The 255,023-nt window shown below is 40.4% G+C and overlaps 4 protein-coding genes across 17 annotated transcripts; all 4 read left to right on the top strand.

Annotated features, from left to right (window-relative positions):
• The first annotated feature begins 40,386 nt into the window (after positions 1-40,386).
• On the top strand, positions 40,387-135,355 carry LOC124413265. Of its 11 annotated transcripts, none has more exons than XM_046893734.1 (22): positions 40,387-40,630; positions 78,600-84,629; positions 93,518-93,561; positions 95,434-95,524; positions 97,735-97,788; positions 98,985-98,993; positions 102,039-102,113; positions 106,712-106,928; positions 112,047-112,167; positions 118,424-118,530; positions 124,485-124,626; positions 125,209-125,655; positions 126,032-126,182; positions 128,390-129,124; positions 129,202-129,423; positions 129,492-129,944; positions 130,017-130,148; positions 130,218-130,443; positions 131,356-131,499; positions 133,323-133,421; positions 133,727-133,889; positions 134,367-135,355. In XM_046893734.1, exons 2-22 carry the CDS (start codon positions 79,191-79,193, stop codon positions 134,659-134,661), a joined length of 9,366 nt encoding a protein of 3,121 aa, XP_046749690.1. In that variant the 5' UTR covers positions 40,387-40,630; positions 78,600-79,190; the 3' UTR covers positions 134,662-135,355. The 11 variants fall into 11 exon arrangements, with proteins under 11 accessions (XP_046749690.1, XP_046749688.1, XP_046749689.1 ...); XM_046893732.1 differs by having other exon boundaries at positions 106,709-106,928; XM_046893733.1 differs by lacking the exon at positions 118,424-118,530 and adding an exon at positions 113,968-114,074 and having other exon boundaries at positions 106,709-106,928.
• Positions 135,356-135,954: 599 nt separating this feature from the next.
• Positions 135,955-211,048, top strand: LOC124413266 (RNA polymerase II elongation factor Ell). Of its 2 annotated transcripts, XM_046893745.1 has the most exons (12): positions 135,955-135,965; positions 136,731-136,735; positions 148,231-148,452; positions 166,363-166,410; positions 203,545-203,669; positions 203,866-203,982; positions 204,645-204,917; positions 205,185-205,255; positions 205,484-205,693; positions 206,152-207,025; positions 207,260-207,437; positions 207,876-211,048. In XM_046893745.1, the coding sequence occupies exons 3-12, from the start codon at positions 148,321-148,323 to the stop codon at positions 208,047-208,049; spliced, it is 2,202 nt and encodes a 733-aa protein (XP_046749701.1). In that variant the 5' UTR covers positions 135,955-135,965; positions 136,731-136,735; positions 148,231-148,320; the 3' UTR covers positions 208,050-211,048. The 2 variants fall into 2 exon arrangements, with proteins under 2 accessions (XP_046749701.1, XP_046749700.1); XM_046893744.1 differs by lacking the exons at positions 135,955-135,965; positions 136,731-136,735 and having other exon boundaries at positions 147,795-148,452.
• A 6,602-nt stretch (positions 211,049-217,650) lies between these two features.
• On the top strand, positions 217,651-222,307 carry LOC124413267 (dnaJ homolog subfamily C member 3 homolog). The gene is made up of 5 exons (XM_046893746.1): positions 217,651-217,849; positions 218,224-218,433; positions 218,525-218,678; positions 219,006-219,106; positions 221,308-222,307. Exons 1-5 carry the CDS (start codon positions 217,826-217,828, stop codon positions 221,557-221,559), a joined length of 741 nt encoding a protein of 246 aa, XP_046749702.1. The 5' UTR covers positions 217,651-217,825; the 3' UTR covers positions 221,560-222,307.
• Positions 222,308-225,234: 2,927 nt separating this feature from the next.
• On the top strand, positions 225,235-232,740 carry LOC124413063 (integrator complex subunit 3). Of its 3 annotated transcripts, none has more exons than XM_046893392.1 (11): positions 225,235-225,468; positions 226,197-226,792; positions 227,035-227,596; positions 227,684-227,879; positions 228,079-228,241; positions 228,689-228,892; positions 229,150-229,500; positions 229,658-229,751; positions 229,867-230,234; positions 230,359-230,920; positions 231,353-232,740. In XM_046893392.1, the coding sequence occupies exons 1-11, from the start codon at positions 225,250-225,252 to the stop codon at positions 231,425-231,427; spliced, it is 3,390 nt and encodes a 1,129-aa protein (XP_046749348.1). In that variant the 5' UTR covers positions 225,235-225,249; the 3' UTR covers positions 231,428-232,740. The 3 variants fall into 3 exon arrangements, with proteins under 3 accessions (XP_046749348.1, XP_046749349.1, XP_046749347.1); XM_046893393.1 differs by having other exon boundaries at positions 226,194-226,792; positions 228,109-228,241; XM_046893391.1 differs by having other exon boundaries at positions 226,194-226,792.
• Positions 232,741-255,023: the final 22,283 nt, after the last annotated feature.

Raw genomic sequence — 255,023 nt, 5'->3', positions numbered from 1 at the left:
CCTCTGTTCTCAGTAGAATTTGTGTCTCGTTTTACACCGTATATGTAATATACACACATGCATAGGTACGTTTCATTTACAGACGCTTACACGCATTCTGTGTCGATGTATGTGAAAGGCCAAGCAGAAACGCGTAGCTACCGATGAAGTACCCTTACACTTCGCGCGTTGAGTATTCCGCCTTTTTGAACCGCTCGGAAAAAATATCGAGCAACACACGAAAAATGGGAAAATCCAAAAGGGATATCAAATAATACCGAATCCAAAGAATTTCCTCTTACTGTACTCGTTATGGCTAGACCGGAACCTGAAATGAGACTGCGCGATGAGATGTAAATCAAAGAGCTCCGGTTGACACGTTTCTCGAGGGGTCGCTGGAAATTGTGAAGGGTGCAGCTTGTAACAGAGACAGTTAACTGTAATCGAATATCGGACGAAACGTGCCGAGAGTCAATGGAACTTGAGAAATGGATCTGCGAATCTTACACAATGAGGAATTTTCGCAGGTTTAAATTTACAATCAGTAGCGAGCAAAAATCCGCACAGCCTGAGGGGTGAAAAAATTTCATCTGAAAGATTTTCGTATTTACTTGGCTGGTTTTTTTAAACACATTTCTTGCTGGATCACAGGATCACCCAGGCGCATTGCATCGATGTATAAAACTTTTGTCGTTATGAACATTTCGCGAATTAATTAATCAGTCGTTTTTAAGTAATGTCACTGATAGACATTGCGATCCGTACACTTTCTCCTCGAACAATCACAGACCGTGAAAGAGTGAATTCATAATTCGTTTTCTGTTTGAAAGACCCAGAAAATACAGAAGCAGCGGACCTTCAAAGGAAGTTGGAACTGCTGAACAATATAATGGGTCAGGAGGCGAGGGCGGAACAGGCACGACGACAGATATTGTACACAGGACACTGTGAGTATAAGTAAAATATCACAATTTCAATTTATCTCGATATTCAATCATCGAGGAGTATATATATACGCTAATTTTCATTTCTTCGTGAAGAACGATCCCGTTTAAAAACGAAGCAACAGCGTACATAATTTTGGAAATCTTATACAAGAATGCTTTTTATCCCCGTCCTACGGAAATCTGGAACCGCAGAATTGTTCGAAAAATTTATCTTTCAACGGTGGAAAGCTTGGGTGTAATTTTGAGTTTGCTTTGATCGGATTAATTATTAATTTGAGCAACCTAAAGTGGTGTCTCTTGACTGTTTATGGCCACGAGTTGCGCTCTTCAAATCCTCACTTTCTACAAATCCTCTTCACTCGGCGATACGAGACGTTTTAAAGCGTTAATATCCGTTTTCAGTATAAAGCTCTTGATAAGTATAATGCGAAGTCGACATCTTCCGTACGAATCGTCGAAAAGCGAAGAATTATACAGTAACACGATTTCAGTTCGGCTGCTATATTCAGTTAACAATAGCATAAAAATACATCGGCACGAAAGTATCGTCTTGGAAATTATCAATTGCCTAGACTGTTTCATTAATCATTGCGGAATATCGATCGGACGTGTTCAAACGGCATTTCCTTGCTCCGTAGGCTTGAATTATACTCCAAGTGTTTTCTAATGAAAAACTACCGAATTCCTTCTTTATCACGAACCGTTGCTAAGTAGCGTGACGATGGGTGATCATTTCTTTCATCCTACGTACAATCCCCCATATATATATATATCCCCCATATATATATATGTATATATTTTATCGAAACGATCAGCAATCGCCCGAAACTATCTGCCGCTGTATCTTAGAATGTGGAAGCCAAAGCTGACCGATAATCCCACGCCTCCCCGCCCACATGTCAGTATCCACCCACCTATCGACTGGTAATAAATTCCCGAAATCCCACAACCTATGTCCCATTCCTCAAGGAAATCGCGGTCGTCTGTTATATCTCCGCTAGCGTAACGCTTTCGGAGTCAATGACTCGGACCGCGAAGATAGTGGCATTAATCGTTAGTTTATATTGTAATCTGGCCTGAGTAAACCGTCCCTCGGTTAACAATAGGGGCTGACTCGGTACCATCGCAAGGGTAAATTGTTTAAGTGCCAATCAGGATGGGTACCGAGTTGACGCACTTAGCTGAGGGCTAATTTTACCGGGAAGATGGAGAACAGCCCTCCCCCCTCCCCTCCCCCCGCAAGCCTCGAATGAACAAACATCGAGCGACCCAGTACGAGCAAGAACCTCTACTCGGAATAATAAGCGTGGCTTCCGCTATTCGCCGACTTTGCGACACTCTTGTGCAGTAGTCAAAACTCGTGTTAGGTCAGGCTGCAACGCCGCGTGCCTGACTTGACGCTGAGCGTACTACGTCACGTCTGTAGATCGAGTTTAACGGACGTGGGAACCGAACTGTGAAGCTCTAATTGGCGGATAGTAGAGACGTATGACGGTGGTCCACCGCCAATCAGGGACTGTTAATTTGTCTTCGAAGCTCATTTTGGGAGGACGGTTGACAGGGATGGATCAAATTCACCTGCGTAATACGTCGCTTGGCGATGAAAGGATCGCGCTATCTGCGTTTATAGCTCTTGTTTGACGTGGGTCGCGTTTTTTTAAACTAGTTTGATTTTCGCAACACCGAGTTTGTATCGAGACTTGTATCATATTGGGTAGAACGAATGTAAATTTTTCGTTTCTCCGAAAAGCGGAGACGGAATAAATGTCTGTTGAGAAAGAACCACTCGAGCAAAAATTCTGGACTGAGTAACGAATGTTTCGCTTTTACTTTCTGTATATACTTTATGCAATATACAGTCTGCCATGTCGAAGCATTAGCGTCTGATTTACAAATTTGTGTAGAAAGTGGCTGAGGAGTTTTTAATACGACGAGCATATAGGCTGCGCTTCTTTCAAGTAGTGTCAAGCTTATAACAGATAATTTTCAAACAGAGATCGAGGAAGTTTTTGCCTTAGAACATTGCACTTTGACTCGCGGAACTTTGAAAAGAGTCTTGAAGCTTTCTTTGCTTGTTTTACTTAAAGTTTACTCGAGTAAGAGTATTGTCGCAGGTAGCTAGAAACTACGGCCAGGCTCGGCGGATAATGAGAGGAAGAACTTTGCAGTTTGATACTCATTTACCTCCAGCCTTCACCTCAACTAGTCCACCTCGACCTCGCGAATCTGCGGCCTTTGACCCGTTCATATTGTGTTAAATTGGACTGATTGATTTCAGCTGGGTACTCCGAGGACTCGGACTACACGTCGGATTTGAACTACCCGGTCGGTGGCCAGGGTGCAAATAGCTCAGCATCTCAGTTCCGCACCGCTGCAAACCAACTTGCCACTCCGCAGCGATCGTTAGAAACATCGAGGGAAAATAGCTACGAGAGGGACGATCATCAGGTTGAGTTGTGCACGTTTTTCCCAACACTTTAAAGTCTTTAGCTCCGTTAGTCACATGTACATAGGTGAACCCATACATCCGTGGTACACGTCAGCTGTAAAACGTCCCGAAAGATAAGCTTGCGAGCCGAATTGCAGCAATGCAGTGAGAAAACAGCGTTGGGCCAATTGATTGGATTGACTCCTTATCGATCTGTGCATTCGCCAAACCACGTATCATCCACGTGGCGAACGTGTTATTCCTATCACCTAGGGAGCTTATAAGCTTAAGTAAAAACGCGAGTATCAAAGAGGCGCAGCGATCTATCGATCGGTTAGGGGGCCTCTGCTGCTTTTGGCGCTTGCCTCGTGCACGTAGCGTTGCGAATAACCGCGCGTTAACAGCTGGCAGTTTGTATTCGATCAATTTCAATGAAAAACAAAGCGGTTACATATAACTGTCAAAAGTCGCCAGCGTATGACTGCCACGCGATTACACAAGTATGGAATTCTCTCGCTACTCGTCGAGTCTGTTAATCCATCCATTTTACTGCTGCGCTGCACGGTATTGCAATTAGTTTGCCCGCGGTTCTTGTAGAAATTCAATAGTTCTCCTTTCGCTATGTGTGTGCAGCTCAATGAAGCCGGTATTAACTCCCGAAATGATTTTACTTTCGATTGAATACTGCCAGGTCAACGGTCCTACGTTATTTTTTTTTCTAATTCGATTTATGACGTGCTTGAAAATGCTTAAACTCGACGCAATTCTTTCTATTCGAATAAATATTGTTTTATTTTGGCAGCCTCGGTAATAATATGCAGTCAATATTTACCGCGGTAGGTAAAATTTGGGTATAACAATATCTTATCAAAGTAGTCCTGTAATAGGCAAGCATCCGTTGACTCGGAAGTTAAACGATACATTAACGAGGTTAATAATTGAGGATAACAAGTATATAGTGTATTAAATTGGTCAGTAGGTGCAAAGCTCAGGTCCTGGTTAACAGACTTTATTCTCCTCAGATTCCAACTACGGTTGGTGGTCGACGGACAGGTGGAAGTTACGGTGGGTACGGTGGTCGAGGACACAGTCCAAGGTACGATGAACCCTATCCAGAAGAGGGGCGTTCTGGGAGGTACGCCTCCTCTCATGTCGGGGAAAGTTCCGAGCCTTTGTTTTACAACAGCAGGCCACGACACTACAAGGAATCCAGGTAACGTCCCGATCACTTATTTGCACCAGAGCCAACGTGAAATTGGAAAAGAATTAATTTAACGGTTGAAGGAATTTTGAGATGATGATGTGCCGAGAGACTCTGTGGTGTTAGAAATATGCAAAATGATGAACACTTGAGTCGTATTATTCGAGAGGAGGAAATTTATTCTAGAATATGTTTTTGTTATCTGTGGGTTATTTCTTGATAAAAGTTCACTTACCGTTCCAAATAATGAGCTGCAGGTATCCAGAGTCCATAAAATGTAACGGTTTACGCTTAATTCAACCCATGGTAAAAGCCATTAAAATCCAATCTATTTTCCCGGCTGTCTTCAAGTCGGAGTCTGTGTTTCGAACGACCATTTCACTCGACACATAAGTGGACACTCGAGCAAGCAGTCTCGCAATACCCCCGAGTCGCATAAGCCCTGGATTCTAGGCCAGCGAAGGACTGATAAAACGTGAACCTCGACAAAGAGCAAGTTTCTTTTAACGTGTGTTCTTCTCGGCGAAGTTTAGCGGAAAAAATAACAAGAAGAAAGAACCGGGACTGGGAGACCTATTCTTAAGGAGTGACCGAGACTCTTTCTTGTCTTCGAAACCCCTCACACGTGTCTCTATGATTCAAGTGCTAATTATTTAGAATCCCGACAAATACTTGACTTAGTTGTGGATGTGGTACAGAGTCTCTTGTCAGTCTGAGATGTACCTTGATTTCTAATAGCTGGATGGCGTCGTCTTCTCCCTCGGGAGAAGGTGACGTTGCCCACTCAGCTCGCAACTGCACCTGCGAGAAGTCTGAACCAAGGAATACCGCGATTAGTTTGACATTTATACTGGCATATAGTCTTGGCACTTAGTAGCTAGTATGTTTCAATAAGACAACAGTTTGAAGTTGCGATCGGTGATGATTTTGCCGGAGTAACAGTCGTTTCGGTATTGTAGAAAACACATGTAACGTTGGGTATGATAGAAAATTTTAGTGCGAGCTCACCGTTAATGTTTGACGATGATGCAGCAGCTCGTGTATTACAACACTGATACAGAGTCTCTGCATTGCAAGGAGCATGGATTGCTGGCCGAGTTCTGAGGCTAAACTGACTATATATATATATACATATGTACTGTGTGCGGTTCGATATTGTGGAGTATTGACATAGTGCAGTAGCATAATAATATCGATTTCAAATAATTTGCGTTGCATCTATTTCTGCAGCCAGTTGAGACCCAGGACTTTGCCACGATGAAAATCAGGTTGATACAAAGTTGCGCAGACCCAGTGTAAAACGATCAGACGTTAATAACAGCGCAACAGCATGAAGTACATGTGTGTGTCGGAATTGTAAGAGATCGCATTCGAACGTAGAAATGTATTATGAATGTTCGTAAATCGTACAGGCTGCAGCACAACAGGCTGCAATAATCATATCTTTGATATACGTATTCATAGATGTTTTCACATTCTATTTCTTGTTCTGCGTCTATTTGAGTTACACGTAAATGTTATTTGGGCAAGTAACGTACACATGCAGCCACTACACGTAGGTGTTATATTATACGGAAATGATCGTGCAAACATGATGTTATACTATACACAAGCTTTCTTCAAACGATTTAATTGCCAAGAGAATACTATAGGCATTGGGGCAATGAAATCTGAGCAAATATTTTAATTTAGCTTGAATTTTAATTTTTTCTTTTTGTTTTTTTTCTGTTCTTCTGACACGGTAATCATATTTTTCATGGAACAGACGGCGGAAGCACACGTGGGACCAGGACGACAGGTATGAGACCGGCCAAGTAAAAAATAGCTGAACATTTCCACTTTCTTGAATCACAAATTTTCATATCACGCTCACTTCGAATAGTTGCAAATGGAAACTTTTAATCACATCCAATTTTCGACGCCACAACATCGTATTTTCTCATCCCGAATATCACCCTTATATGTCACCTCGGTCAGTCCACGGTGTAAAGAAATTCAGGAAGGGGTCATTATGATTTGATATACATATTACTCATGACATATCGCATCCGCAGTCACGTAGTAATACTAGTGATATTGGCTTGAATCACCTTCACGTATATTATAATTACAATACGAATCGTTGAATGTAGCCTGCAGAATAGACGGCGAATGTTTCATTGCTGATTATAGTAATTATGGTCATTTAACACTCATTATCATGTTTCGAAACTTGATGGTGCTGGTGTACTTGATGGTGAAAATTTGTCATCGTTATTCTCGTTTCAGCCAGGACGGGTGGTACAGCGAAGGTTACCAAGACTACCATGGCACGCGGACCAAGGGAGAAAGCAGTATTTTCAGCGAATTGGATTTTCTCACGAGCACGACGACGAATACAGCCTCGAAAAAGAGAGGTACTTTGAGAAATAAATCAATCGGGGTTCCCTCTCCAACTCCCTACAGCTCCTTAGAGCTTCTTAGAATTATAATATACGTATATAAAGACGGAATTTCCCGGGGCGGTAATAATTTTTTCTTACGACACCGGGTCCGAGTTCAAGCCCTCGGAAAACTGCAGATCAGATATTAAGTTCGGTAAGAAATTTCGCGGAGTTGTGAATTACCGCTTCTCAGGCGTTAGGGTGATAGAAAAATGAGCAATCCTCACGGTGATGCATTTACTTGCATCATTGCATGGATTTAAGTAAAGCCTGAGCGAGGAATTAGTTGTAATAAATTTTCCCAGACGCCCTTTATTCCGGATCCCAACGGAGGCCGTCGCTGGAACGACAGACGACTTTGTACGACGAGCATTCGCACTACCCTCAAGAATCGTACCTGAATAACCAGCATCCGGACGCGGCGACGGACGCCAGGACGAGGAAGCTAAGCGCAACATACCCCGAAAGCTTCACGGACATCAGTTATAACGAGTATTACGACCCCGTAACAGGATATGCCTACCAGGACGAAAGGTGAGCTAGAATTAAATATCGAATCTCGCTGCACGTTCAGCTAATTTCTAATGGAATTTAAACTACTGAAAACCTAGAGCCAAGATTTTTCTCAACTATTCAGTGGTCTTTACTAAATACATGGATTAATTAGCATCGCTGCGTTATGGCTAATAGAATTCTTAATGATTTTAACTAACCTGTTGTACCCCGACTCCTTCGTACCCCTCGAGACTCGTCCGGAGAGATATTGATGTTCCAGAAGTTGGAAGTGCTCCTAGCCTGGTGATGTCAGAAATTTTTTCTCCTTTCCAATAATGCGAGAAAGTTTTCCATTCAGATAAAGGTTCCTTGATATTGTTAGTACGGTAAAAAGAAAATCTTTTCGACGAAATTGAAAGTACTGAACACTGGAATGTGGCCAATAGTTCAAAGTTCATGCGCCTCATATCGTTATTCGCTTCCAGTCGACGTTGATCTGCACCCCCAAAAATAAAGGTCTAAAAAAAAGTGACAAGTCGAAGAGTTCAATCGAACGCATAATTCTGTTTGATTGGTTGATTGAATATAGAGCATCTAGTTACATACACCCGTAAGATTTACCTCATTGTAGCCGTTATATTTTTGTCTTACTGATGGATAACTGCACCAATCGAAATTTCAGATACGGTCAAGACGAGGAGGACAGACAGTGGGACAGCGGAGGGAAGTGGTACCCACACGGTAGCACTCCTTATGAAAATTTTCGTAACCGTAAAAAAAATCTTCCTCAGAGACCTGCGTCAAGCATTGGAATTCACAGGCCGGATTATAGACCGGCGGTCACCAGACAACGCAGTTGTGACTCGGAGGAAATGGACTATAGGTAATTCGGAGAAAAAGGTTTTATAGAAAAATAAGACATTGGCTGCAACGTCAATTTCAGTATCATAATCAGTTTCTTGCTAATTTCAATTGCACGATTGTTAAGTCGTCAGACCAGACTTTGGTTTCACTACTTGAATCTCTATCTATCACTAGTGATAGTTTTATTTATTAAAAGTGTAGTGATATGACTTGCAAAGAAAGTTCTTAATAGACGCTCGGCGTGACTTGGAATTTCATAACTTAATCCATGTTTATAAGCTCTGTCTATAAGGACGTCACAAAGTTTGCCATTGTTTATAATTCAAAAGCTCCCTCTTTAGCTTTGACTGACGAGTAAGATCTAACAGCCTCGTCGTTGTCTGTTCAGCCAAATGTAAACTACTCGATAATTTGTATACACACGATTTGTTCGCATGAGCAAGTATTCAAGCATCGTGCCACGTCATGTGGGGAAAGAATAAGAAGAAAAACTAGAAGGAAAACAATAATACTAAAGCATCTGAGAATAGAAATGTTTACACAAATATTCAAAATTATTTCACTGCATACATTTGACTTGAAATATAGTGCGTGGTAAAATTCAAATTAGTCAAAAATCAAATCTAGCAATGCAGATGAAAATTTGAAGTTCGTTTGAATATATGAGCAAAGAATCTACTGTGCTATAGTTTTCTTCTTAAACGCATTCGTTTTACAGATACCTATATAGTAAAAACTAAAAAATCGTTCAAGCTGAAATAGCACTCGGCTTAAAATGGCGCAGGCATGAACCAGGATGAAAGTTAAAGGGACGCGTAAGCTTCTTAGTTTTGGAAATTATTTGCAACAATCCGATTATAGCATCAACCGCGGCTCCCTCTATTTCTGAGAGGGATTACTATCGCTGTTCCCTAAATTTGAAGGGTTCAGCTTTAGTTGCAGGAATTCCAAATCTTCCTGCATACTCAGGACACAATCAGGGCTTGAGAATCGTTAGCTTGCTCATAAAAAGCGGTGATAATTACGTCTTAACTTAATATTTCAATATGCCGTATAATCAGGAATTGGTTAAGAGCATGGGTATATTCTATACGAGAAGCGAAAGTGTTTTTTTTTCCACAAGCAATCGATGTAACCACTAGACTCAGGTTGCATGGACATGCGTTATAATAAAATCAAAATCATGTGACCAAAATTAGTGTCCATAATACCACATTCTCGTGAAATGTATACCCATATTCCAAGAATATGTTATCGCAACGATAAATATCAGTTTATAACTTATTGTTAGCTGAAATGGGCGGTCGTTAGCCAGTCGATTATTAGAGAGGTTTATCCGTCACTGGCACACGACCATCAGCATCGCCACCATCGCCTGAACCGCCTCCCACGCATTTAATTAACGTGTTTTTTTTTTTTTGTGTAGTGGACCAACGTCACGGCGTCGAAAAACCCTTCAACCCCAGCGTAGGCCGATGTCGCGACAGGAAGGCACCGGCAAAAAATTACCCCCAACGCCGACGAAACCGAGTAGTATTTTAGTTGGTAAAAAACCCGCCTCACTTCCGGCGACCCCGGGGAGGCAGCTGCCGAGGACTAGAACACCGTCCGAGGAGGCATACTACAAGTCTGATTACAACGAGGATTACAACTACGCGTACCAGAGCCAGGACAACCTGCCACAGGATACGTATACGGAAAATGTTTACGGCGAGACGTATCTCGGGCTCAAGGACTCTTCATATCAGCAACCATTCACCCAAACTTACACCAGCGACTACTCAGCAGAAGCGTACAACACCGCGGCCGTACAAGACCAGGGAATTTACAATCAGGCTACAGGTCAGTATCCTGAGGAATACGGTCAGGATAGGTTACAAGACGGAGCTTACGAGGAGCCTACCTACAACGCGCAGCAACCATACGAGCAAAACAAGCCGCTAGGCTACCAGGAACCTTACCAAGACCCCTACGACCAAACGACTCTCGACAATTATGGAAAGGGCGTGCCCGATCCTTACCAAACGTCGCAAAGACGAACCAACGACGAGTACGAGGAACCTGGGATTATTGAAAACCCGATGGACTCGGCGTCGTACAAAGATACAGGGTACAAAATAACGCCTGATAATTATCAGGAGCAGTATCCTGATCAGTACGACTCGCAGTACAACGTTCCCGCTTCCATGAATTACGATCAAACGAGTCTGGCCCAGGGAAACTATCAGGACAGCTTCGATCAAAACAACGTAACGGAGGCTTATGATCCTGCGATATACCAGAAGCATTATGATCAACCGGCGGAAGAGAATCACCAGAAGAAATATGCGGACCAGTATGCCGTTCCGACGTCGGGGGCGTATGGCGATGGGTACCAGGACGATTTCGGTCGAGAACCAGTCCCGGTTTCTCAGGGGCAATACGACGAGTCCTACAAGCAGCAGGACGTGTACGAGGACCAATATACGGTGTACAAAGAGGAATATGTAAACGAGGGTCAGGGTGATTACAAAGATGATTATCAAAACCAGTACCAGGATCAGGACTACACTGAGCAGTACGACGATTCGTACCAGGATTTGTATCAAGGATCTTTCGAGAAGTACAAGGACAACGATATGGCGGAGACGGAAAGGCGGCAGAGCGAAGTGCCGGAACTTTCGGTCACGACTCCGAGAGGACAGACTAGGCTGAACGGCTACCCTTCGAGCGAGTCCGAGTACTTTTATCCCTCTCAGGACAATCAGGACATCTCGCCGTTAGGCTTGTCGAGGAAAAAGAAACTCGGTAAGCGGGAGGTGAGCCCTCTTCAACAGCAGAATACCGACTCTCTCGAGTCCAGAGACGACGAACTCAAAGAGTCTTTTGAGACCGCGGTCAGCTCCATTGGCAGCAGCCAGACTAGAAGAGGATTTTCCGAGTACTCAACAGCCGGGGAGTCAAGTCCTGCGGCTGCCACGCTTGTCGACTCACCTCAAGGACAGCGTCAAGGTCAAGTTCCAGTGTCGGGACTAACGTCAGTCAGCCATGTGGTCGTGGGCAGCCAAGCAAATGGAATGGTCGTCACGACGTCGGCGGTTGTTCATAACGGATCAGCGGTGACGACGAATGGAAAAAGGTTGACAAGAACCGACTCGTATCAGGCGGAAATGATGGAGGACGAGTATCAGGATGTTATTCCAAGTGAACCCCGGAGAAAAGACTCGCAGCTTTCTCATCAAAGTATCAGCAGTCAGCCCTCCGTTCATTCCCAACAGAAGCCAAAATTAACCAGAGGTGAACCTTACGCGACGGATCACATGTCGAGGGATGATTCGTACGATAATTTATCCAGGAAAGACTCTTACGCACAGTCGGTGAGGAAGGATTCTTACGCATCTATCCACACTCAGGACGGGTTCAAACCCCCGCTCAACAGGACCGATTCGTATCAACAGAGGGAATTGTCCAGGGGCGGATCATACGCCCAAAATTTCAATGCACCTCAGCCCATATCCAGGGCCGAGAGCTACCAGAGAGGGTATTTTAAACAGCAGGACTCTATGGAGGACACCGATATTGTTCTTAGCAACACTGTTAACGGAGAGTACAAAATGAGAGACGAAACTCTTGAAAGGTAATTATTATATTTGTGCAGCTACCGGTTGGTCTATGTTATCGTTGTGTCATTCAAACCGGACGTTATATACTTGCCAAAAATCCTCTCAAGACTTTTAGTCGCAGAATATTTTTAGAAAACACTCATACATCGATTGTTCTACTAACAGGTATCAACGTGGAGAAGAAGCCATGATTCGAGGGTCCAGGGAAAACTCTTTGGTCGAACCCTATAAGGGCACGCCGCCTACATCTCACTCCATCAGTCCTCAAGGTTTGCCCTTTTTCATTCAATTGTCAATCGAATTAGTAACTGGCGAGAAGTTTAACTGCGATTCGCATTTTCTGCAATGTTGAAATTTCGATCTCTTTCTTACCAAGATCTTCAACTTTCGAATTTTTTTGTTATTCGTCAATGAGATGCAGTTTTGAAGGTTTTAGACGTGGTTGATTTTGAATTTGACGTTCGGATTATCAAAAACAAAATGGTCGATCCTACGACTGACACAAATGAATAAAGACTTTATTGTTAACAAGGAAATGGTTATCAAGAAACGTGATTTAACACCCCAATAATTTTTACGCAGGAAGCGTGATCAAACAAGCGTCCCTGGACGAGAGCGTGCAGATGGATACTCCTCCGAGAAGTCCACCAGAACCACCTGCGGACGAAGAACTCCTTGACCTGGTCGGATCAATTCCTGTACCAACTCAACTGAAAGAACGCACGGAGATGACACCGAAGCAGAGATGGCATTGGGCTTACAATAAGATCATCATGCAGTTAAACGTGAGTTGTTCTTTCACTTATATTAATCGTAGTACGACTGGCTATTTGACCACGACTTAGATGGAAGATATCTGTCAAGGGACAAATTTTCATGATTTGAAGATATTGGTAGCAAGTGCAAAAACAAAACTGTTACAAGCGTTTCAGAGGTTTAAAACTCGACTTAAGTTTATTAAAAAAATAAGCTTTCTCTTTCGAAATAAAACCCATAGTCATTGCGATTACTCAAATCGCGCCTACAAAGACGATGTTGAAAACATTAATGATTTCTTTGATTCTTAATCAAAGAATTAACCTTGATGAAGTCCAGGAATTGTACGCTCCGACCGTTTGTCCTCACTATCTACTATGAGTAGAATGCATCGTCACAAGTTGTTTTCATTAAGGTCGACATACCTATTGTTGTTAGCTGATCAGGGTTAATATTTGAGATCTGAATTGTGTTGTTAAAATCGTAGCGCCCGTGGGCCATTTATTATGTTCACCATCGTCCGTCTCTCTTCGATGTCCAATTCAAAGGCTTCCGGTTAACTTTCAGGGGTACATTAATGATTTTTTTTTAGAGGACAGCTACTTTCCTGGCGAGGATTAGTGTCAGATTGCCTACCGTTATTAAACTAGCTTTTGCACGCTCGTTAATTTCACTCAACTAAATATCGTGATATACGACTTTATATGACTGCCACGCCTACTTGATCCGAGCTTTACATGCTGTTCTTGCAGCAAACTCCGAGTTCTCGCGGAAATTCAATGAATTTCAACACATACGCGCCTTCGGAAAGCTTTCAACGCGTAAATTCTATTCAAAGCCACATTTCTGACTAATCCATCGTACCGAAAATACCATCTGTCATCATAGAACTTGGCAAAGACAATAACCGAAAGGACCTCTCTAGAGTTACAGAAGTGAGAGATGGTTAACCCCTGTCATAAACTAGCTTCTTGGAGTTGATAACAACCCCTCCCCGCCCTAAATTCGCATCCCAAAATTCTAAGCCCACGCCTCGCAACGTTTTGTGATGCGACTAATTTTTTCTGCTTCTTTTTTCTTTTGTTCACTAATATCGCGTGCCACTAACCTCAGATTTTGGCCATGACTCGACTTACGACCCGCATTCTGTTATACGATCCTTCGGGAAAAGAGAATGACATTGTCAAACATATTAGTCACCTACACCAGCCGAGGCCATTGTAGAGTTGAATGGATCCATTGAACAACATTTTACTCGCGATCAAATTCGTTCGTCGGGTAAAAGCTGGCGAGAAATTTTATGATGGATCACCGACGAGTATCAGCCACGTTTTAAACAAGTATTGAAACTCGATTTTCTCACGAAACCGCAGCTCGAATTATTCGTCGGTTCCTTTTACGTTTTTTCTTTACCTATTCGAGTATCCGCCAGCATTTACTCAAGGCGGAGAATTCCCGAGTGACTTTAGGTATCGGGAGAACTTGGGCTGCTCGAATTTACGGTGGTGGAAAAACTTTCGTCATTGCCCTTTCTTACGGACGAGTGTATTTCTTTGACACTCGTAAGAATCGGCAGACTCGATTTCTCTCGGCCAAAGCGAAGCGATGTTTCATTCTCACCCGTGGAACGCAGATATTCGATTCATGGCAAAAGAGCGAGTTAATCCGATATCTGATGCGAGAAACTTGAATTTCAGCGACAAGGGTTTCTCGCATCCGACACCGTTTCACCGGGGCCGATGAAAAGTCTGAACTTGAGAATATTTGCGCTCTTTCAACCGTCAGGACGGCGCGGTGGCGGGTCAAATTTGCAATTAATCTCCTGAACTATTCTGTTCTCGACTATCTGAACTTCCGAGGCGTCGAACACATTGTCACACTTGAAATGCAGCAGCAGAGATTGGCGTCGAGCACTCCGGAGCCTCGCATTGTTTGCTTCTGATTAACGTGGCCTACACGATCGTTCCATTAACGTCCATGTGTGCTGCTGTTTGCTCTGCATTATTGTCCTGGTAGATTGACGAATTACATCAACCTTGGAGTCGAAATACGTGCCGTAATTCCTCAAATTGCATCTGAGTACCCTTCGAGTAGCGGCCAATCGATTATTTAATCAAGTAAAACTAAGCAGCTAGGTGCTTGCCACACTCAATACACGGCAGTTTTAGAAACATCAGCTGATTAACCGCTCTGCCAATTTTATCTTTATCTTATTTATAGGGCGTGCAAAGTGGCAAATAAATTAATCGAGCGTTTACCCAAAACAGTTTCCACCCGATCGCGATATCGACCATATATAATGTTGGCTTTCCAATTATCGACAGGAAGAATGGAATATTTCCAGTATACCCGCTTCTATAAGCACACAGTACATAGATAACGTAAAAATATGTATCTGACAGGTTTTTTTCCACCATTCATTACCATGCTGTATCGTTATTAGTCATTTATGTCGCGCGTGTGGTAATCTACCGATCAACAAATGCCCGAGCATGATTAAATCCCGATAAAGTTCACATATCTCTGTTATGTGCCGGTTGAAGTAAACGCGAATTTGTCCGTTTCGTGGGTTGCATTACGTGACTGTTGTGTAGGGCATAGCGTAGGTACCGAACAACACTGTGATATGCAAAACTTGTTATAGAAGTGAAATATCGCGGGTGGGAGTAATCAAACTGCAAACTGGAAGCGTTCCGGAACGCGAGGAAAAAATTGATACACAACAACCGCGTTGTACGGAGGTTTAATTCGATATTAAAAGGCAGTGAGCGTATTGCGTGCGAGCAAGATGAATTCGATCTGATCGAGCCACAAAATTGTGCACTTTTCAATTCCTCTATTTTTTCGTCGTTATTATGAAATGAAATTACGAAAAATCTGATCGTACAACAATTAAAACGTAGGTGTGAACTTGAGACGGATTCGGTGAGTCTACATCACGCTTGTACAGAATGCTGACAATCAATGTAGGCCAAGCGTGTTCAGTATGCAACAATAAGCAGCCCGTATAACAAGCAGTCGGATAGGCCGCGGTATCACCTTAGAGACAAGGCCAGGACTCCCACGCCAGTCATTCGTCATATCAGTTTAAATGCACCTGTCCATAACGTTCAGTAGCTAATTGGTGCTCGCCGTGAACGGATTTCCTGCACCCTTGGCCGCAGTAGGGATAAAGTGACAATAAGTTAGCGAAAAGCGAAGTAATTTATCCCGATAAGTCCTACCCCCGTACTTTTGAACGCCCTGCAGGAGTTTCCAGCTCCCTCGACGAGTGCTATTCTCGATGGTGTCCGCCCTGGGAGTTCAAGGGGTGATTTTGTGTGACAGGCCGAGAACAAGGTCGATGTAAAGTTCGGAGGTATACGCGTGAGACAAGGTCTACCCAAGGGAGCTAAGGACGAGGTTATTAGGTTCCGTTTTTCCTCGGAAAATCCGTATCTCGGTGTATATGCGCCTTTTGTCTCTCAGCGTTTCAAAGTTACTTTGACACCCTTTTACACCTTGCATAGAGTCGAGAACTCGGCGCGGTGCCCTAACTAACCGAGGACGTAAAATAAAACCCAAACGCTCATACGTTTTAATTTAATAAACTTTTCAAGCCCGAGTTTATTTTCGACTAGTTTACCGCCAGAAGCGTAATACTTACCCCGTTGCTCGTGAAAGTGAAAGAAAAAAAATTACTCTAACTTTTTCTCTGCAGAGTTTTATTACGTAAGTCCGTTAACCTCCGCGTTGTGATATTAACACACCTTCTCTCTCTCTTTCTTCCGCTCTTTTCCTGTTCCTCTCTTTCTTCTCTTTCTCTTTTTATCCTCTGCGTGCGGAAAGGCTGAAAGTAAAATCTATTTATCGATCGTTATTAGCTTTTATCAGACGGAAGTGTTAGTAACGAAGACCCCTGGTGATCAGGGGGTAAATCGTCAAGGGTGGTTGTGTTAACTTAAGTGAAAAGCTCTGTGAGAGGTCTCCGTCAGAGTATCGCGTACCTAGAGCAGATTCGCATTGCCTACCCAGGCATCGTCAAATGTGGACGAAGAAAACCTCGGCCGCTGACGTCGGGACGATACAAGGGAATGTGACGGAATACCCGCATAGAGTTTTCAGTTTTCTGTAGTTTTCGTATAAAAAAATCAGTCCTTTCACGTTCGTCGATTAACCCGCGAGTGCTAAAGCTGTGATAAGTCGGCCATAAAACGACCAAGCAACCGACGTCAACCTTATGATACGGATAATCGCTCGTTTTGCGATTAACAGCGGTGAAAAAGGACTGAACCAGAATGGTCGAAGCACGGATTTACGAATTGGAAAATTTCAGAGCATTCGGATGTCGGTGGGAGGAGTTTGAATCGGACCGGAAATGTGTGGCGCGAGGCAACCGGACGTGAGTTATCAGTGCGATAAACAATACGGCAGCGGCAAGACAACGCGCGTACGGTTTGCCGTGAAATATTAACCCTTGCAGCGTACAATAGCTGTGAGCAATTCAACGGACTGTTGAAATTCCGTTGAATGTTTCGCATTTCATCTGACACTTATTCATCTGTTTAATTACGCGACTCTTGGAGAATGGTTCAAACGAACAATTAGGCCGTTATATATAATAAGCGCAGAAAATTATTACCGCTAAAATATTCAAAGATAATATTAAATCGGCTAACCGTAATTATAATAATAATAAGTTCAAGTGTTTTGACTGAAGACGCTTGACGGAGTGACTTGAATTTATCAGGATGGAATAATTTTGCTTATTACTCGCGCGGTGGTGGTGGAAACGGGTGACGAGCTGGAAAACCTCGAGCTCACCGTCCTTTGAAACAGAGAGAACGTCAGTCAATATAAGAATGGATAGTAAAGATAGGTCAACCGAGTGGGCCTTGCTCTTCCCTTTGAAGGCCGGGTTCTTCGCTATGCGCTCTTCCATATCGTCAAAGAGCGTCCATAAGGAACGGGAGAAACTATTGAAGGAAAAACACATCCAGTCGAGACACGGGATGCGCCGAGGCTCGTCTCTCTCGGATCTTGACAAGTTGCAGAGCAAGGAAACGCTACCGGACATTGTAAGGTCGGTGGAAAAGGGCTCCGAATCGGTGCCCCACTCGCCGGCCTTGTCCAGAACGAATCTCCAGCTTACGACCCAGGTCCGAGGGAGCATCGGGGACCTGATGAACCTGAAAAAATACGGAGGATCAAACTGGAGCGTCCGCAGCGAGACCTTGATAGCGAAAACTGTCCCACTGAGCACCGTCACACCGAAGCAAAGTCCGCCGACCGAACAATCGGAGGATGACTTTTGCACCGAGATGCAGGTCTTCGTCAGGACGGAAGAGAGCCTCGAGGACGGTGAACTTCTCACCTGCGCTCAGAGGACTCAGAGGTTGAGCAGGCTTATCAAAAGTCAGAGGGAAACTTTAGTGCTGACGCCCAGTACTTTGACGAAAAATCTTGTAAGTAAACCGAACGCGATATATGAATTGTAGGCTTTGTTCTAATAGCAACATTAATGCTCGCGGGTTTGGGGGATTTGATGGTTCATTGATCCATAATTTCCCGCAGAGATCGGAGATTTTCCACGAATTTTAGCTACCTCGAGTAACGATGAAACGTCATACGGATATGAATAGATAATTCCTCGATAAAAGCCTCTACGCGAGAAACTTTCGGGATTTTAATACACGGATGGATTCGCCGATTCTCGTTCAAAACGGCACGCGAGCGTGTTCCAATTCATTTTCTATTTGCGCGTTGGAAATTTGTTTGCTTTGTTCCATTGCTCAAGTGCAGTGCGAGTCGTGTTTAGTCTGCAGCACACTTGTGTCCAGGGGCATTTGCTGGTTTAAACTGACCTATTGTTGTACATTCTACTTGATTGTATTACACAAGCTGAAGAGTAGGGGGAATTGATCAGAGGGTTGATAGCTTTTGTCCGTTTCTACGTTTCTACGAAGCACTACCACGACAATATCGTCGAGGGTATTGTTATTGCTTTTTTATCATTAGCATTATTATTCTCTTCATAAACGAGAAAAATTTGAAAAGAATTTGGGATAACAAGCGGCACGGATATAGCACGATACAGGATATGCAGTCTAGTCACGTACAAGTCTTTCCGCGTAGTTTCAGTGGAATATAACAGCTCAGCACGTGAAAGCTGTCTGGCTGCCGAAAGTGGCCAAACTTGTAGATTGTTCGGCGCTTCGAAGAGACGTTTTCGAATTTCAGTTTCCATCAAACTTTTTTCCAAGTATCGTCTTAGGAGCTGCCAGTAAGTTTTTCACAAGAGCTCGTTCAGCTGCCGGTTCTCACAGAGAGCGTATACGTTCTCTATTGAAACGTATTCACCACTGGGCGAGCTAGTGGAGATATAAATTTTTGCTAAATTTCACCAGCGATAAAATCGTTGAGTATATATACGATTGAGGAAAATCGATTGCCTTTCTGTACCTAAGGCGTACGGAATTGTTTTACCTTCTCAACCGCTTAAAACGTGACGCTGATTCTCTCGAACGATAATCACGATCCCTGCCATTTACTCGCATTAGCGTTGATAATTATATTAGCTCAGTTTTGCGAAGCCCCGGTTTGATTTATCACTTTTAGCCGCATAATCCACGCTCAACATATTTATGAAAAAATCGGATAAGCCCGGTCGGTGGGTTAGGTACCTCTAATAGCGCTCACTCATCGTTACTTAGTTTTATACAAATAGGAATACTCCAATTTTATGGTCAGATCAAACACGAGCTTTATTTTCTCCGGTCTTCGTGATATTGCGCGAAACGTTACACATATAACGTATCTTCGCCAACGACGTCGGAAATTTTCTCTGGTTATTACATGTAATATATATAATATGTATTGTTATTGTTTTTTCTTATTATTGAAATGGTTCCTCTCGTCTCCTCACTGTCCGGAAAATCTCGATCCGCGGTACGCGGCGTGTAATTTGCAGCAGTATTCTACGCGACTCAAAACAATCTCATGGTAAATTGTGCTCACTTTTATTACGCTGGAACGTTTGTCCACAGCGTTACTTGTGTTGTTTAGTTTATACCTATATGCTCATCGTTAGGCGAGATATAACGATTCGGAAAAATTTCATTCCGTCTCTCGTTTCGCCTTGACTAGCTGCTATATCTGGGGTTATTAATTAAAACATACACGTGTACGGATATAAAAATCCTTACATTAATGTACTCTTGGATTGACTCTGTACTTTTGTGTTTCGTAGTATGGAAAGCAATGCGATCTGAACACTTGTTTTTGTCTGATTTATAGAAATCTTCTAGTTTTGCTTAGACATCTGTTACCTTTAGTTTCAGTACATTTTCTGTACCGAAATACCCTTTAATTTCAGAAAAGACTTCTGGAGATAATTTAGCTAATAGTAGTGAGCCTTGTTTTTCTTCGGGAACGTCACTAAGTGATATAAATGTATCCAACTGCATAAAAAATATTTCTAAATCGTTGCCTTTTTTATCCTTATCCAACTAGTTTTTTTATTTTTTATATCCTGTATTATTTCATTAAATTTTTCTTGATTCATTCTCAAGTGACTTTCATCCTCGTCGCCATTGCTATATCTGGGGTTATTAATTAAAGCACACTCATGTACGAATGTATTAGTATTACATTTTTCCAATTCGCCATACTTAAATTGGAATATTAGATGTGCAGTTTCAATCCCAGGACGTTGAACCGTATCGAGAAACTCTCGCCGAGAACGATCGAACCTGGAAACTCATTTATTTTTCATTCTCTGGTTGAATTCTAAACTTCATCCACCTGTCACGAGAAACACTTAAACTTGGTTAAATATTCAGCTGAAAGTATTCCAACTGCATGGCAGATGCACTACATCAGACAAGTTCGCTGCAAAAACTTTCTGCAGTGACTGAACAATTTCAAAGATTTTCGTCCTGAATTTCCTCCTGAACGCATTGTCAGATTTGGCCTGAAGTTATGAAAATTCTTCAAACACGTAGTCCCACAAAATTATTTCAATGCATGCAAGATTTTCATCATCATTTTTGTATATTTTTTGCCGATTTAGTTGGTCAGGCTTAAAAACAACTTACACATACGTATTAGTTATTTCATCAATCATGATCTGCGTTACAGTCTCACTCGTTTCGCCTTCAATACACTCAAATAGCGGTCGTGACTTTGTAGCCGAGAATGTTTACATTTACACGAGTATTGTCTCGTAGATGTACAAACACCTTCGATGCCAGTCAGTTTACGTTGAGTGTTGTGAGTGGCAGGTCGTACGACGGGGAGCGGAAAAGATACTTTCAGGTAAAATTGTATAAGAATATTTATATCTGTTTTGTATCTTACCATATGGTCGTTGAAGAAATGGATGCACTCAACACGATCGGAAACGTAACGATCAGTCAGAAAGTCACACATACCAGAACTTGTCAATTCAATCGTATGAAGAATATCAGGAAAGAACTTGTGAGAGAATTTATTGCCACGGAAATCGTGACAGTTGTGAGATACAGGCATAAACAGAAAGTTGTTACGTCGTTAGACTAGATAATGAATCGGCAATCCCTGAAGATTTTTAAATCATCGCATACGACTTGTACCCACGTGGACAATTTCGGCCGTGTAGGTATACTTTATACGCGTCTTTCAGATCAAGTTTCGATCTTAGAATTCGATGAAAAAATTAGGACAGTTTCTCAACTCTCAAGTAGAGATCTGGGAATGCGAGAGAAAAACGTCCACCATACATGTATATCGTTTTATATACCTGTGCGGAACTGTATTATAGTTTCTGCATCGTAAAAACTTTTTCCAACTTCGCTCTACGCGCCTCGGGGCTATTAAAGCCAGATAATGTCAGAGTTGACAAATTTCGAAGCTTATACGTTGCGCCACGCTACTGGGTCGCGAATTACGGAGTTACGTGTATGCAAAACTGCCGGCTGCTAAACATTTGATCATATTAACACTTATATTCTCGCTCACCGTTGGTCGGATGTGGAAATTTTTCACACTGTAGTAAATAGTTACCGATGTATCATCGGAATTCGGTTTATATTTCGTAGAGTGAATCTGTTTCCTCTACGTTACATTTGTGGCTCAACGAACTTTGCGAAATTCGAAAAGAACGGTGCGAATTCACTGATGTTTCGTCGGATCTTTGTTCCTTGCGAAAGCCTCGCTTCGTGTTTCGGAATATGGATCAAATCAGACACATCAGAGAGCCTTCGAATGAAAAATAAGATGCGATGGAAATCCGATTACCCCCAGAAAGGTGAAACCTATTTTTCAGATTCTGTTTTACTTTCGTTTTTCGTACCAGATGCACAATGTTTTACCTCCAGAGTGGCGTCAGCTCGAAAGAAAATTTATTCCGACCGAAGAGCCGCGAGTACTTTAATGGGTATACACACATGCATTACACGTATACGTTATTTTACGGTCCGCGCTTACTCCCCGACTCATGTAATCCTCTCGTTAAAATCTCGTTAGATTTGTCTTTCATTTTTGGCTAATTCTACGCAGGCACGTCAACCGCTATCTCGTTTACCCCGTAAGCTCCAACGGCATAACACTCAACATTTCATTGTTCCCTCGAGTCAAGACACTCACACAATCGCAAGAGATTTCTTCGACTGCGAAAATATTAATCAATTCTTATTCAGCACCGAGCCATTTCGTTGAGAAGAGGAGTAATGTTATCTAGACAGAGAAAGCTCTTCTCGCAAAAGTGAAACTCGCATACCAGCGTGAAATCCTCTGTCATCGATTGTATCAAATTACTCTAGTAAACTAGAATTTGCGATATTAATAGCCATACGTGGTTAAAAGACAGCGCCGGGCTTTTGATTTTTACTGAAGCTATTTTACAATTTTCACCTTACAAAGCTGAAATCATTCACAGTCAAAGTGGTTTCTCTATTTCTCCGATTTCTAACGACTCACTGCAAAGTTTTAATTTCCCAGATAGACCTTCTAAAATATTCTAAAGATAAACTGAATTACTGTTAATGTTTTACTCGTCGTTGCCCGCATTATTGCGACAAATTTCAAACTATAATGAGTTGATTTTCCGTCGGGATAGTACACATACACATTTTTTAAAGCATAGTTATTTACGGTTTATTTTCATTCATTTCCTTTATTACCTTGAGACATGCAGAGCACGGGGGGGGGGGGGGGGGGTCAAGCCTGCGATTCTCCGTTTCTCGTCATTAAAACCACGCGGAAGAAAAAGGCATCCCGAAGGATCAGTATCTAACGGATATCGTTAACTATATCTCGAAGAGGAAGTGTACAGCTTCGCAACGGGGAGAAGGCACGAGTAGGGAAGAAATTTCCCCACTTTCTTACCCCCGGAAGAAATATCCTCCCGGTTCTTCTACGTACGGAAGGAAACACACGCGCGGCGACACTTAGCAGAGTAGGTCAGTCGAGATATCGCTTTGTACGCGCAGACTCTCCGCGTCCAGTTATCTCGGTCGTTGGACTCAGTCAGCTACGAAGGCAAACTCAACATAGAATCCGCATAAATAACGGGACGAACCACGTCGAGCGTGCTGAAATTTTTGCGAAGATCACGCCGTTCTTTTTATTCTCAAAGAAAATATATCGATTACGATAAATGGATGCTAAAAACTCGAGGCCATTCACGTCGATGATTTTCAATTTGGAATTTTTTTTTCTCTCGTGATCACCTTACAGATCGCCTTTGGAAATGGGCGTTTGTCGGAACTAAACATTTTTCTGAGGGTATTTAGTTGTTAAGATTAATCTGCGAAACGGGTTAAGCGACGCTTCATGTACCCGGGTTTAGGGGTGTATTTATAGTTAGTGTCTTAATGTACAACCCTGCAAGTTGCAAAGGTCAAGTAGGTATTAAAGACACACGTAGATTGCGCTTAGGATGCTGCAGCTGTAAGCCCCCGTCTTTTTCTCATCTCGACAACGGTTTATCGTTCGATAAATTGCAGGGAGCGCGAACCCGCGTCGGAATCCCGAGGGATTCGCACGGAAGTGTATAGTCAAAATCTGATTTCTCTCGCTGGCGTCTTGACCAATCCGTACAAAGTGTTTCCTACCTTCTCTATTCTCAGAACTAGAAAAGGAGCGCGTCGCGTGTCTAATGCGCAAATCACTAGAGTTTTCTGCGGGTTCATTTTTCACGAACAGTCTATACCGTCATTTTTATTTTTGAATGAGTGAATTCGTTCCCAGATTCTCGTAGTGTATATAATCACGCAATTCGGCGCATCACATTTTTGACCCAATTTTCTTTAACGAGGGTTGAAAAACGTGATAATTATAGTCTGTGATTCGTTCGCTGGAAATTTCTGCAGTTTTGCAGCTGTAATAAACCGACATTCTGTTGAGAGAGCTTGAATATCCTTGAAGTGCAGGAATCCGCGGCATCCATTCAATATCGTGACTGCAGCGTGCCTTTTATACTATTCGCGCAAGAAGATGAGAGGAAAAAGACAGTTAATCATCAATTTCGAATTTTCTTTACGCCCAAAACCCTTGAATATTAGGTAATTAATTTCGCGGACTGTTGCTACAATCACAAGCCTCAGCTGGACGTAAATTTTCAGTTTCAGTGACCGTTTAAAGCGAATGAGGTACACAAACTTTACAGGCGGACAACCGCAGTAGCAGATAAACAATAGCAAAAGTTAGGCTACCGACAAACCCATTTCCATACAGCTTTATAACTTTCCCTGTGATTATAGAATTTGAGAAAACCATTTCCCTCTCCCACAATCGATTTCTCAACATATTTAGTCGTTTTTTAGTTTTATTTTTTGTTTTGCAATGACTAAGATTCTACATAAGCCAGTAAAATAAGGCATCTCGAGAATGAAATTTTTCTTTCCTTTTTCTATCGTGACTCGCACCACACCTAGATAACTGTGGGAGTTTCTTTGGCTTTGCCAATCAGCAGTAGATACCTAGACGACAAAGAAGTTGAATAAAAGCACGATTCTTTGTTCGATTCCACGAGCTTCTTCTCGTCGGAAAAATTCTTTCGATATATTCTTTGGTCGGAAGAACTTTCGCATATCTGAAGGACGCTCCAGGGTGTTGTCTCTCCGTGTCTGCCACTGTTGTGTACTCATTATTCAGAATTTTCCATGTTAATATTATTTCATGTTTCGTCCGTGAGTTTCATCCGCCCACGAATTTTACAGACAATGGTTAACGTCGATGTCTTCGGGCCAAAAGCGTAGGTGAAAGGTCAAAGGTATTTGTTCGCGATACCCACGTCCACTACAGAGGCATCTTCGCCGCCAGAACATGTATATAAACCCTTGTAAACTGTCTTGCTGAAAAAGGAGTTTTTTCTTTTCGTTTCGATGCGCGTAACAGGAACGGCATGTACACATGATTCTGGATTGGGGCCAACGGTTTGATGGTCGCGTGGATAATAAAACGAATGGAATGCGGGAAGTCCATTTCTTCCCTTCGAAAAACCAAACACCAGTTTTGCTTTCGTCTGTTTCCATCATGTGTACTGAAAATTTCTAAAATATCGTTTCATCGGACGCGATATAGATTAATTTTAACGAATGTTCGTCTTTCCTCGATTTCGCGATTAAATGAATCGGTTGAAGGATAGTGACCGGAGCAAAAATGGATGAACTGTGCGACTGAGAAAACCCATAAATCAGTGCAAAGCTAAAATTGACCTGGTACGTGAACATATTACATATGATTTCGGGAAAATAAAACGTAATGCTTCCGAGATTCAAGTGCCCAGTTTCAAAAGCTTCCAACATCTTCGGATCATGTATCAACCGACGTGGCAAGGGGTTGGAGAAACTCTACGAGAACTAAAAGAATGAATTTTGAAATTTTTTCGCAGCCTGTATGTTTGCATCGTCCGTTAGAACGATGAAATCGCATCGTTTATTTAAACGAATTTCAATATGCGTAATCAAAATTAATGAAATGTTGACCTCAGGCAGAGCAAGCTATCGTATTTGCAAATAGTAATCACACTGTTTACCTTACTCTGTAACGAAGGCCTTCCATCTCCCCGGAATTCATAAATAAATATGAATGGGACTAATCAAACCTATGAAAATATTTACGCGTCACCGAGTCGATCAATTATTTCACTTCTCCCTTCTAAAAAGTGAATTACAAACATCGTTGTAAAGGATGATCCGAGGCAGGTTCTATTCAATTTCTCATTTTTTTAAAGATGTTTCATAAATTCAACTTCGTTGCAAGATTATTTTTTCGCCCTGTAATACCGGCGCAGATGGTAATGCGAAAGTAAATTTTTTACCCAAGCTTACGAAACTGCTCGAAACCAGCTGCGCACGGTACGTTTGCCGTTCTCGTAGCAAAAGCGCAGCTCGAGGCGGTAAATCCTTCGGATAAAATAAATTCAATCGCATTAAATTACTTCCTCGTTGATGCACGTAGTGAGCGACGTGATTTCTTCGACAATCTTTTCAATCCGGGAGTAATACACGGACGTATGACATACGTAGGCTTGTAAAATTTGACGTATGTACTAATCGAAAATGTTTTTTGTTTTTTGTTTGTTTCAGGTGAGTAATTACAACAGTTACCTATTTGCCCTGCAACGTTTCAGTTTCATACCCTGTGGTAAGTCTCGATGTTCCACTGATTGTTTCTTCTTCACTTTTATACGTTTAAGTTCTCGTTTTTCAGTACAATGTTTTGCCATTAAAATATAAAGATCGATCAGCGAGGCTGCCAGTTTAATGCTACGGCATCAAAATATCGTCAAACTTACGCCAAGAGTGTATAACGATACAATTACTCTTTATTGTTCAACGAATATCGCTTATTGAAAAATTTTTGTCGATACCGCCAATCGTTTGGACGACATTTTAGCGTGTCGTCCAAACGATTGGCGGTATCGACGGATAGCGCGACGTCAAAATTAAGTGTAACATCATTATCACTGAAAAATCTCTCCCACTTTCCTCTGGAAACGAGTTATACTTACAGGCAATTCTGTGTACGCGTAGTTTCCGCTGCCGCGTGATGCACAGTGCGTACGGATTTATTCCGCGTTTGTGGATCAAACGGACAGATGGTTTGATTACGTTAATTAATTTTGACGAACCGAGAGTGCGGTTTGCCCTCTTCTACATCGAAGGATCGCAAACACTGTCTAAAGCTCCAGAAGCTGAAGCATCTCTCAAGCTTTGGCAGCCGACTGAACTGCGTAACTTTGCTTACAGACAATCCCACGCAGCTGCTATAGAACCCAAGCTTTCACCGATATTCCATTTCACAGACAAAACTCCCAACTCACTGTATTTTCTGCGAATATTCTATATTCGCACAAAATCTATCAGGACGTACGAGGCTCAGTTTTCGCATCTTCTGCGTGAGCGAAAACCGATTGAGACTTCTCCGATTCACTGTCCGTCTAACAGCCTTGACCGATATTCGGTAAAAGCATCAAGCTTTTATATAGAGGGAAACTTTTCCAAAGTACTTTTCCTTTCACAACTTCCGGCAAACACTTGGCGCAGAAATTGTTTACGAATGGGTATCTGCTACGAGCACTTTTTCGTCTTGCTGAAAGACTTTATCTCTTCTCTCTCTCTCTCTTTTCATCCATCCATGATAAAATATGGTCAGCAAATACCGTGCTGCACACATCGATATTGTATAAATTCCCTCGCGAACGTTCAAGTTTACTGCACATAAATTCACGTGTATAACGCACACGGAGCGGCGCTGACATGAGCTGGAATGAAATTTAATACGCAGGTGTATGTTGATGCATGAGTTTTTAAATATTCACGCATAATGCTCTGCACGAGGCTGCAATGTGCCGGACTTTTCGTTGTACTGCCTGGTCAGTGTTTCCAGGAAAACATCCTGCAGCTCGTGTCCTGAAAATGGATAGGCTTTATGCGCGGATTATGTCACAAACTCGGTTGATTGGGGGAAAGGAGAATCATGCAATTTATGGAAGGACATCCTGCAACCGTTTCTTTCCCCATTTCTGGCGTCCCGGAAACTCGAAATCTACGCGGTGGCGTAAATTGTGGCCTGAATATCTCGCGGATTTATTAAGGTTCGTATCTCTAATTTATTCCGATCAAATTTGCCAAAATTCACTCGCTCCGCTCGCCTACGTGAAAAAGACCGAGATTCGAGGTAACGGATTTTCGTGTTTTTTTCAGTCTCAGGAAAAATGTTGTGAAACTTCTTTCACATTATTTTTTTAATTATGCTGCTTTAACGTTGAATCGAAGTAAAATAATATTCTGCAATAAAAGTGAACTTGGACAATTTCCTTTAGGCTCAAAATATGAAACAATTCTTGCCTGTCTGTCGATCAGAAAATTGAATGAAGCCCAATGTTTGTCAACGATATTTCAGTTCTTCGTCTCTCGTGTTCTTTTCTTATATTGATTTTAATCTCGCCAAAGCTACGTATCAGCCCGGAGCCAGAATCCCTCTTGGAGTTGAAGAGGCCCTCTGGAGGTTCCTTGCCATACCCTGACGCAATCATTTTTTAAGTTCTAACGCTTATTCGGGAAAATAATCCTCCCTGAGATTTCTTTTAGCGATATTAATTTGAACATTACGCAAGCATTCAAAGATCCCGGGACATTGAATCGCGTGATTTCACTCGTTGAATTATTTCTGGCGACACTTTCTCACACCGACAATTGATGGCAATCCGAGAAGCCAGGCGAGAAAGCTTTCTGGCATTCAACTGACGAGCTTTTCACATTTCATTTTCACGCTTATTTATCTCATTCGTAGCACTTTGCGTTATTCGGTGATCCCCATAGCTTTTACGGGGTTGAAAATTTCTCACGTAAGTCAATATCTAAGAAAAATTTTCTTTGAATTGAGTTTTAAATTAATATTCAATTGCGGCAGAGTGACGCGGCGTTTTTTCAATTTAATTTAGCTTGTGATAATAAGCGAGAATTTTTACTCAAATGTACTCGTTGTTTACAAACAATAAATCACCTTCGAAATCGAGTTGGTATGTCGGTTTTGTTATACCTTTAATATACATACATATATACATATGTGGAAGACCGATGAAGTATTGTCACATTTTCGTACAGTTTCCTCGGCGTCAACGGATCCATTTAATCTTTGCTATATTATCTCAGGCCCGATTCTGATCGTGCCTTTAGCCGAAAACAAACTGAATTCCAAATCAACCCCTGGTCCTAAATTACTTATGCATACCGTCGAATCTGTAAACGTTGGACTTGCAACCATCGGCTGATTAATGCAGGCAATGGTAGGTAATTGCTCCTTCGTGGAATCCGAGATCAGCGAATGCATTTGGTGTGGGTACCTACTTACCGTCCGAAAAGCTCGCCTCGCCGAACGTGCCAGGCTTACACCCTCATTTTGATGTTCCTTTAATTTCATCATCATAATTGATGCTGATTATATCCCTCCGGGGAATTTCAAGGGATACAAGATATTCCTGTTTCGTATACATAACTTTGCGACTGTGGTGTAAATTTAATTCAAAGATTCCATAAATCGCAATTTATGCCGGCGAGTGAGGTATTCGACTCGCTCGAAGCATTCAACTGTGCAAATTGCATCCCACGTACATATTATACATGTGTCTATGTGCATTTACAATAATAAGCTATATATAGACGTGAATGCGCATGTGAAGTTGGTAAACTTCAAATTGGCTATACATAGACCGCGAATTTCCGAGTATTTCGTTCACCTCAATTTCACCTGAATACAAGAATTAAATCCAACGCAGAAACTCTCGCATTATCCGCTATCGCTCTCGGGTTTAAAACCGCATTGTTGAAATTAACTCACACTGAAGTAGTGTCGAAACTCGCTGGCAGTAGGATTTAACAGAACGAAGAACGAGTAAAAAGATCAATCAAACTATTAAATCACTCGATCACATTAGTTAGACCCAATCAAATAAATAAAATGTAGAAAAAATGAGGTGAAACTTGGAGGAAAATTGCGGTAATATTTTTCACTGCGGAACTCGCAATGTGGGTGCAACTAATTCTTTGATCACGTGCAACCGGGATAATACATTTCACTTAAAACTAACCAAGTAAGATGTTCCGTCGCCTTCCAGATCACACACACACGTGTGATTCGGGTTATCCGTCTTTATCTAGCTAATCTCTCTCGGTTTTAACAGCTCCGGGTATTAAATGTATAAACGGTAGTGGAAAGGCGAGGAATATACAGGACGCGAAGACTAATGACTCGGAAAAATGATGGACGAGAATTTAATAGAGATATCAGAGGGAGCGTCGGGGATGATGAAGACAACGCTGCAGATTGTCCGTGTCGAGTTGCCGTTTTTCTTTTTTTTTTCTTTTTCGTTAAACCAGTTTTTCTTTATTCCTCGTCATCACGCTGTGCGCTTCTCTTAACGATCGTTACGAGTCGCAACGTAACATCGCATTGTTTTACGAAGATGAAGGATTCTCTAAGCTCGTGAAAATACCGGAAATAGTGGATAATTTCATCCGCAGCTCCCGGACGACGCGACGTCATCTGCAAGCACCTCGTTTATAATATCCGGCGTCGTCCTCTAACCCGGAGTAATTATCGTCAACGTGTCACTCGAGGGTACGTACATATGTTAGTAAAAAAGTTAATATTCGCGGATGCAAACTCGGCGGTACATAGTTAACAGGATAATTGCGGGTCGCACTCGAAGCCGGAAACGCGAGTGTTTGAAATACTTTTGTGTGACATCTGGTTTCATATTACGAACTCGGTTTTCGATTTATTCGTTTGTATGTTTTTTTTTTTCCATCTGTTACGCGACAATAGCGCGTGGCTTATTACGTCATAATTGTTAATTACCAGCCTGATTTCCAACTAATTCAAGGCTATTGGATTTTCAACAAACGATTTATTCGACAGATTTGGAAAATTGTTTTTTCATCATTCTTATGCTTTTTGAGTACTTTAACGATGGTTTTACTAGCTACAAGAGACATTTGTGTTTTACTTGCTTCCCAAGGTGCCCCCAACAAGTTTTGTGTACGGTATATACTTATGATACACCGTGTTGAGTTTGACAAATTCTTTGCGACGGGTTTCTGACGGGGAGAAGGCATCCCCTTCCATGATGAGTAACTGGTAAATTTCTCGGATGGGTCGACGTTTGTCACCTGCGAAAGATATTCTCTCGTTGATATATCGCCCGACATATTGAGTATTTTTCAAAAAATTCCCATCACATGACGCTCGAATAGTCGAGGCTGCGGCGAGGGATGAAACGGACATGAGAAAAAAAGGCGGGACGTGTTACGACAGCGAAACGTTTTAGGAATCAAGAAGTTAAAATGGAGTTTTTCGTCTCGGATTCGAGGCCTTAGCCATAAACGGAGTATCGCACAAAACGTCGACGAGTGTGTCGAGACAGTGACAACCGGGCTTTATAATCTCCCGTAAAAGCGACGCTTTGCGATGCTCAACGTCGCTCATCGCGCGGAGCGCCGTCTGAGCTTGAGCTTGAGCTTGAGCTTGCAGTGAAAATAGACCGTCGCGCCTCCGGGCACCCGGAGAAGTTGAGTGAGCGATATTATGACATGGGCGACGGTAAACATCAACCGGAAAGCCGTCAGCTAGCCGAAAACAATTTTCATACTGCACAAACGTGTGCAAACCGTCAGCTCTCTCTGCGTCAATAAACCCGCAGCATTGCACAGCTCGAGTACCTGCATACTTATATAAGGAAGGAAGAAAGGAAGGAGAGAATGAATGAAATAAGCCGTCAAAGACTCTCCACGCGGACAAATATTTTAGCTCATCTTTTTTTCCCTCCTGTTTTCAGAGGTGAGTGATACCATATTTAGATGGTAACTGCAGGGCTGGTCATACGGTAATGATGTTGACGTAAAGTTAATTCAATTACACACGAGGTGCTGCGAAAGGCGCGCTTTAATTGCGTTTTCACGCATCGGGAACGACGGACCATGGAAACTAATCGGCCTAGCTGTCCACCGCCACCCTCCGGGGCTTTAGAGACGACTTAAAATTATCCCGCAAAGCAATTCTTGAATACATTAGTTAAATTCAAACCTGCAGGCTCCCGTCTCGTCCAATCTCGATTTCCCTCTCCGCTCTGTCCACTTTCACGTGGGTCCTTCGCTCGCTCGCTCGTAGCCACGACTCGGGGAACAGGTTATATATGCAAATCGTTAAACCAACCCGCCATGGGTAGTAAGACCGGGGTGAGGAAATCGACTCGGAATATGTGAGTCTGAGGTGGAAATTTTCCCTGCAAGAGATGGGATGGGATTGATTTCATCTCTTTTCTAACTCTTCTTCGAATATGAATTCCGTCTTACGGGTTGGTATAATAGAACCGCCGACGATCGATGGAGGATCTTCTATTCTGACACTGGTTTGAATCTTTCCACTCCAGCAATGGTCCAATGATTTATACAACGCCTTGCAACATCTTGGCGAAGGCACCGGCTGCGGATATTTGATTAGTTTCATCGTCCACATCCAAGTTTTAATTACTCGCGACGCCCTGATCGCGATGTGAATTTACAGCACATCGTTTAGGTGCAGTTTGAATTAAAGGAAGCGAATTATACGAGCCGGTGAAACGAATTCGTCCACGAGACGGCCAAAAAACGACGCTGCACATACCTAAACCTTCAGACAGGACGCTGCAATGTTGGCTTTTTATGGGATTACGCTGTCGTGGCGGTAACCGCGGCAAAAGGACTAAAATATCATCAACGAGGCAACTTTTGCTCGCCTCTCTTCGCTCTCGGCGGCGAAGCCGCTGTTTCACCTTCGCCCACTTTTCGCATATAGTTTTTCCTTCTTTCTTCGTCGTCTCCTTGATATTGAATTTATTTTAGATTTCTTGTCCGTCGGCGCTTCTTGTTTCGTTCATACTTTTAAGATTTTTTTTACTCGCGATCTTCTGACAGACAGAATTTGTTCGAAAACGTTCCCTATAAGCGAATTTTTACATTTCGTACAATTATTCCGCAGAATATATTCTATTTACTTGATTAGTTATTTTTATCTTCTCTTCGATCAACCTTGCGTGGAATTGCTGTGGCTGCAGGACGAACGGGTCTCTCCTTTACAACTTAGGAGACCCCAAAAATGCTGAATTTGATTCAATCATCTGAAAATTAAGAACCTTGCGATGTGCAGAGAGCCGAGTTTCGTGAAAATAAAATTCAACTTCTTATACCAATAGCTATAATTTCGGGTATATGGTAGAAAAAGAAACCTTCAAACCCTTTATGGAGGTATCGTGTTTCTTCCGCGAGAATAACATGCTGGTCGATATCGTGCATGGTCACAGCGATAAGAAGTGATCCTAGAAGTACATACCCAGACATGTTAAGGAAGTTAAACAGACGTGGAGAAGTTTTGCTTTTTCGTTTACCAACTGTTTACCCGGTAATCAAATTGCCTTTGACTACCTTCCCGACTTTAGAGTTACAGTGCATCCTTGCCTTCCGGAGACAAATCAAGCGACTCGGGAATGAAATTAAAGCATGTTTGACAAGAAAATTTACCAAAGCTTAATCCGTCCGTGTCTGTCTTCGCAGTTTAAGTTGCGAAGTTACGAACGAGTTCGCTAATGACACTGTATTAACTCTCGTAACGAACTTGACCCCGCTTCTGAGACGTAAGGATATTACGCCCCATCGACGCGAAACAAATATTATTAAACCGCGTCAAGTAAACTTCAGAGTTTTATTTTAAAGATTCGCCAACCATAGATAAGTATAACGCAAACAACCGACCCCTCCGCGAAATACTACAGCAATTAAAAACCAAAAAGAAAAAAAGAAAGTAAAAAAAAAAAAAACAGAAACGAACGCGGTGGCTTCGTTACACTGCAGTAATGAGATTTAGCAATCAAGCGAATAACGCAACCCGAGAGTTTAATGTTCGCCATTTTACGCTGGAATATCGCTTTAGCATGTCAACAGCAGCAGGTCTTCGTTCTTGTGTGATCTGTTTTAAAGCCGCATATTCTGCAGCCAGACCTACTCAGCTCGGGGCTAATGTTTTTCTGTCTTGCAACGGACAGAATTTCACCCCAATGAAATTTTCACCCCCAGCTGTGCGTATAATGCGGCTCTAGGGGCTCGCAGGCTTGGCCAGCTTGCACGAAACGCATTAATTAGTTATTGTTCAGGAGCGCCTGACAAAAGAGGCCACATTCGTTTGAATTCTTATATCTTCAGTTGGTTTTTTCTCACAAAACTTATCGCCGTTCAAAAACGACCGTCACTTTGATTCACCGACAATATTTCGAGAGCAAGACAAATAATCTGCGAGGTCGAGAAAAATGTTGATCCGACGTGCAGAGAATATTTGGACTTCGGCCCTTACGCACTCTTCGAATCCGAGATAAAATTTTTCCTTATATGTACCTACTAGATAAATTTTTCGAAGAGGGAACCTGCTTGTATTAAATTTCTCAGTACTTATAATTTAGAACAATACTTACAGACATGCATAAACTATAGTATATATATACTCTGTGCGATTCACGAAAGAATAAGAATCGCTAGTATTTTGCGAAAATTTATTGGGCACTTACTCAGAACTTTTGTTTTGATTTCTTTACTTGATAAAATCTTGGTGCACGAGATTTAGAGCAAACACTTGCTGCGCGTATAAGGGTTGTCCGATAATTCTCGAGCTTCGAGCTTCGAGTTGCTTACCTGCACGTTTGAATTCCAATTCCACCGAAGCCCGGCTGTCCTATCTGAAAATACAGCTGCTCCTAGTGTCTTCCATTCTCTGTCTTTCTTTCCTTTCACGTTCTCCCGAAGCTCTTGAGGCACCGTCAGGGCGTTGCCTTTCTCATATTTTAACCCTACGCCCGTCGTCTCATTGCGCTTGAAGCACGCCTGCAATATTAAATAGGTCCCAAGGTGTATAGCTGAGCTGCATCAGTCACCGGGTGAAAAAAGGGTTTAACAAATGATTTTTAGGGGGTGCAAAAGAAAAAAAAGAAAAACGATAATAATAAATTACAAGTTCTCAGGCAATTCGCATGTTTTGTATTCCTTCTGCATCGGGTGCAGGAACTCTTCCGTGGTCTTAACGTGCTCAAGTGGCTAAGGCTAAAACGCTCGAGGCTGGATAACAATACGCACCGACACACGTGAAATAAAAGCACTAGGTCATCAAAGCGGGGGGCGGGGACTGAGGAGACAGAGACGAAACATCGGGACACGAGGCACGCGCTTACCCGAGTGTGCCGACGTTCACGTTCAGATATATTGCCCATCGTTTGGGCGACTGGTTTTTCGAACCAGAAAAAAAACCGACCGGAAAGATGAGAAAAGAGGAAAAAATATGAGGAAAAATCGAAAAACCTTGGAGACCGCAGACGCGATGTGGCGAGGAAAACTCCTCGCTCCGTTGAATCTCAAGTATTTTCATCCGCGGATGAAAAAAATGTCTAAATTAACGAAACGTTTGGAATATTTCTCGTATTACTCGGTCGGGGTGAAATTTGCCTGAATTTTTAGTGAAAAATATCCCTGCGAGAGGCTTAAATACCAAAATTTCATAAAACTCTTTAGCTGCTGGATCCCTGAGAAAGTTAAAACACCGGGAAGGATAACGTCTTGGTACTTAGTAGTCCAGCCCTGGTCGTATTTCAACTTGATGATAGCCACGTTTTCACGACTAAGTGTCGGGCAATTAGCACTCTTCCTTTCTCCGACTTGTGCTTACCTACTTTTATGTCCTGGATGTAAGTACGCCGGCATACGAGCGCATGGACATATTCGAATGAGTATGAAAATTAGTGAGGATTTTGTACTCGAGTACTCGGAACAGGATAACCGGTGTGACTGTGGTCACGATCTGTAACGAAAAGAATTTTTTTTCATACATATATATATATTTGTAAATTTCAACGATAAGCTTATCAGTTTCGGAATTGCATGATCTGTGTTAAAAACGACGCACCTTATCCTTATCCTCGAAAATCCAGCGGATCACATCAATGGGTATATCGCTTGAGGTTATTGAGGAGAAGAGTATTTTCGATATCTGAAAACAATAACCGTGATCTCGTCGGGTTGACATTTCGCGAGTAAAAGGGTATTTTATTTTTATTATCTGCCAGGTATTATAATGGGTGGGATCTCGACGGAGTAAATCTTTCGGATTGTTTCTCTGTAATAAGAGTGCAATACGACTAGTTTTCTTCCCATATCGCGCCTCGGCGTCGTTAAATGTACGACTTGGATTCCAGCTGGGAGGAAACGTTTTTCGCGGCAATATCGGCGACGTTGGGTTGAAAGAAAATGGACTTTCATGCGGCACGATTGAGCGAGGAAACCTGTACCGGCGGGGTATTATATTTTTCGGGAAAGTCAAGGGAAGGAGAAGAACATTTTTCGACCCGTTTACTTCACCCCTTGAGGCGTATACCTACATACGGATCTGAGAAACCGAGAAATATTCCGTCGTGCGGGCGAATCAAGTCGCCTAGATCGCTGTTGAGCCAGTATTTGATCTTCCGATTGCAGTCGAATGCAAGGCATTGTACGAAGAAGAATTTCTTTCCTTGGCACGAGCCGCCAGTTATATGAGTTCTTCGCTTTTTGTCGCCCCATTTTTACATCCGACCGTTGAATATTTCCTCGGCGATGCGGTGCGTATTTTCAATCCACATTTTCCCACCCTTACTAACGGCCTCGTGTCTCACATTTCGGCATATTATAGCACGAGCTTATACTTGGCACATTTCATGCCGCGAAGATATTGTCATTCTTCGCATACGTGACGTCTGATGTCTCGGGTAAATTCGTAACCCGATTCAAACTGAGGCGCCGCGTGAGATGGGAACCAATTATTCAACCCCTACGGATCGGCCGCAAAGACGGAACCATGCAGTTAGTCGAGTGTATCCCGTCGCTTTGGAGAAATTGGGAACGAAATTCACGGCTACGTTGACAATGGCTGCTGCTGCTGTTTGTTATATATCCTTATTTACAATGCGGTGAAATTGTGTTTTACCACAATATTTTTTCTTTTCCCTCTTCGCGTGCGTAGTTTCACAGTTATTAAAAACTGCTGTATTCTTCGCTGTTAATGCACGAATGAATTTCCACGAGTACATACTTTCTCGTTATAACTATAGTCGCTTCTGACTCTACGGCACCTACGTTGATAATTGCATAAATAGAACTTTGTTTATACATAATTAATACCGATCGATTCCTACAACGAGTTGCATTACGTGTACAGACACGTTACAAGCATGCACTTTATCCTGGATACCGAGACTTGAGGGATCCTTATCAGTTGCGCGGCAATGAATTCAATACCCCCGAATGAACGTGTCCCTCTGATATAGATACCTTTGAATCTCATCACTCATCAGGTTCACCCCGGCCTGTGTGTCATCCTCTCCTCCTGTCCATATCCGTTGAGAATTCTTGAACGCCGATAAAGATTTTCTACCAATTGTATTCACAGCGGCCAAGACTCAATTGTGTATGATTAATTCAAATTAAGAGTTGAAGTTTAATCGACTTTACAGTCCTGAATTGGTCCCAATGAAACTTCGTTCTTGATTAATCGAACAGTAACGAACGACTCGGTGGATTTCCTCTCGAAATTAGAAGCTCAAATAATAAAAATAATAACTTGAAACCGCCACCTGCTCCGGAGACGCTGGTGCAACTGTTAATTCGCAGTTGCAGGTCTTGGCTAAATATTAACGTGGATGGACCCGTAGAGATGTAGTTAAAGCGGGATAGTTATCGTTAATTAATCCCTGGTTATCTATATCTATAGTAGCTAATTACTATCAAGGAGTATGGCGTGTGGGTGCGGGTCAAATGCCGATTAACCGATATCGCTCGGCTGTCCGGATGCGAAGGATGTATGTATGTATATACAATATACACCCGAATTACAGGTGCGTACTTACCTTGGTTCGCATCTCAGGTTGAAACGTCGAACGGAGTACAACCACGGATGGATCGAAGCGAACGACGGGAGGCTGCAGAGCAAAGTGCGGGCGTCATTGATTAATTAATGCTCCACTCTGGTTCTCTGCGTGACCAACGATTTCCTCGCAGAATCAACAGGGAATACCCACCGCGAGGGGTTCAGGGGACGTGATTAACGAAAGTGTCTATCTTTGTCTAGATCGAAATCCGACTGCTCGCGTCATTGAGAGATAAGGGGGATGTCAGCTGGAAATTAAGCTTTTTTCGTCGAGATGCGAAGGGGAAGAAAGAAAAGTAAATCTCGAAAATTGGAAAACAAGGATTCTAGAAGCTCCTCTTGCTTTTGCCGCGACGCCAGTTTCTCCCGTAACCATGGTAGCAGAAACGTAGCTACCTACGCTATAAATTCCAAGACGTTCCCACCAGCGCGCGGAACTCGTCTACCTCTTACATAGATCAGCTCTGCAGGTAGCAGTTTTCCTCACCTCGGCTCGGCTCGATTCGCCACACCACTAACGCAGCTTGGCTGAGCAAAAACTTCTCGCTGCATTCCCGTAACGAGTCGCTTCAGCAGCCTTCGTTTTCACCCCCGAGGTGCAGGTTGTATTTTCAACCCCGACGGTAACCCACAGCTCCGTTTACCGCCAATCCTCGTGTCCCGCGTTACGTGAAGTCAGGATCGCGGACGTTGGCGTTGCAGATGGAAGAAAACATCACGTTACGATTTGAAGAGAAAAAATAAAAAACTAAAGAATAATGACGCATCGCAGAAATTTGCCGAGGATCGAGAAAATTATTGCTGCAAGGACGAAGGGGAGGAGGGTGTTCGGCGTGGTTTTCACGAACCGCGCCGCCGAGGATGGCCGTGGAACGCGACCGACGAGGAAAATCAATATGGAGGAGATGGCCGCGTGGACTGGCTGAACGCGCGTCGCGACGCTCCCGCCACGTATAAAAGACGCCGCCTGGTTCAATTTCGTCACGTCCCGCGTGCCCCAGGCCTCGTGGCCGATCCGCACCCCCGTCGACCGACCGACGGCATCCCCGAGGTGAACGCCGCCGACTCGAGGACCGCGCCCGGACGCCGTCTAAGAGACATGCATTAGCGCGTTTCGGTAGGACCGGATCGGCGTGCGTGAATTCAAAATGTAGGGTCAATTGAATCACCAGAGGCGCTCCTCGCCGAGGCGCATGCGTAGTCGAGGGGGTGGCGGTCGTGCTCGTCGTCGTCCTCCTCGGGTTGATTGAGGGGTGCCTCAGTAGCCTGGCTACACGTTGTGGCGGGCGGCAGTAGCAGAAGCCGTGCTGCACGGCCCCCGGCCCACATTGGGTGTCACAACCTGGGTCCGGAGACGGCGGCGGTTCGAAATCGCGACGAGTTTTAACGAAAACGAAATTGCAAAGCTGTTGTACGAGGCTTGTTAAACTGGAAGTGAAAAACGCTTACAGTGCCGGGGATAAAATTTAATCTTATAATTGTTTGTCTAATTTTTTCTTCTACAACAAAAAAACATATATGTATATATGTATATATATGTATATGATGGAAATCAATTTTTCATCGTAATCATTGTTGTCGTTTGTATTTTACAGTACCACTCGAGTGTTGTTATTGTGGATGTGCGGTGAACGACGGTTTTTAAAAATCCGTTTGTATATAACAATATCGTGGATAATTGTTGATTCTATCATATTTCACCATGTTATAGTAATACTCTTTTCATCGTGTTCCGCGTCGTGTATTTTATAACTGTTCTTCTGCTTGCCACGTCGGTGATCATAATCGAACCACTCTTTTGGGAGTTTAATCATTTTTCCCGACACCTTCGATATACGTATTAAGCTGCACGTTTTTTTGATAATTCGTTTGACTTAATATCGCTCAATATTCACGAAGCTGTTACAATACCTTTAAAGTGGCAAAGGAAACTTGAATACCTGTATTACATTACGTTAAGCACGCATTCACGTACACATATATGTGTACAATATCGCCACCAACGCACGCAAGTTTCACGCGATCGTTCGGGTTATCGCGACGTCGAATCCACTCTGGGGAAAATGCATAAATTACGTTAATAATCCATATCTGCCTAATACAAAGTTGAGATATTTAACTTGGAGTTAAGAGGAAATAGATAAATAAATTGAAATATAATTATACACGTTCTATAAAATATTATATGTATCAAACGTATACAGATACAGCTTGAATGAACGCAGGTCTGTATGCGCACAATAACGCTAATGGAATAACAGTACGGAATTAAACCGAAGGAAGAGATAATAATAAAGAGAAAAGAAAAATAAATAAATAAATAAATAAACATAAAATCATTGCTAGTCATTTCATCGGTACAGTAATTTATTGTGGAGTGATTGTAATCACAGTGGCACTAATGCGACAAATTAGTGTGGTAGATAGGAGTGAAATTAACCTAGTGTCGAGTTGAATTGAAGTGAATGCATCGCGAATTAAATTACACAGTTCCGAGTGTATGTGTGTGCCGGTATAATAGATGTCATAGAAATCGTATAGAATATTTCGACCAATCGAAAACTGTCAATTATTATAAATGATCGTTTGTTGAAGTTAAAGTTGACTTGTCATATACTTGACATATAATATAAATCCACACAAGAATATATATACATATACATATATAGATATACGTAGTATATATGTGTGTTTATAAAAAATAATGACTGTTGGGAAAATTTCGTTATACAATATAAACTTCGCGTTAACAACGAAACGCCAATCTCGGCCTACATTATACTGTGCAGTGTGAGATGAATTTATGATTCCTTTACGAATACCTACAGGTGTAAATCGTACGGATGAAATCCAGCATTTTGCTCGAGTGATCCTCTGTATCATGTATGTATCTGTATCAAAGGTGTAAATCAACCTTCTCGGTATAGATTGTGCGCAACACCACCGTCCAAGGTTGTAAATGTACATTATTTACCGTAAATAATCAACGATATCAGGTAACACCAGCAAGTAAAATAATAATAGTTACAGGTAAATGGCGGTTCGTCGGGTTGACGCGATCTTGGCGTGCGGGGTAAGCAGCTATACAAGCCGCCGTTTGACGGAATAAAAGGCCCAGAGTGTAATCCAAGTTTTCTACCCCCAAGTCTCGGCTTCACCCAGCGACGCGCCATTCTTAGGTTTAAATTACGATATACGCCTCCTAACTCCGCACCCCCGAAACTTGAATTCTAATTCCGTCCTTTGGTGTGATAGCGAGTTTTAACGTGGGTCCAAATTCCCTTCCCAAGGAGATTTGCTAAGTTTGAGGGTAGAGAAGTCAAAAACACACGTCGCGCGTCGTATCGAATCGGCCTGCAAAAGCAACGAACGATTCAAGGAGCGACGCAACGATGACGTTAATAAAGTGCTTCACGACCTAGAACACACGGTGTTTGATATTGATTGCAAGCTCGATGCGTAAAGTTGCATTGTAGACTGTGCAACTGTTCGCAATGCCAATCTCGCAAGGGTCTTTCGCATGCAGGATGACGTGGCGTCGCGATGGGGTTTTATTGTTAAAAAAAATTAACCGCAAGATGCACGCGAGATAGGGTGCTGACTGTTTTCATTTTTTCTTCCGTCGAGTCGTGGCGCGGCGATATCAACTTCCGAGAATCACGTTATCACGACATGAAAACGACTGCAAGCCACGGTTGTTGGCCGCTTCTTCGGCTGGGCCAGTTTCGAAGCAAGTCACTGTTTCAATTCGCACGACTTCCCGCGATAGTTGGCTGTTAGGGGTTCTGCCAGGAATATATCCTTCCATCTCTCACCCCTTCCCAGACTAAGAATGAAAAAAAAAAAATAACAAAACAAAAGAGTCGAAACGACAAGTCCGAAATGGTGCCAACGTGAACCCACTTGTTGACACCTAGGTTTAGCCCGGACTATACGTACCACCTACACAATTGACCTGGTAGACACTTTCTATTCAGTACTGGTAGGCAGGCGGGTGCCTCTTTCAGCTTCCCACCGTCTCTCTGCACGTCTCTATAAGTCAATAGTCATTCCAGCAGATTTCTCTCATGATATTCCAGTCTATTCTCTTCACCAGGGATGTATAGACGAGACTGTTAAAGAGATGCAGCGGAGCGCGAATTTTCTCATTTATTAACCGACCGAATACTTTTTGACAGCTTGAAAATTAATTCAGACAGGAACCAAGGCCAAGAGAACTGAGCACCTTGTATGGTTTTACAAAATATAATTCAAGAACCAACGCACCGACGAGGATTAAATTATTTATTTACATTTTTTTTTTCTATTCCAATTATGCACCGCGCTCAAATTCTTAAGTCGGCTTTAGCTTCAACCCTTATCAGACCAATTCCTCCTTAGAAGCATTTAGGTAGTTTTACTTTTCGAAACTAATAATAATAATAATTGTTTATTTATGTTCATGGCAACTATTCTGATTTCGTTGTACCTATGTTTTGTACTTTTTTTTTCCTTTTTTTGTTCACCCCGCGTCAAAGCAATTCCATCCTTGTCATTACCTTGGTCGCTTGGCCACGCGTAACCATGAAATTGCCTCCACAGCTCTTTGTTTTAGTTGTTTTTTGTTTCAAGTTTTTTTTTTCATCCATCTGTTGCCCTTTTTTAACGGCCACGGGAATCCCGTGATCAGCGTGAACCATGAATAGAAAAAAAGCAAACGACACAATTTGTATAATTCAAGCTCGTCGATCCTCCCTCCCACGGTTTTCTCTTCTTGTGCTTTGCGCTACAGATCCACCCCTATTGTTATATTTTAAATCATTGCCTTTCACCATCACGTTTTCCAGCAAGCCCGTGCATTGAATCTGACGCCAGAAACAAACTCCGCTCAGCTTACGGCTGGCCACACAATGCCTTGTTCTACTTTATCGTTTTGTTAAATTTCAGCTCTTTTTCTGCTAATAATATTTCTGCCTCTTTCCTGCACGTAGATAGTACGTTACCCAACGTCGGGCACCGTAATGTTGCGAATAAACCGATTTCGGAGGTCACGGTTTTCTTCTGCGACGTTGAAATTAAAGTCACGCAGGCAACGAGTGGTCGATTTTAAACTACAGATTGTTTGGTTACAATCACACGATGATCGTTAGAAATGTTTCTGGATTTCCAGTGTTTTTGCGGGGTTGTTTTTCCGCGGTGAACAAATACCTGATGAAAAACTATCGCAGTACACTCCGTCTGATTGCTGAAAATCAAATCCGCGAGATAACTCAATTTATTATGGAATCTATAAAATTGCATTAAAATTCCGATTGTTTTCGAACGACGAGTTTTCACCCAGTAGTTTCTCGACCTGTAGGTAAAAAAAAAAATGAAATGTAGATAAAAAAAAATTATTTGGCAGCCACGATCTGAGGAGGTGTCGGGCTTTCTCAATCGCGCTCAATACTCCCTTACGCTTATGGTGGTCAAGCCATCCGAAACGTGTCAAGCCCTACTTATCCGAGAAACCGGTTTGACCCGGCTTTAAATATTTGCAATCGATGCGAGGTCCAAGTCGTTGACTCCCCTCAGCTCGGTCGAAGCTGCAGGAGATCTTCCGGCACTCCTCGTCTCGCCCCCCGTGGCTACCGCGACGCCAACACGGCTTTGTCCCTCTATTGTCAAGATGTCCTCCTTTGATCGATATTTCGATAGGTCACATAATACATATTGTATGTATACATATTATATACATGTACTTACATACACACTCACCTCAAGTTTTTCACATTACCATGTCCGGCGACGCACGTAGGTACCCTGCTCCGGACCATCCGCGAATTGCGCGAAATGTTTATACGGGCTTTCCGATTTCACCTTTTTTCTCACCGCGAGACCGGCAAAAACTAGACCTTAATTTTGGATCGACGACGTCTATTGAAGCTCTTTAAACTTCTGAAGGAAAGTTGGTGAGAAGTCGCGCTTTTCAAAAGCGTGAGACCTTTGGCGAAGGGGCGACGAGACGCCATGCGAAGAGGCGAGAGCAGGGTGAAGGGGCCTCTACTGCACTCGTATCAATGGAACTTGAGTGGCTCGTTGACGGGGTGAGCTTGTCCTATTCTCGGGGGAGAAGCTGTTGCTAAAAATTTCGCGAGTAACTCTGTGCCTTTGTCGCGTAAGGAATTTTGATCCTCAAGCTGATCAATTAAAATCGAGTGAACCGTTAGGGTTCGCAGTTCACTTCCTTGCAATAACGAGATTAGGTTCACGGACGGAAGTCTAGCGACGGTTTGACGTCAGGGGAAATTGATGTTCCCTAAGTTCTTGCGCTTCTTATATATCCTTTCTCGTGATCGACGGTCAAAGACTGACACCGCAGCATCCGTGAGTGTCGTTGTCTCACTTTTCCAAGCTCGCTGACAGGCCGTGATTCTCATAAATTTATACACTCGTGAAAAAGATGGACTGAATTCGTTGAGAATTATCACGCTAAGACAAATTAGCTCCCTTTGATTTTCCCATAACCCAATCACAAAACTGGGAAAGCAGCTTAGGGTAGAAAATAAATCACAACCCCCGAAATCCAACGAGGGTATTATTCGGAGATGTGGACTGTATCCTTACTTCCTGGGTGGGTCGTAATGACGAAGATGAATCTTGGGCCTTTGAGCTGTAGTCATTAACTTGAAGAGGTTCAATTAAGCATTCCGTTCCTCGTTCAGCTTTCGAGGTCGTATTCAATACAACAATTTAATTCGAGCGAGAGTCACATACTTACATATAAAAATCGATTTAATCCTATTTTTCTTGCTACTTCATCCCCCCCTCCCCGTTGATTATTGTCACGAAATTATTTCGACCAGCAGATTTTTTCCACGTTGCGTTTATACGTTTTGCATTCAATGTTTCGCCGACCAAACCGCGGATATTCAACTGCGGATTCACCCGTACGTCAAAAGCAAGCAAAGCGGCGAAACGCCGAGTCATTCTGTTTCTATCATCCCTCGGCTGGCTTTTCTGGGACAATTCCCCACCACGAGGCTTCCCGGATCAAAAGCGTAACCCGACGCATCCCCCCTGCACCTCTGCGTGAAATGCAACAGCGCACTGCGGCAGGTAAACGTTGCACGTATCCACGCGAATAGAAGTCTTAATTGCACCAAAGCCAATGGTTGGTGTAATTTTAAAACTGGTTAGCCATCAGCCGTGATCTCGTGACTGCTCGATCTTGTTCTTTTTGCCCCGTTTCACATTGTGCAAGTGCTGTTGGAGTTCAACAAGGAAATGGTAACGACGTTACGGTTCTTCTCTTCTCTCGGCGAAATGATGCCAAGTGTGACGAATCTGGTTTAATCCTGCAGGAGTCGGCTCTCCTTCGTCTTGTCATTTATACCCGGCTTTCGAGTCTCTCCAAGGTCTGAAAGGAGGGACTATTACACCGGCAATATATAACGCGGAAGCGCTTAGAGACCCGTTATGCGACGCACATGAACCCTCGATGTCTCAGCCAGGGTGAACCGCGTTTGTAACGAGTTTTCTTAGCGCTGATGAGCTACCTGCCAGGTGAACAATGAGCGCGTTATACGCGACGCGCATCCACCTGAGGGTGTGTTTCCCTGTTACGACTGGGTGACGTCATGCGTTGAGAAGGCCGCCTCTGAAGACACATCTAGATCTGATTTACAAGGTGGAAACGAGAGCGTTATTTCCCGTGCGATTCGAGAGCGTTCCTCCTTCCTCCTTTCCTCCTTTCCTCCTCACTCCGTATTCACCCGGCCGGAACTTTCTCTTCAAATCAAATCTTTCTTTTCCGACTTTCCGGTCCTCCAAGTCAGAAGCAAAATAAGTTTACCAATCAAATTACCGTCTCATCTTTCCATCTCAATCCAGACGACGGTCAAATTTTCACTTTCTCTTGCCTGATGGCGGATCGGGATGCCGCGCCCTTCTCTCTAAACTTTTCCTGCCATGATCGAGTTTCGGTGTCGGAAGCTCCTGTCTCGTTCCGCTTTCCCTCGTACGCACGAATTAAAGCGATTTATGTCGTTCCAGCCGTAGTGATCTCGGATGCTCACAGCAAATCGACACGGTCAGGTTGTTACAACAGCAATACCAGATCAAACTGTAGGTTGAATTTGATGACGACGCCATGTCTGCAGTGGGCCACTGGGAGCCATTGGGAAACTCGTCATTGCGATTTGCTTTTAGCCACGGTAGCCATGGGTCGCTGCTCGTTGAAGGCACCGGTTTGCCGGGGTTAAGCTGCATAATTCACGGACTCCCTGTTTTCGCTCTGGTTCTCCGCGCTGCCCTGGATACCGAGGGGAAATACTGGGTATATCGAGCACACGCGTAGGTACAATGCTCGGACGTAATTTGTAATTAGCCACTCGGTGTGGAAACGCGAGAATCCCTTTGCCGCATACCCTTGTGCGAAAAAGAGTCGTCTTTGGGTTTAGGATTGGGAGGAAAAGGGATTGGAATGTAATGAAGTGCAGCGGCTGCCGAGTCTCGGATAAATTTTTCACCCTCAAATTATCGGGGCTACGAGCGAGCAGTTTTCAAGTAGCTACTTGGGATCAATACGGATTTAATCCTCACTACCACACGGCTGAGGCATCTGACGTATTTATAAGCTGGGGGAAAATTCACAAAGGAAAATTCGAGTATCGCCGTGTACTTTGTTTCTTAGAATACGTACGTAAAAGAGAGAGAGAGAGAGAGAAAATATCGAAACTCCTTCCAATTAAGTTCAACCTGGCAACTCTTAACTCCAAGAGTCACGAACGTTTTCTCTTCCAAAGAGACGTGAGAATCAATTTACTCCAATAGGATAAAGCAGAGAAGTTGGATACTGTTGGAAATACTGGTTCACAGGTTGAAGAATCTTGTCAAAGAACTTGGCACGTGCTGAAAAATTCAATTTAAATAAAGTAACCAACGCCAAGTCACCAACTCAATTTTAATCCCTCGCTGCACAAATGTGCAATGTGCTTAATAGAAGGCACTGCTGAAGGAAAATATTTACCGCTGTTATACACGCCGAGTGAAATGTACGCGGGGTTTTGCGTATTTCCATTGAATAAGCCTTGGTATTGCACCATTTTAATGTATCGAACTCTTTTCCTTCTATGTGCAGCCATCGATTCTATCTTTGTATACTTTCGTCGTATTATTTCTCTCCGTTGCAAAAATTTCGATCCCAACGATAGCAGAGAACCCTCATTTGCCTACGCAAATACCGCGTACTTACTTTGGAACCCATACAGTAACTCGTAATCAGACGGTTCTATCCCATTGTTTGTCAGGCTGCAAATGCACCCCATAGAACAACACTACAGGTAACAAAACGGCAAAGGGAGGGTAAGGGGGAGGGGGGGAGATAGTAGGGTCACCGAATAACTTTTACCCTGAAAACCTTGACGCTGGATCCGCTTGTACACCACTTCCGGATGCCAGGGGCATACCAATATCGCGGAATGTAAGCCTTCGCCTATATCGAGCGTCTTTGATCACTCTGGGTAATTCCAGCGCTGTGGTAATTAAACAGAGCCAAAGTGATCCAGTAGACAAGGCTTTGGGTCGAAGGTCTGCTTTTTATTGGTCACGCACCAGCGAGCTCGCTGTGAAGACCTAAAGTCGAGAAATTGCGTCAGCTGCTTTTTTCGAAAAGGAGCAACTGATTATCGGTTGCAGCGCCTGCAGTATGGATGCATCTTTCGAATTCCCGTCAAAACGTGATCGTCAGTTAGTAGTGAATAATTGCACTTTGAACATTTTACCAAATAACTGAACGCGTGATATGTTGAACACGATTTCCGGTCTGTTGGCAATCGTTCGGCTGCACGGAAAACAATGTAATGTGGATTTTACATTTTCCCTGGTGAATACTCTTTCGACAGAACTTTGTTCGAGTCAAATCTACATCAATTGTGGTAGATCTATCGGTTTTCTAACTCTGATTAACGGATTTGTAAATCTTGCCACAATTGCTGTTGATTTAAATCCGAAAGAGTGCCGTACACATATTCACCACGGGAGATGCAAGATCTATAATATTTTTTTTTCCGTGTGGCCGACCTTGCTTTGAAATTGTGAGGGTATAAGTGGACTGAAAAATACGCTTAATGTAGACTCGGGCAACAAGAGAAGGGTTTCAGGATCACGGTGAGCAGAAAAAAAAACGTTCGAGGGTTCTTTCACGTTCTCGCACCCTCGGCACACTCTGAACTCGACGTACGAAAGTAACTCGACTCGTATAACGAGTCTAAATTTCTGCCATTGGCAATTCCTCCGAGGGCGATGATCATCGTTAGGACGAAAGTTGCCTATCTATCCAAGGAGTGGATCCTTACACCAGAGCGCGAGCAAGGCTCACAAAGAGTTTCCTGCAGAGACACTAGATACGGCAATTCGAGACGTGGTTCAAACGGGGAAGGCCGTTCCCCAAACTTTGGGTTATATGTTAGCTCGGAGCATTGTCGGGCGTAATATAGGCGAAAGAGAAATAGTGGAGGTATATATACATACACACCTATAGCTATATCGGGAAGAAGAACTTTGCCGAGCCTGTAATTTATGAATTCAAAGTGCCCGACTTTCCGGGCTGCTGCTGCAGTGTGGCCGGCGCGGCGTGGTTTCAGAACTTGCAAATTGTTTCAAAGAGAGTCGGAATGTATTTGAAAAACGCTTCTCATCATCCGATATATTCCTCAAATCTTTTTCCTCACATAACTATCTGTTTTCCTGTCCGTCCCGCAAGATGCCTCGGCGGCTTTTGATCCCAGGCTTTGCAACATCTTCGAGGATTTTCCCCGTCGCGTCGTAGATTGACCAAGAAAATAAGATACAAAATACACACGCGATCGAAAAAATGTCATATGTTTCTGCCGACCGTCTGCTGAACACGCCTGAGTGCGCTCCCCTTGCCGATGTGTGTCACGGGTGTAAATAAATACGTTCAGCTTCAATATGTGATAAAATTTTATAACCAAATGCCGAAATGACGATCCGATTGACTCTTCAAACCTCGGTACTTTCATGTTTACGAGTTTACACACACATACCGCGGACTCGGGGAATGCGGGGAAACTTTGCAAAATCTATTCAATCCATTTTCGCGAAACTTTGACGTACCGTGGAATATGCTGACTATATGGCTTAGAGATACCCCCACTCTCGCACCGTTTACGGAAGATTGTTATTGTTTGCTCAGCCCGCATGTATTAATATTTACAAGAGGCGAAGTATTTCAAGTGGAAGCTGCACGAGAGGCTTAAGTATGCGTGGAAATTCGGTTCAACTTGCCAGGCATTATACCTCGAAGCTTGATCGATCTCGGCAAGTTTTCTTCGTAATTCGCTTCATTCGCCCCTCGGATGAGTTGTAAAAAATTCAACAAGTTTTGCGAATAAATATAAATTCATCCTCAAGACTGGTTCACGTTGCGATAATACGCCAGAGTTCGGTAGATAATGATAATGGTAAGGTATCAGAATATCATTATTATTATTAATAATAATAATGACAACGAGAGCAGCTTGGCTTGTTAGAATGTATTTCAATTTCATCCGTAGTCGAATACCTCGTGTATTGGTCGTATAAATATTGGAATCTTGTAGAGAGCTCCTTGTTTCATTAAAATGAAACCAAGATCTGCCGCTTGCCGCTGCGAAAGCTGTAATCTTTGCACCACTCAAATCTCCTTCTCGTCCCTTTTTCTATATCATCAATCTTGCAGTTGGGTCATAGGTTTTATATATATATATATATATATATATATATATATATATATATATATGTACCGGCTGTGTGAAAGATTTGCAGGTGAACCAGGGCGCCGGTAATTACAAGACGAGAAGAGATCTCAGGAAGAAAAGTTAGCACGAGTTCAATACTCGCTGAACATCCCCTGCACCATAGATGCATATTGAATGTATATACATGTATACATGTATTCAATGTGAACGTGCGATCGCCGGTCCAGATTTATGATATCAGTTTCACCACTTGGAGTCTAGTTTTCCGATTGAAATTAAAAGAAGAAGGATTTTGTTTTTTCCGTTGATTTAGAACAGGACTGGGCTGAATAGTTTCAACGTCGCGAGTCAAAATAGTAACCCGTTTATCATGAAAAACTTGCCCTTTAATTAAAGAACGCACGATCAATTCGCATTTCTCACGTTCATGTGCACCGCGAATTGGGTCAACCTTTGCTGAACACTGAAATACGGAAACTTTATGCCAAGTCGTAAACGCGATTTCCTTACATCCGAAACATGCAATTTACCGCGTGATCGATAGTTGTTCCCACTGCTTCATAGAGCTGGTATGCTGTATGTTATTATTATCGACATGGTTAGCCAGCAAATAATAAACGTGATTTTGGGGAGAAAATTAATAAATCGATTGACAACAGAAAAATATAACGGCGGAAAACGACTATTGAGTCTGTTCACGACCGTTCAGAGTGAAAATCTTCGCGATTTTGTATCGAAACAGTGCCAACAGCTGGGCCGAGTGTCCTCGGGTTTGAAATAATCCCCTTAAACTTTTTCTTTTAATGGAAATATGTCGCACGACGAATTATTGCCGGAATATAAATGGCCGCAGGTGTACAATCTGCTGCACGGAGACCATAAATTGGCTAAAGGATATTATTGTACCGTGTGACAAAAAAAAAATAGTCAGACATATTTCAATCTCAACCGTTGGGATAACATTTTTTTTCCAATTATGGCAAGGCAACACAATTTCATATTTAATATCTAATATACGTACGTGAATCATATCAGAAAGGAATCAGCATTCGAGTTTAACGTGACAGAGAGATAATTAATGAAAAAAATATTATTTTGGCAGCTGCTAAGTTATAATATTGGTCCACCGTGTTATAGACCCGCGAGTTCGTTTGCATTGTTCGATAATAGGGGCGGTTTGAGTGCCTAATCGTGTTACAACATCAGCCAGCAAGTATAACCAGAGAGATATTTTAAATGTTGGGATAATCAGCGAGCTTCGTTGTGTTTAATAATTCAGCTCACGGGTGTGCGAAGCTTCGCAATTTTCATACTGTAACACGCATTGAAAAGCGGGAAAATAATGTAACAAAAGATTAGTCCGTCTGCAGGGTGAATAACGTCGCGACGAGGGGAAGTATGCGGTAGATTATATCACGCAAAATATTTGGTATCACGACGAAGCTCACGTTACAGTCTCCGGCGTTAATCCAAGTGGTGCAGAAAATTCTGCGTGTAATAATATTTTGCATAATGTTACTCACCTTACGCATCTGCCGTAAGCCAACTGTATTATTCGGATAATGGCTTTTAATATCACCCCCTGGCAGGCAGCGAGACAGGCAGGCGTGTGGGTTTCACAAAAGCTTTGGTAGCCTGATCAAGTTGATTTAATAAAAAAAACTTTGCCGTGCAACGAAACATCCCCTAGTGTTTGGACGTTCTTTTCCGACAAGCTCAACTCTTCTCGACGAAGCTTGCCGCCCTTGGTTGTTAATCAGTCGTCTTTACTGTACGCCGCGGTGTCTGTTTATTTGCAGCTATAAATAACGTCTGAAATTCACCGAACCTTATCATGAATTTCAAACTCTGGGGGTAGAAGTTTGTACGTGTATACAGCGCATGTGTTTACTGGCATACTCTACAGCTTTAGCTAAACATTTCACCTGTCCACAATAGCTGAGTCGAACAGTTTTCATTCGTTCTTTTTTCCTCCATTTTTACTACCTCGCGTGGTTTACGAGCGAGGCCGAGGAATGCGAAAGAATGTATATATTCAGGTGAAAAATGAAGATGCGTTCGGGAAACGCGAGGCGATGTTACTTCTACTAAATCTACGACCTCTAATAAGCGCTTGCGGTTCGGAAAAAGGATAAATTAGAAAATAGCTTTGTCTGAGTCGAGAGAAGCGTTCTCCTGTTACAGCCAAGTTGTTATCACAGTTCTCCTCTTTCTCCTTCGACAACACGAGCGTAAATCGCTGGCTAAAATTACCAGAGACGTAATCGTTACGCGAAAAGTGAAATTTTATCATTTCATCTAAACCAGTTACAATCTTCAGTGTCATTAAACAATTCGTTTCTTTAGTAATTGTCAAGTATCGTCGACCGTTAAACCTAAGCCTTTAGTTAAATTTTCCAAACTTCAAAATCGTCCCATGGTTTCGCCATTTTCGTGCAATAATATGTGCACAAAAGGCGAGTTAATCGTGACGAATCTTTCCCGGAACTATGACAGTCTCATTTTGCGCGTCACTCACCCCTCGAGGTAATTGCCTGTCGTAATACTCGACGCAGCAGAAGGCTAACACAAAATAAAGTAAATAGCCGGAACAGGGTTCACCGAGAAACTGCCGCAGTGGACAGGGATAAATAATAGCGTCTAGCTCACCTCGGGTGAAGTAAGTGCCGTATTAACTTGAGGCGTTCGATCATCAGCGGCAATTAGAGCTATCAGCTCGGCCGAGTTGAGACTGCCTATAAGCCATCACATCACGCCTTATAGAGCACGCTGCGTTTAATTGAGTGGTCAATCAACCTAGCCATCCGCGAGACGGCGAAGAGCCTGGAAATTCATTCAATCGCTATACACCTTCCCTTGGCTTAGGGGGTAAAGTTGTGAAAATAACGTAAGAAATGTCGTCAAAAGCTCTGATTTCTACTGAGGAGCGGTGCAACGTTTAATTTTTGATTTTTCACTCTTCTTGACGTGACTGGATAATATTATTGATTTTCGATATTTGATATTCTATAATCGATACTACTGAGCAAAGCTTGAGTCAGCCCAGCTTTTTCGGGAAGTACGTCCGATATTTTTGGCCCGCCCCACGGATCCTACTGTAACTGCAGTAAAATTCTAGCCTTTGGCGATATCATATACCGATTTCTGTTTTCCGCTATTAGACAAATACCTCCGAGGCAGGCCTCGGAAGACGACTAGGGCTGGGCAGGGCGATCGATGATCCCTATTTGGCCTCGACGACGCGACGATGTCCTCAAAGTTCTCTGTCATCGCTGCTTCGATTCTGATCGTTTATAACTCGAGGAACAGTGACCAGCGGGGGTTCAGCGCCTTTCCAAATGCGATTAGGCCGACGATCGCGATTATTGGACGCCTATTATCACATCGAAGTAGGCCAGTCCGATTTAGATATTGCGAGGAAAAATTACTGAATCGCATAACCGGGGTTATGCAGAGTATTATTTACTGAATAAATGGAAATTTAGTTTCACGTACAGATTTCCTGCTGGTCATTTTCTCGCTAATTAAATTGCATAAATTACTTCCCTCGGCAAACGCGAAATAGCATTGTACTAACGAATTAATATAACAACCTCCAATGATATTAAACTTTTATACCTCCCATACTGAAAACCGGGGTCCGGTCATTTACATGTGAATATTTACCGCTGTGGAATATTATTTTTGCACGCAAATCCACCTATACGTATCTCTGAGAGAAAAATGCAGAAACCCCTTTTATAACTTTCATCACGATACCGTTATATTTTGAGGTTTAATACACCAGGCGGATGACGCTGTTTCAGCAGTTTTTAGACAAGCCTCGATAAGCTGAAACGAGATTGGCTAGCTTTCGGAATCTGTTCTGCGAATAGATCTGGCCGAAATTCTTGACGCCCATAAAACACCAACGAATTTCAGCTGCTTCGGTCCTGCAGCTTCTCGACTCTTTTTACTACCGGGGAAAATCTTTATCGCCCAAGATGCCTTGACGCGTCGACCATTGGGCAACTACGGTACGTTTAACTTGTACAGAGGGCGAGAGCGAGCAAACCATTTCGTATATCCTCACCTTGCCCTGGAATACATATATCTACACCTTGGACTGGTATATAAGACTTGAAACGCGTTCCGGTATCAAATCGAATACCCCAAAGCTTCCAAAGACGGGAACAATTCTCGAGATGTACGTGCAATGCTGGTGAATTCTTCAAGTTCAGATTAAATCACCGGTATTCCATCCTGATCCGATACAGAGGGGAACACGAAAATATCATTCCATTTTATTGGAATCCAATCTCTAACGAGTACTCATGCCGAGGGAAATTTCATCCAAGTTTGTCTCCGCAACTTCGAGAAAAACAGCCTCTCTGTACTCTCTCGGTGGATGTCGAGTGTTTCGAAATTGCTAGACAATTCATGCCACTCGGCCATGATCCCAGCGAGCTTGTTGAGTAAATAACTCATTGTCAGTGATACCAGTTGATGGTTGAAGGTATAAGAACCTACCTGTGCAGCTGGTTCATTTACAACGCTGCAATTCTATCTCGGTGAAACTTCCTACAATCAATTTTATTCATTATACCTCAACGTGGTAGAGGAAATGCTTACGTAATGCATGGTACTAAAACAATCTTACTAACTTCTCTGTTAATAAATTAGGAACTCGTCAATTCCGTTATTTCTTCACCTGCACTTTTGCCGGCCAAAGTTTCATTCTAGCAACGAACATCAGCTATTCAGCTGTTCAGTCATCAGGCTCATCAATTTTCGCTGGTCATGAATTTTTAATTACGTGTACCGGATGGTTGTAATAACTCATTACATTGAGGTGGAAGGGTGGATATTGAATTTTCGAAAATTCCACCAGTTCCCAACGACAGCAAAACACCTCTGTTTCATTACACGGTGACTCAGCTGGTTGAAATTATATCTATTACAAGTTTTTGAACCAACTCTGCTCCTTTGCGACTAAGGCCATGTGAGTTGCGACAGAAAAATTGCGCAGAGCAGCTGAGTGCGTGCTGGAGTGGAATATCCATTTAATTGTGCCTCGACTCCCGCACAGAAAACTCCACCGAAGTGTGTACGTGTCTTATATCCACCCTCTTCTGTTTCCTCGACTTCGGTAACGACTCGGGATGGAAGACGATAAGATGATAATATAATAACGGCAATAAGTTACGTGTTCACCATATCGAGTCGCGCTCAAGTCATGGTGGAACCCTGGCACCACGTTGTTGATATACCCTCGGAATTCCTGAACTTAGTGCGTGTCACGTCCTTCTATTGAGTCTTGAGCCTTGATTAACCCGATCGGATCAGCTCAAGGCCTTCGTCAATAGCGTCCCGTTTGAGCTTGATTTTACGCAATCTTGTCGCTAAGTATAATACTGAAACCTGTTCCATCTATCGCGGCTATAAATTTGACGCGAGTTAACTCGAATTTAAAGAGGTGGCGTAATGATTTTATCGACTTTATCACGGGCAAACGATGGAGTTCAAAACGCTTTGTAATTAGCGGATAAGGTTCGGCAAACTGTAAATGGGGTCGAGGCAAAATTGGGGATCGTAGCCATTTGTCTTGGCGATTGCTTACGAGTCGCAAAACGACCGAATTGATTTCGCCCCAGTTCGACTATACCCACGACGGACACTACGGCTTTCCACCCTTCATCCGACAGTTAGGATTATGTTTACCCGATGCCGGCGGAGTGTCGCCACCCTCAATGAGTTATCGGAAATTCATTTCGCGTATTCGTGCCTCCGGGGAAGCGTTGGTACCGAAATAGCATCGGCGTATTGGAATGCAGCCGGGTTTCAGAAGTCGAAAGATTATTTTTCCTCTTTCTTTTTTTACTCTTTATCCCAGTTTTTTGCCTCCTGGCGTTGAGTGGTGGCAGGGCTTTCACCTTTCCTGGAGTTCGCACAACGCCGTCGCCGCGAGGAATCCCAAACCACTTTTCTCCTGGGAATAAAAGCTGACGCGCCCCGTGCAGCGCGGGAATGACGGCGTATGTAAGAAGGATTGAAAATCCGGGACGCAGAACTACGTTCGTGGGAGGGGGGAAACCTCCCCGGGACAAGGTCGAATCGACCTTCCTCGAGGGTTTGATGAAAATTAAGACAGGCGCCTAGGAGTCTCAAACTTTTGTTGGTCTACCGAGATTCAGCTATTCCTACGCGGAAAGAGCCCGGCCGGATTTCATTCGGAAAAACGGGGTGGAGAAGGTCGTCCTCGAGGTCGAAGCGGGAGAGAAATAGCAACTAAGAAAGTCGAGGGTAAGAGAGAGTCCGAGGAGAGGGGCTTCTGGTACTCAGAGCCACAGTTTTTGTTGCTGGGAGACCCTTGGAGGATAGAAGAGGCTGCTACAGCGTCTCCGAGGGCCTGGAGAGCTGGATACTGTAAATAGAGGGTGGGATTCTCTGCTGACGAACCTCTGGACTCCCGGCTATCCGAGCCTCGATATTTTCAAGAGTGCGACTTGCAATTTATCGCAAGTCCGGTCAACCTGCACTTGATGGTAGTGGTGCATGACGTCACCATCTGCCCATCTGGGTTTCGTAAATACCATGCAATCACCTACTGAGTATCGATCTCGCCGCGTTAAATAGGCGCATCCGTAACCTGAGGGCTGTCAGAATCTTACCGCAATTTATACGAATAAGAATAATTGCCTCGTTATCATTACGTTCTACTTCTGCAAGTGACTTAAAAGTAATTAACAGAACAGCTGGTTTTACGTAAGACATCGATGCAAGGTAATTGATTGTCCGGTAATCTGAAAATTAATTCTATTCGAACCTGGCATGATTTTTTATATCCACTGGCAAAGTAATACCGTATAGAAATATTACTAGCAGTGATCGACGATCTTTATCCAGCTTTGGAAGAATCATCAAGGAACGTTCATCCCTGCAGCAGGTCATTGAGCGATATTAACGCGGTCTTCGAAGCTGAAAGATAAGAATTCATCGGGCTACGTAGGATTAAAGGAACGCAATAAGAGCGGAAGATCAGTCACGCATTGTTCGCAAAAATTGGCTGAGTCGTCTCCGGATCTTATTCGAGACGCAAAAAATTCCACCGCATCACCGGGATTCTTCGTGATATAGAAATCTCACTGCTACCGTCGGTCACGTTTGCACGTTTTGAACTGTTCCATGTATTTTTTCCGTAATCAATACCGCGAAAAAAAGACTGGGTGCAAAAATAATCACATGCTAATTATGGACGTCTCCGTAAATTGATGAAAAACCATCGACAGGGCTGCCCGATGACCCTCTTCCATTGCCGAAAGACCGCTGCAGGAAATGCATTGTCACCCACACCACTGGCTGCCGATATCCGATCAGTTCGACGAACTGGTGCAGATTGCCAGGTCAGTTGTAACAACGGAAGCCGGCTGGAATCGACTGGATTCTTGCTCTTCCGTTGTGAGTTAAAGGGGCGATACGACGTGGCCACGATAGCAAATTGCTACTGGGATCAACCTCCCTTGGCAAATAATTCTCTCGAATTAATTGCCAGACGACTGATAAGGTATCGAGATCAACCTTCGACTGTACGAACGTCGGTAAGCTCGTCGTACTCTTTATTCCTTGGAAAAATAGCGCGGTGATCACGTAGCATATATCCCTGAAATAAGATGGAAATTGAAAAACAATATTAAGTCATTGACATAGCTTCTCAAATTGAAGAAAAACGATAGCACATGGAGTAATTGTAAGAAGCTTTTTCTTTTACCTTGTTTATTTTTTACATTGCCATTTTATTCTCACCAACTTCGCGTTGTTTTAACGATCTACCTTTTTGCAAAATAACGATGAGTGTGGAAAATATTGGAAATAACCAGACCTCTCGAGCGGGCAGCAGGTGCTGAACAATAAAATATCCGTCGTTTTGCGTTTATTTTTCCAATAGAAATAACATAGCAGCGACAGTCGAGCGAGGAGGCGCACTTCCTGGTGAAGCGAAGGGTTGTGGCCCTGCCTCATTTTTAGGTCCTTGTAACTCAGTCGACGGTGGGTCGAAAATTGTTTGTATATGTAAAGTGTTCGTTCCGCATAACTCAGTCCCGTGGATACTTAGGACTGGCAATGGGGCCTGTCAGGCCGAAGATGATGGTCCTCACTCAAGGGCTGCAGGACCGGCAGGATCCGAGCCAGCGAGCGCGAAAATGAGAAATTCAGAAGGTGAATGCTGGGCTTAATTATTTCCCAGAAAGGAATTTATACCGGATAACTTTGTTAACGACGGGTTCCCGCCTTCGCCACTCTACAGGATCGCTGCGCAGGGTCGTAAGAGTTTCCAGTTTATCCCGAGGAGAGTGTTGAAAAGAAGAAAAGCAGAGCCGCCCCCGCCTTTACAGGCTGCGATTCCAATTCCGCATACCTAAGTATGTATAACCGTGTCGGGGTTGACGCTGCTGCGCTTTTCTCTTGCATGAAAATGAGCCGGGATGAAACGGCACATGTATACCAACGCCCTTGAGAAATTCACCCCCTTTTAGTCGTTTAGCTAGGCTCTGATGGCAATGCGAGGAACTCTATTCGGCGGACGAGGTAACAATCTTGTTACCGCGATCGATCGCTGTGTCAAAGCATTTCGGCTAACGCCGAATTCCTCCGTTCATTGTCAGTTTGGTCCCTCCGAGTCCCGAACTGTTTTTTCCCGTCGACGTGGCTCATTATCAAATCGTCACCCGACCGCGATTACGCGATTAGTTTACGCGTCTCCGATCAATCGTGCTTTCTGCGGTGTGCAATTTCACCCTCTCACTACTCAAATCAGGTGAGATCACGGAAACTTCGAAGCTCTGAAGAGGATACGTGCGCTGCACTCTCGACCTAACCGGTCACCTGCAAAACACGTCATGGACGATCCACGTGTGATACATATATGGATAGGATGACCGGGTCTTTGGTCTTCCCTTGAACTCCGTGCCTCGAGAGAAGATGTGGAAGGTAAACACGTCCTGGTTAGTCCAATGGCAAAGGCTTCCGGGTAGGGATGATCTTTTGAAAAATTTCCGGTCACGTGATTTGAACGGAAACTTGAATTTACTCAGCTAGGCTCCCCTCGCTTCGACCTTTACCTTCTTATCCCTCGAAGCACGATCCCTTTTGCAACTCGAGGCTCATATTCTTGCCCCTCTTTCGCTGCATGAAAGGGGTGGGTAACAGAGACAAGGAGGAGGGAAGTGAAACTTTGCACTCCGCACGCGAATGAAATTTTCATACAACTTTGGGGCGCTCTGACGATTATCAGGACGACATTTAATTGTAGGTATAATTCATCCATCGAGTTTCACTTAAATTTAACAGCAGATATCCACTTCGGGTAAGGGATATTAAATTGTCACAACCTTTGATTCTAACCTGAATTCCGATTTACGCGTTCAGTCCATGTGCAGCCTCGTTCCTCGTGGAACGATTAGGAGGGATACCAGTTTTTACAATAATTTCCATGCGTTTCAGTTCTCCGAAAGTGGTTCATAGAACGTGAAGGTATTTATGCGAAAATCGTTGAACCACCGAGATCTTCGGTCATTGATTGTGACCAGCATTTCTGTGGCTGGGTCTAAAAAGCAAACGAAAAAGCAAGCGCCAATCGTACCTCGCTAGTTATCACACGTTGGCTGTCACACGTCGTATGTCAGGCATCGCACAGCCCGCAACCTGCCAGTCAGACGGGTATTATTCCGAAACCCGAGCTACCCCGAAAGTGCTCCCAGTTATAGGGTGAGTTTTTCTACGCCACCACTTGGGGCTGCGCTGCGTCCACGCCTCGCGTAAAGCTCTTCTATCATCGCTATCGTGCACAAAAGAATATTTTGCCAGGTGATGAGGAACTCACGGGCAACCTGCCGCGGATAACGATCAAGATATCTCATTGTCAAACCGAATTCGATCATCAATATTGCCGTAATGATCGGAGGAAATTATGTTCCGACGTTAATTGAATCGTCGATACGGTCGCATGATTGCAACTTAGAATCTAACGCATCGGAAATTATGCCCACGTTGTTCGAAACTGTCTTATTCGATACCCTTGATCCTCCAAATTTCAAGAGCCAATTATTCTCTCGGACATCCCAGAACCGATACCCTTTCCGAGGTTGCGCGAGCAGCCGTGCAGATTTTGTATATTCAGAAAATTGAACGAGCAACGTGTTTACGAGCTCGTTTTCATACGGAACTGGGTTATAAATCAGTGGCTCGTAGACGTATCGATCCGCAGTTTCCGCCTGAAAACATTCGCTGAGTGAGAATTGTCGTTCTCGAGAAAGAGGCCAGCGTAAATACATATAAAAGCCAAGTATATCGACTAAAGATCTGCTGCCAGTTAAATCGAATTGAACTACCTACCTGAAACTATAGATACAGGCAACCAGAGTCGTTCGTCCGCCATTGAGTGAAAAATTCTTTATCGATCCAGGTCGCAAACAAAACTGTTCAAAAATCTTACCCCATCCAATTCAGTTTAATGGTATACCTTGAACTTTACCAAGGTTATATTACAACGAAACTTCAAGCCGAATAATATTTTTTAAGATTATAATGCAGCCGAGGTCAGTCGACGTTACTTACTTCTGATATTTTTATGTTATACCAGCAAGCCCGTTCTAGTTAAAACGAAATATGTCGCTAACGAACCACAGACTACGGTTACGTTACAAGTCACCCAAAACAGACTGGTCAATCGGGGTGAGTATTAAGCGACCCAGAACAAACGGAGAGCCACAGTACAAGTTTTATGTTTCCGAACGTGAGACGCTCCGACACCTTACCCCCTTGCATAGTTAAGCATAAGTGGTGGCAAAGTGCTTTTAGAAACTCGCCCCGAAGCCAACGACCTTTGTATCTGAAATTTGTAGCGAATCTTCCTGACCTAGTTCCAAATGCATTTTGGGGGACAATCTAAACCAACATTTGACTTTGTTGGTGGATTACCAAAGCGGCCAGACGTAATCGGCTCAAGTCCAGGTGGTCACGGCCCGTTTCTAAATAAGGTTACGCCCTTTCATCCGAGTCATAAACGGTTTTCGATATAACGTGGATTCTCGGTTTTAGGTCAAGGCAGAGACGAGACATTATATGGCATTCGTTTTATGTTCGGCTTCCCTTTATCCACGATTTTTGACTAATTTGATGAAACCGGTTAACTCGCAGGCAAACATCACTGGCAACAGTGGAAGATTCTGTCTCGCTTTGACCCACCCACACGACCGTGGTTCAAAGTCTCGTCCGCTTCGGCTGGCACCCCTTACACTAAATTAAGTAATTAGTGGGACCCACTTCGTTGACTTTAGACGGTTTTGCTTGGATGGGATTTAAGCCACTATCCTTCTTGTCCATAATCCCCAGTGCCTAGGGCTGGCGATGGCGATACAAGTTTAGAGTGTCAGGCCTCAGTGTCCAGTAATATTCCGTTTGGACCGTTGAGGTTTTTACTTCGGAGTCTGCATGTGCTTTCAACGAACCAGTGACCGCGGATATGAAAAAAATATGCTCAGTATGTATGCAATGAATGTTCGTACGCGGATACGTGGCGTGTAGCTCTTGTTGCAATGAACATCAATCACTTGAATGGTGATTCGGAAATGGCCGATGCGAAAAAGCACATGTTATACAAAGAAATTCCTGTGTATATCGAAATACCGGAGTGCTTCGTTCATTTCAAGCATTGCCCCGATCATACAGTCTCTTTTTCTTTTTATTCATCCATCGAATATGATATGCGAAATTAGCGTGCGCAGTGATTGTTGTGAAAATTTAGGCATCGTTACTCAGCATTCCTTATTCTCCAGAGACAGAATAAGTAATAAATTGAGTTTAAGGCGAGTAGTCATTCATGAAATGCTGAGCCTTGAGTGTTTTTGGGAAAATATTTAAGCAGGACATTAGATAAAGGTCGGAGAGTGTGTTTGAGTTGAATAAGGTGTCTTGGCAAACACAACGCGGAAAGTTGGCGACCGCATCACGCCACCGCAAAGAGCAAGAACCGTTTAGTACCGTTCTCACCAGTTCAACAAGTTTCAAGATAAGACACTCGGTCCTGCGCCATGCGACATGCTTCCTGCCGTTGACTAAAGACCTGGCTAACCAGAACCATAAATCCTTCTTGTGGTTCGATTGGCTTCCGTTCCGCGTTTGAAAACCACCCAGCTTACACTCACCCCTGATGCCATTGTAGGTACGATACCGTTCACCCGATCGAAATCCTCCCGTGAGACTTGTGCATATTCGCATAAATACAAGCGTACTTTTCTCTCTCTCTCTCTCTCTCTCTCTCTTTATAATATATTATATATTATAAGTATAATATCATCTCTGTGTAATCATATCGTAAGCTCTTAATGGGTTAACCCCCAGGGCTAAATATATATATCAATCAATCAATCAATCAATCAATCTCTTTCGCTGCACAACTAGCAGCGTGCCATATCACAGATCGATTCGGGAAAAAATAATTTCACTCATCTTCGAGCATATTTTTCCCCGTGTCACATAAATGGTATATATGGAACTGAAATGGAAATGCATGCAGCAGCGCTCGTATTTTTAAGCAATAAATTTCAGACGCCGCTTTATCGTCCGCTGGAAACTACTGCGTATATGGCAAAACTTCGATTGCGACCTACATGTCTCACAGCATTATCAAGATACGATACGACACTGCGGAGTGAAAGGCGACAGTCGCGCGAGTTTGTTCAATTGCTTTGTATATAAATTCCTCACGGTTTCGTAAAACTTTAACATTTCCATGACGCGACGCGTGAATCCGCATTGCTCAGTCCCTGTCTGGCCGTTCGAACCGGTCGATATAAGAGGATTGCAAAGCGTCCGAAATCAGGTTGTCTTATAATACATGATTCCGGAGACAGAGGGCAAGGGATAAGTTGAAGCCGGGCTTATCGAAAGTCCAGAGGAAGTAGTGCTGGCGCGTGACAAGTTGACCTCTGACTCGTGGTCCGAGGAGGGGGGGGGGTCTTTAAAGCTTCCCTCGCTCTACTTCCGCCAGCCAAAAACCGTGGTAAACGTCCGAGGGCTACGCGCTAGGAATTTCCGAGATACCAAACGGCCGATAAATTTTGAGTCAGTCTTCATTCGGTCCTGGTAGCCACGAAGGACCACCAGGAGGACCTCGTGATACATGTCCTGCCGCCCGATCGGCGGGGAAAACGCGTGGAGTTTGCTCGAGCGGCTGACCCTTTATTTTTCTCCCTTTTTTTTTTCTTTGGCACTTTATTTTATTTCATTCTTTTCGATCTCGCCAATAACGCTGGGAGCCGATCAACAGGAGGCTGACTGAAACGCGTTCGTATGCAGAAAACGTGCTCGTACAACGTCCCCCTCCCGTGTCTCCGATCCAGATAATCAGCTCCGTGTTTCCTTTCCTGTAGGGGGATTCGACCTTCGACCTCGACGCCCTCTCAGAACCCCTCAAAATTTATCCTCACCTTTCTATACACCCCCGATTTTTTCTTAGTTTGCATTCCTTTAATACGGTCTTAGCACGTTTCAAAGTGAAAAAATCGCCGCGTGTTGAGCTAATTTCTAGGAATGTTTATGCTGATGTCTGTACCGAATTGAAAAATAACAATCATGCTTGCAAGCCGACGTTATCGATCGGTGCCTACTAGAACGGATGAGAATTGACATAACTCCGGGTTATACACTCCCGGTAATTAGAAGTCGGCGTACTCGTTTCCGGCGCACTTTCCTTATCGAGTTTGTCGATCAGCGAGTTGGAATTGGCATAATTTCCAACCGCACAAAGCAACCCGGCAGCGCCATTGTCGGTACCGGTACTTTTCTTAATGTCTCCTCATCCACATGTGTGTCTATAAACACGGGTTCAAAGTCGACCTCGCGCTAGAGCCAGTAATTAATTATGCTATTTACGACGCAGTGTAGCGTACCAAAATTGATATTTTACGACCCAACGAGGACTACAATCGTGGGCTGATATACGCCTCTGCAGCGTTAATCGCAGTGTAACTACACGAAAGGTCACAAAGGATCCACATCAAGAATTGATCGGATCGATCTCTCCGTCGGATATATCGTATTAAGGCTGATTTCACTCGGAATCACAATTGGCAGGTAAAATGGAGGCGGAAATTAATGCCGCGCAGATGTGCGAGGACCTACGAATTCTGCCAACCATTATGGGCTAAACAACGTTGGGGTTCAACGCTGGGAATACAATTGCGCGTTGCAAATAGCGTGTACCGTATATTTTTACCCACCGTTGGCTCACCCTGGAAGAGAATCGATAAATATACTGCGTACGTATCGTCGAACGCACGGACCAAGCACGCATCGATAATAGACGAAGAGCTCTCCGATCGACAGAAAGTTAAGCGACGCTACCTTGACTCGTATTGAGGCAAATGAAACTTTCACCCTGATCGAAGAACCCTGATCGAACGCTTTCGCATCAAGCTTCAGCTCCACCTCCTTTTACTTCGCGTAATCCAACGATTGAAAAAATATCGCAACAATTTATCGCTGCGTTGAGAATCTCGAAATTTCGTGTATATACTTTATCGACCTCTACAGTATATACCGATATTTCACAAACGCGAGTTTTTGTTAGCGCCTTTTTTCCGGCAGTATCGCACAGTCCTCGAATTACGATATTTCAACCAACAGGCCATTAAAAACTCATATTTTACAAATTACGCTTGAGCAAGGGGAGAAGAAATTTCTGCCGTATGATAACGTACAAGTTACAGGCTGTAGAAGAAAATATATTCTTATACGAATATATCGATTTTGAATTTCAAATGTATTAAATTATTCACAACGAAAATGAAATTCCAAAAAATTCCAACGTTTCGCAAACTTTCTCTTAAAGCCAACCTTTAACCTTAAGTTGGTAAAACGTACAAGAATAAGAAAGCCTATACCTCATCGGTCAAAGTTCGTACGAGTGATAAAAAAAATGTCCACCTCCTTCGCCGAAAAGTTCGTATAATATTATGATATGTATATGCTTAAAGAAATACGTTGACAATTTTATAACAGCGAGAAATTACATTACCGGAAAGCAAAAAAATTCTCTCATAAAAAATTTACATTAATAGAACACCGAAATTCTTTGATGTATTCTATGTCAACTTACCAAGTCACCAATAATTCCGCAATTGTGAAGGTGAAAAAATACGCCGGTAAAAAAAAATTCTATATCCTGACGTACCCCTATAACCTTGGTCTTGGCAGAGCGTAGCGAAGAAATTTTCGAAGAAATGAAGCGCAAAAATGTCACCATACATATCAAGTTCACATCAATAATCGGCCATGACTCCTATTAACAGAGGCACGAGAGTGAATGAAAATTTGTACAGCAATACGGGCGTTCAAACGGCACGGGAAGCAAGACGCTGGTTGGCAGCACTCTGCGAAGAGACGTAGGGAAGGGAGATGGGGGAGAAGGAGGGCTTTGGGGAGAAACAGATACCAGCCTGCACGTCTACAGGGTGTCCCTCTCTGTACGACGAGAGCGAGAGCGAGAGGGGCTGAAACCGTAGGCTGTGGTAGAGAGGGAGGGTTTCAGGGGCTAGAAAGAGTCGGTCACAGTTTTGGGGCTTGGAGGGTTGCCGAATATTGATCCTCGCCGGCAGTGAAAGCTCGGTCTCGAACCCCGGACCTTACGTCGTATGCGCGCGTACAACGTGGTGGTATTCGTAAACGTGCTTTCCCCTCCTCCTCCTCTTCCTCTTCCTCCTCATCATCGTGTCTATGTGCCGGTGTATATGCCGTCGTATGTGTGCACCTGTGAGAACTTTGCTGCGAACATATATATGCACAGCACCGGCACCCGAGAAGCATAGCTATGCGACACCAAGCTGTATCCACACGCGTCCGAATTATACCGAAAATACAACTCACGGTGGGAAAAGCACTCGTCGTTCCTTCTATTGAACATTCTGTTCCTTTCCTCAATTTCCTCATACGTCCTGTGAATTATAGGGGAAATTTTACCAGCCGTTTTGCCACCGTGATTCGACTGGATGTAATTTGTCCAAATGTTTAATTTTCTTCTTGCGTTCGACGTGTTGTTTGTCTGGTGATGTTAACAACGTTTTACACGTTTTCACTCGTTACAACTCTCAAAAGGTTGGCTGATTTCGTAAGGACTTACGCATAATCGAGGAGTCGAGATTTTAATGTTCCTAGATCAATCGTAATATTTCATTTGACACTTCTTTGCAGACACTCAGAGATTAAAAAAATGTCATAATTAACAGGTATTTTCCAAAAGTGGGTGTGTAAAACCCGATATCTCATTTTCAGCGAAATCCTGATCAAATCGCTTGAGGTTGAGTGTGCTAATTAAGTTTGGCATTACGGGTATCATTTTGCCGTGAGTAGAATGTTCCCCACTTTTTACGATTCAATCCGTTTATCATCGATCTTGTAATTAAAGAGAATCAACAAAAGAAACGTGGTGTCTCAGCTGTGGAGAGAATTCGTGAAATTCTGGGGACCACTCCAACACCGACCTTCTTTGGTTCGTTAACTGCTAGCTACGGGAAATGGGGATTCATTGAAACGTGCTTTCCATAAAATAGAATCACCAGTGACAAATTTCCAAAGGTCTAAGCCAACCGCTAGACGTCGAGATAACGTTACAATCTGGCAAATACGCCTGTTCAGATTCTACTAGCGAAGCGTTGCACTGGCGGGAAATTGAATGAAATCGGTATACATATATGTATACCCGTCGCCATTTTGCAATATCCGTTTTCATGTCGGTTCTGCTCTCATGTTGAACACCACGAGGCTCAAACAGTTCATATTTCAAGCATACACTGTATAACAATCGATTCGATGTAACACTGCGAAAATGCAGTGAAACGAGAATCCAGACGTACGAATAATAATCCATCCCAGTCATATCGCAACGTGCATCCAGAGTTATATTCAAACGATGTTTCTCCTCGCTACGTTCTTACTCATCTCTTTTATATCAAAATCAGAGCAATGAAAAGCATTTCGCCCGATAATTCACCCATGGTTGGTAATTTGATATTTGAACCGAAGTTTCCCTGACTTTACGAATAGGCCTGTCGCCAGATTCTTAGGATATATTTGTCGAGACGTTTTGTGGAATGCCTAAAGTCAAGTAAGCCCGATTTAGGCAAGGGACGTTGGTTGGTTCGAGTACTCAATATGAGGCGATCATTGGCCCTCAACTTTGCCATAATCACCGGGTAAGTAAGGACCGCTTGACTATAGGCGAGGAGGAAGCACGTGCCAATCTGTTAAGTTAGGAGAAGTTTGAAATCACAGAGTTATAACGAAGAGCCATTTCTTGGGTCGCAGAATATACCTGCACATAGCAGCCCTCCTCTTCCGGGCATTTTGAAAGGCTCCCGAATCGTACAGAATTGAACGATTGCATTTCCAAAGACTCCGAAGCATTCATGGAGGGCTGGGAATATCTCTTCCGTAACCCCCAGCATCTTCGGGTTCTTCGAGCAAATAATCGCTGGATATTTGCAGTCCTGAATAACTTATCCCACATGGAATTCGACGAGGCTAAAGCGTTTCACTATTACTGGTATTTATATCGCCAAGGTTGAATTCAAAATGACAAAGCCGCAGATAAGGGTCGTCAATTTCGACAATGAACCATAAGTTTGGGCTCTTGACGTATTACGAGGTAATTGGCGAAGCTGAAAAATCCACGAGTCGATGCGGAAAGAAAATTCACGGCCGTGATATTCGAAGGGAGAAAATTAAAAGCATATTTTACTTGGGAAATAATTCAGAATTAAAGAGGGAGCAGAAGGCAGGCTGTGTGTACACCAGCAATATTCCTTGTCACCCGAGTGCGTCGGTATATATTCCCGTTTCCGAAGTGAAATTTTTTCATTCATGGATAAAAGCTGATCTTCTTTGTTCGATATTTTATTGGCTGACTAGGACCGCCTGCCTCGAAAACCCGGAGGGTGACGTCGCCGTTCTTACGATTGCTTTTTGCACAACTTGCAAATTTCCTCTCACGTCTTTTCAAAGTAATCTTCGCTCCCTGTTTTCGGCAAAGCAGTGGCGTGTGTTGTAACAACCTGTTTTACATGGTCTCGTATTTCTTGCCATTAGCTTACCAACGCTGTCATTACAGCTAACAAGCAGCACACAGTCTTGGATTCTTTTACAAAACAAAATCGACTAGCAATGTTTTTGCAAACTACCAAGTATCCGATTGCATTGGAGGGTAATTAGTAGGTAATACGAGAATCTTAGAAAGACCCTGTAACTTCGAAATACAAAAGAGTCGAACTTCGATCGATCGTTAATTAAACGCCATTTATCAACAAGTAACGACAACAGAAAGTGGGGTGTGAGTATTTCACTGGAACGCGAAAGATAGAAACTCCGACTAATTTCAAGTTGAAAACGCGATGGGTTTACATCTGGATGACCTTTCACACTATTTTCAGCATCTGTAACCAGCAAGATGAATTCCATTTCACGCCGTCTGCTGCTTCTGCAAAAGTTTCGGGTAACAGCTCGCCGCTGTGCAGTGACAGTCGAGAAATATGATTTACGTAGCGTTATAACCAAAATAATGTACAGCTAGAATATTAAAGCCCGATCGACCAACTGGCTGAAAGTCGAGTAAATTTTTATCAAAACTCTGGATTACAATTTTAATCTCTGAGGCAAACGATTCCCTAAAAGACCCTCTGAATTTGTTAAAGTGGTTCAATTCGCTAGGATAACTGAATTTCAACCCTCTTCGGTGTGCTGTGTCAGGTGCAATTTTCAAGAACGCCGATTTCTGCCTAGGTCAACAAATTGTGCCAAAGAAAGGGAAAGGGGAGTTGAATATCGAACGCGAAAGCGAACCTCAGAGGATCTACCGCGAATACCATTGTAGAACAGAACCAGGACTCATTGATTCCCGATTCGTTTTCAAAGCCGTGTCTCATTTCTCCCCGCTTTCCGCCTCAGGTCGTGGTGTATCGATCAATTAATTACCACCGAGATTCACGCCTACATTTTTCCCTTTAATAGGCATCGCCACGACTCACGCAACGTCACTCTGGCCAAAGAAATGTGTTGAGAAGACATTTCTTCTTTTCCTCTCCTTTTTCCTTTTCATTGGAAAAAGTTCATTTTTATGTATGTTACAATGGCAGAATGAGGATGTAAATCCTGATAACGTATATGCATAAGACAGGCATGTGTGTAGTGCTGTACCTCTACACCCAGAGGTAGAGAGATTCTGGTGCGGTGAATAAACTCCGCCATTTGAGACTGGCAGAAAATTACCCGGGCGCTGTTTCACCTCTTTGTCTAGGGGCCCTCTTTCACTTGCGGTCTCTCAGTTTCGTTGTCCAGGTCGGAAGCCCGGGGAGTACTGTGAACAATGCGACGGTAATGTAGTTCGAGGCCGAATATATTTGTCGTTGCAGGTGTCGTAGGGAGAAAATCTTTCGCGCACGTAAATCCTTTCAGCATGTAGATTTCTCCAGTTCGAAAAGCACTCTTGAGTCCTAATTTCGCAGTCTTTTAAACCCGAGGTGCTGCAGAAGTGTCGAAATTTACTATCATGATTCCACGAGATATTCCACTTGCTGTGTGAATAAAACGTAACAAATATCTTTTTTCCGAGTACACAACGAATGATTCCTTGGCGAGTATCTACTGGCTTCAAGAAGCTCATCGGCAGAGTTCCTTCATAAATAATGAACAATCCAATTACATACGTGTGCCAACTTTCTTGATTCCAACGATATTGCATCCTTGTATTGCTCTAATCATTTATAACCTAGGTCCCACGATACTATGCGAAATGGAAGTTTGAAAATTGAACGTAATATGCCCTCGATAGGCAGTCCATGCCGTATGTTACACTCCTCCGAAAATTGACGCGCAGATAAAAAGGCTGATGAAGCCGTCACGCTTCATGATACAAATGACACAAACCTCAAGTCACCAGATACTAACTATGAACATCGTCCTCCTTTTCTCTAGAACATAATCACTGAGCACCATCCTTATCTCCCTGCTTCGTATAACGTTTCTGCTTCTGACAATGAGACAAAGGTAACTCGTTCCGACGAATAGGGGGTCAAAGGTCTCCGGATTAATCGTAATAGAGTGCAATAAAGCACACTGACAAACTGCCGGTTATGCGGGAAACGTGTCGCAATAGGACACTCGGGAATTCGCCGTCGCCTCTGGCCAAGTTTTTGATTATCACATGCTCACGGTGAACGTTATATCTCGAGAGTATAGCAGCCTTGGAGATGTGACCACAGGTTAAAGGCTAAATGGGTTTTATTGGAAAGAATGCCTCGCACTTTATTCACTTATCTTCACTTCACCGCCGCAAACGAAGGCAGTATCTAATAAATCCATCGTCACTACTAGAAATGGGCAAAAAGCAATTGAATCACCTCGGAAAAATTCACTGAGAAATGAAGAGAAAAATGAAGGCTTAATTGTAGTTCCACTGTGACGGGCCAGAAATTGAACAGCCATCCTCGAACGTGTCCACTTTTGATAATTCTCGCATAATCAATTCAGTTTGACCGCATCGCAATTAATTTAAGAGTGAAGTTCCCTTCGTGATTTTCCCAATTCAACAATCTCTACATCGCAGTCAGCAGCGCCCCTTGTCTCTCCAAGGATACGGGATGTCTGAAGAACGAGAACATGTCCAAGGATTGGTACAAGGAATGCCGATTCCTCAAGTCCTGCTGGATTGACGAAAAGTATTCCAGTAAAAGAATTCATCTCAGGTTTCTCAGCGATGCTCGTGCTCCTAGACCAGTATTGTTTGAGGAGTTGACAATGGTATAGAAAAAGCTGGAAGGATATTGAGAATACGAATAACACGCTGGGCGAAGATCAACGGGTAAATTGGCCAACTAATGGAAAATCCGGATATCCATGTTTCCAACTATGCCGGAGTTTACCCGTTTCGGGAACAGGTTCGTTAAATTTAACGCCCGTTACGCCCTTCGAGACCTTTTAACGTCTTCTATCTAAGACAACAAGCCCTGACTACCGCGATAAGGGAGCCGAACCTCGCTTGGTCCGTATGACGAGCCATTTTCGTTTTAAGCCTCATCCACGTTCGGACGTCTGTCGTTTCGTATCAAAAACTTTTGGGAGATAGTGAGAGAATCGAGGTTCCTAAAATCGGAAGGGCCTGGCTAGGCTTATACGCACAACTGCCTTTAGGAGATTAATTCTTCTCTACCCTGGGCTTACTTTCAGGGGTTGTTACTTTTATGGAACACCCGCGGCGCGAGACTTGTTACCGTCTTGTTACCTTGCGTGTTCCCGCTAATGTTGGATAGAACGGTATATCAAGAGGCGGGACCCCGGGAAATGTATTTCCGAGCAATAAACCGGAGGTTGTCTTTCTGTCGGCTGGAATACCGTAAATCTTCCCAGACGGCTGACTATATTCTTTCGAACAGAGCTGCGGACACCTCTGAGACAAGCTAGTCGCTCGAATTAATCTCGATCGAGTTTAATTATACCTACCGAAGAACACCGCCCAGTCAATCATCCTCCACAACGACCAAACGACGTCTATATGCTCCCTCCTAAGCATAATCCATCTTCAATTTAGTCCTTAGCTCTTCAGGCTCCTGCGGGCGGTCAATCATTATATCGTCACATCTATAAACGCGTGCCAAGAATTCTATTCACATCTGTTGGCTCCGTAGGTGGGTGAGAAAAATCAAATCCAGCGGTTTGTCTAGTGGAAAAAGAAAAATGTTCAAGTTTTTTCTGTATATATATTTTTATAAAGTTAAAGAGTTTTTAGTAAAAAATTGTTACGCTTGCACGGCTCGGTCTGCAGCTCGTTTAATTTCAAATTTCCAGGCAGCTCGTTCAATTCGCCAATTTTCTAAAGAACCGTTGACTATACGACCAGCAGCGAGCGGTCGGTAAAGTTGGTCAGTAACCTTTAGAGGCTCCTTACAACCGAAATCGAAGTTTGATCTTCCGATGGGCTGAGGGGGATTCACGATCTCTTTCTTGTTAAACAAATTTGATTGTATTGGAAAGATTTCGCAACGATCAATCTTGCTTCTGACTTCATTTTCAACAACACAAATGAGATTCGTTCAACCTGAAAGAGGGAGTTACGTCCGTACAGACATCGAGGCAGTTGTTTTAATCCGTTGGGCGCCGGTGGAATTACCTCGCAAACTTCACTCTCGAGCCTGACTAGGAATTGGTGATTTGCGCTTTTTTTACTATCGAGTGAAAACAGTGGACCTGTACGGCAATTCCCGATGCGCAGCATCAGAGCCTTTTTACTTTCACGAACATTGCGCGTGGTGCAAATCCCAAGGAACCACAGCATGATTGAAGGAGTGGATTTGATATTACACTGAACGAATTGAATGTCAAAGTAATTTGAGAAAAGCTCATATAAGGGCTTACCGCGGATTTCGTTCGCACTAATTACTTATAGACGGAATTAAAACGAAAAGTAATCCCGTTGTGACAGATGAAATTGATGATACTTTCACAGAGATTCGCTGATCACACAGCTTTCACCGACACGAACCTCTCGTCTCTTAAAAATCCGTGAGTCAGCCTACGTTGTACCTACTCTTAGGATTGATGATGAAGCTTTGCAATTAATCAAAATATATTTCACGTACACATATTTCTGTAGGAAAAAACCGTCGTTCCACGCTTCAGAACATCCAATATAACAAACTTTGAATGCACTGCTTATCTTTCTACTTAATACAACGGATTAAGCCACCGACTCTATTTACGTTAGGCGAGAAAACTTGGAGAAGTAATCTCAGGCTTTCTCCCTAGTAACATTCATTCAAAGATTTATACTACGCGGGGGGCTTTTCTGGTGTAGTTTAATTGTGAGCGTGGCGCCAACCTCCAAGTTCGTAGTACTTTGAGTTGCACTTTGGAGCAGAGAGCTTCTGAAAAGAGGTATTGACTCCGTCCCTTACATCTTGCGCCAGCTCGAGCTGGTTCTCGCTGAATCTTGTTAGTGTACGTTAGTTCAAGATGAACCTTTGATCTGAATAATATTTGTAAATCCCTAAAGCGTTTTTCAACAAAATTTCACCCAGCCTCTTGTCTATTTTCCCCGATTCAATTCACCCCCGAAAATCACTGACTGTTTAACAAAGTTGAGTCGCCACGAATTTAGTTCGCTGTCTTGGGCTGATAATCGATCGGATACTTACTTGGGGAAGATTCAAGTTCTCAAGTTTTCGGCGGGACTATCATTACGCAGGGCGTAATACATTAACGCGCAGGCGGGATTATTATCGATACAACATGGATTGATTAAAGAGACGTCTCTTCTAAGTTCACTCCAGACTGGCCGTGCCGTGCCACCTTAGCAGTCCGGTTGCCTTCGACCTAAATGTAGGTCACAATAACTGTCACCTCGCAGAGGTTCACTAGCTAACTCATCTTCTCACACTGAGTATTCCAGAGTAATTTCCATTCTGTACAGCAACGAAGAACCCTGTTGTTCTCGCGGTGGCCCTCGCCAAGGATTGTAATTTTCATTTCCAGTTGTCCTCAGCGCCAGACAGTCCGAAATGCGTCTCTGACGTATATTAATGACCTCCGTAGCTTCTCGTGACGTAATTGTTGTAACGCAGGAAATGCCAACGGCTTGCAGCATGTTTTACAGAGATTCGTGAATACTCTCAGTCTCTTTGTAACCTTTGATTGCTCGGTGAGCTTTAGGCAGAAATCAGTCGTTGAAGTAACTTTATCATCACTACGAGGCTTCATTCGGACCCACGATCAGTTCTTCTTTTTTATTTCTTTTTATCTTTTTATCTTTTTATCTCCCTTTCGGCTTGGTCAGTCGTTGCACGATAGAAATTCTTCTGATCAATTTATCGTCAGGCGAGATTCTAGACTGTCTGGATTTATTTGAAACCCCATTTACTTTCATGAATTAATCACAGATTACGCATTAAATATTCTCAGCTGATGTAGAAGCTCCAAACGTTTCGCAGAATACTTGCCACTCCACGTAATTTCAGTCTGATATTCGAATTTTCGAATGAAAATAGAACTCTCTGCATTTTGAAAGTCTTCTCGCGTTGGAACGACCCTCCTACGTGAAACGTACGAAAGTACATATCGTAAAATTGATGTAGACGCATGATTGTATATTTAGGAGGATATTAGTTGCTTTTGCTCACATTGCCGCAGCCTCGTTGTTTCCCCAGGTACAAGAGAACAACAAAAGCGAGCTCGTTTATGCAGAAAGAAAAATATTGTCTGAGTGGTTACGTGGAATTTAACAAAAGCTTGCTTGTTGGGCTCATAATTATGATTTCGACATAACCAAGAACACACGTGATTTTCGTATGAGATCCTTTGAACAATTTTCTTTGATATAACGTGAGCCTTGGGCACATTTCAAACAAGATTCTGACTGTAACGGGGCCGAGGAGCAAACATGGGTTCAAATACGAACCGGTGAAAGTTGAGAGAGGGACTTTTCATTAGCTAGGACCACTCCTCGACCTAACTAAATTTGTTGCGGTATAACTGGCGGGATGGAGTATGAATTTCCCCTGATTAATTGTCAAACTTGGTTTTCTCATATTTCCTCGAGACTATTTGAATGCCGGACATATAGTGGCGGCTTTATTATTCCGTTATTTCAACGTCCAAGATTCGTAAAAATTGATCAGCATTATTCACACACCACCTCTGCAGACGGCATTTCGAAGAAAAATATTCACACCCTCACCCTCGTTGTACATTCACGCAGTTTCTCAGGGCTCCTTATGAACCCATGGCGCAGACGTTGTTTCGGCCGATCTATCGTCGTCGCCGTTCTATATTCCCAGCACGTGAGGACAAAACATGGAGAAAATACATATAGACGAAACCCTTACATCTGTTAGATACGAGCTATGACGTCATATCTTGTAAAAAGCCTTGTAAGATTCCGCAAACTATTTTACTATTTGTAATAGTCGACAGAGATTTTCTCTATAGATAAGAGATATCCCATTTTGAAAAATCACATGCTAAATTTATAAGAGGCACCTGGACGTGAGGTGACATCCTTTCCGTAGAGCGGGTAAAACTTGGACCTTCTGCGCGTCAGTGTTTAAATTGAAGTAATAATTAGCGATGACTAAGCTGTTCAGGCTATAATGAAAAAGATTGAATATAGCTTAAACTTGGTAAATAACGCGAAGCTTTTCCCAATTGCCTTTCGGACGCTTTAAAAGTTATCAAACTGTGGAGAATTTTAATCTATGTAGATGCTCGGATCTTTTTCGCACCTGATCAACGCCGTTATGTCTGTACTTACAAGCACACTGTGCATGTCTAACAGCTACTTAAAACACGAAGCCCCCGCACAGCTGAGAGGCTTCTCACTCAATCAAATCCAGTCTTTAGCCTGGCTCTGTATTTTTAGTCCGATACCTTCAATAAATCGAACCTAACTCGACTCAAGCTCGACAGCCTTACCCTAAACCATAACCTAAACTTACTGCTACTCCTACCTCGCTCCGTTTTAATATAATATCCGACGGTCAACGGTAACTCTATTTGACGAGTGGATATTTCACATTGGAGAAATCTTTCGGGAAATTTTTGAAGTTTGGATATAGCATGGGATGTATTATATCGTGCAGGGTTCAAAGCATTGATCGTCCTGCAAGCTAAAAGACGCCACGATTTTTACCGTTCGCTGGGCCTGCAGGAAATATTTCCATATCTGAGAACCATCCTCGAGGAATTTACTTTTCTTCGATCCCCGGTTAAGCAGCTGAATTTTAATATTCAACTCGACAGCATTGAGGCGAAAAATATCCGGCAACGGAAGGCTTGCTTATCTTGCGCCAACGGGTGTTTAAACAGCGATCGATTTTTATTTCTCGATGCAAATTATGGCGAAACCTGGTACGATGAAGAAGAAGAAGAAGCAGAAGAACGTGTTTTCATTACATCAGGGTGGGTGCCCCAAAGTATAAATGAGTATGAATGAGTATAAACAGGCTGCTACCAGAGTGACAAACTTAGAAAATAACTTAATGTAATAACAAGAAAAGAAAAGAGAAGAGGCCCTGACACTTTTACGAAGTTAGAGGTACATTGTGGTGTGAAGAGAAGTTAAGATTGTACTACAGTAAGAGAAATGGAATAGAGAAGGCCGTGTAGTAGAGTCAGTATATGAAAATAGAGATGAGAGATTAAGAATTAAAATCAAAAATCAAAATTGATCATCAAAAATCATGATTAGAAATAGAAATTAAAAATCAGGGATAAAAGCTGGAGGGCTTAAAAGTTAACGTAAATTAGTCACTACAGTGTTAGTACGGTGAGTAACAAAGGAAAAGAAAGAAGCGAAAAGAAAAGGAGAGAAGGACAAGAAAGATAAAAAAAGGCAAGAACGACGTCGAATAACGAAAAATAAACGTAATATTGACTCAATATCATTTCATGTGATTATTTTCACAGAGACAGCAAACCCAGCAACAAATTTACTCGTTGCATTTTTAAACGAAATAAAGCCAACTATATACGTTTGGCGAATTCTCATGACGAAGATTGATTGAGTATATTTTTTGATGTGTAACATTTGTTTCATCGATATATAGCATTTGGTGGAACCAATTTCGTGAATGTCACGGAAATGTGTAACCGGAAGTAGGGAGAAGTGCGCGCTACTCGAACTATTCAATTTACTATCATTTAGGGACTCTAGTGTTGGTGAACACAGCGAACACCAATATTTTGATAACGTTTGAAAAGAATTAGAATGAACTAGAATTAGAATTTAGAAAAGAGAAAGAGAGAGAGAGAGAGACTAATCACTTCAATCAATACCCGACTCTAATATCGTCACGAAAATGTTGCTCGTTACTAGCTGTTACGTAACATTGGCCGCTACTGCAGGACTCGCTGATTTTTTTTTAAATCTTCAACATTCAAATTAGATTTCCATCACGTGTCCGGTGTAATGGAAAATCGCCTATTTATATCGCACCCGCCTTCACGCTCCGAAGGTTACAGTTTTCGCTGAGAGAATCCCTCTGTAACTCGATTTTTGAGAAAAATGTTTCAAACATACAGCAGTTGGGATACGATACCTCGTTCCACGTACCGTAGCCGTGACCTATATCATCCGGGGGTGAAACCACCCTGGACGAAATTCGCAGGTGTCCAACCAGATGCGAGTCTTACCATGTATGAAGTGGTCTCGAAATCCCGTCGTCCCCGGGATCCATTGATCATTGTTTACCGAAGGCAACGGAGCTGATCCCATTTTTTCTGGGATATGAGGCAAAAGGGAGGTAAATACTCGGCTGGAATCCTTTTTAAAAAATGCCGAAAGAGCCTCTCTATCGTTTGCTCAGCCCTCCGAACTAACCTTAGTGCTGCTCTCGTTTCTTTCGCGATACAGAGCTGTATAGGTATGCATATACATAACCTTATGTACATGGTATATAATCTGGTATAGGTATACACGGTTACTTTTACCTCGCATCGCGCTCGTTTGATTAAGTGGAAGGGAGGACAGATAAGGGGCAGCCATAACCTCTACGAGACAGATAAGGTTCTGTTGAGCGAGAAGAAAAAATCTATACTTCATCAGGGGTGCAAACGAATTATTTGACGAAAATTGACCCCCTTCTTCGGCGAGTCTCGTTTACCGTAGAAATATGCTAATTCAATTTCTGGCGAGTTTCACTTTAACGAACCAAACGAATGAAAAAAGTGAGACTAAGAATGCAAGGCATGCTATTTTTCATACCGCCTAATGACGTACAATATCTGCAATGCTATACCGAAGAATCATTTGGTCCGTGAACAAACGACTCGAGGAGGTCGACCGCCAAGCATGAAAAGAAAAATCAACTCCTCTATACCTGGAGGACTCAAGATTTTACCGCTTTTATTTAGGAACCCCTGAAACACTTCCAGGATCTTGCGAGTCATAAATTTACAACAGCTTAGAAAAGTGTGATTTACGGAAAGTGAAAGGAACAAAACAACTTGATACATGATTTCGGTTCAAACGTATTCCACGCGTCATTCACCTGTTGAAGTAACGTTCACACCGTTTCCTTACATTTACATTTATTCCTCTCTGGCGACTATTTCAGAACGCTTTTAGTACACATAGAAAATCCAACAACGTGAGTGTGGGATCCGGCGCAACTATCAGCTCATGGAAATTATGACGTAACTAACAGAGGGGGTGACGAAGTTTCCAAACCTACGTACAGAGTCGAAATTCCTTCAAGATTCGGGGCGCATTCCTGCGCTAATATCTGCAGCATGTGTGACTCTCGAGTTAAACGAAACTTGGATAACAGACGCGAGACTTTCCAGCTAAAACTCGTCTATCAGTGAGGACACCTGAAACGTTGGTCTATCTCACTTAGCGGAGGACGTATAGAAAGTGAAAGGAGTTATCCGTTCGAGGGTCGGTGTCCTTTTCAAGGAAGAATCCGGGCATTGACATCTTTCCTTACTTTTTGAAGCACTTAAACGCGGCTGTCATTCTACGCAGAAGCGATGAGTGATAGATTCAGATCTCCTTCGTCCGACATCCAGGAGGGTTAACACTGTCACGTGGATAAGGGATGACGATCTACCCTACGGACCACACGCTCCTTGGCTATGCTGTCCCGCGGAACTTCTAATCCTTATTCATCATTAATCACAATTACAAAGGACCCACGTTAAACTGCGGTTATGTTACACCTTGTCCTATTCCCTGTCGATTTTCCTGATACAATCTTAACCATTTGCGGCGCCGTGACACCTAATTTCAAGCTTATTCGCCTCATCTTACGACACGCGTAATCCTCCTCGGCAATGTCTAACGAACAACCGAGCTCACCTCGACAATTCCCACCGACTCACTGTTGATTAACTATTTACCTTGACACGGGCACAGAAATACCGGCTCTGCCGAAACCTCTGACTCTAAATAATATATCACCATCGATTCACTGACGATGAATCGCATGGGCATTGCTTACACCGAAATTTGTAGCCAGGGTCTGTGATGGTTGAAAGGCCATTGTCGTATCTGTCAGCCTTTGGTTTTTACGAAATAGGTTCAACTATGTGGCACAGAGTTGATACTGCCAACACTGGCTTCTGCTGCTTGTCGAATCATTCATTGACACAATTTTTTGGTGGTGAAAATGGTGTACATTCGCTGTCACGGCGCCGGTGGTTTTAATCTGTGATTTCCGATTGTTTACAGGCAGAGTAATTGCAGCTTGAACTCGCCAGTTGTTATTTCATGTTCACAAAGTGGTGTGTAAACTCAACGATTCAATGACTCATCCCGTGTTTGAAACATTCTCTGTGTACAGTGTGATCAAAGTAACTAAAAAAAATATGAGTATAAAAAGTAAAAGGAATTTGACAACGAAAACCGTTACGGACCCAGTCTTTTGAAAGTTTCTTTAAATAAAAAGTTTATGAAAAAAAAAATTAATACAAATGTGCTTTAGAACTGTGTGAATAGTTTTTCAATTTCTCAATAAGGACACAATAACTGAGAAACGAATAGAAGTAAACGAATGTTTCATCAAATATGGAGATACTCAGCTCCACTAATGAGGGCCTACAAAACCGCCGCAACTGTACCGGCTGCGAGCGAAATATCATCAATAAGTTTCCGACTCTGAACCCGGCGAAGCTATGGCTGTTCGGACCGAGAGAACCAATCCTACTATTTTAACGTTGCCTCGGACGTGATAACATCGACCGCCGGTGACTGCGATGTCAAATAATAACCTGAGTAAGGCAGCCATATTTTAAAACTCTATCACAAACCAGGCAGTTTAAAATGGAGTCTGCAAAATTGAGTTCCGGACCTGCCCCAAGCAGCCCTCCTGGTGCTCATCCCCCGATAATGCCGAGTTACGGGATATCGGGAGACGGTAGCATCGATTACATAATCAGCGACTACATGGAGCGGCTGGGTACGCGATTGAATATCCTCGAGACGGAGCTGAAGTACGCTTGGAGAGCTCTGGACCTCCTGAGTCAAGAGTACATCAAGATGTGGGAAAGACTGGAAAAACTGGAAGGTCTGCTGTACGAGCAGCAGACGGTGATAAGCCAGCTGATAGAGTTCTATGCGACCGGAGGAACTCCGGAAGGCGTTGCGGGAGTCGAGGATGGGCTCGTTGCACAACACAGTTCCGTCGGTGAGCTTGACGCCATCGCGGAGAGTCTAGGAGCGGCCATCGGTATCGAGGAAACGAGCGTGTTGAGGGAAAAATTGGCGCAGCAGGAACTGGCGAGGTTACACGGCATCACTCAGGACAGCACGGGTGCCATGGCAGCCGTCGCAGATATGCAGAGGAACGTTCGTAATCTTGATCGCGAGGCCTTAGAGACGCTGGAAGAAGAAGCAAACACCCCCGACGAGGCGTTTTACCGGAGTCTGAATAACGCTTACCGGGAAGACTTGATTTGCGGCGAGACCTCGAGGCCGACTTCCCAGCTGGGCATGATATGGGAGGAGGCCGAAGAGGCGGAGGACGGGAACGGGAAGAAGGAGGCGGGTGACCACTTCGAACGGATCTCTTTGAAGGAAAAACCCGAAGAGGGTGCGGCAGCGTGCGTCGAGGCCTTTGGGGACAAAGAGAGTCATCAGGTAGGGTCCGCTGTCGACGACGGGGATGACGAGGACGAAGGTGAAATTTTCAGCGCAGCCGACTACAAGAGCTACCGTGGAAATACACCGTGTGTCAGCGAGCAGGACCTCGCACAACTCTCGAGACTTAGTTCCATCGACCAGGTCGCACTTGAGAAGCTCCACGAACTCGATAGGCTCACTACGAAACTCCAAAAAGACTCGCAAAACCTTAAGGAACTGCAATCGAGACTCATGGAGTCACCAAAGCACCAATACGCGACGGAAAACGAGGCTAAACTCGCCGAGGAATCGTGCAGCATTGACGAACAACTTCGGAAAATCTACGCCGAAACGGATGTCGACAACTGGACTTACTCCAGAAGTCCCGGATCTACGGGCAGGTCCGCCTCGAGAGTGAGCACGGACAGTGGAATGGCCACTGACGCCGAATTCACCACCAGATCAATTTCCCCGAGGGTAAACACCCAGAGAACTAACGCGGACTCCACGTCGTCAACGTACACGCCACCGAGACTGGGATACACCGCTGCACTGTTGGAGAAAAGTCCGGAGCCGGTTATCCCGCTGCCCATAGACGTTGGAAATTTTGCCAAAGGGTATGCGGAGAACAAGGAGCTCACTGATCTCATGGCGGAGAGCTTTGCAACGGTGACCTGTGCCTCGCCAACAATATATAATACTCCAACCGACAAGGTACCCTCCCCCACTTTGTCCGCCCACAGTGTTCACAGTGTCCATAGCGTACAGAGCCTCAGGACCCGCCAGGATGGCTACTTTGGTAGCGCGGCGAGGCTGAACCTAGAGTTTTCTGAGGGCAGAACGCCTCCGTCTCCCTCGCCTAGTTCCCCCCCACCTCCCGCCCCTGAGGACGCTGGTGACAGCTTTTTGATGCCCGGCTCGGATCCGAGAGCATCAGATTCCACTGACGCTAAAGGAGCCCCGAGTCCAAGCTTCCCGAGAAGTGGGGATAAAATTACCGCCCTCGATCAGGGGCGGCTGAGCCCACGAACCCCGCACTCCCCCAAATCACCGAAAATCTCGCCTAAGCATGCGGTGAAATCGAATAGTGCGAATATAGTCGCAGCCAAGTCGGATTCTGGCCTCTCGTCGATGAGCGGATGGAGCAGCCTCGACAAATCCCCAGGGTCGCCGAAGAGTTCGATAAATAAAATGCTGACGTCATACTCGGTCGACCACAGCAGATCGAATTTAATTACAACACAGACGCTGCGCACTAGTAGCCCTATACCTCCTCTGCCTGAAAAAACGCCAATTTTCACGCAAGAACCATTATACGATACTCCTGAGGGTAGAGACGCTTTCGCCAACGCCTCCCTGGCGAAAGCTCACTCCACCACGGACGCACTATCGACAACGATCAATCATTTGTCCGCATTTACAACCGTCAAGTCCCCTGCCTCCGCTCAAGATGACTACAACTTCGTGCCTCCGCCAGCTCCGAGCTCTGAGAACCCGTGTCCAAGTCCCAAAAGACGGGGCCAAAGACAGCAGAGCCTGCAGCATACTTACGATACCGTTCCTACTGGTACCAGCGCGGACTTTGTTTATCGCTCGGAACAACCCGCCATATATTCCGTTGCTGGTAGCAATCGTCAGCAAGTTATAACCAGTGTCTACACGAGTGGCTCTGGACCGTACATGTCAAGGACGATGGACGCTGACAGTTATCCGGAAATTTTAGAGCAATACTCAAATTACCCAGAGGACTACAACCTCCATCCCTACCCAGCCTCGACCATAACCAGTAGTAGCTCTCACGGTAAAAAACCAACGAGAGCGATGTCCTACGGTGACGGTATGACAAATCACGAAGGTTACAAAACAGCAATGTACCGCACCATGTTCCCGACAGGCAACATTACAGACGCTTTATCCTACTACCCAACTAGTGAAAACCTACCGCGGACCGAGTCGAACGATAACTCGTGGCTCAGTTCAATGGAAGGACAAATACCTCACGACTCTACGTCGTCGAGCATTCGCTCTCTTACTTCGGACGGCAGTTACGCTCAAAGCCCCTACACGGACAGGAGGTATCCCAACCCACCGGCCTATCAGTCACAGCAGTATCACGCTTACGCGAATCAAATGTACCGCCAAAACTACATGCAGCAGCAGCAGCAGCAACAGCAGCAGCACCATCAGCAACAGCATCAGCAGTATCCGGCCTACGGATTAAGACTGACCCATTCGGAAAGCGTTCAACTAGCGGATGGTTACCAGAGACAGTGGCAAAGGGAACAGCAGTACCTTCAGGACCTCGAAGCTCCCAGGTTATCCGGCCTGGAGCAGCAGCAGGCTCAGCAAGGAGAATATTATGGCACCTCTGGGGTCATAGTGTCACAGTCAGGCTACATTAGCATATCTGCCGATATTAAGGACCATGAGGAACCTAAGTCGTCGAAGAAAGTCAGAAGGGGAGCTTCGTTGAAGAGCGCGATGAGCTCTATGAGCAGTTGGCTGCCTGACTTACACCTTAGCAAACGATATCGAAGCCAGTCCTTGCCTGGAGGTGTCAGGAGAGAAGACTTGGACATGCCACCGGAGAATGTTCCTCAACAACGACCCCCCGCGGAAGTAATGGGGCGAGGTAGGGAACGTGGTGGCCAATCTACCCGCAAGAAAAAAAAGCACACTTTGGTTTCTACCGTATCGGGAATTTTACAAAAAGCAAAACGTAGGGGGCATCAGACACAATCACTTTCCGATCCCGAACAATCAGAGACGGAATGGAGTAGCGGACGTCAGAGTGGGATGTCAGAGGACGAAGACAGTGCTCTGTCGGACGCTCCACAGGACACTGCATTTTTTGCTAAAGTCAAATCGAGCGGTAAGAGGAAACAGAACCAACAGCAATCGCAGCAGCAACAGCAGGCGCAGCAGCTTCATCATCAACAACAACAAACATTACTGCAACAAAAGGAACTCATACAGCAACAACAGAACATCCAACAACAGCAGCAGATCCTTCAGCAACAAATACAGCAGCATCAGGAACAGCTCCAGCAGCAAGTAGCACAGGAAAATGTAGTCAAGGAGCGTAAGCCGGATGGGAGTGAACACGAGTTTTCGGACAATGTAGGTGCGGAAGAAGAGGCTTCCGGTAAAAGCACTGGTTCTGGGTCAGGTGGTTCCTCGATATTCGCTACCGTCGGTGACATCAAGAGATCGGCGGGCAGTTCGGACGAGGCTCCGAACGAAAAGGCGCCGAAATTACCGCCCGTCGCTCTCATGGGCGGTGCAAGCATGGAATTCGCAGTGTCTAGGGCATTGGGCAAGTATCGGCAAAGGCAGTCTTCAACCGTTTCCGACGAACAGGCGAACAACGAGGACGTCGGAGTGGATAAGAAATCGGACGACGGATTGATTCAGCCGTTGGACACAACCATCGAGTACACTGAGGAACCAGTTTCCGAGAGGGAGGAAAAGCCGTCAATCGCCAAGCCTCCGGAACTTGTAACGAGCATATCTGAAGAGGCTCCACCATCCGAAGGCAGCCCTTCTGCATCCAGCTTGCGAGGACACGCAACGAGTGGGAGTCGGTTTCTGCCAAGGCATCAGCAATCTCTCGAGATTCCTTGGGGGAGGAGCGGCGAAGCTGACGAAGACAACCGAAGCACGCACTCATACCGGAGCACCTCACGTGTATCTTCCAGAAGGCAGAGCACAGAGGATTCCATAGACTCCGAGGACGAGTGGTACTGCTACGAACTGAGAAAACTCGAGGAACTCGAGAGACAGACACAGATGGAGATGGAGATGGGTGTGATACGGGAACCCGAGGATCCGGAGCCTTTCGAACCGGACGAGGACGTCAAGGAACGGATGTCATTCGTCCTGCGCGAGCTGCGGCTCAAGGCCCAGCCCAAAGAGGAGGTGCTGAGCAAGGATGAATATGCGAGAAACGCGAGGATGAACGGCACTATGAGGGATCCGGAGAGAGAAAGGGAGTTGGAGAGATCGCGGGACCGGGACGAGCGGCCGATTCCCAAGCGAAAAACCGCGGAAAGCGTCGAGACAGTCTTCGCCAGAGTTACCGATTATCACACCTGGGCTCACGAGGAGGAAGCCAGAAGAGAGGAGAGGATGGAACCAGCCGAGGAAGGATCCTCGGGGGAAACATCAGGTCCCGATAGTCCTGGAAACTCGATGGACGAGGAAGAGGACGAAATGCCGAACGAAGAACAGTCCAGAAGGAGCTCCGGCGGGTCGACCCTCCGCCACGGTGAAAAGCATCTTCCGGGCTCAGACTCGCTGTCCAGAGAAGGTAGCGTAAGTGTACCACCTAGTGAGGTATCCGTCAGTATCCCGGGGGGCTGGGATTCAGAGAGCACTGTCTTAGAAGGTGACAGAGAAGACGCCGGGAGCGAGGAGACCGGGACCACGGCAACCCTCAGCCTCCCAAAAATCAAAATCGACTCTTCGTCGTGCGGAAGTTCCGACACGACTCTCAAGGAGGGCCAAGCGAGTCCCGGACCGCCAGCGTCCAAGTGGAAACTTCTAAAGGCGCTCAAGGAGCGAAAGGCCGAAGAGAAGCTGAAGGAAGTCGAAGACGCGAAAACCCAACAAGAAACCACCGTCACTCATCCTCCCACGGCAGTGAGTATAATGATTAAGTGAGGGCACGAAAACTTGTGTAAAGTATATTCGCGATTCAATTGGGCAAAGATTTAATGCGCTTTCATCGAACTTCGGCTAGTTTTGAATGATCCCGTAGTCAGTGCCCGACGAATCCCGAATGTACCTTACAGCCGCGCGACTCTAGGTGCGGTAATCAAATGATAACAGAGGTGACGAGTGAGCTATCCAGGATAGCGAAATAAACGAAAACAAGTCAATATCTTATTTATTAATTAATCGTGGACGTTGCACGCGTGTGTGGGTAATACTCGTATACGCCAAGTTTGTGTTCTTTATTATCTCTCCTCGTGCCCGCTGACTTTGTCATGTCGAACATGAGTCAACACTGCGTACACCCATCCTTTCTATCAACTGATACATGATAAACAAATATAAACTAGTCAATTCAAAGAAGCACCATCGACGTTTTGCAAAGCAATATCTTTAAGAATCTGAACACGAACTATCAATCCACCCAGCCGATAACGAACAATGAGCGCACGTAGTAAAATAGGTTATTAATACCTGTAGTATAAATATATACATGCATACATATAGATAGATATATATATATATATAGGAACGTAGGAACGATATCATGACTCTAGTTTAATCGTAAGTGTAAGTAGACGGTGTCTATACAGCGTCTATAATGCTTTGAGACGACATCTTCGAAAGCAGATGCAAGAATTTGTTTCAAGGATACAAACTGCTGATTTTTGCACCTGCGATTGAGGCATCATATACATTTTCACGCACATCGAATCATTCGTAACACCATTCAATTCTATTCACTGCACTCTTTACGCACAATTTCAAATGTAAAAGTTTGTGGAAAATAACCGTACGGTGTATTGCTGTCCGCCATAAATGTATTCAGACACACGTGTGGGGATATTTATTGTCACGATATCCGTACTCCTGTATCAGGTAAATTTCACCGAATCGATCTTATTGTTAGGTACGGACATATGCGAGGCTTTTCGATGAGACACGTTTGCGCACAAAAGAGCTGGTCACATAATTCCGATATACCGACTATTTTTACTCTAGTTCAATTTGATTGCCCACGGGGGGCTTCAAAATTTGACTATTCATTCTCGTATAAATGCAATCAGGCCAAATTGTACACTTGCAATCAAATAGATTACAGTTATTGCGTGTACGAGCGTATAACTCGATTGTTCGATCTAATGAAAAACTGATTGATTGGCCATTGTCAAAAGCGTACTCGTTGTCAGTCATCTTTTTGCCATTTCCGTGGTCATAAAGACCGAATTGAAATAATCTGTGGTGCGATTTCAATACCGCCGTAAATATCCTTTGCACTTTCCCCGATAGCCCGCAGAATGTGATTATTTGAATTTCTTTGTAAAAAAATGTCAGAAAATGAGGGTGAGTTTACGTACGCGTGGCGTGAACCAGCCTCTGATCCAGCAAAAACTGGTGGCCCCTATAACGTTGGGACCGGAAATTTGAGCCGTACGTTTGAAAAGACGAGAACTATCGTGCCTTTGGCACGAGGAACCCTCGGCTTCCCTCGTCGTTCGCATCTGACGGAATTCCAAATCGTTTTTTGCCCGTTATAAACGAGCTCCGCCACACGCAGGGACGAATAGTGTTTGACGTTAATTTTGACAGCAGTTTATTCACGTACGGTTATTTCCTAGCAAGCGTCTTGATGCCGTGCGAGCACTTCCCGCCGCATTTCATATATCATTTGGTGTTTAAGAAGGTAAAGAAAATACATGCTTCCGTATCTAAAGACTTGCTCTAGACTAGCACAATATATAGGAATCGTGCATACTATCTTGTATTTGGTGTTATAGGATCACAGAAAAAAAAAAACCAGTATGCAGGCATAACTAGACGATAAGTATACACCTAGGTAAATACAAATATATAGATATACATTATACATGTATACATTCCGTATGTTTAATCAACATTTCGCCTATAAGCTCCGTCACTCTCCGTACGCCATTTACTCTATCAACACAAACTCGTCAACGCAGCTTTGAATTCAGGACTTTGGCATCCCTCCACCCTCCCTCCTTAGTCACGGACATACACATACCTCGGTATATATATATCATGCTCGTATGCTCAAACGCAACTACGTAACACGCAAGTCATAGTCGGTATAAGGCCGCTTCGCATGCATCTCTGCACAAGCAAGGAGATTATTCGCGATATTTTGAAAATGGGTACACCTGACTAATCGTTGATTAGGTAGTTATCCTCGTTATATTGAATACTTCGAAATTAAATCCATAGCAGTATTTCTCGGCTGTCGTAGGTTTTTATGATTCATTAATCGTTTGTTCATTCACCATTTTTATTTTCTAGGTTTTTTTTTTTTTTGAACTTTAAGCCACATTCATGTGATTGTCTTACCAGTATTATTGTTATCGTTATTGTTATTACTGTTATTTTTATTACTAGGCATTTCCATTACAACATTATCACAACCAGTCGAGTATAGCTATTACAAAATCGTTACTCTCATAATTTTCTATTTGCAAAGTTTATCAGGCGGGTGGAGGTGGTTGGAGCGATGGCGACGTTAATACGTACTTATTATGACCGTTAACAAGGTAATTGACATCAATTGCGCTAACAATAGTCTTGCATTGTATGCAAAAAAGAAACGAGACAAATAGACGCGAAAAAATGTTGCAAATCTGAATTCATTGGCAAATCATATTGTTAAAATAATGCCGCAATAAAATTCCAAACATTTCAGTTGGGCATTCTGAGCTTGATATCTTCCACTTTATCGTTTTTAACGTCGAGTAATAATCCGATATCCTGCCAAGTGACAAACGTACGTTGATCATCGAGGATTGTCCTACATGTAAAGAAGCATAAGTAATATCGACAATGATCAACTGTGACAATTACGAAAATTCGTGTTCCAACGGGATTCGGTTGGATTTCAATAAAAATGATTTCGACAAACGTAAAGAGTTGAAATCGCTCCGCCACCGCCTAAAATAATTAAAAAAAAAAAACAAACTAAACAAAAATTTTCGATAAGCTTTGGTGAACTAGGAGACCAACAATTTCACACTTTTATACAAAAGATAACTAACACGCCTATGTAACAGTAACTTCACGTGTTACAATTATAGTCTTACGGCATATAGTCTTCGACTACATTATAATACGCGGTATATAATATGCGTGCATAAGATTATAATGAATGTTTTGTTTTTCCTTAAAAACTTACCAATTCACAGTTCATTGTCATAATCAAGTTGTCACTGTTTCTTATCGAACAAAGTGTAAGTAGCAGTGTCTCTGTGTCAATTAATAACTTACGTAATTATATAGACGGTATATAGTCTCACGTTTTGAATTTTACATGAATTTCTGTAATTGAAAAACCAATTACATGTGAGAATATTATTATATATAATATATTAATTATTATAGTATATTATACATACATATAGGAATACATTTCATCGTAATATATTATACATATATACACATATATAAAATGTATCATACATATAGAGGTGTATTATCTTCTCGTACAAATGTATCGAGTGAAGATTTACCCGACTCCTGTTTCAAAATGCCGTGCCTATATGCATAAATAATCTACACGTCGCTCCAATCTTTCTGCGTTGAAATAGCGAAACATCCTTCCAAATACCCGTACAGCCGTTAACCTGTCAAAATTCTCGACAACCCCTTGTCTGACGTTAAGTCTGCGCACGGATTTTCCGATAAATAGTGAGAGATCAATCGGAGATTGGGATTGCAGGCGGCTTCCTGATTTCTTCCTTTTTCTATTCTTTTGTCAGATCCTTTCTCTCGTTCCTCGTGACCATTGCGATTCAAAAAACGACTAAGTAAGCCCGGTGCTTATAAAATTTGAGTACTGAGCCGAAGAAATGAGATTCGAAAATTAGTCAAGCAATCAAAGTTGAAAATTATACGTCGAGTAAAATAATTGGTAATTTCATTGAAGAAGGAAAGTTCAGGTCAGGTTACACGCTCTACCACTGCAGCAGCGACTGAGACTCACGAAAATTGTGTGAAAATTTTTAAATTACTGCAGCCAAGAAGAAAACTGCACTAATTAAGGCAATTATATGCAGCAATTAAAAAGTTCGCGCATCCTGAGACCCGCGACTCAATTCTTTGTTACGTACGTCTGAGCGAGTGAATACATACACAGGTCCTCGGTGAATCGATATTCCGCCTTGCTACACATACACACGTATGTATAAATATTTAAAAACAGTATATATAAATATACACAAATACAATGTATTTTCAAACTTTGGTAACTAGAAATTCAGGAAGTACGTAGAAACGGTGGTAGAAGGACAGACGATTCAGCTACACATTCTCACGCTCGAGGCAAAGTAAAAAGGTAATACAGAGAGATGAAAATAAATAAATGGCAAACAAAAGAAAACAATATAATAAAAATAAAAATAAAGGAGGAGAAGAAAGAAAAAATCGGCCAAACGACACCGGAGGCGGTGCGAACAGGAATGAAAGTGGAAAGTGAAACGTAGCGAAACTTGCAGGAAAAGGTCCGTCGGCCGGTTTCCATTTTAGCCTCTCGTCTTTCCCTCAATTTCTTTTCACCCTCCTCGTCACCTTTCTCGGGGTTGTTTCAGAGATCGCGCAAGGAAAGTTTGCCATTCCCGAATCGTCCCCTCGATGTTCCCCCTCCACTTGCAGCTGGCCAAATCCCAACGTTTCTTCTCCCACGTTTCGCGCTTCAGAATTAGCTATTACGCCGAGAACGTCGCTGTCGATCTATTCATTCGGAGACGGACTCTCCAGAGCAGAACTTGAAGCTCGATCCTTCGCATGCAGCCTCTGCAGCTTTGAACGCGACAGAGCTTTAATCGTGAAACTTTTCCGAAAACTCCTTTCCCCCTGAAACCAAGTATAAGAGGCTTAATTAATCTATCTTCTGAATAATCTACTCCTCATTAAAATCCGACCGCGTATATCTCGGAAACGGCCTGCCTGCAAAGCTTGGCAGCCTTTCATGCGATTCCGCGTGTTCACCGAGTGGGTTCGAAGAATCAGTCAGGCAATGATACCTCCCCCCTCTCCTTCCCCCCGGAACGCGGAAAATTAATTCCTCGCAACTATAAGGAAAAGCTTTTTGCGCACAATATATCTGCATCCACATAGGTATTATAGATATAAAATGTTGGCGTGAGATTAGTCACGAAAACGGGATCTACAGCCAAGCTGGTGTAGAGCGTAATTATATCCAACATACACGACACGCGTATGTGACACTGCATACACTGACAAACTAGGTTATCGTTACACCACACCACACACACACACACACACTTACACATTTATACATATATGCATACATGGGTCAGGCATTAACATATCATACAATGCACGCAGAGGCGGAAACGCACACGCGACTTCTGCAAAGGCAAAACTCCGTAGGCCGTTGTAATTCTTCTATCATGTATATTTCTGTATACGGGTATACTATAATACATAAATATATCATACATATGTATATATATTTATGCATATAAAAATAAGAGGAGAGAATTAAAAAAAAAAAAAATGAGAACATATTTTTATCTCTTTCTCCCGAGACTCAAAGCCAGTGAATGGATCCGCAAGTAAATGAATACAAGCCGTTGAACTGAATTGTTGACAAATTACCGAATTCATAGCGATTCCTAGCTATGTACGACTGTGCGAAGAGCATTCAATGACACTCGATTCCGAAGCGCTAGTCTCGAATAAATCAATCAAACAGCTTGACTGCTCAGGAAGCATTATTCCCGTTTGTTTGCTCACGGTGGTTGGTCTACAAGCTTATTCATGGTATCCAATATAAGGTGCATGTACTCTCGCGTACGTAAACAAGGTTTACATCCACTTCTCGTATTGTTACGAAAATACAGCGCCATGAAGGTAGTTAACAAAGATGTCAAGCAAGTAAGAAGCTGATGCTAGCTACACGGACTGGAAAACTTTCGTCATCAATTTGTAGCAACAAAGAGCTGCTAATTTCCCTTGGAAATACATACACAGGCATACTCGCCACGCCTACCTACTACCGCTTTGGCTTTCCGTTTACCGAGTTTGAATTTCAAAGTTTGTCGTACAGAGCTTACATTCTGTATTACACTTGGATGGAAATCGCGGATAATATCCGAATTGAAATTAAATTGGAACGATGTGGAAATTGTTATCCAGCCTTTGCTAAAATTTGTGACAGTAAAAGTTTCAAAATTTATTTTTCACGCGGTATGATTTGATGCGGAAAAAAACTGCCGCTTATACAAAGTCAATTAGCACATCGCAAAGTTTCCGGCTTATGGTAAACGCAGGCACGTAACTATTATATGCACCTATTATCATAGTGTAAAAGTAATCAAAGTAGCAGAGAACAAATTTTACGCTCCTCTGAATCTAAATAAAATTTTAAAGCCAGTTAAACGGAAAACCGTGAATCCATTTATACATTGCCGCGTGTCTTGCAGTTTCAATAATTTCGAAATTTCACACTGCGGACCAACGATATGAGCGTAGACATGGAAATCAATTTTTTTCAAGTAAATTATACACCTAGCTCCGTAATTTTACGACGGAAAAGTTACAGTTGCATGTAACGGGATCCTTTCACTTGCTTTGGACCTCGATAAGAATCAGCGGTATACTTATATCATCTCTCCATATCACTTACATTGTACCACACTAGATGTCATATCATTAAAATCATCGATCGAATATGTTAATGGCTTGGTATAGAAAATAGAACATCATATACCTTAGAATGTTCAAGCTTGCAATATTAATACCGTAAATGTAGAATGTTAATAAGGCCTAACTGATAACTGAACCAATTTCGTTGTAAGTGTTGCTTGTCAGACGTGTATTAACTGTAAAAGAAGCAAAGCTAAAAACGTTTATTTACTCTTCCTTAATTTCGAAAACGTCTCGAACCAAGAAGACTCGCAAAAAGTTGAACGCGTTATACCGCCAAGTAGCCAGTTCATTTCGCTGGGATCAATCCGACAGGGCGGATAAGTGTGTTTCAGTAACATTGTTTTTTTTTTCAAGTTAGTCGATTGATGCACAGAGTTCTGACGAAGATAAGACGCCGTTTTATGACGTGAGTTTTTTTTTTCTATCCGGATATCTTCTCTTTCACGAAGAAAAATGAATGCCCAGAGGTATGGATGATCCCCGTGAACTTAACTGACTCGCGGATCTTCTTCGAGAAAGGCGTTTTTGGACCACCCCACAATCTGGTATTACGAGTATAAAAATACATCGAAAGACGTTCTTCCAGCAAGAATATTGAAAATTTCGCAAGAATTTCGCCGAAAGATGTTATATTCTGCCACGAGACTGTTTTTCACTCACGAAATACCCGTGGGAACTAATTCTAAAACACTTGTTACGCTGTCTATAAGTTTATCTATTATATATCAACGACAAAGATTCTACTATACGTATTAAGCATATATTTATATTGTACTGTTGAACTGTACCCTTTGCTTCGCGAGATAAGAGCGGCGAGATTCGGAGTTTCTAAAATTTAATTCATTCTTCGCGGCGAATAATCCAAAAAAGTTCGAAGAAGATTCGAGTCTCCTATTCGATCGCGTCATCGTCGATCCTGCAGCCACGTTCCTCGAATCTCGCTCCTCGAGCCTCGCGAAAGCCAAACGAACGATTACATGCAACTTGGTGCTCGAGGCGAATTTCCAGCCTGCATATTTATTCGATAAAAGTTTCAGAAATTTCATCGTAATTCCGCAGGTCGCTGCCCGTGGAAATCGCCTGGCACCGATATATTTATATTAATTGCGTCAAACTGTAATATGGCAAAACATTGTGCTTATGCGGCCACAGAATTAACCAAACTATCACGTATGCCCCGCTATAATTATCTTCGTGACATTACGTTACAGCTCCGTAACACGAAACGTCCAAATTTGCAGATTCCGGTTTTTGGCACGGTCTAACCGACTAGATACAATCGCCAACCCAATTTCCAAGGTATATCCGTCTATTGCAAAAAGTGAATTGAATACATCCTCCCACTGTTTACGGGATAATATTAATAGTAGCGCCTAATGGCTCGGTAGTAGAGTCCGAAGTTTTTACGTCACTTTTAATGTATAACATCAAGTTCGCCCATTCAGCATCGATTTCACAGTCTACATTTCAAAATGTAACTCTTCATTTGTCAAATGTGTTTCGACTATACCTCTGTAATTAATCGGTATTGTTTCAAGATTTTATCTTTACCACGGAGTAGTACAATTCGCTTTGGCATTGTCAACTCGATTATCATTCCTCGTCAATTCACCCTCCCTGTAACGTAATGGAGTATATCTATCGACCTGCTCAATTGCCGACTACGTAGAAATTCTTAGAAGCTTATAAAATAGCATTTCGTTTAGTTCGTTCTGCGAAGATTTATACCGTGCATTTTACACTCAACAATGTTTCGGATGACTTATAATTGACAAACGCTGACTTCTAATTGCTCACTCTTGCCGTTTTACATACCTACATAGATGAGAGTAAGAAAAGTAAGTAAAATTCGTGTTTAACACGCGTAGAAGAGAAAAGGCAGAGCTTTGTAAGCATTAACAAAGTTATCAAAGTTAGTCGGCAATTGTATTAGGTATATATGCCTACGCTACTACGCCGCAGCTCTTCTGTGGCCGCATGTTTCTAATAAGACTGTGAATTATGATTACTATTATAATTATTATTATTGTCATTGTCATTATTGTTATTCACACGACAAAGTTTCCCCTTCCCCTACCCTCGTAATTATTATTTATTGTTGTTAGCTTGTTTTAATAAAACTGTTTTTTGTTTGTTAGAATGGCAGCGGACCCGGAGGTGACGCAAGCGGACGTAGCAATGGGTAAGTTATCAGTTTCGAATTACACGTTTCTACATTTACCGATTACGAATTACGAACAGTAAACGGACAAAGAAAGACGGAACATCGCAGGAGAAATTTAATTTCCAGCTCATGTTGAACTGACGTTTTGATCTGTAGGATCGTGAGACGCGAAACTCCCCCGGCGTTTATTTGGCTCGCAGAAAATTGAACGTTAACTGAAGACCGAACTGAACGTTTTTGTTCAGTCAGACACAAACAAGCTATTCACCCTCTGTTTTTGAACACATTTCTGACTAAACTGGGATTAACTGTGAGCCTCAAGGCTTTGTACGGACTCTGGAATATAATCGAAGCCCGGGGATACCCGGCGTCGACACTTATCGGGCTTGGTCAGAATTTCTTTTTGTTTTTTCATTGTTAATTCGTGTAATTGCACGGTTGCGATTCGAGAGACGCCGGGCGAATAAATCATGTTGAATATCCAATGTGGTTCACGTGATATGAAAGTGGAACGACGCGAATGCAGATTATAGGTGGGCGTCTCCGAGGTGCTAGGTGGTAACCTAGATTCCACAATACCGGCCATAATCCCCAGGAACCGAGCAATCGAAATTAACGATAAGCCAAAGGTAAATTCAGTCCCCCGGTTGAGACATCAGCGGGTCTTGAGGGCCACTTTCAGGAGCAAAGCAAGTCGGCCAGACTATCTTCTCACGATCTCTGGAACGCCGCGAGTTACCAGTTAGCTTCTGTCTGAATGCTCGGTCGGGAATACAAGGCAAGTAATTCGTGTCTTCCCTGAATGCACGCTTTTCTTCCTCGTACACCGACGTCTATCTCGACGGAAATCCACGACGCGCCTGTCTGACCACCGTCAACGGATATGGGTATGCGTGTATACGAGTAGGTACATGGGTAATACGCAATTCGGTTGGCCACCGTCTCGGCGTAACCGGGCGAAATTTATTCCCGTTTCGCATGCCAACGGAGTGTGCGTGCGTCTCGCCCGGTTCAGGCTCGTACTGTTAGAAAAAAAAAGGAGAAAACTCGCCGAATGATTAATCGCTGACTTCGTTTTCATATTAAAAGCTTGAAGAGTTTTCATGCCAGTCACCTCTTTACACCCTTACAATTAGGTTGAATTATTATTTGACCTAATTTTGATGGGTGCGCTTTTAATCCCGCGTACAAGATATGATTAACGGCTCATTTCACAGTTCAATCTTTCATGGATTTCTTTTTCTTTTTTTTTTATCTCGCTTTCTTTGCGAATCCACGATCAAAACACTTGATTACATTTTTGTAACGATGGACCACAAATTAACGATCAATCGTATTAAAATATATACTCAAGGTGAAAGTAAGAAATGACATTCAGATACCCTGAAAAATCTATTAAAATTTCATTGGTAAACAGACAAATCGTGGGATTCTTTCTTTGAGAGTCACTTCCGGTGACCCTTAACGAAAGAAAAAGATATCCATAATCGTTTCGAAATCGCATCATTTCTTCTCCTCTTATACCCCTATAAAGTCCGAACGAACCCCAACCTACACGCAGCTGAAAATAATTGCTCCTACGTGCCGTGATAAGTTTAGCGCAAGGATGAAACGGACAGAGTAGTACATACTGTAAGGGACTTGGTTGGCAATGGATGAGTGGCGTGGCCAACTCGGAGTCCGTGGCAATTGATTGATTTTCGAGTTAGTCTTCTACGAGGGTGTTTCAAGGAGGCGTGTTTGCGTCAGCATTACACGCGCATATATATATATATATATATATATATACACATCTAAAGATACAAACACAGTGACATACTATAGGTACATAGAAAATTGAAGCTTCCGAGTGCCGGGTAATAATAAGGAAATAATCACATTTGCTTCCAGCCATCCTGGAGATAACCCATTCTACAGCAACATCGACAGCATGCCGGACATTCGGCCACGTCGCAAGTCGATACCCCTGGTCTCTGAGCTGGTACGTAATTTGCTCGCTGCTTCTCCTCTTCATTCATCTATCTATCTATCTATCGATCTGTCTATGTGTCTATCTTTCTCCGTCACTTCCGTTTTATCCGTCATCCCGCCCCTTGCTTCGGCAGCCTACCTTCCCTCTTCCTCGTTCTTTCTCTATCTCTATCACTCCGTCTCTCTTTCTCTCATCTCAGCACCTCTCTATTCTTCTCTATTTCCAGCCTGTCCAACCCTCCGTTTCATACTCTCACTTAACCATCAGCTACTAACTCGCCGATATTCTCTCTGTGCTATTGGAGACGATAAATTACTGTTTCGAATAACCACAGGTCTCGTGTCGATACCCAAGGGCAGTGAATTACCGATACAATTTTTTTATTTCATTTTATTTTAGAATTGCTCGTTTCATTTTTCACTCTCGATTCAAGGCTTCGGGTTTGATCGACGATACAGAATATCCGGATAGTCGAATCGGACAATTCGACAACTTTCCGGCACGTGTACAACACGGGTCTTCAAGGGTCCCCGAGAACCCACCGATTATTATCGCGAGCTTGATCGTTGGGCTTACGTTGAAGTCGTTCGAGGAAAAAAAAGTTTTACGGCTACCTTGCCGTGATCTTCACTCCCTTGGTTATTGCAGCACGATACTCCCACTTCCCTGACAAGATGACGGTTTCCTCCAGGCCAAGGGTTTCCAAGGGCCCTAAGGGCAATGCGTCTGAGCCCCGTTCGCGTGCAGAAAATCGCCCGTTCCTTCTAAGGCTGAGAGGGATTTTCAAGCCCCTTTTTCAATCATTAGCTGGAATCTCGTGTAAGGTCTTGTGCTACAGCCAACTCCGCAATTTCAGATAATACACTTTCCTTTTAACGTCCTCAATTATCCCGGATACCGTCGAATCGCTTCTGACAGTCTGAGTCACGTGGTGGCAGACGAGCCGAACAGGTATGCGGTTCTGCCTTTTGACATTGCCAAAAAAGCTGTTGGGAATAATTTCCTTTAATATCATGGACTTTCTCGCGGCGATGCACCTCTCGGCTAATTGTGCCAACGTCCAATTACGTCTTGTCTGAAACAACAATCACAACCACCGGCCTGGACTAGCCGTCCGTCTTGAAATTATACCTGCAAGAACCGTATATTGTTATGCATTCACGTGTATAACCGGTCCCCTGTGTGTCTGGAATCTGCATACCAAATGACGATCATTTCATTAAGTCTTTGTCGAAATGTACACGAATAGCAAAGTGGGTAAGCCAAATGGCGTGCTCAGGTGAATTCCGTAAACTGCTGAAATTACCCTCGGTAACAACGGTATACGCGTATTCGCTAATCTAACCGTCAAATTTCTAAATGTTGTGTGTCCCGTTTTCTCGAAACATTTGTCAAGCTCTATTTTCACACTTACGTATATCTATCTCTCTGTGCACAGCTCAATATGTTCGAGTGCCTCGAAACTTGTCTCTTTCGTACTTACGCGAACAGTGTAACAGCTTGCCGGTTCCTTTGTTACAATTTTTCCAAATGTTTCGACGAACTACATTCGTATTTCCCGTATATTTAATGTGTGTTCTACGTTTCAGTGTGTCGTCGCACCCATTACAAACCATTTTTCCTCACCCCAAATCATCCCTCGTGCTATGCATATACATCAACGTTCAACGGGAGACGCCTTCGTTTCGATGTCCCTGATCCTCAACCGTACTTGTTCAAATATTTTCCCACGAGACGAGACGAAAGAAAAAAAAAAAAAAAAAAAAAAAAACAAGCAGCATGTGATCGACGTGTCTGTTGGTCTTCCCTGGGTCATGGTACTCGATACTTTCTGTCGATCTAATTCGCGTCAATCAAGAGGGTGGAAAATTGCAACGGATGTCAAAGATTTCAGAAGAAAAGTCACAATATTATCGATACGACAAAAGCGTCACAAGACTTTCTTGCAATTTTGAATCACAGTTGATCACGTGTACCGTAAATGTTGAGTGTCAATTGTCGAAACGGTGACTGTCTAATTGTTTGTTATTCACATACATTCGTTTTCCATCCATCGAAGCATTTACCGATAATTAAATTTCCTGATAACCAACTTTTTTTTTTTTTTTTTTTTTGACAATTTCACGATATTCCGACTTTACACAATTTCCGCATAGACCGGGATCGGATAATTAACGCATCTCTTAGCGCAGATTATCAACGAGTTTTATTTCCAATAGCGGAACATTGTCTTCACTAGTGATAAACACGGAGACTGGAAATTGAGAGAAGAGGTACGTACATGCGTACCAGTTGAAGTGGTAAACACCCTAATTGCGAGTAGACGAGACACCGATTCGCTAAATCGTTGATTGAATTGAATAACCTGTGTATTTGTAATCGCGGCTTTTACGGTATACCAGCCAATTAAACGAAAGTAGTGCTTATCTGCGCCAAATAGAACCTCTCTACTTCCAGTTTAGCGAACCATTAACTGCACCCGCAGCTATCATCGAGTCAATTTTTTCCTCATGCACAGAGCAGTGTTCGTTCGATGTTCAACTGCAGACGTGCATTCATCGAAGATTTATCACTGTTCTCGTTTCCGAGTTTTGACTCATCCCCCCATGTCTGGTATTAGTTGCTTTCATTGGATTTATCAACACGTCGATTAACCAACCCCTGCATCACAGTATATGCAATAGATCAGTTAAATTCCTCGTATTCGCGCGTAAATTCGAGACGCATCATTTGAAACGTAATGTCGCAATTTTCATATTATACTCCCCCACTCCTCGCCGCATCCTAATTTCCCGCGCTTCCGTCTGAATCCCCGTAATCACGGTATCATCGCCAACTAACTAATCCTTCCAGGAAAACAATGATTGTTTTTATCCACTTTTCTGAGTGTTTGTATATCCGCGTGGAACAAACCTTCTCCCGTAAGCATTTCAGTGTTGCCAGAATAAAGAAAAAAAATGAAATTTCACATCGCCTCGGTGTGGCTGGAAAAATTATAGCAATTTTGCTGCAAGGATGCGTAACAACGACTTTCGGAAAATTTTATCGCGGTAAAATGAGTTGAAAACTTGAGTATAGAGAGAACCGAACTTTCAACGTGACACGAAATTAGCATCATGTGATTACAGAAATCCAGTCAACATTGATTATTTCTATCAGCCATGCCGTGAAAGAAGTAATTTCATTTTTTTTTTTCTTTTCTATCCAAGTTTTTTCATGTACCGTAATTTTGTAACTTTGTACTTCTGTAGTTCTTTAAAATCGCGTATATACATACATGAATATATGGATACAGATGTGGGCCTATTGATGTATGTATCTACGGCATATCTGTAACGTCCATGGAGAAAGAAACAAACTCATCAGCACATAATTACTATTCTTGTTTGTTCTCTGTGGCGACCGTTGTACTCTCTCCAACACACCTGAACCACTCACTGACCTCTCAAATTCAAAACTCTACCTCCAGGTCTTGAAGGTACAAAATCAATGAGTCCTTACCAAAATTAATATACGCATGAGTTATTGTTGGAGTATTGCTGCATGCTCATCGAATGGGGCTTTTTGTTGCATTAATTATCATATCCGTAGATTGCATTGAATGCGTATATATTTATATTTATATACTATATAAAATTACAACTGCGTCGTGAGTCTTAATTCTAACGCACCTTGCGGCCATGGATCGCTGTTTCTCGTGTCGCACTTGGCGTCACGAAATCATGGAATGTGTACAAAAACTTTCGTCGCATGTGGGCAAATGTCTGAAATTACTACCGCACACAAAACTTGGTCTATACAATCACATATAAATACGTATGCACATATACACGATTTATATGCATGAGTGCCAATTGTATACGGGACTAAACTTAGCCGAACTGTGACCGCAAGGTGCCAATTCGTGGTTCGTACAACGTGCTTGGCGTAATTTATCACAGCTTGTAGAACAAGAAACCGCCCCGAAAATCCTACGTTATTGATTCAAGTGATTAGACGACGGTTCGAGAATAATTTCGATAACTATGAATTGTCCAGAACGACATCGTTATCGTTTTTACAAACTGTTAAATTGTCGTCGAAATTCTTCGGCGCACGTAATACAATTTTATTTACATGTATTGACTACTTTGCTTTTCTACGCGTATCCAATACATCAAACAGCATGCATTTTTTATGTATAATTGTCTACGTACGTATGTATATACATATATACAGGGCCGCATGACTCCACCGACAATAAATCAATACCGTAAACAAGGTATTCTGTTTTTCCCAAGGACGGCAACGCACGATCAGTAATAAAATATAAGTAGAAAAATAAGTGAAAAATCAGGAGAAGTTAGGCGTTAAACGTACGACAAAACGTCGCCGCGATTTTTCATTTTATCTACGATCACAAAATTTGTACGAGCAATTTTTCAGAGCGTCCGATCCTTGGAGGAAATAAAATTCCTTGGCTACAGGTATAGAATAATATCATGTATATATGCCAGGTATACCAAATCGCTGCTTTTATCTTTCTGCCATTCAATGCCAAACTAGTTGTTATCTTTACACGACTTATACTAGTAGGTATACGAGTATAGAAAATGTATCGATCTCCTCACCTGCAGGTTTTTGATCGAATCAAGGATGAATAAATGATAATTAGCTCCAGTAGTTACACGAAACGACACGATATCGCGGCGGGGATTTTTGAACCCTATAACTTCGCCTGGTGCTTGGAACAAAAGTGGTGTAAGTTGTAGGTCAAGTCAAGGCCTGCAAAGAATGCCAAGTAGAGCACTTTGGAAGAATACATCCAGTATGTGACATACCTATGTATAGGTAGGCGTGTGTATATGCATAGGCACATACATAACTATACATATGTATAATACGTCAGGCAAGATCTTAATTGAAATCTCGAGGCTCGGGGCTCTGCTCGCGCTGCGAGTCACGGCACGACTAATTGGTCTAGATTTTTACCTTATTGTTAGAAAACTTTTTATTATTGATCTATCGTTTTCGTCGTATGCTTATACATATACACACGTATTACGTATCGATGTAGAATTTCTCACTATTAGGAAAACAGCCGATGTTGACGCTTCGTAGATTTGTATCGATAAGTAGAGCAGACATTCAATTTCGAACAACGACACGACTGCTACATATACCTATACATATATGTATGGAAAATTTTTTCAACTACCACTCGGCGCTCCATATTCTCCCGGACATCGCTACGCCTCGCACCCTATCAATTGATCCATAAAATAATCGTTGTCTAGATGTATGATGAATTGCGTGGAATATTTCATTACGGATCAGAGTCAACAAGGGTGCTCAGCTTTGACCGGGAAATTGCGCAAACATATTTCATATACGCTGTACTACACAAAACAGGTTATAATCGAACATCCATCGATTTTTTACAATCATTCGCTTCACCCATACTTCTCTCGGCTCGTAATATACGCATTATTTCATGCATAGGTATATATAATACATAGATTGTAACCGTATGTAGGTATATATATCTATATATCTGCAACTGTGAATACTGTTAGGTATATGTAATGCAATTGGTATTATGTGGCTACAGCATTGAAAGCCCGTTGGCTTTATTCTCCTCATCTTTTGCTTTATCTCATCATCTTGTTTCTACATATATATATAACAGAATTTATTTTTAATAACGCGCTCGCTTTATCCGATCTCAAAATATTTTGGCAATCATATTCGAACTTTTTATTAACAATCGAAAAGCTAGGTTTACTAGATATTTACGTCCGTTTTTCCACTTGGATTAAAATGAAGGAGATACAAGGTTTTGAACACGTTCATTTCTTATTATCGCTGCATAACGATTCGCGATTATGCAAGTATGGCTGCAACTGCAATATTTTGTAGTCCGTTACTTTATTCATTATTTAGTATTTCTTCTTTTTATTATTATATTTAATTTTATTGAAATTCAAATTATGCACCACAGATTCAGAATGTAACCATGGAAATTTCCGTTACTGAACTATATTTCTGTTTTTCCATCCAATTCTCAATCAGATCAAATGGATCGTGTAAATATTTTACTTACAAACTTTTCCATCCTATTATTTTATTTTCTTCTCTCAAGACGTATACATTATATATATATATATATACAAGTTGGACCGGTCTTGTCACGAATTCTTGACAGGAACTTTTGTACATACGAAATGTCTACACACATGTATGCATAAGTACACATTATGTACCTACATAGTTTGAATTTTCTGTAAACTAATATCGATCTAAATTTGCACATTGCAAAACGTCTGTACATACATCATACTATCCATACCTATAAAGTAATTACTGAATTGAAACTACATATGGCTTTTCTATATACTATTCTTCGACTTGTATTTAGGCTCGAGTCTTAAAAGTAGATACTGTTATACTCGACTATACTTATATATTTTTGGGCACTATAGTTGAACTCGCACGTGAATTTATCGAAAACGATGTGAGAAAATTAATTTTCAACATTTCTCAGACAATGGCAGCGACGAAGAGAAACGCGGGACTTACTTCAGCCGTTCCTCGAGCCACCCTCAACGACGAGGATTTGGTAAGTCTGCTCACCTAATTTCTATACAATCCTGAACCCCTATGAGAATAATTTCACTGTATAACTCTCATAGCCGTCAATAACGGATTTGAACCCTTCTATACTCACAGACACAATGCCTTAAACCTAGAATAAATTTTCATGAAAATTCAAGAAAGCCTACGACATTAACCCGTACGATATTACATCCCCAAGTACGACACAGGTGTGCGTGTAATTTCTCTATAGTACAGGACAGGTTCGCGGGGTGGGTTTTGATTAAAGATAAAATGTAAATTGCCATGTCAGGGGGAGTGAGCTTTATCCAGAATTAAGTTAAATATAACACACGACCCTCCGAAATGAGGATGAACTTATCTGGATCTCGGTAAGTTTATACAGACCCGGATACTGATGTGAAAAATGTTATTTCGAAAACGCCCGGAAATTTTTCACTTATCCATGCAGATATTATATGTGTCTGTATAAACGTGACGGATTCTCGACAGAGACTAGGCAGTGCCCGTGGCGTAACTTAATCGCGGATTTTCGCGGTTTACGGTTAAGAAAAAAAAAACAATTCTTTCCACAGCTGTGCTCCGTTTTATACTCAAGTTCCGCCTACAATCTTTATTCACCGTATATCGCAACTCGTGTTTATCGGCGGCTTTCACGATCACGTTTCTCCATTTCTAGTCCGATTTGACGGTAAAAACAAAATTTCGTATTTACCCAACTGCGTGTAAATAAATGTACGGCGGTGAAAGCATTGTAAAACGCGAAGGTTTTGCATTCAGCTATTTAATAGTTTTTAATTTTTAATACTCTCGTGTAATTAATATACAACAAAAGCACTTTGCATTCATCCTACGATAAATACCACGTATACCTACACCTGCTGTTACCTGTTACCTGTTACCTGTTACCTGTCATACACGACACGCCTCATTTCACTTGAAACCAAAAAAGTAAGGAAAAAGGAATAAAAAATTCTTATCAATGTGAACCTATTTGTATATAATAATATAATTTGAAAGGTTTTAATTAAAACATCAATCTTTTCTGATATCTACTATGCTGCGTTTTATGCTCATTACCACGCTGTCTCTATTTTATTGCACGTAAGTGTGTCTCGCTCTCTGCAAGGTCTATAGCAAGTTTATTATTCATATATTCATAATATATAGAAAATCAAATTAACACCCCCCGCATAGAAAATACTAAGTAGGTCTATGAACAGTAGATTAAGTTTCAACTTCCTCTCGGGAATAACTCCGTATTCTACCTATATCACATATTATAGGTATTATAATAGGACCTTACATAGGTAGCGCTAGGGTAACGTATCACCTTCAATAAATTTAAATTTCGTCACACGAAAATAACGCAATGGCAAAAGTTCGCTACAACTGCTCCTGTATCACCCACCTGAGCCACAAGCTCAATCACACCTGAACAATAACTGTGAATATCCACCTGCACAATTTTCCGTTTTTCATGTCGGCCTGCGGTGACATCGAACAGATTATATTGCAACAAATCGCTCGTCGCCTGCACTAGTTGCCGCTCAATAATCAATGGACTTATAAAAGCATTTATTATCCAGCCCATTCGTCTATTGTTGAACAGTCGCCATTGTTTGCTCGCATCAAGCAATTCATATGAATTTTTATACATCATGCGGCATTAATATATACATATATATTATATGTACGGTTAATCAAATTAAATGTGCTTGGTTACTTCCTTTATTTCTCTGCGAATTGAAATTCCAAAAGTAGCAAACTTTTGCCATAGACGCTGCAGTGTGACGAAATGAACTTTCGACGAAAAAGCTTCGTCTTGTGAAATTGGGACGATTGTCGAGATGTTCAAGTTCACGCAATACGAGCCGTGCTTTTTAGGTCATATATAATGCTTTATCCTTATAGTTTTAGCGAAAGGTTCGAGATATTGCGAAACTCTTTTCAAGGCGATTCGACACGTTTTAGATGTTTTATCGGAAATGCTTGCCTGAAAAGTCTCGCAACTTTCTTAAACGATCCCCAAAGCTAACATTACATGTATGTATATATATCATATATACATGATATATATTATACATACATGTTAATGTAATATATGTATAATATCTGCCAGTATATAGATCACATATTTATATGTATGTATATATATACATACACTGCCGGCCAAAAGCTTTGGTACACCAGTCGAAATTTCTTGCCGCACTAAGAGTTAGATAGCTGACTCGAATATACAAATAATTAATTTTTCCGAGTGGCGTTTTAAAGATGACAAATTTACCTTCATTTTGATGTTTTAGAAAATCCTCTGCAATTTTGTTTTTCTTTTTTTCTGGACCCGGTACGTACTTTAAACATGACCGTTTTCCGGCTATTTTTTAGCCACCGGAAATTAACGCCACAGTTTAAGAAAAAATTTTCCCTCGGTTTTTTCTATGGTAAACTTGAAAAGTATTTATCAAAACCTAGATTTTCTTTTTTCAGAAAGTTTTGTACGAAATCTTTTTCACCGCAGTATTGCATTTTTTGTTTTTAATATTTTGTCTTAAATCCGATAGTTCTCGAGACACAACAACTCCGAAAAAAAAATTTCCAGCCGAAAAAATTCTTGGGACAATAATTAAAAAAATTCCAACTACTCCTACTGGATTACGCCTTTTTGTAAAACGTCTTTTTCAGCTAAAAATGCAATAATGCAGCAAAAAAAAATCGTCCGAAACTCTCTGAAAAACGAAAATGTTGGTTTTAATATAACCTTTTTAAGTTTACCGTAAAAAAAAATCGAGGAAAAAACTTTCCCTAAGCTGCGGAGTTAATTTTCGGCGGTTAAATAGCCGGGAAACGGTCATGATTCAACGTACGTACCGGGACCAAAAAAAATTTGCAGAGAATTAAAAAAAATAAATGAAGGTTTCGTCCTCTTTAAAACGCCGCTTAGAAAATTCGATTATCTTTATTGTTAAATCCGCTATCTAACTTTTAATGCTGCAAGAAATTTCGACTGGTGTACCCAAACTTTTGGCCGGCAGTGTATGTGACGCATATTGGCAGACACGCAGGCACCGTTTGCCATGTAACCCAACAGTAGAGCTTCCGGTGTGAGATTGTTGCCCACCGAATGTTTGCGTGTACGTGTATTATATTCATATATACGCAATTTAATATGTACGCGCGGGTGGAAATGAATGTACGAAGGAGAAAATGAAGAAAGAGAAAAAGAGCAGGGTTGAATTTTTCATAAGGGCAAATACGCGAAAACGTAATCGTACCCCGTAGCGAATAAAATACATCCACTACCACAGCAACAAGTAACATTGCAAGTATTAGTTCGAGGTACATAATTTCTTTCACATTTCCGCTTTCTATTTCAATACCGACAATTGAATTCTTCACACATGCATGATGCTCGTGAGCGAATTTTTGCGGAAAATGTGGTAGATTGTTGCCTTTGCAAAGTGTAAAATCCCATGTATTCCGACAGCTTTGAACGGGAAGATAAAAACGCCGTTATGCATACACCATCGTGGTCTTTTCGTTTATTTTGTTTTTTTTTAGAGTCGTTTTTTCGGCCGGTTGGAGGAGATTGAATACGCGAGTTTTCTTTTCACACGTCTGCAGTTAAAGAAATAAACGCTTCCCTCATTTTATTATTTCAATTCGCCGTAACTTTTGGCCGTTAAAAAAGAACAAGAAGAAAGAGAAAGGAAAAGAATACCACAAACTTATATTTTATCACTCTTTCTCGGGCTGACATCGTCATTCTACCCGTTATGTGAACGATCAAATTTCGGATTTTGAATTAAGAAATTCGATGGTCGTACATTGTAAGATCCGTTTTCATGACGACTGGAGTTGAAATTAGCTACGGATGAATGCATTCGCTAAAGAATGGAAATTCAGAGAATCTATTCTAATTCAAATCCAAGTATTCTGGGGATGAGGGTTGTTGAAATTTGAGTTTCCACCATCTCGAAGTCAGTTACAAGTCACTTTCTTCTACTTCTTACCGAAGCTTCAATTAGAATATGAGCTTTTCGATGAGATAATTTCCTGTACATGCAACACGGGAGTAAGTTCTAGTCGTTGCCAAGCCATCAGCTGCAATTGTGCATGACTGAATGTGAGAATGTGACGCTGACGAGTTAGACGAATAGAATCTAGGATACGGAAGAGATGAAGGAAAAAAGGAATCAGAAAGAGATAATCTTAGAGAAACAGAATACGCCTTGACTCGTTCCTATTTGTTAAAAACTTTTGTTTGCGCTATACTACGAGACTATAAGTCTCGATCTTCCTGCGCTGCAAAACCAATTGGTTTACGAAACTCATATTTATTCATATATTCATTCCTCACTCATTTTTCTCGTTTTAAGCACACGTTGTCTGTTCAATGCCAAACTTTAAAAACTCCGAACTATAGAAGCGAGACGTCGCTTTAAACTAGCGACATCATATCGGCGGGAAAAAAGTGAAAAGAAAATGAAATATAGAAGAACGAGTCTATGGCTATCTGTCACCCGCGACTATATAGGAAGCAGGCATCACGTCAATTTTCAAACTAAAACAGACAACGCGTTCTCTTGAATCTCGCAGAAGATGCACGTCTACAAAAAAACACTTCAAGCCCTCATCTATCCAATATCGTCGACGACGCCGCACAACTTCGTACTGTGGACAGCAACGTCGCCGACCTACTGCTACGAGTGCGAAGGTCTTCTGTGGGGCATCGCAAGACAAGGTGTTCGCTGCACCGAGTGCGGGGTCAAATGTCACGAGAAATGCAAGGACCTTCTCAACGCCGACTGTCTACAGAGTGAGTTGAAAATAAAAAGATTATTTTTCACACCAATTTCCGTCCCGGATTACCGAAATTCGTTATTATCATTAGTGGCGTGTTTGTATGGCACTCAAATTTTCGTTTTAACCGCTGCATGAGCTAAGCTAAGCAATCAGCGTGACAGGAGGCATTTGTTTAGGTGAATTAACGATTTCGGGATGACAGAGTGTTTGGAATACCCTTTACACACGCACGATCCCCATACCTCCTTCTCGAGATGTTGATTAATCGTTCGCACCGGGATACAAACTCGACTCGGCTTATGGCACGAACGAATTCCCGACAGATTCGTGAGAGGCGCCGTGTGTGCCAAGGGGGAAAAATGTACAATTTATCCACATTATTTCCAGCGTTATTGCTGACTTGTCGAAGAGATTTTTCAACCTCTTGTCAAGTCCCGCGTTCAAAGGTATACATATAACTCGACCGTTTAAACGGCAACTAAATTCATTCCACGGAATCAAACTCGCGGGTACTAGTTGAAGATTTAAGCAAATCAAAGGCCGGATATAGATTATAAAGCTACGGGGAGGCTGGCGGTCTCGGAAAATCGAACGTCTCCTCGATGCGGACACCTTTGACTAATTATAATCTCATCAACGATGAGACGTAGCCATTAAGAAAACGTCGAATTTATTCGCGGGCGTGACAAACCAAGAGCTGAGTAATCTTACAGAAACATGACTCGAGGCAATGGAAATTCCACCTGAAAAAGTTTAGATTGTTATGGTTTAATTGTGAGTTGTGAGAGAACTGACAAGGTAAGGAGCTGTGAATTTACCACATTTTAGAAAATACTTAAACATAGTCATTAACAAATTATCGGAACTGTCGGTGGAATTGAGAAGAGATCGCCAGAAGTCAACAGAGGTGATCCATCGTGTGAAAATTTTATATGATGAAGTACGCTTCTGACATTCGGTACATACACGTATATACATAGTTAATAGTACAAAAAAGACGCTTTGTAAAACGTCAGAAGCCTGCGTGGAGTCCAACGAGTGAAAATTAACTTCGAAAGTAGACGTGAAAAAACAGTTTCTCTGTTTATTTATCATAATTATTGGGTGTCTATCTAGACCTAACGTGGCAGGTAGAACGTATGATCCAAATAACAACATTCTTTGTCTTGACAATAAGCTATTCGAATCGTCCTATAGAATATCAACAATATATAGAATATAAACAATAGCATCAGTCTGAACCTTCAAGCGCAGTAGAGTAGAACATCTGCTCCAAACATTAACTGTCTGTCACTCCTATTTTAGTTTATAACCGTTACGTTATAATTATGTGAACTGGAGTTTTGAGAAAGCGAATCAGAAAAACGCTTCAGTTTCTGATGAGATTTCAATGTACCCAGTGCTGAAAGAGAAAACATTCGTGTTTCACTGAATATTAAATAAACCGATACAGTGATTCCCTATATAATTAATTACTGGATATAACGCTTATTAATCAAATCGTTGAAAACATTTCATATCTGTTCCGAAGATGTATCGGATAAAATTATCACGAAATGAGTCTGAACCGAAAAGTGACAGATTCTGCCAGTCATGTAGCTGCAGCCAGAAACGCAGTATCTACCTCAGGTAATCGAAAAATTGTACGTCCTTATGTAATATTCTCAGCATTATTTTCATATTACTTCCAAGTGAAAATTACACAATAGTTAAAAATTTCTCTATGAATTGATTTCGTTCGTCTTTCTCGTTTTTATTTTCAATCACTCTACAAGAATAATATCGTATTTCGCAGTTTTCACTATTTATTGGTATTCAAGACTTAGATCTATGCTATTATTCGATGTTATATAACAATATCCGTATAGTTTAGACGAAGAGTTAAGACAAAGAGTGTTGTTATCTGGATCTGACGTTCTACCCGCGATTTAAGGTCTAGACAGATTGGCTATTCTAGAAAATTCGAATGACTAATTATTGGTGGCGAGTTTAATACCAAAGTTGAACGAACAAGTATAAAATGCTTCTTTCTTTTATATTCTACGGATGTAAGAACTGATAAGAACTACCTTTCTTACAACCCAATAATTTCAGCATTCATTTGCAATTGTTATCTCCTTATTAGACTTTTGATTTTTCCTAGACAATTGACAGAATACGTGGTGAAAGTATTTGCAAATTATCAGAAGTGCCCCCAATCCCGTGTGTATGATAAATAAATAGAGAAATGGCTCCACGCTGTTTTTTTTCGCTCGTCGGACTCCACTCGGGCTTCTGACGTTTTACATAGCGTTTTTTCTGTACTATTAATACTATTAATTATACGTGTATATACCAAATGTCAGAAGCGTACTTCATCACGTAAAATTTTCACACGATGGACCACCTCTCTTGACTTCTGACGACCTTTTCTTAATTCCACCTTCAGTTCTGACAATTTGTTAATGATTATGTTCTAGTATTTTCTAAAATGTGGCCAATCTTCAGCTCAACGCCTTGTCAATTTTGGTACCTGAAAAATATGAACAAGTTTTTCCGTCCACGCGTACATTATACTCCCAGTTCGCTCTCTGACAATCTAAACTTCTTGGTCTATAAAAAATTCGTCTCATGAAAAACGACCAAAATTGAGTTCCCACGGGAGAAGGTTGGACGCAGTATTCAACGAAATTGGTTATAGTCCGACTAACTGATTAAACGGTAAAAAACTTGTTCACCCTGCAGTTTACATATACATGAACCTCTGGAATAGTGGGGCAGCCCTGCAGGCTCCGTAGTTTTAGCCGCAGTTCCCGCGAAACTAGAACTGCAACGGGTGCAATTCCCGCGGGAGACGTTGATTGAGATCGGGTCGAGTTTATAGGCTTTTGGCTCGGTGCAGATGATGCAGCTTCCGTGTGCAATAGGGTCGTGTAAATCCTCGCCGCGCCCTAACGTTTGATGGCAGTCGATCGATTTCCCCGTATTCTCTCTCTATCTCTCTCGTCCATACGAAACGTCTAACCAAGGATCAGGGCCTAATCAATTCTATTCCGGATCCAACGATTTCACCCGCCGTAATCTCACCGCAGGCAGGCTCAATACGCGACAAGCACGTGCGTTGTCCTGATCGAGGAAGGGTTGTGGGACAGTAAAAAAAAACCTTAAAATACTATGAAATGTTTTCATATTCTTCTTAACACCCGCCGCACCCTGCGGAGAAATCAAAGTGAGAGAGAAAGAGAGAGATTTTTGAGCCACTTTTAAAGCTGGAAAAACCATTGCAAGCTTCCTCGGTCTATTCCGTTCGGATAGAAAAATGTATCAGGGTTTCGTGTAGATCTAGATCTTCCGGTTCGGTTTAACGATGCGGATTTTATTGTGCCTTGGAAAAGATAGTTCCAGTTTTTACGGCGCGCCGTTAAACGTCCACAGGATATTTTTTTGATTTTTTCTACCACCTTGTTTTCTACCAACAAAAATTTTACCGGGCGCCTCGAGTAGACGTGGATAATAGAAACAGCAGACCTGCCGCCTATCGAAAATTGTCGGCAAAAAGTAAAACGGCTTATTCGCTATCTTTCTCACCTCGGCCTCACGTGAAACTTACATTTCTCACCTGTCTGCAATCTTTCTTAGGTGAGTCATGATAATCGCGCCTCGGTGGGTGTAGTCGAAATTTGTCGAGCTTCCAATCGCCCCAAATTTACGAAATAGTGTTACAACTATATCTATGGATACGAGTTTGCACTTGAAGTTGGTGTAGTATATAATATGTGCGTAAAAGCGATTCGGTAACCCCGATAAAAACATGTCGCGGTAGCATAATAAAATTATAAAACTCTCCAGCTCTGCGACCGTTCTTCCAGCACTTTCTTAATGGCCAGCGAACATTAGAATGATTGGTATACGTAATTTCCGACCCAGTTAAGCTCGGTTGAAACAGGTTTCGCCGAAAATAGAACTTATTACGCTCTCGCGTAGCTATACACAGGCCTGTACATACCTACGTATGTACATCCTGCACTGGCATGAATGTGTTACCGCTTTGCCAGTTGCCTGGAAACATATTCAAGTGAGCGAAGAGGCGCACCGGAAAATTAGAGATGCCGAACGGCTTCTGGGTTGAAAAAAAGGAGAACCAGACGCGATCTATGTACGTAGCAATGCGTTTTTACCGAGTACTGCAGCCTTGGTCTAGAAGCCGAATCTGAATTTTCTCTTTTCTATCCTCGTTCTCATTATCGCGTAACAATTTATTCTATACGTAATTTAAAATCTGCGAGGTTTTGTCAGATAATCGTTTGGAGAATAATCGACGAACTCTGATTGCTGAAAATTGAAATCAACGATTTGATTTCTCGGTGACGGGTTATTGGCGAAATCGATAAACCGTGTACCGAGACTTTACACGATTGCTTTAATCGCCGAGATAATTCGGTTTGACAATCAGCGAAAAAAAATAATGTAGACACGAGGTGTGAAAAGCTCGATCTATGTATCAACGCTGTGAAAATATCTCGCCAATTTTCGAGGACACAACGCACGTTGCAGACTCGTTATTACTGCAGTAATTTGCTTGAATCGATTTTGAAATTATACATTGAAACGGGGCTTAATTATTTTACAGTTACTGACTATTCTATTTCTCCATAAAATCGTCATGGAATACCCGCGACGATACAAGAGTTTCGATTAAATATCTGTGCTTAATTCTTGTCGGGTTAATCGTGTATTGTAAAAACGCCATTGAATTCCTCTAGAATTCCGCAGCGGCACGTAAGAAATGTATGAAAAATGGAAAGGTGAACCGAAGAAAAGGTTAGCTAATTGTTTGTACCTTAACGTGCTTGCAGAACAAATAGCTACGACTGCGAAACCCGCACGTGATTGATGTACATGCAATAATAAAGTCCGACCTGAACTTGGGTTCGACGACTCGAACTCACCCCCGGTTATCGGTTAGTAATAACCAGCGTTCGATAAGAACCACCGTCTCGTTTTCATTCCCGTTGTAGTTGCAAGGATAGTAGAAAAAGAGAAAGATGGAAAGAGAAGACATAGATCATTGCCAAATCGTTTCTAATTCAAGTGACAGGAGAACCGAATTCGCATTCGAGTATCGTAACGTTTCATCTTCCTTGGGTTTCAGGAGCTGCTGAGAAGAGCTCGAAGCATGGAGCCGAGGACAAAGCGAACAGCATAATAACCGCAATGAAGGAGCGAATGAAGCAACGAGAAAAGGAGAAGCCGGAAATCTTCGAGCTTATTCGGTGAGTATTATTCGAAGGTGGAAAAAACCTTCCATTAATTAAATTTTAACACGCAAAACTACGCATCATCCGAGTTCGAAAAGGGGAACAACAAGAAAGGAAAAATTATCGAGCAATAAATAATCGACGTCTGAACCGGGTGATTTTCTTTTCCACCGAGATCACTCGGACCGCATATTATATATACCTGTTACTCTTTCTCCAAGCCAAGTCGTTGGTTCCGAAAATTATGACGACCTTTCACGATCTTACATGACTCACCGGACATCCCAAATTCCGCGGTAAATCCACCTAGGTCGAAAAATCGCGTATAAAAATCCGAGGTCTTGATGAAAATTTAATCATACGTCGTCGATGCGGTTTCCCTGCCTCCGAGTAGGTACAACCTCGAACAGAGACGGGAATGAAATTTCATTTATTTACGAGCAGATAAGTAATCGAATTCCCAGTAGCCTTTTTTGCCGGAAGTGCTTGCATTCAACGGCCAGGCCACGCGTAAGGCTTTTGGATATGGGTGCCTTTATATGCCCCGTTCATCAGCGTATAGCGATCACCATCGCATGCGGACTACGTATAAGCAAATGTAACCATGGCGCCGCGTGGCTTACTGACACTTATAGGTACGCAGACCCCCAGACACGCGTCAGAGTTGTCACAGATACGAACTTGTACGGTGGATAAGATTTATGAAAATTGTGTTCCGCGCACGGCGGCTCTTTTATTTTACCTCCGGAGATAGCTGGATAGTCTTATACTGTAGGTATAACCTTTTCTCCCTTTGGCCGATCGCCTCGGAACGGATAAAGTGAGCGATGCTTTCCGACGCGAAACGTAATAGCCATCAGCGACTCGATACCTTCCCTTTTATCACGGGGTGAAAGACTGTTCTCCTATTTCAAAGATCCTTTTGGGGATAGCCCACCGCCTTCTGGCCGAAAAGGTTGAGATTCTCAATCGGACGGCTTTCAGCAGAGAGAAAATATAAATATCAAGCTACAACGTAATTGCACGCGGATCCGAGATTCGTCGGTTAGTAAATCGAAACACCCTCGTGTGGCCAGAGGCTACGGAGTAGCTCTGATATGTATTTTTATCTCGATACAAGGAAATCATTATGCGTGAAAAATTTAGAGCAACGGGGTGCAGGATTTTACGGAAAAATCGTGTCGGCCGTAATATTGTTTGCTGGCTTTGAGGCTGTTTTAAAATCTTTGCGCGTTAATCCAGGATTTACCCTTTGTTTAAACTCATTGGTTATAGGTATGAGTTTTATCCGCGACAAAAGGAGAGGCGTTAACGAATAATTCTATTGTTCGTTCGAAAACGCGGCATGCAAATATGCTTGGCTTGGAGAAGCGCGGACGACGCGGCGTTTCGAGATATCGTGATGGTGAAAAATTAGGGAAGAAATCGCATTTTGCGCTTCGACGCTAGTCCTGGATCAATTCAACGGGACTAACAAAGGATTTCCACTCCTTGAACCTTTTTCCACGCTGGGTTAATCAAAATTTTACACGCAAGGCCCGTCAGGGTTCGATTATACTTTTTCATTATTATACCGCGATGCCACTCCATTCCAGCCGTTGCTCGAGTATCGCAGGTATTGTCGTGACTTGTGAGCGAGGCAATCGCGTCGTCGCATCCGAAGCCCCGTCGACCCCCAAACGGATGCGCCAAACCCGCTATCGACTAGTTCATAATGACATAATAATTGATCATAAGCCTGAGTCAATCGCAAGCCAATCAACCCGTTCACCAATGTTTCCATGGATGTATTGTGTAAATTTCATCGGAGTCTAGGTCGGTGTTTGGAGTAAGCGAAAAGGCCCACATCAAACATATGAAGGAGATCAACCAGTCGGTGTTGGACGGCACCAGCAAATGGTCAGCGAAGATTGCTATTACAGGTTTGTTAGCTGCAATCGAAATTCCGCTATCACGTCTCGTCGTCTCGCATACATACATATGTATATATATGTATATGTATATATACTCATAGATACGTTGCTCGGTGTTCATACTATACAACATAATATTTATACATATATATGTATAGATAATACATTACGCTGGGCGGCTGCAACCCTCTGTTATATGTATACAAAAAAGATACCTTATTATACATTATTTATAATGTCACGTAACTTGCCATGATGTTGAATGTTGTTTATTATATGTATTTATATTTATACGTACTTAATCGTGTGTTATTAAACGTCAGACGGGGGTAAGTCGGGGTAAAACTAGACGTTTGGGTTGAAGAAAAAGAACAACGTGTACGGTATTGAACACGTCGATGCGGATGAGATGACTTTTGTGTTATAGATATAGGTAAATAGTTGGGCTGCTATATATAGATATAGGTTGATGTGGAACCGTCGTTTTGGGGGTAAAACTTCAGCATATATTGATACAAGCTTACCGAAGAGCGCGGAGTTGATGAGGGTAAAATGGGACGGATCGGACGAAGGCTCGGGAGCAATTTTGAGTAACAACAAAAACGATAACGACACGCTACAGCTCTTTGCGTTTCCTTTCGTTTCATTTTCCTTTGGTCAAAGAACCCTGGCTGCTCCAGGGTGCAATTAATCAATTGCACGCGATTAACACCGATGATAAAGTATCCCAACTTTGAGCTGAACATTTAAAATCTCCGAGTACTATCTAGATTTATGATATTCGAAAAACAAGTTTGGCTTTTGCATTTTCTCCAGTCGCTCGATTATTTGACATTTGAACAATTCGTGTCCCGTTTTGCCCCCACTTTCCCTTAAACCTTGTATAGTTGTGTCGTACCTCGATGTGCTTCGACTGTATTTTGGCAATTGCAATTGTTCGCATGGGCGACGGGTAGAATTAACACGGCAAAAGTTTGCAGCACTGCGAAACGACGGAAATTGGATGAGCATTGATGAAATTGCCAGTAATTTTATACATCGAGTCAAATATCCTTTAAATTGCTGGCTACTTTTTTTTCCTCGTGAAAACTCGGAGATTATTCACCAGCCCAATTATCGCGTTTAATTATTATTTTATTTTCCTACTCGAGACTCGTACCGGGGAAAGTTGTTCGGACGATTTAATGAAAATCCACAAGCATGCCTACTACGCACTTGTTTTCCCTCGCATATAACCGTGCTCTCTAAACTTTTTCAACTTTTTAATTATACATTGAACATAACACGCGCTTCTCTTAAAGTGTCGAGAAAATGAGACTGCGTTATTGGTTTAATCATTGTTGACTTCAACGTGTGGCTTATAAGTACGAACAAACCAAAGTACCCACTCTGCGAGTATTTCCTGTTGCCATGTTTTTTTTTATTTTAGGACGGTTTAATTTTCACGGTAATTTCACTAATTGTAATTCGTTAAAATTTCTCTCGATTTTGATGAACTGCGTGTCTACCCACTTTTCAAACAAAATATAATTCAGACGATAAACATCCGGCGACGAGACGAAGCTTGAACGCGTCACAAAGGGGTTGCCATTGATTCAATTACCGTTCATCGACAAATGAGATGTTACCGTTCGAAATACGAAGCTCAATGTGAAGAAAAAAATTGACGCGCAAAGAAAATTGCCGGAAATGATACGTACTTACACCGTTCGTGCCTGGGATTGGTAACCAGAAATTTGTAGCTTGCTAACAGCTATTTTTGAATCGTTCACTCGTAGTTTTACGATTCTAACGTTTAACGTACGTTGTACAACCTTCGTATTTACTAACGACGCGGCAAAGGATTGGCTGAATAACAGAAAGACTCCAACAGGGACCGACTGATCGGTGCAAAGTAAGGATCCGCCGTCTTTGTTGAGTCACAGCAGAACGGCATTAGACGCAATACGATCCGGGGAAAGCTTAGAAACGCAAACGCAAGACCTTAATGCCTCTTTCTTCGTATTAGGCATGCATAAGAGTGCATACATCGCACGTGTTCCGCAGACGTACCAACACCAGGTGACGGAATATACGCGGTCTTCAAAAGCAGTTATTGTAAAGGATAGCATCAGCGAGAGCCGAGGAAAGTTACGAATACAAGAAGCGTCTTCGTTCTCCATCATGCTCAGTGGTCGCATTCGAGTCTTCTTTAGTCAACTTTTATTTCTCTCTAAACTCTGACTGCATCTTTTCGAGAACTAGTTTCCGACCATGTTAATTCCGTACATTTCTACCGGATGAAAAGTCATCGAGTTATGTATGAAATAATTACGCCACGTCAAGAATTCATTCCTTCGCTCACTAGCTTTGATCGAAAATTCATTTACCTCACTGGGAGTAGGTACGGCCGTGATATTGTACCGTCGTTATCTGCACGTACGTTCGACGTCTTCCTGTCCTTCATTGACACAACCAACCAAGGTATAGAACATGATCCTGAATAGTAAATTGTAATTTGCCTTGGTTGTAGTCCGACGTTTCACATCGAATTGGTAAAAAAAACCGGGATCGGGACGCGTTTTGGTTAGACTAATTATTGCAAGAAGATGGTAACTTGCGTTCACTTAGAGTCAGTTCTTGGGTACCGTAACAATTATTTCGTCGGATATAACATGAGGGCCAGTTGGCAGCCAGCCACCAAACGATCAGCAACAAGTACCTACCTACCTTCCTACCTACTCTTATTCAACTGCAAGGAAGTCTATATTCCGTGCCTTGTCTACGAGGGGCGCATTCGTGACAGCGCGGTTAATCGTTAGACCACCGCCGATGCCAGCCAAGAGTGGGCGATGCTAATTTGCTAATTGTGCAGATAACAGGTGGTCGAATCGCTTTGAGGGTGTGCCCAGGTGGCGGCTTTTCCTGGGAGAGTAGGCCGAGGCTCCTCGCGAAGTTTTCGGGATCGAGTCGGCAAAAAAGAAGACCGTCATACTTGATGTTTCTGGTCTCTTGTTAAGTGGTTACAACCCCGCGTTACCGCCTGTGTTAGTTCGGTCCTGTGTGGAGCCAATTCCCCCCCCTCATGCCGGGAACACACCGCAAGACGCAGGATGTTTCCTCTCGAGCGTAGAGAACAGTAGCCTTTGTCAGTTAATCGCACAAACGGAACCCTTACGGTAGTCGAGTTTTTATCAGACCATTTTTTACGTTTCATCAACCCTGGTTGGGGTATTCCGCTTAATATTGATCGTCGGATATCGCGCTACGTGAAAGTTGCGAGTTAGTATTGGTTGCAATTCGTAGCCCGAACTCTTCTAAGCATAAATCTGATACTTTCTAAAATCCTACGGAAGGTATTCACAGACGATGTCACATTTGACCCGCGGTGCAGGAAATTCGGTTATGGAATTTCAGATTTAACGGACATTAGCGGACGATGTTGGGCCACGAAACATTACACGCAAAAGCTCTTTGCTCCGAAAAATTGTGACCACAATATACGATTTACTAAAATCACCTCGCCGCAGGCTGCGTGCAAGCCATTGTTACAAATGCGTGAGTGTATAAAGCCTATCGGGTAAACTCACTGGTGTTTACCACACCATTTTACCGCTAATGGTGTATCTGCACCTATTGACCAACTCTCGTACCTTGATCCGTGGTTAATCACGCCGGATAAAAAGTCCGAATTAAACCTCGGGTACCTGTTGTAGTTGAACTGTGTATCAAGCGCGAGCCATCGAGGTACGGGGAATAGATATTCGCAAATCGTCAGTACATAATAACCACAACGCCGTGTAGTGAAGCCACGACGCGACGTGACACGTGAGGCTTGTTTCGTACACCTTCATAGGCGAGCATTATAACCAATACTTGCTTAGGAAACCATTGAAACCCGATGAAAGCGCCAAATGATTGATTGATAATTACTGCTGCAGGCATTGTCTGCCAGGGGTTGATTGATTACACCGTTTTTATTTATCTATTTCTACGATCTACGATTCATTTCCAACCGAACATACTTTGATACGGGCACCTGTGTATGTCGGCTGTATATCGATGTTGTGCTGATGTTCATGCAGGAACGATGTCTAGACGGTTTTATTCTGGACACTGTAAGTAAGTGTCGTCTCCTCGTGTCACCTCCGATCATGCGGAATTCAATTTTACACATTAAAAACCTCGACGACATCGTTCTCGGCTAACTATACTTGCAAAGATATCTGTGCATCTCCCCCCGCAGCGTAAACCTCACCGATATCAACCTGGTGTTGGCGATCGTCGAGAGCGGCTAAATCCTCGTCAGGAAAAATGAGAAAGGGATTTTTAAAGTGAGGTAAATGAATGTTAGATGACAAGTAAATTATTCTTTTCAGCACCACCTTTTCAGTGGACCCCGACACGCACATAGACACCCTCGAACAGGCCGAGGAAATCGTTCTGGAGGGGACTAGCAAGTGGTCCTGCAAAATTGCCATCACAGGTGATCTTCGAATTAAGCTTCACTCTAATCTTCATCTCGGATTAATTTTCATCCCAATATCTCGATGCCTTCTAACAACTATTCAACCAACACTTACCTGGTTTACTTCTAAACGACACAAACAGCCTACCGACTTATATTTTTTCAAACTTACAACTGCAAGACATGACTTCGATAAACTAGCGATAAAACCGTTCCTGCTTTAATTAACATGAGCATTCGTCATTAGGTGCGACAAAGTGCGAAAAAGTTGTTTTTTTGACTTTTCTTTCACGAGATTTACACTGCCGGAGCAAAGCGTGATATAAAATTATTAATAAATTAGCCAACGAATTGATGGGACGTTCAAGATAATTTTTTCAATGGGTTCGATGCGAGATCCAGGGTGATAACCGATCGTTAAATTACTCTCCCTCGAGCCCCTAGAGACTTCTCGAGCATGTAGAGGCAAGGGTATTACTTGGAAGGCCAAAACTCCATTAGAGTTATTACGTTCCACAAATAAATGCGGTGAAAATTCTACGATCTAACGTCACCGATATTATATACGATACACCGTCGTAACTCATCATACATAATATTTTTAAAAATTTTTGCGCTTCGCTGATGCTTACATCAAAGTTGACGTTGATTCCCTCTCGGGATTATCGTCTTATACCTCGTCAGTCTTCCCCGTATAAATTTTCGATCAGGCCACAGAAACTTCCAGGTAGTTTTACCATCAAGTACAGGATCAAACGCGACGCATATTACTGTAATTAGCTAAACTCCGCTGCGCTGTTGATCAGTAGACGTTCCGCCATTCGCGGTACTTGCTAAAGATCAATCGATCAAGCTGAAGCCTCGGTCGGCTAAAAACGCGGCTTTTTGAAATTTTTGGTCAAGTTTGGATACGTGAATCAGACGTGCAACTTTCGGGGATTCACTGCCAAGGTAAGACCGAGGAATAACGAAAGCTAATACGGGGTGTAAAGAAAAAAAATTAAAAATAAAACGGGAAAATCCGTGATGAAGTACCGGAGGTAACAAAAAGGAACCACGCGGTTACGTGAACCTTCAAGCTCGTGAAACCCACCCCTTCTTCATCCCCCCGGCTTCCGACCGGCCTGCACGCGCTTCATTTGTGTGAGTTTCGAAAGATCGATAGTTCAACGTACACCCAAGCACGGTGCCACCTACACTTTCACCCCCTCTTCACCCCTCCGAACCTCCGACGAGCATTCCTCTCTTCTACCACCGCGTCGCTCCCTCTTTCACTCCTCGGCACCCCGCTTGCCCCTCCTCTTACGCTCCTCAGAGCTGAATTCGAGCTACCCTGTTAAGCCCATTATGTCGTTTTTCCTCTGATTCATTCGCGACTCGATCCTACGATCTGGACTCTTGTCCGATCCGTTTTCCTATTATTATTATTATTATTATAGACTCACCGATTTCGCAATTTCTTCAGCCGCGGTTACTGATAGGATGGTTTTAAATTCCATTCAATTCGATTCAACCCGAGTAATCGCCGATTGTTCACACGCCATGGCGTGTCCTAGTTTGTAGGGACAGATTCAACATGTGCCTGCGGGCCATCGGTGTAATTTTCAATAGATCGTACAAATCGATATTTGGAACCAATTACAATGATAACCACAGTGTGACACGAATACTTTACTTGTCAGAATTTATACCAATGCTGAAATTCGATTTGAAAATGAGAAAAGTTCAATTCCTGAGTAGCTTGTGGGAAGTTATAGAACAGAGCTTAACACCCGTTGAATTCCGTTGAAAAAATTTCAGAATTCGATTTATTTGCAAACGAGCCTAACAAACTTTTGTTTACATTAAAATTTAACCAAAGATAGATCATATCTTTTCCAATACAATATATTTCCCTCGCCTAATACTCAAGTCTCTTCGATTAGGATTCACCTACGTCGTGTCGACTATCGTGTTCCCACTTCCACCGATTACAATATCGAGCCACACCGATGTACCGACTCGTCGATTCAACCCGTCACGTCACGTAGCTGTCGGATTATCAAATTGCACGGTACATAAATCCAAACAGATTTCCATATCCATGGTTTTATTTTCGATGTATTCGTTCACCACAGGGAAAAAATCAACGCGTGATTCACAACGGAGGAGAATAATCGTTTCCCAACAATGTAGGTATGCAATATCGGTACCCGCAACGTCCGCTATTGCCGGTAATTACCAAAAGTGGTTATAAATCGATGCAGCAACCCCTTCAGGGTCACTTAAGCCGCAAAAATGTTCTCAATTTCAGCCAATTTCAAGTCTCGTTATAATGCCGGAAAATTCAGTCGCGGCTTCCTGTCAGCTTGGTGGGCGTGGAACCGCGTTGGGCGAACAAGTTATGGCCTTTCACATATTTTCCGCATTGACAGCTGTACCCAAACCTATATTTGATATGCGAATAAAGTATCAGTAATTTCCTGATAATAAATTTCCGAACGTGATGGGAATTATAATGATAACGCAGTCCGACCAGCAGAAAAGCTTTTCGTCACATCAGCTGCGTTCTCGTATTTTCAAAAAACCACGCAGTAACTTTCACATTATCGTAGGTGTAATAAACCTGCACCAGCAGAATGGACGTACGCTGTGATTTTTTACGCGCTTTTTACGTTCTTCCGTATCAACTCTAGTCCGGCATATCCGAATATTTTATATACGATTCACGCAAAGCTATTCTCAAGTTCGGTTTTTATTTCCATTCGTGATATCAGGTCAACCCCACGTTGGCACTTTTATGCAAACTCGAGCGGTAAAAGAAAATTATTCATTCTTGTAACGCGGATTTTATTCGCACAATGATATATTCATTTGCGTTGTCGAATGATACCGAGATGAAATTTCGTTTTAATAACTTGGAAACGGATTTGTTCGCGGAAAATATTGAATTCACAGAATCTGACTTGAATTTGAACGGCAATTCGGGATCTAATCGGCCGCACCGGCGTTGGAGATGAAATTTCACCTATATATCAATTCCGGCAGCTGATCCCTTTCCAAGAAGCCCGCTGGTCCGGGCGGAGATAGTATTCCACGTGCAGGCACTGGGAACAATGGATCCAACCTGCCAATGACGAATGAACTCGTAATTCTAAACCTAAAGATCTGATATTGTCCGTTTGTTATCCTTGTCCATTCATTTCCAATCCAAACTTGGAAACGTCGAACTTCCGCAAGCGGGAGCCGAAGCGCACGGTGCGGCAGGCGGTGTGAGGGCAACAGTTGGCACCGTTTCCATTTCCGCATCCGCTTCCGCTCCAGTAATCAAATCTCTTGATTCTCTAGGCGAAAATTAAAACTACATTGCGCAGCGTCGAAGGACCGCGAGCTGCAGTAATTCCGCGCTTGACGAAACGCGACTCGAAATAGCGAATCGGTCGGGTGACTCCGTGAAAATAACGTCCCCGTTTTCGTTTGACAGATTTATTCGGGTATGCGGAAAGAAAGACCGAGAGAAAGATACTCAACTGCAATCGTAATCGAAATACTCGGTAGAAATTGAGAGAGAAACAAAAAGTGAAAAGAAAAGGAGAAATAAAAGTAGTCGAAGTGGAAAAAAGGCACTCCGAAATCCTGGTTGGTGGAAACCCTTCTTCAGCCTGCAGCAAACTGGAGATGGAGAGCTTATGCCGTCCGGCTGGGCTTTTATCTCCTGATAAAGCTTCCCGGGAATTAGAATAACGCGGACGTGGTGGCCAGGGTATAAATTATTGCAATGCTGTATCCTTTATATCGATTGGACACAACTTGAGCTCCTGTATTTCGACTCACGCTCGGACGCTCGGTTGAATAATTTCCAGCTATATGTATAATGCTCGGTTGTGCCAGGACGGTTTTATCGCCGATATACTAATACGAACCAGACTCAGAACACGATCTTTCACGCCTATACGCTTATTTATTCATACGACGTAACATGGCGTGCAAACACTTTCAGCCAAAGGATTGTAGTTTTGGACTTCCCGCTCCAACCCGACAAAGACGGCCCCGCAACACGCGGACAGATATTTCATTTATATACCCTGATTCGCTCCTTCACTACGAAAAAAGTTAGACGGCAGTATATATCTGTCGAGGGGGTGGGTTTAATGTACTACGACGTGACGAGTCGACCCTTGAATGTGAAAAGTATGTTTGAACAGTTGTACTTTGGAATCGAAAAGCTCGTCCATTAAACTCACGTCTCATGCATTTCGCTTGATTTCGTGGCTCGACTAAATTACTCACCCTCTTGAATATTTATGTATACTGCTGTATACATATATGTATTTTCGTCACTCACAACTGTGTGCGACTCGCGTGTGCTTTTACCAGTTCTTGTTTGTTTTTTTTTTTTTTTCTTTTTTCTATACTGTAATTCACTGATAAACGAACTGTAATATAATTGTGAATATTTGAAACGTAAATTGAAACGATGGGGTAAAAGAGCGAGATGAAAATAATAAGAGGGAAAAAAAAAAAAAAAAAAAGTAATGGACAAATGTTGGAATTGAAAAATAATCTCACCCCTAACAATAAGTCACGGGTACGTATGACTGTCACGCAATCATGTGGAGCGCACTCGCATACACGCGCCGAGCACGGAAATAAGAGAGAAAAAGGAAACAGGAAAAAAAAAACAACCCTGAACAATTCTTTGTCGCATTTAGGGTAGGAATCAATTACCTCACATTCATCGACCGAGGATAATTCTGGCCCTCCCCACCAATGGCGGACAAACCGTTTGTAGCATGAGCATGTGTGTCTGGTATAATACGGCAGTCCGACTATCGTGTATAATGATATAAATTATGTATAATATTTGTATGTTGATTTGTCCGTCTGTGTGGCTGCGTCCATATCACCGCACGTATAACAATTATCGCGCTTATAATGCACGCTTGCATCGTGGCTGCTATTATAACAATCAATAACAATAATGAACACACGAGAACATCCCTGAAACCTAATGCATGTTTCATTCGTCACACCATCGACACATTTCACAAGAAGGGACAGCAAAAAAAAAAAAAAAAAAAAAATTGAATAACGTACCTACTATACGCGCTGACCTTATGCAGAACATGAGTCCCCTCGACTCTAAGCTCCTTGATAAAATTTCACACCTACGACCCGACGGCATACGGACTGAGAATTTAATCATTTCAACAGCGACGTTGTACCTTCAAACTCTACGTCTCTCAGTTTCGACGGAAGGACAGGCTGTACTTTTCCTCCCCCACTGAAACATTCGATATCGATTTGGGGAAGGTTGGAATGACGAATCGCGTCTGAAAAATTCAACGAAATATCAGCTTTCCTCGTATAGATGTAATCTGCGGGATACACATTCCACGCTCTTCCGCCCTTTAGAATAACCCAGGCCAGAAATTCCAGGGCTAAACTATTGACGGCTGACCCCCTCGCCCTCGAGCCTATCTTCGCGCACATGTTGTCAGCTCTTCGAGTACACCGTGTCGAGATTCCTATCTTTATACTTCCGTGTAATCACGCATGTCCATGAAATCCTTGAGTACTTACACGGAAACGCCTCCACACTTTTAAGCTCGAAATTTTTCGCACGCGACTCGTGGCCATAAACTTCAACTAAACTAATAGCTGACCTATTACATATACATGTAAATACGCGAAGGGAAGAAGCTGGGGACATTCGTTTCGTACGGTCGTTTCCACAGCTCGTTCTGATCGATTTCATGTCACCGTCAAGTCGAGATTTGGATAATTAAATGGAATTTGATTTTTAAAATAAAATTGCACAATTCGTACTTTTTTTCGATTCACGAGACGAGGAATCGGGAGGAGAGCACCCACCGTTTGCTTTTTACGAATCTTGACACATCTACACTTTCCTCTTGACATTTAACCGACCGACGCTGGTGAAAAGGGGAACGTGACAAGCCAGTACTCACGTTGTAAAATTTCTTTCACAGTGATTTGCGCCCAGGGGTTGATTGCGAAAGACAAGAGTGGCACATCAGACCCTTACGTTACCGTGCAAGTTGGCAAGGTGAAGAAACGGACGAGAACGATGCCGCAAGAACTGAATCCAGTCTGGAATGAAAAGTTCTACTTGTAAGTAAATTGAATGCAGGACCGAGCGGTTGACGACAAAAGTCGCGAACGGTTTTTCTCATTTCCCTTCGTTTTTTTTCTCCCCTCCCCACCCCCCTTCTTTCTCACTCTTCTTAGCCTTTCATCCGCTCGATCGTAGAGCCCGTCAACGAAGTGGCGTCCGATCGTGAAAAGGCAAGGAATTCCTTATAGTTATTTACCAGCGGGCGCTGCTTAAGCATATAGTGAAATCTTTAAGTCAATTTAAACTTTTCACCATGATGTCAAAGTTGAAATTGTTGTACCAGCCAGTTTACAGCGACTTCTTCATCACCTTCGAACCGAATCCTTCACTCTGTACAAAACTGGGATGATATTAACGAAGCATTTGCATCACTCAGGCTATACAAATATGGCTGTAAAAGTTTTGGTGTTTAAATCACGATGCAGTATGACCGCGCAATCGCATGTAACTTCGACGGTCGAAAATCAAACGAAATATACGACGGTTCCGCGTATCGCGAGGAGATTATCGACATGAAATCGAGCTATTCATCGTTCGAACAAAATTGTTAAATCCATTGTTTGTTTCCGCCTGCACAGCGAGTGTCACAATTCCTCGGATCGCATAAAGGTGAGAGTATGGGACGAGGACAACGACCTCAAGTCGAAGCTGAGGCAAAAACTGACTCGGGAGAGCGACGATTTCCTCGGGCAAACCATCATCGAAGTCCGGACGCTCAGTGGTGAAATGGACGTATGGTACAACCTCGAGAAAAGGACTGATAAAAGTGCGGTGTCAGGTGCCATCCGGTTGCACATAAGCGTAGAAATCAAAGGCGAGGAGAAGGTCGCCCCGTACCACGTGCAGTACACCTGCCTTCACGAGAACTTGTTTCACAGTCTGTGCGAGGAAAACGGCGGCATTGTTACTCTTCCACAAGCCAAAGGCGACGACGCGTGGAAAATATACTTTGATCCATCCGGCGAGGAGTTGGTTGATGAATTCGCAATGCGATACGGCATCGAGAGCATCTACCAGGCTATGACGTAAGTGTGAAATACTGCACAACACCCTATCGCTACACTACTCGATCTATTATGCAACATATGTATCCGTATCATAATTTGAAATGCCAGCGTTCAACCGCGATGGTTGGGTTGCTACTAGACTCATGATACTGTGAATTTATGATAAACGAGAACTGCAAATGCGATACACCGTAGAGTTACAGCCTTTGAAACGATGTTTTTGGAAAATGAATGGGGGAGACGAATCTGATTACAGAAATGTTAAATGACAATTCTGTAATTTGGTCGGTTCATCCAGATCTCGTCTTGATCCACTTCGGTTGATCTCTCTCTTTCTCTCTCTCCTCCCCTCTTTCATCCTCGCCTGAGGAGTTTATCTATTATTTAATTTCAGCCACTTTCATTGTCTGTCAACGAAGTACCTTTGCCCGGGTGTTCCCGCAGTGATGTCAACTTTGTTGGCCAACATAAACGCCTACTATGCCCACACAACAGCCAGCTCCGCAGTCTCGGCGAGTGATAGATTTGCTGCCAGCAACTTTGGGGTGAGTTTGTAGAATTAGAGTTTGCAGGATGAGATACGTGGATGGTTTTTTTTATGTCAGTCTGTTAACCTGCAAGACAAACGATGCGGCTGATTTCTCGACCGGAATTCCGCACCCTGTTTACCTAACAAGTTACACTTTTTGATTGAGTGTCTTTTGCGCTGCGGAGTAGATTAATAAACAAACATTGCAGTCTTGACTGATTCGACTATCCGTGGTCGAACGAAAAGTTCCAACTCATATTTGCATATATAACTCGATCCTTTATTACGTTTGTAATGTGTGCTGACTGAGGTAATATACATAATTGGATCTTTTGAACTCCCATTGAATGGAAACAGACGTATAATCCGACCCTTGTAAAACATGTTAAACGCAGACATTCCACTAATTATAATGGCGTAAGATTGGAACCCGCATTTTCATACGTATATTTAAATTTAAACTGCTCTCAAGGTTTTCCAGAAGCAAAATTGTATAAGAATTTGTAAAATCATATCAGTAAATTCCATCCATCCATCAATCCCACGTCACACCTACCGCAAGATAGAAAAGAAGAGACGATATTTTTAAACGAAGAAGAAAACCACTCTCACGTTAGTATTCTTGACACGGATTGAATCGCCGATGAGCCTTAGCTCGGATACGTATTCTTGTCTCTGTAGAAACAACGCTGATAATAAATTATGCCCAGAAGCTGCATCTCCACTGCTCTTTCGAAGAAATATACGTGAAACACGGCGGTAAGACGCTGCTTTGAAATCTGGCCGAGCTTTAGCGCTAGCAAAAAGTAAAATATGGAGCCAACACTCTCTCGATATGTCGAAGGCAATATTTCCCTCAATATATACACACTTTGGCGTACTACACGAAGCTACAGACGCAATCAAGCGAATCCACCCTGGTCCATTGATGATTCACGACGACTCAAAGTCGCGATCAAATCGCCGTGCGCTTCGAGTCTGAATCGGCGCTAAAAAGCTCGCGAGTAGACGTGTCAAGGGAGGTATAACCCAGAAACAACGGCAAAGTTTTATCCATATTGATGATATCGCGTCCCTCGACTATCGGGCCCATTTATAAGACGAGGAATAACCAAGCCGCACCCTGCCTCGCTCTCTCGCGATACCGACTAGACGTTTCCCCTTTCCTTTCATCGTCAGTTCCCTTTCTCCCCCCCCCCCCCCCCCCCCCTGCTTGCTTTTCCAAGTGCCTTTTTTCCCGTTTTTCACTTTACTCACGTGCACGTCCTGCGCCCGAAGGCAGGCAGCCAGCAAGGTGCCATAAACAATGCACCTGGATATTCCACTATCCGCAAAATTCTCGTGAACTTTGCATGGAGAATAAGGTGTTCCGGCAACTTCATCCGACCGCACCTCCCTCGTTCCTGTTTCCACCTCCTCCCGATCCCTCTCTCCTTTGAACCCGTTCTATTCAGCGCCCTGCCTCTTCGAACCCATGTGGCAACCCACCGCGACCTCAGCTGCTGCGAAAATCAAGATTCACCGGATATTCCTACTATACATTTTGCACCGCCGCAGTCTGGGCAAGCTTGATCCCTTGAGTCTCGTATCGGAAATCTTAGAGATCGTGTGCCATTATGCAGTGCAATGGGTCGTGTACAGCAGACTCGTCGTCTTTTAATTTCAACGCCAGGGCCTAAGACTTATTCATTTGATTGAGCTGAAAATTTTATCTCTATTGACTCTTTTATCTGAAAGTATTGATGGAGAGATTCGTCAAATTATTACGCGGAGGAAATTGTTGTAATTATAGAAAATTCTTGAGAAACCTCGAGAATATCTCGATGAAATCTTGTGTTGGATCTTGGAAATCTTAACGAGAATTTGAAATATTTGAAATTTTAGAATATAAAAAACCTGTTTACGGAGTGCCGATTTTAAACTATGCATCCACTCAGGTAATTCGCGAACGTATTCCAACCAAGAATAATTACAACCAAGATTCATAGTTCCATGGAACTGTTAGATGCAAGGCAATCTGTTCATCGGTAAAAGTTTGTTACGAGAAACAAGTAAGCGTGGTGCGATGTAGGATATTGAACCGAAGTAAGTCGATAAGAAGCGATCTAGAGTTCAGAAATAAAACTTGAAGTTAGATGTTCTACGCTTGTATATCGCAGATAAAATATAGAATGATAAAACGGCGGGAGAACTTGGTGTACGATCTGATTTTATCGTTTGCAGAAAGAAAAGTTCGTGAAACTGCTAGACCAGCTGCATAACTCTCTGAGGATAGACTTGTCGATGTATCGCAACAACTTCCCAGCATCGAGCCAGGAAAAACTGATGGATCTAAAAAGTACAGTGGATCTCCTCACGAGCATAACCTTCTTCAGGATGAAAGTGCAAGAGCTGTCGAGTCCTCCACGAGCCAGCACTGTCGTCAAGGACTGCGTCAAGGCCTGCTTGAGGTCGACGTATCAATTTCTGTTCGAGAATTGCTACGAGTTGTACAATCGCGAGTTTCAAGTCGATCCGAACGAGGCTAAACGGGACTCTGAAGATCACGGACCGCGGTTGGATTCACTCGACTTTTGGCACAAGCTGATAGCTCTGATAGTGTCCGTGATCGACGAGGATAGGAACAGCTACGCGCCGGTGCTCAATCAGTTCCCCCAGGAATTGAATATCGGTCAGCTATCGGCGGCCACGATGTGGTCCCTGTTTGCGGTCGACATGAAGTACGCCCTTGAGGAACACGAGCAGCACAGGTTGTGCAAGTCGTCCGCGTACATGAACCTCCACTTCAAGGTTAAGTGGCTTCACGCCAACTACGTCAAGGACGTCCCCCCCTACAAGGGGGCCGTTCCCGAGTACCCCGCCTGGTTCGAACCCTTCGTCATGCAGTGGCTCAACGAAAACGACGACGTGTCACTCGAGTATCTCCACGGGGCGTTTAATCGTGACCAAAAGGACGCGGTAAGGACTTGCGAAGCGTTAGTACAAGGTGCTCAAAATTATTCCGCATGTTCGATTTTCACCTTTCATTTTTACAGTTCCAAAGGAGCAGCGAACACGCTTTGTTCAGTTGTTCGGTGGTCGACGTGTTCACGCAATTGACCCAATGCTTTGACGTAGTGTCGAAACTCGAGTGTCCTGATCCCGAGATATGGAAGAGGTACATGAAAAGGTTCGCTAAGACGATCGTCAAGGTCCTCGTTGCGTACGCCGACATCGTCAAGAGGGAATTTCCGAGCCACTTGAAGGAGGAACGGATAGTAAGTACCCGCGGGAAATAATTAACCTCGTTACAGTGTCGTGACGACATGCTTTCTTTCTCATGTAGGCTTGCATCCTGATGAACAACATCCAACAACTTCGGGTTCAACTCGAAAAGATGTTCGAGTCAATGGGAGGGGAGAAACTCGAAGAAGACGCTGCCAACATCCTGAAAGAACTTCAGCAACAACTCAATGGCGCTCTCGACGACCTCGCAATGTTATTCGCCAAAAGTTTAGAACCGAGAATAACAGCCTCGGTCAGAGAACTTGGAGATCTTCTTTTGGCCATCAAAGGTGGGGGACAAGTTACCCTCACTCAACCCGCCCAGAGGAACGCAGTTGCGGTTGAAGCGGACGACGTTCTGAGGCCGTTGATGGTTCTTCTTGACGGCAGCCTTTCGCTTTATGCACAATCTTGCGAGAAGACAGTGCTGAAGAGACTGCTCAAGGAGCTCTGGAAAATCGTTATGAGGATTTTAGAAAAAACCGTTGTTCTCCCACCGATGACCGACAAGAGCGTGAGCATCGATGCGATAGTACTTAAGATTTGCGTCGAAGCTCGTCGCTGACTCGTCGCTTCGATTTTTCAGATGATGTTCAAGAACCTGACGGACAACGCAAAAAACTTGGCTGCAAACGCGAAGATCGAAGACATGTCGAGGCTGTTCAAAAATCACATGGCCGGTAAACCAGACGTGAAAAATGCCCTCAGCGGTGTCATGGTAAGCTGAATTTATTGTCAAACTTCTGAATTCCGTGTATACTGAGCCACGATGGCTCGGATTTTTCAGGACATATCGAAGGAGGTTGAGAAGAATTTGTCACCCAAACAATGCGCTGTACTCGACGTGGCGCTGGACACGATCAAGCAGTATTTCCATGCCGGCGGAAATGGACTGAAGAAGAATTTCCTCGAGAAATCACCGGAGCTACAGAGCCTTCGTTACGCCCTCAGCTTGTACACGCAGACGACGGACACTCTCATCAAGACCTTCGTGACATCCCAAGTTAACGAAGGTAGGCTTCGATTCAATCCGTATACCTTATAGTCAAATATATTTCAGGCTCGCGTTAGCTGGGAAGAAGTTGTCTAACTGAAGATGTTTCGATCACACGGTAAATTTGCAAAAAGCAACTGGTTTCATCCACGATTACCCTTTTCTTCGTATTCCTACATCGTGAAATTATCTGGATTATTAGTTGTTTCGCTGTCGTCCTTATTTTACTGTTCACGACGTAGTAACGGGGTCAGAACTTTACGTGCGACACATAACATAAATTTCCATGTTGCAGCAAGACAAGCACAGACATAAAATTACCGATAGTAAAATAACAGTGGCTGGTCACTTGCCGTAAAGCTGGACACTTTATTGCCACAAGGGCTGAGAATTCTGAGAACGACAAAAACCCATTTCACGTAACTCACAAAAGGATGATGAAAAAATTTCACTCCACTTGCCACGCTCCGTGCCATTGGTGTAAAAATTCTATTTTTGCTAACGCCGTGCGTTTTCCGCGCTCAACTTTATATCAACGTAGCGTTAATAGCTACCTGAGCAATTACCCAGGGAGAGATCACGTTTTATCACTTATGGTTCCTCGGCCTGGTCTCAAGTCTCAAGGCTCAAGGATAACTGGTTAGGTATACCCGGTGGAGAGGTTGATTTATTGCCAATGATAACACTCGATCGTAACAACCTAGTAATGCTAATGATTTAGTGACATGGACGACAATGTGAGGTATAATTGAGCCATTAACGAATGGTGAAATTGCAAACTCCACGTCGCCGTGCATACATGATACACTTACCCAATTGATACTCCATTATCATTGCATCGATATTATTATGTGAACACTGAATCATTGTTAACACAATCGTGCAAAACACTGTCATAAAGTCATCATGAATGATTGTGGTGGAAACACAGTGCCGCTGAACGACAAGGCAACGTTGCGTCAACGGTCCATGAGCAGCGACCGGGGTGATGAAAGCGACACAGCCGAAGGCATGGAGGGTCTCGAAGAGCCTCTTCGCCAGCGAAATCCCCCGCTTCGACGGGAGAGCCGCCAAGGTACCTTGTTGCCACCTTAGACCAGGATCGTCAGCTAGCCTAATATTCAGTTTCGAATATTAGACGTTATGATCGTAGCTCGTAGAGTTTGCATTGAATCGAGGCGTCCTTCGGTTTGACTAATTGCCAATTATTACCGACCTGCGTAATGACACACGCGCAAGGAAACGAAGGTTTCGATTAACCATGGAATTGCCATTGAACCGGAACGTCATTCCTGTTCTACCAGAAATTTTGTTTCAAATCGGGATACAATTGAGATTCGGAGAAAGTGAGAGGATTCGTTCAGTTATACCGGAGCCGCAGGGGGGGGGGGGGTAATTAAGACGCGACGCGCCTAACTATATGCTGAGTATTTTTCCCTTCTTCGTAAAAGTGGAGACGAACTCGATTCCAACATTCCTCAAACTTTTTCGTTCCCAGGAATCATAAGATTCCATTTATTCGACGAAGTCTTGTGGAATAAATCAATTCAGTACAACTTCTCGAATCCACACTGAAACTATACCTACATATAGAGGCATTGTTACTGTATAGCAAATGCAAGCAAAGTCACGAATTCAGATGAGCCAATTTTCATATTGAACATAAAACTTTCAACAGCCATAAAGTTCAAGGGCGATTCCGGAAACCCTCTCTTCCAGCTATCATACATCATATTTTGTACTCTTCTACGAGAAATATTTCCGTTACGAGTGTCACGATTCACGGTTCATATTCCAGCTGGGTCAAACTCTTTCCAAGATATATTAATGAATGGTAAAATATCACGCATCACGTGTTTGAAGGGAGGCAACGGCTAGGACTGATCAAACACAGCTTTTACTGCTATGAGCGTGTTTATTCGTTCGTGATCGATAGATTCAAAGTAGTAACACTCTTTTTTATGTACTGAGTCCGTGAACAATCGCAAAACTTTGTAAAATTATACCCCCAATTAAATCACTCGCAACGGAAATGTCTTATTGTTCGTTGGAGGTCCAAAGAAGAATAATAATGTTGCTCCAATGCAAATTTATGAATATAGCTGATTGCGAGTTCTTGAGAGATATTATTTCCCTTGACGTTGTTTTTTTTTTTTTTTTTTCACCGTCTCCCGAAGCACTTTTCTCTCTCTTTTTCTGCTCGTACATTTGAATATGTAGATGCGTAAATTCACTTCCGAGAGTAAACGTGTGAAAAGAAACAGCGTGGAGCAACGCTGCAAGGTTTAAACTTTAAAGGACGTCTCGATGGCTGTATTAGGCGCTGCTGCTGCTGATAATAACCAATTCCACTTCACGATCCTTCGACGATAGACGAAAAAAAACCACAGCTTAACACTCAATCATTGACACCAACTCGCATAGATCATTGTACATACACTTGAGTCTGAACAAATTTTAAGTCAGTCGTTTCGCTCGCTATATTGCATACATTCCCACCACCTCACAAAACCCTTGACAAATCCACATAGTCGCAAAATTATTTCAGCGGAAAAAGCTGTCCAGGATCCTGTTCCAGTCTTACACGTGCTAGTTTTCATTAGGAAGCCGCTTACCACTTTACACCCACCATATATAATAATGCTGTGCAAATAATTATTTATTTAAATGTACATATAGCCGCTGCACAATTATACAGTAGGGCATGACGTTTTTTCTAGGATTAGAAACGGAATAGATTAGAAAATTTTTTAAAGTAGCTGCAAGTGAACGTCGGGAATATGCCTGCAGGAGGCCAAGGAGAAGAAGGAAACCTTGATTTTAACCTCTAGGGACCCGTTGAACTTACAGAGCGTCGTCAAGCGGGCGATTTTTTCTTAAATACTTTGCGTATTTCAGATACTACCGGATCTGACGAAGGTTCCGTCGGGGAAGTCAGCATCCAAGTCGATCTCTTCACTCATCCGGGCACTGGCGAGCACAAGGTCACCGTAAAAGGTACCGAACTTCTCACTCAATTCCAAATGTAACCGCATCCTCGATTTCAACAACTTTTACGTTCTCAGCAGAAGTAATTTAAACTTTTTTGTCTGCACGTACACAACTTTTCGTAGGTGGCTGCTGCAATAAGTCGAAAAGCATTGTTCCAATTGCAGAGATAAAAGCTTTCTGATGTTGAAGAATCCTGCAAAACCATCTTTATGCTCGAAACAGCCACATTTTTCACAGGCGAAAATTGTTTTACACAGCTTCACGCTACTTGTCTATGTTACCCAATGGATCTTGGTCATTCTTAATTCTAGTTGTCGCTGCAAACGACCTAAAGTGGCCCTTGGCGACAGGAATGTTCCGACCGTTCGTTGAAGTGAACCTAATCGGTCCTCATCTCGCCGACAAGAAGAGAAGACACACAACAAAATCGAAGAGCAACAATTGGTCACCAAAGTTCAACGATACGTTCCACTTGTAAGTTGAGACTCACGCTTCTGTTCTGTTTTCATACTAATTTCAACCCCTGTCTGTTGAATTTGCAATACCCTAGGGCTAATCAATAACATATAAAAGCCATGGAATGATGATCGAATATTCGAGGGTAAAATTTTCTTCGAGATAATCTGAGATCTGAGAAATCTGAGTTAGCTGAAAATTTATTGATTTCGGAGTAGGGAGGGTAGTGTACTTAGGGTTGGGGGAGGACAGGAGATCTCACGAGAGCTGCATAGAGTAACGAAAACTGACTATTTCCACTTGGACAGCATCGCTATAGCAATATATATACTGAGTCGGATAATTATTTTTGATTTGGTGTCTGGAGGGCACAAAGTGACGTCTACAGCTGTCATAAAATTCGTACTTAAGTAGAACCGTGTTGAAAGCACACCATGTTGGTAATCTGCATATTACAATCGACTGACGATAAGCTTCCTCTTCGACTTTTCGCAGTATAATCGGTAACGAGGAGCAGCTGGATTTCTTCGAGCTCCACATCTGCGTTAAAGATTACTGCTTCGCACGTGAGGACCGGCTGGTGGGAGTGGCGGTGATGCAGCTGAAGGATATCGTTGATCAAGGATCCTGCGCGTGCTGGTTGTCCCTGGGGAAGCGAATCCACATGGACGAGACCGGATGGACGATACTGCGAATACTTTCCCAAAGAAACAACGACGAGGTGGCGAAGGAATTCGTCAAGTTGAAGAGTGACATAAGGCAGGAGAACCCGTTGCCAAATCCGACTTGAAGTTGCAGCGACACATAGGAAGATAAATAATACAGATAAATCCCGTTCGACGCGTTCTTTGAGCTTCGAAAGAGCTCGGGGGAGAATTTCCATCCGATAAAAATAGGATCCCTCACATCTGAGCCGTCGAAGTCAGAGTGCAGCGAAACGCGCTGCCCGACGTCGTCGAAGAGAATGACTAGAAATCTTTTGCGAAATCGCAACCTGGTCATCTTCACCGCAGTTGCGTACGCATCGCATCGAGATGAGCAAAGGGCACCGGGTTTTATCGAGTCAAGTATATCTACCTCCGACTGGCTGCAACGGTTGAACGATCGCATCAGGATCCGGACGAACCCGTCGACGATTTCTCAATGAAACGAAGAACGCGTGAATCGAATTGCCACGTCTCGTGCGTTCGCGAACGAATGAAGCCCCCGCAACAGAGTGTGTACCTTAAACGCAGGACGCAATTATCCGCCAAGGAAATTCATCTTTGGCTGTGTGGACCAAAGCTGACGGGTTTGTCGCGATTCGTATGGCGAATCGATTTCCGTTTGTCGTTTTACGTCCTGCATTCAATTAGGTTCACGAATATGAACGAGGATCTGAACGCCGCGAACGCGCGTCGAAGACGACATATGGATGGAAGAAATCGTATGACTGTCATTGCCATGGACATGTGGAATTATGACACGAGACGATGCGTAATCAATTATTTCGCCTCAAACATGCATGATATGACGAAACACGAGATTACGGATATTGTACATATTTTTTGTACAGCGATTACGAGGATGCGAGGTGATGATTAAAATATACGGGGAGAAACTGCGGGCGGGGAGGAGGCTAAGCAAATTGGATTTTAGACCGTGAAATAAGTGCTGCCAGTACGCAATATTAACCATATTCGTATATAAGTAATTACAATTGAATACAAATAAATGATAAAAAAAAAAGTTCATTTGAAGAAGGCGACTAAAAGAAAGGCAAAACGTGAGTATCCAGCCATTCGAAACAGACTAATTGCCATGTTCGTGTATGTATAGCTATATAATAACTGAGACTGTGAAAATATGTAAATTTTAAGTGTGAAAAAATCCATGCCGAATAAATTCATCCGTTGTCCAAGCACATAAGCACGTATTAAAAACGAAGAAAAAATAACAAACAAATACAGAAAAACAATAAATAAACATAACAATTTGATCCGTGTAATAAACGGGTTAAAGGTTAAACCAAGAGTAAGTAGTAAAAAACTTGGACAAAAAAAAAAAAATAATAAGCTGACAAACAGATATTAAATGAAAGAATAACGAGAGAGTGTGGCTGAATGAGAGAAAGAGAGAAAGAGATCCGGGCCTTGAGTCTAGCTAGGAAAGGTATAAAAGAATCGATGTACATTTCGGTCGTTATTCGGAGAACAATTTATTCTATAGATTTACTATATAAAATTGTTGACGATAACTTTTCTCATAATTTTCGTTCGTTTCTCTTTCTTACTTTTCTTCTCGTTTTCTCTCTCTCTCTGTTTTTTCTAATAAAAATTAAGGTATATAGCATTTGAGGACGACCAAAAAAGACGCGCGCCAAGCTTCGTTGAAACTGGCGCGCTGCTTTAGTAATAATTATGATTACTAACGTATAAAAATTATCATAAAATTAAATTACTGACATTTATTATATCAATATCAATAATAATAATAATAATAATAATAATAATAATAACAACAATAATAATAATAATAGTAATAAAAATAATAAGAGTAATAACGTTACTAACCTATTGAAAATTAATCATTATTGATGAGAATAATAATAATGATATAACAATAATGTTATCAACAATAGTAACAATAACGATAATAACTATTGAAATGTTAATAACGATTAATGAATGTAGGCCCTTGACTAACGTGTAAAAATATAGATTTACATGTACCATGTGCATACGTTCTTTATATAAATTGATATTTAAGTGTGATACGCCTGATTGTGAAGTTGAATAATTAAGCAGTTTTTTGGTATTTGGAATTCGTAAATACGGGCATTTGCTGGGCGATTCACAGGGAATGTATTATAGCTCGAAGCGATCGAATGGGAATCGATTAAACCATACATGGTTGAATACCAATACTTATTAAGCATACAGGTACGTATGCAGAAAATTTGGAAGATCAGCAAATCAGTCGACAATTTGCGAACTACTGGGCGTACCCGGTGATTCGCAAATTCGTATTATATTAACGTGCTGTGTAAAATATAGTCAAAACGCAAATATTGTCATAATAACGTGAAAATTGTAAAGGTGAAACGGTGGCGACTTTGATGTTTGAAAAAAAAGTTTCGGTAACTCGTAATTGTGAAAGTAGAACAAGAAAGAATAAAAGAATATTTATAAATTGTTAGGTTTGCTAATCATTCAAATTCAGGGATTGCCAGCGAAAAAGTGTGAGTATAAAGGATTGATTGTGAAAGTGAAATAACAGAGAAACGGTGTATATTGCAATGTAGCAGACAGAATTGCCAGATCAGATCGCGAAGGTATAATTTTTCTTTGAATTAGACATCGAATCGCGCGCCTGATAACCAAATCGCAACACACGCCTATGTACATATTCCATTGCATATATTCGGATGACGGAGAAAAACGGGAAACCAAAGGTTGCTAGATAGAAGTCGAGGCAGGAGGCAAAGAAAGAAACAAATATGCATTCAAGATTATCTGTTATAATAGCGCGTACGCATGTTGCCCAATTTACGAGTGGCCATCAGATTTTTCAACATGTTTCAAATTAGAAAAATCAAATCTATACGACAAAACTGCAGCTCGGTTAAAAAATTTCACATTACTTTACACACAATATTAGGTATATCATACCGTAAAACATATTTACGTACAATACAGCAGTTATATCTGAAGTTGAAACGGAAATGACAAATAAATGGACTCACTTACCTGACGTTAATCATAACATCTAGCCTCAGTTGCATATCTCAAAAATTAACGTGTTCAATATTGTATGTGGTTCGATGTTGATAGAAAACAATGTAAAACATCTTCGAGACAGGGTGTGCAGTATAATAGTTAACGTAGAATACTGGATACACTACTTTTAGTTTGGTTGTGGCTTACATCGGTTGGTACGACGCGACTATTTTCGGAAATCAATAGTAGAATAATTTAACAATTTACAATCAACATTCTCCGATCAATCGATCCAATTCAATATTCTTCTCCCACGCTTACAATGACGCGCGATCAGTCTTTCCAAATGTTCTTTGCCTATATATTCTATAATTTTCTATCAACATATATTATAATTGTACTTTACTCCGGGACCGTATAAACATAGGCATGTATAACAATCCTCTGCAAGTCTACTCAAAACAATATCTATAAACAAATTAAAAACAAGAAAAAAAAAAAAACATACACATCACTCATTAACGTAACGCAGTAAAACTCCTAGCAACTTTCATATAATTATCTAGCATAATTTTTATTGCAATATTCAAAACGCTAGACTCGTGTTATCTTTGTTTCAAAAAAAAAAAAAAAAAAGAAAGTTCTATACATATATATAGATACCAAAAAAAGGCCGACGATAAGGGCGCGTTTGTGGCATCATAAATATATAATAATAATATGGATGTAAATAATGATTTCGTCAAACGAGAGATGAAGTTCGTCTATAATACCAATATGCTATTATGCAATATATATGTATATACATATATGTATGTATATATATGTATAAATCGATCAGCTGCTTGACGAAATGCGTCATATTGTATTTCTCCTTCTATAATTATCATTATTAATAATTATCGACTCCGCTTGGATTATTATAATATGTCCTGTATAAGCTTGAAATATCTCGTGTATTCTGTGATAATTACCCTTTAAAACATATTTTCCCAATAGCAACGGTATTTTTCTCTTTCGAAAAAAAAAAAGCAAAAAGGAAAAAAAAAAATTTTGAGATAAAATAAAATAAAACAATATTATTAATGATAGTAATACATGAATAAATAAATATTGATACATAAATTAAAAAGATACTAGGAAAATAATGCCATTACAATTTCTACTCTATGTATGTACGTATCAACGTCCACATCAGTTCCAATCGAATCTATACACACATTATATATATTACGTAATTGCAATAACCTTGGAAAAACCTTGAGAATCACAAATATATGTACCTATATTGTATACTTGCAACTTGATTATCGCGAGCCGGGTCCATCGACTATAATAATTTACCTTTTCCGTCGGTCAGTTATTCAAAATTGCATCATTTTCCTCTCTCCTTCAATTTTCTTTCACTTGTTGATTTTTTTTCACTTCGTTAAACTCGAATTTTCAAAATACATTGAAAGCAAAAAATTTCGTACATTTTCAGACAATTATTTTCACCAAAGTTCAGTCACGCGGTCATCAAGTTTAGACGACAAAAATTAGATATAACATTTATGGGAAAACAATGTTAACAGAGGGGAAAAAAAATACGTTCTTGTGAATCTCGAGACGAATTTGAGTCGGCGTTTGGCACCAGTTTCGCGTGCATCAAGTATTACGTAATCACTTTGCCACGCCAGTGTAAAATGTATATCTATACATAAAACGCGAAGCTGAAAATCAGTGATGAAAGGATATACGGCGAAACGAGAGTACGCCGAAAGCCGTAAAATGATTTATCAAATGCAGAGACAAAATATCAGAGATATAAACTAGCCTGTATAATATCTAGTTGAAGGACCAGAAAAGAAAAGCATGTAACAAATAAGATAGCGAAATAGCGAGATAGCGAGATAGCGAAAGAGAGAGAGAGAGAGAGAGGGAAGAAAAAAAAATGAAAAAGAGTTTTTAAAAAAAGTAAGTAAAAATACACAACTGTTGACAATACTATGCTTGAAAATTCGTATATGAAATTTGCGTGTGTTACGTACCTAATAAATATTATACAATATATAATAAAAAATGAAGAGGGTGTTTGTGTTGTCTTTCAGTTTTAATATACAATTAAAAATAAAAATTCAATCATGATTATCGTTCGTAATAATTATCGGTATTCACATACATACATGCACATGTAGCTCATGACGTATTTGCAAGAAAGTATTCTGTGTGAAATTATGGCGTAATTTGTTACTCGGGCGTTTATGATGCGATATGACTGCGTGTTTGTGTATAAAATTGTCATTGAACCAAATATGGTGTCGTTGTTACTAAAAAAGTTGTTGACGTAAAGAAGAAGCAAAAAAACAAATATATATATATATAATATACATTATACATTATACATATATGTATGACAAAATATATGTAAAAAAATGTTACACCCTTATTTGCAGCCTCCCGTGGTATTGACGTCATCAAACCAAACACGCACATTTAGAACGAAGAAGAAATGTCTAGGGAATAAAAATCTTCTCTTCATTCGCTTATTACTTCTTTCACTCATCTCTCTGCCATTGTATGTACATTTCGAATAGGTATACTTTGAAACTCGTTCGACGAATCCCGAATTCGATATTCCTCGCAACCTAATCGAGGAAATTCACTCTAAATTCACGCCTACATGTATAACTACATGACATATATGTATGTACTAATGCATCTGACACATAAAATGAAAAGGATTTCAAGATTAAGTTTTTTAATTACTTTTATCTGCACTTTTAATTAACTAATTTTCCTTTCTCGTGTCGTATTACACGTTCAGTATAAAATACATACATAGTGCATAACGATAAGAATAATTAAACAGCTCGAACGCGAAATCCTTTACACTTTATGCGTCATATATATTATTGCCTACGTGTAATACACTAGTGCATGTATATGCATCCAGGCAAGTGTATCCATAATTCAGACGCAACTGCGACTGTCCATTTCGCGGATACAGCGGTGGAATTTTTCGCAAATTTTCGTTAGATTTGCCGAATGTTATATACGGTATGCACTTGCGCCCTTTCCATATTCTCGCGTTAAAATACATAATTCAGCGTAATCGGCCGTCAGACGATTTCACCGTTCTCGAATTAAATCTGCTGCAACTTCTTCGCGGGACGAATGAATGAGTTAAAATTCTAGAAATAAATAATTGGGAGAATGGGAATACATAGGCTTATTATAGGTATAATCGGCATTCGTGTATATGATAAATCACCGAAATCCTCTTTACAAATACGTACCCCATCATGCAAATCGTATTCAAAGGTCCGGAGGCGCCGCGTGAATCGATAATTATGGTAAAACCATGGTGTTACATACCTTATAGGTATAGGTTTAAAGTCATTTAAGCTGGTATTATGATGTACCAAAAAGATCACCACACCTCGTACTCATACATAAATGAAAACCATTGGCGATATATTCCAAAGTGTAATAGAAAGTTTAAGATAAACATTATAGTCTGTATAACCTGCGTTTCGAAATGCGCAGGGGAAAATGGTTTGTTACGTCATTCATACATAACAGTAAATTTAAATAATATATACATTTAAATATGGTATATGGAAGAAAAAGTGAGCTCGAGTCTAGCCCGTAGTAGCTAGATAGCCTACGATAAACGTGAGAAATGATTATGATATGCATCATAAAAGTTAACGTTACCTTAATAATTTATTTATATATATATATATATATATATATATATATATATACATACATACCATATAGCTAAGAAATAAATAATTATATATGTGTATATATACTTACATATATATATATATATATATATATACATATGTAAAATTTGAACAAATAAATTAACTAAATTATATCACCGTTGATCATTGTGCCGCGTTTCATATCATTACATGTTTACTAAAGATAAAATAAAAGAAGGAAATATGAATATTATTAAGTTTCGATAGACCTATCTAAATAACATTGAACCGTGATTAACATTAAACTGCAGAGCGGCTTTGAAATCATCCTGGCAACATCTCTTAGATCGATGTATAAATGAATCCGACATTGTGTCAGGGTAATAATAATTAGCCGACATATTGGTTAAAAGAAGAGGAGGGAAAACTAGAGGAAGCGCAACAAGGTGAGGGGGAGAGAATTAATCTGTCGAGATAATAATGATGAAATGTCTGTAAATTTCACTCTACAGTAATTACCAAACATATATTAGTAAAACTGATTCTTCGTAGATGTTTCCTCGATCATTACGTAAATATATTTCATGTTCCATTTGGCATTATTCGACTCAATTTTACATCGATACATGGCAAGCGTTAAAAATAACTTATATATGTAAAGAACAATTTAATCCTCCGCGTTATGAAATATAATTCCTGCATATACCTTTAAAACGAATGTATACGTAAACTGACTACACAATTTTTGCAAATTCGTGTTATCTTCTTGTTGAAAAGGTGCAGAGATTGTTGAAGTGTGCAAAAATAATTCCCAAATACTCCCCCCTGCCCCAAACTTTTGCTGTTCAATCATTTGCAATTTTTCGCGAAACCTTTTTGCTGGAACGAGTGAAAATAAATGTTAAACTGATTTTTGTCTCACAAACGCATTTATACGCAAATAGCTTACGAGCTTTGGTCGTAAAACTCTTTAAATATGTGTTTCCCTTCCGCGTGAATGTACCATATCCCATCGGTGCTCTTATACAAGGATCAGTGGATCAAAAGCGTTTAATTTTTAGCCAAGATAATTGACTAATAGTACCTGTTATATTAACGTTGGTCACACCTCACGGGGCATAGTTTTGAAAAGTTGAAACAAAAAAGAAAAAAAACTAAACTCGAAAGCTGCCACCTTCGTGTGTCCAATCCGATTATAAAGTATGAAACGCATGTGTATAATATAAATATACACACGGAGAAACGTACTTTGGCAACTAATGCTTTCAATTTTGACACTTAAAAGGTGCCGAAATACGTATGAGCGATTTTTCAAATGATTGCCAAATTAATCTGTCGGAGTCTTTGAACTTGTCCGTATTGGTTTACGAAATTCCTTTTTCATTATCTCCGTGTGTATATAGGAAATACACATTTATTCATCTCAGCTTTATTACTGCACGCATGCGTACACACATAATATGTATTATAATACTGCACACATGATTTTGCCATGCCGTTTGAAAATCGTCATTTAATTTCGCACCGATTTGCCAATGAGAAAAGAAGTGAAAAGAAACGAAGAGGAAGAAGAAGTATAAGGATAATGGATAATAAGAATATGTATATATTTATGTAGCTACATATGTACATAAAATATTCACAGTGCGATACTAATAGCGCATAATACGATCTATCGTGTGTGCGGATCATCGTAGAAAGTACCGCATACTTTCTCATAAATATATACATACATATATATACATATATGTGTATATATTTATATATATGTATATATTTATATATTATTGCAAGATATGTCCAATCATCGTCAGTCGCATGGCTCGTATGTATAAATTATAGACGAATACAGACCCTACCTAATTCTCAACATTTGTATTTCCGGTCGAAAAATATTACTCATTCTCTCTTTGCGCCTATTATTATAATAACTATAGATAATCCATTGTACTGCACTACGTTCTTTCGTCAAGTGACATACATTTTTATTAACACTTTTCAGCGAAAATATGTGATGCGCAAAACCGGTGCAAAACGCATAATTATACAATCTAATCCAAGAAACTTTTAAACATCGTCAGAAACGATTAAACCTGCGCGTTGAATTTTCAGAATATAGATAAAAATGGCATTGTGACAAATACGCGGTTTTCTTTTCACGGAGTTTGAATGATAATTCAACACTATTTTTAACTTGGTGATAGAGTCAGGACGATTTTTTGTATACTAGCTAAGTGACGTCAAAGTTCTTCGGGTTCATGACAGTCAACAAGAAGCCTTAATTGAGAAATAATTTCTCTGCTGTATAGATATTATTATATATAATACACATGCATATTTTACCGACCAAGTGAATGTGTGCTGATGGGTTGTTGTTCAGAAAAATTGTAAAACACTTTCAAACTTCATTTTCAGAATTTAGCCTTGCATGCGAAATTCTCATTCGTGAAATGAAAATTACTCGATTATGTTAGTCCTACAGCATAAAAAATATGGAATCCGTAACTCACTGCGCGTTTGAAGATTATAGTTTATGACCAAGCGTCGAAAATACTCGTATGCATTTAATCAACAGGTAGATTTGCACAATTAGTACCGCCCGGAAAGGCAGGGAGAAAAGGCTATCGTGAATTGAAATTTTTATACCAACAGAGAAAAGGCTAATTCCGCAGCGGAAAGTAGCATCGATACAGCGGACGAAAGTCAAAATTTCTCTGCGTCATACTTATAAACGAGTATTGAGATATTTTTTCAGTATATAATATTCAGATAATAATTGACGGGTACGATTATAAGTAAGCCGCCGTTACACAGGCGATCCGCGCACATCATTATGTAGGAGCTAATTTAGCAAGTTGTTCAATTAACAGTTATAATTAAGCTCCGTTCAAAGATGAAATGATATGCCTGCGTTATTCTTGCCGTTATTTTGTTCGGCGTTGAGTAGCTGCACTCGTTAAATTAATAAGCGATTGAAATTATCGTGAAACAAAAATAAAATCGCAAGTGCGTCAACGGTGGGCATTTTGAAATTTTATCGGTTTTGAAATGTAGCGGTCATTTAAAATTCGCGTTCTGCTGAAACTGATTACAAGGCAACAGTGAGTCACAAATTTCAATACTACATATATTAACGCGCAATCCCAAAAATGAATCACTAAAAATCTTATAATCAAATATCTGCAGAAATACGAGCTCATGTATAAAAAATTCAATTAAATCAAAGCGGCTCATGCGAGAAGTGATTCTTATACCGGAAACTTTTAATTACGTAAGACTAATTCCCGTTCATTTCTGAGTTTGGTATACTTCACTGATTAGATGCAATGTATGATATATATAATATACGTTAAAAAAGAACAGACATTAATGTTGCGTAATAAAAAATTTTCGATGAGTAAAAATCACTTATCGCATGAGTCATTTCGATTTAATCGTTTTTTCTCTCATATATGAAATCGTATTCCTGCATATATCATTCTAAGATTTTTCTTCATTTATTTATAAATATATATGTTCCATACAGCGTTACAGGTTACTCGTTGCGTCGGAAAATATTTTAGCGTTAATGCTCTCGTACTGATTTAATAAAAACCCTAAAAAGATTGTACGCAACATGCACATTTGCAGTTCCCGGGGCTCGCATTGAACGCGCTGAAGCGGATAGGAGTAGACTTTCATGTGTAAATAAACTTAATTCGATCGCAAATCGTCCTAATCAACAGATTTCGTATAAAGCTCAACGAACCCTTCACACGTAGTGTTATAAACAATATACCTACCACCTACAGCGTCAATGAAATAATAAAGTATAATATAATGAATAATTTATTTGACGAAAGAACGAAGTAAAACGTGAAAGGAAAAAACAAAACCCAAAATCTATATACACATACACATTATATATTTATACATATATGGTATATATATATATATACATATATATATATGTGTGTAGATATATACATATATACATATATACTATAATATGTTACGTTCGTTAATCATATTCGATTTGTTGAAATGTACAAAATGATATATAGGGTGATAAGTGATATAACGTATTAAGATTATACGATAATCTTCGTTATCGTGAATTTTATTATTAAAACCAGTAATGTGTACAACGGATGAAATGCCAACATTACTTCATTTACCTATTAGCATTATTGATATACGTATGTATATGTATATACACATGCATAAATATAAATAATGATAAATTATTATTACATACGCTAAATTATAACAATAATAACAACAACAACAACAACAACAATAATAATAATAATAATATACATTATTACTTAATATAATATATAGTTATCGTTTATTACAGATAAGTTTTATTGTGTATTATTGAATGAAAATACATTTCTAAAGCACAATGATTACAATCCAAACGGTCAGTCAGTTATCCCACCCCTCGTTATTTCGCAATTTGCACCTCACCCTTCGGTGCCGGTTTAAACTCGTTGCCATTTTTCTACCACCTTTGTTACCGCCCAATCCAAAGGTCAACACCTTTCGCCTCCCTTCGGCTTACGGTAAAATTCGTGGTAGCTGTAATAATACAGAGCCTGCATTATACGTTATGCGAACCGGTCATTCGACGCCACGGCCTGCATAGCGTGCGTACAGCATGAAGAAATTCCAGACTTCGAAATCGAGTAAAACATTGACCCAGTAACTTTAAGTCAATATTCGAGCTGTGCGGGTTTCCGAAATCTAGGGGGAAAAAAGTTCGGCTTAGAGGCGGGTTTGTATCGGATCAGGTTTTTTGGAAATCTTCAAAAAACGAGAAATCTTTGAGAAACCCAAAACGTGGGGATACCTAACTCACCTACTACTTATAATATTGGACAAATATTGATAGTAAACAGTGTATCTAGATGACGTCAATATTTTCATCAAAAAGTATATCATCTTTCATCGGGGGATCTGGGAATCCCAAAAATTTCGACAAAATTAATATTTTCGTGAATCATGATATTTTCGGAAATCCCAATACTCTTATGAATTCCGATTTAGAACTAATAGGTTCTCCCGACGCTACCTGACCCGACGAATTCTGGTACCCTCACAGCCCTAGTAAATATCATTGCACAAACTTAATGGAATATTTAACCTGCGACAGATGGCTTAGGTATAATAGAGCTTTATGTACAGGCGTTGTAGACTGCGGTTCAAAGTATTAAAATTTCAAGATCAGCTATCCTATGAATACGGGCAGGTAGGTTACAGGTTGTATGCACCAATGGTGCAGACGTTTAATCGACCCGACAGCCGAAGTCGTTCAGTAGCGGAAAAAAATTATACACCCTTGTCCACTTTCTTTCCTTGACCAACGACGACGAGGATACGCCAAAATCAGTTGCCGAAGTCAATTCTAGGTTCGGCATTTTCAAAGCAACAAAGTGAAAAAGATGTGTCATTGATGATTACTTTTACTATATTATTATTATTCAAGTTTTTTTCCCCACATTTGATTTACGCGATTATTTACCGCCGAGTTTCTCCGTTTGTTCAACTGCAGCGCAAAAACGTAATTTGATTTAGTACCCTTAATTTTTTACCCTCCTCTCTCTTTTCCATTTCGCGATGCCGTGGGGATAATACATCTCTACCAGACTTTCCCCTGTAATTAGACTGAGAACCGTTAATTGCCGCCGGTGTAAAAGAAAGGAAATTCTTTAGCGCCTCTCGCTGTATAACAACGAAGCATAATAACGCGGCGGCAAGGTTTTCTCGATTTAACAGTAAAGTTCTGGAACAAAAAACTTCATTATCGAGCGGAGAAGAACGCAACAGAGCAAGAAAACCAATTGACAATGGCCAAAAACAGCAACATCGAATTAGCATATTGTATTGTACAGTAGAACCTCGATGATCCGAAGATCAATTTTCCGAACCTCAATTTGTTGTTTTTTTTTTTTTATTGTTATGCATTCATTTCTCGTGTTTTGTTACGTAGTAATAAATATTGAAATTAATATGCACGGCAAAGGATCACGCGCAATTATTTAAATAAAATATATACATTTATATATGTTTACATTATTGTTCGATTATCCGAACTAAGCCCGGCCCCAATTGGCTTGAATAATCGAGGTTCTACTGTACAAAATGGTTCGGAGAAGGGAAACATAAGAGTTGCTAAATTTTCTTTATTTGTTATTTTTCAACGTGACTCGTGCCACGTAGGTACTTTGAACACATCGTTCGACACGCATACACGTGTGTCCCCTACACACACACCCCCACCTAACCCAAGGATCGGAGGCAACGTCCAATCGTAATAAGGCCCGGGGCGAAGGGGGGGATGAACGACTTACGACCGAATTCGAAGAGACAACAAGGTTCTGGGCTCAGTGACGTCATAGCAGCACGGAAGAGCGCATCGTCTCCGTGGAGCGGTTACCATAAGAGCAGAGCCGAAGCAACTCCGAAACCCGCCGCTAGATAGCGCAGCGAGTCCTTCGACGAGCGGGCAACGACGAGGCGACGACAGTACGAGAGCCGAGCTCGAAAGGAGGCGATAGTGTCGCGCCTCCCGCCAGCGGAATTGTTCGTGGATCAGAGAAGGCGATTCCTACTGGTCGTTCAGGGCTTGTAAGCCCTGCCCACCAGGTGGCCGTGGAAAGTGTGTAGTTTCTTCGACGGACGGTGAGGCACGGTTCTCTTCTAATCAAGAGAAAATCTTTCGATAAAACCATGTGTGCCCGGGGGTGATAAGTAAGTGAAAATAAAGTAGAAAAAACACGTCATACGGGCGAGGGACTGTCGAAGGGACGAGTAACAGCGGTCAAACGATACGGATAGGTGTTGTCGCGCGTTAAATCTGATCAGACGGAGAGAAGGACGCGTATGTGTCCGGGGGCGTGCGATTATTCGCCCGAGGTTTGAAGGGTTCGTTTTACCGGACCGTCGCCTGAGGGAATCGGAGATAAAACTAAAGGGCGGAATAAAATCTAGGAGTATCTGACTGGATAAATAAGTGTTTGATTTGACTAGCCGACGTCAGCTGGTCTTCGGTGTGAGAGAACCAAGTTAGAAATGGCGGCGCTGGTGGCAGGTGTCCAGTATGGTTTGTCATCGCACAGTAATTTTCATGAAAACAAGTCGTTGATATTTGTGAAACTTACGGACTCAGCTTACCGGGCCATCGAGGACTACCTTCGCAATCGAGTAAGTAAATAATACGACCTAATCTATAACCTCGCTGGCGTAAATACCCCTTATTTAAATGCCCCCTGTGTCTGTCTCTGTCTGTGTGCGTGTGTCGTAATGGATGAAAGAGGTGTCGAGAGCACACGGGTAGCCATATTTCGTCCGAGAATTCATTCGCACGTATCCAGAAGAGATCGAGGACCTTTCCAACCTATTCCCTGGACATTATTCTACATTTCGAGGACCGCCTCGGACCCGGTCAATTATCCCCGCTGCCCGAAAACCGAGGCAACAAACCGAGCCACGTCGACGCAGCTGTCTTCTCTCCTCCGGTTCCCTATTCAAATATACTATATCTTAACGAAGCGAGAATCCCCGTCGCAGATTTGCGGATTCGCCTTTTTTAAATCCGACAAATCGTCACCCGAACTCGGCGCGACTCTCGACACGCGATCGGCAAACACCGTATGGTTTGACAACGATGTGTTACGTAATGCTGCTACCAGTTGTCACCAACTTCACTCCCGAAATCTAGTTCCTCCTGCCGATGACGTCTTGCCTTTTCCCAAATCTTTTTCTCGCCCCCAGATATTACTCTCGGTTAAATCTTCGACCTGACCGCCTTGCATCATCCCCCCCTCCCCCCTCTCCCTCCCTCTCTCCCTCCCTCCCTCTCGACGCCAGCAACCCCTCGCCGAGAGTCCCTCTCTGAGCTGTGAATCGATAAAGACGCGATATCAACACAGAGTCGACCACGCGTGATTAACATTCTCTCGGGTCGTCTCTTGTGTTGGATTTGAATTCGGTAGGTACGGAGTTGGCTTCTTATTTTTTTTTTTTTTTTTTTTTTTTTTTATCAAAGTTACTCTTTATGTATCCTCACTTTTCCACCCGCCGGGGGTCCTTTCGAATGTTTCTTTGACCCCCCGCTGTGCGAACCCTTGAGAAGTTCACCGCGCGTGAAACGACAGTGGTGACGTTGGTAGAGTAAACGGCTTCTTGCTGCTCGTTAAGGGATCACCACCGACGATTTGTAGTAACTCGTTTGCTCGAGTGGCCGAGTTCTTTTGGGAGATGCGAAGTAGCAGAAATTCTAGACCGAATTGGTAGGCCTTATTTCTGTCTTCTGTAACCACCTACTGAACTTACACTTCCGTCTAAAATTAACCAAACAACACTGATGTGTTAGAGATACGTGGCCGGCGCTCTCGAAAGAGGAAGAAAGAGAGAGAGAGAGAGAGAGAAGAGTTCAAGTTTTATTGCATACAAATTTCAAGTGTGCGCGGACCTTCGTGTACTGTGTTTGCTGTCTTGCTATCGATCATCTCCTTCCTCTCGTGGGATTAACCGATATTAATCTTCGAAACGATTAGTACGCTGATATTTTCTCTCACAGCGAAATCCGTCGACGATGACCGAGGAATTGAATTTGTTAATTTTTTAAAACTGTTCTCGTTTGTGTAAAGTATAACAAACACCGCAAGTTTGTCCGTCACTCTGATACAGTATATATATACATATATATAAATATCTGGTACAATATATGTACGTACATAAGATGAGTCGATGTTGTTATCTATCGATTCGCGTAATCGCTTTCAGAAATTAAGTCATACCTATAATTGCGTATATATATAGCTTCTTTATTCCGGTATCTTTGTGTTCGTTTAAGAAACGTATAAACAAATGCGTGAAATAACCAATACGGAGGTAAGCTTCGTTATTACTTTTTATCACGAAAGAGCGTAATTTGTGTATAGCATGTTTTATTTTCATACCAGGGAAATTCAATTTTTCTTCATCGATTACTTTTCTTATTTTTGCATATTATTAATCGTTCAATTATATTTATTCAAGTTTTACTTGCTTCGATATCTGATATACCCGATATTCCATACAAATTTTGTTTTCAACGAGACATCGCGTATTTCGCAAAAATATGTACGTTTCCGAAATTTTCCCCCTTTCCTCTCTATGTCTCCCTCTCTTTCTATTCGTATAAAACCGTACAAAAACAAAGTGGCAAATATACGCCATCAGTGACGCTTTTCACAAACATCCATTTCGCGCGCGATTTACGATTTACAGATATTTATATTCTCAAGAAATACATACAATATACACATATTATGTATATTATATATATATATATATATATATAATAATCTGTGTACCCATTTTCAATATATCGAAAGCGAGTGTAAGGAATAAAAATAAATGAGGAAATCGACAAGTGGATAGAAAGGCTTGGGGGGGGGGGGGGGGGGGGGGGATAAGTACGTCAGAGTTGATATTGAATTACATCGCAGATTGGTGTCTCATTTAACTGACGCAACAGCGAATAATTCTTATGTGGTCTCTCTAAACTCGATACCTACTACCTATACACATACACATCCATCTACGTGCGAGTATGTACTTGGCAGCGATTCGCACTCGCAAATTATCCCGATACACGATCGGACAATGTATTGCTCTGTACATACGGAATTCCGTGTCTTAATTCAAGCGTGCAGGTTCGCTACGGAAATTGTTTTTATTTTTATTTTAAATATTATAAAAGATATCGTTCGAACTTTGTATCTACCGTTTGTTGTTGCGTCGATTCGCAAAACAAAATTGTGCCATTAGTTGTCTCATTTGTATACTCGGTTAATTTAACCTTTATTTTTGCATCATTTCGCACACCAGTGACAATCAATCAACGCTCATTCACGATGCATAGATTATATATACGTATATACCTTTCGCGTGTGCGTGTAGAGCCCAGAATCGTTTGTTTAAAACTTTCCTTTGCTTCCTCCCTTGGCTACTCGCATCTTTTTCAGACTATTATGGTGAAAGAAAGAAACGTGAAAATAGAATAGATTCGGAACGTCAGGGTCTGATTTAGTTTTAAATTTCCAAACGTCAGGCGGCCGCAAAACTCCAGCCGCGTTGTTGGTATATTAAGAAAGCACCAAGTGGCGATAGCCAAAAGTTACGCAATTTCAGATTTCTCCTCAACTCTGCGGGGCTATAACTCGCCTTTTGCCGGTCGCTAGGCTATATACGTGTGTATATATATATATATACACATCCATGCACACGTACACATGTACCTCTATATTATGTTGTTATTATTATCATGGGTACACACTGGAATCATTTCTCGTTCGCTTATTGTTAGTAATCCTACGGAATACAGAACTACGCTTAAAGTTGAAATGTGCAGTGTATAAGATGCAGCAACGACGAGCAAGCTTACTACCAATTATACGTGTATATAAATGATTACTGTGAAAATTATCGAACGGCAAGAATAATGGAGCAATGAGAAACTCGCTTTAACGTCCACCGAGAATAATACTACAAAGTATTATATGTGTATGTGTGTGTATGCATATATACAACGAGTCGCAATTTAAACGTCATGTATACGTAAGTAAAATACTTCTACAGAGTTCAATAGGTATATTACGCAGTTTCAATCGTGTGAAACCAGAAACTCCATGCGGAGTTAAAGGCTAGGCGTTTTAACTTCATTCTTCCTTCGTACTACGACGAAATCACAAGCCAAAAGTTGACTTATCTCGAAATTAAAACAATTCTTATTCCCCAGGGTGGATCAATTTGTCAAATTTTGACGCGATCAACGTCGATGCGATTAGATTTTTTATATATATAAACATAATCATTGTCGTAGTAACAAGACAAGCCAGGGAAGAAATAAGATACTGGCTCATAATGTACTTGCAGTTTATACATATTGATGTGGTTTGTTTTTTTCTCAAACGATTCAAAATTTAAATTCATTTACGTACAAGTAGATACACCGTGCAATCTTGTTTATTTATTTATTTATTTATTTTTTCTTTCATTCATGTTTGCTCACTGATGTAGTATGTTATTATTAAGGTTCAAAGTTTCGAAACCTCAACGCGGCGGCGCTTTCGAGAGAATTTAGATAACTGCGCGAGAATGAAATTGAAACACATAATAGAAATCGAAAGTTTATACAATGTATATATATATATATATATAAAAAAATGTGTAGTATATTAAAACCAAGTCAGGCATTTGTTGTTCTCGACGCTGTAAATTCCTGTGCTCACGCATTATATATATATATATATATATGTATATATGTATATACACACATTGTACAGAAGCCTAAGTATTGTTACCATTATAGCTATTGCTTATTGTTTTTTCCTTTTTTATTTTTCCTCTCCTCTCTTCGCAAGTCTTCTCCCGGGGCGCGCGCAAGCGTCGAGACGCCACATGTTGGTTTTCGGTACGCTTGAAAGATTTTCCGTTATACCTTATAATATATATATATATATATATATATATATATATATATATATATGTATACATATAGCAGCCATGGTGCACTTGCTCGCGGTTTTTACCGGCTACATACTCGCGTGTAACGCAAGTTAGGTATATCCACACGAATTCGAGTCACTGAACGTTCACAGGGAGAAGAGAACTAGAGTATGTGCAAGTATTACATTGTCAGTAGTCTTATTGAATTATAAGGGAAAAGAAAAAAAGAATTTTTGATTCCGTCAGAACGTTGTTGATTCTGAATTTCTTTGAGTGTACGTATAACGTATATATATATATATATATATATATATATATATATATATATATATATATATATACACACATATATCTTTTAATAATGCAATTACATATGTGGCGTGAGTATATATCGTGGCTTTGAATAATGGGCCCGAGGACGACGTCAAGATAGGCAAAGTTTATACTAGATAAACGGCGCGTAGTCGGAAACATTATCTGGGAAGGAGAGATAGAGAGAGAGAGAAAGAGAAAGGAAGAGTGTGTGAGAGAGAGGAATTTGAACAAATAAAAAGAACAAACCCGATTGTAATACGTATCTTCTGCCTGCTTGTTTGTTTATCATGATATTATTGAGGTGAAATCGCGGTTTTCCCATACCTGTGTGTACGTATGTATATATACATATGTATGTATGTATGTACAAACCTTACCGCGGTTATCTTTAATTGACTTTTTGTCCTAAGCTCGCACTGCATCGATCACGATATCCTAACAACGTAATTGAACCCCCGGATCGAATGATATATTATATTATATTATACCCAGGCTTATTACATAGCTATATAGGTGCAATATTGCTGTCGATTAGAATCGTTTCGATACGTGTACACTTTTCTGTCACTACGGGTATGTGTCAACGATGTTGAAGTTGATTGTTTGAAATTCAGCAAGTAAATTATAATGATGAAAAAATGTTCATATTTTGACGAACCAACTTCTTGGATGTCGTTTCTAAAATTTTACAACGAGTTATCTATCCCACGATTTTTCTTCGTTACGTTAACGTTACTAACTTCAACGGTACATTAGTATGCATAAGCTTGTACCTGCGGGGTCGATCAAAACATTAATCAGTAAATATTGTACGCGAATTTTTAATACTTAAATTATCTCTTTTTTGTTTTTAATTTTCTGTGACTATCAGTATAATATATATATATAATTAGTCGGCGAGTGTTACGGCGACATTGAAAGTTGAAAATAAGATTGACGCGAGACAGGTTTTGCTGCACAATGAGCAATTGCAACAACATTTTCTCTTCCACATCCTATATATATACTTACGTGCATGCGTCTGTGAAAGAGTTGGAGGAGGAGGAGGAGGAGGAGGAGAAGAAGGAGGGGAGAGGGACGAACAACATACTAGAGGGTGAAAGGGGACTGTCTTTAATACACAGCCATTATTATTATACCTATATATCACCGGCGATTCTCGCATGGTAAATTCATCCAGCGACAGCTGTGTACGCCTGTGTAGAGTGCATTCCGATATCGTAGGTGGCATGCGTGCATCGCAACCTTAAACTGCCTGCTCAGGGGTAACTCGTGGCACTTCCGGGTATCCACGTAACCCTTCGACACCCGATTCGCGTATGCATATAAAGAGAGGCTCGCCTCCATGTGATTCTGATTTATGGTGTACGTCAGCCGCGTTTATCACACGCTCTCCGTGTGACGTAAATGAACGTACGTATAACAACGCATCTATGTACTTCTGTATGGAGGCTCTGTGAGAGCGAGAGAGAGGAAAGAGAATTGGGGGGGAGAGAGAACTGAGTTGACGGCGGCTGCTGTCACGTCGTTATCGTATTAACGTGTTATTATTTTTTTAACTCCTTTAATCGGAGCTTCCTCTGCAGCCCTGCTGTATACATATATACATTATAAGCATTATGTACCTCATATATTTATATATATATATATATGTATATATATGTAGAGGAATCCGCTGCTTCTACGTGTATAAATATTCTTCTTGTATAATACGGTTTCGTTTTATTACACTTGTTATATAATTTATCATATATGCATGTATGTATAACTCATTGGCCGCCGTGCAGTTTATACTGTATACGATAACTATAGTCTATTAAGATAGTCGTATAATATGATATGGTGCAAGCAGAACGTATTCGCTTGTGTGCGTGTGTATTTTACCACCGTCGGAATATTATAATACCGATACCACTCGAGGCGTGTACAGCAATATTCATTAATACCTTAATTTTCCGGCCAGCTTGTTTTCTGTCCGAAACAAAACGCGAGTTTCATTCTATTAGAATTTTTCAATAGCAATTCTTACGAGCGTATTGTTTTTATACGTATTTATAGGTATGATATTGAATTTAAACAGTGTTCAGCTATGGTCTCAAATTTCTATGATCAATCTCTATCGTATATATTATTATAGATATCGATTTTGCAATATTTTATGTATTTTATAACAGTCAATATCCGCCCTTATCAAGCCCACTGCATGCCGTGTATACACAGGTATAATAACGTAGCTACTGCGGGTAAGCCGGTGACCGTAAGTAATAATAGGAAAGTTTTGAACCCTTCTGGAAATGACAGCTAATTTAAACTCGCGGAACGAAATATACATATATATATATATATAATCCCTATGTGCGGATATAAGCAGCGTATCTAAGTGACGTCAGTGTCATGAATTATGTTCGGGGATTAATTTACATGTAACATGTTGACGCGGTACTGTAATTAGGTATGTAATATCTGTTGTAATTTCCCTGGACGTGCGTTGGACAGTTTGAATTTTTGTGTGCTCTTTTTTTTTCACCTTATACATTACGTATGATTGTAGAACGTATATATCATGCATACACCATCGAATCCGCCGCGAAAGAGACAGTCGAAAAAGAAAAAAAAAAAAGAAAAAGAAAAATTTTCGTCGTATATGCACGTTTCGATACACGGTTTCGTTCATGTATAATTTATATATACGTATGTATATCGCGCCGCCGCGGTTGGTCGCGCGCAACGTTTTATATTTAGAATTGAGGAATAAGAATTGCAATTCAATGCGCACGGTGAAAACGGCCAAATTTCCTAATTTCAACTTTCATGTCACGCTCGGCCTGACAACCCAACAACGTCGCGTCGTTCTCTGTACAAATACTTACATAGCAATTATAGTTATATGCAACTGATATATGTAACCGCTCGATCTTATGACGATCGATCGATGATTAACCCTCCTCCTCCCCCATGCGTACGTACATTTTATCATCTATACAGACCTATACACGTAGAGTGAAGCAATCTTATAAATTCCGTATACCTATAACGTTTCTGGATCAGTTCTGCAGATCTTATTCAACTTTCACGCTGATCAGTGTTCTAATCTTTATCCACGTGTTATATGCTCGTCGACGTGTACTTTAACAGGGATGACCAACTTGATTCAGATTCGAGATCTGATGTTTGATGTCCAGACTCCGTGCTAATCACTGATCTCAAATTTTTATCACAGAATTACATGAAATATTCTTTAACAGAGTCGTGTATTTTTTCTTTTCTTTTTTTTCTTTTTTTTTTCTCTTTGCGTTGTCGCGATCTACTGGCCTAATAACCACGATCGACCGGTTTGCTATTCCTAAGCTGTAATCATTACCAATCCTTTGAATATTTTAACCTAAATTTAGTTTATACACAAAACGAAGAATATAAATAAAAAGGGCCGAGATATTCATCAGAGGCGATTCAATTACCGACGGTTAAACAAAGATTTACGTTATAAATACTATCGTACGGGTATTTTACGTCTTTTTCTTCTTCTTATTTCGATTATTACATATGTGTATGCATAGTATACATATGATTACCCCAGAACCGAAATTTGTAATCGCATATAATTATTATGATATTGTAAATATATAGGTATAAGATGCGAAATGAGGGTCTATACCGCGGCGTCACACTTAAAACACTTGTGTTCCATTTGTTGAGAGGATGAGCTCGTTAGAGTCAAATAAACCCGGTTATATACATATCTATCTATCTATCTATCTATCTATCTATCTATCTATCTATCTATCTATCTATCTATCTGGCTTTCGGAGCTACCACGCTCAATGTTAGTGTTAAAGTCTGTCGTCGGGAGAAAAAAATAACTATATAATATATACAATATATATACATATGTATCTAACACATGTAATATCAAACAAAGTAAATATTTTTCATCAATTCTTAATCCGCAGTATAATTGTGTATACAGTTAAAGTCAATATATTATATATCGATAAAGTACCTAAAGATGTATAAATATTTTATTGCTGTGCAATTGAGTGAAATGTTATTGTATGAAACCGCATTGCCAGGGTATAGCGATTCATAAAAATTAAAAAGAATAAAATTGAAACGATTAAAACTCTGGACAAAATGGCTTTTTCAATGATCCTCTCGGCGTTTTGACCACCGCGTATATTACGTTTAAATACATGTTTAATACACATGAATTTCCCGTTTCTCATTACAATGCGGCAAAGGTATCGAATTAGGTAATATGTATTTTAACCCCCCACCCACCCCCCTATCAGGCAACTGCACTTCAGGATTAGCTTGTTCAATGCCGTTGAAAAATTAAATGTTATGTATTATACGTTAGTGTATATATGTATATATATATATACAACGTTCCAAAATGTATATTACATGCCTATACATTGATCCACCCCTCGCCAATTACCACTTGATCGGCAGTTGTGTACCTAAAAGAATACGATCCAGCAACGTGCCTGCGTATTATTACTTTATTTTTCATAGTTTTGTCAGCAATACATGCATAAATATATTTGTGTGTGTTTATACATCTATATATATATATATATATATATATATATATATATATATATATATATATATTAAATATAAAAGTATATACAGGCATATCGTATATAGATATGCAGCCGTTCACGTCTGGTAGCCAAGAAAGGCACGCGGCTGGGTTTCAACCGACGCAGGTCGTTCGTGCAGGGGTCGACGGTCTTTCGGGTCGGGTCGTCGTCGCGGTGCAGGGGTCGACGGGAATCCGTCGGTCGTTCCAGCTGAGAGGGGAGAAATAACCCTCGGGAAACATAACATAAGTCCAGGTTTTATATACCTCTGAGAACCCCTACAGGCAGAAAGAAATCTCGATTAACTTCTGGACAATTGTTGAAACCGTGAAAAGGCGGTTCGTGCAGTTTTATGCATTTATTTATTTGTTTGTTTATTTATTTCCTGGTAATTATTTTCGTTTCTCAGGCGTGTGTATAATATCGTTTATGATCTTGTTTTTAATCGCTGCATCGTAAAAGGCTTAAAAATATAATGAAACGATGCCGAATGGAGACGCGAGGCGCGTGCTGATTACGTCGAGATCGGTAACTTGAGACGTTCGCGGTGAAAATCGAGAAGCCAACATTGCTCTGCAGCGGAGAAAGAGGAACCGAGAGAAAGATATATGGATTGAAAGAGGGAAAGAGATATAGTAGAGAGAGAGAGAGAGAGAGAGAGAGAGAGAGAGAGAGAGAACGAGTGGACAAACGCGTTGCAAAGGGGAGGGCAGGAGGGAGGGTAAAAGGCCTCGACGATGACTGGTTTTAGGGAGGCGTACGATCTGCAGCGCCATGTTCGATCCTTGAATTTCAATTAACGCAATAGTTCGCGATACCTTATTTTATACATGAAACCCTGTTGAATATATATATACATATGTATCTACATTCGACTTTTTTTCGCTTCAATATGTTTACCGTAAACATTATTTTCACCTAGATTTTCACACATTGTGTATGCACTGGATTGAGTTACAAGGAATAGGGTATTTATACGTTGAAAATTATATTTCACGTTAGTATTTACATACTTATGTACATACGGAAGCGTGTGTTCAAGTTTTACCGACTTGATCAACAATCGTCGTAAAAGCTTTCGGTATAGTTTTGTAATTGAAATGTTCGATGGTTGTGTATAGAATTTATAATTATATCCTCTCTTACGTCCGACTTTATTTATGTATTATTTTAATTTGTGCACACATGTACTTTGTAAGGCACGACAATGCGAGTCAACGACCCGTATTATCTTATATACCTATTATATAGAATATATATCTATTTACTTAACGATGGAAACACTGAACACTATTTTCTACCGTCGCCGTTTTGACTCGTCGTTACTAAGAATTACACTTTACGTCTACCTACGGGTGTACTGTATATATTTAGTATGAAGTTTACCGCAAAACCCAGTTTGCACAACCCTTGGGAACCAGCCCTGACTCCTCCTCCTCCTTCTCCTCATCCCCCTACACGGCAGACATTTATTCTTTTAACCCGTGGCTACGTCTCTTACACATATATACATACAATATTACACGCGATAAGTATATTCTAGTACTATAAACATATGAAAGGTGAGAAATTAATAGACATGGGGAGAAAGAGAGAAAGAGAGAAAGAGACTGAAGTGCATACGTACAGTATAATTAGGAAAGAAAAAATAATAAAAATGAACGAAAACGTACCCGACACGGATTCCTTACCGTTTGCATATATATCTGTACTATTTTACTATCCGGTTTCTCGAAGAGACCGCCGGACGCACACACATATATATATATATATATATGTATATACATATAGGTGGCAAACGCGTCATTTAGTTAATTACTTGCCATCAAAGTCTAAAAACCGGGTCTTCGAAACACGGGGAACGTGCATTCAACGAATAGAATTTCTCCTTGTACAATTAAAATCTTTCCAATCGTTGATGGTTTTTTCTTCCCTTTTTTTTCTCTACCTTCATGCCACACGGTTCTCAGTCAAAGAATTCAGATATTTGGACTTTCTTTCGGGAATTTTATTTCGGTTATTCTTTATTTGTAAATTTTTTTTTTTTTTTTCCTCTTACTTCCTTATGTTACAAAATAAAAATTCGGTATATTATTATCATTGTTGTTGTGTCTAGGTGACGTGTGTATACGTCTGTCTTTTTATACGTGTGTACGCAGGTATGCATATATATAGTATAATATGATTTCTCAATGAAATTCCTCGCCCGTTGCGTCGCGTGTTGATATAGCTGTAAACAATCGATAGTCGCTAGCCGGTAGTCGATTACAGGTTATTAATACCCGGACTTGAACACGTCACGCGTGTATGTACAATCTACGTACACGCGCGTGTCCACACCTATAACAAGGCTATGTGGCGTAAACCTTTCTCTGCGCACTTACACACATTCAACATGCGTTTATCCACGTGCGTCATAATGCGGTAGTATACAATATAGATTGGTTTAATTTCTACACGCTGGTGGAAAGTTGAGAGAAAAATTGTAAAAGATGAAATTATTCGCCGGTCACGAAGAAGGGAAGATAATTATCCGAAAAGTATATGAATCAGAAGTAGAGAAGAAGAAGAAAAAAAAAGTATCATTATGATATATATAGAAATTCTTTCAATCAGGGGAAAAGCTTGAAACCGCTTGAGAATTACGGTGAATATATTGAATTTTGTCTAATTCGAATGAAATAACGTGTACCAATTATTTTTACATATATATATATATAAGATGATTATCGTTATTTGTAATTTTTTTTTCTTTTTTTTTCTCTCCATCATCTTTCAAACCTCTTGAAACTTGATCTGTGTCATTGTACGAATGTTTGCGCGTGTTCGAGGCGCGCATATTTCGTTTAATTTTTCCATAAGGAAATCAAATTCAGAAAAAATGGATTGAATGATATTTAAGACAAACAGTATTCGTATATATTATTACCGTGCGTATATTATAGTATAAAGTATAGACACAAGGGGAACGACCTCATTCCAGAACTCGCAAAACGGATATTCGTTGCTTGTGGCTTCGTTGATTTTATTTGTTTCCCCTTTCTTTCTTTCTTTCTTTATCTACTTCTCCAGCAGAATACTTATCCGCTTAATGGACCGAAGCAGACTGCGTCATATTTTCTTATAACATCTCCCACGCAATATCGTAACGTAAGACGAATTTTCTTTCCAACCCACCTGCTGCAAGGATCTGGAAAACCTTTGAATTTCGAGAACTTCGTTGAATACAAATTTTCTTTCTTCTTCACGTGATAGGAATACGTGTACATAATACAATAACACAAGAGATGAAATGGAAACTGAAATCAAAAGCGACGCGAAATTACGTTGAAGAATTATTTTACAACGGCAAGCTTGATGAGGCTAACAAATAAAATCCCGGACAGATTGTCATATATATATATACGCTCTCTTCGTAATCGTTGTGTAAAATGTAATATAAGTTGGTTCAGATTATTTCTTTCCTCGATGTCTGGCGATCGGTCGATCAAAACGGTTGTCGGGGCCAACGGGTGGCGAGAGAAAGTGAACCAGTTGGCGACGTTGCCGAATTGATTGCGAATAATTGCAATGCATGCAAGCTCATTTATTACAGACGGCAACTCCGCCGCTTGAGTCTTGATTCGCGATTAACTTATAGATTCACAAATGTGTATATATATATATATATATATATATATATATATATATATATATATATATATATACAATGTTCGATGGCCTCTCTGGTGTACCTATACGTATGCCCATTGCGTGTGTGCGTGTGCATTAATTTCTGGATTAAGTAATTCCACTTGTTTCCTCTGCAGTAGCAGTATGCAATCTGCGATCGCATTGCAATCCGTAACTCATTGCTGTACTGCACTTGAGAATCGTCGCCATTGCGTGTGGCGAAAAAATTCTCATGGATATGGTTGTATGGTACATATGACATGGGTATAATTGTATAATATCTTGGGCATAATAACGTGAGAAACTTACGTGCGTACGTAGAAACGTATGATGTATGGAAAGTTTTACTTTCGACGTCAGTCTTTGTACCCATTTATTGAAAATTAATTGTTAATTGACTATTTTTTTCCGCCTATTTTCCATTATCTTTTTCCTTACGAACTACACTCGTATGCAGCATCTAGATAATTTATGTATGTTCAACTTGTACTTGTTTATATACCCAAAACGTGCGACTCCCACTAATTAATTTCATCGGTTGAAAACATATAAGCGATGCTCCCAATTAATAACGCTCCGTTACGCTTTATGGTCAACGCCTGATTTTATCTCCATGTTTCGCAATTATCCGATATTTTTTCTTCTTCTGAGTTTTCGAATCTTCATCACGCCCAGCAACGATGTTATTCTTATACGTTATGGTCACGGATTACTCCGCAAGATTGCAGTACGCGAAAGATTCATCGGCTATCGCAATATATGTACAGAAATTTCCGTTACGAATTTCCTCCAATTCACCGCACGAAGCGTGCCTCAATTATTTTCCCGGTCATGATATTTCCGGTCTATCGTATATGTCGTATCCTTATTCCCATGCGCATATGTCCTCCTGAATTTGTTTTTTTCTTTCGAAATTCGTTTCTTCTTCTTCTTCTTCTTTTAATTTATCTACTCTTTCTTATCAGTTCTTCACTTGCGGTACAGAAAATAAGCGATTTAGATTATCAAATTGTATATTAGTCAAATTAATATCATAAAACCGCCGCGGTAATTTGCACTTCTTGTTGTCAAGTAGGATAACCACTTTGTTGTTTATCGTTTTTTTCTTCCTCCGTTTTAACGATAACGTTGCCGCAATTTCCTCACCTTATCTATTAAAAACTACAAAACACGATCACACGTGACCTGTCTAACTGAAGAGTCTTCACTCGTCTTTGAGTACTAGTAGCTGTATTAAAACTTTGAGAGTAATTAAAGTTCGATTCGATGAAAGTTTCTCGTCTTGAATATTTTATCTCGATTCCTTACACGTATTATTATTATATTACATACAATCTTCACCCCTGTGATATAGATTAAAGGTATAAGGATATCTCCTTCTTTCGTAAATCGATCCCCTGGCGAATGAGAATATATTTGTTTCTGTGTGAACAAAGAATAGACCTCAGCTCGTGCTCGTCTACTTCATTTCGTTTTTCTCACCCTTCGTCGCGACGCTCTACGTACCTGGAGCCCTACGCGGGTGGCGTCGCCTCGCTTCGCCTCGTTCCCTGGGAATGAGTTTCGACGACGGGGTGCCGCGACGCCACCGACGCCTCGATGTATACCCACGTGTATATACATACATACATACATATATGCATATATACATACATATATGGATATGTATTACGTAAGAAGAAAGGAGCGGAGAGCCGTGTAGTGTTTTTGATACACGTGCCGTTTACTCGTAGATATATTATAAAAAGATAAGGTGCAGAGAGAGAGAGAGAGAAGATTAAGGATTGATTAGCTGATCCTCGCAGCTTCGGTTCAACAACTCTTTGAGGGTGTTCGTTTACATTTTACTTATCTTATTGTTGCAGTACTAAATTATTCCAGAAAATACGTCTTTGCGAAAGGTGTATGAAACATACATAAGCATAAATAATGTAATTAATTAATTAATCTTGGTAATCTCATCATAAGAGCTCATCGCGTGACGCATTCTTCTCGTACTTTCCGCGCTACCGAGCGCGTATTTTTATTTTAATATATCTTATTGTGTTTTAGATTTTCGTTTGAATTATCGTTCTGCCTGCTAAATTATAAGATTTTATTTTAACGCTGGACAGATACATACTTCGTAGTTTTTGCATGCACTAGATTCCTTTGTTGTAAATTTCAGGCTCGACGTATATTCGCGTTTTCGTTATTTATTTATTATACACCTTGATTTACCCATGATTTTCAATGTTGCGACATTTTTTTTCTTCTATGGATGGGACTTGAAAGATAATAGCTGTGTAATTCGTATCAATTTTTTCACACTTGTAATACTTTCATCCGTTTTATCTAAATCTAAATTCGAAACTTCTCATCTGTCCTTTAGACGAAGCAAAATGCTTTGACATATCGCATTTTATTTGCTTTGCACAAATTCTGACTGTAGGTGCAATTTCAATATATAGGTACGCTAATCGTGACTAATCTTGGCTGACTAATTGCAAGTAATAAGATCGGGTGTTTGGAAAATTTCGTTGACGGATAGGTAAATATTACAAGGCTGGAATTTGTAACGTTAACGTTATGAAACATCGTGGAATAAATAACTATACAATTTTCAAACGACTTTCAAGAAGTTGTCTTTTCAAAATATCAACATTCATGCATTGTTAAAGTAACGTTACTTATATCTTCAACCTCATTAAATATTATACCTGAAACCCTTATAATTTTAACTGTTCTTCAAAATCAATACCCTTTTGTTGTTGCGCCTGATGAGTAATATGGGACTTTTCTACCTGAGACATTGCTTGAACAATACAATATGAATTTCACGCGTCTATTCTCTCAGTCCTTTCCATTCGGTCAACCAAAATATGAGGAGAATTTGTTTTTGCATTCTAAAGATGTGCAAACATACCCCCTCCCACCTTTCTTCCCTTTCGGTTTAGATATAGGTAAATTTACTCTCGAAAACCGAGATCAATTCCATGCACGGAGAGAATGAAGAGAGCAAATTTTAATGAATGAAAATTTTAGGAAAAGAGATACACATCGAAGTTTCTGTAATTTCTACTACAAATGTACTATAATACTATAAACTACTATAAAAACATATGGAAATTTAGGTTCAAGGTTCGCTTATGAAACCGTCTTTAATCCAAACAAATTATATAAAAATTTAAGTAAAGTGAGCTGACCTGCTAATTTTTTTATTTTTCTTACAATAAAATCTGCTCTTTAATTCTCTCCGCTGCGTCTGTAGCCGTCACGATTAAAACTTGATGCATGGTATAATGTCGACGTGTGTATAACCTGGGTGTACATATAATACGTGGGACTTTCCCTTTTAAGGACTAACACGCACGCATTCTTGGATCAGTCGATACAGTATCGTACCTACATAGCTATACGGTATACCCAACGTTATCTCTGGGCGTAGGACCTCTACGATGATACGAGTGTATATTAAACCAACACCCAAAGCCATACCCAAAGCCAAAGCCAAAGCCAAAACCCTGGGATCGAACAGCGGCACCGAGTCGTGGGTGGATCTACACCGAGCGTTACGTAAATCCTTGGATGATGGCCGCCGCAGACTTTTGCCAGTGCTTCTGCACCTCGTATGAAATTCGGCAAAATTTCTCCTCGTTACCCGGACCCGTCACACTTCTTACTTCTCATCCTAGCCTGTAGCTCACGCCTCTGCAAATACTTAGGGACGTTAATGTCTCGCTAATTGATCTCCGTGTATTCAGGCAGCGATTTACGCTATCGATCTTCATTTCGTTTTCGCTTTGCTGATATTTCGCTTCTTTCTCTCTTCTTTTAACTTTTCGTTCGTAGGTACAGTTATTATAACAGCTGAAATCGTAATTTTTACTATCGTGAAACATTTTTCGCCATTGCGGTATTTTATTGTATGTAAAAACACAATGAACGAAGGTAAAGTAATTTGAGAGTGGAGGAGAAAAAAAAAAATTATCAAAATTATTCACAAAGTCTCCTTCTGATCAGATCGATAAAAATTTATCTCGCGTTGATAGGTTATTGTGTATATATTTTCGTAGATTTGAAATGTCAGGGGCAAGTCTTACGCGTTCGGCAGCCACCTTAATATTCCTTATATACATATATGCGATGGTTCTTGTTGTTGGTCTCTCTTGGACAACGTGTAGTTGTAGTAGTAATGAGGCTGCGGATCAGCTAGCATGCTCTTAGGCAAATACCTATGCGTAACTATACCGGTACTCGTTTTGTTTCCTTCATCTGAATAGTAGCTTCGGGCTGAAAACTTGTCGGTCGTCGTCATGGCTTCGTATTTAGGCCATGGTCTTCGAAATAGCGAGCAAATTGATCGGAACACCGAGACCAATCGTAAAACGGCGAATATTTTTTTTATCACAGCTCAATTCCTTCTCACATCGATCATACTGAATATCCGATCTTAATCATGGAAGAACTTGACTTCGTTAGCGTTTTTTTTTTTTTTTTTTTTTTTTTTCGTTTTTGAAAAACGCGAAACTCGATAATGCAGGTTAAATGAAATCTTGACTCGATTAATATAATTACAGATTTCTTTCTCTTTAGCAATAAAATGAACGTCGATAATCTGAAAATGGATTCGCTCACTGCAGCTGATCGTTTTATTTTATTACAAAAGCAGTTTCCTCTCTTTTCCAATCAATTACTATGTGACTCTGCAACGATTGAAAGTTACTCCTTGCGAATAATTACCGTTTTGCACACCTTTGAAACCTTTTCGCGACTTGGACTATACAATATATCTATACATCGAATTTGTAATTGTAACTCAACGATTGTAATCTGCGGATTTAACTAAACTCTTAATTACCAGGTGTGTCGTTAATCGATTGAGTAACTCAATGATTAATTAATTGAATAGCAATGTTGAGACTGTGTAATTTGTAATGCATGTACACTGCGTATAATTAGTATTATATATAAAATTATGGCATAAAGAGACTGTTGATCGTCCATGTTATGCAATATCAAATGATGCACCGGATACTATCTCTTTTTCTTTTCTCTGTTGCAGAATAAGACGAGTGACAGCCCTACTATACAGTTCCTAGGAAACGAAGGCGTAAGTAGATTACTATTATTATTCACACTGTACATTACGTACGATCAGAATCTCAATATATATATATACATGTATGTATTTATGACGTATGCATATAATCATTAAAGCGTGTACATGATTTATACATGTATATATGTTTATACGAACCGCGACGCGTTAATCTTCTTATTGTTAGATCGACTATCGCTTTTTCTCGTCACCGTTATTTGCTCAAACGAAAAAGCAGATTCGTAAATATGTGTATAGGAATTAGGCTCGTGGTGATGTTTAATGAAGTTACCTATTTTGCAGAAAATAAATTATTGAATTCTTCGTGTAATTTTGCCGAAATCGTTGGGTAATTTTAACCGCGTGCGCAGATCGTTTTTCTTTATTTACAAAAAAACTTGCAATAATTATGGATGCGATTATAATAATACAAATCATTTTGCTACAGGCCAAATTTATTTCATATATAAAGTAAGTTACGATCGTAATCAAGTTTTTTTTTTTTTTTTTTTTTTTTTTTTTTTTTTTTTTTTTTTTTTTTTAACCACGTCATTTCGTTCGATTTCTAACTAATTCCGGGTTTATCCCTCGATTCCGATCTGGCACGGAATTTGGTACCGAGTTTGCAACTTATTTCACGAACCATTGACAATCGGTACGCACACGCTAATATTATCGCGTAGCGTTCAGGGACGTGCCTTCAGTGGCTGCTGTCTGTGTCAAGGTTTTGTGACGTCTCGCGGGAGGGAAAGAGAAATAGAGAGAGATAGAAGAATGAAATATCAAAATATTAAAGGAGAATTAAATAAACTGTGACGTTATTTCTGAACATAGTATATATATATTTGAAAATCGTTGAAATCTTTTGAAATCACTGAAAATTTCATTTGAAAAAAATATTTGAAATCCCATGAAGTCTGTTGTAATTTTTTTTTAAATCCTTGGAAGTCCCTAAAATCTTTTTAAGTTTGTTGAAATCTTGTGAAATACCTGTATATTTCTCTTTAAAAAAAGCGTTCTTTGAAATCATCTGAAATCTTTTGAAATCCTTGTAATCTTGTAATCAGATACATATAAAATCGATGAGTGATCAATTCCTCGCATCACCACATGTCATGACGTCAATTAATTTTTATTCTCTTTTCGACAACGAATTCTTATTTTCACTTGACTTTGGAAACGTACCTATCGAATAAGTTTTTGCTTCGATTCCGAGTTTCTTGTACGTTACACGCTAAGTATAATAATATTTTCAAAACGACGAAATAGGGGATTAAAAAATGAACGCACCGAAACGAAACCTTTACTACTTTACGTCTTAACGGTATAACGACGGGTATGCAGGTGTCTCGTTTCATCCCGGATCCTCGTACGCAATAATCTTGATCCAATTTCAAGCAGGCGTCACGTTGTCAGCTAGGTAGGCAGTGTAGTGTGTTACCACCAGTAGGTACGAGGTACGAGGTACGAGAGGCCTCAGAGGCTTAGGGAGTCATTGACCAATGTTACGAGTATAAGCATAAGATGATGATTATTTTGCTCTTATGCCGTTTTTTATCTCGACTTCTTCTTCCTCTTCTTCTTCTTATATTCCTCATACTTTGAACCGTCCTGTCTATATATATATATACGTATAATATGTGTACGAATACGGCGATTAATTAATTTCCGATGCCGAGAATATAATTCCGAGAATTTGCAAAACGAAATTTCCTTCCTCTTCTCGGTACATCATAATATAATGGTATTCAAACTTCTTGCCCATGCAGCCAATTATACCGTGACTCCTGTATCCATCATTTCTGGCAACTATTATGTAGAAGTTGTTGTTGTTGTTAATTTTTTCCTCCCGCGTGTAATATACGTAGGCACGTAAGACGTAATACCTGCACAAATCTACGCAGTTATAGTCGAGTAGATGCCTTAAGAGCTTGGCTACTGTACCACCTCTGGAACAAGGTATACTTACGGTTAAGGACGATGTAAAATGCCACGCGGATACAACTCGGAATGAAAAGATGTAACATGAAAAGAAAAAGTAAAAAAAACGAAATTCTCAAAAATCTTTAACAATATAATGACAAAACAATTCATTAGAATGTTTTACCGGCTGAAATATTTCTTTTTTTCTTTTTTTTTTCTATCTCTTGCAGACCCATTGTTTGGTTTTTGAGTATATTTAAATTTACTTGCAAAAATTACGGGGAAGAGAAATTCTCTTCATGTGTGTGTGTGTGTGTGTATCTTTATTATAAACGAGGCTTCCTTTGAGGGATGCGTGTTACTGTGTACGAATTCTTCGCGAAATTGACTATTATTATTATTATTATTATTATTGTTATTATTATTAGACTCTTCAACGATGTGGGAGGAATCGTTTCTTCTTTGGGATTCCCTATTCTTTGCCTCATTTTGTAAATTTATGTAGGTATAATTTGTAAGGTTATACTGGCAATATGACAACCGGAAAAGATTTATCGTTACAATTCTGGGAAGATTTATATCTTATCGATATACATAGATGCTGTGCAAAAAAATAGTTAGCGATGCAATAACATCCTGTCGGATCTATTCTCATATTTTGATCGACTAATTAATCGAGATGTAGAGTGTGAAACAATGCCATTGAAACTAAGAAACAATCACACCGCAGTATGACAAATTTTCAATTCAAATGTAAAGTTTATTCACAATTCGAAAAAAAAAAAAGAAAAAAAAAAACTTGACCCAGTCTTCGCGATCGACGATATCACGCATTTCCCATGGCGTGTACAATTATAATTAATTATCGGCCTTGCACTGTAGTACTGCGATGCACATTGCAGGTATAATAATACAACGCGAGTTATCGATGCGGGCGGATCGTTTCGCAACTCTTCTTTTACACCGCGCGCGTACACATGTAACAAATATTTTGAATTTTATTATTTTTTTCCCCCCCTGTGTATCGTATAGGCATATTATTATTGTTGTTATTAATAATAATAATAATAATAATAATAATAATAATAACCCCCCCTTTTCCGGCAGTTATACGGGTAACCCGACACTATTTACTCTGAATTGTTTACTCAATATGATTATTATCACTCCTCGGTATTGTCTCTGTGTATAATGTGTACCGCATATTGCATCATGGTATAATAATTCTATGTAGAATGAATTTTGACGCGTGTTTTACGTTATCTTTCCTATACGAGGTGGCTGTAAAATGTTTCGCAAAAAATATATCCATGCACCTGTTGCCGAAAAGGTCTATAAGGTATATATACATACCTTACACAGAGCGTGCATTTTTCACGGTGAGCAAGGAATTGCGAATCACGCATATGTATGTATATAGTATGTAGATATGTGATTTGGTATCGTAAATCATTTTGACCCAAGTGTTTATGTACGTACTCCTTCGAGTTTATCTCGGGAATTTTTGACGTTAGATTTACTCAACGAAAGCGGACAAAAACCAATCTGACGCACACGCTCTTTTACGTGTTTAACACGCCTTGGGATCCTCGGTGTGTCTTTCGATATATGTATAACGTAATGATTCACACGTGCCGTGCGAATATATGTGCATGTGTAGGCAATTCGTTAAATATATATATATATATATATATATATATATATATATATATATATATATATATATATGTGATCGACGATCGTTATCTGACTGAAATTAAACTTCATGAATAGAATATAAATGTAAACAGAGGAGAATTTAGCGACAATTTTTTTCGAAATTTTAGAAACAAACTATTCTTGCAAAATTGAAAGGGGGAGGGAGGGGGACAAGGTGTAACGTGTAATGAGGGGGAAGAAACGACGACGACGAGGGTGTGGCATGAAAATTTTCAACCATCGTTTATAATACTGCATATGATGAAGGTATTGCAACAGCAACACCAGCAACATTAGTTATGTAGGATAAAGTTGAAAATTATTACAAACGGTATCAGTGTATTATACGAGTTTGCAAAGAAGCCGAGCCAAGTGAAAGGCAAAGGCAAAGGCGAGCGATGTGAAGGCTCGAGTTTTCTCGATGCAACGTGTAAGCGTAGCATGTATGTATAATATCGTATACATACACACACACACACACACACACACACACAGGCGTATAACACCGATACCTACGTGCAAAAAACAGCACAGCTATATCCGTACGTCACCGTCGCCGACACAAGGACGTCTACTAAACGGGCTGCGAATTGTACCAGAATAATTGCTGTATACTTTATAACCTGCACACCGCTCGTTCTACGCTTATATACATATATATATATATTAGTTACACTATTATACATGTTCAGAGAATATAATGCAAGTATAGGGTACGAAAAATTAATTACTATCGATTAAAAGCGTTTACTCGCAGCACGTTAATTGGGAGAGTTTTTTTTCTATATAACACGAGTCAGATTTGTCATAGATTTCCTCGATGCTTAGATTGATTATTATAATTGTTCAGATTTGGTGAATAGAGGTTTGTTGATTCAAGATGAGAAATAGAAGAAAAAAAAGAATGAAGCGAAATTCGTGATACTGATCGATCAATTGTCGCGAAGAACGTATTGTAAGCAATTTTGCACCCCGTGATCTGATCGCCATAACATCAGGCAGTAGCAGCAACAGCAGCAGCATCAATTCGTCGGCGACATATGAATTTTTCTTTTCTTTTTCTTTTATTTTCTTTTTTCTTTCATTTTCTTATCTCTTTCTTCCTTTCTTGCTTGTTTTTCTTTTTCCCCCGTACCTTATATCGAGGCGTCTGGGCAAAACTGGTTCTCAAGACCTTTGCGTTGCCTGTGTTCGCCGTTTTCTGTACAAGCTATCGAGCACGCTCGAGGGACCTGCATCCACACCATCAACAGCCACAGAGCCATTGAACGCGTCTCGAGTTCGTTTGGCGATCGGGCGTTCACCACACCACAGAGTTCAATTCTCGATTCGGAACCGTCAACGATTTGACATGATGATATTTTTTTCGATATACTTAATCGCCGCTCCAATGCAATTCTGCTTTGAAAAGTATGCGCTTATTCAAGCGTTTAAAACGCCGGCGAAGATCGCTTGAAGTTCGTTTGATCGTTCGAAGTGCGCCTGCTTTCCTCATCGACGACAACTAACGTTCGGAGGTGGCAGAACCTGCAAACGAAGTGCAACGTCCTCGGGGATAAACTCGGCCTTTCGCAGTGGTAGGACATTATCATCCTACCTGCAGAATACTGCTTAGTACGCTCGACTCTCCTCGAACCTATACGCAAAGTCAAAGGGGAAAACTGGTTTTCCACCGATATGGATACCTCTGATACATGTGTTTATGTATACATACTATACCCACGCGCACGGTTGTATATTATTGTGAGTTCTGGAGGAACAACAACAGCTGTAAATTACCGTGTCAACGCACCTCGTCGCTATGAAGAATCGTTGTGATAAACCTCGATTTCATTTTCATTCGTTTCCTTGGTATTTCACATATTACAGCTTTTGTGGTTATGGAAATTAGGAAAACTCACGATAGAATAGAATAGATTTATTATCATTGATAACAACATTGTTGGACAATGGGTACAAGAAAGATACAGAGAGTTCTTAGAGCTAGAGAGAGAGAGAAAGAAATTGGGAACCCGTGTATAAGCATACGTATTTTATACGTACACCTAGTGTGAATATGTACATTACAAGTTCGGTGTAACCGCTGCACGTTTCTACACTGGTCGCACCGTATGTGTACGTATATAATATATCTGTATATATGTATTGATCAAATAATCACAAGCCTTCGACGCGACGAGAACCGAGACTTGTAAAACTGGATTGACCGTATCTGTATTGAAATTACAACTGTGCAGGGAACTCGGGGCTCTCAGGTCGGTTACCAGTTCTCTGTGTCTCTCGCCTCCTCTTTCTTGTTGTTGTTGTTGTTGTTGTTGTTGTTGTTATTATTTCTATGTTCTTCATCCTGCAACACGGTATCACCTTCATTTCGCGCTGCTTCGTCGCGTTCTATATCCTGTGTACTTATTCCTGAAACGTTTAATAATATTGTTTTTCCATATTTTTCATGAATTTTCTTTGATTTACAAACATATAATTGGAGGTTAAAGCTTTTAAACTTGATGTGGCGATGCGTTATTCAGAATTGAATCGTTATTTCGTAACCCGATGAAATATTGTCTTGACATTCGATCAACGAATAGAATAAATCGAAGGAAAACATACTCACATATCTTACAAACTAAACCTTTCATACTTCAGAATCATTCTCTTAAGTCGCAGAATATGTATATATAATCGCTTGAATTTCCATTCCGATATTACGTTTCGCTTAACTTGCACACCAGTTTAAACAGATATTGAAGAATTTTTGCCAATTCGTGTTCCACCGTCTTAAGTTTCTTTCATATGTGACCCCGTTTCACTCTGTATGTATGTACATACGTATAGGGGGGAGGGAGGTCAGAATACGGTTTTCGAATTCTTCGACTCAATTAAACGAAGAACGTTTATTAACTACGTGCTTAAATATTTTTTAAACCAATTATCGCTTATACGTGCGTATATCTCGGTTCACAACTTATCCATGTGTCATAATTTTGTACTATATTTTTGTATAATTATTGTTATACCAATATCTGTAAGCATGTATGTATTACAACTGATATAACCTTCGCCGTGTATAACGTCCTTTGAAATAGAATTATTTCCGGAGTCTGTAGGTACGATACGGATATACCTGCGGTGCTATAACCAAATATATGTATAAGGTTAGGTTGTATGGTCGCCGGTTAGAAAGTTCCTCGGTTATCATCGATACACCTTTTTTCTTCTTCTTACGTTCCCTTTTTTCACGGCTTTATACATACACGACGACGGATAGTATATATCGGGTTCTCGATCCGTCGACTTCGAGGTCGCCGAGGTAACTGTCCTCTAAATTATTGATTCTGACCTCCTAAATCTACGGAATATCAATCTCGGTTACGCTTTTCGTCGAAAAACCGAACGATATTGTTAAGTTATTTTTTCACAGAATTTTTATGCCTTCTTTTTTTTTTTTTTTTTTTTTTTTATGGTATCTCTTTCTCAGAATATTCAATACCTATAATAAATTCTCAACGATTACCTACATGCTGCTAATCAATTCTTGGAACAATTCTGCAGTACACAGCTTTCGTTAAACACACTCACGCGTCATTTCATGTTTCATTAGCCATCGTGTAAATTATTCGAGTAATTAAACTCTCGACGATCGTATAGAATTATTATTATACCACATAATCAATCGCTTCTTTATATATCTACTTACTTAGGCAAAATCACAGAATCTCGCTACAAGTTTAATCAGAAGCGCATCAAAACGATAAAGGACAATCTCATGCGGATCAAAGGATTTCAAACATCCGTCTATAATATTATCATACAAAAGGACACGGAGTTTTGCCAATTTGTTATTGCACAGATCGATATCTAATTCTTTCATACGCGTCGGACGAAGGAAGACAATTGCACTTCATGTATTCGCGATCGGAAATTTATCTCTCCACATATTATCGCTACACTGCATCATCCTGCATACAGAGAATTATTTCCCCATGCACACAATTTTCCCCCTGAAATATTCACCGGGTTTCAAGAGTTCGACGCGCGATACGTTCAACGGGGGTGAATCATTTATAGAGAAACGTTTCGAAAACCTATTGTAGGTATGTACATCTATCTATATATATATATACATACACACACATATGCATACACGTACAAACGTATATATAGAGAAATATGTAAGCGAGAATCGCGGGCGTTTCCAGCAGCTGCACTCGTTACAACCTCTTCAAGTATTCAACGGTTCAACCCTTATACATAACTCTGTGATGTGCGTGCATCTACCTACCCCTCGACTTGTAACTCCGTCACTTCAACTTCTGCTTGGGTATATCCTGAATAAGGGATTTTGGTTGTAATATTAATGACTGAATCAACTTTGCAGCTGCGATGAATGTGGAAATTTTTTCATGCGGTTATTGCAGATAATTATATTTTCCGACATTCTTACGACCATCTTTTTTTATTCCTGTAAGAAAATTATTTGCAATTCGATCACACGTACCTACCTATTTACAGAGGTATAATATATAGATATATTATATGAAGAAATGTTTTAAATACGCTCTGCGGAGATAATATATATATTTTTTTTTTACTTGTTTGTTTGTCAATCGATTCGGTGAATTTGTATTCGGTTGATGATATCTTATGTTTTCAATGACCTATAAGTGATTTTTTGTTTTTCATATTTCAACTCTGTGCGTATTTTGGTTAAGTCAACAGTTTCGCGTTATCATTCCTCTTTTTCTCTTATTTTCTTTTCGACGCGTTTGCAATTTTGTCATCTTAATTCTGTGTACATATTTAAGCTATTTTATCAGTCAAAAATCATGTGGGTCGTGCAGTTTTACGTCGCTAGACATATTTTCAACATGTATGAGAGAAAAACATATGCGATTATAATCCACGGAGAGGAATTTATTGTTAGATCGTCATTCACGTTTTTCATTCTGTATGTCGAACGTTTATTTTGCAATTATCAATTAAATATATGCAAAAACCCATTGACGAGGAAGCAGAAATGCCTTTGCTATAAATAATTGTTCGACTCCTGTTTATCCACTTTCCTCGACTTCTCGTGGTCGGTTTGACGCATGTAAAGTATTTATTCCTCTTTCCGTATTTACGTAAATTTCCTTCCGAACGGCTAATTCCGATTCCTTCTCTTAAACGACTTGCGATATCGCTGCGATTCTTGGAAGGAAACGATTTTATGGTATATAATATATACCTACGAATCATCAATCGTGAGATTAACATTAAAATTCCTCTCTCTTCTTGTCTCACCGATGCGATTTCGCTAATTGCGATGCATTTGCATGTCATGTGCATTCCGACACGTCGAGTTTTTGGTCGTGGTTTAATGGCTGCATGGCTATATATAAATACGGAAATAACGACCTTGTACGCTATATGCGTCACGTAATTATACACAGATGCATTATACGATTCGGTTGATCAAATTTGTTTTCATTGTGTTTAATTTCAGCTTGGAATATCTATATTTATAAGAAAGATCCCGTTTCGATTTTAATGTATGATTCAGATATACCTACGTGACATGTTAATCGAAGTTAACACACATACAGCGGATTATTTTACACGTTCGCATATGGTTTATACATACGAAAGACTTCAATTTTTTACCCCAATTAAATAAAACTTACAAAATTTTTTATTAAAAGTAATAATAATAATATAAAAAATCGATAAATTTTCTTGCAATACGGTATGCGATAACAATAATTGACACATGAAATCAAGTTTGAATGCGAGTGAGTTGATTTATAACTAAGGCTAAATCGCAATGCTACGGTTTAAGCCTGAAAACTAGTCTTTCAAAACGATTCTCGGTAGGAGTAACCCTCTGTGTTTACGAGACCGTTTTATAGCAGCTCGCCAATTGCGACCTGCAATCCAGATTTGGCAGAATCCAAAATTTCCCAGAGCTCACGTTGTGCTGTTTAATCTTTATTACTGGGTTAGATACAAAAACTTCTCGACCTTATTCATTTTGTGTGTGTGAAATTTTCGGTGTAAAAGGTCGTAAACAAAAGTCAAACAAATTCTTCGAAGCTCGGTCCTGTCGAAGGGGGTCCTCGTCAGAAATGCAAATTGTATTTATCGCATCCAAAGTTTTGTTAAATACGAGCTGCTAACTGTCGCACTAAAGGAGAGAAAAATTTTACACAAAATAAAAGGACACTCACAATTTATTATTTTACCTCTTTGTCCTTTCGTTCACTGCATAGAGAAATGTAGGTAAAGGCTACCCGCAGTGTGCAGGCTTATCCACTTGTCATAAAAATTCTTCAAACTCTCAGAGGTCTGCAGGTGTAAATGCAAAGTTTATTGTTAAACATTGCACGATGGCTATAGAATTGTCAATTTTTCAAAAAATATATTGCTTTTGTTTTGCAAAGTTCGCGGATAAGTGAATTATATATGTGTATGTGTGTATCGTTTAAACAAAAAAAAAAAGAAAATCATCGATTTTACGGAGTGTTGCAACTTTGTTTTTCATTTTAATTCGTAAAATTATCTGCCCGCTTGAATACGAAAAAGCATAATAATAATAATAATAATTTCAATTTGTAACATAGGTATAAAATATTTATCCAGAAAAACATGCAAACGATTGTCGGGAATTTGTATATAATTATAATTTCGTAATCGACGAAAAAGGGGGGGATGAGAGGGGTGGAAGCATAAGTAATTTGAAGCTATAGTCAATTAATATATTTGCGATATTTTTCAATATACATATAACAAAAGTTTTTTTCGTTGTTTTCTGTTTTTGTTCTTTAAGCAATCACGTCTGTAGTACGTGTATGTATAATACGTGTCATGGTTGCTGACGGTATTTCGGTCACAAAAACTTGTCATTCCGACGAAAGAAAGTGAACGATTTCGTTCCACTTTGCGTCTTGTTTTTCTACCTTTTTTTTCCTTCATTTATTTGTATTTATTCATTTTGTGGTTAAAGAATGTTGTCCAGTATACTCGTGTTATACATATTATATTATATATACCTGTAGACAGGATTGCAATCCGTGCAAAAAATTTTAATTTCGGGATGATGGTGATGATAATAATAATAATAATAATGATGATGATGACGATAATAATAACAACTCAAGATATCATCTTTTTGCCGAATGAAATCGTTCGATTTCGCGGCCTTCGCCTCTTTCTTCGCTTCGTTGTTGCGCCGAGGATAAGACAGAATTTTTCTTCTCCTTAATTACGCAACCGCAGCGATGCGTAAATTCAGGCTTCGAAATGACACAATCGAAACAGCGTATAATCAATATTATACAGGGATTCGTGGTATTGTTGTAAGAAGAATTTCACGGCGAGTTGTTTATTTTCGAAATGATTTCAGTACTCGGAGTACACGAATAATTTCGAATGTGTGGATTTTGCATTAACCGTGCATTAATTATGTATGTATGATCACATTGGAAATTGACCTGTTACGTATATATAATATCGTCAGATTTCTCGGATTAACTGTGTACACATCGTAAGCTACAATCTCGACTCGATTATCATCTGTTGTTATAATCACTCGTGTGAATTTGTGGCGTGTAATTTTTTTAACTACCTTTCGTCAATCGGTTACTATACCGAAACAAACTACCGATAGATGATGCAATATTTATACGATAACAATAAGACTGCACTAAAAAACTTGTCTCAAGTATAGATGTATATACATATATATTTTTATATATATATATATATATATATATATATATATATAATTCCGTTGCTGTAGCAAACCGCGCGCGGAGAAAGTCATTTTGTATGTATGCAATGTATTATATACTCTATTATACGTGTATTATCCACGTGTAACTATATTATAGACCCAGACCCACACACACACAACGATAAACTTGGTATGTATATGTATATCGTTATATCTGTAGTAGGTATAGGCGCGTACATTGAAACTTGTTGCCTGTCTCTCGAGTCTCTCGCCATTGTGTTTGAACACAACCAGTAACAGTGCAGAATCGCCATGACATGAAACGATCTCCGATTTTCGTCTTATATCTGACTAACAAGCGATTGTTGCAGTTTATCTGTGTGAGGTTTCGAGAAATTTGATACACCCGTTCCTATCCTGATTATTGCGAAACGGTCCCGCTTGTATCGGTCCTGCAATAATTACCCTCCAGCTTTTTAACATGTTCTTCTTGCTTTTTTTTCCCTCTCTCTCTCTCTCTCTCTCTCTCTCTCTCTCTCTCTCACGCCCCCTTTCTCTCCTTCGCTGACTGGTAATGTATGTTGTATTTGACAAATAGCCGCCGGGGATTAACCACCTCTCGATTTATTCGCGACGTCCTTCGCTTTCGGACGGTTATTGTATCAGCGTTATATTGCCGTCGATCTGCAAACGTTAAACGGATTGCGTAAAACGCAGAATGTCTATATTTAGATGAAAACAAATACGAGTACATACATACTTGCACGAAATGTTCTGGGATTTTGTTTGAAAGTGTTTTTTCATTTCTTTCTTTCTCTCTCTCTCTTTTTTTATTCGCTTATTTCACACTTTGGCGCCACGTCTTCACGTCACATATGCAATGTGAAATATATTTACTTTGCAAATGTTGGCTGATCACCACGTGCAGCAGACGTATCGTGTATGCTTGCAGAAGGTCGGTAATGTAGTACAGCCTGCACGGCTTAATATAGCGACGACAATCTTGACTGCGCGATCCAGTTCGATTCAACTCGGTCGGTAAATATGTCACTACGACGAAATTACTCGGTAGGTAATTATGTAATGCACAGTTAAATTCATTAATGCTTTAAATCTTTCGGCTAACTTGTTTTCGGTGCGAAACACAATGCAAGTCTCGATTCTATACGGATTATGCGACGATAACTAGCGATGATGCAGCTGACGTGAGCTATTGGGAGTCATTTTCACATAATTCGTACAGAATCAAGACTCGCGTTTTGTTTGGGACCGAAGACAAGTTAGCCAGAAGGTTGAGACATTAATGAATATTACCGTACAATGTTTCCGGCTTTTCCCATTCTTTCCCTCCGTTATGAACAAGTTCTAGAAATATTGGTTTCGATCGAAAATTTGCTAAAAATGAAAAATTTATAAAAATATTTAATACGGTTAGTTATGTATAAGTATAAACGTTGGAGGGAGAGAAATTCGAATCGTATGATCGGTAGAAATACCAGCATGTAATATAATCCACAAAAAAATGTCGAATCGGTGTAGATCGTTTAAAATATGCATGTTTAATAATAATGTATGTATATATTTATTTATTTTTTCCATCCCCTGAAGTAATATCATAATTGCGTACTGCTATTAATACTTGTATTCCGAGAAAAGAGAATATAAAGAAAGATCCGCGGAGAACACAGCGCAACGTGTAGTTAAGGAAATAACAGAAATTTGTTTACTTCATTTCTGCAGATGCGCTGCAGTCTACAAGCAGTTATTACAGAGTTACGAGTGGTGGTACGTCAATACAGATGTAAATGTACCTGAGATACCTATACAGGGTGGCTCAAAAATAGGCTCATAAAAATTTACAATCAAAATTTGACGACAGGACGCCGAACAGTTTCAGTTCGAAGCGTTGTACGTACGAATAAGTTACGCGTAAACGAAGAATCGATATTGCAGGTTCGAATTTTATTAGGTATTTCGTTTCTCTTCTCTATCTTGCTATAGTATCATCGAAACACAGCAGATCGCGAAACGGGCTCTTTGAAATTTCGAATTTCATACGGTATCTATCTATATGTAGGTAAAAAATTTGCCACCCTATACACCACGGAGTTTATTTACCACTGAATACATTCGTGCGTTATATTATACGTATAATGCTGCAGGTTGGTTGGCTCTACGTGAGAGGTTGACTATAGTAAAAAAGATTGGCTTCATACAGCTCCTTTATGTAAACCTTGAGACTAGATCCGGATTCTTGTCAGGAGACTGCGGACGACCGAACGGGTTGAGGAACGGGGTGAAGGAGGGAGACTGCGAGTGAGTGAGTGAGTAAGTGAGTAAGTGAGTAAGTGAGTATAAAAGACCCCGCGTGAAGCGGTCAGTGGATGGCGAAGATTGGCACCGAGAAAGACGGGAAAAGAGAGAGAGATAGACTGATAGATAGCTAGATAGATAGACAGAGCGAGGAGAGCGTTAGAGGGGGTCCGAGAGGTTGGGTGAACGCCGAGGAAGACGAGAACTAGCGGGAGTTGCACCAGGCGAAAGCCTCTCCAAGTATGCGAGCGAAAGTGTTCTTGTGTTACACTTTTGTTCCGCGTGCACTCGTGATCCTCTGACCAATCGGCGGCATCCGCCAACCTGCAACTATACATACTTCTCTTATACATACGTATATAGTTATTATAGTTAGACCTTTTTTATACACACATACACACACATATATAATATATATTTATATATATATATTAATTTGTAATACGAAGGCATTGATTAACGTTCCGATCGCTGATTTGCGAGCCTCCTTCTCACTCTCTATAAGGTGTTAAGCCTTGTAGGTATAATTTGGAATGCATATCTAAGGGTTTATGGGTATTTCATTTTATGGATATAAAATACGACTTTTTCGAGCGTACCTACGACGTTTCGAATTCCACCATATTTATCACCCGCGAGACTGCTGCGTTTAGCGGCGAAAGAAAGAGAAAGAGTCGGAGATACCCCCTCGGGAATTTACTGTACGTACGTATAATGTCCATTCCATTTCCGAGTTAAGGAAAGCTGCCATCTCCGGCTCTCATCTTCTACCTTAATGTGAAATAACTTGATTTTCTTTATACTTGTAATGCCGTATTAGCTACCGTAACGGGAATGAAAAATTGTCGACAATTTATGAAAATTGCGTTTTGATTATTTTTTTTTAACATTCGAATAAATTGGCAACAACTGCAGTTATGGGTTTATTTTTTTTTATTATTGAATGATGTGGAGCTGCACGCTAATCTGACTTTAATTTGTAATCGTAAGATTTTGTATTTTGAAAAAAATTAGATCCTCTCCCGTACGATATGAGAAAAGTGAATTTTACTGAAACATCTCAGCAATTGAAATTTCCACAATCGACCAAACTCCATATTTCTTCTTAGGTGATAATTTGTTTTCTGTCATACGATGTTTTGCGTCGTCCTTTATCTATGTCGATGATATCAAAACACTTGTCCTGCACGCCTCTGATATACAATCATTACGACGTCGACGTGGCGTCGTTCTCCGCTGGGAGGAAATTGAGAAAGAGAGAGATAATGAGAGGGAAAGAGATAAAGATCTTCTCGTATACTAGAACCAGAATGACAGAGAAAAATTAATTCTCATCTCTCTCAGGTTGAACCGGTCAATCACGGTGCTGCACGCGCTTTCTATAATATGTTGCATTTCGGACGCTTCGGTATGTTACACGAAACATATATGCGCAGTTTCAAGTAATACTTTGGTGTTTTTTTTTTTGTTTTTTTTTTCTATCTTCTTGAAGCTGAAACGAAAAATTCGAAATAAAGTATAAAATTAGTTTTATTTATTTGTTTTAAACAAAGAAGAAGCTTGTCAAAGTGTCAAAATACGAGCTTCTTTTATCGTTTCAGTAATTCAAATCAATCTGACTGATCCGTGCCGATATTTTCCAAACACTTTTTCCAGCAACATTAAAAAATTAAACAAATTTTATTTGAAACGATATTCAAGGGTTGCGAAATATGGGTTACCATATGACAACCATTCTGGCTTGATAAATTCGGCTGCAATTCATATTAACACATGTTCAATAAATACATGTATATTTCTACATACTTTTGGATAATATCACGCCTATTTCGTCATATGTAATAAAATTAAAAGGAAAATTTTTAACTACAATGTCACTTTATAATCAAACGGTGAGTTAGGTGCACACCGTATACGTTCGGTTTCCGTGCCAGAAACTTGATTTTTCCTCTCTCTCTCTCTCTCGCTCTCTTTCGCTCTCTTTCGCTCTCCCCGCGCACAAGCGAGCAACGCCTTCCCTCCGTTCTTTTTATTATCTTCATCTCTTTTTTCTGGGCGCCCGTGTATCAGAGGTATGTAGGACTGTGCCACATCCTTGCCCAGAAACCGTTATACCTGCCTTAGCGCTGAATGAAGACCACCGTACGTACCGTTGTTCTTGCATTCGGCTTGCCTTAAACCACCGTCTGCGGAACCTTTCTTCCTCCGCTTCCCCCGTGTCTCCTGTTTCCTGTCGCCCCTCGGATTCCCCTTCCGCATTTCAAATCCCTACGGTTCTTTTCTATGTTGTATATATATATCGTACATGTTTTCACGATCCTTATACAAGACTCAAAGTTCAAAATCAATGATCCCTGAGCTGCTACTCACGTATCGATATTTCCTTGTATGATACTTTCATTCTCATCATTGATTCTCAGATTATTCGGCCGATTTTATTGCATCTTTTACTCACGTCTAAAACGATCAGTTGATGCTAATCATTTCACGCGGCGATGCAAATTCTCCTCTTTCGATAATTTTCATGTATTCCTGATCACTTTGGGCAAAAAAATTAGGCGAATGACGAAGCGAGAAATAATCGAGCTGTCAAACAGGGGGGCCTCGATATTTCTCGCTGGACCGCGAGAAGGAGGCTGCGCAGCAACGGGAGAGAAGAGGAATGAATATCGAAGAGGTGGGGGGAAAAAATAAAATTGATATACCGAAACCAGAAATAGCACGGCGTTCGCCGCAGGCTTATTCCTCCAACCCTTGAAGGCGTTCTTGTCATACGATATGTCGTTTGTCGTGTATTTTTCTTCGACGAAGTACCGGCGAGGGAAGTTAGATAAGGGGGGGAGGAATTGAGAACGAGATAACGTGGAAAGATTTTTGATGCTATCCTACCGTTTTTAGCAAAAGTGTGAGGTTTTGAAAATACCCACTCGAAATTTAAACGAAGTTATTTTCGGCAAAGAACGCATTTTAAAACGGATAACCGCTACGATTATACAAGCGAGGCACACTTTTCAAATATTTTTAGTTTGCGGCTGTTTCTTTTCGTGCGCTGAATGTGTGCGTGTTCGTGTGTGAGTCTCTCTTATAAGGACGTGAGCTAAAGACTCGGCAAAAGGCTACCGTCTGCTTGTTATACGTGCTGATAAATTCTTTCGCGTGTTGTTTCTTCCTCATTCTACTTTTTATCCACGTTACTTTTACTGCGCGTGTTTGATAATTCTTTAGCTTCTTTTTTCGTAATGTGAAGATACGGTGAATAGAAATACGGTAGTTAGCAACGTGCTTTGATAACGCCGTATTCATGCCTTTAAAGAATTCTGTAAACTAGCCTGTATAGTATGTGACTATACATATATATTATACATATATATATATAATAACGCGGCCTTTTTGTATGTTTCGGGAACAAGAGAAAAACAAGTTTACAAACAAAATGTATTGACATTATATATATTTGAGTATTATAGACGATTCTATGTAACTGACTTTAGCTTGACGATAGATTCTCGAATTTGCAATTATGTATTAAGAATCAACCTTTCTATTCGAATCCATTACCGATTAATTATTACGTAGTTTTAATTGCGAAAATTGAAAGTTTTTGTGTTTTAAGAATATTCTTTCTTCTGTAATGGCATAATGCCGATGATATAGTGTAAAACTTTACGATTAAATATCTCTGACTGTGTAATAGACTCACGGTTCTAGGTCACCGTTTTAAAAATGATGCCGTTAAATTTCGACATCGTTTAAGCGTTGTTTAAATCGTATAAATGTACCGTATTTTTAAGTTTTATTTTCTACATAACCGGATAACTAGCTGCTATCTCGTGTACAGCCGTAGTTCGATAATCTATGTCATAAACATTTAACATTATTACAAAAATACCGGATATTACCCCGTCTTTATGGTTTTCGCGTGTTTTCCTTACGAGAGAATTGTCATATTTTTTTACCACTGTAAAAATTACTACAATAATAAGAGTCTTACATTTTCTATTCCAACTTGTGTATATGTATAATAAGTTTTCATTATCGAACATCTATTTTACCGATCGTTTCAAATATGTGGATATAATTTTTGCGCTCTGCAATAATTTATCTTTCTGAATATTATCACTTCAGAGTGTTGCCACGGATCGCGCGTACTTAAAAAAAATTCAAACAATTGAATAACATTGCAGAAAATCACGTTTACTTCCAGATAATTTTTATTCTCGAGGGAAATTTTTTTTATACATATATAAACCTGCACACGATTTCTTCTCCGATTATCAATACACATTTTCACACGTAAAGCAGCACCTAATTTAGACAGCCTACAGTTACGTAATATATCGGTCGAATTCAAGCACATGCATACGTATAGGGCAAGTCATAAAAAGTCGGAGGGGGATGAACGTCGGCGACAACCATCAATCGAGCTGTTCGCTTTGTGTGTTTCGCCGGTTCGGCGCGGCGTCGCGACGCCGTTGACGGGGATTTACCGATTGGCTTGGGGATGGGAAAGAGGGGGGCGTCGTTTCGTTGGGTACGTAGGTATGCATTCGGAAGCGCGATACGCACACGCGTATACGAATGTCTGTAGAAAAACGCGTTACAGGCTACCTTATCGACGACGCCGCGTGACGTCACGGCGCCGCGTAGGCGTCGGGGAAGGTCTTTTCGAATTTCCCCTAACCATGGAAAGTGGCGAGAGGGATGAGGCACGTGGATCAAGCTTTTTCGAACGTACCTACCATACACAGGCGCGTGGTGGTCAGAGTAATTTGTAATCGGGAAGGAAAAACCTCTGACGTCACGAACAACAGATTGCTCGGGTTTGTTGTTATACGTAATGATATAATATTCGTACAACGCTGAGCGCGTATCACTTACTCGTATTATACATATATGTTTACACATATGTTAAAGTATCCTTAATATCGTTGAATTTGGCGCATAAATCGGGTCGGTGAATCTATATAGCTATATATATATATATATATCTTGTGCACTATTGAATGTGTTTTTCTTTCCCTCATTCATGCGGTAATTCATAATCCGAGATTCATAAGCTGAGTCACGCAGCACGTATGGTTTCCGGTTTCGAAGCATCTATCTTCTTCCAAATAGATATAGGAGGAAAGAGTAGAGTCAAAGGTCTCAACACTTGAATGACGGCACGTTTGTAGGATTCGTAGAACCCCCGAGTTTAACCTCTGTACGTATGGCATTTTTTTTTTTTTACCAATTAAAATTTTAGATTAGAAAAAAAAGGAAAAAAGAAAAAAAAGCGAAATATTCTTACCGCAATATATATGAAATTATACGAAACGTGTTTTCGTAGCATTTTGTGCGGAAGAAGCTTATCGATCAATCAGGGGAAATACGATATCAGTACCTGCTTCTGAACTGGAGTGACTTAGGCATGATTAGGTATAAATTTATGTTTACTATATCTTGCGATTCTTTAAGCATAAGGAACTATAATACATACAAGCGTGTTTTGATATTCGCTACCGCGTATTATACTTTTTCATTTTCAAGTCTTTCCGTCAATTTTTACCGTCATTTTGTTGTTTTTTACACATCACGGGGGGGTGAAAAAACAAACGATTCAGAAAAATTAAATAATGAAATAAAAATTTACCAAGATCACCAGATATTTTCAATCGTCGCATCACGCTTGACTCTAAAGAGAATTCGTGACCGTTGTAATTGATTTATGAAAGTAATATACTACATATAGAATGTAAAGATTTGCCGTTATCGACTCCTACACATACACAGTGTATACATATAAATACATATCTGGATAAAATATCGGCACGGTTATCTCTAACAGTCGGTCGACACTGCTGATAACGGAGTCTGTTGTGGCATTTAACGCCGTCATATGTTATACATGTAGGTATACATACGTATATACATATATATATATATAATGTAACATCATGCCGACTTGACGCTTATTGTTAGATCGTATGCCTTACTGTAAAGCTCAAGTACTCGATAACCAGGACAATGTATATGTACATCGAATATGGAATAAAAATTACTGTATACCCATGTGCAGGGACGGGAGAATGCGTCAGGGATGCTTATACGGTGCCCGTCTGTCACACATACCTACTTTTCATTACTCTTACACTTACAATTAGTTCCAAACGGTTTGTTGAAGAAAATCGCTGCGCACGTTAACACGCACGCGCAGGAACGTGTCGAATAGTTCGCTGCTCATTATGGAACGCTACTCTATATTACACTCAAGCTAGGAAGCAATCAAATCGTGGATAGGGGGAGAAAAAGACTGATCGATCGTATTCACGTGTGTACCTACGAACATGTACCGGTCTCGCGAAAACTAATAAAATAAATAAGACGAAACGAAAGAAAGAGATATAAAGAAGAAGGATAAACGCGATACGTCGGAATGTCGTTTCTCTCGCGCGCATGTGTGTATGCTTGTATGTGTGTGTGTAAGCTTACAAGGCAACTCCGGGCACAGGGTTGTGCGACATCCGGTTAACATTCGGAGTAATTTTAGTGCCCTAGCTCTCTCTCTGCTGGCCCTCTATAAGGCTTGAAGAACGCGCGACTCGACTCGAGTCGACTCAAGTCGAGTCGAGTAGAGTAGAGCAGAGTAGAGTAGAGTGGAGTGGAGGAGCTGCCCCCGATGTCACCCGTAATGAACGAACGCAGGCCGCGCTTACAGCCAATGCGTGTGTATTTGCGCGCGCGTGCGCGTGTCTCTGCGCGTGTATGTATGAGCAAGGGGGGGTGGGAGGGGAGGCGGAGGAGCCGTGGAATATTTTGAAACGACGCGCGACGCGTGACCGTCGCTTCGCGCCTGCGCAGAAGGTTGCGCTGAGCCCCGGAGTCGGTATAAAAGAGGCGAGTCCGCCGTCCAAGTCAGCCACTCACCAATCGGCTCCAACGCTCGACACCCGGACCTCTGACCTTCGCCCGCCCGCCTGGATGGATACGTTGCACGGGATATACTTACGTCAGTGAAAGAAATCTCTGGAGAGAAAAATAGAGAAGTAGAGACTGACGTTGATAAAAAAAAAAAAAAAAAAAAAAACCGTTGCGGGCGAGAAGGAAAGCTCAAGGTCGTTGGGTTACTTGGTTTTTTAATAAAGAAAGAGGAAAAAAACGAAAGATTTGAAAGAAAGGCAGACGGAAAGTAAGGAACACACCGGTTCGCACGGACTTTTGATCTATCTTTACGATAGGTCGTCGACGTCCGGACCTTGCAGCTCTATAACGTCGATAATAACGAGCGCAGTGGAGAGGAGAGGAGAGGAAAAAGTTTGCGCGGGTCAGGAACCGAAACAAAAGACCCTCTTTATACATACATACATAATATACTCATCATATGTATAATTATTATACACGACGATGTATCGCGTTACGCGTATATATTTCGGTGCTTGCATGCACGCAAAGTTGCGCTTTTAAAATGGACACCGATTTAATACGATTTAAACACAGCCGCCTAGCGGTAATTAAGAGGGAAAACGCCCCTCGAAAACGCGATATTCTAACAATCGTGCACCGACACATGCGTACAGGCTACATCCGTGTCTTCGTTCCCTTCGCATATTGATAAAACCGCGTCGACGAGCTTATAATATTCGCAAAGTACAATACAACCTACGTATGTACACGCGGATACGTTACGTCGCTGCAAATGTCGCGTCTATACATATGTGCAAACTCACCTTACCTATACGTACATACATATATGCATAGATATGCGAGTGTACATATATGACACAAGAGAACGCAAGTCCTCGGACCGCGATTATTTTAAAAGAGTTATATTATGTACATATCAATACGTCGTTTCGGCTGCTATAATGAAATGCCGACAGAGTTTGGGGGGGGGGGGGGGGGGGGCGTAGTTATATTTGGAAGGTGCATCATTTATTGTGAGTATATATATATATATACACACACACACGTACACGTGTGTTGTACATGCGAAGCGGTTGAAGGAAAATTTAGAAAATTGAACGTGACCTAGAGACCGTCGGACTCGTGATCCGCACGAGATGTCTGTAAATATTCTGCAATATATTTATACGTATGCTGTTTTTTTTTTCTTTTTTTTTTCGTTTTTCTCTCACAACAATTTAACACGAAGTGATCCCGAAAAGATTCTCCGTGGGCGTGAACAAACAGAGAGAACAAAAACGGGCTCGTTTAAATACGTGTAGGTATGTACGTACGTATATTACGCAAGACTCGGGAATGGGCTAAAGAAAAAGAGAGAAAAAAAAAAAAAAAAAAAAACTGATCGTCGGACGACTCGATAAGTCGGACGTGCGATTCATCAACGCCCCCGATTATCGTTATAACAACCGACGCGGTGACACCTACGTAAACACAAATCTTTTACGTTCGTTTTCGATTTTTTCACATTAAATTCCTTTATTACGTTACGTACGTATTCTACGTATACACGCTTTACTCCTGCGGAAATAATAATAATAATAATAATAATAAGGATAACGCTATGTTATGTCCGTAGGGTACCTACTCGAAGAGGTGAGCTCTAAGGTAGTGTCGTAGGTATAACCTACGAAAATCATTCCTACGCCCCTAGCGGGCGTTCTTCTTTGTCGTGCAGCAGTAGTGTTATCGCGCGCCGGGGGGGGGGGGGGGGGGGTTGGAGAGGGGGAGGGGGAGGGGGAGGGTAACGATTTAAAATAATCTTGTAACCAGGCGGAACGCGAGGTAGAACGGCCTGGCGAACCAACCTCCCCACCCAACGACCGAGAGACACGCTAAGAACTACTAGATTGGCTCGACAAACACGAACGGCGCAATTACGCAGAAGCGCACTTGTGCGCCCAGACACCGCGAAATGTCGGACGCGGATAGAGATGGTCAGATGGGATAGATAGGTGGATGGAAAGGTTGAGAGATAGAGAGAGAGAGAGAGTGAGCGAGAGGGGCGAGGAGGGGCAGAAAGAAAGAGAAAGAGAGAAAGAGAGACGGAGAAGGACGCGAGCGAAGGCCGCGGACGATGCCGTGGTCGTCAGGCGGCACGAAAGTTTCGTCGTATAGGTATAACATTGGTAGGTATGGGTACACGTATGATATTACAATTTATAAATATACGGAAAAGTATAGGAGATTGGAAAAGAAACCGACAAACTTGTGTGTGTGTGTGTGTGTGTGTGTGTGTGCGAACACAATATCGTTGAACAAATGAAGAAGTACGTATAGAAATTTCCGAGGGAATTTCACATAATATTAATAATCATATAATAATAATGATGATAATAATAATAATAATAATAATAATAATAATAACAATAATATCAAGCAAAAGATTAAAAAGAAGAAACGGGGAAAAGATGAAAAACAAGCAGCTAGGGTATACCTATACAATATACATGGGTGATATGTGATAGGGCGAAAAGTCATACCGCAGATGCATCAGGTATAGTACCGGCGTATATTGAGGCAAACTCGGAGGCAATGAGAATTTTTCACCGTGTCTTTGCGTTAGCGTAAGCGTATAATCGTGATTTTTGTTAAATTCAGTAACCGCGTGATATGTATGTAGAGGAGGATGTGGAGGGGGGGGGGGGGGGGGAGGGGGGGCTAATATTTCCGTGGTTAATGTAAAAAACGCAGCATCGTCGTAGGTAGATACTGTGTACGTATACTCGTACCTGTTATGTTATCGCGTACTAGCAGCAACGATCGTTAACTCTAGCTTTGCCTGACACAATGACGCAGGTTGACTTCAAAGAATACGAACGACGACAGCCGCAGCCGAGGCTGGCATGTACGACTGTTTATTATATACGTGCCTATTTTATTGTATGTATGTGTGTATGTCTTATTGTGCCTCGTTTAAGCTTCGGAACAAAAACGACCGTATTTGGTTTCGTTAACATCCAAGATAAGATTCCATCATCGTACGTCTTTAGCTCCGCCTCATTCTCGATATCGTGAATTTTGTGTGTGTGTGTGTGTGTGTATATTTATTGTATACGTACGTATACACATTGCTCGTGAAATGATTTCTGGTTAACACCGCTTTCCTATATATGCAGCATGACAATGTAGCTGAGGAAAATTTTCTTACGTCGCTGTCGCTTGTATAACGATTGAATCGTGCGTTTTCCCGTTTCATTTCCATTCAGCGTGTAATTATAGAAACATAATATATATATCACTGTAACGTGTATATATTCACCCTGTTGTCTGAAAATTATATCATCATCGAAATCGAAGTAGGGAGCAGCTTGTTACTATAGTTTTCATCGTTGTCGTCGTCGTCGTCGTCGTCGTTTTCCAATACATGTTATATTACAATATGTTATATGTAACCGTTTATTCGAGAACTGGCTCATAGCCGCTGCTGTCTGCTCAGGAATTGAATTGCAAAACTGTCGTGACGCAGGAACGAGTATGGATGTGTAGTTTGTGTATGGTATATACATGCACATAAATATACACGTATTCATATATTGATATATATGTATATGTATGTATATAGGTATATATACCTAGGTTTAAATCTGTTGGCCCTGTGGGTCAGTCCGTGGTCGGTTCGACGCAGCGACAGTCTAAAACTTATGATGATGATGATGATGATGATGATGATGACGACGATGACGATGATTATGAGGAAAATAGGCTGACAAAATTTCGAGAGAGAAAAAAATGAGGAAATAAAGAAACGTGAAAAGAAAAAGACTAAAACTACGCGGTAATAATACAATCTGATATGTAATTATAATGTCATGCTCGTGTACGAATGTGGAATGTTACACGAGTGATTTATTTTTTAATTTATTGAAAATTGTTTAAATTTTAAAAAAAATTTTGTATCATCTCTAAGACAATCTTTGACGGTATAACGGTGTATGCGTGACGATAGACGTTCTAAACCCGCGTTAAATCCTGCGTAAACGAGGAACACAACGTACCGTGTGGGTGAGTGATGAGAAAAATGCTGGAATAATGGAAATATGAGCAGACGGGGTAGACCTCGATTATTATACAGCTTATCGAGCGCGTCGCAGCAAGCGAAACGATACACGCAGACTCTCGCGTAGTCTTTCTATCTACGTATTCGTTCCTTGGAATTATCCTAGATTATTCTAGGCCGCGCATAATGTAAAAGCGTAAAACCCGACCGGTTTTCGTCTCTATAGTAACACAACGTCCCTCGGTTCCTTCCACGTACAATTACGTGCAAACATTCCTATACGTACATAATCTACATGTGTATAAAATGTATATATAAAATTATACCGCGATGGTAAATCGTACGCGGAATATGAGCGGAACTACGCGTTAAATGATAAATGAATACAATCGAATTCACGTGTATGCATACACGTAGATAGGTATATAACTACGCATCAACCGTGTGTGTGTATAACGTATACAGAAGCGGAATTGTACGAAAAAGCTGTGTAATTTTCATGTTAATTAATTACCACCCTGCGGGGTTTCTATCCCATGTAATACTTATCCTGATAATAGTACCTATTTACTTCGATCCGACTATGTACGTCGTGTGAGATTAAAAAAAAATAATAATAATGATAATATCAATTGAATGCGTCATCTGACATTGTAATAAAGACGGGGGTTTCGTCGAGTGTTATACGTTACACATATTTATACGTATGATATGTGGATAAAATCGAATTGGTCGAACGCACCCCAAAATTGATTGAAAACTACCAAAAAACAAGATAAATCGGGGAGGATGTGTTGTTATATACATGTACTATAGACGGCCACGCGTTTCGTCGTGCACATATTATATACGCGTATCTCATAGGGAGGGAGAGAAAGAGAGAGAGAGAGACACAGGTGTTGGTGCGTGCCAAATTTGGGTGGCACACGCGGATTCGCCAACCTACTGACACACTATCGGACATCGCGGTACATCTGTCAAGACCGCGGCTTCGCGGCTCGAAAGAAAACTAGGCAAGCTCGCCTTGCGGTATGCTATGCCGGACATACAGGTGTAATCTGTGTGTGTGTGTGTGTAGGTATGTTTTTTCCATGTGTATGTCACGTACCTACATACCCATCACGGCTTACCGGACTTATCCCGTTTGCTCTCTTTCTCTTTCTCTCTCTCTCTCGCGATGACGTAAGAATTGCGACAAAGATCATGCGGCAATGCTGCACGAGCTCCGCTGCTGCACAGATATGTTATTCTTTACATTAATTAAGACAATTTACCGCATGCCGGTGTATATCTATATGTATACAATCTGTGACGTTTTGTTTCGTCTTTACGTGTACCTGTCTATAAATATATTATAGGTATATGGCTGTAGTATACGTACGTGAAACGAGGAAAATTTATTCACGATTGTGTAATTTCTCTTTTCGGAAAATTTCATTTCATCATGTGGATCATTCTACTTTGTCATTTCTATGGTATTTTCTTTTTGCTCTGCTTTGGTTTTTTTTTTTTTTTTTTATTATTATTATTCTCTTTTTCTTTCTTCCTATTTTTCGGTGAATTACACGCGATTGGCGGGGAAATTTTTATGAAGCATTGTATAGTAATATATAGCGCGAATTATTGTAGAATACGAAGAAGAATAATAAGAATATAAGCACACTGCCGGTGGAAAATCTCTGTGGTATAGCGTCACGTTACGTACACACACGGTTATTTACTATTATTTGTATTTCAAAGATCCATGCATCGTACAAAGTATACGAGTAGACGTCCATCATCCATTTATGTCACTACATGTACCATGAAAAATGTCTCAATTCGCCGTGTACATGTGTAATGAATAATGTTAAAAATCGAGCGTCGAATTATGATTTCTACTTTATACTTATGCTTGTAAGCAGGCGCGGTATAATATTTTTGCATTCCAGACCAAAGAACCGTTTAAAATACATTTATACTGCGAAATATTCGAATATTGCACATTACACGGCAATGAATATGTTATTTTATTTCGGCGGATCCCCCCCCCCCCCCCTCCCTCCTTTCTTTCCTCTTCAACGTTTTCAAATCCGTTAACTTTTCCGAACGTATAGTATTATTTACCGTTTATAAATATCACGTGTATATATTCACCTTCTTGTTTGTTAACAGTGTGTCTGTTTCTGTGCGTGTGTGTGTGAGTTTGTGAGTGTGTAAGTAAGTAACCTCTTATGCCACCTCAGGCGATCACGAACAAATGCGGTCGTCTCTTTAACGGTACCTGGTGTGAAACATACCTGTAAGGAGAATTATGCATCGTATGTCGAGCTTCGTATTTATCAAATTATACGAACGGTTGTTTAATTTTCGTAAAAATTTTTCGCGCCTGAATATCGCTGAAGGGGGAACTTTGGAGGAAAATCTCGATCGTCGGAAGAGCGTACAGAAATTTCAGGGAATTACGTGCATTACGCATGGGTTTATAAATGTTGCAAGAAAATTCTAAAAATTTATATATATATGTGTGTGACTCAGATTTCGAACAACAGAAAATCTGCAAATCCAAGGAATTTAGATTCGTTAGAAAAGGAAAAAAAAAATTTTTAAAATACGACACACATTCTACTTCTTAATATAGTCGGATCCTAAAAACAGAAAAACACTGACCTTACAACCGGTGAATTTTAGTGAATGAAAAAAATGACCGGTCCATTTTCGGTAAATTTTTGTTCTACGGTCAATGCAACCCCCGTCCGCAGGTTTCTAACGCCGGGTAATAAATCGGAAATACAATGTTTCATACGAGGGTTGACTTTACGGAAATCACATTTACTATTATCCGAGTGTCTGGCGCGGCGGCTCGGTAAAGTCGATGGGCGGTGGGCGGGTGAGTCAGTTAAGCATTTATAGTCCTCCTTAGTCTTAAAGTCTGGTGAATCAGCGCGCTGCGCTGGTTATTCGGGTCGCAAGAGGCGTTGAGCATTCGGAACGAATCTCTTCGAGTTCATCGGAACATATTTCGCTACTTTATTTGCCAGTGGGCCCCCGGAACACCAGCTGCAGGGGCCTGGAGGCCGAAGACTCGACATCTCTCTCTCAATCTTCTTTTCTTTTTTTTTTGTACAGATTTAGTTTTGTAAGCACTTTGGTTTTATTTTATCAATTTCCTTTTTCGTAGTTTTTTTGTTATATTGTCTGTGGTTCTTAGGGAGGTTATTCCAAAACCTAATAAATTACACTCTCTTTTTCTCTTTCTCTTTCTCTCCAATCGAAAAATAATTAACTTTTTTAAACACGCGTACTCGTCGGTGTTTCGCGTGCAGTGTTTTGTATATCGATTTATCATTGTATGTATACGTATCCTACGTGTTTATCGTTAAACATTCTATTGGCATTGAAATACATGATTGTATATAATATATATATATATATGTATATATTGAGGTACTTTTTCCTCAACGTCGTTATTTCAATTCGATATTATATGAATATGTACGTATTCGAAGGAAATGATAAGAATTTGTGACGGGTTGTATGTGTAAGCTTCGTCACGCGTGCGTTGCGTGATGACTGGGTATATCTTATACTTATATTTGTATGCATATATGTATATATATATATATATTTATTTGTATAATAATATTGAGTGAAAATAATAAATATCCTTAAGAAACAAAGTGACGCGCGAATGCGGATATGCATGCATTTACGTATTATATATCGTTATAGCGTAGGATACAACAGGATTCTATCGATCCGCTGCAGGCTTTTTGTTATTCTTATTATTATTACAATATGCATAAATGGACATGTACGAAATACGCGAACCTGCCATATGGCAATAACTGGTGTCTGGCATTGCACGGAAATACCGATGGAGTTGCGTCACCGAATGCGCGATCCTGCTTTTGACATTTAACGCATATTTATACGTACGAATATAACAAATTCATAAACGGTATACAACGTGTGTATGTATAGGTCTACCTAAAATCGAGGTGAAAAAAGTTTTTCGTTTCGCTTATCCATAATCAGCGTGGTGAAGTATATATATATATATTAATCGATTAATTTTATACACCAATTCAATTTATATAAGTTATCGAGACGTAGAGAATTTGTTGAAAATATTGACATTTCGTACGTTTACAAAGAGTTTTCATAGTTAATTTTTTTAAAAATTTTTTTTTTCATTTTTATACATGTACAATTATTATTTTTTCCCCTCTCTTTCACGTCGAATCACAATAAATATTTTTCTTCTTTATATTCTCTTCTTAGTCATCGTAATTTCCGTTTTGTTTTACGATCAAAGCACTCCTCGCGGTGGGCAGATCTTTGCTCTGTTTTGTATGTAACAACGACGGCTCTTTGTGTCTCGATCGGTGACTGTACAAATACCAAAGTCGCGATCAGAGTCCACGAATATTGAATGCACCCGATGTATGCACCCATAGATATGGATGGATAGTTATATATGTGTATATATATATATATATATATATATATATATATATATATATATATATATATATATATATATATATATATATATATATATATATATATATATGTATAATGGTGTTATGTGAGCTTTCCTTCTAATTATTAGTCGAAAGTATTTCACAAGAAACTAGACGATTCGAAGGTTGTGTAGGTACGTGTACGCGTGTACGCTTGTAATAGCCGTACTTTCTAACCCAATTCCTTTCGTCGCCTCTTGCCTCAACTATTAGGCAATTCTATCGACGAATACTGGGTCTAGGTCTCTTTTATTTGTCAAACACAACTGTTTTCTACTATTGTTGAAAATATTATCTCGATTTTAAAAGCAAGCAAAGCAAGAAAAATTTTAGAATTATAAAACTAATCGTTAGATCCAAGTTTTGATGGTGAATTTATAAAGCTCACAGTTCTCTTTTCTTTAGATTATATATACGCTGTTAAATCCGATATTTCGGACGTGTCAACGTTATACCCATGATATTTCGATAATTGCATCTGACCAGCACGTGTATGCGTACATAATACATATATTATATCGACTTACATACTCGTATGTGCATTTTGTTCTTTTTATTATCCGGTGAGAGGAAGCGTAAGGAATTTCGCGTTCAGGTTCGACGGTGTCCTTGGTTATGCATAATATAGCCTCTCTCCACGATCCTTATCTTTTTCCCAATGAATTGAAAGGCAAAAAAAAAAAACTAAAAGAAGTTCTGCACGACAAACCTGAAAATGGGCACAAGCGAAAGAGGGCGAATATACCGATTACAATTTCATACCTCTACGTTATTTTACATCCATGTATACACGTGTATAATATACATACCTACACTATAGGACACGAAGTGGCATTGATATAGGAGGCGAAAGAAACTTTCAAACTATATTCAAATTTCCAATTATAAGGTACATTCGCTTTGCGTTCCATATAATTCTAACAACTTCACTTAGAGGCATGTTTTACATATATATATATAGGTTTTTTTTTTTTACGAGAAAAAACTTTTCGTGCTACCAGGAATTGGCGCAACACTTTACGCTTTACATATGTACGAATTGTGACGTGTATACAGTACATAATACACATACAGCTATGCATGTATGTGTACATGTGTACATTATACACCAGCTCGAATCGGTGAAGCGTGAAAAAGGTCCGACGTCAATCGCGCAGGATGTTAAATGAAATTCGCTAGCTGCTTGTACGCGGAATTGGAAAATAACCGTGTGTGTGTGTGTGTGTTTCCATAGAGATACGCAGAGATGTATCTATATGTTTAGATATATATGTATATATGTGTATATATATATATAGTATATTTATACACGTGTTATCTGCTTTGTAAACTGCCGATGCTCAAAGTGCGGAAGATCTTCCGTGACGAACAAAAACTCCTGCAGACTCCTCTGCAGTTTTTCCTTATTCATTTTTCTCTCTCGTCCCCCCCCCCCTCCGTCGTTTTTACGCATTCGACGTACGAGGAATCCGGCGGTTCTTCACCAACTTTACATATGTATATATATACGTATATGTATAATGCATGCATGTACATGCAATGCGGTTATCATGTCCAGAGTTACTTTTTGCACGAGTATATATATACCTATGTATATATATATATATATATATATATATATATATATATGTATGTATAAACCGCGGATTCGAAGCTTCAGGGTAGAATTCTCGAAAGAAAATATCGCGGCATGGTTAATTGCGAACAGCCATATTGCTTTGGTTTGTACGTTGTGAAAAAGAGTAGGTATGTATATAATAATATGAATATACGAATGGTATGCGGTGCCTCGGGCTCTCCTGAAGTACGTATAGTCGGGGAGTATACCTGTAAGAAAATTAGAAACTTGCGGAACTGTGATGGAATATTGTAATTTATGTGCGTTAGTGAGTGAAATATAATTGACGAATAAGAAAAAAAAAAGAAAAAAAAAAAAACCAAACAATTAATAGGAAGTAAATAAATCGATTTCTTAATTTCATAATATGTATACGCATCCATGTGTACATAATATTGAGTTATTTACAGAGCAGCCGATCATTACTTGCCACGTTGCTCTGTTTGTAATTTGTAAATATATAATTGCGAATTGAATTTAAATTCTAAGACGTGGCAGATGTACAAACAGAACACGAGTGTCGTTACCGGCGAAATTAGGATCGAATTTGAAAGCTCCGATAATACGTTTCAAATTATTTTTAATACCTATACATGGTGAATAAGTATCGTGTTTTAAGCTATACGTAATACTGTCATTTATTCACCAACACGTGTGTGGATACGGAGTTTAACGTATGCGGTACATATGAGACGGAAGTGTCTGTATACTTCCGGTATTACGGCGAAATTTTTTTTTACTCCTCGTTCTATTGTGAATTTAAATACATGTTTCAGGGTATTTTTTTTTTTTTTTTTTTTTATTTTAGTTTAAATACTCACTTTAGGGATACAAGCTGCGACTGTTAAGGGTTTCGGAAATTCTACCAAAGTTCGAAAGAGTTCGATCAAGATTGACACGATTCGCAAAAATGTCGCATTTCGGGGGAAATTTTGCTCTTTCGACGGCTTTGGGTGATTCGACCTTGTGCCAAATCGTTGTTCGTTCTTCACCAGGGCCACCACGTACCTACTTATTGTTGCTAGGTATAGTACAACGGCCTGCTTGCTACGCTGGCTGTGCCATATTGCAGTCATTGCCGATTGTCGCGATACCGAGTAACGCTATCGTGCTTCTCTGGTCTTATAATTGGAACTCCAGTTCGCGGTAGCTAGAGCGAGAACAAATTCGACTTCGTTTTTTCCATTCCGTTCCTCTCTCTTTCTCTCTTTCTCTCTTTCTTTCCTTCTCTCCATCTTTTTTTCTCTCCTTGTTATTTATCTTTTTCATACTTACCAATCTATATTCAAACGACGACAAATTTCCTACATCCGGGATCTTGGGAGCGGGAAATCAGCACGAGAAATTTATAAAAATTTGTATGTTCCGAGGTTGATGCTTTGAATGCGAATCTATTATTCGGCATGGCGTAATGACGACAAGCATTAACAATTATTGAAATATATTTCTTTTAAACAAACGCGGCAAACGTGTTGGCATTCCTTTTCAGCAGAATACATCTTATGTGTATACTTATAATAGGTATGTTTTATAATCGATAGATGAACTATTTTATCCTCGCTCTCGGTCGTTACGGAATACGCAGCTATCGTACAACATATGCGAAGCAATTTGTTTCTAATTTGAATATCTCTTGGTCTATGTAACGCCGCAAGAAATCCGGCCGCGTCCTCGCACCAGGTACCAGGCAAAATGTCGAGTGGAAAAGTCGTGGCTATAACATAAAATATTATAATTATATATGTATAATATATGTATATTATATGTGCTATATATTATATATAAGTCGGAGTGAATTAAGGAGTGCAGGCTAAGAAAAGTGAGAAAACTGTATCACAGACACACACGCGCACTCACATATGTGTATATATATATATACATACACGACCATGTACGATACCGCAGAGAATAGAAAGGAACCAAATAATCGTCTGAATTTTCTGCTTCCACCTCGACGGTGTTTTTCCTTTTCTTTTCGTTCGTTTTCCCCATCAGCTCGTTCAGTTTCTTAGTAAATTCTATCTATTTTAAGCTGTTTTCAGCCAGGCAGTTTGCGACGGAGAAGGTGAACGGAGAGGCTGAATCGTTATTAGGTTTATGTATGTACACACACACACACACGCGCGCGCACACACACACACATGGCTAGATAGGAATATCGTGGCAGCGCTCTGCGACACTCGCAGCTGGTACACCTACCTTGTATATGTAAACATGTGTGTCTGACACATGGACGATGGTTGGGTTCGTGCGCGTGTCGAAAGGCACGGGATCGGGGAGAGGAATGGTGTGCGTGCGTGATTGTGCGGTTGGCAAAAGGTAGAACAAACTCTGTGTGCTGCTGCACGATCGGCTTGCGGCAGGTAAAACCACCACAAGGTTGACATCGACAGCTAGTGAAAGCGGCCACGCAGCTGGCATAAAATCAAAGATCACAGGTATCGAGTCGCTTTTATAGACTGCGTTCAACGCCTGCACGTTCACTTCCTTCGAAGGTACATTGCAAAACAAGAATCTATGAAAAAACGAAAATTATGGAAATACATATATATATATATATATATGTTCAAATGTTCAAATTATTTACAAAAAAAAGGTGTTATATGTATTATATATATATATATATATATATATATATAAACAAAACCATTATGTGTGTATATATATTATATACACACACACACGTGTATATACCGGTTCGCCGATGCAAAAGCCTCCGTCGACTCACCGATCAATCGCGATCCTCATATTAGTCATCCTAGTGTCCGATGAGTGGAGGAATTCGATTTTTGGTACCGACTCTACGCCGCGTGCCTGTAATATAACAGGGGTTGGCAATTGGCCCTGTCATAGGAATGCCGTCTATTTTCGACATCCACGCCCCCGCTCTGCACGCTGCTGCTGCACACCGGCTCCTATCTCTTCTTCGTCTTCGATCGAATTAACAAGGGTGATTCCACCTTGGATCCTACTTCGTCGGATAGCCGAATTCCAATTTTTTACGCTTAGTACCGATTCCGATACAGAGTTTTGAATATATGTTTATGATAATCAAACATATACTCAAATAATCGATTATTGTTTAATAAATAAAAAAAAAAAAAAAACGTTATTGATTCGCATGAATTACTTGTAAACGGAATACTCATTTTCATCACCATCCGCTACGATTAGTAAGTTGATTCGATTATTCTTTTACTATTAGGTCGAGTTGAAAGAAAAGTTTTGAAATCGTTTTGACGGTACTTGGAAAAATTTGTCGGATATGGATATGTAATATATAATATTTATTTTGATTTCTCGTGATAACAAATAATTACATTCATTATTATACAGGTAATCGTGATTCGTAGCATCATTTTATGGCGAGACTAATTGCAACCCGCTATACTATCTACGCAACAAATATATATATCTTATTACATCATTGTATATAGACGTTTTGCATTTTTACATATAAAAAAAATACAAAGTAAAAAGGAAAATAAATAAATAAAGAAAAACGGATATTTCTCCGAGCTGGGAGAGAACGACTGCTGATGTATCCACTCCGTTGTTACATTACACTATATACCTGTCCCATGTAGCCAAGATATTTATCTCATCGTCAGTGTGAGATTATTTCTGCGAAGTTATAAGTATAGCGACGCGGTTATAACGAGGAATTTATTTTCGAGTCCTCGAAGCTAAAATAATAAAAGGTTCGCGTGAGTGGAGCTTCTTCTTCTATCTATCTGGCCCTGCCGTCCGGACCCGTTGGCTGAGACTTTGGCACCGCTGCCTAGGATTGTTATTGATTGAGTACTAATTAGAGGAAACGTGTGCGGTTGTAGCGGGTGAATCACACGACGTCGAATATATAATCCTTGAAATTACTGCTGCGGCTGTACCTACAACGTTGGTTAACCGCTGGCATGCAGTTTGAAGATCTTCTAGACTATCGAGGGATCTATGATATGATGTGACTGCAGAAACGAAGGATATTTTATCGTCGCCATATTGTCAATATGCTGTGTTATAGATGGCACAAGAACTGTGATAGGCATGCTTGTAAAAATTAGGATACCGTGTACCAGGTATATAGAGATATAATATGAATCGAAACGCGTGTAATAAGCCGAAGGCAGACAGACGCCGCTTTGTACAAGTATAAAATTTCTCTCGTCTCCCTTCACGAAACTTTCATATCGCATTCCTTCGGTATTCAAGTTTTCGGTAAGAGAGAGACCCGACCCGGTTCCCTCTCGACTGCATAATTGAGTCGACTCGTGAGAAGAGAGCGAGATTATACCGCCGAGAGTCAAAAGAATTCGTGACCAAGAATCACGTTCCTCTTAATACGAAATTTTTCATTCAAGTTCCATCACGCGATATGAACCGATGAATATTTCGTTTCAATTACTCCTACCGCGTTTAATGACGCGCTTCTGTGGCGTAGGTTGGCAAAATTTGTAATCCTAATCGCAACGAGACTCTTACGGACTCACTTGAACTGTAGTCGTGTGTTGTAGGTACGCACTTTTACTGCCGCATAGATATAAACGTTAAATATATTTACGCGGTGGAAAATGAGATGACGAAAAAAATTGATATCCTTGATTTGAATGGGCGATGAAAAAAAAATCGAGAAACGTTGTTGGCTGATGTCACGAATTCTGATTTTGGATTACGGAATGACTTTTCCGTATATTTTTAGCCTGTTCGTTTCGCAGAAACGATTTCAAATTGCTTTTCCATGAGCGTAAAAATCGGTCAACTTCAGCGAAATGTATTTAACAAATGTTGGCTTGTCTTAAGATTTCTAAGGAATGCATACCTCCAAGAACGGAACGAAATAAGATGAATGAAATCATGTCCAAGACTCGCTGCAACTGCCTGGCTCTCGATACTTGAATACATTTGTCAATTCCAAAGGCGTAATCATTACCGATTGCGCAATAATATGCGTTCAAACTGCGATCATTGTATGCAGATCGGCATGACGTCAAATGCGACAGATGATCCGTAAAAAATCAACCGACGTCTATCTGTAACCCAATAAAGCAGTTGACGGATGTTTCCGAACAATATTCGAAGGTCACTGTCGTTGACGAGTTTTTCTCCCGCTCTACTTCCGGTCGCAACGTCAGATTCACCGGATGGAATTATTTACTTCGCTTATTAGTCTTGCGCAGCCGGAATATCCTCACTATTCACCAAAGTGGATCACTGAATTTTCTTCCTGTCATACATCGGCTGTTATTTTAATTTTACTGCCTAAAACTGATTATTCATCGTCATTTGAAAGAAAAAATATTTCAAACGGTTTGGTATGTACTTCGATGATCACCAAGAGCATGATCACAACATTTCTTATCGTAGTACATCAGTTATCCGATGATTTGGCAAAGATCTCTATCGATTTGCGAAATTCCCGGATGCGGATTAATTAGACTGGTCTCTAATGTTGATAATTAAAGTCTGGCCAATTTCTACTAGTAATGATATTTGTCATTGTTTATTTTCAACAAACGAAACATCGGATACGAATTTCGATCGATCTTTCAACAGATGATATCTCTGAACTTGAATAATCAGTTACAGTTTCGCTATGCAAATTGTTCAGACAGTCCGCGCTTTTTTCAAAACACTTTTTTTCCTATTAATACAGACAACACCTTGATCGTTTACCCTTAAACTAGTGACTTTTCTTTCAATCAATGCGTTCCAATTATTGAAATGGTATATTATCTGCAATTCTGATCAGTACGACTATATTCATCGATTCGTATTTAGAAAGATGATATAGATCAAACACATATCCTGTTGTAATCAGCGCTGCGTTTTTTATCCGTTATCTATACGCGTTAAGCGAATAAAAGTAACACTCGGTGACGGTGAATTTCTGTCGTGAAAATCGATGAGAAACTGCAAATACACGTTGAAAACGACAGTATCTTCAATATCGAAGGAACGCAGGAGAATGAAATAGGTTCCTGCGGGGTTAAACCCGCACGAAGGGGACTTTTGTGTGCAGTTTCAGATTGAATCTGCGTCCCACGGGAATCGCGCCACCTTCGCAGATTTCACATTTTATCCGAGACGAAATGAGACAGTAATTGCATTTCTGTATTCCTCTTAAATTTTACCAAGCCGTTCACACGGTTTCACGATTCATCGTTCGCAAGTATAATAATATAATTATTACAGGCCCGGTTTGATTTTAATATCAACCTTTGCGATAAGTTTTTGAAATAAACTAACAGGAAAAGCAGAAGAGTTTTTGGCTCGCGAGTCTCCGGAAAGAAAGGAGATAAGTTTAGAAGCAGTGGCAGGGAAAAAGTTTTGAAAAATACGAAACCGATATGACATGAAAATAAAAAAATTCTTTGATTACAATCGATGATGTCAGCGTTAACGGAAATCACACGTTGCTCACAAGCTTCTTTCTTTCCAATTACAGCAACTATCCTTTCCATCGTCACAATCCAGCCATGGAACAGCGGGATTCACCTTCAGCCTTTCCGGCAATCAGGACATCGAGGGACCGCAGGGGAGTTTCGAATGCGTACAACAGACCGGGACGAAGTAAGTTTTCACGCAAATATAATCAACGAAACATTGGAATCAGGAGTATTATTTACCTGGGTTAACGTTATAATACCTGTGGAATGATACTTGTTGACCACTTAATTCGGGCAACATCGTGATGGTGACGTTAGACATTCCGTTCGATGAGCAGTTAGTCATTTATTTACTCAATGTTCCCCCTTTGCATCAACAGGAGTTTGGAAAGCCTCGGCACGCTGCCGTGTAAAATGCGGATACAGGCGAAGGATGACGTATACGAGGCTACCAGGGTTCGGATGGCTGTTGCAGAGGAGAACCACAAAAATAAATGGTGAGGAAAGTTTACGAATTTTTTTTTTATTTTTCTTTTTGTTTTTGTTTTTATTTAAGTTTATACGTTCGCAAGCTGCTTATCTGCGCTCCTACGGTGGTGCTGACTTGAGTCTGGCAGTATCGCACTCGTATGCACATGCATTCACGATACTGCAATGATATTCAGGAATCAATCTATTGACACTGCACTTGGAGTGCTAATTTATTTAGAGCCGACACTGTCAAGGCTACAAGTGCTTGCTTGACATGTGCAGCAGCAGCAACTTCATTATAAGGCTCAGCTGTGATGTAGCAGATACAATATTGTATACGTGCTTAAGTGATCCAAATAATATTCCGTTGTTGTATCGTTTTACTTCAGTATTATTCAGAAGACTTCGATAATAATACGATAACTTATGTATAATAATGCAAGAGTAATTATCAGAATTATTATAGCCTTGGCGATGGAATTATTCTGCATTACTTGTTCGAGAATAGCATTTTTAATGTTTGCCTGAAAGTGAATATAGGCTCAGGTTATCAAAAGGTCGACTGAAGAAGACAGATAATGATGCAAATTTTCGAAATTTCGAAATTTTAATGTGGATAATGTGTAGTTATAGTTTTATTTGACGTTAAAGAAGAGAGATCGTTTAATTTTCAATTGATATTCAACAGCACAAGGGAAATAAAACCCAATGGGCCGGATATCGGGCGGAAAGTAAAGGTCAAAGTAAAAGGAGGGACTGGAAGAACTGTACCATCATCAGCACTTCCGAGGGTACGAGAACCACCGATGACGGTTTCGAACTCCTCCGGTATCTTGCCATCGTCATCCACCACTCAATCACGCCTTTCTTCGTACAAACCCGCCCCCAGCAACAATCCACCTCCTGCTGCCCGTGCTCAACCCGAGAAAAAGATGTCTGACATTATGCGAAGGCCCCTTAAGTATGTGAAATTTATCGCAACTAATTTTGAAATTTTGATATCTTTTAATTGATTATTTTTCCTAATGTTGTTGAGGACTTTATTCAAGTCTTGGCGATGCATAAGTGAAAAGAAATATTAATGGTTGTTGTTCACCTTGAGAGCATAAATTATTTTGACAAAAATGCTTATGGAATTGAACATTAGGTATGAATGAGAAAGGAGAAAAAAAAACACTACGTTTCAAATTCATTAATTCGTAATGTTATTTCTTCGTTTGTCCAACAGAGAAAGACTTATTCACCTCCTCGCTTTGAGGCCATACAAGAAGCCCGAGTTGCTGGAACGCATTCACAGAGGTATTACGTAAAGCTGTATTATTACCTAACTTTAATGTTGTATGTGTAAATATTGTAAGCTCCACATGTAGTTTAATAACACGGTAGCAGTCTGGGGTCAAATTTTTACTTTCGAGAAGTTAGATTTGACATTTTGTAATTCTGATTTACCCTGCTAGCTCAATATAACCATAGAACAGCAGTAAAATGTACGCAAATTCATCATTTGTTGTTGTATTTTTATTTCAGAGGGTATCAGAGACCGAGAAAAAACTATAATTACAACGGTGCTGAAGCAGGTAGCTTACATGCGCGATAATACTTATCATCTGCATCGGCATGTGTGGAACGACGTGCAAGAAGATTGGCCCTATTATACCGAACAAGAAAAGACAATGCTGAAACGCCGCAAACCGCAAAACCTAACGCCACCAGGCTCTAGTGATGGGGGCTCTTGTGGTAAGTGATATTCACTTACTGAATATTTATCAGCAGTTACTAGGTTTTACCAAACTTGAAATAAATTTGGTAATATTATCGAAATTCCTTCATAGAACTAAAGTTGTTTCTTACTGCAAATAATAGAAGCATATCTGTTGCTTCAGCGATTGTATAATTAATACAAGGATACGTCAATTCAAATGTGTAGAGAAGTTAACGATGGTTGAAATTTCATAAAATCAAATTTGAAACTTGATTCTTGATATTGACAAACAAAGTTAAACAGATAATGTTGATCGTTACAAAAAAGCTCAATGCTTGGTAATTTTTAAACATTCTTCTCGATGAATTTTCTTAGATAGAAACGTATGTCTCTCAATTCTCAAGTTACGTTTACAAATCTTCATTTTTGGGTTTTACGAAGAGTGACTCGAAAAGATGAAAAAACTCATTTGGTTTTTATTTTGTTTGAACAGGTAGTGGTCAGTCGCCAAACTCTACGCATCCGGGTTCACCTCCAGGGATAACAGCGCCACCTCCGAGTATAATGGGCTCAAAGAGACCAGGCTACTTCCAAGGAAATGACGGGCTCCCAACCAAGAGACCCCGAATATCTCACTACCGTAAACCAGAACCGAGTATTTCCACAACGAGCAACAATGGATCGGCTGCTGTGGACAATGGAAGGACATCAGGTGGTGGTGGTGGTGGTAGTAGTAATAACAACAGCTGGGATCCGAGACAGCAACGCGAACGCGATTATCGCACGGAGAGAACAAACAGTGATGTGCTTCGAAGCAGCTATAGTGTCAGCAAATCGTGCCTGACGCCATCCAGTGACTGTGAGGACATTCATAGCGCACCTAGCAATCTAAACAGCCATAATTCGCATAGTAGTCTAACCCATAATAACATTATAAATAACCATAATGGTAACAGTAATAAATTGAGCAGTGTTGATAGCGGTGTTGTGAATTTTGTGCGAGGGAGTGGTGGTGCCAACTTCGGGGGTAGTCCAAGCGCCAGTGATAGGCGAGATCGGGACGACCGAGGGAGGGAAAGAGAGAGGGAAAGGGAGAGGGAAAGAGAGAGAGAAAGGGAGAGGGAGAGAGAGCGGGAAAGAGAGCGGGAGAGGGAGAGGGAACGAGAGAGAGAAAGGGAGCGCGAGAGAGAACGGGGGAGAAGTGTAAATAGTGGTGGATCTTCGAATTTTGAAGTTACGACTCACAGTGGCAATAGTTACATCGGAAATACAAATGGCAATTCAGGGCATATTAACTCGGGATCTGGACGTACTTCACCCCCCCGATCTGAGAACAGCAAGACAACGGAATTTCCAGACTACCTCACGTAAGTTACTATTGCTGAAAATTTTCTTGTATTTAGAATTTTTTCAATTTTAAATTACCCTATCTGTTTGCAAAATGTTGTATGATTATTTGTGGAAAAACGCAGTAAAGCTGGTATGTTGTCAATGTAGAGATTTCAATTTGCTCGTTATACAGCTGTACTGAGACCTTCGATATCTTTCTATAATTAGTTTAATTAGAATTTTTTTATTTCTCAACATACATCGAACGACAGGTACTTCACGACAATCAGCAGCAACGAGCAAAAAAGACGTTACAAGGCAGAGTTTAGTGCGGACTACGATGAGTACAGGCGTTTACACACGCAAGTGACCAAGGTTTCGAAACGATTTGCGCAGCTTGAAGAACATTTAAGGAAAGAGCTTGAATCTGGAAACGAGACTAAATATTCGGTCAGTTTAATTCATTATTCGTAATTCTCAGCCTATAATTTATTGTAACATATTAACGGAGGAAAATCTAAATTCCCGTCCGTTTTATACAACAATACATAATGTACATATCTATTTTGCTATTCGTGATAGTCTGCGATGCTATTCATTTCAGTCTGCGATAAGCATAAAAGTGTTCTCAAGTCATCTGAAATTTTTTTTATCCTACATGCTATTGTATGCTACTTTGGCAATATTGCAAATGTTGGGATTTGAGACTGTTGAAATTGGAAAATATTGGAATTTCTTGTATCGTTCAAAGAACGTATTCAATAAATTCTTCTCCAAACGGTGAACTGCACTGAAAAAGAAAGCTCGTTGAATTATTGAAGCTGAACTTTCATCCAGGCATAGAAATTTCACGATCACTTTACAATGAAGTATTAATTTTATGTGCAGGAAATCAAGAGCCAAATATTTTCCGAGTATAACGAGATCAAAAATGATCCGGATCATCAGCAGACCAAGAGGCGGTTTCACTATCTCCACGACAAGCTGAGTCACATAAAGCGGCTGGTTCATGATTATGATTCTCAATATGGCAGCGGGGGTGCAGGCAGTTTGCACTACTGACATAAGCTCAAACACTTATCCCTTCTACTCTTCTCGGTTGTTAATACGCTGCTGTCGACGTTATTGCCAAGTGTGCATTTTCTCGGCAAACTCCAAGGTTAATTAAAATTGTTCCTGCAGAAACGTCCCCGAAGACATTGCGACGGTTTGAGCTGTTTTTGTCCCGGCATTTTTAACTTACCCTAAAATGCTCATTACTTTCGTATTTGATTTTAAATCAGAGGCCATAGATTCTGCTCAACTGCATCCATGAAAGAACAACGGGATCCACTTGTTAGGCAATGTTTGGCAAGGTTTGATATTGTATATCCGGTAACAGCGAAAAAGTTTTCGTTATAAGTAACTGGATACGTAATTCACAAAGCAATTACCAAGCACGAAAGACAATCCTATCGTATAAAGAAAAAGAAAGGACTCTGTCCTGTATCGTATAATAAGCTGCGTCTACGTCCAAGACTGTCCAGAGAAAAATACTAAGCTATAAATAATATAATACGCGCGTCCAAAAGTGTCCAGTAGTTATGTGAGTGAGAGTCTGAGGATAAAGCTAATAAATTCGTAAGCAGTTCAGCCAAAAACTAAACACAAAAATAAAAAGAAAGACATACGAAGTTGCGGAAACATATAACAAGTAAAGAATTACAATTTTCAGAATTATTATCCCACGATTATCAGAGTCTGTACATCATTGGTTTTACCATATCAAACTGATTGCTGATCCAATACAGAGGTCTGATAAGAGTAGTCCACAAACATTTCGTTGCTATATCCTATTTTTAATGCTAAAAAAATTAGAGTTTTTTACACATATTGAAAAGCTTGAAGTTTTGTTTTAAAAAAGGTAATTTTCATTTCTCAATAAAACATAATAATAATACACACACATGTTCCGTACCATGAAATAGGATAACAGTAACATTTAAAAGTATCACCGGCACAACTGATACAGAAATTCCGAAGCCACTGGCTTAGCCACCAAAAGCCAAACTAAGAGTAAAAACAAAGTTATCGGTTGAAGTGATTGGGGATTTCCTTAATGGGAAACACAATTACCTGAAACACTCGGAATCTCTAGAGTACGCTGAGGAAAAAGGGAATCAACGATTGACTAATAAGGAAAAGTAAACAAAGCTTGTGATTTGTGTCCAGATTGTGTATATTGAGTAATATAAATATTTTAATAATTTTAACGATAGTTATTAATAAATAATAATATTCAATGTAATTCATGATAACATCAATTTCAAGAAGAATATCAAGCTAGTTTAATGATTGATCATTTGATGATACATATGTACAGGCAAACCGTGATGTTTCACTTCTAAATAATATTTTGTTGTGTAATTATTATACTTATTATTATCAATATTGATTAAATGAAAATTTACTAGCTGGTATATTTATCACAGAAAACTGGAAATAGGTGAACGCGGTGATAATCATTGATCACACTCTGTGCCAAATATTAAAAATAGTAAAATATCAAAAAAGATCCACATGACCTTTTAATTGACTTTTATTTCAATCTGTGAATATCGGACTACTTTATGCCCGTGCCTTAACAAGGTATTCTTTTTACGGAACAACTTCAGGGGCGTTTTAACACTTAACAAATGCTTATGTGTCGTTCCATGTGCATCTAAAGTATTTACTCTCTCTCTGGTATTCTGTGATATTATAGAGACGCAGATTCGCGATAAAATATGGAAGATATGCAAAATATGCGATTAGCTTGATGATTTTCAAGGATAAGTTGGCCTTTCCATCTCATCGGAACTGTTGAATTGTGCTTGTCCTTTCTTCTGCTTTTTCCTTTGTTAACGGAATCTTCCAGTAAAAAGTTGGTTGTAACAGGTTTCGAATAAATAACTGGCACTCCTTTTAATTTTATTGAAAATTTCACGTTTAAAATTTTCGGCTATTCTATCTACTTTTGATTATTTGTAATACGTAGACCATATTTAAAACTTGTACAGTAAATTATTGTTATTATCTCCAAACCAGTGTTGGAATTTATCGTTTTTATGTTGGTGAATATGAGTTAATTTCTAATTGAATCAATTGTTCGAAATTTATATCAATGACGGCGTTTCTACAAATGATTGAAATTTTCATTGATGGTTGTGTCAATGATACAATATACGTAGTATGGCCAGCTTAGCCTAGTAAGCTTCACAGATAACGACGATTCAAAACAAAAACGATGTTACGTTACTCAAATTTTAGTATGTTACATGATGTGTTTACGTTTTACTTAGAAACAAGTGTTATGTTGGTATGCTGATACATCAAAAAAATTTGACGTTTGTTATATTTTATTATGGCAGCATCTGCTGTTCAATATTGAACTCAGAGGACAATGTACTAAAATTAAACATGTTGGATATTACATACAACAGAGAAAAGTGGATATAAACGTATAGAAATGTATGGCACAGTGCTTTAACGTGTGTATAGAAAAAATGGCAAACATAAAAAAAAGAAGTGATTTCACTTATAATATTATTTATAAATATATTAAACAAATGTATCACTAACCAAGTGCGTACGAGGAAAGCAGCAAAAACATAAAACATAAAAAAAAAATACAAATTAAAGGAATAAAAAAATGTATAAAATAAAATAAAATAAAATAAAAAGTAAACAATAATGGGTGCATAATAATATATTCTCTTGAAGGGTAACTTTAATTCTAATTTTTGCATTGCAAGTTAATAAAACACTATTGAAACAAGAATTTTCGTCTTTTCTTAATTTTTATATCTTTCCAATCAACAATCGTCGTGCCTTAAGCGAGGGTTCACTCGTTTGACATCCGGTTCAGTGAAGCACGACTAATAGGCATATATATTCCCGTCGAAAAACGAGCATATTTTAAATTCAATTCACTAGTCAACACCCACGACACTGTGTCATACATCATAATAGTGGCTGAGATCGGTAATTATGCTCTGTCTATCTTGAAGTGCCGAAGACTCTAGTTGCGCACACTTTACGATAATAATAATAAATAAAAAATAAAAAATACTTGCATAGCGAGACAATGGAACACAATCACCGAACTCGGTAAATAGGTTCCACCGAATTAACGTTAAGTAAATCTAGTTACCATACCGACGAATTCAACACTTATTGCATCCCGTTTATATAACAAAGACGTGTGCAATCACGATCATCGCTGTTTATAAAATAGATATGTCGCTATGAGGATATAGGTAGCACCGAAATTCGCGTAACTTGGGGAAATCGCAAGTGAGTCATAGTTGAAAATATCTACGGTGCTTCCTCTTGGAAAAATTTATGATTATCTTCCCATAAATTCACCACTTGTATTGCCTGACAAGCTTATTTTTTTCACTCCCGTTCTACAGCTTGGTAATCGTTGCCTTGATGATTGAATTGCTTACTTTTCGACAAAGCAGAATCCAGCTATTAATTGGGCATTAGACTTTCATCAATCCACAAGATAGAATTCCATCGAATATCTGTGCTTGAAAGTATTATTTGCAAAATAACATGCTACATTTTTATATAACTGTAAGTAACGCGGAAATTCAAGTATTATAATCATATCACAGTTCTACAAATATATAGTTCACGTTTGTTTGGTGAATAGTAAAACTTTATAGAAAACTTTTCATACATACGAGAAAAAAAGATTTATCAAGTGCCAATTGTAGAGAAAGAAATCTAGAAATATAAACAATGATTGTATACAGATAACAAAACAGCAAACTAGAGTATGCCAGAAGACGAGAACTATACCTAAAAATAGAAAGTTATATCTTCTATACCTCTGTTATTCAGCAGAGTAGTTGAATTACGAAATCTGTAGAATAGAAAGAAATCTAACGATACTTGGTCAAATTTTACGACCACCAATTCTCGGTTCGAACTACTTGCTCGTCATATCCTTCTTTTTCGAAATAAAATACATCTTACAATTAGTTAATGTGACAGGACAGAGATTACAGATCACAAGAACAAAAAAAAAAATTAATTGAAGATTGAAAGCAGTTTGAATGATCGTAGGCCATTTATATACATACACATATATTGTAAAGGGAATTACATATTCAGATTATAATAATGAATTAGATATTGTTTCCTTGTGTGTGACGTCCTTTTTAGAATACCGCGTAAAGAGAGGAGGTACAGGGGTGTGCTGGTGCGTACTTTGCTGTTATTAATTTTATTATTATACTATTATTATTATTATCGTTATATGCATATGTGTATTCCAATGAAAATTTTTAACCTGTCCTTTACTCGTGAGACAAGCGCGTACATAATAATAAAACTGTAATAATTCGTTAATACTTAGACGATACAAATTAGCATTTTAGAATTTTTTGTGCCTGAAAAGTATGAGTAGCTTACTATACGGATATAGCGTCACCACGACAATGATTAGCATGCTATAATATGGATGCAAAAATATTTTGTTTCTATATCTAATGATATAGTTTTTACGGATACGAATGAGTTCATTGATTTTTGAGAGTTACAAAATGCGGACGGGAAGATCTTGTACAATTTCAAAATTTAATCAAAAGTTGACATAATTTAAAGAACAAAATGTATTTGCATGTACACGCCTAATCTAACAACGTAAACTTAAATGTAATCGTGTGCCAATATAGCCATTGTCCTATCGTGAAATCTGAGGGATAAAAAATTGTTATAGGACATTCGCTTGCATCTAAGCCGAACTCTTCAGAATCAATCGTTCTCATTCGATCGCATGAGTCAAATGAACAATGTATGAGTCTTTTTGTGGGAACAAACCTTGCACAGCGAATGCCTCAAGAACAAAGGTTCTATTTTTCACTGGCGACATGTTCACGTTTGTCTAAATGAAAAAAAAACCCTAACAACAATCGAAATTTGTATACTTTATTTCACGTAATTTATTATATATTTATATTGAAATTGGTGTAAATTTCTTGCCAGAACTTTTATACTATTATTATTATTATGAAATAAAGAAAAGAATGTTTCAGCTTTGTGTTAAATAGAAGTATTTAACAATCGATTGATCTATTGAATTGTGAAAGCATTTGAAAAGGTGAAGTTGATTGCGGCAGCAAATTTTTTTCCTAGACACTGTAAATAATAAGGAACTACTTAGTGGCTCAAAAGTATAAAATTCTTGCAGCTTTCGGAGTGCAGGGAATAAATAATAATAAAATATAGAAAGAAAAATGAAAATTATTAGCCAATCTTAGATATCTAAGTAAAATGCACGTTGCGTGATAAAACTGAAGGAAGGAAGAAAAAATTGTATGATATTCGTAGCATATAGAGGTGGTGAAACGATTCACGAAAAACGAACAACCCGCAACTAGCATGCCCCTATTCTGTTAATTTTTATACAAGTACATAATCGCGTGTAAAATTTATTAACATGTAATGTAATATTATGATGTACCATTTTACCAAGTCAAGTGCATTAAGTAGTTAATAATTGATAGAGAATTGGACGTATTCAATGACGCAGAAAGGGGGATAACTTCCGCCAATTGTATTGATGTTTTATTACCAATTATTAGTTAGTAGTTACCTTTTCTGCGTGACCAGCGGCCAATTATTCCGTGTAAAGTTAAAAACCTGTATTGTGTACGAATATTACGAAAGCAGCGTTGTACTTTAGAGATAAATATGTATTGTTAATTTTACTGCGGGTATGATTGCTCCTGAATTTAATGGTCTGTTTTCCGACATTCGCTATCGGGTAATTAAAAAAAAAAAAAAAAACAAAAAAAAAAAACAAACAAACGTCGATTGGCGTAAGCTAAAGTTTGATTTTTTTTTTTTTCTTCCTTAAATGCAGTGTTGTTTATATTACTCATTTTGTTTAAATCTTGCTTTTATCGCGGTTATACAGGTGTGTCACGCCGTTTGAATTAACCACTAGACGCACGAAATTTAAAATTATATATACGAATCGTATTTGTTTATACGATGTAGACATAAATTTTTGCTCGTGGTTGGTTCAAAAATATGATTTCAATGTCTAAGCTCAAACACGCTTAACATTTGGAGTTCTCAAACAGACAAAAGAATAAAGAAATGAATAAATCTTCGAAAGCTTCGCAAAGGTCAGAATTGAATAATTGAAAATTATAAAAATTGGGGTGGAGTTATTATTTGCCGAAAAATAAAAAAAGCAAAATAAAAAAAAGGGAAAATGACACGTGCCGAAAAGTGGATGACGTATTGACGTACATGTGATTAGTGTATAAGCATTGAAACGACGTTGATATAATTTTCGTTAAAAAAAAAAAATTATATTTTTGAACATGGTGGACAAAATTTGTTTTGACATCAGAATTTAACTATATAAAGTTCGACAGCGCGGAGTGGAAAAAGAAATATGCCCAATGTTGTAATATTATATTTTCGACTGTGATGCTGTTATGTATATATATATACGTAATATTATATTTATATATGCATTTCCTTTCAATAATTAAATTCTGGGGGCCGTGATGCATAATATAACTAGAGCTACCATTGTAATACCACTTTTGTTTCAACCTAAAGTTTTCGTGGGCAAATTCGTCTTATTATACATTTTCATATCCTCTACGCACCAACCATACGACAGGAATTTAATTACGTTCATGAATCTTCATTTCCACTGTGATGAGTGCATTGTAATAAAGGCAAGAAAAAATAAACTATCAAAATAGTAAAACCGCGAAAATTTAATATGTGATGCTAAAAACAACGTGTCGCTCAACCGCATATATGTTTAATTACTTTTTCTTATACGTTATATTAAAATAATCCGGACCCCGTGTCACCCGGTAGAATTCCGTGAAATCATTATTACACCTGCGTGATATACATACCTATACATTTATACATATATGCGTCTACGTACCTATATGAAATAAATACAAACTACGTTACTGTACATATATTCATGCATACAAGGTATGTAAGAAACGCGGATAGTTTTAACACTTGTCCACCTCTGTCAACTTTCATCGTCTGCATATCGTTACCCCCTTGCGCCCCCCCCCCCCCCCCCCCTGAAACCGTGGAAATCGAAAGGGAATGCGTGCGTGCGTGCATGACCATAATTCACCTGTATATCTACCAATAATTGATAATAACGCAAGCACGTAGGAGGGAATCATACGTTGTGTATGATATATCTTGTATCACATACAACGTACTACTTATACTATATATTATATAGTTATGTACCGACCGACTCTTATACATTTATGACGACTGCATTGCTCCCTGACAAACGCTCGTATCTTCGTCGTATACCTATACCTATATAGTTGTATTTGCAATTATTACCTATATTATATTCATTAATTAATTGAATAAATAAATAAAGATTATATATTATAATAAAAAGATAGTTATTATGTAGAGAATGATCACGATAGAAGCAGCCACCTTAAGACATGTACGTACCTACATGTTTTTATTAATTTTCGAACGTCTCAAAGCATTCAAAACCGATCGTATCGTACTTACGTTAAATTATACTATGTATATATATATATATATATATACATATATATAAATATATATACTATACTATATGCTTTAAACGGCTGAATAAACTTGGGACAGGAAATATTTATTTAAGACTCTAAAAACACAATATACGTGGTACAGTACAATAAGGAGATGAATATCGGGCAATGGGCATGCGGCAGTGGGGTGCGGTAGGAAGTCATTCCACTTTATATGCATGTATATGTATATAACATAATTTGGAAAATCGTGAAACACATCGTTTGTGTATAAAATATCGAAGAATATTCAACGCTACCGTACTTGTACGAGAGCTTGCATGAGGCATGTGTGTATATATCATTTATACACTAGCTCGCATACTCTCGCACAATTTCATGAAAGATATTCAACGTTTTAATCTTTTCACAAAGGTTTCCATCGTTATAGAGATAATTACATATTGGTGAATTAGGATTGACGACGATTGCTGCAATAATTTATGTCGAAAGTTTATTCAACCGTTTACCGTTTGTATTATGTATATTTTCACCCGGTCTATGCTTCTCAATCTCTTCATTCTCAACTATATATGCGTTTTTGTATATGTGCTTCTGTTTTATTCGAGGATTTGCATATTACTATACATATGATGAACATAAAAACCACACATGTGAAAATAAAAAATTACAACAAGTAAAAGAAAACAAAAAACTTGAAAAAAAAAAAATTCATAAAATGTATTCTAAGCGAGGAAATTTACGATTCAGGATAACGCAAGTCGAACGACACCTAGTGTGGATTGTGCATAAACAGGATATACGTACGGCTTTGGGCAGAATATTTCGAGATGATTACACAATTTTGTATTGTTAAAAGAGAAAAAAATTTCATTCTGCTAATTGTATCACTTTTATCTTTTCGACTTATTATACGCAGATAAAATTGAGAGTTAAAACAAGAAAGAAAAAAAAAATTGTCTGCGAAACGAGGGTGAAAAATCATTCGCTGAAAACGATATACATATACTCTCCTATATAGATATCGTATTAATTGGCGATCGATTGATGACTTTCACATGCTACGATAAAAGCTGCGATGAAGAATTTTCTTTTTCTGTTGTAGACTAAAATAGGTTCAAGCAGCTGTTGATATTACGAGAGTGTGTTTTCTTTTTTCAAAAATGAGACGACAACGCCGCCCAATGATTTTTAATATTATATATGTATGTAAAAAAGTATATATACATATATTTTATATTTATAGGTTGTGATACACGCATATAATGATTTACGATTGGTCTAATTCTCGATCTGCTCTACCCAAATCCTTGTGTATAGTCTCCGGCATTGCAGCGAGAGCAGCAGCTGACGACTATAGATAATTGAATATTTATTCAAATTACTTGTCAGGTTCATTGCACAGTATAATTATATGTATACCTATTGACAGACTATGTATACGTGTATACATATATACAATATGTATGTATGTATATGCATATATGTTTCTATATATAGATGATTCGAAAAGATCTATAAAGCATATGGATTTAATGGATGAGTTGAATAGTTATTGAAAAGTTTCATGAGATATTGATGTATATATTTTAAGTTTGTATTATAACTCCCCACTTAATTTGTATGAAATGGAGATATCATTAAAAAATAATGATGAAAATAACCGCGAGCCTACCTTATTCCGTAAACACTTAACGCATAAATCCTTCTCTACGCGTAGGTATACGTTTTTCCGCATCGTGCAAGCGAACGGGCAAAAACTTCTATTAAAATTCGGGGATCTGATGAAATCGTGGTTAATTTAAATATTAAATATATAGAAAGGTGCTACAATTTTCATTTTTTTTTAGAATAGCATGTATATTGAAACAAAGTTTTCGGTAGGTGCAAATCGTTTCTACATATAGTTTATACACGTGTATGAGAGAACTCGCGCTGATAAAGCTCCGCAAGAGATTAAGCATGTACCTACTTACCTAGATACCTACCGTCGACAAGTTCTGCCACCGATGCCATTCGAAATGCTGTGAATAGACATGCGCAAGGCCGTCGACTTTAAGCATGCGTATTAAGAGCATCGAGCTATACGGGTTTCGACTGGGTCCCGATGGCCGGCCAAGATGTCGTCTGCATCTCGGCATTGTTGATCATTATTTTCCGGCAAGGTTGACGATATTCCGAACGATATTCGATGGTTAATTCAATTTAAAACCAGCAACTATCGCTACGCAAGCACTATATTAACCACTCTCATATCAAATTATCTCGATAATGGCTGCCAGCCGTGAAACTGAGGTGAGATATTCTAGTTTTGTGCGAATTGCAGTGCTGTTATATTATACATGACTTGCTCTTCAGCTATCATATCTATTATTTAAATTCCATTGTGATAACCGGCAGGTTGCACAGTTTGTTACTTCAATTTTTTTCCACACACCTTCACGTATCCATTCACACCCCTAAATTGAAATTGTTACTGTTTTGGGGTCTTAAAACATCTTGCGATTGATACTTGTAATTAAATGTTAACGAATGAAGGGATCAATTTTACTTGGACAACGTAGTTCGTATTAAATTCAATTACCTGCAAATATAAATATGTTGAATTATAAGCCTATAAAGGATCTCTTATTAACATAAGCAAAAACAATATTCCGTCATATTTTCAGGTACAAAACCTGAAGGAACGTGGTAACGCCTGCGTTAAGGAGCAAAAATATGCCGAAGCGATGTTCCACTATACGCACGCAATAAAACTGGACCCCAAGAACTTTTCGTTGTACAGCAACCGGTCTTTGGTATTTTTGAAAATGCAGCAGTACCACTTTGCCATGGAAGACGCGATCATGACCATTCAGCTGAAACCCGATTGGACAAAGGCGAGAACCAGAACCCCTTAGATCGCTTAGATTCGTGCAACCCCCCACCGGGGTTCTAGCTATTTATAATAATCTCCTCTGTTTGTTCCAGGGATACTACCGTAAGGCGGAAGTCGAATCACAGACCTTTCGATTTAGCGAAGCTCTTCAGTCCTACAGCAAGGCTCTCAGTCTGCAGCCAAATGACCCCAGTATTCTAGACGCCATGAAAAGGGCTTCGAAGCAGCTCATCAAAGATAGGAGAGGTATAAGAATGCACCACTTGACGTAAATAATTATGTCTCCGTTTGTGTATCAATTCTTGAAAAGTTAGTCTGGATTTTAAACTACATTCACGCAGCGTAAATACTTCCCAAAAGTATCACATCTCTGCCTCACGAGTCTTGTGAAATAATTTCACTTTACGTTCAGGCCTTTTTATCATGTGGCATTTTGATTCTCGGTTTTAGTATAGAACGAGAATAAACTTTCCTCGTAATTCGATGCTTATGAACTTCTGCGCGGATACTGCAAATGAATTACACAATTTAAGTTAGATTTCCGATATGACTAGCTTTGCATAATCATTTCAGCCGACCAACAGATACCTTGGTTGGGTGCTGGGGTGGGAATAATACTGGGTGTCATCGTGGTGATTGCCGATTACGTCTTCACTAACAAACCGACCTTAACGGTAGGTAAAACAACGACCTCGGTCCTAAATTTATCTAGACGATGTTTGACGGCTTGTTGTCACAGTTATTACTCAAGCTGATAGTTGTTCCCTTTTATTCCCGTGACTCGGAAGTTCGTAACTCAAGCTTACTGCGAACACGTGCGATGATGTACCCTCTCCGCAGATTGAACGCGTGTATAAAATCACTTGAATGATAAAGACATGCTTACGCAGACAGCGCGCACTTCTTGAGAGAGATTAATAAGTCATATACATTTATGTAAATGTATACGTTATATACGGCTATCTATCTATATGTTGAATTGCATGTGGCGTGCAGAGAATAATACGTGGATATCTTCATCTCTCTTCCACCGGTATAAAGTGATATTGCTATGCGTAGATAGTGATGAGATCAAGTCTCTACCCTAATTAAATCAAATCGATGATTCACAACTTTGCAGCATCGTCTACGTATATTGATGCTATATGTGAGAAATTTACTGCTCATATAGCTTTGGACAACGACATGTCGTAGATCAAATCACGCGTGATTAGCTCAATTATAGTTCGAGCAATCTATTTGTATATATATATGTATATATGTAAATGAATCATTTCAATCTCTCGACCAATTTTCTCTTTGAATTTACAATTCTTCTGAAATAACACATCATTACTTATGATCAGAGATAATAATTTACCGGAGTAAATTTCATCTGACAATTTCTGAGGTAGCTTACGTGTAACGATGTCAAAGATAATATATTGCTACGTATATGCAGATGTTCATAGATTTGCAAATTTTTTCAGCACGTTAGTATAATAAAACGCGTACGAAGAGAAACCAGATTTGAAAAAACTTTGAAACAGCAGACCTGGAAATAGAAAAATATTCGTTTGCTATGTGCATTTCAGTCATGTCAGAAGTGTGAGTGTACGATCTTCACAGTTTAACGGCTGAGCGTGTATGTAATCGATTTAAAAAGAAACTATTACAGTGTTCAACATTCGCTACTGAGCTATTGCGTAATACTTGGCCTTATTATAACGCAGCGTTATTCCGCATCCGATCTTGCATGCGTTTTTCCCCGTTTAATAGTTAGCACTCCCGGAGGTTTGAACGAAGAGGTCCTTTGCTGATGTTTGACCTCGAATAACTTTTGAAGGAGTAGACTTATCGTAAAATGACAAGAGACCTTTTTTGTAGAACGTTCAATTTCCTACAAAAACATGTTTTTGAATTTTCTGTACGACGCGTCGTTATCTAGTTATAAAAATCGCAAGGAGCAAGAACCATTTTTGCCATGTTATTCTTATGGAAAGTAGAAAATCGCGATGAGGCACCTCTAAATATCAATATTAAAATCTGAAATTTTTGTGGTATTTCTTTTTCGTCATCTTGAACAATATTTTCAGTATACCATTAAAAAAAAAAAATAGTCAATTTTTTTGATACAGTCTAATATTAATATATATACATATATTATCGAAATTGTGTGAACGCATTGAAAAGTAATCTATTCTGATTGTCAACTTGATTACCGGGTAACGAGCTGCCCTGTATCAAGTTCTACATGTACATATACATTCTATAGGTAATCGATCAAATTGTCACACTTTCACAGGCGTACTCGTACGTACCTATAGCTTGCACAATGTACGAGCAATGAAAATACAATTTCAATTAGAATTAGTCGGGTTCGTTCGCCATGTCTACTGCATTATTCCTCGTGATATTTATTTTATGCTATGGGCGCAGGCTTTGTTTTTGAATCGCGATTCAATCGTCTCAATCATCTGCAAAGCAAAACAATCTACCATGTCAAGTTGCCGCTGATACTCAAGCATCTACATTACACGCAGGGAATACATTTCGATGCGAATATTTATCATGTCGGTGCTCGCAACGGCCTATTAAAACAATAGATGAAATGTGTGAATCGGTGATCTGTTTTATAGCTGAGAATTTATTTCGTTCCCAATTTGAATTGTAAAACCGAAAAGTCTCACTCTATATGTACATTCCGGCTCTTCGAAAATAATGGACTACCTATAGGCTATACAGGAAGTAAAATATAACTCACAATCGGCACGTCCATTTTTAAATGAATTTAGAAAAAAGCTCGTCAGCGAGCAATAATCAAATATTCCCTTCAAACCTGCAACTTTGAATAACCGGATCAAAATTTCTTCAACTATTAAATATCTGCACTTAGCACCCTTTACTGATGGCTCTGCTTACCATCGCCATCGCCATGCTCGGATTTGGGATCGCGAAGGGTTGCCGTTATTTCGTAAAATGTCAAAGACGGTCGCTGCTTGAGCCGCCGGTGGATCTCCTGCAGGAGGGCAGCAAGGAAGAACCGGAAGAGTCGCAGCAGGAGCAGATGAGCAATGAAGACAGAGACAAGCATCCGAAATATAGTAAAGCTCAGGCAAGACAGCGCTTCAAGAAAGGAAAGTCGTAACAAAACGTGGCAAACGATTTCTTCTTCAACGTATTCTAGATCCCTGCGGACGGTTTAGGATATTCCCGTCGTTTATCTTTGCCCTTTATCCCATATCCGTCGTACACGTCTTACAATTAGAGACTTTTACAAACACCGCGTATAATCACTTGCACGGTGGCCGCAGGGATACGACGAATTATTTCAATTGATATAACATACTATATAGGAAATATTATAGGCGAGTTCGAAGCGTTCTTCACCATTCCGCAATGATTCCACTCTCTCACCATAAAATTCTTAGTTATATAGCACGTGCGAGCATAACTGTTATTAGGTTGACACATCTACTTTTGGTCACTTATCTACGCAACTTTCGTGATTTTTCCCTTATTCTTAATAATACGTAATATATTACCATTGCGTGAGAATAGCGCTGTAGCGTATACCTTCGCTCGATTTATTCAAGGGGATAAAATTAATTGCTCGGTGAAACAACAAATCCGAAAAATCTACAAAAGTGTTTATTCAACCGCGATATCGCGAGTCAATTAATGTGGAATACTCAGCGGAAAATCATTTTTATATCCGCGCGTTATGCGGGTTGCAATCGGGACTATTGCACTATAGGTCAATGAACAATATGTGCAGCAAATTTAGTATAAACAATGTATTGGGTACATATATAGCTCCCGTTTTCTACCATATTTGTACGATTTATTGAATTATAATGAATGTATGCTGTATAAATAAATAGACGTCAGACCGATCGATGCATTTACAATATCTCGTAATTGGAGATATAAAAATGTCGTTATACGATTTTGAATGAAGTACCGCACCGTTACTTGCCTATGTAGTGTTTCATGCATTCATCTGTACGTGCATAATACTTATCCACACGTTTAAGACAAGTCTGACAATGAATATAAACACAATTACACAAACAGGGGTGCCTACGCTACTTGTTTTTAGGAATTATTTAAAAAATATGCAGAAGCCTTGGAGAATATACAGGGGTCTCATGCCTTGAAATAACCACAGTTCGCTGTTAAATCAAGCACTCCTGTATTCCTGGCCTTAACGACTAATGATAAGCATACAATCCAAATGCGTTGGTCGTTAAGAAATCGGGTACCGACAAAAGGGATAAGGCTGAATTATTCGAGATGCAAAACGTAAAAATATCAATACTCTACAATCCTGAAGACGCAGATGTGTTAATTTCACCAGTAATCGCGGTAGTTGCAATTAGTATAAAAAGTATAGCATCAATTCGAAGTTTGAAACGTATTATTATACAGATAAACATAAAAAATTCCGGTCATAATTTATTTGTATGAATCTGGCATCGTTGTAATAAATATATTAATACTAAAAATGTATTTTACAATGTATTCATTAATTTATAGGTCACACGCGTACCTGCATGGCTCTGTATTACTTTCCTATATAGGAAGATCGATTTTACAGAAATCAGTTTTACAGAGGAAACGTTCTACAGAATATCGTCAACAGAACATTTTCCTACGGAATTTTTTGACACAATATTTTTCTACGGAATAGTTTTCTAGTTTCACACATTCAACACAATACCAGTTCGACACAGCGCACATTCAACACACAAATAAATTCAACATAAATAATTAAAATTAAATTAGATGAAATTAAATTGAATGAAATAAAAATATACGAAATTGACGATTAAAAATATTATTTTTACGATTTAATGATTACTTGGAATGTTCGTAGAATAATTGATGTGGAATTATTTCTGACGTGAATTTCGAATTCCTTTTCAAACAAAAATATTCCGTAGAAAAAAATATTTCTGTAGAAACGAGTCTGTAGAACATACTATGTAGACCAATTGTTCTGTACAATCGAACCGCATTCCTATCATATCAGTGAATGACACGAGTAAAGTAAATAGCTGTACGCCCCGGTTTCCCAAAAATTCTTACTAATAACGAGATCGACAGAAGTGGTTCTGCCCATTGTGCAGTCAGACGTGAGACGCACAGTCCCTGTTCGATAAGTGATAACTGCCGGTAGGTCTGACCTCAAATTGTAATTACTTATAAATACATCGGAGATTTGTACGATTAATAACGCAAAAGTTGATTAAGTAGTCAAATTCTGAGTATAAAGGTATCGAAAGTCGGTGAATATATTCTAACTGATAAACATTATAGCGGAAAGTGTTTCGCATTACAATGCAAATGCAATAAATAAATTTCACGTGAATCTATTGATAATCAAACGTTTCGTTAAGTCATATAAATGTAGGGCATACTAGTTAGGGACTGGGGAAAATGTGACGGGCAATTAATCTGTCCTACACACTCAAACTCGCTACATGGTGCACATTGTGAAAATGTGGAACTCACATTCCAACGCCTGCAGAAGTCTTTGTTTGATCAACTTTTACACGGTATACGGCAAGCGATGAAATGTTCGATCGCATTACGTTTATGACGTATAATGTGTAATATCTATCAAATACTAAATTTTCCACCCTACATGGTGATTTCTTCAACGCTTGGGATCATCTGTCGTTTGTTTTAATTGGATGTGCTTTAAATCGAGCTTTAAAGAATTCGAAACGGCATGGAAGAGTACCTGTAAACCACATGATGTGAATATCATACATAAGTTGACCTGCAGCTGCCGAAGTCTGTTTGCTCTTCGCTCTTCGCCGCTTTTCATCGCATCCAAAAAAGGAGTTGAAATCGAACGTGTATTCTATGCGCCATTTGAGACAAATTTTTTCTCGGTAAGGAATACTCGAAGCATTTTAGTGAATAGCATCACAGCTGACAGTGATTTATACGCAGATGATGAAAAAATCTACGCAACCAACCATCCGAATTTCCTAATGGCCAAACCGCGTGTACGGGTTATATTTCAAAGATGATAACGAATTGCATGCACATTCATTGTGGTGCGTTTAAAATTGTATAGAGACTGAATACACGTGGAAATTCTCTATAGTAACATTTAGTAGATTTGTGTTATTTCGATGTAAGATTGAACCTGTGATAATTAATACAGGAAAACCGGAAGTGACCTCGTGACTATCGGCTGCCCGGCCGGTAGATTTATAAGACCGAGATACGGTGAAAAAAATAATTAAATTGTTCTAGTATCAAGAGCTGTATCGGCCGCGTAGCAACGTTGAAAGGTTTGGAAAGGGCTGCGCGAGAAAAACTTTATTGTTAACAATTCTATAGCTTACATGTTTATGAGAAATCGGAAGTATATGGTTTTACAGGTAGTACGTTAAGTCCGGTCAAGCGGTAAACGCAGGCATCTAATACGTGAGTAATGTGCATACAACACATAAAGATAAAAGGTGAAACGAAAAAGTTAAAAGGAGACGACCGAATACAAAGAGAAATGTAACGATGCAAATGCGGAACGACAGAAAGACGGAAATGATGATGAAGGAGACGAGAACGCGAGGTGTACTCGAATTTGCACGAGATCGCATTCTCGGTTCAGGCAACAATGAACTTGGCGGGGGGTTCGAGGGGGGAGTGAAGGGGCCTATGGGGGGCAGCTGGGGCTTTAGGGAGTTGAGATCGCGAGCCAACAAGCGCTGAATATGTAGTGAATCCTACAACTGCGCATGCGTAAAACGCACTATTTTGTTCCCCCGGTTGAGACCGCGTCACGCAGCGAAGCAAGGCAGGGAAACGGAGTGTATCAATGCGCAATCGCATCGAAACGTTTCACGACTCCCGAGGACGAGGAATAAACAGACACGATGCTCGGAGGAAACGGCAGGCAGGCAGGGCAGGCCTCGCGCGTGGAAGACCTTTGAGCGAGTGCTCGCGCACGGAAAGGCCAACGATGGACCAAACGAAAGCGACCGCCTCTAGGCTCTTCTACACCTCATGCATCGAGAACAAGGACGACTTGGAAGAGGTAATATTAATATTTTAAATAATCCCTGGATACGTATCAAATGCGAAGTCAGCCATTGTTGTGACGGTCCCGTGTTTGCGGAAGCGGCCGCACGCGGCGCCACCTGTTACTAAATACCTATTTTCGCGGGGAATTTAAATCGACTGTGACTGATTTATGTCATCGTAGATGAAAATAATTATCCCACAGGCAAAGGTTGTGTATATAAGAAAAGAAAAAACAAAAAATACATATTTCATTACTATAAACTGTTCTAAGAACAAAAAAAATAAACGACAATCGAAACAGTCGCAATTCGGAAGAACATTTTTTGAATTACTAAACAGAGTCGGTGACAAGAATTTAACAATGAGTGTAGTATTTGGTCAGTGAAAATAAATCCAACTCCCTATAAAAATTCATCATGCTGTTTGAATACCAAACTACTAATTATTAGATTTAAACAAGTGTATGTACTGCCGTGTCTCTACTTCATTCCAACAGAACATTTAAACACACAGCTGCTGACTAAGTTTACATACATAACATGATGAAGAGTGCATCTTACAAGTTCGAAATTTTTAACTTTAATAATTAAAGAATGTTTACCTGGGTACGCGGCGAATGCAATATTTTAACACCTAATGCATGTCAGGAAAACCCAAAATTTATCGTGCTTTTGTCACCTTGATGTATCATTGATGAATATGACATTTAGTAATTTAATGGACTGATCTTTTCAACAGAAGTTCGAGCGCTGCTACACAATTTTGCAAAACCTAATTTCGGGACTCTCCGAGAAAGAAGCCCACGATAGCCTGAATAATGCAGTGTGCAAGGATAAGACTCACGAAGAAGTGTCTTTGGGACTCTTAGTAGTTATTCTGACCGAGCCACCCAACGCAGCAAAAAGTTATCGTGACTTGACCCTTATTACGAGAGATGGTTTAGCCATTGTATTAGGTCACCTCAACCAATTAGTACTGGAACGATATTTACGCCTTCACGATACAGCAAGAAGTCAGTTGTTATGGCTTCTCAGGGAAATGATAAGAACAAGTGTCACAAATGTCGACAACCTTTGTTCGAGTTTATTGAGGCATGCTGCTGGCGGAGATACGTCAGTGAGAAATCTATTTCTGGTCGATGCTCTCTTGGACATATTTCAAGAGAACCGACCGTGGCTAGATAAATTCCCATTCTTGGTTGCCTCAATTGTCTATACTTATCTACGTTTAATCGAGGACCACACTGCTCCACATTTAGCTACTCTTAGGCAGAAGGAAGTCTCGTTTATGGTATCTTTGATCAGAGAAAGGTGTGCCGACTGTTTAGTGATTGGCAGGTAATCAGATTCAAATGTTTCATTCAACCAATTATATGCTTTATTCTTAAATATCTCGTAATTATAAAAATTTTCATATTTTACAATCTGAAAAAAACTTTAAAATGCCACAATATATTATAACATGCCTCAAGTTTCATTTAAAATTACTGTCATTCCTATTTCATATGACTGTAGAACAATTATCTGTCATTTTCATAGAACTCTTGCCAATAAATAATCCGATGAAATATTATTTTCAGAGATTTGGTTCGACTGTTACAAAATGTTGCAAGAATACCCGAGATTGAAGCTCTCTGGAAAGACCTGTTGCTGAATCCAAAGTCCTTATGTCCAAACTTCATCGGTGTATTGCAACTTCTACAAACAAGAACGTCTAGAAGGTTTTTACAGTCGAGATTGACACCTGACATGGAGAGGAAGCTGGTATTCTTAACGAGTCAAGTGCGTTTTGGCAACCATAAGCGGTATCAAGATTGGTTCCAACGACAATACTTGGCCACCCCAGAGTCTCAATCTCTCAGATGCGACCTCATTAGATTTATAGTTGGTGTTATTCATCCAACGAATGAACTCTTGTGCTCGGATATTATTCCAAGGTGGGCAGTGATCGGTTGGCTATTCACCACCTGCACATCCACCGTCGCCGCAAGTAATGCCAAATTGGCATTATTCTACGATTGGCTATTTTTTGAACCTGAAAAAGATAATATAATGAACATAGAACCAGCTATTCTAGTGATGCACAATTCCATGAGATCACATCCTGCTGTCACTGCCACTTTGTTAGATTTTTTGTGCAGGGTAAGTTAAACATTTGATACTCAAATCCTTCGTACCCAGTTTTTTCATTTGATCCTGAACGTCTTAAAGCGAACGTACATATTTCAGATAATTCCAAATTTCTACCCAGCGTTGACTGAGAAAGTTAGAAGTGGTATTTTCTCCTCACTCAGGCAGATTTTAGAGAAGCGTGTGCTGCCTAGCCTGTATCCATTATTTGACAGCCCGAAACTAGACAGAGAATTGAGAACTAAGATACGGGAAACTTTCAAAGAATTTTGTCTACCGCCCAATACTGATCCAGGTAATCGTCATTTGTATACTGCATGCATGCTACCACATCAATATCACTGCCAGCTTATTTTAGATAACAGAACTGATTTTCATCGAAAATTTTAACAATGAATAACGTCAAAGCTAATTTTTTGGCACTACCATTTTGAATATTCATTTGTCACTCGACTGCTTACTAACACTGTTTTTTGCACAATCTTTTTGACCAGGCAATAAGCTTCCAATCCCCATGTATTCAGGTAAAATGGAAGAACTTAATAAGGATCTTGGTCCTGGGCTGATGCTGGAAGGACCTGGAAATACATTGGATAACAATCATGTGGGACAAGATGAGCCAGCTTTTAGTGACGAGGAAGAAGAAATGCCATTACAGTAAGTGGGGCATTTGTATTGATCAAATTAATCCATGTCTTTCCCCAACGTTTCCCCGCAGTCTTATCGCATGTGTTATTCAGAGTAAGTAGCTGACAGTCTAATGGTGTAACTCGCATGTGCAAAAATTCTAGTGCAACAGCAGTTATTGCGTCAGGTTGACCAACCGTTACGAGTTCAGATAACAGGTTGCCGCGATGTATGTAACTTTAAAAATTTTGACAGTTGACAGTTGAAGTTACATACATCGCGGCGGCCTGTCATCTGAACTTATGACGGTTGGTCAACCTGACAAAATAACTGCTTTTACTTCAGAATTTTAGCGCATGCATGTTAGACCATTGGACTGTTAGCTATTCAATCTGTATAACTCGAACATGTTTTTAGTTCATTGTTCATATTATTGTAATCACATTCACTCATTAAGTGCTTCATTCTACTTGGCAGGATAATTACAAAAATTGAGGAGGAAGAAGATGAGGATGACATGCCACTTGCCAAAGTGAAACTAAAAAATGACCAAAGGAATGCCAATTGCGTCGTTAAAAAAGAAGAGAAGGAAGTAGTACCGCAGTTGAGTTTTATGTTGGAACCTCCAGAACTGGGAGTAGCGGTTGAAAGTTTACATCTTGAACCTGATAATGAGGCTAAGTAAGTTACTCTTCATACCAGCCTTTAGCGCAAATATTTACTATTAAGCGATTAATCTTTTTATTGAACCATAGCAAAATATTACAAAAAATATTTTACACTTGCAAATGCAAATTGTTCATTCAAATTCAATTTTAAACTGAACCTTGCTATCGATTCATTTTTCAATGAGATGAATAATTGTTTAAGAGATTTGTAATAAGTTCATAGGTGAATATGATTTTGTTTTTAGTTATACCCCTAATTTATGTGTGCAGGTGCCAAGCTATGGAGAGGATAGTTCAATTAGTCATAGAAGACGAAATCGAATCGGAAACGTTACCTGCGTTAGCATCAGCGATATCTACAGTTCTATTTTTACAAACGACATCGCAGATATTTCCTGCAGATAATCTAAATGACGAGAGTTTGGCAGATAGTATAAGCACGCCGTTATTTGTCATGTACAGAAACCAATTTCAGTTGTGTAAAGAAGAAGACAAGCGTAGAAAACTCTTATCTAGAGTTTTGGCAGAAGTTCAAGTTATCCAGCCAAGAACTGGATACTTACTTTTGTATTTTCTCAAAGTGTGGGGAAGAGAAGAAGAGAAGAGAGAAGGCGAGCCTAGGTTAGTAGACTTGATTTTTAAGAACAATTTAAATATATTTACCGCACCAAATCAGGATGGGTGGTCCATGATTTGAAAGAAATTCAAGTAGCTGACTAAGCTTTGACAAGAACTTTATTTACTGTACTTTTGGGTATCACTTTCTTTTCTTTTTCAGTAACGAGTTGAACGACGTTAAGGCGTTAGTGTATAAGGATTTTTGCTCAGAACGAGAAAAGAAATTAGAAGCATGTCTTTTGGCGGATTTAAAGGTGCGGCACTTTACTATAAATATATTATATGAACTGATTTAATAAAAACTAGAAGCGACTTTCCTAAAACTGTAAGATTAACTCACATCAAAGTCTATATCATTTTCAATTACAGCTTTGCCACGAAGACGACATACACTTACTCTGTTACTTAATCCCTGATGTTTACATGGGATTTCAAAATGTGGCTGTCGGAAACGTACACCTATTACAACTAGTGGTATCAACTGTTGATGCCAGTCAATTGCAGGACTTAATTTGTCAGATAATGCAAGGTCACTTGAGAATGCTCAAAAAGGAATCATTTACCACCATTCTCACGGCTAGTCTACATTGGGAAACGTTTGAGCAATATTGCTTCTGGCAGCTTATTGCTGCACACGACTTTTCCATAGAGTCTGTGTTACCTATATTGCCAAAACTCGAATTTCGAAACCATGCAGAAGCGTTAACGTCAATTCTTTTCATGCTAAAGCAAGAAAAGTTAGTAGTTGCAATCAAATTTTGATTGTTTTTTCATTCTATTGATTATAAGTTGTCAATCACTCTTGAAATAGATATAGAAGGAAATTAATAAATTAATATTTATTGTCTCTTGTATTCACAGACCCACAATGGAGCTATTACGACAGCTTTTTTGCCGGCACAGCGTTGACGGTGATATGTTTGTGGTAGCTGCATTACGCTACTGGTGTCGCGAATACGAAGACAAATTGGGCGAATTAGTAGCAAATTTATTGAGTACACGCTATCCTGCGACTAGCCCTAATAAGCGGAAGCGGACAACAGCTAAGCATGCGCAACAGTCAGGACCCCCAACAGGAGAACAAGTACTAGGACACCTCGACCAACTCAGACAGCACTGTCTATCGTCAACTGAATTGGAATTTTATCAGTTAGATGGAATGCAGAGAGCACTGCAGCAGGCACAAGCTTCGAGCAGTGATTCTTTACGTAAAAGTTTTGGGGATCTCTTTGCGCTAGCTGAAGTTAATGAAGAAAATGAACCACCCCCACCTCCACCAAGGAAACATGCTGCCAACACAGGCAGCGGCGGTGGAGGAAAAGGAGGTCATAGAAAAGCTGGTGCCAGTACAAGAGAAAGACCTGCTGCCAAACGTCCGCCGCCCCGAGATAGGACTACAGAAAGTAGCGATCAGAGTAGTGAAGTGAGTACTTTAAAAATAAATGAACATTTACTGATTTACGTAAGTATCTAATTTAGTTCGGGCAGTAAAAGCTGAGTGTAGAGAGCAGTATTTCAGTTGCGAATCTAGTATAGACATGCATTGCGTATTTTACTGCAAACGGTTCACCGATTTGCGAAATGAACCTATGTTTTCGTTGAATAATATTTATTCATTTTTGCCATTTTTACTCGTCTCTTGGGAATCCATTGCGGCCGAAATTTTTGCACCAAAATGTCACGTAATGTGTCTCCGAAATACGTCGCATATTCTAGTGCCCTTGCATTACCCTTATCGCCACCAAGTAACCGAATTCACACGGACGTCACTGTGACAAAAAATCCCAACCGCATGCATCATTGTGACAGAAAATTGCATTTAAGTCAAGTCTGAAGGGTTTACTTTGTATTTCAGGAAGAAGAAATCATCAAACCAAAGCAAGCGAAAAAAAGAAAAAAGATAAACCCTGTTGGCTCTGATAGCGACTGACCACCCAGTGTCTTCATGCGTCATATGGACCACGTGCGCGTGTGTGCAGCAAGTTAATCCAGTTTTAAGAGTAGTAAGATAATATAATATGCTATACATAATAGAGTAAGCAATCTGTAAATAAACGATTCGCCAAAAGTCCAACAGTCCTGAGATATCTATGACAAACATTTTGCAATCTCTGAGAAAAATTTTCATGCTTGCTAAGCTGTAATTTATTTTTCATTACTTTTCATCGGTTCAACCGTTACAGTTTTATCCATAAAAGAAGTTCGAATCAGTCTACGGCTTTGTAAAATTTAAATTAAACTTCATTTTCATGAAAATGCAATGCAGAAAGGATGTACTTTGTTTTACGGAGACTTTTATCGGCATAACTTAGTTGCTATTTCGATTCGTTACTCATATTTACGCAGAGATTAAGGACACGCGTTAATATTAGGTATTTTGTTATGCGAAATAATGTATGTCGAGTATATATGAGGCCAACAAATGTTTATCTTATTTTATTGTCATTTTTGTAAATAAAATTTAAGTAAATTGGTTAACTTTTATTACTTGATGAAAATCAGCTACTCGGATGGACGCTCATACTTGATTCATTAGCAAAAAATCGACGTATGAGTAGAAGGAATAGACAATTCAATGACCAAAATGTATTTCATTTACGCCCGTTGTAGCACAATATTTGATATAAGGCTAAAGTGTAAATGACCTGAGAGATGCGAGAACCATTTATTACCAGCTATGTACATTTCCTGTAAAATCAGTTAGATAGTCTAAGCAACCACGCTGAATTATGTATTTCGGAATTTGTACATAATAATGAGAGTATGGATTTCATCGTCGATTTTCATACTCAATTTATATTCGTATCAGCATATTCATTTTTTTAAATGAAAACTGGAATATGATATTACCCGTAGACGAAATTCATAACTAGGCAAATGATGAAGGGCCGTAGTTTCAACGTTGTTACCAGATAAATTTTTTTACTGTAAATAAATAACAAAATTCGTGAAAGGTTTTAAGCAACAAAGAATTTATGAAAAAGTGGAAAACATAAATTGTAAACATTCTGATGTTTTTCAACGATCTTGTACACACGGAAACATGTAAATGTAAATACATAGATTATCGTAATACAAAACAACCAGTTTTATTGTTACATACATTTAGAATTGCCTATTATATTACTAAACTAAGATCTAGTATCGGAGTCCTACTAATGATGTTATGGATCACAATAAGACAATTTTTAACTGTCAGCATAGAAAAATACATATACAGGTAATTTCATTTGTTTTTTACACCATACAGTGGTTTTTTTTACAAACATTAAAGAAATCAAGAAAATATCCGCATCTATAGAATCGATGAATTGATAATAAAACGGAGAATTTCATAGATTGTGAGGAATTTAATAGCCTCGTACTGGCATATTGATACCATCATTTTTATAAATGCAGCATTTGTTATGAACAGAAGAGTTTCTTGCATGCTGAATTTTATCGAATAATGCAAAAGAGTTCTCGAATAATAATCAGTTATTACATGTACATACCTGTGATAACACTATATTCGATACAGTTGTGACTGTAACTTTTGATCCGTTGCTCGCAGCTTATTGTGACTGCGCTCAATCGATTTCTCTCGCAAAATTACGTCGGAAAAGTGATCTAAAGAATTAATTGCAGCACTTTTCAAAGTCGTCGAAATTTTCGCCAGAAATCCAAAGGGGTAAGCCTGACTTTTTTTGCGATTTTCAGAGCCGAAAATTTCTGGTCTCCGAATTGATTTGTATGGCCGTTTCTTGGATTATCGGAACCCCAGGAACTCAAAAAACACATTAAAAAAAGCGTAGGATACACAGCAGAGAAATGACGATGAAAATTTGCAGTTTTTTGGCTGTAACTTTTGATCCGTTGCTCGCAGCGTATTGGGACTGCGCTCAATCGATTTCTCTCGCAAAATTACGTCGGAATAGTGCCCTAAAGAATCAATTGCAGCACTTTTCAAAGTCGTCGAAATTTTCGCCAAAAATCCAAAGGGGTTAGCCTTACTTTTTTTGCGATTTTCGGAGCCGAAAATTTCTGGTCTCCGAATTGATTTGTATGGCCGTTTCTTGGCTAATTGGAACCCCAGGAACTCAAAAAACACATTAAAAAAAGCGTAGGATACACAGCAGAGAAATGACGATGAAAATTTGCAGTTTTTTGGCTGTAACTTTTGATCCGTTGCTCGCAGCGTATTGGGACTGCGCTCAATCGATTTCTCTCGCAAAATTACGTCGGAATAGGGCGCTAAAGAATCAATTGCAGCACTTTTCAAAGTCGTCGAAATTTTCGCCAAAAATCCAAAGGGGTTAGCCTTACTTTTTTTGCGATTTTCGGAGCCGAAAATTTCTGGTCTCCGAATTGATTTGTATGGCCGTTTCTTGGCTAATTGGAACCCCAGGAACTCAGAAAACACATTAAAAAAAGCGTAGGATCAACAGCAGAGAAATGACGATGAAAATTTGCAGTTTTTTGGCTGTAACTTTTGATCCGTTGCTCGCAGCGTATTGGGACTGCGCTCAATCGATTTCTCTCGCAAAATTACGTCGGAATAGGGCCCTAAAGAATCAATTGCAGCACTTTTCAAAGTCGTCGAAATTTTCGCCAAAAATCCAAAGGGGTTAGCCTTACTTTTTTTGCGATTTTCAGAGCCGAAAATTTCTGGTCTCCGAATTGATTCGTATGTCCGTTTCTTGGCTAATTGGAACCCCAGGAACTCAAAAAACACATTAAAAAAAGCGTAGGATACACAGCAGAGAAATGACGATGAAAATTTGCAGTTTTTTGGCTGTAACTTTTGATCCGTTGCTCGCAGCGTATTGGGACTGCGCTCAATCGATTTCTCTCGCAAAATTACGTCGGAATAGGGCCCTAAAGAATCAATTGCAGCACTTTTCAAAGTCGTCGAAATTTTCGCCAAAAATACAAAGGGGTTAGCCTTACTTTTTTTGCGATTTTCAGAGCCGAAAATTTCTGGTCTCCGAATTGATTTGTATGGCCGTTTCTTGGCTAATTGGAACCCCAGGAACTCAGAAAACACATTAAAAAAAGCGTAGGATCAACAGCAGAGAAATGACGATGAAAATTTGCAGTTTTTTGGCTGTAACTTTTGATCCGTTGCTCGCAGCGTATTGGGACTGCGCTCAATCGATATCTCTCGCAAAATTACGTCAGAATAGGGCCCTAAAGAATCAATTGCAGCACTTTTCAAAGTCGTCGAAATTTTCGCCAAAAATCCAAACGGGTTAGCCTTACTTTTTTTGCGATTTTCAGAGCCGAAAATTTCTGGTCTCCGAATTGATTCGTATGTCCGTTTCTCGGCTAATTGAAACCCCAGGAACTCAAAAAACACATTAAAAAAAGCGTAGGATACACAGCAGAGAAATGACGATGAAAATTTGCAGTTTTTTGGCTGTAACTTTTGATCCGTTGCTCGCAGCGTATTGGGACTGCGCTCAATCGATTTCTCTCGCAAAATTACGTCGGAATAGGGCCCTAAAGAATCAATTGCAGCACTTTTCAAAGTCGTCGAAATTTTCGCCAAAAATCCAAAGGGGTTAGCCTTACTTTTTTTGCGATTTTCGGAGCCGAAAATTTCTGGTCTCCGAATTGATTTGTATGGCCGTTTCTTGGCTAATTGGAACCCCAGGAACTCAGAAAACACATTAAAAAAAGCGTAGGATCAACAGCAGAGAAATGACGATGAAAATTTGCAGTTTTTTGGCTGTAACTTTTGATCCGTTGCTCGCAGCGTATTGGGACTGCGCTCAATCGATTTCTCTCGCAAAATTACGTCGGAATAGGGCCCTAAAGAATCAATTGCAGCACTTTTCAAAGTCGTCGAAATTTTCGCCAAAAATCCAAAGGGGTTAGCCTTACTTTTTTTGCGATTTTCGGAGCCGAAAATTTCTGGTCTCCGAATTGATTTGTATGGCCGTTTCTTGGCTAATTGGAACCCCAGGAACTCAGAAAACACATTAAAAAAAGCGTAGGATCAACAGCAGAGGAATGACGATGAAAATTTGCAGTTTTTTGGCTGTAACTTTTGATCCGTTGCTCGCAGCGTATTGGGACTGCGCTCAATCGATTTCTCTCGCAAAATTACGTCGGAATAGGGCCCTAAAGAATCAATTGCAGCACTTTTCAAAGTCGTCGAAATTTTCGCCAAAAATCCAAAGGGGTTAGCCTTACTTTTTTTGCGATTTTCGGAGCCGAAAATTTCTGGTCTCCGAATTGATTTGTATGGCCGTTTCTTGGCTAATTGGAACCCCAGGAACTCAGAAAACACATTAAAAAAAGCGTAGGATCAACAGCAGAGAAATGACGATGAAAATTTGCAGTTTTTTGGCTGTAACTTTTGATCCGTTGCTCGCAGCGTATTGGGACTGCGCTCAATCGATTTCTCTCGCAAAATTACGTCGGAATAGGGCCCTAAAGAATCAATTGCAGCACTTTTCAAAGTCGTCGAAATTTTCGCCAAAAATCCAAAGGGGTTAGCCTTACTTTTTTTGCGATTTTCGGAGCCGAAAATTTCTGGTCTCCGAATTGATTTGTATGGCCGTTTCTTGGCTAATTGGAACCCCAGGAACTCAGAAAACACATTAAAAAAAGCGTAGGATCAACAGCAGAGAAATGACGATGAAAATTTGCAGTTTTTTGGCTGTAACTTTTGATCCGTTGCTCGCAGCGTATTGGGACTGCGCTCAATCGATTTCTCTCGCAAAATTACGTCGGAATAGGGCCCTAAAGAATCAATTGCAGCACTTTTCAAAGTCGTCGAAATTTTCGCCAGAAATCCAAAGGGGTTAGCCTTACTTTTTTTGCGATTTTCGGAGCCGAAAATTTCTGGTCTCCGAATTGATTTGTATGGCCGTTTCTTGGCTAATTGGAACCCCAGGAACTCAGAAAACACATTAAAAAAAGCGTAGGATCAACAGCAGAGGAATGACGATGAAAATTTGCAGTTTTTTGGCTGTAACTTTTGATCCGTTGCTCGCAGCGTATTGGGACTGCGCTCAATCGATTTCTCTCGCAAAATTACGTCGGAATAGGGCCCTAAAGAATCAATTGCAGCACTTTTCAAAGTCGTCGAAATTTTCGCCAAAAATCCAAAGGGGTTAGCCTTACTTTTTTTGCGATTTTCGGAGCCGAAAATTTCTGGTCTCCGAATTGATTTGTATGGCCGTTTCTTGGCTAATTGGAACCCCAGGAACTCAGAAAACACATTAAAAAAAGCGTAGGATCAACAGCAGAGAAATGACGATGAAAATTTGCAGTTTTTTGGCTGTAACTTTTGATCCGTTGCTCGCAGCGTATTGGGACTGCGCTCAATCGATTTCTCTCGCAAAATTACGTCGGAATAGGGCCCTAAAGAATCAATTGCAGCACTTTTCAAAGTCGTCGAAATTTTCGCCAAAAATCCAAAGGGGTTAGCCTTACTTTTTTTGCGATTTTCGGAGCCGAAAATTTCTGGTCTCCGAATTGATTTGTATGGCCGTTTCTTGGCTAATTGGAACCCCAAGAACTCAAAAAACACATTAGAAAAAGCGTAGGATACACAGCAGAGGAATGACGATGAAAATTTGCAGTTTTTTGGCTGTAACTTTTGATCCGTTGCTCGCAGCGTATTGGGACTGCGCTCAATCGATTTCTCTCGCAAAATTACGTCGGAATAGGGCCCTAAAGAATCAATTGCAGCACTTTTCAAAGTCGTCGAAATTTTCGCCAAAAATCCAAAGGGGTTAGCCTTACTTTTTTTGCGATTTTCGGAGCCGAAAATTTCTGGTCTCCGAATTGATTTGTATGGCCGTTTCTTGGCTAATTGGAACCCCAGGAACTCAGAAAACACATTAAAAAAAGCGTAGGATCAACAGCAGAGAAATGACGATGAAAATTTGCAGTTTTTTGGCTGTAACTTTTGATCCGTTGCTCGCAGCGTATTGGGACTGCGCTCAATCGATTTCTCTCGCAAAATTACGTCGGAATAGGGCCCTAAAGAATCAATTGCAGCACTTTTCAAAGTCGTCGAAATTTTCGCCAAAAATCCAAAGGGGTTAGCCTTACTTTTTTTGCGATTTTCAGAGCCGAAAATTTCTGGTCTCCGAATTGATTCGTATGTCCGTTTCTTGGCTAATTGGAACCCCAGGAACTCAAAAGACACATTAAAAAAAGCGTAGGATACACAGCAGAGAAATGACGATGAAAATTTGCAGTTTTTTGGCTGTAACTTTTGATCCGTTGCTCGCAGCGTATTGGGACTGCGCTCAATCGATTTCTCTCGCAAAATTACGTCGGAATAGGGCCCTAAAGAATCAATTGCAGCACTTTTCAAAGTCGTCGAAATTTTCGCCAAAAATCCAAAGGGGTTAGCCTTACTTTTTTCGCGATTTTCGGAGCCGAAAATTTCTGGTCTCCGAATTGATTCGTATGTCCGTTTCTTGGCTAATTGGAACCCCAGGAACTCAAAAAACACATTAAAAAAAGCGTAGGATCAACAGCAGAGAAATGACGATGAAAATTTGCAGTTTTTTGGCTGTAACTTTTGATCCGTTGCTCGCAGCGTATTGGGACTGCGCTCAATCGATTTCTCTCGCAAAATTACGTCGGAATAGGGCCCTAAAGAATCAATTGCAGCACTTTTCAAAGTCGTCGAAATTTTCGCCAAAAATCCAAAGGGGTTAGCCTTACTTTTTTCGCGATTTTCAGAGCCGAAAATTTCTGGTCTCCGAATTGATTCGTATGTCCGTTTCTTGGCTAATTGGAACCCCAGGAACTCAAAAAACACATTAAAAAAAGCGTAGGATCAACAGCAGAGAAATGACGATGAAAATTTGCAGTTTTTTGGCTGTAACTTTTGATCCGTTGCTCGCAGCGTATTGGGACTGCGCTCAATCGATTTCTCTCGCAAAATTACGTCGGAATAGGGCCCTAAAGAATCAATTGCAGCACTTTTCAAAGTCGTCGAAATTTTCGCCAAAAATCCAAAGGGGTTAGCCTTACTTTTTTCGCGATTTTCAGAGCCGAAAATTTCTGGTCTCCGAATTGATTCGTATGTCCGTTTCTTGGCTAATTGGAACCCCAGGAACTCAAAAAACACATTAAAAAAAGCGTAGGATCAACAGCAGAGAAATGACGATGAAAATTTGCAGTTTTTTGGCTGTAACTTTTGATCCGTTGCTCGCAGCGTATTGGGACTGCGCTCAATCGATTTCTCTCGCAAAATTACGTCGGAATAGGGCCCTAAAGAATCAATTGCAGCACTTTTCAAAGTCGTCGAAATTTTCGCCAAAAATCCAAAGGGGTTAGCCTTACTTTTTTCGCGATTTTCAGAGCCGAAAATTTCTGGTCTCCGAATTGATTCGTATGTCCGTTTCTTGGCTAATTGGAACCCCAGGAACTCAAAAAACACATTAAAAAAAGCGTAGGATCAACAGCAGAGAAATGACGATGAAAATTTGCAGTTTTTTGGCTGTAACTTTTGATCCGTTGCTCGCAGCGTATTGGGACTGCGCTCAATCGATTTCTCTCGCAAAATTACGTCGGAATAGGGCCCTAAAGAATCAATTGCAGCACTTTTCAAAGTCGTCGAAATTTTCGCCAAAAATCCAAAGGGGTTAGCCTTACTTTTTTTGCGATTTTCGGGGCCGAAAATTTCTGGTCTCCGAATTGATTTGTATGGCCGTTTCTTGGCTAATTGGAACCCCAGGAACTCAGAAAACACATTAAAAAAAGCGTAGGATCAACAGCAGAGAAATGACGATGAAAATTTGCAGTTTTTTGGCTGTAACTTTTGATCCGTTGCTCGCAGCGTATTGGGACTGCGCTCAATCGATTTCTCTCGCAGAATTACGTCGGAATAGGGCCCTAAAGAATCAATTGCAGCACTTTTCAAAGTCGTCGAAATTTTCGCCAAAAATCCAAAGGGGTTAGCCTTACTTTTTTTGCGATTTTCAGAGCCGAAAATTTCTGGTCTCCGAATTGATTCGTATGTCCGTTTCTTGGCTAATTGGAACCCCAGGAACTCAAAAAACACATTAAAAAAAGCGTAGGATACACAGCAGAGAAATGACGATGAAAATTTGCAGTTTTTTGGCTGTAACTTTTGATCCGTTGCTCGCAGCGTATTGGGACTGCGCTCAATCGATTTCTCTCGCAAAATTACGTCGGAATAGGGCCCTAAAGAATCAATTGCAGCACTTTTCAAAGTCGTCGAAATTTTCGCCAAAAATCCAAAGGGGTTAGCCTTACTTTTTTTGCGATTTTCAGAGCCGAAAATTTCTGGTCTCCGAATTGATTCGTATGTCCGTTTCTTGGCTAATTGGAACCCCAGGAACTCAAAAAACACATTAAAAAAAGCGTAGGATACACAGCAGAGAAATGACGATGAAAATTTGCAGTTTTTTGGCTGTAACTTTTGATCCGTTGCTCGCAGCGTATTGGGACTGCGCTCAATCGATTTCTCTCGCAAAATAACGTCGGAATAGGGCCCTAAAGAATCAATTGCAGCACTTTTCAAAGTCGTCGAAATTTTCGCCAAAAATCCGAAGGGGTGAGCCTTACTTTTTTTGCGATTTTCGGAGCCGAAAATTTCTGGTCTCCGAATTGATTTGTATGGCCGTTTCTTGGCTAATTGGAACCCCAGGAACTCAGAAAACACATTAAAAAAAGCGTAGGATCAACAGCAGAGAAATGACGATGAAAATTTGCAGTTTTATGGCTGTAACTTTTGATCCGTTGCTCGCAGCGTATTGGGACTGCGCTCAATCGATTTCTCTCGCAAAATTACGTCGGAATAGGGCCCTAAAGAATCAATTGCAGCACTTTTCAAAGTCGTCGAAATTTTCGCCAAAAATCCAAAGGGGTTAGCCTTACTTTTTTTGCGATTTTCGGAGCCGAAAATTTTTGGTCTCCGAATTGATTCGTATGGCCGTTTCTTGGCTAATTGGAACCCCAGGAACTCAAAAAACACATTAAAAAAAGCGTAGGATACACAGCAGAGGAATGACGATGAAAATTTGCAGTTTTTTGGCTGTAACTTTTGATCCGTTGCTCGCAGCGTATTGGGACTGCGCTCAATCGATTTCTCTCGCAAAATTACGTCGGAATAGGGCCCTAAAGAATCAATTGCAGCACTTTTCAAAGTCGTCGAAATTTTCGCCAAAAATCCAAAGGGGTTAGCCTTACTTTTTTTGCGATTTTCGGAGCCGAAAATTTCTGGTCTCCGAATTGATTTGTATGGCCGTTTCTTGGCTAATTGGAACCCCAGGAACTCAAAAAAAACATTAAAAAAAGCGTAGGATCAACAGCAGAGAAATGACCATGAAAATTTTCAGTTTTTTGGCTGTAACTTTTGATCCGTTGCTCGCAGCGTATTGGGACTGCGCTCAATCGATTTCTCTCGCAAAATTACGTCGGAATAGGGCCCTAAAGAATCAATTGCAGCACTTTTCAAAGTCGTCGAAATTTTCGCCAAAAATCCAAAGGGGTTAGCCTTACTTTTTTCGCGATTTTCAGAGCCGAAAATTTCTGGTTTTCGAATTGATTCGTATGTCCGTTTCTTGGCTAATTGGAACCCCAGGAACTCAAAAAACACATTAAAAAAAGCGTAGGATCAACAGCAGAGAAATGACGATGAAAATTTGCAGTTTTTTGGCTGTAACTTTTGATCCGTTGCTCGCAGCGTATTGGGACTGCGCTCAATCGATTTCTCTCGCAAAATTACGTCGGAATAGGGCGCTAAAGAATCAATTGCAGCACTTTTCAAAGTCGTCGAAATTTTCGCCAAAAATCCAAAGGGGTTAGCCTTACTTTTTTCGCGATTTTCAGAGCCGAAAATTTCTGGTCTCCGAATTGATTCGTATGTCCGTTTCTTGGCTAATTGGAACCCCAGGAACTCAAAAAACACATTAAAAAAAGCGTAGGATCAACAGCAGAGAAATGACGATGAAAATTTGCAGTTTTTTGGCTGTAACTTTTGATCCGTTGCTCGCAGCGTATTGGGACTGCGCTCAATCGATTTCTCTCGCAAAATTACGTCGGAATAGGGCCCTAAAGAATCAATTGCAGCACTTTTCAAAGTCTTCGAAATTTTCGCCAAAAATCCAAAGGGGTTAGCCTTACTTTTTTTGCGATTTTCGGAGCCGAAAATTTCTGGTCTCCGAATTGATTTGTATGGCCGTTTCTTGGCTAATTGGAACCCCAGGAACTCAGAAAACACATTAAAAAAAGCGTAGGATCAACAGCAGAGAAATGACGATGAAAATTTGCAGTTTTTTGGCTGTAACTTTTGATCCGTTGCTCGCAGCGTATTGGGACTGCGCTCAATCGATTTCTCTCGCAAAATTACGTCGGAATAGGGCCCTAAAGAATCAATTGCAGCACTTTTCAAAGTCGTCGAAATTTTCGCCAAAAATCCAAAGGGGTTAGCCTTACTTTTTTTGCGATTTTCAGAGCCGAAAATTTCTGGTCTCCGAATTGATTCGTATGTCCGTTTCTTGGCTAATTGGAACCCCAGGAACTCAAAAGACACATTAAAAAAAGCGTAGGATACACAGCAGAGAAATGACGATGAAAATTTGCAGTTTTTTGGCTGTAACTTTTGATCCGTTGCTCGCAGCGTATTGGGACTGCGCTCAATCGATTTCTCTCGCAAAATTACGTCGGAATAGGGCCCTAAAGAATCAATTGCAGCACTTTTCAAAGTCGTCGAAATTTTCGCCAAAAATCCAAAGGGGTTAGCCTTACTTTTTTCGCGATTTTCAGAGCCGAAAATTTCTGGTCTCCGAATTGATTCGTATGTCCGTTTCTTGGCTAATTGGAACCCCAGGAACTCAAAAAACACATTAAAAAAAGCGTAGGATCAACAGCAGAGAAATGACGATGAAAATTTGCAGTTTTTTGGCTGTAACTTTTGATCCGTTGCTCGCAGCGTATTGGGACTGCGCTCAATCGATTTCTCTCGCAAAATTACGTCGGAATAGGGCCCTAAAGAATCAATTGCAGCACTTTTCAAAGTCGTCGAAATTTTCGCCAAAAATCCAAAGGGGTTAGCCTTACTTTTTTCGCGATTTTCAGAGCCGAAAATTTCTGGTCTCCGAATTGATTCGTATGTCCGTTTCTTGGCTAATTGGAACCCCAGGAACTCAAAAAACACATTAAAAAAAGCGTAGGATCAACAGCAGAGAAATGACGATGAAAATTTGCAGTTTTTTGGCTGTAACTTTTGATCCGTTGCTCGCAGCGTATTGGGACTGCGCTCAATCGATTTCTCTCGCAAAATTACGTCGGAATAGGGCCCTAAAGAATCAATTGCAGCACTTTTCAAAGTCGTCGAAATTTTCGCCAAAAATCCAAAGGGGTTAGCCTTACTTTTTTCGCGATTTTCAGAGCCGAAAATTTCTGGTCTCCGAATTAATTCGTATGTCCGTTTCTTGGCTAATTGGAACCCCAGGAACTCAAAAAACACATTAAAAAAAGCGTAGGATCAACAGCAGAGAAATGACGATGAAAATTTGCAGTTTTTTGGCTGTAACTTTTGATCCGTTGCTCGCAGCGTATTGGGACTGCGCTCAATCGATTTCTCTCGCAAAATTACGTCGGAATAGGGCCCTAAAGAATCAATTGCAGCACTTTTCAAAGTCGTCGAAATTTTCGCCAAAAATCCAAAGGGGTTAGCCTTACTTTTTTTGCGATTTTCGGAGCCGAAAATTTCTGGTCTCCGAATTAATTTGTATGGCCGTTTCTTGGCTAATTGGAACCCCAGGAACTCAGAAAAGACATTAAAAAAAGCGTAGGATCAACAGCAGAGAAATGACGATGAAAATTTGCAGTTTTTTGGCTGTAACTTTTGATCCGTTGCTCGCAGCGTATTGGGACTGCGCTCAATCGATTTCTCTCGCAAAATTACGTCGGAATAGGGCCCTAAAAAATCGATTGCAGCACTTTTCAAAGTCGTCGAAATTTTCGCCAAAAATCCAAAGGGGTTAGCCTTACTTTTTTTGCGATTTTCAGAGCCGAAAATTTCTGGTCTCCGAATTGATTCGTATGTCCGTTTCTTGGCTAATTGGAACCCCAGGAACTCAAAAAACACATTAAAAAAAGCGTAGGATACACAGCAGAGAAATGACGATGAAAATTTGCAGTTTTTTGGCTGTAACTTTTGATCCGTTGCTCGCAGCGTATTGGGACTGCGCTCAATCGATTTCTCTCGCAAAATTACGTCGGAATAGGGCCCTAAAGAATCAATTGCAGCACTTTTCAAAGTCGTCGAAATTTTCGCCAAAAATCCAAAGGGGTTAGCCTTACTTTTTTCGCGATTTTCAGAGCCGAAAATTTCTGGTCTCCGAATTGATTCGTATGTCCGTTTCTTGGCTAATTGGAACCCCAGGAACTCAAAAAACACATTAAAAAAAGCGTAGGATCAACAGCAGAGAAATGACGATGAAAATTTGCAGTTTTTTGGCTGTAACTTTTGATCCGTTGCTCGCAGCGTATTGGGACTGCGCTCAATCGATTTCTCTCGCAAAATTACGTCGGAATAGGGCCCTAAAGAATCAATTGCAACACTTTTCAAAGTCGTCGGAATTTTCGCCAAAAATCCAAAGGGGTTAGCCTTACTTTTTTTGCGATTTTCGGAGCCGAAAATTTCTGGTCTCCGAATTGATTTGTATGGCCGTTTCTTGGCTAATTGGAACCCCAGGAACTCAAAAAACACATTAGAAAAAGCGTAGGATACACAGCAGAGGAATGACGATGAAAATTTGCAGTTTTTTGGCTGTAACTTTTGATCCGTTGCTCGCAGCGTATTGGGACTGCGCTCAATCGATTTCTCTCGCAAAATTACGTCGGAATAGGGCCCTAAAGAATCAATTGCAGCACTTTTCAAAGTCGTCGAAATTTTGGCCAAAAATCCAAAGGGGTTAGCCTTACTTTTTTTGCGATTTTCGAAGCCGAAAATTTCTGGTCTCCGAATTGATTTGTATGGCCGTTTCTTGGCTAATTGGAACCCCAGGAACTCAAAAAACACATTAAAAAAAGCGTAGGATCAACAGCAGAGAAATAACGATGAAAATTTGCAGTTTTTTGGCTGTAACTTTTGATCCGTTGCTCGCAGCGTATTGGGACTGCGCTCAATCGATTTCTCTCGCAAAATTACGTCGGAATAGGGCCCTAAAGAATCAATTGCAGCACTTTTCAAAGTCGTCGCAATTTTCGCCAAAAATCCAAAGGGGTTAGCCTTACTGTTTTTGCGATTTTCGGAGCTGAAAATTTCTGGTCTCCGAATTGATTTGTATGGTCGTTTCTTGGCTAATTGGAACCCCAGAAACTCAAAAAACACATGAAAAAGAGCGTAGGATACACAGCAGAGAAATGACGATGAAAATTTGCAGTTTTTTGGCTGTAACTTTTGATCCGTTGCTCGCAGCGTATTGGGACTGCGCTCAATCGATTTCTCTCGCAAAATTACGTCGGAATAGGGCCCTGAAGAATCAATTGCAGCACTTTTCAAAGTCGTCGAAATTTTCGACAAAAATCCAAAGGGGTTAGCCTTACTTTTTTGGCGATTTTCGGAGCCGAAAATTTCTGGTCTCCGAATTAATTTGTATGGCCGTTTCTTGGCTAATTGGAACCCCAGGAACTCAAAAAAAACATTAAAAAAAGCGTAGGATCAACAGCAGAGAAATGACGCTGAAAATTTGCAGTTTTTTGGCTGTAACTTTTGATCCGTTGCTCGCAGCGTATTGGGACTGCGCTCAATCGATTTCTCTCGCAAAATTACGTCGGAATAGGGCCCTAAAGAATCAATTGCAGCACTTCTCAAAGTCGTCGAAATTTTGGCCAAAAATCCAAAGGGGTTAGCCTTACTTTTTTTGCGATTTTCGAAGCCGAAAATTTCTGGTCTCCGAATTGATTTGTATGGCCGTTTCTTGGCTAATTGGAACCCCAGGAACTCAAAAAACACATTAAAAAAAGCGTAGGATCAACAGCAGAGAAATAACGATGAAAATTTGCAGTTTTTTGGCTGTAACTTTTGATCCGTTGCTCGCAGCGTATTGGGACTGCGCTCAATCGATTTCTCTCGCAAAATTACGTCGGAATAGGGCCCTAAAGAATCAATTGCAGCACTTTTCAAAGTCGTCGCAATTTTCGCCAAAAATCCAAAGGGGTTAGCCTTACTGTTTTTGCGATTTTCGGAGCCGAAAATTTCTGGTCTCCGAATTGATTTGTATGGTCGTTTCTTGGCTAATTGGAACCCCAGGAACTCAAAAAACACATTAAAAAGAGCGTAGGATACACAGCAGAGAAATGACGATGAAAATTTGCAGTTTTTTGGCTGTAACTTTTGATCCGTTGCTCGCAGCGTATTGGGACTGCGCTCAATCGATTTCTCTCGCAAAATTACGTCGGAATAGGGCCCTGAAGAATCAATTGCAGCACTTTTCAAAGTCGTCGAAATTTTCGACAAAAATCCAAAGGGGTTAGCCTTACTTTTTTGGCGATTTTCGGAGCCGAAAATTTCTGGTCTCCGAATTAATTTGTATGGCCGTTTCTTGGCTGATTGGAACCCCAGGAACTCAAAAAAAACATTAAAAAAAGCGTAGGATCAACAGCAGAGAAATGACGCTGAAAATTTGCAGTTTTTTGGCTGTAACTTTTGATCCGTTGCTCGCAGCGTATTGGGACTGCGCTCAATCGATTTCTCTCGCAAAATTACGTCGGAATAGGGCCCTAAAGAATCAATTGCATCACTTTTCAAAGTCGTCGAAATTTTCGCCAAAAATTCAAAGGGGTTAGCCTTACTTTTTTTGCGATTTTCGGAGCCGAAAATTTCTGGTCTCCGAATTGATTTGTATGGCCGTTTCTTGGCTAATTGGAACCCCAGGAACTCAGAAAACACATTAAAAAAAGCGTAGGATCAACAGCAGAGAAATGACGATGAAAATTTGCAGTTTTTTGGCTGTAACTTTTGATCCGTTGCTCGCAGCGTATTGGGACTGCGCTCAATCGATTTCTCTCGCAAAATTACGTCGGAATAGGGCCCTAAAGAATCAATTGCAGCACTTTTCAAAGTCGTCGAAATTTTCGCCAAAAATCCAAAGGGGTTAGCCTTACTTTTTTTGCGATTTTCAGAGCCGAAAATTTCTGGTCTCCGAATTGATTCGTATGTCCGTTTCTTGGCTAATTGGAACCCCAGGAACTCAAAAAACACATTAAAAAAAGCGTAGGATACACAGCAGAGAAATGACGATGAAAATTTGCAGTTTTTTGGCTGTAACTTTTGATCCGTTGCTCGCAGCGTATTGGGACTGCGCTCAATCGATTTCTCTCGCAAAATTACGTCGGAATAGGGCCCTAAAGAATCAATTGCAGCACTTTTCAAAGTCGTCGAAATTTTCGCCAAAAATCCAAAGGGGTTAGCCTTACTTTTTTTGCGATTTTCAGAGCCGAAAATTTCTGGTCTCCGAATTGATTCGTATGTCCGTTTCTTGGCTAATTGGAACCCCAGGAACTCAAAAAACACATTAAAAAAAGCGTAGGATACACAGCAGAGAAATGACGATGAAAATTTGCAGTTTTTTGGCTGTAACTTTTGATCCGTTGCTCGCAGCGTATTGGGACTGCGCTCAATCGATTTCTCTCGCAAAATAACGTCGGAATAGGGCCCTAAAGAATCAATTGCAGCACTTTTCAAAGTCGTCGAAATTTTCGCCAAAAATCCGAAGGGGTGAGCCTTACTTTTTTTGCGATTTTCGGAGCCGAAAATTTCTGGTCTCCGAATTGATTTGTATGGCCGTTTCTTGGCTAATTGGAACCCCAGGAACTCAGAAAACACATTAAAAAAAGCGTAGGATCAACAGCAGAGAAATGACGATGAAAATTTGCAGTTTTATGGCTGTAACTTTTGATCCGTTGCTCGCAGCGTATTGGGACTGCGCTCAATCGATTTCTCTCGCAAAATTACGTCGGAATAGGGCCCTAAAGAATCAATTGCAGCACTTTTCAAAGTCGTCGAAATTTTCGCCAAAAATCCAAAGGGGTTAGCCTTACTTTTTTTGCGATTTTCGGAGCCGAAAATTTTTGGTCTCCGAATTGATTCGTATGGCCGTTTCTTGGCTAATTGGAACCCCAGGAACTCAAAAAACACATCAAAAAAAGCGTAGGATACACAGCAGAGGAATGACGATGAAAATTTGCAGTTTTTTGGCTGTAACTTTTGATCCGTTGCTCGCAGCGTATTGGGACTGCGCTCAATCGATTTCTCTCGCAAAATTACGTCGGAATAGGGCCCTAAAGAATCAATTGCAGCACTTTTCAAAGTCGTCGAAATTTTCGCCAAAAATCCAAAGGGGTTAGCCTTACTTTTTTTGCGATTTTCGGAGCCGAAAATTTCTGGTCTCCGAATTGATTTGTATGGCCGTTTCTTGGCTAATTGGAACCCCAGGAACTCAAAAAAAACATTAAAAAAAGCGTAGGATCAACAGCAGAGAAATGACCATGAAAATTTGCAGTTTTTTGGCTGTAACTTTTGATCCGTTGCTCGCAGCGTATTGGGACTGCGCTCAATCGATTTCTCTCGCAAAATTACGTCGGAATAGGGCCCTAAAGAATCAATTGCAGCACTTTTCAAAGTCGTCGAAATTTTCGCCAAAAATCCAAAGGGGTTAGCCTTACTTTTTTCGCGATTTTCAGAGCCGAAAATTTCTGGTTTTCGAATTGATTCGTATGTCCGTTTCTTGGCTAATTGGAACCCCAGGAACTCAAAAAACACATTAAAAAAAGCGTAGGATCAACAGCAGAGAAATGACGATGAAAATTTGCAGTTTTTTGGCTGTAACTTTTGATCCGTTGCTCGCAGCGTATTGGGACTGCGCTCAATCGATTTCTCTCGCAAAATTACGTCGGAATAGGGCCCTAAAGAATCAATTGCAGCACTTTTCAAAGTCGTCGAAATTTTCGCCAAAAATCCAAAGGGGTTAGCCTTACTTTTTTCGCGATTTTCAGAGCCGAAAATTTCTGGTCTCCGAATTGATTCGTATGTCCGTTTCTTGGCTAATTGGAACCCCAGGAACTCAAAAAACACATTAAAAAAAGCGTAGGATCAACAGCAGAGAAATGACGATGAAAATTTGCAGTTTTTTGGCTGTAACTTTTGATCCGTTGCTCGCAGCGTATTGGGACTGCGCTCAATCGATTTCTCTCGCAAAATTACGTCGGAATAGGGCCCTAAAGAATCAATTGCAGCACTTTTCAAAGTCTTCGAAATTTTCGCCAAAAATCCAAAGGGGTTAGCCTTACTTTTTTTGCGATTTTCGGAGCCGAAAATTTCTGATCTCCGAATTGATTGGTATGGCCGTTTCTTGGCTAATTGGAACCCCAGGAACTCAGAAAACACATTAAAAAAAGCGTAGGATCAACAGCAGAGAAATGACGATGAAAATTTGCAGTTTTTTGGCTGTAACTTTTGATCCGTTGCTCGCAGCGTATTGGGACTGCGCTCAATCGATTTCTCTCGCAAAATTACGTCGGAATAGGGCCCTAAAGAATCAATTGCAGCACTTTTCAAAGTCGTCGAAATTTTCGCCAAAAATCCAAAGGGGTTAGCCTTACTTTTTTTGCGATTTTCAGAGCCGAAAATTTCTGGTCTCCGAATTGATTCGTATGTCCGTTTCTTGGCTAATTGGAACCCCAGGAACTCAAAAGACACATTAAAAAAAGCGTAGGATACACAGCAGAGAAATGACGATGAAAATTTGCAGTTTTTTGGCTGTAACTTTTGATCCGTTGCTCGCAGCGTATTGGGACTGCGCTCAATCGATTTCTCTCGCAAAATTACGTCGGAATAGGGCCCTAAAGAATCAATTGCAGCACTTTTCAAAGTCGTCGAAATTTTCGCCAAAAATCCAAAGGGGTTAGCCTTACTTTTTTTGCGATTTTCAGAGCCGAAAATTTCTGGTCTCCGAATTGATTCGTATGTCCGTTTCTTGGCTAATTGGAACCCCAGGAACTCAAAAGACACATTAAAAAAAGCGTAGGATACACAGCAGAGAAATGACGATGAAAATTTGCAGTTTTTTGGCTGTAACTTTTGATCCGTTGCTCGCAGCGTATTGGGACTGCGCTCAATCGATTTCTCTCGCAAAATTACGTCGGAATAGGGCCCTAAAGAATCAATTGCAGCACTTTTCAAAGTCGTCGAAATTTTCGCCAAAAATCCAAAGGGGTTAGCCTTACTTTTTTTGCGATTTTCGGAGCCGAAAATTTCTGGTCTCCGAATTGATTTGTATGGCCGTTTCTTGGCTAATTGGAACCCCAGGAACTCAGAAAACACATTAAAAAAAGCGTAGGATCAACAGCAGAGGAATGACGATGAAAATTTGCAGTTTTTTGGCTGTAACTTTTGATCCGTTGCTCGCAGCGTATTGGGACTGCGCTCAATCGATTTCTCTCGCAAAATTACGTCGGAATAGGGCCCTAAAGAATCAATTGCAGCACTTTTCAAAGTCGTCGAAATTTTCGCCAAAAATCCAAAGGGGTTAGCCTTACTTTTTTCGCGATTTTCAGAGCCGAAAGCTTCTGGTCTCCGAATTGATTCGTATGTCCGTTTCTTGGCTAATTGGAACCCCAGGAACTCAAAAAACACATTAAAAAAAGCGTAGGATCAACAGCAGAGAAATGACGATGAAAATTTGCAGTTTTTTGGCTGTAACTTTTGATCCGTTGCTCGCAGCGTATTGGGACTGCGCTCAATCGATTTCTCTCGCAAAATTACGTCGGAATAGGGCCCTAAAGAATCAATTGCAGCACTTTTCAAAGTCGTCGAAATTTTCGCCAAAAATCCAAAGGGGTTAGCCTTACTTTTTTCGCGATTTTCAGAGCCGAAAATTTCTGGTCTCCGAATTGATTCGTATGTCCGTTTCTTGGCTAATTGGAACCCCAGGAACTCAAAAAACACATTAAAAAAAGCGTAGGATCAACAGCAGAGAAATGACGATGAAAATTTGCAGTTTTTTGGCTGTAACTTTTGATCCGTTGCTCGCAGCGTATTGGGACTGCGCTCAATCGATTTCTCTCGCAAAATTACGTCGGAATAGGGCCCTAAAGAATCAATTGCAGCACTTTTCAAAGTCGTCGAAATTTTCGCCAAAAATCCAAAGGGGTTAGCCTTACTTTTTTCGCGATTTTCAGAGCCGAGAATTTCTGGTCTCCGAATTGATTCGTATGTCCGTTTCTTGGCTAATTGGAACCCCAGGAACTCAAAAAACACATTAAAAAAAGCGTAGGATCAACAGCAGAGAAATGACGATGAAAATTTGCAGTTTTTTGGCTGTAACTTTTGATCCGTTGCTCGCAGCGTATTGGGACTGCGCTCAATCGATTTCTCTCGCAAAATTACGTCGGAATAGGGCCCTAAAGAATCAATTGCAGCACTTTTCAAAGTCGTCGAAATTTTCGCCAAAAATCCAAAGGGGTTAGCCTTACTTTTTTCGCGATTTTCAGAGCCGAAAATTTCTGGTCTCCGAATTGATTCGTATGTCCGTTTCTTGGCTAATTGGAACCCCAGGAACTCAAAAAACACATTAAAAAAAGCGTAGGATACACAGCAGAGAAATGACGATGAAAATTTGCAGTTTTTTGGCTGTAACTTTTGATCCGTTGCTCGCAGCGTATTGGGACTGCGCTCAATCGATTTCTCTCGCAAAATTACGTCGGAATAGGGCCCTAAAGAATCAATTGCAGCACTTTTCAAAGTCGTCGAAATTTTCGCCAAAAATCCAAAGGGGTTAGCCTTACTTTTTTCGCGATTTTCAGAGCCGAAAATTTCTGGTCTCCGAATTGATTCGTATGTCCGTTTCTTGGCTAATTGGAACCCCAGGAACTCAAAAAACACATTAAAAAAAGCGTAGGATCAACAGCAGAGAAATGACGATGAAAATTTGCAGTTTTTTGGCTGTAACTTTTGATCCGTTGCTCGCAGCGTATTGGGACTGCGCTCAATCGATTTCTCTCGCAAAATTACGTCGGAATAGGGCCCTAAAGAATCAATTGCAGCACTTTTCAAAGTCGTCGAAATTTTCGCCAAAAATCCAAAGGGGTTAGCCTTACTTTTTTTGCGATTTTCGGAGCCGAAAATTTCTGGTCTCCGAATTGATTCGTATGACCGTTTCTTGGCTAATTGGGACCCCAGGAACTCGAAAAACACATCAAAAAAAGCGTAGGACCAACGGCAGAGAAATGAGGATGAAAATCTGCAGTTTTTTGGCTGTAACTTTTGATCCGTTGCTCGCAGCGTATTGGGACTGCGCCTAATCGATTTCTCTCGCAAAATTACGTCGGAATAGTGCCCTAAAGAATTATTTGCAGCACTTTTCAAAGTCGTCGAAATTCTCGCCAAAACTCCAAAGGGTTAGCCTTACTTTTTTTGCGATTTTTTGAGCCGAAAATTTCTGGTCTCCGAATTGATTCGTATGACCGTTTCTTGGCTAATTGGGACCCCAGGAACTCAAAAAACACATCAAAAAAAGCGTAGGACCAACGGCAGAGAAATGACGATGAAAATCTTCAGTTTTTTGGCTGTAACTTTTGATCCGTTGCTCGCAGCGTATTGGGACTGCGCTCAATCGATTTCTCTCGCAAAATTACGTCGGAATAGTGCCCTAAAGAATTAATTGCAGCACTTTTCAAAGTCGTCAAAATTTTCGCCAAAAATCCAAAGGGGTTAGCCTTACTTTTTTTGCGATTTTCGGAGCCGAAAATTTCTGGTCTCCGAATTGATTTGTACGGCCGTTTCTTGGCTAATTGGAACCCCAGGAACTCAGAAAACACATTAAAAAAAGCGTAGGATCAACAGCAGAGAAATGACGATGAAAATTCGCAGTTTTTTGGCTGTAACTTTTGATCCGTTGCTCGCAGCGTATTGGGACTGCGCTCAATCGATTTCTCTCGCAAAATTACGTCGGAATAGGGCCCTAAAGAATCAATTGCAGCACTTTTCGAAGTCGTCGAAATTTTCGCCAAAAATCCAAAGGGGTTAGCCTTACTTTTTTGGCGATTTTCGGAGCCGAAAATTTCTGGTCTCCGAATTGATTTGTATGGCCGTTTCTTGGCTAATTGGGACCCCAGGAACTCAGAAAACACATTAAAAAAAGCGTAGGATCAACAGCAGAGAAATGACGATGAAAATTTGCAGTTTTTTGGCTGTAACTTTTGATCCGTTGCTCGCAGCGTATTGGGACTGCGCTCAATCGATTTCTCTCGCAAAATTACGTCGGAATAGTGCCCTAAAGAATTAATTGCAGCACTTTTCAAAGTCGTCGAAATTTTCGCCAAAAATCCCAAGGGGTTAGCCTTACTTTTTTTGCGATTTTTTGAGCCGAAAATTTCTGGTCTCCGAATTGATTCGTATGACCGTTTCTTGGCTAATTGGGACCCCAGGAACTCAAAAAACACATCAAAAAAAGCGTAGGACCAACGGCAGAGAAATGAGGATGAAAATCTGCAGTTTTTTGGCTGTAACTTTTGATCCGTTGCTCGCAGCGTATTGGGACTGCGCTCAATCGATTTCTCTCGCAAAATTACGTCGGAATAGTGCCCTAAAGAATCAATTGCAGCACTTTTCAAAGTCGTCGAAATTTTCGCCAAAAATCCAAAGGGGTTAGCCTTACTTTTTTTGCGATTTTTTAAGCCGAAAATTTCTGGTCTCCGAATTGATTCGTATGACCGTTTTTTGGCTAATTGGGACCCCAGGAACTCAAAAAACACATCAAAAAAAGCGTAGGACCAACGGCAGAGAAATGACGATGAAAATCTGCAGTTTTGTGGCTGTAACTTTTGATCCGTTGTTCGCAGCGTATTGGGACTGCGCTCAATCGATTTCTCTCGCAAAATTACGTCGGAATAGTGCCCTAAAGAAATAATTGCAGCACTTTTCAAAGTCGTCGAAATTTTCGCTAAAAATCCAAAGGGGTTAGCCTTACTTTTTTTGCGATTTAGGAGCCGAAAATTTCTGGTCTCCGAATCGATTTGTATGGCCGTTTCTTGGCTAATTGGAACCCCAGGAACTCGAAAAACACATTGAAAAAAGCGTAGGATACACAGCAGAGAAATGACGATGAAAATTTGCAGTTTTTTGGCTGTAACTTTTGATCCGTTGCTCGCAGCGTATTGGGACTGCGCTCAATCGATTTCTCTCGCAAAATTGCGTCGGAATAGGGCCCTGAAGAATCAATTGCAGCACTTTTCAAAGTCGTCGAAATTTTCGCCAAAAATCCAAAGGGGTTAGCCTTACTTTTTTTGCGATTTTCGAAGCCGAAAATTTCTGGTCTCCGAATTGATTTGTATGGCCGTTTCTTGGCTAATTGGAACCCCAGGAACTCAAAAAACACATTAAAAAAAGCGTAGGATACACAGCAGAGAAATGACGATGAAAATTTGCAGTTTTTTGGCTGTAACTTTTGATCCGTTGCTCGCAGCGTATTGGGACTGCGCTCAATCGATTTCTCTCGCAAAATTACGTCGGAATAGTGCCCCAAAGAATTAATTGCAGCACTTTTCAAAGTCGTCGAAATTTTCGCCAAAAATCCAAAGGGGTTAGCCTCACTTTTTTTGCGATTTTCGGAGCCGAAAATTTCTGGTCTCCGAATAGATTTGTATGACCGTTTCTTGGCTAAGTGGAACCCCAGGAACTCAAAAAACACATTAAAAAAAGCGTAGGATCAACAGCAGAGAAATGACGATGAAAATTTGCAGTTTTTTGGCTGTAACTTTTGATCCGTTGCTCGCAGCGTATTGGGACTGCGCTCAATCGATTTCTCTCGCAAAATTACGTCGGAATAGTGCCCTAAAGAATCAATTGCAGCACTTTTCAAAGTCGTCGAAATTTTCGCCAAAAATTCAAAGGGGTTAGCCTTACTCTTTTGGTCAATTTTGGAGTTGAGAATCCTTTATTTCGGAATCAATTAGTATGACGCTTTCTAGCTCAATCAGACTCCCAGGAACTCAGAAAAGTCAACAAAAAAAGCGTAGGACCAACAGCAGAGAAATGACGACGCAAAGACCATCAGCAGGAAAATTGAGAAAATACGTCTTTCGTTTTACGGCTGTAACTTTTGATCCGTTGCTCGCAGCGTATTGAGACTGCAAGCAGTTGATTCCTTTAGCAAAATCATGTCCTCATAGGGTATAAAACAAGTTTTTCTGATTACTGAGATTCTCGTCAAAAATCCAAAGCGGTTAACCTCGCCTATATTTTCGGCGAAAAGCTTTTTGTCTCGGAATCAATTGGCATGACCCTTTTTGTATCAAATGGACTCTTAGGAACCTAGAAAACTATTTTTATCTTTTTTACATCCTCCACCAGCCAGTCCCGATAGGGTAGGAACCGCTGTCTGGCGTGTACGGGGCATGGGAGATAATAGATCAGTAACTATTTTTGTAATGAATTTGGGGTGAAGAAATTTCGATTATAAAATATATCGGCCCAAATCATCAACGAGATAAAATTAAAATAGATACAACATAAAGAAAGGTATATCGATAATTAG

Source organism: Diprion similis, chromosome 12 (assembly GCF_021155765.1).
Source record: "Diprion similis isolate iyDipSimi1 chromosome 12, iyDipSimi1.1, whole genome shotgun sequence".
Lineage (NCBI taxonomy): Eukaryota > Metazoa > Arthropoda > Insecta > Hymenoptera > Diprionidae > Diprion > Diprion similis.
Note: the sequence above shows the minus strand (reverse complement) of the source record. Positions and strands in the feature narration are given on the sequence as shown.

Coding starts and splice junctions, on each gene's coding strand:
- LOC124413265 (XM_046893732.1), top strand. CDS start 79,191: ATGGAGTCTGCAAAATTGAGTTCCGGACCTGCCCCAAGCAGCCCTCCT. Junction 95,525..97,734: donor TACCCCTGGTCTCTGAGCTG/GTACGTAATTTG, acceptor TATTTCCAATAG/CGGAACATTGTCTTCACTAG. Junction 106,929..112,046: donor CAACGCCGACTGTCTACAGA/GTGAGTTGAAAA, acceptor CTTGGGTTTCAG/GAGCTGCTGAGAAGAGCTCG.
- LOC124413063 (XM_046893391.1), top strand. CDS start 225,250: ATGCGCAATCGCATCGAAACGTTTCACGACTCCCGAGGACGAGGAATA. Junction 227,597..227,683: donor TGTTAGATTTTTTGTGCAGG/GTAAGTTAAACA, acceptor TACATATTTCAG/ATAATTCCAAATTTCTACCC. Junction 230,921..231,352: donor GTAGCGATCAGAGTAGTGAA/GTGAGTACTTTA, acceptor TTTGTATTTCAG/GAAGAAGAAATCATCAAACC.
- LOC124413266 (XM_046893745.1), top strand. CDS start 148,321: ATGGCGGCGCTGGTGGCAGGTGTCCAGTATGGTTTGTCATCGCACAGT. Junction 148,453..166,362: donor AGGACTACCTTCGCAATCGA/GTAAGTAAATAA, acceptor TCTCTGTTGCAG/AATAAGACGAGTGACAGCCC. Junction 207,438..207,875: donor GAAACGAGACTAAATATTCG/GTCAGTTTAATT, acceptor TTTTATGTGCAG/GAAATCAAGAGCCAAATATT.
- LOC124413267 (XM_046893746.1), top strand. CDS start 217,826: ATGGCTGCCAGCCGTGAAACTGAG. Junction 218,434..218,524: donor TGAAACCCGATTGGACAAAG/GCGAGAACCAGA, acceptor TGTTTGTTCCAG/GGATACTACCGTAAGGCGGA. Junction 218,679..219,005: donor GCTCATCAAAGATAGGAGAG/GTATAAGAATGC, acceptor TAATCATTTCAG/CCGACCAACAGATACCTTGG.